General features: G+C 34.3%; 14 protein-coding genes, 2 non-coding genes and 1 pseudogene across 23 annotated transcripts; 8 read left to right on the top strand and 9 right to left on the bottom strand.

The window, feature by feature from the left end:
• Window positions 1-757: 757 nt before the first annotated feature.
• LOC135140946 (tudor domain-containing protein 3-like) lies at window positions 758-2,765 on the top strand. The gene is made up of 7 exons (XM_064071698.1): window positions 758-1,044; window positions 1,094-1,178; window positions 1,229-1,294; window positions 1,342-1,660; window positions 1,706-2,406; window positions 2,455-2,596; window positions 2,645-2,765. The coding sequence occupies exons 1-7, from the start codon at window positions 1,016-1,018 to the stop codon at window positions 2,689-2,691; spliced, it is 1,389 nt and encodes a 462-aa protein (XP_063927768.1). The 5' UTR covers window positions 758-1,015; the 3' UTR covers window positions 2,692-2,765.
• Window positions 2,766-7,548: 4,783 nt separating this feature from the next.
• Window positions 7,549-7,982, top strand: LOC135140981 (tudor domain-containing protein 3-like). Its single transcript, XM_064071745.1, has 3 exons — window positions 7,549-7,621; window positions 7,670-7,811; window positions 7,862-7,982. Exons 1-3 carry the CDS (start codon window positions 7,571-7,573, stop codon window positions 7,906-7,908), a joined length of 240 nt encoding a protein of 79 aa, XP_063927815.1. The 5' UTR covers window positions 7,549-7,570; the 3' UTR covers window positions 7,909-7,982.
• A 369-nt stretch (window positions 7,983-8,351) lies between these two features.
• On the bottom strand, window positions 8,352-191,729 carry Spri (sprint). 7 transcript variants are annotated; one of them, XM_064071482.1, is made up of 14 exons: window positions 191,555-191,729; window positions 173,153-173,219; window positions 160,474-160,577; window positions 12,226-12,419; window positions 11,768-12,176; window positions 10,704-11,716; window positions 10,512-10,655; window positions 10,139-10,461; window positions 9,989-10,100; window positions 9,471-9,946; window positions 9,278-9,409; window positions 8,962-9,225; window positions 8,739-8,907; window positions 8,352-8,690 (listed from the first exon to the last, which is right to left on the bottom strand). In XM_064071482.1, the coding sequence occupies exons 2-14, from the start codon at window positions 173,213-173,215 to the stop codon at window positions 8,566-8,568; spliced, it is 3,528 nt and encodes a 1,175-aa protein (XP_063927552.1). In that variant the 5' UTR covers window positions 173,216-173,219; window positions 191,555-191,729; the 3' UTR covers window positions 8,352-8,565. The 7 variants fall into 7 exon arrangements, with proteins under 7 accessions (XP_063927552.1, XP_063927553.1, XP_063927550.1 ...); XM_064071483.1 differs by lacking the exons at window positions 173,153-173,219; window positions 191,555-191,729 and adding an exon at window positions 167,251-167,463; XM_064071480.1 differs by lacking the exons at window positions 160,474-160,577; window positions 173,153-173,219; window positions 191,555-191,729 and adding exons at window positions 32,760-33,050; window positions 55,517-55,607.
• Window positions 71,591-72,794, top strand: LOC135140959 (aldo-keto reductase AKR2E4-like). The gene is made up of 3 exons (XM_064071718.1): window positions 71,591-71,813; window positions 71,855-72,022; window positions 72,070-72,794. Exons 1-3 carry the CDS (start codon window positions 71,658-71,660, stop codon window positions 72,769-72,771), a joined length of 1,026 nt encoding a protein of 341 aa, XP_063927788.1. The 5' UTR covers window positions 71,591-71,657; the 3' UTR covers window positions 72,772-72,794.
• Trnay-gua (transfer RNA tyrosine (anticodon GUA)) lies at window positions 171,990-172,080 on the bottom strand. Its single transcript is given in 2 exon segments — window positions 171,990-172,025; window positions 172,044-172,080. It is a non-coding gene; the product is annotated as a tRNA-Tyr (tRNA).
• Trnar-acg (transfer RNA arginine (anticodon ACG)) lies at window positions 172,349-172,421 on the bottom strand. Its single transcript has one exon. It is a non-coding gene; the product is annotated as a tRNA-Arg (tRNA).
• On the top strand, window positions 174,153-175,511 carry LOC135140801 (uncharacterized). The gene is made up of 4 exons (XM_064071485.1): window positions 174,153-174,710; window positions 174,767-174,896; window positions 175,019-175,206; window positions 175,258-175,511. Exons 1-4 carry the CDS (start codon window positions 174,336-174,338, stop codon window positions 175,420-175,422), a joined length of 858 nt encoding a protein of 285 aa, XP_063927555.1. The 5' UTR covers window positions 174,153-174,335; the 3' UTR covers window positions 175,423-175,511.
• On the bottom strand, window positions 175,810-176,466 carry LOC135140789 (involucrin-like). The gene has a single exon (XM_064071465.1). It carries the CDS (start codon window positions 176,464-176,466, stop codon window positions 175,810-175,812), a length of 657 nt encoding a protein of 218 aa, XP_063927535.1.
• Window positions 179,394-181,206, bottom strand: LOC135140788 (hyaluronan-mediated motility receptor-like; annotated as a pseudogene).
• LOC135140787 (hyaluronan-mediated motility receptor-like) lies at window positions 184,629-186,474 on the bottom strand. Its single transcript, XM_064071464.1, has one exon. It carries the CDS (start codon window positions 186,472-186,474, stop codon window positions 184,819-184,821), a length of 1,656 nt encoding a protein of 551 aa, XP_063927534.1. The 3' UTR covers window positions 184,629-184,818.
• Window positions 190,073-191,131, bottom strand: LOC135140786 (hyaluronan-mediated motility receptor-like). The gene is made up of 2 exons (XM_064071463.1): window positions 191,085-191,131; window positions 190,073-190,769 (listed from the first exon to the last, which is right to left on the bottom strand). Exons 1-2 carry the CDS (start codon window positions 191,129-191,131, stop codon window positions 190,073-190,075), a joined length of 744 nt encoding a protein of 247 aa, XP_063927533.1.
• Window positions 191,730-192,422: 693 nt separating the features above from the next.
• Window positions 192,423-193,315, top strand: LOC135140995 (uncharacterized). The gene is made up of 6 exons (XM_064071762.1): window positions 192,423-192,613; window positions 192,667-192,751; window positions 192,803-192,891; window positions 192,940-193,057; window positions 193,110-193,180; window positions 193,232-193,315. Exons 1-6 carry the CDS (start codon window positions 192,566-192,568, stop codon window positions 193,259-193,261), a joined length of 441 nt encoding a protein of 146 aa, XP_063927832.1. The 5' UTR covers window positions 192,423-192,565; the 3' UTR covers window positions 193,262-193,315.
• A 243-nt stretch (window positions 193,316-193,558) lies between these two features.
• Window positions 193,559-194,239, top strand: LOC135140785 (general odorant-binding protein 19d-like). The gene is made up of 6 exons (XM_064071462.1): window positions 193,559-193,609; window positions 193,659-193,743; window positions 193,790-193,878; window positions 193,925-194,042; window positions 194,090-194,160; window positions 194,210-194,239. The coding sequence occupies exons 1-6, from the start codon at window positions 193,559-193,561 to the stop codon at window positions 194,237-194,239; spliced, it is 444 nt and encodes a 147-aa protein (XP_063927532.1).
• Window positions 194,240-194,711: 472 nt separating this feature from the next.
• On the top strand, window positions 194,712-197,601 carry LOC135140832 (hyaluronan mediated motility receptor-like). The gene is made up of 3 exons (XM_064071529.1): window positions 194,712-194,879; window positions 194,928-195,079; window positions 195,442-197,601. Exons 1-3 carry the CDS (start codon window positions 194,834-194,836, stop codon window positions 197,410-197,412), a joined length of 2,169 nt encoding a protein of 722 aa, XP_063927599.1. The 5' UTR covers window positions 194,712-194,833; the 3' UTR covers window positions 197,413-197,601.
• Window positions 197,602-203,553: 5,952 nt separating this feature from the next.
• On the bottom strand, window positions 203,554-208,206 carry LOC135140950 (neurotactin). Its single transcript, XM_064071707.1, has 5 exons — window positions 208,086-208,206; window positions 207,643-207,891; window positions 205,958-206,505; window positions 204,464-205,343; window positions 203,554-204,417 (listed from the first exon to the last, which is right to left on the bottom strand). Exons 2-5 carry the CDS (start codon window positions 207,889-207,891, stop codon window positions 203,893-203,895), a joined length of 2,202 nt encoding a protein of 733 aa, XP_063927777.1. The 5' UTR covers window positions 208,086-208,206; the 3' UTR covers window positions 203,554-203,892.
• Window positions 208,207-208,679: 473 nt separating this feature from the next.
• LOC135141058 (C2 domain-containing protein 3) lies at window positions 208,680-215,667 on the top strand. The gene is made up of 8 exons (XM_064071921.1): window positions 208,680-208,740; window positions 208,844-209,618; window positions 209,670-209,957; window positions 210,007-210,527; window positions 210,575-210,754; window positions 214,081-214,686; window positions 214,735-214,923; window positions 214,986-215,667. The coding sequence occupies exons 2-8, from the start codon at window positions 208,931-208,933 to the stop codon at window positions 215,622-215,624; spliced, it is 3,111 nt and encodes a 1,036-aa protein (XP_063927991.1). The 5' UTR covers window positions 208,680-208,740; window positions 208,844-208,930; the 3' UTR covers window positions 215,625-215,667.
• On the bottom strand, window positions 215,623-222,978 carry LOC135141059 (uncharacterized). Of its 2 annotated transcripts, XM_064071923.1 has the most exons (4): window positions 222,750-222,978; window positions 222,175-222,556; window positions 221,872-222,127; window positions 215,623-215,768 (listed from the first exon to the last, which is right to left on the bottom strand). In XM_064071923.1, exons 1-4 carry the CDS (start codon window positions 222,757-222,759, stop codon window positions 215,640-215,642), a joined length of 777 nt encoding a protein of 258 aa, XP_063927993.1. In that variant the 5' UTR covers window positions 222,760-222,978; the 3' UTR covers window positions 215,623-215,639. The 2 variants fall into 2 exon arrangements, with proteins under 2 accessions (XP_063927993.1, XP_063927992.1); XM_064071922.1 differs by having other exon boundaries at window positions 222,175-222,978.
• Between the last annotated feature and the right edge of the window lie 5,330 nt (window positions 222,979-228,308).

The following is a 228,308-nucleotide window of genomic DNA, read 5'->3' as shown; positions in this document are numbered from 1 at the left end:
GCGCCCCATAATTGCAAAATCCATATTTCCTTGCTAAAGTGTACCATTTTAACCATATTTTATGTTTATTGTTGTGAAAAGATGGCTATTTCTGATGATTTTTTTTATTCGTCGTAAGACGAGCTTAGTTGCAAAATCCTTATTTTTTCTACAAGAAATAAAAAACATGTTTTTGAGTGTCGCGTTATTGTTCAAAGAATACTATATGTGTATTAACAAAAAAACAAACCAAAAATTTAGCGCCACTCAAGTTGACAGCACTGCACACTACCGCAATTTGATTGGTTGAAAAATCGACCTTAGCGTACCAACTCAACAAACTCCAACAATTAACAGTTCTAACACTAGTTAGACGTATGTTGGGTTGCCGATTCTTTGCAAACATTGTATGTTTGTAGACCGCAACTAATTTCATTCTGAGATTACTGATTTGATTATTGTCTTATTATTTAAACAGATATATTGTATTCTGGTGTTCAGTTTTATTTATTTTTGGGTGGTGACAAGTGACAACTTTGACAGACCGAGCCAACTTCACCCCCAAGATTGTTCAAAATGGTTTTTTGAGTGGATTTTTTCACAGAAAACCGTAATATCGACGGTAATATCTTAAAATTTTGGTCTATTTCGACCTTGGCGTATACAAATCCCTATAATATTACCTATTCAGAAAATAATACTTTGTTATCAAAAACGTCAGCCTAGCGCCTACTCCAAATATATTTTTAATTGTTAATTTTTCAAAGTAACACTTGCTATTTAATTAATTGCACACTAATTTTCTTTTAAAACCGCTTAAATGTATTTAGAATTTAGTTTCGACTTTCAAATTTGACTTTCCCATTTTCGCCTGTGGCGCCACCACGTGAAAAAACCATCAAAGAAATGACAGTTGTTAATGTTCAGTGACAAAAACAATTTTCTTTTAATTTCATAAGTTCTCACGGTTAATTTGACTTTTCCTAGACATGGTTTACTTATTAAGGCGTAAAATTTGATAAGAGTAACGTTTCTGATGGCTTTGGATATTTTAGGACAAGCTTGGTAAGTGAGGTTATGTTGTGTTTAGACCCCATTCCACCCTCAATTCCAGGAGTATTTCCCAAAAAGGCGAAGAAATAATCACCGAAAATAGCACGATAACAGACAAGTCGACGCTCTTGAAGAATGCGCTTAATGTAAGTAATTCGTTTATTTTTACACCTACTTACACCCACGGTTTTTTTAGTCTGATTTGAAGGAAACCGGTACCCCCGTTCTGACTAAAATCCAGAATAAAAATAGTATTTCTCAGGTTTGTAGCCACCAACTCTGACTCGTGTAAAGTAGTGTGCATTTAAGGTTGTGCTCCAAATTCAAAAAATTAGGAACATCGGGGCCCCCAAAGCCAACGAAAACTCCCACGTGGCCCCGCGTATGTTAAAACTAGTCCTGACAGACGGCGACAGCTACATTCAAGCGATTGAAGTTTCCTCCATATCTGCACTTAACCTAGACAAAACCCCTCCAGGCTCCAAAATCTTGATCCATTCGGCAAAAATCAGCTCAGGTTATATTCTCCTAGAATCAAACAACTGCTCCTTGTTAGGGGGCAAAGTTCCAGCTTTGTTCGAAAAGTGGGAGTTAGCCAGGAGTGTTCAGTACCACAACAGACAAACTTGTAAGACACTACAATTCTAACCTTCTTAATAATGATTATTGGCAGCGTCTAGCGATGGCCCCCCAGCTTGGGTAAACTTCGGTTGCAAAATCCAGTCAGAAATCCAGGACAAACCATTCAAGTCATTGGACAATAAATCCGCAGAATGCAAAGAAAACACGAAGTTCGATTTGCAGAGACAAGACGCGATAGCTGAGGCCACTTCCGGCGCGGTCAAGAAAGTGTTCGGGGGCGGCGCGAAACCGGTGCAACCGGCGCCGCCTCCCCGCAGCCGACCCGACTTTTCCGGCAAAGACAAAAAGAGCAAAACCAAACTCGGGGCGAAAGACGTAGACGAGAAGCCCCTGAAACCGTCAGAAAGAGTTTCGCTGTTCGATTTTCTCGAGGATAAGTTGCCCCCGAATGAGGCTAGCAACGGGAATGCGACACCTTTGGAGCCTGTCCGGTTCGTGAACGACAGCAACCAGCGCAGTAAAAATCGCACTTACCCAAAACCGGATCAGTATAACCCAAATAAAATCAAAAATGAGGTGAGACCACAGGCTTCGTTCAATAAAATAAACGAGAGCGTCAATGGGTTGAGCAACAGTTTCGAGAAAATGGCTTTGAATACCCAGTTCGCTAGCAGGAGTTTGAAGCAGCATTTAAATTTAGGACCGCAGAAGAAAAATAGCGTGGAGGATGCTGGGAGTATCATGTGGAAAGTGGGGGATGATTGTGTCGCTAAATATTGGGAAGATGGGAAGGTTGTGAGTTTTTGGAGTCTCAATGGGGAATTTAATGTGTGTTTTTAGTTTTATAATGCCTCTATTACTGCTGTCACTGATAAGACGTGCGTGGTCAAGTTTAAAGGGTATGGCAATATTGAAGAGGTGTTGAAGAGTGACTGTCTTCCAGTAGTTAGTAAAGAAAATAATAAAAAACCGCATTATACAGGTATTTTTTTTTTAAGTTGGTAGGAGTGATGTAAATGTCAAGTTTTAGGACCAACAGAATTTAGAAGAAGTGCGAGGACTTACAGGAGGCAATAGCCAGTCAATTATCAATCACTTACTTACCTGATGATATTTATTGTTGTTTTTTACTAATAAATATTTCTAAATCATTTTGTTAATTTTTTCGAACTAGTAGCTGGACCTTTCACTAAAGTAAATCAAGGTCAAGTGACTCCATTTTCCTGACTGTACACTCGTAATTTTTGTCGTGTGTGTACATTTGATTTTCCAGAAAACCTAACCTCACTTTTAATAAAAAATTTTAATCGGTGATGTTTTATTGATTTAAAGCACGATATTGGTGCTTCAGTCTTGATTACGTAGTCAAATTATGCTGATTTTAGTTCCACATTTGGGTCTACAGTCTTGTTTTGCTAAATTGACTTAAAGTGAGGTTAATTTGCTTTGGACCAACTAAGAAGCAGCTGATTTTAGCAGATTAACGTGAGAATGAGGTCTGGTTATTCAAGAGACATCACTTTTTCAAGAATATATTTATTGGCATTACTTAGCACAGTTGAAAAGAATAAATTAGATACAAAATTTGTTACTGAGAGAAGAAACAAGATGCAGCTATGCTACATTGTATAAAAAGATTAATTTAATTTAATTGGCTTATTTTATGTACTGCGAGAAGAAGATTGAATTTTATTTTCATAACTAGTGGAATCTAAACAAAAAAGATAAAATTAATCCCACACACCTCGACCTTTGAATTTTATCAATCTACGATTATAAAAAACTTCAAATTGACCCCACCCACCCGCCCCGTTTTCTTTTTGACTCCTCATTTTATTGGTGGATAAAAATGGATTTTATATTGATAAATAGTAAAATCTAAACAAAAAAATTGGTCCAAAGTTACTTTGCCAAAATTTTCCTCGCTTCTGAAGTACAGTCCAACAAATTCTTCTTCTCTGAGAAATTGTAAAATTTGATTTTGCGGAATTTTACTTTTTCGTGATAACCTCTATGGAGTAAAAACAATATAGAATGCACTAGTCAAAGTGTAATAGAAAAAAAGAAGTTTTCACCTTCTTAAAAAAGACAGTTGGAAGCCCCGAGAAGATTTAATCTTCTTAAAAAATGACTTTTGCAGGCCCCGAGAAGGTTTCACATTCTAAAAAAAAAAATTCATTTGGGGCCCCCGAGAAGGTTTTACATTTTTAAAAAGGACAGTTGGAACCCCGAGAAGATTTCACATTAAAAATGACTACATGTATTAAGAAAAAAAGGCAAAATGGAGCCCCGCCCACCCACCCTATCTCAATTGTGACGATATTAACTGCAAAATCCTTACTTTTCCTACGAAAAATTAAAAACATGTTTTTGAGAACCGTATTGTTTAAAGAAAACTACGTATATTAAGAAAAAAATAAAGCCAAATTTTAGGCCCCACCCATACTCGCCCCGATGTCAATTCTCAATTGTGATGAATTTTTCATTCGTTGTCAGATCGAGGGGTGGAGCCTAATTGCAAAATTCATATTTCCCTACAAAAATTTAGCATTTCAAACGTGTTTTAAGTTGCTACGAATTAAAAAAATCATCACTATTGAGATGGGGTGGGCGGGCGGGGTTTATATTTTGCCTTTTATTCTTAAGATACATAATATTTTTTGAACAACACGATACTTAAAAACATGTTTTTAATTTCTTGTAAAGAAATAAGAATTTTGCAGTTAAGCTCCGCCCTCTAGGTTCACGGCGAATAAAAAAAATCATCACAATTGAGATCGGGTGGGTGGACGGGGTTTACGTTTTGCATTTTGATTCTTAATGTACATAGCCATCTTTTCACAACATGAAACTTAAAACATGGTAAAATGGAAAATTTGTATAAGGAAATATCGATTTTGCAATTAGGCTCCGCCTTATAATTGCAAAATAAGTATTTCCTTGCAATAATATACTATTTTACATGTTTTAAGTTTCTTGTTGTGAAAAGATGGCTATGTATTAAAAAAAAAAGGCAAAATGTAAGCCCCGCCCACCCACCCTGTCTCAATTCTGATGATTTTTTTATTCGACGTAAGCCGAGGGGTGGAGCTTAATTGTAAAATCTTTATTTTTCAACGAAAAATTACCATGTGAAATATGTTTTTATGTAATCGTGTTATACAAAGAAAACTTAATGTATTAATTAAAAAATAAAACCAAAAGAGAAGCCCCACCCATCCGAAAATAATAAGATTGGAACATTGAAAAAACGAAAATTTGAGAAAATAAAGAAAATGAAAAACTGAAACGAAAAATTGCAAATAGAAAAATTGAAGAAATGAAAATTTAAAAAATGGAAAAACTGAAAAATTAAAAATGAAAAACTCGTGAAATTGCAATTCGAAAAATAGCGTGGAGGATGCCGGAAGCATCATGTGGAAAGTGGGGGATGATTGTGTCGCTAAATATTGGGAAGATGGGAAGGTTGTGAGTTTTTGGAGTCTCAATGGGGGGATAAGACGTGCGTGGTCAAGTTTAAAGGGTATGGCAATATTGAAGAGGTGTTGAAGAGTGACTGTCTTCCAGTAGTTAGTAAAGAAAATAATAAAAAACCGCATTATGTATTTTTTTTTAAGTTGGTAGGAGTGATTTAATGTCAAGTTTTAGGACCAACAGAATTTAGAAGAAGTGCGAGGACTTACAGGAGGCAATAGCCAGTCAATTATCAATCACTTACTTACCTGATGATATTTATTGTTGTTTTTTACTAATAAATATTTCTAAATCATTTTGTTGATTTTTTTCGAACTAGTAGCTGGATCTTTCAGTAAAGTAAATCAAGGTCAAGTGACTCCATTTACCTGACTGTACACTCGTAATTTTTGTTGTGTGTGTACATGTGATTTTCCAGAAAATCTAACCTCACTTTTAATAAAAATTTTTAATCAGTGATGTTTTATTGATTTAAAGCACGATATTGGTGCTTCAGTTTTGATTACGTAGTCAAATTAAGCTGAATTTAGTTTCACATTTGGGTCTACAGTCTTGTTTTGCTAAATTGACTTAAAGTGAGGTTAATTTGCTTTGGACCAACTAAGAAGCAGCTGATTTTAGCAAATTAACGTGAGAATGAGGTCCGGTTATTCAAGAGACATCACTTTTTCAAGAATATATTTATTGACATTACTTAGCGCAGTTGAAAAGAATAAATTAGATACAAAATTTGTTACTGAGAGAAGAAACAAGATGCAGCTATGCTACATTGTATAAAAAGATTAATTTCATTTAATTGGCTTATTTTATGTACTGCGAGAAGAAGATTGAATTTTATTTTCATAACTAGTGGAATCTAAACAAAAAAGATAAAATCAATCCCACACACCTCCACCTTTGAATTTCATCAATCTACGATTATAAAAAACTTCAAATTGACCCCACCCATCCACCCCGTTTTCTTTTTGACCCCTCATTTTATTGGTGGATAAAAATGGATTTTATATTGATAAATAGTAAAATCTAAACAAACAAACTGGTCCAAAGTTATTTTGACAAAATTTCCCTTGCTTCTGAAGTGCAGTCCAACAAATTCTTCTTCTCTGAGAAATTGTAAAATTTGATTTTGCGGAATTTTACTTTTTCGTGATAACCTCTATGGAGTAAAAACAATATAGAAGACACTAGTCAAAGTGTAATAGAAAAAACGAAGTTTTCATTTTCTTAAAAAAGACAGTTGGGAGCCCCGAGAAGATTTAATCTTCTTAAAAAATGACTCTTGGAGCCCCCGAGAAGGTTTTACATTTTTAAAAAGGACAGTTGGAACCCCGTGAAGATTTCACATTAAAAATGACTACATGTATTAAGAAAAAAAGGCAAAATGGAGCCCCGCCCACCCACCCTATCTCAATTGTGACGATCTTAACTGCAAAATCCTTACTTTTCCTACGAAAAATTAAAAACATGTTTTTGAGAACCGTATTGTTTAAAGAATGCTATGTATATTAAGAAAAAAATAAAGCCAAATATTAGGCCCCACCCATACTCGCCCCGATGTCAATTCTCAATTGTGATGAATTTTTCATTCGTTGTCAGATCGAGGGGCGGAGCCTAATTGCAAAATTCATATTTCCCTACAAAAATGTAGCATTTTAAACGTGTTTTAAGTTGCTACGAATTAAAAAAATCATCACTATTGAGATGGGGTGGGCGGGCGGGGTTTATATTTTGCCTTTTATTCTTAAGATACATAATATTTTTTGAACAACACGATACTTAAAAACATGTTTTTAATTTCTTGTAAAGAAATAAGAATTTTGCAGTTAAGCTCCGCCCTCTAGGTTCATGGCGAATAAAAAAAATCATCACAATTGAGATCGGGTGGGTGGGCGGGGCTTACGTTTTGCATTTTGATTCTTAATGTACATAGCCATCTTTTCACAACATGAAACTTAAAACATGGTGAAAATGGAAAATTTGTATAGGGAAATATCGATTTTGCAATTCCTTGCAATAATGTACTATTTTACATGTTTTAATTTTCTTGTTGAGAAAAGATGGCTATGTATATTAAAAAAAAGGCAAAATGTAAGCCCCGCCCACCGACCCTGTCTCAATTCTGATGATTTTTTTATTCGACGTAAGCCGAGGGGTGGAGCTGAATTGTAAAATCTTTATTTTTCAACGAAAAATTACCATGTGAAATATGTTTTTATGTAATCGTATTATACAAAGAAAACTTAATGTAATAATTAAAAAAGAAAACCAAAAGAGAAGTCCCACCCATCCGAAAATAATAAGATTAGAACATTGAAAAAACGAAAATTTGAGAAAATAAAGAAAATGAAAAACTGAAACGAAACATTGCAAATAGAAAAATTGAAGAAATGAAAATTTAAAAAATGGAAAAACTGAAAAATTAAAATTGAAAAATTCGTGAAATTGCAATTCGAAAAATAGTGTGGAGGATGCCGGGAGCATCATGTGGAAAGTGGGGGATGATTGTGTCGCTAAATATTGGGAAGATGGGAAGGTTGTGAGTTTTTGGAGTCTCAATGGGGGGTTTAATGTGTGTTTTTAGTTTTATAATGCCTCTATTACTGCTGTCACTGATAAGACGTGCGTGGTCAAGTTTAAAGGGTATGGCAATATTGAAGAGGTGTTGAAGAGTGACTGTCTTCCAGTAGTTAGTAAAGAAAATAATAAAAAACCGCATTATACAGGTATTATTTTTTTTTAAGTTGGTAGGAGTGTTGTAAATGTCAAGTTTTAGGACCAACAGAATTTAGAAGAAGTGCGAGGACTTACAGGAGGCAATAGCCAGTCAATTATCAATCACTTACTTACCTGATGATATTTATTGTTGTTTTTTACTAATAAATATTTCTAAATCATTTTGTTGATTTTTTCGAACTAGTAGCTGGACCTTTCAGTAAAGTAAATCAAGGTCAAGTGAGTCCATTTTCCTGACTGTACACTCGTAATTTTTGTTGTGTGTGTACGTTTGATTTTCCAGAAAACCTAACCTCACTTTAAATAAAAATTTTTAATCGGTGATGTTTTATTGATTTAAAGCACAATATTGGTGCTTTAGTTTTGATTACGTAGTCAAATTAAGCTGAATTTAGTTCCACATTTGGGTCTACAGTCTTGTTTTGCTAAATTGACTTAAAGTGAGGTTAAATTGCTTTGGAACAACTAAGAAGCAGCTGATTTTACCAGATTAACGTGAGAATGAGGTCTGGTTATTCAAGAGACATCACTTTTTCAAGAATATATTTATTGACATTACTTAGCACAGTTGAAAAGAATAAATTAGATACAAAATTTGTTACTGAGAGAAGAAACAAGATGCAGCTATGCTACATTGTATAAAAAGATTAACATCGGTATTAAACGTTATAAATTGACAAGTTACACTTTTATAACACAAAAATATGTACAGTAGACAAACCGATTTACGTTAAAAATACATGACTAGAGATTCAGTTTGTCCTGATTTGGCCAAGCGATTTTAGCGTCAGTTCTTTTATAAGCTAACATAGTATGCTTACTCCCAGTGATAAAATCCTGCGGGCATTCGTTATCCAAGAGCATGGTTTCTGAAACACCCAAAATCAGCCCACCGCTCACGCCCCCACCAACCCTACCTTCGCCATCCGTCACCCTATACAGCGCGTAATCCTGCGGATTCGTGATCCTCGCCTTGTGCGCGATAATGTTGCACACGTCCTTCGTGGTCATGTGGGGCTTCGCGGGCAGGGTCTTCGTCAGAATGGAGCCGTGCAGCTCGTCTGGAACCACCACCTTGAGCACCGACTAAAAATATAGACCTTAGTGTGAATATCATGAATTTTGATTAGGGTGTCGTACGTCGTTCTTCACGTGATTCTTTACATTCTCCACGCAACTGTCTTTGAAATTCTTAAGTACGTGAACTGCGGAAGACAGGGTGGTTAAGTAGTAGCCTCCTTCGCCGGAGAGGAGCGACGGGTGTAATAACCCCCACATGTACTCGGCTTCGATTTCGGCCGCTACGAAGTTGGTCTTGACGAGGACCCAGACGAAGAGCGGGAGGAAGTCGTCTGCGCCCAGTTGCACTGTCTTACCAGAGCCGGTCAGCTGACCCGTTTTCACCTACAATGCATTAATATATGAAGAATTTAGCTTCAGCTTCAGGGGGACTTACTGAGTTGAAGATTGTCGCGATAGCGGCTAGAAGATACTCCAACTTTTCCAAAGGGGAGTCCGCCGTCTGCAACCTTTGTAAGTACTGGGAAATGGTGTTGAGAGAGCTGTCGGAAGGCAAGGTGATTTTCGGCTGAAAGCAGACCCGAATCGCGTGAAAACGGAGTGCCTTGGGGGCGCCTGTAACGTCTCACCTTGATAGCCAACTCTGAGATGGGTCGCGTCGCAGCGAACTGGATATTGTCAGCCAGGAGTCTAATAGCCCCGGTTTTTGTGTAGTGATCAAGGAACAACTTCTGCAAATGCCCCTTGAGAGGTTTCACCACCAATTTGTGCATCACCCCCTCTAGAATGGCGTCCAAATTCAAAAACTCCGTCGGTTTGAGTTTGCTCCTCTCCCTTTCGATTTCTTTGTAGAACCCTTTCTCCCCGTGCTTCACTAGATAGTTCTTCATCCCCGACATAAACTGCCGCATATTCCTCATGATGATCTGCGGATTGGTTTCCTTCGACTCGCACGTGCACGCAATGAAATTGTCAATGTTTTGAGCAAACGTTGTGTTCTTGTCTTGAGCCAACTCCAACGCGTACGTCCTAATGGCAGCACCTACCGCTTTGGGACCGGTCTGTTCTCTGTTCCTTAACGCTTGTAAACGTGGGGCAGCTAAAACTAACCAATCAATCAACGACGACTCACCTACCGAGTACTCACAAAGTAACGGATCCAACCGATCTTTAAAACTCTTCGACCTACTTATCGACGCTACTTTTGTACTTTGATGGTTCATGATTCGCTCCGATATGGAATCGTCAGTCTGAAACAACTGCTACAAATTGGTACCGAACAACAAAGACCAAGTACCTCAGTATTCGTAACTCCTTGATTGAGTTCAGTCCAAGGTTCCGAAAATTCGGTGTGTTCGCTGATTTCGGAAGGCGGGGCTCGGGGTACCCTTCGGTCTTCCACGTTGTCGTACGCGGACATTCTACACAGTTCCTCGTCGGCGGTCAGTTCTGTGGAGATCCGGATATCGGGGAACCGTTTCGAGATCATGTCTTGGACGGTTATCCGGTCGTCGGGATCGGGGGTGTAGGGGTGCAAGGAAGACATCAAAGTGGGGATCAAGGGCCAGTCGGAATCGTAGTCTTGGTCGCTGGATTCCATGGCCACGTCGAAGTCGTTACCTACACACCAATTAGAGAAGGTCTAGACTCTAGAGGAACCACCTACGTACCTCTGAAGGTCCACCCGTTGTCGATCTGCCAATTATCGCTAGCTTTAGTCTTGATCGACGGGGGTAGTACCGGTTTGGCTTCCGGCTTGCGTAAACCCGGGAAGCGGTGCTTGGGGCTTAGATTGTCCACGGAAGAGGACATTACTAGAATGATTTTAACCTAGTTGGTACCACGAATGAAGGCCGACTTACCGTTGAAGTCTGACGACTCTATCCGCTCCAACCCGGGACTCAGAGGCGAATGGCTGAATAATCCCGGTGGATTCGAGTGTCTCTGCTGCATCGGAAGCATCGTCTTGGGTAGGTTCCTTCTGGGTACTGGTGCGATGGAATCCGCGGGTTCAGCATAAAACGGACTCCCTTGTTTGGGTATATGTGGACTCGCCATGTCCTCGATCACCGGTGATTGCACAGCCTTGGTATTCTGTACCGGGGTACTACAATTACTCCTATGGGACGACTCCGCCGGACTCAGTACGTTATTATTCGTGTGTTGTAGAAGATCAGGTGACGCCAAATTGCTCCCTTTCCCTCGATTCGTCGATTCGTTGGTCCACACGTCTTCGTAATCACTGATCTTATCCCCCAATCCACTCTTGTAGTAAAAAGTGGGGGAATCAACAATGTCACTTTCTTGATAATGTTTTGATAGTTTATGTTTGGATCGTTTGCTATGTCGGGCGGTTTTACTAGCTGATAAAGGCGATAACGTATCAGGAGATAAGAGACTGCTCGGGTCCGAGCTAGGCGAGAGGATTGACCCATTGGGTGAGAGAACTTGGTCGGTTGGCCGCCTCAAACTACCCTTCGATGATATGGTAGAGTTGCACTGTCCCTCGGGAGACATCCTCTTCGGGTCACAGTGCACCTCAACTTGCGACGGAGGTAAATCGTGCGGACTTTGCGTATTTACACTGAAGGTAACAGTCGTTGTAACCGTGAAGTTGTTCTGCGGGGTCGAAGGCTTCGACCATCTGGGAGGAGGCGGCGGGGGCGTCTTCGAAACCAACTCGTTCTTGGGTTTGATGGGTTCCTTATTGGGTTCGATGAAACTCATCAAATTCAGAGTGTTGGGCCGCGTGGGCTTACTGTCTTTAGTCACGGGAGTCGACGGCTCCGCCGTCTTGAACGTGGTCATCAGAGGGTTCAAGTTTAATACTAGGTCGGCGTCCGGGCTAGAGGCGGCGGAGGGAGGCGGACTGTACCTTGAGACAAACCACAGGTTCAAGTTTAGTTACGCGTGAGGTTACACGTACCTCCAGAACTCCTGCCCCAGCAGCGCCAGCGACGACAACTGCTGCCTCGTTTTGGCCTCCCGGATGGCCTTCGGGAGAGTCAGCTGCACCGGGAGCTCGTCGCAGCAGTTGGCGTAGTGGGCGATCAGCTCGGGCATGCTCCCGAACCGGTTCTCGCTGGTCTCCAACCCCAGCTGTCCCTCCGTGGACTGGATAAGGTAGTGCTCGATGTAGGGTCCCTTGTCTAGGGGTAGCCGCACCGACAGGGCCATGGTGTCGCTCTGAGACGACTGTCTCACCACAAAGCAGCCCTCTTCTTTCCCCTGGAGGAGGTGAAAAGCCCCCGCTCTCTGTATCCCCGGGAGGAACCAGATCGGATGCGACCTGATTAAACGCTCCGTCAAGCCGATGTCACAGGTCGCCCCGTAACCTAAGAAAACCGATTCGAGCCGATTCACATCAAAGGGTTGGCTACTGACCTGACTCTCCGCTGTCCTCGCTGCCGCCCTCCGAGCCGCCGTTCGACGACAGGAGGGACTCGCCGGAGGCAGAGCGCGAGGGCGGCGAGGACGAGTCGGGAACGGCGCGGCACGGGGGCGGCGAGGGGGACGGCGCGCCCACGCCCGGGCTCTGGCGGTCGCCCAACAGGTACGGCTCGAGGAAGGCATCGCTTCTGCAAAAGAACGAGGAGTGAGTCAAGGATTTTCATTCCTCCTTGTTTGTTCATTTTTGATTCGAATAAACGACGCTGCAAAACAAGTTCGGCCACCCTACTACGACTCGCCCGAACATAACAATGCTTTTAACCATTCATAAAACATATTATTAGGGAATGTGTATAATGGGAAGTCCAATAATCCTCGAGGGCTATACGGCGGAAACGGGTTGATTTATTAAGAGCGAGAGCACTCTTGTACGTTCCGAAAACAAGCTTTATTATGGAAATCGACAAAGCGGGCTTTCGATGAATTTATTTTTATTGTTGGAGGTAAAGATAATGAATTTATTGGGTGGATCGGAGAGGGCGAAGACTCGAGCAGTTCGGTCGTTGGCGATATTCGGGAGCTAAAAATAAAACTTATGCAACGCTTTTAACTCAACGACACTTTAATTATTATTTCGCCGTGGAATTTTTTCCTCTTGTTTGAAATTCCGGCTATTTATGTGGCTGTTTGCTTTTATTGCATCAGTCACAGTCTCTTGGTTGGGTTTATTTGTCGAGCGACGCTGTCATTTAAATTAAAAGGCGTTCGGTGTGGTATGAGGAAGAGGTTGTGGGAATTCGGACATCGATGCGTTATAATGGGAGGTTAAGAGCAGGCGCCAGAACGGGAGATATATTTAGATTACTGTAGTTTAAACAAATGCGCAGTTGATGCTGTTAACGTATAGGTGGCGCTAGATAAACTTTAAACATGGCCAAGCAAGATCTGCGTTGTTTTAAAAAAAAACTGGCCCGTTTTTTGAAATCCTCAGTAATTTTGAGTTGCGTACAAAGTGGATGAAAACCGTTCAAAATATTTGTGATAAAACTAATTTCACCCCCATCTTCACTTTTAATTTCAATGGGTTATTTTATGTACTGTGAAAAGATTGAATTTTATTTTGATAACTACGATTATAAAAAACCTCAAATTGACCCCACCCACCCACCCCGTTTTCTTTTTGACCCCTCATTTTATTGGTGGATAAAAAGTGGATTTTATATTAATAAATAGTAAAATCTAAACAAAAAAATTGGTCTAAAGTTATTTTGACAAAATTTTCCTCGCTTCTGAAGTACAGTTCAAAAAATTCTTCTTCTCTGAGAAATTGTAAAATTCGATTTTGCGGAATTTTACTTTTTCGTGATAACCTCTATGGAGTAAAAACAATATAGAAGGCACTAGTCAAAGTGTAATAGAAAAAAAGAAGTTTTCACCTCCTTAAAAAGACAGTTGGGAGCCCCGAGAAGATTTAATATTCTTAAAAAATGACTCTTGGAGCCCCCGAGAAGGTTTCACATTCTAAAATAAAAAAAGAAAATCATTTGGGGCCCCCGAGAAGGTTTTACATTTTTAAAAAGGACAGTTGGAACCCCGAGAAGATTTCACATTAAAAATGACTACATGTATTAAGAAAAAAAAAGGCAAAATGGAGCCCCGCCCACCCACCCTATCTCAATTGTGACAATCTTAACTGCAAAATCCTTATTTTCCTACGAAAAATTAAAAACATGTTTTTGAGAATCGTGCTATTTAAAGAATGCTATGTATATTAAGAAAAAAATAAAGCCAAAGATTAGGCCCCACCCATACTCGCCCCGATGTCAATTCTCGATTGTAATGAATTTTTCATTCGTTGTCAGATCGAGGGGCGGAGCCTAATTCCAAAATTCATATTTCCCTACAAAAATTTAGCATTTTAAACGTGTTTTAAGTTGCTACGAATTAAAAAAATCATCACTATTGAGATGGGGTGGGTGGGCGGGGTTTATATTTTGCCTTTTATTCTTAAGATACATAATATTTTTTGAACAATACGATACTTAAAAACATGTTTTTAATTTCTTGTAAAGAAATAAGAATTTTGCAGTTAAGCTCCGCCCTCTAGGTTCACGGCGAATAAAAAAATCATCACAATTGAGATAGGGCGGGTGGGCGGGGCTTACGTTTTGCCTTTTGATTCTTAATGTACATAGCCATCTTTTCACAACATGAAACTTAAAACATGGTTAAAATGGAAAATTTGTATAGGGAAATATCGATTTTGCAATTCCTTGCAATAATGTACTATTTTACGTTTAAGTTTTTTGTTGTGAAAAGATGGCTATGTATATTAAAAAAAAAAGGCAAAATGTAAGCCCCGCCCACCCGCCCTATCTCAATTGTGATGATTTTTTTTATTCGACGTAAGTCGAGGGGTGGAGTAATTGTAAAATCTTTATTTTTCAACGAAAAATGACCACGTGAAATATGTTTTATGTAATCGTGTTATACAAAGAAAACTTAATGTATTAATTAAAAAAAAAAAAATCGAAAGAGAAGCCCCACTCATCCCTCTCGATTTCAATCGAGATGAATTTTTCATTCGTTGTCAGACCGAGGGGAGGAGCGTAATTGCAAAATCCATATTTCCCTATACAAATTTACCATTTTAAACATGTTATAAGTTTCTTGTTGTGAAAAAGTCTACACATATTTAAACAAAAAGACCAAAAGTAAGCCCGCCCACCCGCCCAATCTCAATTGTAATGATTTTTTTATTCGCCCCGCCCACCCACCCTGTCTCAATTGTGATGATTTTTTTTATTCGTCTTTGGCCAAGGGGAGGAGCTTAATTGTAAAATAATTATTTTTCTACGAGAAATTACCATGTGAAATATGTTCTTAAGTAATCGTGTTATATATACTTTTGAATTTGGCTTACTTCTTGAATTTTACTTTGTCAAGTGTCGAATTTAACATTAAAAAAACTCCAAAGTGGACCCGCCCACTTCTTTTTCTTTGTGTTCAGTCATTTCATTGGAAGACGACTTGCTTTTGTACTGATAATTAGTGGAATATAAACAGAAAAGGTAAAATTAACCCCACCCACTTCTACTTTCAAATTTCATTGGCTTATTATATTTGCTGTGAGATGAAGATTGATTTTTATTTTGTCAAGTGTTCGAATCTATGATTAGAAGAAATTTCAAACTGGCCCCGCCCACCCACCCGGTTTTCTTCTCGATCACTCGTTTTATTGGACGAAACGTGGATTTGATATTGCTAAATAGGGAAATTTAAACAAAAGAGGTAAAGTAATCCCACCCACCTCCAGATTTGAATTTCATTGGCTTATTTTATTTATTGTCAGATGAATATTGAATTTTACTTTGACAAGTGTTCGAATCCACAATTATTGAAACAAGCGTCAAAGTGGCCCCGCCCACCCACCGGGGTTTTTTCTCGATCAATCATTTTATTGGACGAAAAGTGGCTTTTATTTTGATAAATAGAGAAATCTAAACAAAAAAGTAAAACTAATCCCACCCACTTCCATTTTTGAACTTCATTGGCTTATTTTATTGGATAAAAAGTGAATTTTGTATTGATGAATAGTGGAATCTAAACTAAAAAGGTAAAACTAAACCCACCCACCAGCACTTTTTAATTTCATTGGTTGATTTTATGTACTGAGAGATGAAGATTGAATTTTATTTTGACAAGTGACAATCTACAGTTATTAAAACAAAATTCGAAGTGGCCTCACCCACCTACCCAACCATCCAACTGAGATGGGGTGGGTGGGCGGGGTTTATCATTTTCCTTTTTTTTTCTTAATATACATAGTATTTTTTTAACAACACGATACTCAAAAACATGTTTTTAATTTCTTGTAAAGAAATAAGAATTTTGCAGTTAAGCTCCGCCCCCTTGGTTCACGGCGAATAAAAAAAATCATTGCAATTGAGACAGGGCGGGTGGGCGGGCCTACATTATGTCTTTTTGTTTTAATACGTGTAGACTACTTTTCACAACATGAAACTTAAAAAATGTTTAAAATCGAAAATTTGTAAAAGGAAATGTCGATTTTGCCCCATAATTGCAAAATCCATATTTCCTTGCAAAAATGTACCATTTTAACCATGTTTTAAGTTTCTTGATGTGGAAAGATGGCTATGTATATTAAGGAAAAAAAGACAAAATATAAGCCCCGCCCACCCACCCTGTCTCAATTCTGATGATTTGTTTTATTCGTCGTAGACCGAGGGGCGGAGCTTAATTGTAAAATCCTTATTTTTCCACGAGAAATTACCACCCATATCCATCCCAAGCTCAATGTGATGAATTTTTCATTAGTTGTCAAACCAAGGGGCGGAGCGTAATCCGTTCCACTCCACTTTTAAATTTCATTGGTTTATTTTATTTAGTGTGAAATGAAGATTGAATTTTACTTTCACAAGTGTTTGAATCTGCAATTATTGAAACAAACTTCAAAGTGGCCCCGCCTACCCACTCAACTATCCAATAAAGATGGGGTGGGTGGGCGGGGTTTATATTTTGCCAATTTTTTCTTAATATGCATAGTATTCTTTAAACAACACGATACTCAAAAACATGTTTTTAATTTCTTGTAAATAAAGAAAAATTTTGCAGTTAAGCTCCGCCCTCTTGGTTCACGATGGTGGGCGGGTTAACATTTTGACTTTTTGTTTTAATACATATATGCAGACATCTTTTCACAACATGAAACTTATGTTGTTTAAAATGGAAAATTTGTATAAGGAAATATCGATTTTGCTATTAGGCTCCGCCCCTATTTTAAACATGTTTTAAGTTTCTTGTTGTGAAAAGATGGCTATGTATATTAAGAAAAAAAGGCAAAATGTAAGCCCCGCCCACCCACCCTGTCTCAATTCTGATATATTTTTTTATTCGTCGTAAGCCGTGGAGCTTTTATTGGACGAAAAGTGGATTTTATTTTGATAAATAGTGCAATCTAAACAAAAAAAAAAAAAAAAACTAAAGTAAGACCACCCACTTCCAGTTTTGAACTTCATTGGCTTATTTTATTTACTGTGAGATGAAGATTTAATTTAATTTTGTCAAGTGTTCGAATTTACGATTGAAACAAACTTCAAAGTGGCGATAATGTAGAAATAATAATGATAATAAAAAATTAAAATATAAATACACTTTTCAGTTCAACGGACAATTATTGTTCTTCCATAGCCAACCTTTCACTGGCATTTTGAAAAGAGTTGACACGAAAAATTCTGATAATTAAAATACATGATAGACATTTTCCGCTCTAAATAGTGTCTGGTCGTAGAAAAAATGTGGCGCCCCTTTCCAGCGCCAATTTGCATCGATTAAATCACCGCCCGACACCTGTTGTGGGTGTAGAATTTCTCGATCGGAAGAAAGCCTCGAAAGGCTCCAGATGACTCGTCCCTCTTCCCGATACTTTCCCCCTTTCCTTGCCTCCGGCACCGTATAGTCACTCTCTTCTTCCCATAATGCCGGATGATGCAGGGACAATGAAGCGTCGCCCAGCCGCCATGGCAACCCCCGATAAATCCTGGACCAGACTGAAAGAGACAGATTTACATGTCCCTCCGCCGCCCCTCCGCGCCGCCCCGCCGACATTCATTGTTAATCACCTGAAGATGTTATGCCGTCACACACAACGTGACGTAATTAAACCGAACCAGGCGTGTTCGCACCTCGTTAAAAATGCCAACACTGTTGCATCCGTCTGTTAGCCGCAACACCGAACTCAATTATCGATGATCCGGGCTGAAAACGCCAAATTTTCGGTGCCGGGAAAACTCTTTGTGCTTTTTAATGTGATGCGACGGTTCGTGAAATCGACGGGAAGACGCTGGGAATTTCGGTGGGCGGCGCTGGCGGGGTGCCAGCGCTGGGACTTTTTTTGCTGGATATGTCGACCGTCTACATTCTGGCACTTAACAAATAATAAACAACCATTGCTGCCGCCCGGAATACGAAGCGGGAGCTTCTTTTAGACGTTTTATGATATTTACAGGAAGGGGAGTCGTGTTTCAGGGATCAGATTTGATTGTCTTGGAGTTAATGGAAGTTTGACGGGTCATTAGACGACGGCGGAGTGTGAAATAATCGCCGCAAAACCACCGGCGATGTGGAGATGTTTGGGTGATTGGGCTCGAGGCAATTAGTGGGGATGAAGAAGTTGGCCATCAGGCAATTTTTTTAGCTCTTTACGGCTATTTGCAAAGATTGGTCGAGGGTTATTTCGACAGAACTCCAATTACACAAATTTTTTGCGAATTTTGGTATCTGATAACGATAATCACGGTAAAGTAAAACCAGTGATACAAATAACACTCCAGTTTTGTTGACCTGAATTTTTCCGCTTTTCATTTTTTTCACCAGTTTTTCAATTTTTCGATTTGAATTGTTTCTTCAATTCTTATTAGATTTGGCAATTTTTCATTTTACAATTTCTCTTGATTCTTCACTTTTTCATTTCTCAAAATTTTCGATTTTATTTTTTGATTACAATTTTTTTTTATTTTAATTCTCTCAATTTATCGCTTCAATTTTTCGATTCGAATTTTTTCAATTTTTGATTCTTCAATTCTTAGATTTAGCAATTTTTCCATTTACAATTTTTCTATTTTTCGAGTTTTCATTTTTAAATTTTTTTGATTTTCAAACTTTTAGATTTTGCAATTTTTCAATTTGCAATTTTATGAGTTTTCACTTTTTTGTTTGGGTTTTTTCACATTTTGTATTTTTTCGATTTTTGGATTTTATCATTTTTTACTTTTTCAAATCCAATTCTTTTAACTTATGGCTGCAATTTTTCGATTTACAATTTCTCGAGTTTTCGATTTTTTTAATTCTTCATTTTCTTGATTTTTTCGAAATTTTCGTAAGCGGTTTTTGGTTTTTGTTTTTTATTTTTTATAGTTTTCTGGTTTTTTCATGTCGTTTTTTCAATTTTTCGACTTGCAATTTTACGAGTTCTCAATTTTTATATTCTTTACTATTTTAATTTTCGGATTTTATATTTTTACTTTTCCAATTTATTGCTTCAATTTTTCGATTTGAATTTTTTCAATTTTTGCGTCTTCAATTCTTAGATTTTTCAATTTTACGATTTACAATTTCTCGAGTATTTTTGGATTTTATAATTTTTTGTTTTTTCATTTATCGCTTTAATTTTTTGATTTACAATTTCTCGAGTTTCTCATTTCTCAAATTTTTCGATTTGCAGTTTTACGAGTTTAAAATTTTTCGCTTCGGTTTTTGATTTTCTTTATTTTTTCAATTTTTGGGTTTTATGATATTTCGTCATTTTATTTTAATTCTCGATAAATTCGCTTCAATTTTTCGATTCGAATTTTTCAATTTTTGATTCTTCAATTTTAGCAATTTTTCGATTTACAGTTTTTCAAGTTTTCAATTTTTGTTTAAATTTTTCTTTATTTTTACAATTCTATAATTTTTTTGTTTTTTCAATATTTCGTTTCTTCAATTTTTCGATTTGAAATTTTTAATATGCTTCGAGTTTTCATTAAAAATTTTTTTCGATTTTTGAAGTTTTAAATTTTGAAATTTTTCGATTTGCAACTGCGAATATTCAATTTTTCGATATTTTAAATTTTCATTCTCGAATTTTTTATTTTTGTTTTCTTTATTTTTTAAATCGTAATTTTTTCAACTTATCGTTTTAATTTTTCGATTTACAATTTCTCAAGTATTTTTGGATTTTACAATTTTTTGTTTTTTCAATTTTGATTCTCTCAACTTGTGGCTTCAATTTTTCGATTTTCAATTTCCCCAGTTTTCTATTTTTTAATTCCTCAATTTTTTGATTCTTCAAAATTTCATTTCTCAAAATTTTCGATTTGCAGTTTTTCATTTCTTGGTTTTTACTTTCTTCACTTTTACAACTTTCCTATTTTTTGATGTTCCAAGTTTTTAGTTTTCTCTTTTTTCAATATTTTGTTTCTTCAATTTTACGATTTTCAACTCTTCCAGTTTTCATTTCTAAATTTTTCTGATTCTCGATTTCAAACTTTTCAATTGTTCGTTTCGGTTTTTTATTTTCTTTATTTTTTCAAATTTTCTGTTTTTCAATGTTATGATTTAATAATGTTTCCTTCCTTTCTTTCAACGTGAAATTTTTATATTTTTGGATTTTTCAATTTTTCATTTTTGAACTTTTAGATCTTTTAATTTTTCGTTTTTTTTCATTATTCTATGTTTACAATTTTTCGTTTCGGTTTTTTATTTTTTCTTTATTTTTTCAGATTTTCTGTTTATCAATGGTCTGATTTTATAATTGTTCTTTTCTATCAATGTGAAACTTTTCTATTTTTCGTTTCGGTTTTTTATTTTCTTTATAAAAAAAAATAAAAAAAATGGCGGGCGGTGCGAACGCATCGGAATCTACCTTGTCGTGCAAGAAATGTAAATCAAAGGTTGTAAACGCTATCAAATGTGCAAAATGTGGCAATGCATACCACCAAAGTTGTGCAAAACTAGTGACAAATATTCAATTCTTGGATAATTCATCTGCCCTTTGTTGCGGACCAGTGCCTATGGGAGAAGATGATACAGCGTTCTTTGAAGCTGTTGATCACCTTATTGGACCTGACAAGAAAATGGACTTCTCCATTTTCACCTACCTTATGAAGCAAAAGGATCAAACGATAAATGAGTTGCGTGAGCATGTTAGATTATTAAATGAACATATTGTACTTTTAAAAGCCAACTCAAATGCAAAACCTGATACACCGTACATAAGAAATGATAAAATAAGTAGCGAACCTGATAAGAAGCTATCCCCAGAAAAAGTTATAAAGAAAAACATCAATGTGCAAAAAACACCAAGTAGTAATAGTGTCATTGACACCCACGATATAAATATAAACAATCAGAAGCCAAAAGAAGATCGAACAAATAAACGCAAACCGTTGATAATTGGAAATGGCACTGACCCGGGTGGTAACAACAATGATGGCTTTGCCATTGCGAGGGTGGTAAAACGATCTTCCATTCACTTAACTAGGATCAACCCTAAAATAACGGATGAACAAATATCGAATTTCATTGAAAACAACTTAGTATCTTTATCTTTATTGAAAGAAAATATATCACCAGGCATTAAAGTTGCCAAGCTTCAATCTCGACATCCCGATACGTATAGTTCCTTCAAGATTACAATGGACTCACTCTATTTTAAGGACCTACTTGAACCGAACTTCTGGCCTAAGGGTGTAGCAGTTAGAAAATTTTTTAACGAATACACCAGAAGACTATCGAGTACTCAAAAGCTTCCAAAAAACTCAGAAGAGGATTCAAGAAACTAAAGTGGGGCCAGGATGGAAATCTTGAATCCTTCTTAGTTTATTATCAAAATGTCAGGGGTATTCGTACAAAATTAAATAATCTTTATGACAGCATCCTTAGCGAAGATTATCCAGTGATAGTGCTTGCAGAAACCTGGCTTATAGAGGGTATTACGAATAAGGAATTCATTGACGATCGTTATACGATCTATAGAAGAGATAGATGCACTAAATCTACAAACAAAACCAGAGGCGGGGGAGTTTTGGTGGCTGTACTGAAGATATTCGGTTCCTTTCAGCTGGACGTAAACACCAATTGCCGCGAGGAAATTTGGATCAAAGTTAGTATTAATAATGTGAATTTTGTGATAGGTGCAGTCTACATTCCTCCTGACTCTTCACCCGAAATTTACACTGAACACTGCTCAACTATCGAATTAGTATCTAGTGAATATTCAGACTCGGTTATCTGCGTGGTAGGAGACTTTAATCTCCCAAATATCTCATGGTATCTGGACCCAGAAATCGGGATTTCTCCTATCTGCGGTAACAATGCTCTAGATCAACATGTCTGTGACAGTTACAATTTTTGTGGCTTAAATCAGTTTAATACAAACCCTAATTCAACGGGTTCTATTCTAGATCTTGTTTTTTGTAATGAAATGGATTTGTCGGTTGCAAGCTGTCATCCTCTTATAAATTGTGACATTTACCATCCTGCCTTAAGTATTGAATTTATGCATATTGACTTCTCGAAGAAATCAAATGACAAATCTTGTAACTATTATCGTCATTTTAGTGCGGCCTCTTACGAAGATATTAACAACTTTCTTAATAATATTAATTGGTTATTTCTGTGTGATATAAGCTGTGTAGATGTCTGCGTTAGTGCATTTTACGACATAATATCTACTGCGATTGACTTGTACGTCCCGATGCATGTTGAGCGTTCCAATAAGTATCCCAAATGGTTTAATTCCAGAACTAGACTTCTGATAAATGAAAAGAAAAAAGCTCATAAACTGTACAAACTCACCAAGCAGGATGAGGATTATAACGTTTTTAGTACCTTAAGACGTGAATGTAAGGAAGCCATTTCCGAGTGTAAAAAAACTTACCTAAATAATGTCGAATCGAACATACATAATGATGTAAGGGCATTTTGGTCCTATGTTAACTCAAAAAAAACAAATGATGTTATACCTAAAATTATGTGTCTTGAAAATGTCAAAGCTGAAAAGTTACCTGACATTTGTAACTTGTTTGCGGATTTTTTTGAAAGTATATATGCTAAACCAAATTCTGTTAACCAAACGGCGACGGCTTCCACTTGTAACGACTTAATAGATATTTTAAAGATAGAAATCAGTGTTGATGATATTACAAAAGCTCTCGACAATATTGACATGAACTGGAGTCCGGGGGCTGACGGTTTACCGCCAGCTTTTGTGAAAATGTGCTCATCCTCACTGGTCTTACCTTTGAAAATAATCTTTAACAAATCGTTAAGCGCAGGAATATTCCCATCTGCTTGGAAAATGTCAGACGTAGTGCCCATACATAAAAATGGGAATAAGAACCTGATAAACAACTATAGAGGTATTAGCTTACTGCCTGCTCTACCTAAAATATTTGATAAAATTGTAACAGCAAAGGTACTCCCGTTCATCAAAAATGTAATTATTGAAGAGCAACATGGTTTTATAGTAGGTAAATCTACAAACACCAATTTGACTGAGTTCTCCCATTATTTGTTTAATAATATCGAAAGTGGACATATCGTTGACTGTATCCATACGGATATTAAAAAAGCTTTTGATTGTGTAAATATTGATAAACTTATTGCTAAACTTAATTCTTTAGGATTTGGCAGTCCTTTCTTAGACTGGATAAACTCATATCTTACGAGTCGACTTCAAAGGGTCAAAATCGCAGATTGCCGATCGCGGCCGATTAAAGTCACATCAGGTGTTCCACAGGGGTCCCATATGGGACCATTACTATTTCTCTTATTTATAAATGACGTTAGCTCTGCTTTTTCGGGATGCAGATTTTTACTCTTCGCTGACGATTTAAAACTTTTTTATAGAATTCACGACCCCGAAGATTCTGTATTACTACAGAGCAATTTGACTAACTTTGTAAATTGGTGTAATTCCAACGACTTACAACTTAATGTATCTAAATGCAAGGTAATCAGATTTTCTATGAAACGTGTAAAAACCGTCCCTTCATATTATATTAACTCTGATGAGCTTAGTGTTGTAGAGTCAATTAATGACTTAGGGGTTACCTTTGCTGCAAACCTTGATTTCAAGATACATATAAATAATATTATAAATAAAGGAAATAAAACATTAGGTTTTGTCCTGAGACAGTGCAGTGATTTTAACAATCTCAGGACATTTGTCACACTATATTGCTCACTTGTAAGATCTATATTGGAATATTGCACTGTGATATGGTGTCCGTATCGTGAAACAAATGCCCTGAGATTGGAAAAAATCCAAAAACGTTTTATTAGATTTCTATGTTTTAAATTAAATATCCATTATAAAGCCAGTAACTATACAGATCTTCTTCTATATCTAGGTTTACCTTCTTTACATACACGACGAAATTATTTTGATATCTGTTTTCTATTTAAAATACTAAATAATCTTTGCAATTGTCCGAATATTTTGTCCATGATTCATCTGCATGTGCCATCCCGTGATGTTCGTGATCCTATTCTTTTTAGCGTTCCGCACCATCGTACTGACTATGGTAAAAATACTGTGTTACCTCGACTTTGTAACCTAGCCAATAAGCACCGACACGACATTGAATTTTTTAATGTGTCTTGTAAACGTTTTAAATGTAATGTAAAAACTGTCCTCAACATGTAAATACAATTTTGTAATATTGGTTTAGCCGTAAATAAAGTATTATTATTATTTATTATTTATTTATTATTTCAAATTTTCTGTTTTTCAATGTTCAGATTTTATCATTTTTCTTTTCGTTCAGTGTGAAATTTTTCTATTTTTGGTTTTTTCATTTTTTCGATTTCTGAACTTTTAGAATTTTTAGTTTTTGTTTTTTTTTAATTTATAATTTTTCTTTTCCTTCAATGTGAGATTTTTCAATTTTTCGATTTTTGAACTTTTAGATTTTTTAATTTTTCGTTTTTTTAATTTTTCTATTTTTACAATCTTTCGTTTCGATTTTTTATTTTGTTTATTCTTTCACATGTTGTTTTTCAATGTTTCTGATTTTATAATTTTTCTTTCCTTTCAATGTGAGATTTTTCAATTTTTGGATATTTTATTTTATTTATTTTTTCAATTTTTGGGTTTTTAACGTCACAATTTTTGTCTTGTTCAATCTGAAATTTTTCTATTTTTGGCTTTTTCATTTTTTCGATTTTTGAACTTTTAGATTTTTTTCTTTTGTTTTCAATGTCTGGTTCTATAATTTTCTTTTCTTTCAATGTGAAATTTTTCTACTTTTGGATTTTTAAATTTTTCGATTTTTGAACTCCTAGATTTTTTAATGTTTTTTTTTTGTTTTTAATTTTTCTATATTTGCAATTTTTCGTATCGGTTTTTTATTTTCTTTATTATTTCAAATTTTCTGTTTTTCAATGTTCAGATTTTAACAATTTTGTCTTCTTTCAATGTAAAATTCTTCGATATTTGGATTTTTTATTTTATTTATTTTTTAAATTTTTGGGTTTTTAATGTTGTGATGTCATAATTTTCCTTTTATTCAATGTGATTTTTTTTTATTTATGGCCTTTAATTTTTTTCGATTTTTGAACTTTTTGATTTTTTATTTTCTTTTTTTCAAATTTTGTGTTTTTCAATGTCTGCTTTTATAATTTTCTTTTGTTTCAACGTGAAATTTTTCAATTTTTGGATTTTTCAATTTTTTGATTTTTGAACGTAGATTTTTTAATTTTTGTTTTTTATTTTTCTATTTTTGCAATTTTTCGTTTCGGTTTTGTATTTTATAATTTTTCTTTTCTTTCAATGTGAAATTCTAATATTTTTGAATTTTTTATTTTATTTATTTTTTAAATTTTTGGGTTTTTAATATTCTGAAGTCATAATTTTTCTTTTGTTCAATGTGAAATTTTTCTATTTTTGTCTTTTTCATTTTTTCGATTTTTGAACTTTTTGGTTTATTTTCTTTTTTTTTCAAATTTTCTGCTTTTCAATGCCTGATTTTATAATTTTCTTGTTTCAATGTGAAATTTTTCTACTTTTGCATTTTTCAATTTTTTGATTTTTGAACGTCTAGATTTTTTAATTTTTCTTTTTTTACTTTTCTTTCAATGTGAAATTTTTATATTTTTGGATTTTTCAATTTTTCGATTTTTGAACTTTGGCTTTTTTAATTTTTCTATTTTTACAATTTTTCGTTTTATACTTTCCAATTTCGATTTGCAATTTTCTGGTTTTCAATTTAAATATGTAAGATATAACAGTATATTTTTAAAATTTTTGATTTTTTCAATTTTACGATTTGATTTTTAAAAGTCGGGATGTATGCAACCAACAATACACAAAATAATTGTACAGAATATCAAATCCACTTGCAAAAATTCCTCCACGAAGGAAAACGGACTTTAACTCTATGCCATGACCCCGGTCCCTCTCCACTCCTCCATCCCCACAAAGATGAATTAAAGATCCACCCCGTGAAAGAAATAACCTCCGCACACCACTCGTATTAATATTTACTGACGCGGCCGCCTCATCTGCTCCCAACTAAATATTTAAGAAGTTTTCGTATAGAAAATTCACCCCAGCCAGCCCCTAATTAAATTGCCGCATTCTGCTCGGACACAGCCCGAAAAACACCCAACCACTAAATAAATTACCCTACTAGTTTGATTTTGTCGGCCCACCCGCTCAGCAAATGAGAGCGCCAACCCGACAGAACAATCAACGTGAAATGTCAACTCCGACTAAACCAACACAACTGGAAGTCAATACCGACTCGCGAAACTTTGCGACGTAACGACTTTGTGCCGTAATATTGTACGTCGGATTAGTGTGTTTACAGAGGGCGAAACCGAAACTCTTAAGCCGCCGCTTTTTAAACAACGAGGCGCCGCCAGCGACAAAAAATCGCACTAGTTTCTACGCCTAAAACCCAGCGCCTCTAGCGGCCAAATTCCGCAACGAACTTCAATGAATATTCCGTTTGACAGTTCGTGCAAGCGTGCGTCGACGGCTTGTTTGTGCCTAATTAATAATTCTCTTGTGATGATGTAATTTTGAGCATAATCTAATCCACTTTCGGGTAATTGTGTTATTAAGATAACAGAGTAGGGGAGGGATGGATATCGAGACCTTTTATTAGCCTATTACGCTCGTTCTGATAAGAAAATCAATATTTATTTTGTTTTGGGAGGGACACGAGCTGTGTTCCGGCCGGAAAACACACTAGATTCATAGAAATTTGTATTCGGGGCTGGTTTTCTTTAATTTGAATGTCGTCGGTGACGTTGCTAAGGGAACTAAGCTCAGTCGGTCAATTTTTTGACAGAGAAACTGGGTTATTTAAGAACTTTATTTTCCCTTTACTGCAGTAAGTTGCAGACACAATAATAATACGAATTTATTTCCAATAGGCAATTTACTTACTACTTACAACAAAAAGTTGATTACTAGAAAAATTTACCATTTTAGATATGTTTTAAGTTTCTTGTTGCCGAAATAAGTCTGCACAAATTAAGAAAAAACAAATATATATAAGCCCGCCCACCCGCCCTGTCTCCATTGTGATGATTTTTTTTATTCGTCGTTAGTCAAGATGGCGGAGCTTAACTGCAAAATCCTTATTTCTCTACGACAAATTAAAAACATCTTTTTGAGAATCGTGTTCTTCAAAGAATGCTATTAATGTTACGAAAAAAATAAAGCCAAAGAGTGGGTACCATCCATACCCGCCCCGATCCCAATTCTCAATTGTGAAGAATTTTTCATTCGTTGTCAGATCGAGGGGCGGGGCTTAATTGCAAGATCCATATTCGTCTACTAAAATTTACCATTTTAAACATGTTTTGAGTTTCTTGTTCTGAAAAGACGACTACGTATAGTAAGAAAACAGGCAAAATATAAGCCCCGCCCACCCACCCTGTCTCAATTGTGATGATTTTTTTTATTCGTCGGGAGCCAAGAGGGCGGAGATTAACTGCAAAATCCTTATTTGTCTACAAGAAATTATCATGTAAGACATGTTTTTGAGTATCGTGTTCTTCAAAGAATATATTTGTATATTACGAAAAATAAAATGAAAAATTAGGCCCCACCCATACCTGCCCCGATCTCAATTCTCAATTGTCAAGAATTTTTCATTCGTTGTCAGATCGAGGGGCGGGGCTTAATTGCAAGATCCATATTTGTCTACAAGAATTTACCCTTTTAAACATGTTTTGAGTTTCTTGTTCTGAAAAGACGATTACGTATATTAAGAAAAAATGCAAAATATAAGCCCCACCCACCCACCCTATCTCAATTGTGATGATTTTTTTATTCGTCGTTAGCCAAGAGGGCGGAGCTTAACTGCAAAATTCTTATTTCTCTACGACAAATTAAAAACATCTTTTTGAGTATCGTGTTCTTCAAAGAATACTATTAATATTACGAAAAAAATAAAGCCAAAGATTGGGTTCCACCCATACCCGCCTCGATTTCAATTCTCAATTGTGAAGAATTTTTCATTCGTCGTCAGATCGAGGGGCGGGGCTTAATTGAAAAATTTATATTTGTCTAAAAGAATTTATCACTTCAAATATGTTTTAAGTTTCTTGTTCTGAAAAGACGACTACGTATAGTAAGAAAACAGACAAAATATCAGCCCCGCCCACCCACCCTGTCTCAATTGTGATGATTTTTTTTATTCGTCGTGAGCCAAGAGGGCGGAGATTAATTGCAAAATCCTTATTTCTCTACAAGAAATTATCATGTAAAACATGTTTTTGAGTATCGTGTTATTCAAAGAATACTATGCATATTAAGAAAAAATTAAAGCCAAGGATTAAGCCCCACCCATGCCTGCCTTGATCTAAAGAGTAATGAAGGTTTCATTCGTTGTCAGATAGAGGGGCGGAGCCTAATTGCAAAATTCATATTTCCGTACAAAAATTTACTATTTTAAGCGTGTTTAAGTTTTTAAGAATAAAAAAATCATTACAATTGAGATGGGGTGGGCGGGCGGGGTTTATATTTTGGATTTTTGTCTTAATATACGTAGTATTCTTTGGACTACACCCAAAAATTGAAAAAAAAAATCGAAAAATCGAAGAATTTCACATTGAAAGAAAACAAAAATGTTAAAATGTGAACATTGAAACAGAAAATTTGAAATAATAAAGAAACTAAAAAACCGATACGAAAAATTATTATTATTATTATTATTATTAAAAATTGCAAAAATAGAAAAATTAAAAAAAAAAAAAAAACAAAAATTGAAAAATCCAAAAATAGAAAAGTTTCACATTGAAAGAAAAGAAAAATAAAATCAGAACATTGAAAAACAGAAAATTAGAAAAAATAAATAAAAAATAAAAACCGAAACGACAAATTGTAAATATAGAAAAACGAAAAAAAAAAAAAAACGACAAATTAAAAAATCTAAAAGTTCAAAAATCGAAAAATTGAAAAATTTCACCTTGAAAGAAAAGAAAAATTATGAAATAAAAAGCCGAAACTAAAAATTGCAAAAATAGAAAATTTAAAAAAAAAAAAAATTGAAAAATCCAAAAATATAAAAGTTTCTTATTGAAAGAAGAGAAAAATTATAAAATCAGAACATTGAAAAACGGAAAATTTGAAAAATAAATAAGAAATAAAAACCGAAACGACAAATTGTAAATATAGAAAAATGAAAAAATAGACAAATTAAAAAATCTAAACGTTTAAAAATCGAAAAATTGAAAAATTTCACCTTGAAAGAAAAGAAACATTATGAAATAAAAAGCCGAAACTAAAAATTGCAAAAATAGAAAATTTGAAAAAAAAACAAAAATTGAAAAATCCAAAAATATAAAAGTTTCTTACTGAAAGAAGAGAAAAATTATAAAATCAGAACATTGAAAAACAGAAAATTTGAAAAATAAATAAGAAATAAAAACCGAAACGACAAATTTTAAATATAGAAAAATGAAAAAAAAACGAAAAATTAAAAAATTCAATAGTTCAAAAATCGAAAAATTGAAAAATTTCACCTTGAAAGAAAAGAAAAATTATGAAATAAAAAGCCGAAACTAAAAATTGCAAAAATAGAAAATTTGAAAAAAAAAAACAAAAATTGAAAAACCTAAAAATATAAAAGTTTCTTACTGAAAGAAGAGAAAAATTATAAAATCAGAACATTGAAAAACAGAAAATTTGAAAAATAAATCAGAAATAAAAACCGAAACGACAAATTGTAAATATAGAAAAATGAAAAAAAAGACAAATTAAAAAATCTAAAAGTTCAAAAATCGAAAAATTGAAAAGTTTCACCTTGAAAGAAAAGAAAAATTATGAAAAAAAAAGCCGAAACTAAAAATTGCAAAAATAGAAAAATTGAAAAAAAATGAAAAATCCAAAAATATAAAAGTTTCTTACTGAAAGAAGAGAAAAATTATAAAATCAGAACATTGAAATACAGAAAATTTGAAAAATAAATAAGAAATAAAAACCGAAAAATTGAAAAATTTCACATTGAAAGAAAACAAAAATGTTATAATGTGAACATTGAAACAGAAAATTTGAAATAATAAAGAAACTAAAAAACCGATACGAAAAATTGTAAAAATAGAAAAATTAAAAAAAAAAAAAAACAAAAATTGAAAAATCCAAAAATAAAAAAGTTTCACATTGAAAGAAAAGAAAAATTATAAAATCAGAACATTGAAAAACAGAAAATTTGAAAAAATAAATAAAAAATAAAAACCGAAACGACAAATTGTAAATATGGAAAAATGAAAAAAAAGACAAATAAAAAAATCTAAAAGTTCAAAAATCGAAAAATTGAAAAGTTTCACCTTGAAAGAAAAGAAAAATTATGAAAAAAAAGCCGAAACTAAAAATTGCAAAAATTGAAAATTTGAAAAAAAAAACAAAAATTGAAAAATCCAAAAATATAAAAATTTCTTATAATAATAATAATGTTTATTAACGGATATATACCTTTACATAGAATTATAAATATACAATTACCTTTACATAGATTTATAAACTTACAATTACTTATAAATAAGCAAATATTAAAAAGAAGAGAAAGCAACAAAAACAAAAAACTAACATTCTAAAATACGCTTTAAAGATGCCTTAAAAGAGTTTGCAGACCTAGATTTGAAAAAGTCAACCTGATCACAATATTTATTGCACGAACCAAGAATAGTATTCATTGGTGAAAATAACAAGTAATTAGTTTTAGCTTTGCTTATACTGAATAACGGAACTTTACGAGCATGGTATTGAAAGAAGAGAAAAATTATAAAATCAGAACATTGAAAAACAGAAAATTTGAAAAAATAAACAAAAAATAAAAACCGAAACGACAAATTGTAAATATAGAAAAATGAAAAAAAAACAAATTAAAAAATCTAAACGTTCAAAAATCGAAAAATTGAAAAATTTCACCTTGAAAGAAAAGAAAAATTATGAAATAAAAAACCGAAACTAAAAATTGCAAAAATTGAAAATTCGAAAAAAAAAAACAAAAATTGAAAAATCCAAAAATATAAAAGTTTCTTATTGAAAGAAGAGAAAAATTATAAAATCAGAACATTGAAAAACAGAAAATTTGAAAAAATAAATAAAAAATAAAAACCGAACGACAAATTGTAGATATAGAAAAATGGAAAAAACGACAAATTAAAAAATCTAAAAGTTCAAAGATCGAAAAATTGAATAATTTCACCTTGAAAGAAAATAAAAAATTATGAAACAAAAAGCCAAAACTAAAAATTGCAAAAACAGAAAATTTGAAAAAACAAAAATTAAAAAATCGAAAAATTGAAAACTGCAAAAATTGAAAAATTTCACATTGAAAGAAAAGAAAATCATAAAACCAGAACTTTGAAAAACAGAAAATTTGAAAAATCGAAAAATTGAAAAATTAAAAATGAAAAACTCGTGAAATTGCAATTCGAAAAACTGCAAAATCGAAAAGTTGGAAATCGAAAAACGGAAAAATTTAAAAATGGAAACTCGAAGAGTTCCAATTCGAAAAATGGATGAAACGAAATATGGACAACTATAAAAACTTGGAACATCAAAAAACAGAAAAACGTAAAAATGAACAAAGTAAAAAACCAAAACGAAAAACTGCAATTGAAAATTTTGCGAAATGAAAAATTGAGGAATTAAAAAAATCGAAAACTTGAGAAAAATGGCAAGATCTAAGATGAAACAAAAATTTAAACGATAAGTTGAAAAAATTACATTTGAAAAAATAAAAAAATTTAAAAACCAAAAACTTAAAAGTAAAGAAAATTAAAATTTAAAATATCGAAAAATTGAAAATCGAAAAAAATTTTAAATGAAAACTCGTAAAATTGAAGAAACAAAAAAAATAAATTTCAAATCGAAAAGTTCAAGAAACGAAAAAGTAAAAAAACAAAAAAATTCAAACAAACATTGAAAACTTGGGAAATTGCTAAATCTAAAAAAGAAGTGAAGATTCAAAAATTCAAAAAATTTGAATAGAAAAATTGAAGTGATAAGTTGAGAGAATTAAAAAAAAAAAAAAAAAATATATAAAACCCAAAAATTGAAAAAATAAAGAAAATAAATACTCAAAGCGAAAATATGGAGATTAAATAATTGAAGAATGAAAATTTAAAATACCGAAAAATTGAAAACTCGTAAAATTGCAAGTCGAAAAATTTGTGCAATGAAAAACTAAAGAATCAAACAATTGAAGAATTAACAAAAATCGAAAACTTGAGAAACTGTAAATCCAAGTTGAAAAAATTGGATTTGAAAAAGTAAAAAATTATAAAATCCAGAAATCGAATAAATACAAAATGTGAAAAAAACCGAAACAAAATAGTGAAGAACATCTAAAAGTTTGAAAATCGAAAAAATTTAAAAATGAACACTAAAATTTTGTCATTTTGTTTTAATATATGCAGACTTCTTTTCGCAACATGAAACTTAAAACATGGAAATCAAGGATAAGTTTACAAATCGACCTTTTCGCTTCAGGACGCCTTACCGTGGCTTGAAGTGTCCCAGCTCGCCGTACCTCCTCGAGTTGGCGAAGTGCGTCTGGGCCGTCGGCGTGCCGCACCAGCTGCGGCGCTTGTTGTCGACCAGGCCCGCCGGCGGCGTCGCCGTCACCGGGCTCAGACACAGACTGCCCCTCGTCCGCGGCAGCCCCGTGTTGTTATTGGGGCTCCGCAGGCCGTTATCCAGGATGCTTTCCGGCAGCATGACGGGACCTACATGTTACGTGACGCAAAAGGGGGCGGCGTCACGTCCTCACATCACTCACGCCGTCTGCCGCCTGCGATATGATAAAGGGATGCCAATGCGTTGTTGTGCTGCACTTGAGCGATACACCCGGAACAGATTAAAGGGGGTGGGATCGGGGATTATTGACGTTTGCTATCATTTGTTGTAAGTGTGCAAGCTGTTGATGGGTAGATAAGGGCGAGGGGTGATGGATGGGCCGCGGCGATAACGGGACGAAAATATTAAAAAGATCGTTTGGGTTGGGCGCAGTGTTGCCAAAATCGAAAAAAACCGGTTCGACAAATGGCTTTTCATTTTTATTGTATAGTTAAGTAAAATAATTAAAACACCCATTTACGGACCCCGACACAAGTTGGCTTTTGTTTTTTTAGGAATAATATAAGGCCCGCCCACCCACCCTATCTCAATTGTGATGATTTTTTTATTCGTCGTGAGCCAATTGCAAAATTCTTATTTCTCTACAAAAATAAGCATGTAAGAGATCTTTTTGGATATTGTGTTGTTCAAAGAGCATTATGTATATTAAGTACAAATTAAAGCTAGATTGAGATCGACAAGAATGAGTTTTATTTTTTACTTAATATAGTAGTTATTTCTCGCAGAAAAATAAGAATTTTTGCAGTTAAGCTCCGCCCACTTGGCTCACGACGAATAAAAAAAATCATCACAATTGAGATAGGGTGGGTGGGCGGGGCTTATATTTTGCCTTTTTTTCTTAATGTCCGTAGTCATCTTTTCACAACTTAAAACATGTTTAAAATGATAAATTTTTGTAGGGAAATATGGATTTTGCAATTACGCTCCGCCTCTCGGTCTGACAACGAATGAAAACTGTTGAGGTCGGGGCAGGTATAAAATCCTTATTTCTCTACAAGAAATTATAATGTAAGACAAGAGTTTAGAGACTCGACGAAATCTATAAAACTAGGAAGTCTATATCCTAGAAATCTTAGAATAAATGGAAACTTTAAAAAGTCTACGGAGTTTGGAGGGCCATCAGATCATAAATAATAACCTAAAGCATCTAGAAATCATAGACAGAATCTACAGAATTTAAAGATTTCAGAGAGTCTAGATTCTAGGACTCTTGGAGAAAGTGGTGACTTTAAAGAACTTAGATGGCCAAGATAATTTAAAAAGTTGAGATTCTAGAAAGAATTTAAGAATCTACGAAGTTTAAAGGGTTTCCAAAGCATGAAGAATCTAGAGCAACTAGAAAATTTAAGTCGTATAAAGTCGAAAGATTTTGGGGAGTCTATAGCGGGCTAGAAGTCCAGAAAATCTATAAAATGTGACAAGTCTAGATTCTAGCGATCTTAGAGAAAATGGGGACTTTCGAGAACCTAGAGGGTCTAGGTAATTTAGAAAAAGTCTTCAGTACAGCTTAGAGAGGCTAGAGAATTTAAATCTTCTATAACCACAAATACTTTACAGAGCCTACAGTAGCTAGAGAGTCTAGATAATCTATAAAATCAACAAGTCTAAATTCTAGAGATCCTAGAGAAACTCGGAAAATTTAGATAATTTATGGAGAGAATTTAAAGTACAGAGGTTAGAGGGTCTCCAAAGTATAGATAATATAGAGGATCTAGAAACTATAGATAGCTTAGAGAATGTAGAGAACTTAAATCGTCTAGAGTCTTAAAGAGTTAGCTAGAGAGTCCACAAAATCTATAAATCCCAAAAGTCTAGATCCTAGAAATCTTGGACAAAATGGAAACTTCAAAAAGTCTGCAGAGTTTAGAGAATTTCCAGAGCCTGGAGAATCTATAGTATCTAGAAAATTTACATCGCCCAGAGTCGAAAGACTTTGAAAAGTTTACAGTAAGTTAGAGAGCCCAGAAAATTTATCAAATCTGGTAAGTCTAGATTCTACAGATGTTTGAGAAAATGGGGACTTTAGAAAATCTAGAAGATCTAGAAACCATAGACAGCTTAGAGAATGCAGAGAACTTAAATCGTCTAGGGTCTAAGGAGTTTAGAAAGCCTACTATAGCTTAAGAATCCAAAAAATCTATAAAACTAAAAAGGCTAGATTCTAGAAATCTTAGAAAAAAATAGAAACTTTAGAAAGTCTACGGAGTTTAGAGAACTTCCAGAGCCTGGAGAATCTAAAGTATCTAGAAAATTTAAATCGTCCAGCGACTAAAGACTTTGAAGAATTTATAGAAAGTTAGAGAGTCCAGAAAATCTATAAAATCTTGTAAGTCTAGATTCTAGAGACCTCAGAAAAAACAGGGACTTTAGATGATCTAGAAGATCAACGAACAATTTACGGCTTTGAAAATCTAAAGAGAATTCAGAGTACGGAGTTTGGAGGGTCTCCAGAGATAGAGAATATAGAGAATCTAGAACCTATAAACAGCTTAAAGAATGTAGAGTACTTAAATCGTCTAGGGTCTAAAAAGGTATCTTGAGAATCCAAAAAATCTATAAAACTAAAGTCTAAATTCTAGAAATTTTAGAAAAATGAAGACTTTAGAAAGTCTACGGAGTTTATAGGAATTTCAGAGTCTATAGAATTTAAAGTATCTAGAAAATTTAAATCGTCCAGCGATCAAAGACTGAAGAATTTGTAGTAAGTTAGAGAGCCCAGAAAATCTATAAAATCTTGTAAGTCTAGATTCTAGAGATCTCAGAGAAAATGGGGACTTTGGATAATTTAGAAGATCAACGAACAATTTACGGATTTGAAAATCTAAAGAGTAATCAGAGTACTGAGTTTAGAGGGTCTCCAGAACATAGAGAACATAGAGGATCTAGAAGCTATAAACAGCTTAGAGAATGTAGAGAACTTAAATCGTCTAGGGTCTAAAGAGGTAGCTTGAGAATCCAAAAAATCTATAAAACTAAAAAGTCTAAATTCTAGAAATTTTAGAAAAATGAAGACTTTAGAAAATCTACGGAGTTTAGAGGAATTTCAGAGTCTGGAGAATCTAAAGTATCTAGAAAATTTAAATCGTCCAGCGACTAAAGACTTTGAAGAATTTCTAGAAAGTTAGAGAGCCCAGAAAATCTATAAAATCTGGTAAGTCTAGATTCTAGAGATCTCAGAGAAAATGGGGACTTTGGATAATTTAGAAGATCAACGAACAATTTACGGATTTGAAAATCTAAAGAGAAATCAGAGTACGGAGTTTAGAGGGTCTCCAGAGCATAGAGAACATAGAGAATCTAGAAGCTATAAACAGTTTAGAGAATGTAGAGAACTTAAATCGTCTAGGGTCTAAAGAGGTAGCTTCAGAATCCAAAAAATCTATAAAACTAAAAAGTCTATATTCTAGAAATTTTAGAAAAATGGAGACTTTAGAAAGTCTACGGAGTTTAGAGGAATTTCAGAGTGTGGAGAATTTAAAGTATCTAGAAAATTTAAATCGTCCAGCGACCAAAGATCTTGACGAATTTCTAGTAAGTTAGAGAGCCCAGAAAATCTATAAAATCTGGTAAGTCTAGATTCTAGAGATCTCAAAGAAAATGGGGACTTTGGATAATTTAGAAGATCAATGAACAATTTACGGATTTGAAAATCTAAAGAGAAATCAGAGTACGGAGTTTAGAGGGTCTCCAGAGCATAGAGAACATAGAGAATCTAGAAGCTATAAACAGCTTAGAGAATGTAGAGAACTTAAATCGTCTAGGGTCTAAAGAGGTAGCTTGAGAATCCAAAAAATCTATAAAACTAAAAAGTCTAAATTCTAGAAATTTTAGAAAAATGAAGACTTTAGAAAATCTACGGAGTTTAGAGGAATTTCAGAGTCTGGAGAATCTAAAGTATCTAGAAAATTTAAATCGTCCAGCGATCAAAGAGTTTGAAGAATTTCTAGTAATTTAGAGAGCCCAGAAAATCTATAAAATCTGGTAAGTCTTGATTCTAGAGATCTCAGAGAAAATGGGGACTTTGGATAATTTAGAAAATCTACGAATAATTTACGGATTTGAAAATCTAAAGAGAATTCAGAGTACGGAGTTTAGAGGGTCTCCAAAGCAAAGAGACTATAGAGAATCTAGAAGCTATAAACAACTTAGAGAATATAGAGAACTTAAATCGTCTTGGTTCTAAAGAGGTAGCTTGAGAATACAAAAATCTATAAAACTAAAAAGTCTAGATTCTAAAAATTTTAGGAAAATGAAACTTTATAAAGTCTACGGAGTTTAGAGGATTTCCAGAGCAGGGAGAATCTAAAGTATCTAGAAAATCGATAAAATATGCTTAGTCTAGATTTTAGAGGTCTTAGAGAAAATGGGGACTTTAGCAAATCTAGAAGGTCAACACAATTTCGGAATTAGAAAATCTAAAAAGAATCTAGAGCACGGAGTTTAGAGGGTCTCCAGAGCATAGAGAACATAGAGGATCTAGAAACTAAGACAGCTTAGAGAATGTTTAGAAAGCCTACTGTAGCTAGAGAGTCAACAAAATCTATAAAACTAAAAAGTCTAGATTCTAGAAACCTTAGAAAAAATGTTTTTGAGTATCGTGTTGTTCAATAAATAATAATAAAAAAAAATAAGGATTTTGCAATTAAGCCCCGCCCTCTTGGTTCACGACGAATATAAAAATCATCACAATTGAGATAGGGTGGGTGGGCGGGGCTTATATTTTGCTTTTTTTTTAATACGTATTAATCATTTCACAACAAGAAACTTAAAACATGTTTAAAATGGTAAACTTTTGTAGGAAAATATGGATTTTGCAATTACGCTCCGCCCCTCGGTCTGACAACGAATGAAAACTAGATCATTGTTGAGGTCAAGACAGGTATGGGTGGGGCTTAATCAAGTGATGAATGTTTCATTCGTTGCCAGACTGAGAAGTGAAGCATCACTGCAAAATTCATATTTCCCCCAAAAATTACCATTTTGAACTTGTTTTAAATTTTTGTTGTGAACAGATGACTATGTATATTAAGAAAATAAGCAAAATATAAGCCCCGCCCACCCACCCTGTCTCAATTGTGATGATTTTTTATTGGTTGTGAGCCAAGAGGGCGGAGTTTAACTGCAAAAACCTTATTTCTCTACAAGAAATTACCATTAAAGACATGTTTTTGAGCATCGGGTTGTTCAGAAAACACTATGTACATTAAGTAAAAAGTAAAGCTAGATTGAGATCGAGATGGAGGGGGGTGGCTTATCTTATGCTTTTCTTTTTTACTTAATACATATATTTATTTCTCGCAGAAAAATAACAATTTTGCAATTAAGCTCCGCCCTCCCCCCGCTTACTATGAGTAAAGAAATCACCACGATTGAGATAGGGTGGGTGGGCGGGGCTTATATTTTACCCTGTTTTCTTGAAATACATATAATCATCTTGTCACAACAAGAAAGTTTAAAATGGTAAATTTTTGGGAAATATGGATTTTGCAATTATGCTCCGCCCTTCAGTCTGACAACGAATGAAAACTTCATCACTCTTGAGGTGGGGGAAGGTATAAAATCCTTATTTCTCTACAAGAAATTACCATGTAAGATATGCTTTTGAGTATCGTGTTGTTCAAAGAATAATAATAAAAAAGTAAGGATTTTGCAAATAAGCTCCGCCCTCTTGACTTACGATGAATATAAAAAATCATCACAATTGAGATAGGGTGGGTGGGCGGGGCTTACACATATTTTGCCCTTAATACACGTAGCCATCTTTTCACAACAAAAATTAAAAACATGTATAAAATGGTAAAGTTCTGTAGGAAAATACGAATTTTGCAATTATGCTCCGCCCCTCAGTCTGACAACAAATGAAAACTTCATCACTGTTGAGGTGGGGAAGGTATAAAATCCTTATTTCTCTACAAGAAATTACCATGTAAGATATGTTGTTGAGTATCGTGTTGTTCTAAGAATAATAATTATAAAAAAAATAAGAATTTTGCAATTAAGCTCCACACTCTTGGCTCACGACGAATATAAAAATCATCACAATTGAGATAGGGTGGGTGGGCGGGGCATATACATATTTTACCCTTAATATACGTAGTCATCTTTTCGCAAAAAAATTTAAAACTTGTTTAAAATGGTAAATTTTTGTAGGGGAATACGAATTTTGTAACTATGCTTCGCCCCTTGGTCTGGCGACTTCTAAAAAATTCATCATGAGATTAAGCCTGCCCCGACCTCAATAGTGATGAAGTTTTGATTCGTTGTCAGACATAGGGGCGGAGCCTAATTGCAAAACCCATATTTCTTGACAAAAAATTATCATTTCAAACATATTTTAAGTTTCTTGTTGTGAAAAAATAACTACTTATTTAAAAAAATATATATAAGCCCCGCCCACCCACCCTAACGCAGTTGTGATGATTGATAATTGCAAAATCCTTATTTCTATGAATCTGTTGGACAATAAATCATTTATTTATTTATTTATTTATTTATTGATTAAAGCTATATGAAATCGAGATGGATGGGGCGAGGGGGATTTTTTGTCAGCTCTTTAATCATTACAAGGGTTAGTTCATTGTTTGCAAAATCGAAAAAATCGGTTCGTCGACTCGGCAAATAAAGGTCAGAGGAGGATCATGACCCTGCCTGAAACTTTAAAATGCGAAGCAACCAGCTCGATTTTCCCGTGTTTATTCAAAACAGCGAAAGCGAATTTAATTGGGCAGAATTTGCTGCTTGTAGAATTTTTCTCAAAGATAATAAAGTCGCTTTAATTATTCCTCCCTGCTTCCTCTTGTCGTGGAGATAAAATTCTCGATCGTTAATTCGACAGTTTCGCTGCAATTCGGCCGAGGAGAAGCCGTAACTTTTTATTAGATTGTTATTCTTTAACGATTCCTCTTGTCTCGGCGTTTCCGCGGGATTTTTCGGCGGGTGTGGAGTGGCGGCGGCGTTCTGTGACGAAACGTCATTAGAACAACGGTTCGAGCAATTAATTTTACGTGCACATTCTCAGTTAATATCGAAGTTTGAACTGTTGCATTAATGGGAAAGTTTATTAATCTGTAGCAGAGTTGCTGTAATTACGACGGCACACCGACGGTGGCTCGAGTTAATAACGGCAGACTTAACGTCCTGCTGGCGTTGCCAAGACAGAGATATCGAATTTTAGTCATACACGCGACGGATTCTAATTTGTTATTTTTCGTACTCGGGAAAACATGCATTCGCAAGTCCAAGGATGTAAAAATGATAAGCGCCCCTTATTTCAATAACTCAAGGTGGGCGTCAACGTGCCCGGAGCAGATCCCATCCTTTATCCCGACTTCCCGCCAAAGAACCCTAATTGTGGAGATTCTTGAAGAAACCGATCAATGCCTCCGTCAACTCTTAAACGTGTTCATGTCCTGCGCCAGCACGACTTCCGCCTAGAACACAACCACACGTCTCTTTTCGCCCGGAATTTTGCTTTGTCGAGTGCGAAGAATAGTGAAAGTCGGCATCGATCCGCATTAAAAATGGAAACATTAACCCGCAACTAGCGCAAATGTTTACACGAAATTTTCACATGATGCTGATTTTTCCCATCAACCGCGAGCCGAATGAAAACAAATCGTGGCGCAACGCACCCAAAGAATGGAATGTCGCTGATGGAGCTAAATTAGAATTAATTGTGTGAGAAGGCGATGTCTTTGTTTGCTGCAAAAACATGCAGCCCATTTATACCAGGGGGTCAAATTAATTATTTTGACGGGTACTTATGGGTTACGTGAGCTGCTTGACGACGAACGGAGAGAAGGGAATTCGGGAAAACTCAATTAGCGGAGTAAAAGTTTATGCAACAGGAGGCGGACTGGAGAGAGATTAAAGAAAGTGTTACGAGGAAAAAGATAGCAGCGGATGAGTAAACATGGAGTTTTTGTGTAGAAGGCTGGGGGAGTTTGGCGATTTGTAAAGTGCGGAAATGCAGGTTTGTTCATGTTTGTACATGACGTCATTTTTAAAGTGTAATGTAATCTATATACTTAATAGTGATAATACACGTTCTTAACTAAATATTTGCGAAATTATATTGCAATATTTTAAACAATTTAGTGGCATAAATAAAGCAGTATAATTGCAGTGTAAATACGGTTTAACCTTATCAAACGAACATGACAACATGAGAACGTTTCATAATGAAATGCACACATATTAATCGGTTTATCGATGTACCTAAGCTTTACGACAGTTTTGAGGTTGATTACGAAATATAAAATCGTAGAAATAATATTTGTTTAAATTTCATTATCCATTATTTAATAATACACTCCTATTTTTAAACTTACGAAAACTGGTTGTCCCAAAAACGAAATCGAAATCGATTGTTTGGGTTTTTTTGTGTTAAAAGTACAAAGAGTACAAGTAAAAGAAGGGTTTTAGTTTGAAATTTTCGGGCAACACCGCATCGAAACTCAAAAATAAGATAACAGGACAACACAAAAATATATAGCGTGTTTATTTAAAAACAAAACCTTTAAAGGGTTGAAAATATTTTTTCTTATGTAGCTCAAAACGCTGTAGAACCTCGTATCGAGGGTGCACTTAGTGACTCACCCTGTATATATTTTTAGAAGTTAATTAGATCAGCTCGATTGTGCGTTGTTGAGGAGAATTCGAAAAGAACGCTTAAAGGATTACCAGAACGGAACTTTAAATGTTTGGTTCAAGGGATTTTTTAACCATTTTTTTCGATTTTTTTATATTTCGATTTTTCAGTTTTGACTGTGAAATTTTTCAATTACTCGATTTTCTAATTAATTATTGTTAGATTTCTTCAATTATTTATAATTTTTTTAATTTTTCAATTACATTTTTTAAATTCTCGCTTTTTAATTTTTCAATTTTTCGATTTGCCAATTTCAGAATTTTTCGATTTTGTCAATGTTTGGATTTTAGAATTTTTCATGTTTTCGATTTTTCGGTTTTTCAATTTTTATCTGAAATTTCGTTTCCTCAATTTTTGGCAAAAATTGCAAGTCGAAAAATTGAGGAAACGATACTTTGAAAAAATCGGAAAATTGTAAAATCGATTTCGAGAATTTGAGTTAAAAATTAAAAAAACTGAAGAATTCAAAACATGAAAAATACTAATATCGAAAACTTTTTCTAAATTCTTTTTTTTAAATTTTGTTGAGTTTTCAGTTTTATAATTGTTTCATTTTACGGTTTTTTATTTTTTCCGAATTCATTTTGTAATTTTTAATTTTTCGATTTTTCAATTCTTCATTTTTTCAATTTTTCGACTTTTAAATCTTACAGTTTTGCAATTTTAGACATATATATTTTTCAATTTCTTGTTTCTCGATTTTCGATTTTTCTAGTTTCCAATTTAAAATTTTTCAATTTCTTGTTTTTAATTTTTACTTTTTTGAGTTTCACGTTTTATACTGTTTCCATTTTGCGGTTTTTATTTTTCCCATATTCGTTTTGCATTTTTTCGTTTTTACAGTTCTTTTCACTTTATCGCTTTTAGTTTCCTGAATTTTAATTTTTTGATTTTTTATTTCTACAGTTTTTCGATTTAGGTACGATTTTTCTAGTTTACAATTTCAAATTTTTCAATTGCTCGTTTTTAATTTTTACTTTTAAGTTTTCCATTTTATAATTGTTTCATCTTCAGGTTTTTTTATTTTTTTTTTTTTCTATATGCAATTTTCCATTTTTACAATTTTTTGATTTAATTAATTTTTTTCACTTTATCGATTTTTATTTTCTCGATATTTTTGGTTTTTCATTTCATTTCTTCGATTTTTCGAGGTTTTAATTCTAGAATTTTTCAATTTTTAAATATTTCAATTTTTTATTTCTCGATTTTCGATTTTTCGTTTCTTCAGTTATTTACATTTTTTTTTTACAATTTTTTGATTATTTTATTTTCACGTTATCGGTTTTTAATTTTTTGATTTTTCATTTCAATTTTTCTAGTTTTCAATTTTTATTTTTTTGAGTTTTCCATTTTATAATTGTTCCATTTTTTGTTTTTTTTTCTATATTCATTTTGTAATTTTTCATTTATACAATTTTTCCATTTTTGTTTTCATTTTTTCGATTTTTGGTTTCCCTACTTTCAATTTTTTAATTTTTCATTTTTCCGACTTTTAAATCTTACAATTTTGCAATTTTAGAGCTAAATTTTTCAACTGTTTGTATCACGATTTTCGATTTTTTTTGTTTTCAATTTAAAATTTTTCAGTTTCTGTTTTTAATTTTTACTTTTTTTCATTTTTTTCCATATTCATTTTGCACTTTTTGTTTTTACAATTTTTTGATATGTTATACATTTTTTTACTTTATCGATTTTTAGTTTCCCATATATTAAATTTTTTGATTTTTTACTTCTTCAATTTGCGATTGTTTGATCTTACAATTTTGCAACTTTAAATATTTCCATTTTCGATTTGCAATTTTTCTAGCTTACAATTTAAAATTTGCTCGTTTTTAATTTTTACTTTATTGAGTTTTCCATTTTATAATTGTTCCATCTTCAACTTTTTTATTTTTTCCCATATTCAGTTTGCAGTTTTACATTTTTACAATTTTTTGATATTTTCAATTGATTTTTTTTACTTTCTGGATTTGTAGTTTCCCGACTTTTAATTTTTTGATTTTCCATTTCTTCAATTCTTGGATTTTTCGACTTTTTAATCTTACAATTTTGCAATTTTTAAATATTTCAATTTTTTGTTTCTCGATTTTCGATTTTTCCTTTTTTCAATTATTCAATTTGTAATTTCTCTAATTTTGAATTTAAAATTTTTCAATTTCTCGTTTTCAATTTTTACCTTTATTCAGTTTTCCGTTTTATACTTATTCCATTTTGGGGTTTTGTTTTTATATTCATTTTGCACTTTTTCATTTTTACAATTTTTCGATATTTTATTTACTTTTTTTAATTTTTTAGTATTTTGGTTTCTCGACTTTCGATTTTTTTGATTTTTAATTTTTTCAATTTTCCGACTTTTAAATCTTACAATTTTGCCATTTTGGACCTAAATTTTTCAATTTTTTTAATCACGATTTTCGATTTTTCTTGTTTTCAATTTAAAATTTTACAGTTTCTGTTTTTAATTTTTACTTTTATGAGTTTTCCGTTTTATACTTACTTATTCCATTTTGCGGTTTTTCATTTTTTCCATTTTCATTTTGCACTTTTTCGTTTTTACAATTTTTTGATATGTTATACAAAATTCTTTTACTTTATCGATTTTTAGTTTCCCATACATTAAATTTTTTGATTTTTTACTTCTTCAATTTTCGATTGTTTGATCTTAAAATTTTGCAATTTTTCTAGTTTACAATTTAAAATTTGCTCGTTTTTAATTTTTACTTTTTTGAGTTTTCCATTTTATGTTTGTTCCATCTTCAGCTTTTTTATTTTTTTCCATATTCAGATTGGAGTTTTCCATTTTTACAATTTTTTGATATTTCAATTGATTTTTTTTATTTTTTGGTTTTGTAGCTTCCCGACTTTTAATTTTTTGATTTTCCATTTCTTCAATTCTTTAATTTTTCGACTTTTTAATCTTACATGTTTTGCAATTTTTAAATATTTCAATTTTTCGTTTCTGGATTTTCGATTTTTCCTTTTTTCAATTATTCAATTTGTAATTTCTCTAGTTTTGAATTTAAAATTTTTCAATTTCTCGTTTTCAATGTTTACCTTTATTCAGTTCTCCGTTTTATACTTATTCCATTTTGGGATTTTGTTTTTATATTCATTTTGCACTTTTTCATTTTTACAATTTTTCGATATTTTATTTTAACTTTTTGATTTTTCATTTCTTCAATTTTTCGACTTTTAGACCTTACAATTTTGGAATTTTGGACACGAATTTTTCAATTCTTTTTCGATTTTTCGAGCGAGGAAAGTTCTGTCAAAACAACTTTCGACCAATTTTGTAACTTTGGAATTCTTCTATTTTTCAAATTTTCAATTATATTAGATTTTTGAATTTTGTAGTTTTTCAATTCCTCACTTTCAATATTTCAATTTTTTTGTTTTGATTTCTAAGTTATTCCATTTTCCGATTTCTTACATTTATAATTATTTTGCAATTTTTAGACATTATTTTTTTTATTTTTAGCTTTTAATTTTAATTATTTTATTTGTTGTACTGCACAAGAGCGAGCGAAGTTACGTCGAAATAACCTTAGACCAAATTTTTAACTTTGGAATTTTTTCATTTTTTGTACTTTTCTTTTCTTCAACGTTTCAACTAATTTTTTAATTTTTTAATTTTTAGGATTTTCAATTTTCTTTTCCAATTTTTCGCTTTTTTTCAATTCCGTCTCTTCAATTTTTCGAGTTGCGATTTTTCTAGTATTCAATTTCTCGTTTAAGCCTTCGAGTTTTCCAATTTTATAATTATCCCATTTTTTAATGTTTTAGATATTTATTTAGCAACTTTTCGTTGTTGCAATTTTTTTATAGTTTATCCTTCGACTTCCTTCACTTTTTCGATTTTCAGTTCCTCGATAGGCTGATTTTTCATCCCTTCCAGAGAACTGATGACGTCACAACAAACTTTTGCTAAGTACGTCCTATTTAAAATTCAAAATTGTACAACAAACTTTCACAAAATTTTTCAAAGTAGATTTCATTTGAAAAACACTTTAATTTTATATACTTGTACATAGGATGTCTCAAAAAATGAATGAATTTGATTGATTTACTGTTGTTATTAGTGTCACATTGTAGATACATTTGTCCCCACTAAAACGTCAATTATATCATCACAAATATGATTAGGAAAATTTCAACAAAAATACTAATAACCCCAATAATTCATAATAATTTCCGCGATTTGTTTATTTATTTTTGTAGCAGCCCGGCTCCACCCGGCTCTGAAAATTAGGAAAATTCCTTAATAAAAAATCAATTCGCCCCCTCGCAATTTTCACGTCCACACATAAATTTCATCGCCGGCTAGGGAAACCGCGCTCGATACACCACTTTTGTTGTTTTAACTCTCTCCTGAATTTTTCAGCAATCGCCTAAACTCGCCATTTTCGCTGCTTTACAACTCCTCGCCAATAAAACGTTTTCTTTGCTGTTTTCCTACGCACTAACCATAAAGGGGAATTCCCAACAAAAGCCATAACCATTAACGACGAACCAAATCCAGGAAGATAATCCCGATCTGTACCACAAGCAAAAACGATTAAAATTCCACATTCGGCTAACTCCGACATCCATCATCCCAACCGGATATCCAGAGACTGCGGCAGGAAATAGATACCTTTGCGGCTTTTCACGGTTGTTCACATGCTTTCCTCCATTATTACGAATACATTTAATTAGAGAGCGCAGCTTTTCCGGGCCTTTCCTCACCGTATGAAATAATGTAACGTTAACAAACCTAACGGACCATGAAAGATGGTGCATGATTGGATCTTTTGAAGTACCGAATAAATCAAACAACCCCCGGGGCATAAAATATACATGATGGGTGGCAGCCTCAAAGCTCCGTTTCAAAGAGAGCTTCGGCATGTATTGAATTTGCCGATACGCGAACACAAAAATAAATTCGAGCTTGTTACTACTGACTCACACTTTATTCGAGTCGGGTTGATGGTCACAGTGAAGCCAGTTAATTTTTTTGATTTTTTTTTTTTGTAACCAGATCTCGACTGGAATTCTCTCGGCTTCGACAACCGTCACGTTTTTTCACATTACTTTTACTTTTGATATTTAGTGCGAACGAAGGTCGCCACCAATTGCGCTGCATTTATAATTTTGTGAAGAAAACGCGCTGCCATTGTTGTTGGCTACTAGTAAAAGTGGCATAATTAACCCACTTCGGGCGGTAAAACCGAGTGGGTTAGCGAAAATGAGTTTTAGCTCCCAAATAAGGCGAATTTTAATTAAATCGAAAAGGAAAAAAGCGGTTAGATAAGTTCGACTTTACATAATTGGTGGCGTTATCTAACAGGTGCGTCAGTGACACTTTATTAATAGCGATCTTATTTGGAGACTTTCTTCGTGCCACTTTGGGAGCGACAATCGGGTTTGTGTTGGTGATGGGATTTTACTGGTGAAATCTGAAGTAACGAGGTGCCAGCGATTTTGAAAATTGGAGAGATTTCATTGCGCGAATTAGTGTCGAGAACACAAAGCGCTGGAAAAGCATCAATTAGGTTTAATGTTATGCGGCATGGTTTTGTTGGTTTGTGACTTAATTGACTACAGGTAGAGGGCCGTTAGGTTGATTAATTCATATTGGAATTTGTTATGCTAAATTGAGCATCTGTGTGCATTGGACGGATGTTGTTGACAACATTTGCATCTAGTTTTACACTTTTTCGTTTCCTGTTCGACTGCTTTGAGGAAGTTGCTGTGTTAGGGACGAAAAAATTACATTTGCTAGTAAAAATATCGCCGGATTAATGACTATTTACAAACACTGCTACCAGTCGAGGTTACATGTAATGTAAAAGGCTGCGACTCGACTTTTACGTGACTATTTTGAGGAACAAGCTATGTAGATTTAATAGATAATCAAGGTAAAATTATGAAAATTAGAAAAAAAAAATTCCACTATTAACATTTTTTAAGGACGCTAACTAAACAATTTTAATTGAATTAACCCCGTTTTGGTTACTAAATTTTGTGAAAAAGTAAGTCTTCCGTCTATTTAATCTTTGTTTTTGTCTTATTATCTCTAGGAAAAATTTGATGCCGTCATCTCAAAATTTTGCTAAGTAAATACTATTTACATTTTATAAAATACAATGCTTTTATAATCCGCCCGTATTTTTTACTTTCGATGTCATAAATTTTGTACATTTTACAAATTTCGTAAATAAATCAATAAAAAATCTAAAACAGCAGAATTACTACAAAATTTTTCTAAACTTTTCTCGCCCTGCAGTATAATTATAAAAATACAAAAAATTGGTCGAAACTTAAGTCGACAGAACTTTCCTCGCTTCTGAAGTACAGCCCAAAAAATGCTGCTTCTCTAAAAAAATATAAAATTTGATTTTGCGGAATTTAATATTCTTAAAAAAAAGGCAGTCTGGTTTCAAATTCGTAAAAAAAGACATTTGGGGCCATCGAGAAGCTTTTACATTTTTAAAAGAGGCAGTTTCTTGTAGATAAATAAATAAATAAATGATTTATTGGCCAACAGACACACAGAAATAAGGATTTTGCAAATAAGCTCCGCCCTCTTGGCTCACGACGAATAAAAAAATCATCACAAATGCGATAGGGTGGGTGGGCGGGGTTTTTACAACAAGCAACTTAAAATACATTTGAAATGATAAATTTTTGTCGAGAAATATGGGTTTTGCAATTACGCTCCGCCCCTCGGTCTGACAACGAATGAAAACTTCGTCACTAGTGAGGTCGGGGCAGTTGTGGGTGGGCTTAATCTCGTGATGAATTTTTTAGACGTTGCCAGACCAAGGGGCGAAGCATAATTGCAAAATTCGTATTTCTCTACAAAAAATTACCATTTTACACGTTTTAAATGTTTGTTGTGAAAAGGTGATTAGGTTTATTAAGTGCAAAATATGTATAAATCCCGCCCACCCACCCTATCTCAATTGTGATGATTTTTATATTCGTCGTGAGTCAGAAGGGCGTAACTTAACTGCAAAATTGTTATTTTTTTATTATTATTCTTATCCAACACGATACTCAAAAACATGTCCTTCATTGTAATTTTGTGTAGAGACATAAGAATTTTGCAATTAAGCTACGCCCTCTTGGCTCACGACGAATAAAAAAATCATCACAATTGAGATAGGGTGGGTGGGCGGGGCTAATATTTTGTCTTTTTCTCTTAATCTTCATAGTCATCTTTCACAACAAAATTTAAAACATGTTTAAAATGGTAAATTTTTGTAGGGAAATATAGATTTTGAGTGACGCTTCACTCCTCGGTCTGTCAACGAATGAAAAATTCATCATTAAACTAAGCCCCACCCACACCTGCCCCGAACTCAATAGCGGCGAAATTTTCATTCGTTGTCAAACTGGGGGGCGGAGCATAATTGCAAAATTCGTAGTTCCTACAAATATTTACCATTTTAAACATGTTTTACATTTTTGTTGTGAAAAGATGACTACGTATATTAAGGGCAAAATAAGTATAGGCCCCACCCACCCACCCTATCTCAATTGTGATGATTTTTATATTCGTCGTGAGTCAAGAAGGCGGAGCTTAACTGCAAAATCCTTATTTTTACTTCCCGAGCGTAAGCAAAGGAAGTATTGTAATCGAGTCCGTCGGCCGACTCTCTACTTTTACGTTTTCTCGATATTTCATGACCCCTAGAAGACGAAGAAATAGGTCTCCCATTTCCGTCTGTCTGTCCGTCTGTCCGTCTGTCCGTCTGTCCGTCCGTCTGTCCGTCTGTCCGTCCGTCTGTCCGTCCGTCTGTCCGTCTGTTGTCCCGGATTTTTATTAGACAGATAATCTCCGAAAGTACTCGACCGATTGTTGTGAAATTTTGTACTTATATTAAGAATATCATGTAGATGGTAAAACGCTAACCAAAATTTGTCTAATCATCCCCACCACTAATGCGATGACGTCACTTCAAAATTGTACATAGTAAATGGGTTTTCAATTGTATAAAATAACATAGTCCTACACATGTAGTTTACAACTCCGAATCGACTTTTCACCCGAAACGTCCAGATTTTTGGAAAAAAAATCAAAATTATAAAACAACATTTTGAAATTTAATTTTTAATCTGCTAACCAGAATGCTTTGAAATGTTGCAGATGTTTTAAGGCTATAAAGAGCATCATAAATCTTTAGTCAAAAAATATTTGCTTATCCCCTCCAAAAACTTGATGACGTCAGCTCAAAAGTTTGTGGAATAAATCATATCTAAAATGTACAAAATATGATGAGTCTGTACTTGTGATCTATCACTCCATTCATATTTTTTGGATTTGCATATACAGGGTGACTCAAAAAAATTAATGAATGCGTAAATTTATTTTACTGACTTACTCAGAAACTACAAAACCGAATGCTTTGAAATCTTGCAGATGTTTTAAGGTTCTAAAGAGCATAATAAATGTTTAGTCAAAATATATTTGCTTATCCCCTTCAAAAAATTGATGACGTCAGCTCGAAAGTTTGCCGAATAAATCCTATCTAAACTGTAAAAATATGATGAGTCTGTACTTGTAATTTATCACTCCATTCATATTTTTTGGATTTGCATATACAGGGTGACTCAAAAAAATTAATGAATGCGTAAATATATTTTATTGATTTAATCAGGAACTACAAAACCGAATGCTCTGAAATCTTGCAGATGTTTTAAGGTCATAAAGAGCATAATAAATGTCTAGTCAAAATATATTTGCTTATCCCCTCCAAAAACTTGATGACGTCAGCTCGAAAGTTTGCCGAATAAATCATATCTAAAATGTACAAAATATGGTGAGTCTGTACTTGTCATTTATCACTCCATTTATATTTTTTGGATTTGCATATACAGAGTGACTCAAAAAAATTAATGAATGCGTAAATATATTTTATTGATTTAATCAGGAACTACAAAACCGAATTCTTTGAAATCCACTGCGAAAAAAAAACATAATAGGCATGCAGTCGTCACGTTTCCGACAGCGAGGGAAGTACTGTCTAAACTCTTTAGACCAATTTTTTATTATTATTCTTATCCAACACGATACTCAAAAACATGTCTTACATGGTAATTTCTTGTAGAGAAACTTAAGAATTCTGCAATTAAGCTACGCCCTCTTGGCTCACGACGAATAAAAAAATCATTACAATTGAGATAGGGTGGGTGGGCGGGGCTTATAATTTGCCCATTTTTCTTAATTTCCGCAGCCATCTTTTCACAACAAAAATTTAAAACATGTTTAAAACGGTAAATTTTTGTAGGGAAATATAGATTTTTCAGTGACGCTTCACTCCTCGGCCTGGAAACGAATGAAAAATTCATCATTAACCTAAGCCCCACCCACACCTGCCCCGAACTCAATGGCGGCGAAATTTTCATTCGTTGCCAGACCGAGGGGCGGAGCGTAATTGCAAAATTCGTAGTACCCTACAAAAATTTACCATTTTAAACATGTTTTAAATTTTTGTTGTGAAAAGATGACCAAGTATATTAAGTGCAAAATATGTATAAGCCCCGCCCACCCACCCTATCTCAATTGTGATGAATTTTATATTCGTCGTGAGCCAATAGGGCGGAGCTTAATTGCAAAATCCTTATTTTTTTATTATTATTCTTATCCAACATGATACTCAAAAACATGTCTTACATGGTAATTTCTTGTAGAGAAACTTAAGAATTCTGCAATTAAACTACGCCCTCTTGGCTCACGACGAATAAAAAAATCACCGCAATTGCGATAGGGTGGGTGGGCGTTACTTATATTTTGGCTTTCTTTTCTTAATCTTCGTAGTCATCTTTCACAACAAAATTTAAAACATGTTTAAAATGATAAATTTTTGTAGGGAAATATAGATTTTTCAGTGACGCTTCACTCCTCGGCCTGGAAACGAATGAAAAATTCATCATTAGACTAAGCCCCACCCACCTGCCCCGACCTTAATAGCGATGAAATTTTCATTCGTTGCCAGATTGGGGGGCGGAGCATAATTGCAAAATTCGTAATTCCTACAAAAATTTACCATTTTAAACATGTTTTACATTTTTGTCGTGAAAAGATGACTACGTATATTAAGGGCAAAATAAGTATAAGCCCCGCCCACCCACCCTATCTCAATTGTAATGATTTTTATATTCGTCGTGAGTCAAGAGGGCGGAGCTTAACTGCAAAATCCTTATTTTTTTAATTATTATTCTTATCCAACACGACACTCAAAAACATGTCTTACATGGTAATTTCTTGTAGAGAAGTAAGAATTTTGCAATTAAGCTACGCCCTCTCGGCACACGACGAATAAAAAAATCACCACAATTGAGATAGGGTGGGTGGGCGGGGCTTATATTTTGCCCTTTTTTCTTAATCTCCGCAGCCATTATTTCATAACAAAAATTTAAAACATGTTTAAAATGGTAAATTTTTGTAGGGAAATATAGATTTTTCAGTGACGCTTCACTCCTCGGCCTGGAAACGAATGAAAAATTTATCATTAAACTAAGCCCCACCCACACCTGCCCCGAACTCAATAGTGGTGAAATTTTCATTCGTTGCCAGACTGGGGGGCGGAGCATAATTGCAAAATTCGTAGTTCCCTACAAAAATTTACCATTTTAAACATGTTTTAAATTTTTGTTGTGAGAAGATGACTACGTATATTAAGGAAAAAGGAAACATATAAGCCCCGCCCACCCACCCTATCTCAATTGTGATGATTTTTATATTCGTCGTGAGTCAAGAGGGCGGAGCTTAACTGCAAAATTCTTATTTCTTTTATTATTATTCTTATCCAACACGATACTCAAAAATATGTCTTACAGGGTAATTTCTTGTAGAGAAATAAAAATTTTGCAATTAAGGTTCGCCCTCTTGGCTCACGACGAATAAAAAAATCATCACAATTGGGATAGGGTGGGTGGGCGGGGCTTATATTTTGCCCATTTTCTTAATCTCCGCAGCCATCTTTTCACAACAAAAATTTAAAACATGTTTAAAATGGTAAATTTTTGTAGGGAAATATAGATTTTGCAGTGACGCTTCCCTCCTCGATCTGGCAACGAATGAAACATTCATCATTAAACTAAGCCCCACCCACACCTGCCCCGAACTCAATAGTGGTGAAATTTTCATTCGTTGCCAGACTGGGGGGCGGAGCATAATTGCAAAATTCCTAGTTCCTACAAAAATTTATCATTCTAAACATGTTTTAAATTTTTGTTGTGAGAAGATGACTACGTGTATTAGGTGCAAAATTAGTATAAGCCCCGCCCACCCACCCTATCTCAATGGTAATGATTTTTATATTCGTCGTGAGCCAAGAGGGCGAAGCTTAACTGCAAAATGCTTATTTTTTTTATTATTATTCTTATCCAACATGACACTCAAAAACATGTCTTACATGGTAATTTCTTGTTAAAAAATTAGAATTATGCAATTAAGCTTCGCCCTCTTGGCTCATGACGAATGAAAAAATCATCACAATTGAGATAGGGTGGGTGGGCGGGACTTATATTTTGCCTTTTTTTTTCTTAATCTCCGCAGTCATCTGACCCGACCTGAATAGCGATGAAATTTTCATTTGTTGTTAGACTGAGGGGCGGAGCATAATTGCAAAATCCATATTTCCGAAAAATTTACTATTTTTTTCGTGTTTTAAGTTTCTTGTTGTGAAAAGATGATTATATGTATTTGAAGAAAATAAGATAAAATATAAGCCCCGCCCGGCCACTCTAACTCAATCGTGATGATTAATTTACACATCGTAAGCAGAGGGAGGGCGAAATAAATAAATAAATGATTTATTGTCCAACAGACACACAGAAATAAGGATTTTGCAATTAAGCTCCGCCCTCTTGGCTCACTACGAATAAAAAAATCATCAGAAATGAGATAGGGTGGGTGGGCGGGGCTTATATTTTACCTTTTTTTCTTAAAATACGTAGCCATCTTTTGACAACAAAAATTTAAAACATGTTGGTACCCCCAAGAAGGTTTCACATTCTTAAAAAAAGACACTTGGGACTTTAAGTTAACCAATTATTATTATTGTTAGATAATTAGCCAAATTTTGGGTAGCATTCAACCATCTACAAGACATTTCTAATATATGTAGTATGTACATACAAAATTTGACAACAATCGGTCCAGCAGTTTCGGAGATTATGTGTCTAATAAAAATGGATACAGACAGACAGACACACACACAAACGGACAGACAGACGGAAACGGGAGGCTATTTTTTTCGTCCAGTCATGAAAATTGACAAGAATAATGACAGGCCAAAAATATCATGAACAGAATTATTTAATAAAATAAGTATATAAAAACCGGTTTAACCTAAATATGTAGATTGAAAAATTCACGTATTCAGATTTATTCCGTAATTTTGGAATGATTCATTCTCTGAAAAGTTTAAGGTTAAACACCAGTGCAGACAGTGAAAGTTCCATATAGAGAAAAAACCAATTAAAAATACAAACAAGAAAAAAGATTACAAGAGTTAGAAAGAGAAATTGAAGAATTCCTTATAACACTCAGAGTCACGTAAGAAGCGCAAAAAGTAAGAGATTAAAAACAGCAAAAGGAAAAAACCAATTAAAATTAATAGGAACTTGAATACATCTAGATGTGAATTATGCAGATAAGCTGCTAAAAGAATAATCATAGGTGCATGCTCTTAGTAAATATGGGAACGCAACTACCATAAAATCGTCAAGTAACCATGGCTAGATTATAATTTTACGCAATTTATTTACAAATCGCAGCACGAAACAATGACAATGAATTTTTAAAAAAATGTTCTTTCAAATGATAAGTAAGTAGTTATAAATCAAAAATAATACCTAGACATAAACTGCAACTTTATATGAAGCCAGTATACACTGAAATATAATACAGGCGTCCTATAATTATGCGTCAATCTGCCGACTGGTAGCAGAACATGAAAAACAGCTGTTTTTTCTTAGGTTTATGGTCATATCAAGTTTTTTAGATCCTCTTCTCGCTTATAAATTTTTTAATTAAAATTTAAAATAGATTCTATGATTAGAAGTGCGGAAAAAAGGCCTCCAAGTGTGCAGTTTTTGTGATCGAACAGACTTACGATCTCGAATTTCAAAAAATTTATAACCTCCGCTGGCAGTCTTAGTTTCGAAATTGAGTATGTCAGATTTACACATTTTACTACATATTTACATTAAAATAGCTGAAAGATCAAATTTATTTTTTTTTATAATTCAAACAAAAGAAAAATTATCAGCTGTCATCTTCCCAGCAATTAAATTCCTCATAAAAATATTTGCCAATCATAAAATTCTTACCCAACGTTTTTTCCAAGCAAACCCGCCTTCAAACCAAACAAAAATAAACAGTAAACCTTCGGTTCTAAAAAGTAAAAGTCATCTCGGCGTGCAATATTTGCAAAAACTCCACCATCTGCGTATAATGAAGCTCTGCAGCATGTCGTCGCAACGTAAAATCATATGAATAATTTATCCTCATTTAAATATAACCCGCAACATATCACCGTTCGAATTTTTCTCCAAATCAACTTCCGAACTATTTTTACCCCACCCAGCCTCCGCGCCTCAACCACCATGAATATGCAACACGTTACTTTTGCTCCCGTCCCAAATCCAAAACTCCAGAAAAAACTCGTTCGAGCGCCAACTTCCATTTACAACCATCTCGACTTTCAACTCAATTTTACTGCAAACCCGCAGACCTTGAACACGTTACAAGACTAAACTACTTTTGAGGTTTCAGTACTCGCCCCAACCGCATCCTCCCTAATAAATTCACTGCGTTATCAAAAACAAATTCCGACCTTCGCATTCACGACCGGTCAAACCCATCCCGAGTGATTGATCAACCCAGATTTGTGACTAACCCAAAGCGCTATTTGATGAGGGAAAGGGTTTCGGGCGTATCGCTCGCGCCAGAAGCGGCTTTGTCGCCCAATACGTACGATATTTTCACTATGGTCACATCCAACGTGTCACAGATCGAGCACCAGTCGCGCGTTCCTGCAGCGGCCGTGTCGCGAACCGAACTGCAGAAAACCGAAACCGGCATAGCAGGAGAGAGAGAGCGCAGCAGGAGTCGGTCCGGTGAGCAGGAAAGCGCGTGCCCGTGGAATAGTGCACCGCTCTATGTGTAAATGGTACGCTGCAACCTGGTCGCAGGATGATAACGCGGATTATGTTTGGTTAATTGATGGTTGTTCAATCCGGATTGATAGCAGGAAGCGCCGAGATTAGATGGGCAATAGATAATGGAATGAGGACGTAATGGCGATGGAACGATAGTGTAATGGAGCAGAATGCTGTAAATCTGGCGGCTGGGCTTGGATTGTAAACAATACTGCGAAACGGTTAAGTAATGTAGAGAATAGATAGTGCGACAGAGAGAGAACGACAGAGACAGACTCTGCTGTAATTACTGTTTGGAATTCTTTCATTAACAAACATTAGAGGAGTGCTATGATGATATTGGTTTGAACTAGTTAGTACTTTATGAGGAAGCAGGCGCCGAAAGAAATATTAGTGGAAATTGGTGCACACAGACGACTGAATCACGAATTTTCACCGAAAGTGTTGTCACACACTAATCAACTTAATCAGATAAACAATACCAAAAATTGGTCTAAAGAGTTTAGACAAGTTTAGACAGTACTTCCCTCGCTGTCGGAAACTTGACGACTGCATGCCTATTGTGTTTTTTTTCTCATTACATTTTTGTAGTGGGAATTTAAAAAAAAATACGATGACGTCATCAACATTTTTGCAAGGACACGTATATCAGTTGGGATAGATGTAGTGTAACACTAAGAATAAAATTATTATATTCTCAAATTTTCGGGAAAATGAATTGGGTCGTTTTGAATATTGATTTGTAATAATCAATAAAATAACGAAACAATTTACTCACGTATACGTATCAGAGGCAACTGAAAATCGTGAATGTATAAACATTCTTAATTTAAGATGACAGGCGTAACAGCATACGTGAGAGTCAAACAGAGAAACTGTAAACAAAACGACCATCGGTTTTATTGCTTCGACTTCCGCTTATTATATAAAACATTGGGTTTTATTTTAATTCTTGACGGTGAAATTCACAATTGGTTGATTATAAACATGTCTATTTCACATTCGCGGAACCAAGTGAGCTCATAAAACAAATGCAGGTCTGTAATGTTAAAGTCGATGTAAATAAGCGTGCTACCCTTATGTTTCAACCGAGTTTTTCCTTTAACAAATTTTGTGTTTACCAAATTGGGTTGGTTGGGGTGTAATACTAATAATAAGTGTTGCCTCTAATTTAATCAATAAAATAAATTGACTTCATTAATTTTTTTGAACCACCTCTTAAGAAAATCTAAAAAATATGAATGGAATGATAAATCACAAGTACAAACTCATCATATTTTTTGCATTTTAGATTGGATTTATTCAGCAAAATTTAAGGGTGACGTCATCAATTTTTTTAGGAGGGATGAACAAATACATTTTGAACAAAAGTTTACCGTGCTTATAATAACATTAAAATATTCCCAAGATTTCAAAGCATTCGGTTTTGTAATTCCTGATTAAATCGATAAAATAAATTCACGCTTTCATTAATTTTTTTGAGTCACCCTGCATATGCAAATCCAAAAATATGAATGGAATGATAAATCACAAGTACAGACTCATCATATTTTGTACATTTTAGATACGATTTATTCGGGCAAACTTTTGAGCTGACGTCATCAGTTTTTTGTAGAAGATAACCAAATATATTTTGACTAAAAATTTATTATGCTCTTTATAACCTTAAAACATCTGCAAGATTTCAAAGCATTCGGTTTTGTAGTTCCTGATTAAATCAATAAAATAAATTTACGCATTCATTAATTTTTTTGAGTCACCCTGTATATGCAAATCGAAAAAATTTGAATGGAATGATAAATCACAAGAAGAGACTCACCATATTTTGTACATTTTAGATAGGATTTATTCAGCAAAATTTTGTGGTGACGTCATAAATTTTTTAGGGGGGACGACCAAATACGTTTTGATCAAAAATTTACCATGCTTATGATAATTTTAAAATATCTTCAAGATTTCGAAGCATTCGGTTTTGTAGTTCCTGAGTAAATCAGTAAAATAAATTTACGCTTTCATTTATTTTCTTGAATCACCCTGTATATGCAAATCCAAAAAATATGAATGGAGTGATAGATCACAAGTACAGACTGATCATATTTTGTACATTTTAGATATGATTTATTCGGCAAATTTTCGAGCTGACGTCATCAAGTTTTTGGAGGGGATAAGCAAATATATTTTGACTAAACATTTATTATGCTCTTTATAACCTTAAAACATCTGCAAGATGTCAGAGCATTCCGTTTTGTAGTTCCTGATTAAATCAATAAAATATATTTACGCATTCATTAATTTTTTTGAGTCACTCTGTATATGCAAATCCAAAAAATATGAATGGAGTGATAAATGACAAGTACAGGCTCATCATATTTTGTACATTTTAGATATGATTTATTCGGCAAACTTTCGAGCTGACGTCATCAAGTTTTTGGAGGGGATAAGCAAATATATTTTGACTAAACATTTATTATGCTCTTTATGACCTTAAAATATCTGCAAGATTTCAGAGCATTCGGTTTTGTAGTTCCTGATTAAATCAATAAAATATATTTACGCATTCATTAATTTTTTTGAGTCACCCTGTATATGCAAATCCAAAAAATATGAATGGAGTGATAGATCACAAGTATAGACTCATCATATTTTGTACATTTTAGATATGATTTATTCCACAAACTTTTGAGCTGACGTCATCAAGTTTTTGGAGGGGATAAGCAAATATTTTTTGACTAAAGATTTATGATGCTCTTTATAGCCTTAAAACATCTGCAACATTTCAAAGCATTCTGGTTAGCAGACTAAAAATTAAATTTCAAAATGTTGTTTTATAATTTTGATTTTTTTTCCAAAAATCTGGACGTTTCGGGTGAAAAGTCGATTCAGAGTTGTAAACTACATGTGTAGGACTATGTTATTTTATACAATTGAAAACCCATTTACTATGTACAATTTTGAAGCGACGTCATCGCATTAGTGGTGGGGATGATTAGACAAATTTTGGTTAGCGTTTTACCATCTACATGATATTCTTAATATAAGTACAAAATTTCACAACAATCGGTCGAGTACTTTCGGAGATTATTTGTCTAATAAAAATCCGGGGGCAGACGGACAGACGGACGGACAGACGGACGGACAGACGGACAGACAGACGGAAATGGGAGACCTATTTCTTAGTCTTCTAGGAGTCATGAAAGATCGAGAAAACGTAAAAGTAGAGAGTCGGCCGACGGACTCGATTACAATACTTCCTTTGCTTACGCTCGGGAAGTAAAAATTCGATGACGTCACATCAAAATTTTGCTAATCAATTAAATCCAGTTGTAAATGTCGCGGAACTCCATGCGGGTGTCGACCTAAAGGGATCATGCAGAATCAATCAGGGTGTCAATTAGAAGAGCCCACTTGAATTTCAGCCTGAAATTGAATTAGGCTCCCACACCCTTATCTCTCAGAAAAATGCAAATCGAGTGCACTAATCGATTTTTTAATGGCTCGTCCCGTAAGTATTGCTTGTAAATTAAACACAAACCGAGGAGGTATTCTCGAATTAAAACCGGGCGGTATTATGTTTCTACCCTCGTGTCTGGTTTTGGCCGTTTCATGTTTATTTATGCGAATTTGCATGAAATACCAAGTTTGCTTTGCGTCTCTTTCGGCTAATGGCGGCCACACGTATTTGCCGGTTCGGTTCGGAGTAAGTCGGTGTTGGAACATCGGTTTTAATAAAAATTTAATAAATGGGGGTGGTGGGAAGGGGTGAGTGCGGGATAATGGAATAACGAGTGCCGGTGTGTTGGCGTGTTGAGAGGAATGAGTTATGGGACGGTTGTTTGGCTGCTAGTTGGACGTGGATACGAGGATCTAATTGAAGGAGTCGTAAAGCGTGCGGAAATTAGAGTCATTTGGACGGTGAAGTGTTTGGGTTTGAGCGGACTCAAAATATTGGACGAAGTCGAGAGTTGGCTGAAAGGTTTATGTTTCGAAGTTTTAAATAAATGGCGGGCTCGCGTTTCCGGCTGTCGTCTGTCTGTCTGTCTGTCTGTCTGTCTGTCTGTCTGTCTGTCTGTCTAGCCTGACCGTAGCAGCAGTAGCAGATCCCCAGATAGTTCAATTCTAGCTTTAGCAATTTTAGTTTCGGATCATAAAATTCATTTCTCGGAAATTCCTACTTCCGGTTACAATCATTGTTTCTAGTTCCAAGTTATGAAAAATGGATTAGGTCGGGATAGTTCGGTGGAATATTTGAGATTCCAAAGTGGAACCAACTATGAGCTATGAGGTACTCCAGTTGACATTTTGAACTGTTGTCCTTAGTTGAGTAGATCTGACCTGAATTTGGATTTTTTGTGCCAATATTCCGAAAATTCAAAAATTCAAGAAATTATAGAAACCCAAGAAGCCTCAAAACTCCGTTAAGCCAAGAAAGTTAATGAGATAAGAAAACTCAAGAAATCCAAAAATCCTAGTAATCCAAAATTCTGAAAATTATAAACATTCTAAAAAACAAAATTTTTAAAGTCTTAAGAAATCCAAGAGCAAGAAAGTTAAGGTATCCAAGAAATTCAAAGTCTGAGAAAAATTATGAACGTTCTGAAAAATCAAAAACTTTGAACTTCTAAAAAGTTCAAGAAGCCTGAGAAACTAAGAAATTAAAGAAATTAAAAAAATCCAAGACGCCCAAGAAATCCAAAATTCTAAAGATTATAAACTCTGAAAAGCCTCAGTAACTTAGATGACCCAAGAAATTTAATAAATCTCAGAAATCCAGGAAATTAAAAAACCAAAAAGTTCAAGAAATACAAGAAACCCTAGAAATCCTAGAAATGCAAGGAATTAAAAATTCTGAAAAAAAAAACAAAAATTTGGAACGAAATTTTAAAACCTCAAGAAACCCAAGACCGAGAAATTTAAAGTTAAGCTAAGAAAAGAAAGAAATCTAAGGAACCTAAAAAATTCACGAAATCCGAAAAATTTAACAAATCCAAAAATCCAAAAAGCCCAAGAAACCCAAGAAATCCAGGAAATTCAAAAAATCCAAGAAGCCCAAGAAATCCAAAATTTTGAAATAAAAAATGATGAACTCCCAAAATACTTACTTACGAAACTTAAGTAACTCAAATGGTCTCAGTAATTCAGATACCCCAAGAAATCCAATAAATCTCATAAAAAACTCCAGAAACCCAGGAAATTAAAAATCCAAGATGCCCAAGAAATACAAGAAACCCAAGAAATCGAGAAATCCTAGAAATGCAAGGAATGAAAAATTCTGAAGATTATAAACAGTTTAAAAAACCAAAAATTTGGAACAAAAGCAAGAAAGTTAAGAAATCCAGAAAATCCAAAATTCTGAAAAAAATATACAAACCTTCTGAAAAATCAAAAGTTTGAACTCCCAAAAAGCTCAAGAAGTCTTAGAACCTCAAATAACCCACGAAACCCAAAAAACTAGCAAACCTAATAAAAACAAGAGCCTAAAGATCCCAAAAAACCCAGGACATTAAAAAAATCCAAAACGCCCAAGAAATCCTAGAAATCCAAGGAATAAAAAATTCTGAAAAAATATACAAATTTTCTAAAAAATCAAAAAGTTTGAACAAAATTTTAAAATCTGAAGAAACCCAAGAGCAAGAAAGTTAAGAATTCCAAGAAATCTAAAATTCTGAAAAAATAGACAAATTTTCTAAAAAATCAAAAAGGTTGAACTCCCAAAAAGTCAAGAAGCCTCAGAACCTCAGATAAGTCAAGAAACTCTAAAAAATTAAAGAAACCTAAAAACCCAACAGCCCCAAGGAAATCAAGAAACCAAGAAATCCAGATAATTCAAAAAATTCACGAAGTCCAAGAAATCCAAAATTCTGAAAATTATAAACCCTGAAAAGTCAAAAATTTTGAACTCCCAAAAAGCTCAAGAAGCCTCAGAACCTCAGATGACCTGAAAAACCTAAAAAATCCAGGAACCTAAAAACCCAACAGCGAAAGGAACCTAAGAAACCACAAAAATAAAGGAAATTAAAAAAATCCAAGAAGCCCAAGACATCCAAAATTCTGAAAATTATTAATTCTGAATATCAAAAATTTTGAACTCCCAAAATACTCAAGAAACTTTGGTAATTCAAAAAGCCCCAGAAACTCAGATAACCCAAGAAATCCAATAAATCTCAGAAATCGAACAGCCCAAGAAGATGTAGAAATCTAAGAAATTCAGTGAGGCAAGGAAATCCGAAAAACCTAGGAAATTAAAAATACAACAACCCAACAAATCCGAGAAATCCTAGAAATCCAAGGAATAAAATATTCTGAAGATTATAAACATTTGAAAAAAAAACAAAAATTTGAAACAAGATTTTAAAATCTGAAGAAACCCAAGAGCAAGAAAGTTAAGAATTCTAAGAAATACAAAATTCTGAAAAAATATACAAATCTTCTAAAAAATCAAAAAGTTTGAACTCCCAAAAAGATCAAGAAGCCTCAGAACCTCAGATAACTCAAGAAACTCAAAAAAAAATCAAAGAAACGTAAAACCCAGCAGCCCTAAGAAACCAAGAAATCCAGGTAATTAAAAAAATCCACGAAGTCCAAGAAATCCAAAATTCTGAAAATTATAAACCCTGAAAAACCACATTTACCAAAAAGCTCAAGAAGCCTCAGAACCTTAGATAACCTAAGAAACCCAAAAAATCCAAGAAACCTAAAAAACCCAACAACCTTAGGAACCCAAGAAACCGAAGAAATCCAGGAAATTAAAAAAAATCCAAGACGCCCAAGAAATACAAAATTCTGAAAATTATAACCATTGAAAAAACAAAAATTTGGAACAAAATTTAAATCTCAAGAAGCCTAAGAGCAATAAAGTTAAGAAATCCAGAAAATCCAAAATTCAGAAAAAATATATAAACCTACTGAAAAATCAAAAACTTTGAAGCCACAAAAAGCTCAAAAAGCCTCAGAACCTCAGATAACCGAAGAAACCCAAAGAATCCAAGAAACCTAAAAACCTAACAGCCCAAGCAATCCAAGAAACTAACAAATCGAGGAAATTAAAAAAATCCAAAAAACCAAGAAATACAAAATTCCGAAAATTATAAACACTGAAAAATCAAAAACTTTGAACTCCCATAAAAACTCGACAAGCCTCAGAACCTCAGATAAATCAAAAAACCCAAAAAATCCAAAAATAAAGGAAATTCAAAAAGCCCAAGAAATCCAAAATTCTGAAAATTATAAACTAATTATGAACTCCCAAAATTTTCACGGAACTTAAGCAACTCAACAAGCCCCAGTAACTCAGATAACCCAAGAAACCCAATAAATCTCAAAAATCGAAGAGCCCAAGAAGTTGCAGAAACCTAAGAAATCCAGTAAGGCAAGGAAACCTGAAAAACCCAGGAAATTAAAATATAAGAATCCAAGAAAGCCGAGAAATCCTAGAAATCCAAGGAATACAAAATTCTGAAGATTATGAACATTTTAAAAAAACAAAAATTTGGAACAAAATTAAAATCTTAAGACACCCAAGAGCAAGAAAGTTAAGAAATCCAAGAAATCCAAAATTCTGAAAAAATATAAAAACCTGAAAAATCAAAAAGTTTGAAGAAGCCTTAGAACCTCAGATAACCCAAGAAACTAAAAAAATCAAAGAAACCTAAAAACCCAGCAGCCCAAGGAACCCAAGAAACCAAGTAATCCAGGAAATTAAAAAAACCCTAAAAAATAAAGAATTTTGAACTCCCAAAAACTTCACGAAGCCTCAGAACTTCAGATAACCCAAAAAACTCAAAAAATCCAAGAAACCCAAAGACCCAACAGCCCAAGGAATCTAAGAAACCACAAAAATAAAGGAAATTCAAAAAATCCAAGAAGCCCGAGAAATCAAAAATTCTGAAAACTATAAACTCTGAAAAATCAAAAATTTTGAACTCCCAAAATAATCAAGAAACTTAAGCAACTTAAAAAGCTCCAGTAACTCAGATAACCCAAGGAATCTAATAAATCTCAGGAATCGAAGGGCCCAAGGTGTAGAAACCTAGAAAATCCAGTGAGATAAGGAAAACCGAGAAACCCAGGAAATTAAAAATACAATAACCCAAGAAACCAAGAAATCCAGGTAATTAAAAAAATCCACGAAGTCCAAGAAATCCAAAATTCTGAAAATTATAAACCCCGAAAAGCCAAAAATTTTGAACTCCCAAAAAGCTCAAGAAGCCTCAGAACCTCAGATAACCCAAGACACCCAAAAAATCCAAGAAACCTAAAGACCCAACAGCCCAAGGAACCTAAGAAACCGCAAAAATAAAGGAAATTCAAAAAATCCAAGAAATCGAAAATTCTGAAAATTATAAACTCTGAAAATCAAAAATTTTCAACTCCCAAAATACTCAAGAAGCTTCCAAAAAGATCAAGAAGCCTCAGAACCTCACATAAGTCAAGAAACACAAACAAAAAATCAAAAAACCTAAAAACCCAGCAGCCCCAAGGAACCCAAGAAATCCAAAATTCTGAAAATTATAAACCCTGATAAACCAAAAACTTTGAACTACCAAAAAGCTCAAGAAGCCTCAGAACCTCACATAATCTAAGAAACCCAAAAAATCCAAGAAACCTAAAAACCCAACAGCCCAAAGAACCTAAGAAACCACAAAAATCCGGGAAATTCTAGAAATCCAAGAAATTAAAAATTCTGAAGATTATAAACATCTTAAAAAACAAAAATTTGGAACAAAATTTTAAAATCTCAAGAAATCCAAGAGCAAAAATTTAAGGAATCCAAAATTCTGAAAATATATATAAACCTTCTGAAAAATCAAAAACTTTAAATTCCAAAAAGCTAAAGAAGCTTCAGAACCCCAGATAATCCCCAAGAAACTCAAAAAAAATGAAAGAAACATAAAAACCCAACAGCCCGAGGAACCCAAGAAATTCAAGAAGTCCAGGAAAGTCAACAAATCCAGACGCCCAAGAAACACAAAATTCTGAAAATTATTAACACTGAAAAAACAACAATTTTGAACTCCCAGTAAATTAAAAATTCAAGAAATCCGAGATATACAAGAAACCCAGGAAATCGAAAAATCGTAGAAATCCAAAGAATAAAAAATTCTGAAGATTATAAACATTCTAAAAAAACAAAAATTTGGGACAAAATTTTAAAACTTCAAGAAACCTAAGAGCTAGAAAGTTAAGAAATCCAGAAAATCCAAAATTTTGAAAAAATATATTAAATCTTTTGAAAAATCAAAAACTTTGAACTCTCAAAAAGCTCAAGAAGCCTTAGAACCTCAGATAACTCAAGAGACTCAAAAAAATCCAAGAAGCCCAAGAAATCTAAGATCTGAAAATTATAAACACTGCAAAACTCCCAAAATACCCAAGAAACTAAGCAACTCAAAAAACCTCAGTAACTCAGATAACCCAAGAAATCCAATAAATCTTAGAAATCGAAGAGCCCAAGAAGTTGCAGAAACCTAAGAAATCTAGTGAGACAAAAAAATCCGATAAACCCAGGAAATTAAAAATCCCAGAAGTCCAAGAAATACAAGAAACCCAAGAAATTCGGAAAATCCTAGAAATCCAAGAGATCAAAAATTCTGTAAAAATCAAAAATTTGGAACCTCAAGAAACCAAAGAACGAGAAACTTGAGTCTCTGACCTGACTTGGCGACGTTTTTTTTTTTCTCTGAAGGAGGGAAAAACAAGGCCTGACCCGATCTTTTTTTGGGAGAAGAAGAAGACAGAATTGACCTGACCTGACCATTTTTCCTGAAGGTAGGGAAAATAAAACATGACCTGACCTGGCCTTTTTTTCTAAAGGAGGGGACAATAAGGTTTTACTAGATCTTTTTTCATGGGAAGAAGCCAAAATTGACCTGACCTGACTTTTTTCCCTAGAAAAACGAAAACAAGTCTTGACCTGACCATACTTAGCCTGATCTGATCTAACCTGACCTGAGCGTAACTGAGTCCATCACCCTATACAATTGATTTAAAGTTGGTTTAGACAGGACGACACAATCCCTTGGTTACTCATGTTAAAAAAATTACAGTATTTTGACACATAACGACTCAGGAAATACAACTACTTTCCTATTTTTAAATCACCTGGTATACTATCCCGACCAGCGAAATTATTCTTAGTCGCGATGGCTTTCCTCTCCACCTACTTTAGAACTAGAATAAGCATTTATCTCCTCTTCGTTGAAAAGATCGCAGACCAGATGCCAGTGAACGAAATTAATTATTCTTTCAGATTTCTTCACTTGTATCCACCGTTGCAAAAAGTAAAAACTAAATGAGTTTTATTTGTTTGAAAACGATTTTATTTCACGCTCGGCTGTCTCGAAAATTAATTATCCAGAAGAGTTTTAGCCGACTTTAATTCATTCAGTTTGTGAATTAATCTACAGTTTCTAATTGGGATTTCTTATTTACATTTTACAAAACTGATCTCGTCCTGCCTAATTAAGCAGACTGACACTCGGATCGATCCCCGAGAGACTTTTAGAATTAATATTAAAATAAAGCGAGCCGGCGACAAGCTGGAAAGTCTGCAGACACGTAATGCACCACACCTGTCTAGAATTTTCAAATTTAAAGTTTACAAAACCCATATATGGTAAAACGAAGCGTGCAAGAACCGTCCCAAACATGCCACAAACAATTCTTTGTTGCGGAACGTCAATGCACACACTTATCACTCGTATCAGCCAGCACGCTTCATTTCACGTCGAGCATGTGCATTAAAATTTACGCCGGCCATTTGGCAACTACAAGCACGTTCTTGGCAAGAGAAACTTAAATTGGCTGCAGCGAATACTTTTTAGACAATATTGAAGGGGCTGCACTATAGAATTATTATGTTAGTCGATTTTTTTGCTAATTAGCGTTAATTAACGCAGCGGCACGTCGAGATTCGGCGAAACCCCCACATCGAAGCCTGATTCACTCAATCAAGCAGGCGTTCCGGTGCGGACGTCACAATCACGGCCGACTAAATTCCCGTTAATCTGATTCACTTAGGAAAAGTGCGGTTCATTGTAATCGCGATCTCTCAAACGCAGGTAGAAGAGTTTTTCGCAATTACGAGGGGTCGACTTCCTCGTTCTTTCATTCCGCGCTGCTTTGCATAATAATGCGTTTTAGAGTAGAAAAAATCATTTTTTACAGTGACGCTTATGATAAAGTCGGTGCTTTGACCCGGCGCCTATCTGATAATAGTGTGCCGGGGGACCCAATCGATTTTGTCACAGGCGACTCGATTCGACGGCTATTCAAATATCTTTTCCATTTCCTGTATTTATTCAAGGTGCGACGGATTCAAAAATAATTTATAACGCGCCGGAGTCTGGACAGGGATTAAAATTGATGGGCGGGATTGTAAAGACCGGTTCGATTTTTTAATGCGATTATTCGGGACGGCGAGGACACCCTGTAAATGTAATAACGCCGAGGGTGTCTGCGGAATATATCATGTTCATAACGGTAAAGGATGTTTACAGGAGATGCTTAATTAATCAATTACTCCTTAATTAATTTACAGCGCCCCGTAATGTAGTCCGGGGAGGGACGGCCTAAAAACCCTCGTTGGCAAAATGGGACGCTAATTATTATGGGTCTAAATGGTTTTCTACGGCTATAACGGGCTAAATTGTTAAGAGAACGCCGCGAGGAGCCGGCACGAATTCATACAGAATATTAGAAAATAATTTGTCAGGGAGGAATTATTCACGAAATAAAATGGAGCCGCCTCGTCGAGATGCGGACTATAATAGAACTGTCAATGACAGCGATTCGATGTAGCAAGCGTCGCTGCACACGCAAGCGGCACACCTCAATGGGACAATAATTTTTATAGACCCTGAATTTTAGCGACCGTGAAAGCGTAAACGTTAACATTTAATTACTCCACGGATATTAATCTATTTGGGTGAACTCTATTTTTAACCATCCAATTGTCAATTTCATAATTCTGTACTTTTATTAATACTATTATTTATTTTACGTAAACACTATAAAAAGAAGCTTCCAGATTTATAGCATATTTTTTTTTATTATTACAAGAATAACAATATACAAACAAAAACAACTTAATTGTTCCTCTTTAAAGGCAATTAAACATACTTTAGAAATACTATTAAATTAAGCAACACATTAATTTTTTCCATGATCGCTTCGAGCGACCATTTTACCATTAATTTCTTGTCAATTTGAGCACAGCAGGGGCATTAATGGCAATTATGTTGGACCACTGTGTACCACTTAATCTGTCTTGAGCAAAATCAATTCGAACACATTGGTTTCAGGCCATAAATACAAGGTAATCGATTCCATTAAAACATCATTAAAATGAAGAGTTGGCAACCAGATATACAGCTTCTATTTAACATTGTATTTGTATTACTATGGCAACGTGTATATTTGGTTGCAGGCCACTAGTAATATTTGATCATATCGGATTTAGCAAATTCAGAAAAAAAAACAATACATAATAATAAAATTGTTACAATTTTTGACGAGGTGGTGTCACCAAATTTTCAATAACAAGTTGTTGGGCTTAAAGAAGGCTGTGAGCCGATATTTCTAAAAATCAAATTTACCACCAGGAAAAATGTATAGAGTAGGTCAATTAATCCAGAACTAAAACACAACATTTTTCACATCCTAGACTCTAATAGTTTTCACTCCCACTACAAAGGAAAACATAATTAGCCCCGCCCACCCACCCTGTCTTTATTTCAGTGATCAATTTTATCCGCCCTGAATGAAATGAATGATCTTATACTAAATAGAAATAAATTTAGTCGTTTGAATGAGAAGAGTGGAGGTGGGCGGGGCTAGTATTTGCTTCAGATAAGACTGATTTTGGCAAATAACATATCTTCCAAAAAATAGAGGGCGGGTGGGCGGGGCTAGTACTTCCTAAAATAAGACTAATTTTGGCAAATGACATATCCGCCAAGAAAAGAAATGGTGGATGGGCGGGACTAGTACGTTGTGAGATAAGGATAATTTTGGCACTTATGGTATTTTCGACCGTTTTTCATCCATTTTCGAAAATTAGCTAGACATTTTCTTGTAGATTTCGACATCCAGAAGATTTTGGTACATGACATACTTTCCGAGAAAACAGAGGGCGGGGCCTGTATTTGCTTCACATAAGAGTGATTCTAGCAAATAACATATCTTCCAAAAAAATAGAGGGCGGGTGGGCGGGGCTAGTTCTTCTTAAAATAAGACTGATTTTGGCAGATGACATATCCGCCAAGAAAAGAAATGGTGGATGGGCGGGGCTAGTATGTCGTAAGATAAGGCTAATTTTGGCACTTATGGTATTTTCGACCGTTTTTCATCCATTTTCGAAAATTAGCTAGACATTTTCTTGTAGATTTCGACATAAAGAAGTCGAAGATTTCATTTTTAAAATTTTTCATATCCTAGATTTTATTAGTTTTCACTCCCGCTCCACAGGAAAACATAATTAGCCCCGCCCACCCACCCTTCCCTCATTTCAGTGATCAATTTTATCCGCCCTGAATGAAATGAATGATCTTATACTGAACAGAAATAAATTTAGTCGTTAGAATGAGAAAAATGGGGGTGGGCGGAGCTAGTATTGCTAAGGTAAAACTGATTTTGGTAAATGACATAGTTTCCGAAAAAATAAAGGGCGGGGCTTGTATTTGCTTCAGATAAGACTGATTTTGGCAAATAACATATCTTCCAAAAAAATTGAGGGCGGGTGGGCGGGGCTAGTACTTCCTAAAATAAGACTGATTTTGGCAAATGACATATCCGCCACGAAAATAAATGGTGGATGGGCGGGGTTAGTATGTTGAAAGATAAAGCTAATTTTGGCACTTGTGATATTTTCGACCGTTTTTCATCCATTTTCGAAAATCAGCTAGACATTTTCTTGTAGATTTCGACATCCAGAAGTCGAAGATTAGTGCATTTTTTTAATTTTTCATATCCTAGATTATATTAGTTTTCACTCCCGATCCACAGGAAAACATAATTAGCCCCGCCCACCCACCCTGCCTTCATTTCAGTGATCAATTTTATCCGCCCTGAATGAAATGAATAATCTTATACTGAACAGAAATAACATTAATCGTTAGAATGAGAAGAGTGGGGTGGGCGGGGTTACTTGCTAAGATAAAACTGATTTTGGTACATGACATACTTTTCGAGAAAATAGAGGGCGGGGCTTGTATTTGTTTCACATAAGACTGATTTTGGCAAATAACATATCTTCCAAAAAAATAGAGGGCGGGTGGGCGGGGTTTGTATTTGCTAAGTCAAGACTGTTTTTGGCTAACCACATATCTTCCAAGAAAATAGAGGTGGGTGGGCGGGGCTAGAATTTCATAATACAAGGCTGATTTTTGCACTTTGACCATTTTCCAAGTTTTCAACCATTTTCGAAAATTTCTACATTTTTTCCAAAATCGCCAACTGAAATATATCAATTTTACAGTTTCAGTAGCAAATAGTGTAACAAAAAATTTAGGATTAGTGTTTTTTTTACTTTTTTCACATCCTGGATTCTATTAGTTTTCACCACTACTTGATTGGAAAACAAAATTTAGCCCCGCCCACCCACCCTAGCTTCATTTCAGTGATTAATTTTATCTACATTGAATGAAATTAATGATCTTATACTAAACATAAATAAAGTTAATCGTTAGAACGAGAAGAGTGGGGGTGGGCGGGCTAGAACTTGCTAAGATAAAACTGAGTTTGGTAAATGACATACTTTCCGAGAAAATAGAGGGCGGGTGGGCGGGGTTTGTATTTGCTTAAGACAAGACTGTTTTTGGCTAATCACATATCTTCCAAGAAAATAGGGGCTGGTGGGCGGGGCTACTATTTCGTAATATTAAGCTGATTTTGGCACTTTGGTCATTTTCGACAAGTTTTCAACCATTTTCGAAAATTTCTACATTTCTTCTAAAATCGCCAATTGTAATATAGCAATTTTTACAGTTCCAGTAGCAAATAATACAACAAAAAATTTACGATTAGTGGTTTTCTTTTACTTTCACATCCTGGATTCTATTAGTTTTCACTACCACTTGATTGGAAAACATAATTAGCCCCGCCCACCCACCCTACCTTCATTTCAGTGATTAATTTTATCTGCATTGAATGAAATTAATGATCTTACACTAAACCCAAATAAAATTAATCATTAGAATGAAAAGAGTGGGGGTGGGCGGGCTAGAACTTGCTAAGATAAAACTGATTTTGGTAAATAACATACTTTCCGATAAAATAGAGGGCGGGTGGGCGGGGTTTGTATTTGCTTAAGACAAGAATGTTTTTGGCTAATCACATATCTTCCAAGAAAATAGGGGCGGGTGGGCGGGGCTAGAATTTCGTAATACAAGGCTGATTTTGGCACTTTGGCCATTTTCGACAAGTTTTCAACCATTTTCGAAAATTTTTACATTTCTTCCAAAATCGCCAATTGAAATATAGCAATTTTTACAGTTACAGTAGCAAATAGTATAACAAAAAATTTTCGATTAGTGCTTTTTTTTACTTTTTTCACATTCTGGATTCTATTAGTTTTCACTGCCACTTGATTGGAAAACATAATTAGCCCCGCCCAATTAATGACTACTGGTTGTTATGGCTATTGTCCTAAAAAAAAAATAGAAGGTGGATTTCAGTCACCATCGTTACTAAGGAATCAGAAAGTAAGCCGGAAGTATTCACCCATTAGGTGCGTGCAGGGTTGCCAATTTTACTTTCATAAAATTACGTTTTTTTCATAATCTACATAGGAGTATTACGTAATAATTACGTACATAACGTACTGAACAGTTAATCCGCCATTTTCCAGACACCCGGTACATGACAAATTGACGTGACAATCACAACAAAATTTTCAAAAAGTTCCAAATTTGTCACATAACCAAAGCAACGAAACAAATTATTCAGTAAAAAACGGAAAAAATGTTCATTATCAGGTCAATCAAAATTCCCATTAATTTTAGATCGTTTCGTACTACACGAAACCTCAATTACTCCACCTGTGCCAAAAAAAAAGCGTGCGTCCTCCAACTCAACAACGGCACCCAAATCCCCGTCTTGGGTTTGGGAACCTACCTGGTGAGCCCCATCTAATCCACAAACCCACAACGCAATTTTAGTCGCCCCCAGATCAAGTCCTACAGGCCGTCAAGGACGCCATCTCCGTCGGCTACCGCCACATCGACTGCGCCTGGTTCTACGGAAACGAAGCCAAAGTGGGTGCGGGCCTCCACGCCAAAATCGCCGACGGAACGATAAAAAGAACTAACGTTTTCGTAACCAGCAAAGTAAACTCGGACATAACCTCAAACGTCAAACTCATCTGAATTTCCAGCTATGGAACAACCACCACGCGAAAGACAAAGTCGTGCCTATGCTGAAAGAATCCCTGAGCAAGCTAAGACTCGACTTCGTGGATTTGTATCTGATTCACTGGCCGATGGGGTTCAAGGAGACGGCTGAGCCGTTGCCTGCTAACTCTTCAGGGTACAGCGACGTGGACTACTTGGAAACGTGGGAGGGCATGGAGGAGTGCGTTCACTTGGGGTTGACCAAAGGCATCGGTTTGTCGAACTTCAACAGCGAGCAAGTCGAGCGCGTGCTGGACAATTGTAAAGTTAAACCAGTGGTTAACCAGGTGGAGGTTAACCCAAACATGAACCCGAAAAAATTAATCAAGTTTTGTAAGGAGCGCGATATCGTAGTTGTGGGGTATAGCCCCTTGGGGGGCACTGACTCCACGGGTCGCCCTGGAGTACCTTTGCCCACAATTCGCGATCCTAAAGTCATCCAAATGGGGAAAAAACACGACAAATCGGCTGTACAAGTCGTGCTTAACTATTTAGTGTCTTTGGGGATTGTTGTGATACCAAAATCTGTAACGAAGTCGCGGATTGAAGAAAATTTCGACATTTTCGACTTTAGTTTGGATATCAGTGAAGTGGCTTATTTGGACTCGTGCAACAAGAAACAAAGATGCGTTCCCCTAAAGGAATACAAAGACCATCCATATTTCCCTTTTAACATTGAGTTTTAAATAAAACACAAACTTATTATCCATTCACGATTTTTATATAGTAAAGTAGGCTTTGATATTTTTTCTTTAAGTTGGATAAACTGATTTGATGATTAACTATGAGCGTAAAAATACGCTGTAAAAATATTTTAATTTTTTTTCTCATAGGTGGGAACATCAACTGTGGCGAAAATTTTATCAACAGGGGACCAAAATTTAAAAACATCATTATCTGGCAAGCGAAAACCAACGGATTTATTTACAAATTATATTTTTCGGAAAGACCTGCAACGACAAATTTGGCAACTTAATGAAAAAAACGAATATTTCAATGTAGATACTCTTACACAGGGAAGTAAATGGTCGCAAAATTCTATGCAGCCAAAAATTTTGCACTCCCAAGAAACTTCAGAAACTTAGGAAATTCAAGAAATCTCAGATATTCGGATAATCCAAGAAATCTCAGAAGCCCAAGAAATCAAGAAAACTGAGAAATCAAAAACCTCAAGAAACCCAAGAAATTCGACAAATCCGACAAATTCAAAAATTTAGAGAATCCAAAATTCTGAAGATTAGCAATACTGTAGAACCCCACGAAAGCCAAGTCCAAGAAACTTAAGAAATCCAAAAAATTCAAAGTTCTTAGAATTATACACATTCTGAAAAATCGAAAATTTTTAACTCCCAAGAAACTCAAGAAACCTCACATACTCAGATAACTTAAGAAATTCTAGAAATCTCAGAAACCCTCAGATAACTTAAGAAATTCAAGAAATCTCAGAAACCCGAGAACCCAAGAAATTCGAGAAAATTAAGAAATCCAAAAAATCCAAGAAATTCAAAAAACTCAAGAAATCAAGAGATCCAAGAATCCAAGATCCTGGAAACTATAAATATTCTTAAAAAAAAAACAAAAATTTGGAACAAAACTTTAATCTCTCAAGAAACTTAAGCAAAGCAAGAAATCCAAGAAATTCAAACTTCTTAAAAAATATAACAATTTTGGAAAATAAAAAATTTTTAACTCCTAAGAAACTTAAGAAACTCGAGAAATTCAAGAAGCCTCAGAAGACCAAGAACCCAAGAAGTCCAAGAAACCAAAAAAAGCCAAAAAGACAACGAAACTCAAGAAACTCCGAAAATTCAAAAACTCAAGAAGACCAAGAACACCGTGAACTTCAGAAATTCTAGGAATACAGGAAATTCAGAAAACTGAAATCTGTAAATTACCTCAAGAATCTTAAGCACACCAAAAAATCTAAAAAATTCAAAATTCTTAATTATATAAACATTCTGAAAAATAAAAAAAAATTGCACTCCCAAGAAACATAAGAAACTTGAGAAATTCAAGAAACCTCAGAAACCCGGATAATCCTAGAAATCCAAGAAATCTCAGAAGCCCAAGAAACCAAGAAATCCCGGAAATAAAAAAAAACTCAAGAAACTCCAGAAATTCCAATAACCCAAGAAAATTCAAAAATTTAGAAAGTCCAAAATTCCGAAGATTACGAATATTCTAAAAGCTCAAGAAACCCAAGGCCAAGAAACTTAAGAAATCCAACAAATTCAAAGTTCTTGAAATTATACACATTCTGAAAAATAAAAAATTTTGAACTCTCAAGAAACTCAAGACATTTAAGAAAGTCAAAAAATTCAAGAAATCTCAGAAACCCAACAGCCCAAGGAGTTCGAGAAAATTGAGAAATCCAGTGGAACAACGAAACCCAAAAAATCCAAGGAATTGAAAAAACTCAAGGAATCCATGATTCTGAAAACTATAAATTAAAAAAAAAAGAATTTGGAACCAAATTTTAGTACCTCAAGAAACTCAAGACCAAGAAACTTAAGCAAATCAAGAAATCCAAGAAATTCAAACTTCTTAGAACATATAAACATTCTGGAAAATCAAGAAATTTGAACTCCCAAGTAACTTAAAAAACCCGAGAAATTCAAGAAGCGTTAGAAACTCGGATAACCCAAGAAATCGAAAAATTCTCAGAAGCCCAAGAACCCAAGAAGTCTAAGAAAGCCAGGAAATCCAAAAAGACAACGCAACTGAAGAAACCCCGAAAATTCAAAAAGCCGAGAAGCCCAAGAACTCCAAGAACCCAAGAAAATCGAGGAATCCAACAAATTCAAGAAATCCAAATTTCTGAAAATTATCAATACTCTAAAAATCATAATTTTGGAACAAAATTTTAAAGGCTCAAGAAACTCAAAACCAAGAAACTCAAATACTCAAATAATCCAAGAAATTTAAGAAATCTCGGAAATCTAAGAGCTCAAGAACTATAAGAAAATCCAGAAATCCAGTGGCACAAGAAACTTAAAATAAAAAAACCAAGGAGCCCAAGAGGTCCAAGGAACCCAAGAAATCCAAGGAATCCAAGAAGATTATAAACATTCTAAGAAAATAAAAATTTTTAACAAAATTTTAAAACCTCAAGAATCTTAAGCACACCAAAAAATCTAATAAATCCAAAATTCTTAAACATAAAAATTCTGAAAAATCAAAAATTTTGCACTCCCAAAAAACTTTAATAATCCAAGAAATAATAATCTTAAACTTTAATAATCCAAGCCCCAAAAGTTCGAGAAAATTAAAAATCCAGTGGAACAACAAAACCCAAAAAATCCAAGAAATTAAAAAAACTGAAGAAAAATTAACAAATCGAAAAATTGAAAAACAGAGCATCTAAAACCAAGAAGTCGAAAAATCGAAAGATTAAGAAATATTGTAAAATTAAAATATCAAAAAATTGAAAAATCTAAAATTTAAAAATCCAAAAATTGAAAAATCGAAAACGTAAAAGGGTAGACACATCGAAAAATCCTGAAGTCAAAAATAGAAAAGCCGAAGAATTGAAATATTGAAAAATCCTAAAAGTGAAATATCTAAAAACTGAAAAATCGAAAAATCAAAAAAGTGAAATCGAAAAATAGAAACTTTAAAAAATCGAAAAACTGAAAAATCAAAAACCTGAAAAATAAAAAAATTAAAGAAATGGAGAACAAGAAAATCGAAACAGTCGTAGATTAAGAAATGGGAAAATCAAAACATCGATCATTTGAAAAATCGAAAAATTGAGAGATGATAAAAGTCAAATTTGAAAAATTAAAAAATCGAAAATTTGACAAAATGACAATTGAAAAACAGAAAATCTAAAACCGGGAAGTCGAAAAATCAAACGATTAAGGAATCAAAACATTTGAAAAATTCGGAAACTTGAAAAATTGAAATATCGAAGAACTGAAATGAAAAATCGAGAAATCGAAAAAACGAAAATTTTAAAAATTAAAAAATCTAAAATTTAAAAATCGAAAAAGTAAAAAAATCGACACATCGAAAAATCCCGAAACTGAAATCTCGAAAAACTGAAAAATGATACAAAAATTGAAAAATCCGAAAACTGAAATATCCAAAAACTGAGAACCTAAGAAGTCGAAAAATTGAGCAATCGAAAAATCCAAAAAGTGAAGTCGAAAAATTAAAGAATTGAAGAACAGGAATATCGAAACCCTCGAAAGTCAAGAAATGGGAAAATCAAAACATCGATTAATTGAAAAATCCACAAATTGACAGTTTATAAAAGTCAAATTTGAAAAATTGAAAAATCGAAAATTTGAAAAAACGACAATTGAAAAACGAAAAATCTGAAACCGGGAAGTCGAAAAATCGAAAGATTAAGATTAAATCGAAACATTTGAAAAATTGAAATGTGGAAGAGCGGAAATGAAAAATCGAGAAATCGAAAAATCTAAAATTTTAAATAATGAAAAATTAAAATACCAAAAAATTAAGAAATCTAAAATTTAAAAATCGAAAAAGTAAACGACACATCGAAAAATCCAGAAGTCAAAAATAGAAAAGTTGAAGAACAGAAATATTGAAAAATCCCAAAATTGAAATACCAAAAAACTGAAAAATAAAAGAAAAACTGACGAATCGAAAATCTGAAAAATCCCAAAACTGAAATATCCATAAACTATTTATCTATCGAATCTAAGGAATCGAAAAATTAAAAACTCAAAAACATGCAAAATCGTAAGATCGAAAAATTGAATAACAAGTAAACTGAAAAATCCCAAAACTGAAATGTCCAAAAACTGAGAAATTAAAAAATTGAAAAATTGAGAAATCGAAAAATCAAAAAAGTGAAATTGAAAATAGAAAAATTGAAAAACCAAAAAACCTGAAAAATCAATTTGAAAAATCGACAAATGAAGAGTTTATAAAAGTCAAAAAATATTTAAAAATTATAAAATCGAAGATTTTCACTGAAAACCGAGAAATTGAAAAATTGAGAAATTGTAAAATCCAAAAATTGAATAATAAATAGGAGTAAACTGAAAAGTCCCCAAAATAAAATTTCGAAAAACTCACAATTCGAAAGTTGAAACAGTAAGAAATTATGTTTGAAACCGGTTAGGATGTGGATCAGATCACGGATCATGGCTTATACATCAAATCGTTTCCGAACGCTTAGAGTCGACATTGGCCTGAGTGCGCTCTGGTCTGTAGATCAAACAAGTTATCAGACGACGAATATTCTGGTAAATCTAGTGTCAATTTGTCGAAAGTAAAACGCGTCGTTAAAAATATTATGACATTTTTTCTATTGTAGTTAATTTTATTCCTAGTTAGAAACAAACACTTTTGCCAACATAAGTCGATTTCAGAAACCGTAGGTAACAATGTTTGGAATAAATTTGGTAAGACTCAACGCTGATTTAAGGATTACAGGGCATTATCTAAAATTTATATATTCACCCTTTCAAAAAGTTGCTGACGTCAGCTCACAACGGTATTAAATAAATCTTTATGAGCAGATAAAGCACTGGTTGCTCTTAATATTCTCTCACTTTCGTTAGAAACATAATTTGTAAGTTGATCTACTTTATCAGTATTATTATTCTGTATTTTTATTATTTCCACCGTTTCGGAGTAAATAAAATAAATCTTGTAATAAATTAAATCAATATGGCTACAGTTCTCAGTTTTTTGCTAATTCCATCCAATTCAATCTGGGTAAAACTGTCGATTCTTTACCAAAAAACTCCTTCGCCACCTCCGCAACATCGATCCCTGCCACTTCCTCTCCAATTATCGCCCCCAGCCCACCCCGCACTCGCCCTCGCCGACAATGCCCCCTAATTGGGTTTCAACAGTTGAAAATCGCCAATCGACGGAATTAAGGGCCATTGTAACGGAGTCATTGTGGCAGAACGCATTCAAATCAGCTGCCGCCGTTCTCTCGCAGATGTCATTTCCGGACACCCGCATCCATTTCCGCAGCGCCAGTTTATATGTGACCCGACGCACTTTCTTGCACCACTGGTCGACGGCCCGCTCCGAAAATAATTTCCAGAGCGTGAACGCACGACGGCGCCTCGGGATGATTTCGAGCCAGGGATCCGTCAAGCCAACAGGAAGAAGCCAGATGAAATATCGAACAATTAGCGACGCAAAACTCGCCGAATTCTGCGGTTAACCGCGAAAGCTGCGGCTTTAAGGCACTCGAGTCGTCAGCAGAAGTTTTGCGAAAGCTCGGGATGGGATAAGTTGGAGATGTTGGGGTTTGCGGCTGAGTGGCGCTCTTTTTGAACAAGGGGTGAAAATTGGGCAAAAAGGGTGTTAGTTCGGGTCGCTAGTTGCAGTGCGCGGCACGCCACGTGATACAAACGTGGCGGAACAACGTATTTTTCATTTCGTTTGTAATCCGCTCACAAAGGAATTATCAAAAAATTAATTTAAAGCAGGGCTCTCAATTTATCTCGCGGAATGAATTTTTGTTCAGTCAGTCAGTTGAAAACGAGGTCTTCCTGTTTATGCGGCGCAATTTCTTTAATTCCGGCGTTGAGCTACTATTTGTCTAGAGGATTTTGTTACCGCCATGACTAATTTTCCCCGGTATTATGAATCTAATTATGTTATAATGCCTCTTTGTATGATTCAGGCCTTTGTAAATGTCGCGTTGGGTCGTAATTGGCCACTTTTTGGAACAGATGTACGCGTCGTGTAATGCATAATTCCACTCTAATTTTCTTTTATTTTATGGTCGAGGGTAGTGATTTCGTTTAGGCACAGAGGAACGACTGTTCGGATGGCTGCGCCGCTAATGCTGCAATTATTTCAATGTTTCATAAAATTATGCGGCGAGTTATTACCCCACCCTGGCTATTTCACCAGCGCCAACCTCACTCCACACACACTTTCCTTTCCGATAACCGAAGTAAATAATAATAAAAATGCTGCGGTTAGATTTCCGCGGTCACACCTCAAGCCACACACTCAAAGTGACATAATAAATCCAACAAATCCGGGTTCTTTGAAAAATTATACTGTAAAAAATTTTGCGATTGTTTTCTGGTAACATCAACTTGCATTTTTAAATTATTTTCTTTATTTTTTCAATTATTCACTTTTTTTGGATTTTTTAACTTTGAGATTTTTTAATTTTTCGTTTCTCCAGTTTTTGATTTGCATTTTATCTAGCTTTCATTTTAAATGTGTCATAATAACAATTTAAAATTTTTCACTTTTTCAGTTTTACGATTTTAGAATTTCTCAATTATTGGATTTTAAAACGTTTTCATGTTGTACTTTTCCATTTTTCGATTTTTAGTTTTTCAATTTTTCGATTCTGCAGTTTTTCATTTTCGATATGCAATTTTTCGTCTCAGTTTTTTATTTTCTTAATTTTTACAGTTATTCGATTTTTCAACTTTGGATTTTTTAATTTAACATTTTTCAGTTTGTCGATTTTTTTAAATATGTAATGATTATAGTTTTGAAAAATTTTCACTTTTTCAATTTTACTATTTTAGAATTTTTCTATTTCTCAATCATTGGATTTTAAAACTTTTTCATTATTTCCATAATTTTCGATTTTTTATTTTTCAATTTTTCGATCTTCCAATGTTACAGTTTTTCGACTTTACAATATGGACGATCCTATAGTGTTTGATTTTACAACGTTTTGGTTTTCCAATTTTTCGCTTCGACTCGACTTTTCTTTTTTCAAATTTATCGATTCATTAACTTTTTTCGTTTTCAAGTTTCCCGGCTTTTAGTCAAAGTGTTTCAATTTATGGTTTCTTTAATTTTTTTTCGTTTTTCAATTTTTCGGTTCTGATTTTATGATTTTTCTTTTTTTCGATGGGAAATTTTTCATCTTTTGTATTTGCAGTTTTTCGGTTTTGAAATTTTTTCTTCTATTTTGAATTTTTTATTTTTCGTTTTAAATAATTATTATCTATTTAAAATTTTTAATTTTTTCAATTTTATGAAATTAGATTTTTTTTAATTACTTATATGATCTTAGAATTTTTGCATTTTACAATAATTGGATTTTAAAACTTTTTCATTATTTTAATTTTTCCTTTTTCGATTTATAATTTTCGATTTTTAATTTTTCAATTTTACAATATTTTCAATTTTTTGATCGTTCAATGTTGGGACTTTTCGACTTTACAATTTTGACAATTCTATCTATAGTGTTTGGTTTTCCAATTTTTCGTTTCGATTCGATTTTCCTTCTTTTCAATTTTTCGCTTCATTAACTTATTCGATTTTAAAGTTCCTCGATTTTTAGTTTGTAAGTTTTTCAATTTCTCGTATTTTTCATTTTTTTTTTCGTTTTTCAATTTTCGATTCTGTTTCAGATTTTCTTTGTTTTAAATTTTTCGGTTTTTCAGTGTTCTAATTTTATGATTTCCCTTTCTTTGAAGTGAAAATTTTTATTCTTCGGATTTTTCAATTTTTGGATCTGCAGTTTTCCAGTTTTCAGATTTTCGATTTTTCTATTTTGGATTTTTCAACTTTTCCTTTCTTCAATTTTTGATTTGCAATTTTTCTAGTTTTCGTTTTAAATAGTAATAATTGTCATATTTAAAAGTTTTCACTTTTTCAATTTTATAATTTTAAATTTTTTCATTTTTCAATAATTGGATTTTAAAACTTTTTCATTATTTCGATTTTTCAGTTTTTCGAGTTATAATTTTCGATTTTTAATTTTTCAATGTTATGATATTTAATTTTTTATTTTTCGATTTTTCAATGTTACGGTTTTTCGACTTTACAATTTTAACGATTCTATAGTGTCTGATTTTACAATGTTTTGGTTTGCCAATTTTTCGTTTCGATCCGATTTTTCTTTTTTTCAATTTTTCGATAAATTAATTTTTTTGATTTTTAAGTTTCTCCCTTCTCTCAAGCCTTTAAGTGTTTCAATTTTTCGTTTCTTGAATCTTGTTTTCGTTTCTCAATTTTCCGATTCTGTTTTAGGTTTTCTTTATTTTTTCAATTATTCGATTTTTCAATTGTTCAATGTTTCTGATTTTATAATTTCCCTGTGTGAAATATTCCAATATTTCAATTTTAGATATATTTCAGTTTCTTGATTTTTCAATTTTTTGTTTCGGCAATTTTTGGATTTGCAATTTTTCTAGTTTTCGTTTTACATAATAATAATTATCATATTTAAAATTTTTTAATTTTTTAATTTTATGATTTTAGAATTTTTCCTTTTTTCAAACATTGGATTATGAAACTTTTCATTATTTCGATTTTTGAGTTTTTCGATATTTAATTATCGATTTTTCGTTCTTTCAATGTTACAGTTTTTTGACTTTACAATTTTGACGATTCTATCATTTTTAGGTTAATCAACTTCTTTCGATTTGTTTCTCGATTTTTAGTTCTTTGTTTTTCAATTTTTCGTTTCGGTTTTAGGTTTTTTTACTTTTTCAATTTTTCGGTTTTTCAGGGTTCTGATTTTATGATTTCTCTTTTTTTTCAATATGAAACTTTTCAATCTTCGGATTCGTTTTGATTTAGTTTTTCGGCTTTCAATTTTTCGATTTTTCTACTTGGGATTTTTTAATTTTTCGCTTTTTCAATTTCAGATTTTTCAGTTTCTCGATTTTTCAATTTTTGGTTTCTTCAATTTTTCTAGTTTTCATTTTTAATATTTAATAATTGCAATTTTCAAAATTTTTCGCTTTTTCAGTTTTTAATTTTTCAATTTTACAAAATAATTTTTCAATTTTTCGATTTTTCAATGTTACAGTTTTTCAACTCTACAATTTGGACGATTTTACAGTATTTGATTTCACAATGGTTTGGTCTTCCAAATTTTCGATTTGATTTCAATTTTTCGATTCTTGAATTTTTTGTCGTTTCGCTTTTAGGTTTTCTTAATTTTTTCAATTTTTGGTTTTTCAATGTTCTGATTGTATGATTTTTCTTTGTTCAACGTGAAATTTTTCAATCTTCGAATTTTTCGATTTTTTTACTTTGGATTTTTTAATCTTGATTTTTCAATTTTTGATCTGCAATTTTTTTAGTTTTTGTATTAAATACTAATAATTATCATTTTAAAAATTTCACTTTTTCAATTTTTATGATTTTGGAATTTTTCAATCCTTCGAAGTTAAAGTTTTCGACTTTACAATTTTGACGATTGTGCAATTTTCTATTAATCAACTTCTTTCGATTTCGAAGTTTCTCGATTTTTAGTTTTTAGTTTTGCAATTTTTCATTTCGGTTTTAGGTTTTCTTTATTTTTTCAATTTTTCGTTTTTTCAGTGTTTAATTTTATAATTTTTTAACGTAAAATTTTTCAATTTTCGGATTTTTCAATGTTTCGATTTGCGGTTTTTCGGTTTTCAAATATTCGATTTTTCAGCTTTGGACTTGGAGTTCCTAATTTCAATGTCTCGATTTTTTCATTTTCTCGAGTTTTCGATTTTTAATTTTTTAATTTTTCAAATTTTTCAATCTTTCAATGTAACAGTTTTTCCACTTTACTATAGTGTTTGATTTTACAGTGTTTAGGTTTTCCAATTTTTCGATTCGATTTGATTTTTCTTCTTTCCAATTTTTCGATTCATTAACTGTTCTCGATCTTCAAGTTTCTCGATTTTTAATCTTTAAGTGTTTAAATTTTTCGTTTTTCAATGTTTCGTTTCGCTTTTAAGTTTTCTTATTTTTTTAAATTTTTTAACGTGAAATTTTTCAATCTTCGGATTTTTCAATATTTCGATTTTTCGACTCTGGATTTTTTTATTTTTCGCTCAATTTTTTTATGTTTTGGTTTTCCAATTTTTCGTTCGATTCGATTTTTCTTTTTTCCAATGTTTCAATTCATTAACTTTTTTTCGATTTTTAAGTTCCACGATTTTTAGTCTTCAAGTGCATCAATTTCTCGTTTAAATTTTTTTTCGTTTTTTATTTTTCCGATTCTCTTTTAGGTTTTCTTTATTCTTTCAATTTTTCGGTTCTTCAGTGTTCTGATTTTATGATTTTTCTTTTTTTCGATGTGAAATTTTTCCATCTTCGGAATTTTTCATTTTTTGAATTTGCAGTTTTTCGGTTTTTAAATTTTCGATATTTTTACTTTGGATTTTTTTATTTTTTGCTCTTTCAATTTTCGATATTTCAGTTTCTTGATTTTTCAATTTTTCGTTTCTTCAATTTTTGATTTGCAATTTTTCTAGTTTTCGTTTTAAATAGTAATAATTGTCATATTTAAAAGCTTTAACTTTTTCAATTTTATGATTTAAATTTTTTTCATTTTTTTCATTTTTCAATAATTGGATTTTAAAACTTTTTCATTATTTCGATTTTTCAGTTTTTCGATTTATAATTTTTCATGTTTAAGATATTTGATTTTCAATTTTTCGATCTTTCAATGTTATTTTTCGAGTTTACAATTTTGACGATTCTACACAGTGTTTGGTTTTCCAATTTTTTGTTTCGATTCGATTTTTCTTTTTTCCAATTTTTCGATTCATTAACTTTTTTCGATTTTTAGTCTTTAAGTGTTTCAATTTTTCGTTTCTTGAATTTTTTTTCGTTTTTCATTTTTTCGATTCTGTTTTAGGTTTTCTTTATTTTTTCAATTTTTCAGTTTTTCAGTGTTCTGATTTTCATTTTTCTTTTTTCCAATATGAAATTTTTCAATCTTCGCATTTTTCAATTTTTAGATTTGCAATTTTTCTAGTTTTCGTTTTACATAGTAATAATTATCATATTTAAAAATGTTTCCTTTTTTAATTTTATGATTTCAGAATTTTTCCTTTTTTCAAACATTGGATTATAAAACTTTTCATTATTTCGATTTTTGAGTTTTTCGATATTTAATTGTCGATTCTTCAATGTTGCAGATTTTCGACTTTACAATTCTGACGATTTAGTTTATTATATTTGATAATGTTTTGGTTTTCCGATTTTTTGTTTCGATTCGATTTTTCTTTTTTCCAATTTTTCGATTTATTAACTTTTTTCGTTTTCAAGTTTCTCGACTTTTAATCTTTCAATTTCTGGTTTCTTTAATTTTTTTCGTTTTTCAATTTTTCCATTCTGTTTTAGGTTTTCTTTATTTTTTCAATTTTTCGGTTCTGATTTTATGATTTTTTCAATTTTTGGATTTGCAGTTTTTCGGTTTTGAAGTTTTAAATTCTTCTACTTTGAATTTTTTTATTTTTCGTTTTTTCAATTTTTGATTTGCAATTTTTCAAGTTTTCGTTTTAAATAATAATAATTGTCATATGTAAAATTTTTCACTTTTTCAATTTAATGATTTTAAATTTTTTCATTTTTCAACCATTGGATTTTAAAACTTTTTCATTATTTCGATTTTTCAGTTTTTCGATTAATAATTTTCGATTTTTAATTTTTCAATTTCATGATATTTAATTTTCAATTTTCGATCTTTCAATGATACGGCTTTTCGACTTTACAATTTTAACGATTCTATAGTGTTTGATTTTACAATCTTTTGGTTTTCCAATTTTTCGTTTCGATTCGATTTTTCCTTTTTCCAATTTTTCAATTCATTAAGTTTTTTCGATTTTTAAGTTCCTCGATTTTTAGTCTTTAAGTACTTTAATGTTTCAACTTCTCCTTCTTTTTCATTTGTTTTCGTTTTTCAATTTTTCGATTTTTCAAAGTTTTGATTTTATGATTTTTCTGTTCTTCGATGTGAAACTTTTCAATCTTCGGATTTTTCATTTTTTGGATTTGCAGTGTTCCGGTTTTCAAATTTTCGATTTTTCTACTTTGGATTTTTCAACTTTTAATTTCTTCAGTTTTTGATTTGCAATTTTTCTAGTTTTCGTTTAAATAACAATAATTGTCATATTTAAAATTTTTCACTTTTTCAATTTTATGATTTTAGAATTTTTACATCTTTCAATCATTGGATTTTAAAACTTTTTCATTATTTCGATTTTTCAGTTTTTCGATTTATAATTTTCGATTTTTAATTTTTCAATTTTATGATAATTAATTTTCAGTTTTTCGATCTTTCAATGATACGGCTTGTCAACTTTACAATTTTGGCGATTCTATAGTGTTTGATTTTACAGTGTTTTGGTTTTCTAATTTTTCGTTTCGATTCGATTTTTTTTTCCAAATTTTTAATTCATTACCTTTTTTCGATTTTTAAGTTCCTCGATTTTTAGTCTTTCAGTGTTGTTTCAATTTCTCGTTTTTTTTTTATTTTTTTTGTTTTTCAATTTTTTGATTTTTCAGTGTTTTGGTTTTTTTTTTCGATGTGAAATTTTTCTACTTTGGATTTTTCAACTTTTCCTTTCTTCAATTTTTGATTTGCAATTTTTCTAGTTTTCGTTTTAAATAATAATATTTGTCATATTTAAAATTTTCGACTTTGCAATTTCGACGATTGATAGCATTTTAATTTCTCGTTTCAATTTTTTTTTCGTTTTTCATCTTTCCGATTCTCTTTTAGGTTTTATTTTTTCAATTTTTCGGTTTTTCAGTGATCTGATTTTATGATTTTTCTTTTTTTCGATATGAAATTTTTCAATTTTTGGATTTGCAGTTTTTCGATTTTCAAATTTTCGATTTTTCTACTTTGGATTTTTCAATATTTCGTTTCTTCAATTTTTGATTTGCAATTTTTCTAGTTTTCGTTTTAAATAATAATTATCATTTTCAAAATTTTTCACTTTTTCAATTTTATGATTTTAGAATTTTTCAATTTCTCGATCATTGGATTTTAAAACTTTTTCAATATTTCGATTTTTCAGTTTTTCGATTTATAATTTTCGGTTATCAATTTTTCAATTTTACGATATTTAATTTTCAATTTTTCGATCTTTCAGTGTCGTTTTTCGACTTTACGATTTTGACGATTCTATAGTATTTGATTTTACAATGTTTTGGTTCTCCAATTTTTCGATTTTTAAGTTTCTGAATTTTTAGACTTTCAGTGTTTCAATTTCTCGTTTTTCAATTTCAATTTTTCAATGTGAAATTTTTCAATCTTCGGATTTTTCAATGTTTCGATTTGCAGTTTTTCGGTTTTCAATTTTAGAGTTTTCAGTTTCTGGATTTTTCAATTTTTCGTTTCTTCAATTTTTGATTTGCAATGTTTGATTTTAAATAATAATAATTATAATTTTCACTTTTTTAATTTTATGATTTTAGAATGTTTCAATTTTTCTATTTGGATTTGTATTTGAATTTTCGATTTTATAATTTTTTGGTTTTCCAATTTTTCGATTCTTTCTTTCAATTTTTTAGTTTCTCAATTTACCTATAGTTTTTCGTTTTGCAATTTTCCGTTTCGGTTTTAGGCTTTCTTTATTTTTTCAATTTTTCGATGTTTCAACTTTGTTTATTAATTTTTCGACTTTGGATTTATTAACTTTTCGTTTCTTCAATTTTCGACTTGCAATTTTTTTAGTTTACATTTTAAATAGGTACTTAATAATAATAATTATTTTTAAAATTTTCCACTTTTTCAATTTTAAATTTTTTCATTTATTCTATTTTTCGATCTGTAATTTTTCAATTTTACAAAATTTAATTTTTCAATTTCTCGATCTTTCGGTGTTACAGTTTTTCTACTTCACAATTTTGACGTTTCTATAATTTTTCGATTTTGCAATTTTTTGGTTTCGCAATTTTTCGAATCGATTCGTTTATTCTTCTTTCCAATTTTTTCCGATTTTTTAGTTTTACAAAGTATAAAATGAAAACTTTGAGAAATCTAAAAACTGGAAATCAAAAACTTGAAAAATTGAAGATTTTGATTTTTTTTCCAAAAATCTGGATGGCTAGGGTGAAAACTCGATTTGCGCTAGATTGGAACTCCACCGACTCCACAATCACGAAAATTCGATCCGACACTAGTCCGCGTAAACATTTCTGACGTGATTTATGTCGGCGAATTCACTTTATTCAATATTTCAGAAGCAATTCAGCGAAGTTTTAAGTTCACCGCGCCCAATTTTCATAACAGGTGGATCCGTGGAACAAAACCGTCATATAAATCCCTATAAAAATAAATCATTCCCTCAGCCCGCACTCCTTAAAACACAAGTTTACATCTGTCCAGGACTTTGCTCATAATTTTGGCCGTAGGTAACTCCCGAGGGAATCCGGCGTCGTGCCCATCAGAACAAGATAAGGACGCAAACATGATAAACTACCGGCATTTCTCAAGTGCGAGACATGTTGATGTTTATTTGCTGTTTCGGCTTTGATAAGGAGCAGATCCGTCTTGTTTGATCCGATCGCGGAACTTTGTTCCACACTAACACTAGTCCCTCCAACGCCATTTATCGAAATTCCCCGGGAGAAAAATCCGGCTTAATTAAATCGTACCTCCGAACCTCCCCAGCGAATTTGTCAAACTAATCTAAATTTCAGGCCACGTAAATAAAAGCGCTTGTTTCTCGCTACTGTTTTGATGAAGTTATAAAACTTAGGCAAACAGCAAAGCCATTTTTTATTTTAGGTGCGCGCTTCAAGCGGGGTTAGCACAAAACTCTCCTGACAAGAACTAATGCCGCTTTGACAATTCGGTGCGTGCGAGTCGGGGGCGGAAAAATATGTTTAATATCGCGAGGGCGGCGGAATTCTTCGCTACCCCCGTTATGAGTGTCTTTATTGTTCGCCGTAATTGTTTTAATTATTAACGGGATTATACTGGACGGGCTGGGTTGCTACCAAACCGCGAATAAATTCGAGGCGTAAACAAAACTGTTGAGGTAATGCTTATGTAGAAAGTTAGTGCGGAGTAATTTCCGTGTGGGCGAATTGGCCACCGTTATGCGTTTTATGGGGATTATTTTGCTAATTCATACGTTGTGGACGAGCGCTGCATTATCGTCACAATTAAATGAAACGAACTGGGTAATTTCATTTAGTTTGCTCCAATTTTTTCCGAATAAATTCGATTTCAAATCTGCAAAATCTCTATACTTGTGTTTTACCAATGAACGCATAGTTTTTAGAATTACTTATACAGGAGCACCCAAAAAACTGAATGCGTGACGCAATTTATTTTATTGATTGAGTTAAGAACCACTCACTCTATTTTCCCGAAAATTTAGCATTACAGTACTACTGTTATCAGTATTATACTGCATTTGTGCAACCTGATAACTATATAGTCCTGCAAAAATGTTGATGACGTTATCACAAAATTTTGTATTGGAAAAACTCACTTGAAACACCGCGTAGCACGTTTCTTTACGTTTACTTTAATATTAGAGACATATCTTTATTTTAACTAAATAATAAAAGCAAATGATTTTCGAAAAAGTACTCAAGAACGAGGGAAGTTCTGTCAAAATAACTTTCGACCAATTTTTTTTAATTCATTTTGATTTTTTTTGATAAATTTAAAACAATCTTGACGTTCTAGGTATTCCTGTTTCGAAAAAATTTAAAAGTGCTTTTGAGGCTTTGTGTCCTTTCTTATAATAATTTAAGTGAATTTGTTAGAGCATACGTCATTTGGTAAAAGCAGTTCTATCTTAACAAATATTAGCCCCGCCCACCCACCCTCACTTTTTTTTAGAGGGTGTCATTTGCTAAAATCGGTTTTGTACTCAAGAGCGAGGGAAGTTCTGTCGAAATAACTCTCCACCAATTTTTTACGTTTGCGTGTCTCAAAAAATGTTTTTTGTAAAAGTTAGTCATCAGTACTTCCTTAAATAAAACGGATTTTGGCAAATGACACACCGTCTAAGAAAAGAGAGGCCGGGTGGGCGGGGCTAGACTGATGTTGGCAAATGAGATGCCTTCTAAGAAAAGAGGGGGCACCTTCTCTTTTTTTTAGAGGGTATACCATTTGCCAAAATCACTTTTATTTTAGCAGCCACTAGCCCCACCCACCCACCCTCTCGTTTCTTAGAAGGTATCTCATTTGCCAAAATCCGTTTTATTTTAGCAGTTACTAGCCCCACCCACCCACCCCTTTTTTCTTACAGGGTATGTCATCTGCCAAAATCGGTCTTGTGGTCAAAGGCGAGGGAAGTTCTGTCGAAATAACTCTAGACCAATTTTTTAGATTTGCTTACACGGGGTGTCTCAAAAAAAATTAATGAATGCGTGAATTTATTTCATTGATTAAATCATTCCTAGCCCTTGAGTACAAGTCCACTTTTTCGAAAATCATTTGATTTTGGGAATTTATTTTTTTTTATGATAACCCTTATAAGTTAAAATAAAGATATGGATGTAATGTTAAAGTAAATATAAACATTTAATAAGAGATTCGTAAATAATAACAAAAACAAAACCAAGAAAAAAATCCATTAAAACATAACTAACTAAACACTAGAGAATATGTTCAAAATTCCTGCCTTGTAAGCTCATAATGTTTCCAAATTTTGATCATTTTTTGTAAAAGTTAGTCATCTGCCGAAATAAAAAGGATTTTGGCAAATAACATAGCCTCTAAGAAAAGAGAGGGTGGGTGGGCGGGGCTAGTACCTGCTAATATAAAACTGATTTTGGCAAATGAGATACTTTCTAAGAAAAGAGGGGGCAGGTGGGTGGGGCTAGTGCCTGCTTAAACAAAACTGACTTTGGTCTTATCTTAAGAGCTATTAGCCCCGCCCATCCACCCTCTCTATTCTTAGAGGATATGTCATCTGCCAAAATCAGTTTTATCTTAGCAGCCACTAGCCCCACCCACCCACCCTCTCCTTTCTTAGAAAGTATCTCATTAGCCAAAATCAGTCTTGGCAACTACTAGCCCCGCCCACCCACCCTCTCTATTTTTAAAGGGTATGTCATCTGCCAAAATCAGTTTTATCTTAGCAGCCACTAGCCCCACCCACCCACCCTCTCGTTTCTTAGAAGATATCTCATTGGTCACCAACAAAAAAATCCATTAAACATAACCAACTAAACACTAGAGATCATTTGATCATTTTTTGTAAAAGTTAGTCAAACTTGCCAAAAAAAAACCGGATTTTGGCAAATGACATACCCTCTAAAAAAGAAAGGGTGGGTGGGCGGGGCTAGTAGCTGCTACGATAAGACTGATATTGGCAAATGAGATACCTTCCAAGAAGACACAGGGTGGGTGGGCGGGGCTAATACCTGCGAAGATAAAACTGATTTTGGCAAATCATATAGCTTCTAAAAAAAGAGAGGGTGGGTGGTCGAAGGTTATTTCGACAGAACTTTCCTTGTCCTTGAAGGGCAAGCCAACAAATTCCGTTTCTTTGAAAAATTATAAAAATTTGTTGCTATCTCTGTTCTCTGATAACTTTTTCCTTTTTTCAATCTTTTGTTTTTTCAATTTTAATTTTTTCAGTTTTTCGTATTTTCAATTTTTCGATTTGAATTTTCCGAATTTTTGTTCTTTAATTCTTAGCTTTTGTAATTTTTCGATATAAAATTTCTCGAGTTTTTAATTTTTTTAATTTTTCAATTTTTCGATTCTTCAATTTCTCATTTTCTGTTAGCAATTTTTCGTTTCGGTTTTTTATTTTCTTCATTTTTATATTTCTTAATTTTTTGATTTTACGAATTTATAATTTTTTTGTTTTTTCAATATTTTGTTTGTTCAGTTTTTCGATTTGTAATTTTTCAATTTTTAATTTTTTTGTTTCGCAATTTTGCGATGTGCAACTTTTTGAGTTTTCGCTTTAAAATTTTCAGTTTTTCGATTTTCAAACTTTTGGGTGTTTCAGTTTTTAGATTTGGCAATTTTAGTTGCAATTTCATGTATTTTCAATTGTAAATTTTTCAATTTTTTTAATTTTTCACTTCTTCAATTTTTGTTTTTTCAATGTCCTTTTCTCTTTGTTTTCATTGTAAAATTTTTCATTTTTTTGGTTTTCGGTTTTTCTAATTTTAGATTTGTCAGTTTTTTAATTTTTCGTTTCTTCACATTTTGATTTGCAATTTTTCCAATTTTCATTTTAAATATCAAATTTGTAATAATAATTTTTAAAATTTCTCACTTTGTCAATTTTATGATTTTAGAATTATTGAATTTTGATTTTTTCCATTATTAATTTTTTAATTTTTCGATTTTTTAGTGTTTTTTCAACTTTACAATTTTGGCGATTCTGTAATTTTTGAATTTTACATTTTCCTCTTTCGTGTTATTCCTACCAATTTTTTGATTTATTAATTTTTTCAATGTTTTTAGTTTTCATGTTTCAACTTTTCCTTTTTTGAGTTCTTCGATTACCAATTTTTCGATTTTCCACTTGTTTCGATTTTGGAATTTTTCGTATTTTCAGTTCTTCGATTTTTCAATTTTTTGAATTTTCAGTTTTCCGATTTTTATTTTGTCAAATGACATCCTCTAAAAAAGAAAGGGTGGGTGGGTGGGGCTAGCAGCTGCTAAGACTGATTTTGGCAAATGAGATACCTTCTAAGAAAACACAGGGTGGGTGGGCGGGGCTAATACCTGCTAAGATTAAACTGATTTTGGCAAATGATATACCTTCTAAAAAAAGAGAGGGTGGGTGGTCGAAGGTTATTTCGACAGAACTTTCCTTGCCCTCGAAGAGCAAGCCAACAAATCCCGTTTCTTTGAAAAATCATAAAAATTTGTTGCTATCTTTGTTGTTTGATAACTTTTTTTCCATTTTTCAATATTTCGATTTTATAATCTTTTGTTTTTTCAGTTTTAATTTTTTCAGTTTTTCGATTGAATTTTCCGAATTTTTGTTCTTTAATTCTTAGATTTTGTAATTTTTCGAGTTTTTAATTTTTTTAATTTTTGAATGTCCTTTTCTTTTTGTTTTCATTGTAAAATTTTTCAATTTTTTCGGTTTTCGATTTTTCAAATTTTAGTTTTTTTATTTTTCGTTTCTTCATATTTTGATTCTTCTATCTTTCTAATTTTCATTTTAAATATGAAATTTGTAATAATAATTTTTAAACTGTCCCACTTTTTCAATTTTATGATTTTAAAATTATTGAATTTTGGTTCTTTCGATTATTAATTTTTTAATTTTTCGATTTTTTAGTGTTTTTCGACTTTACAATTTTGGCGATTCTGTAATTTTTTAATTTTACATTTTTGGGGTTTTCTAATTTTTCTCTTTCGTGTTCTACCTACCAATTTTTTGATTCATTAATTTTTTCAACGTTCAAGTTTCACATTTTCATTTTCATGTTTCAACTTTTCCTTTTTTGAGTTCTTTGATTACCAATTTTTCGATTTTCCACTTTTTTCGATTTTGCAATTTTTCGTATTTTCAGTTCTTCGATTTTTCAATTTTTTCAATTTTCAGTTTTCCGATTTTTCAATTTTTCGACATTCGTAAATTATATACAAAAACAAAACCAACAAAAAAAATCCATTAAAGCACAACCAACTAAACACTAGAGATCATTTGATCATTTTTTGTAAAAGTTAGTCATCAGTACTTGCTAAAACGGATTTTGGCAAATGACATATCCTCTAAAAAAGAAAGGGTGGGTGGGTGGGGCTACTGCCTGCTAAGACAAGACTGATTTTGGCAAATGAGACATCCTCTAAGAAAAGAGAGGGTGGGTGGGCGGGGCTAGTACCTGCTAAGTAAAAACTGATTTTGGCAAATAAGATACCATCTAAGAAAAAAGAGGCCACGTGGGTGGGGCTAGTGGCTGCTTAAATAAAACTGACTTATCTTAGCAGTTTTTAATTTTTTTAATTTTTCAATTTTTCGTTTCTTTTTTTTGTTTTCTTCATTTTTATATTTCTTAATTTTTCGATTTTACGATTTTATAATTTTTGTTTTTTCAATATTTTGTTTGTTCAGTTTTTCGATTTGTAATTTTTCAGTTTTTAATTTTTTTGTTTCGCAATTTTGCGATATGCAACTTTTTGAGTTGTCACTTTAAAATTTTCAGTTTTTCGATTTTCAAACTTTTGGGTGTTTCAGTTTTTAGATTTGGCAATTTTCGATTTGCAATTTCATGCATTTTCAATTCTAAATTTTTCAATTTTTTTTTAATTTTTCACTTCAATTTTTTGTTTTTCAATGTCCTTTTCTTTTTGTTTTCATTGTAAAATTTTTCATTTTTTTGGTTTTTCTAATTTTAGATTTGTCAGTTTTTTAATTTTTCGTTTCTTCACATTTTGATTTGCAATTTTTCCAATTTTCATTTTAAATATGACATTTGTAACAATAATTTTTAAAATTTCTCACTTTTTCAATTTTATGATTTTAAATTTATTGAATTTTGGTTTTTTCCATTATTATTTTTTTAATTTTTCGATTTTTTAGTGTTTTTTTGACTTTACATTTTTGGCGATTCTGTAATTTTTGAATTTTACATTTTTTTGGGGAGAATGAGATACCTTCTAAGAAAACACAGGGTGGGTGGGTGGGACAAATACCTGCTAAGATAAAACTGATTTTGGCAAATGATATACCTTCTAAAAAAAGAGAGGGTGGGTGGGCGGGGCTACTGCTTGCTAAGACAAGACTGATTTTGGCAAATGAGACATTCTCTAAGAAAAGAGAGGGTGGGTGGGCGGGGCTAGTACTTGCTAAGATAAGACTGATTTTAGCAAATGACGTATACTCTAAGAAATTTGTAATTAAATTATTATAAGAAAAGACACTAAAGGCTCAAAAGCACTTTTACATTCTTTCCAAACAGGAATACCTAGAACCCCAAGATTGTTTTAAATTTTTCAAAAAAGAAATCGGGGTCCCAAAATTGACTCAAAAAAAATTGGTCGATGATTATTTCGACAAAACTTCCTTCGCCCTTGAGTACAAGTCCATTTATAAATTATAAGTATAGTCTGATCATATTTTGCACATTTTCGAAAGGACTTATTCGGCAAAATTTTGAGCTGACCTCATCAATTTTTTGAAGGGGATAAGTGAATATATTTAGATTAAAAATTTATCATGCCTATCATAATTTTAAAACATCTGCAAGATTTCAAAGCATTCGGCTTTGCAGATTCAAAATTAAATTGCAAAATGTTTTTATAATTTTGATTTTTCTAGATTTATTATGTACAATTTTGAAGTGAGGTCATCATGTTATTATTGGGGATGATTAGACAAATTTTGGTTAGCGTTGTACCATGTATCTAGATTATCTGTCTAATAAAAATCGGGACAACAGACGGACGGACAGACAGACAGGCAGACAGACGAAAACGGGAGACTTATTTCTTCGTACTCTAGGGGTCATGAAAGGTCGAGATGAAGTAAAAATGACGCAAAAGTATATGAATTGTTAATTTTTGTTAATACAAAATCCAGTTATTGAAATTTTAATGACACCAGTTCTGAATAACTTCAAAATATGTATGTTTGGTTGCATAATTATCAAACTAATTTAAATGCGCACTTGTTGCCGAACGGCCGTCCGGCCAATTTGAACGTGGGGTCAGTACCTTGGAGTTCCTCGTCGCGTCGCTTCCTCGCTATTTGTACTAAATTTAGGTTTATTACAGTTTTATCACCGCATTCCTCGTAATCCTTATCGCACTTATCGCCATAATTAAGGAAGCACTTCGGCGCGAGCGTTCACATTTCGTCGTCTTCGGAAATGGCAGCACCCTTTGATCATCCCTCAAAAAGGTTAATCCGCTTATTATCCAAATTAAACTAGACTGGAAAATCTTGAAGCTATCCCGCTCTACTTTAAAAGCTCAGATGCAATAACAATAAATCTCCATGCGGTAAAAGGATTACAAACAGCCCTTAGAAAGCCGAAGCTATTTAGCATACCTTTCCCCCGAAACCTCTCATAATTCCACCCTTTTAAGGCAAACGAAGCGTCGAAAACTAATTAAAAATCACAGCTAGTTAGGTCCCTTTTTGCTTTTCGTGCTGACGCCGTAAGTACTTTATCTGGACTCGGACAGTGGGGGCTAATTGGGCGTCGTGCTTTAATGAAGAGGACGTGTCCGAACGCCCCCCGGAATCTTTTGTTTCTGATTAATAAGACCGAGCAAGGACCGGCTATCATTGATAAACTTGGCTCAATCGAATTGGCGGATTATTGTGCCTCGTTAGAGCGAAAACTTTTCCCCAGACGGAGAAGATCTGGTCAGTGATCTGGAAGATCATATTTTTCTTTTTGTTTAAAGAGGGGACGGCGGAGTTTAACGAGGGGCGAGATTTCAATTCGTCACTCTTTCGCAGCGGAATTTTTCTCAATCGAAAACCGCCGCTTGTTGCCGTTAATCAGCGACTAATCTTTGAATAAACTCGGTCTTTGTTCCACAGGTGAAAATCAATACGGGGCTCTTCTCCCCGGCGACATTGTCCCGATCCCGTTACGTCGTAATCCCTAATTATTATGTATCCTCGAGCCGGACTAAAGAAATTAAGTGAATAAAAAATAAAGGGACGCGCTCCGTTCGACGTAAAAGGGACGACTAATCTATATTATCTAGGGGCGCGTTATTGAATTGAACGGGGGCAGTTTTTAACTAACGAGGAATGCATTTGACGGACCCGGATCTCTAATTGGATTCTTGGCCAAGAGTTCAAATTAAATTCTACTTTTATAGACGATTTGTTCTTTGTCATTTATTGGACGAGATGGGAATTCTATAAGGGCAAGATCGAATTTATTACGTCCGACTTTTTGTACGGAGGATACAAAAGGCCTAACCACTTCCATTAACTTTTCAACTTTAATTTCGAGAGAGGAAGTGACTGCCGCTGCGCTATTTTTTTAATGGAAAAGGGGGGGGGGATAAACCGTACTTCGCTCCTTTGAAGACAAAGAGTTCGTTATTTTTGTAATAGCAGCCTTTTTTACAAAGCTAGTGTACGGTTGACGATTTCATGCTCACACGGATGTCAGAAAAAGTCGTAAAAATGCGCTGAAAGCTAAGTTCAATGACAAATTGAATAGCCTATATACATAAATAACATCTTCATAATTGCGTACGGACGGTTATGTTATGTTTAGTTTTTTTTTAAATTGATCCCGTTTCTTTGAAAAATTATAAAAATTTGTTGCTACTTTTGTTCTCTGATAACTTTTTTCCATTTTTCAATATTTCGATTTTATAAGCTTTTGTTTTTTCAATTTTAATTTTTTCAGTTTTTCGTATTTTTAATTTTTCGATTTGAATTTTCCGAATTTTTGTTCGCAAAAATTTTCGGTTTGCAATTTTTCATTTCGGTTTTTTATTTTCTTCATTTTTATATTTCGTATTTTTTTTAAGTTAGGATTTTATAATTTTTTGTTTTTTCAATATTTCGTTTGACCAATTTTTCGATTTGTAATTTTTCAATTTTTAATTTTTTTGTTTCGCAATTTTACGATATGCACTTTTTGAGTTTTCACTTTAAAATTTTCAGTTTTTAGATTTTCAAACTTTTGGGTGTTTTAGTTTTTAGATTTAGCAATTTTCGATTGGCAATTTCATGTTGTCAATTTTAAATTTTTCAATTGTTCAATTTTTTGGTTTTTCAATGTTCTGTTTGTTTTCATTTTTTCAGTTTTCGATTTATCAGTTTTTTAATTTTTCGTTTCTTCAATTTTTGGTTCACAATTTTTCTAGTTTTCATTTTAAATAATTATGTAATAATAATTTTTAAAATTTCCCACTTTTTCAATTGTATTATTTTAGAATCATTCAATTTTTGTTTTTTTTTCATTATTTTTTTTATTTTTCGATATTGTTGTGTTTTCCGACTTTACAATTTTGGCGATTCTGTGATTTTTCGATTTTACATTTTTTTGGGTTTTCTAATATTTTTCTTTCGTGTTTTTTCTTGTTTCCAATTTTTCAGTTCATTAATTTTTTCAATTTTTTAGTTTATTAAAATCAGAAATGAAGAAACAAAAAATTAATGGAAGCTTTGGAAAATCTAAACACTGAAAATTCGAAATATTATATAATCTAAATATTGAAAATTGAAGAAAACGGAAAATCGGATATCTCAGAAATCCAAAAATTGCAAGATTGAAAAATTTAAAAATTGGAAAATCCGGGACTTGAAAAATTCGAAGATTGAAAATTTGAAAAAATGAATAAACGAAAAATTATCAAGTCGAATGAGACTTTGAAAAAATATAGGAAACGAAAAAACCAAAAACTGTGATATAAAATCAAGAAAATGGAAATTAAAAAAGTGGGAAATGAAAAATTAAAATCGAGAATTTAAAAATTGAGGAAACGAAAAATTGACAAAATGAAAAATCGAAAAAACGGAAAAATTGAAATTTCGAAAAATCACAAATCGGAAAATTGAAAATTTTGAAAGGTGAGAAACTGAAAAATTATGAAATCGAAAAAAATAAAGATAACGAAAAAACCAAAAAATTGTAAAATTGAAAAATTAAAAATCGAGAAAATGAAAAATTATTATAACATGAGTCGTTGAAAAATTGAAGAAACGAAAAATTAAATTCAAAAATTGAAAAATTGAGAAATTGGAAAAATAAAATCAAGAACTTGAGGAATAGAAACGAAAAATAAAAACTCGAAAAATTAAAAATTGAGAAACTAAAAAATCAAAAAGTGAAAAATCTAAAAATTGCAAATCGAAACTAAAGAAACGAAAAATTGTGACTTCAGAAAATTGTTAAATCGAAGAAAAAGGAAAAATGAAAAAATCGTGATATAAAAAAATTGAAAAATTGAAAAAACCGAAAAAATGAAAAAATTTTAAATTAAGAACTCGAAGAAAAGTTTATAAATCAAAAAATTGTAAAAATTGAGAAACTGAAAAATTGAACAAACAAAAGTTGAAAAAACGAGAAATTGTGACATCAAGAAATAGTAAAATCGGAAAACTGAAAAATAAAAATCTAGAAAATGAATAATTATTATAAATTAATAACTTGAAAAATTGAAGAAACGAAAAATCGGCAAATTGAACATTAAAAAAATCAGAACATCGAACTCTCGATAACTTCAAAAAGCGAAAACTTGAAAAATTGAAATACTAAAAAATCGAAAGACTACAAAACCGAAAAATTTAAAACCAAAACCAAAAATCGAGAAGTCGAAAAATCGAAAAATGAAAATTCGAGGAAAAATTGAGAAAATTAAAAATTAAAACGAAGAAACTGAAAATCTGAAGAATCGAAAAATTGAAGAAGCCAAAAATTGAAGAAACTAAAAACCGAAAAATCGAACAATCAAAAATTAAGAAATTAAAAATCGAAAAACGAAAAATCGAAAAATTGCAAAACTGACAAATTGTAAATCGCAACATTGAAGATACGAAAAATTGTGATAACAAAAAATTGAAAAATTGCAAAATTAAAAATTGAGAAAATGAAAAAAAATCATAAATTAAGAACTTGAAACATTGAAGAATGGAAAAATTGAAAAATCCAAAAACTAAAACTGAGAAACTAAAAATCGAAAAATTTAAATGCAAAAACTTGAAAAATCCAAACATTGAAAAACCGAGAAGTCGAAAAACCGGAAGTTTGAGAAATCGAAACATCAAAAAATGAAAAAATCTAAAATTAAAAATTCCAAAAATTGCAAAATAAAAATATATAAATCGATAAATGAAAAAATTGAAAAACTGAAAATTTGAAGAAAAATTGAGGAATCGAAAAATCGAAAGGTCGAGAAATCGAAAAGTCGAAAAAACCAAAACGTGAAAAATCGAGAAATTGAACAACTGAAAAATAAAAAATTAAAGAAATGAAAAACAGAGAAATAGAGACGCAGAGAAAAGTCGAGAAATCGAAAAGTAGAAAATACAAAAAGTCAAAAAATCCAAATTAGAAACCGTAAAACTGAAATATGGGGAAATCGATAAACCGGATAAGAAAAAAAATTTGAGAAATCCAAAATTTTAAAAAATCGGGAAATGGAAAAATCAAAAAATTGAAGAAAGAAACGAAAATTGAAGAAGTGAAAAAAATTAAAGTTGAAAAACCGAAAAATTGTGATATCAACAAATTATAAAACTGAAAAGAAGAACTTGAAGAATTGGTACGAAAAAGTGAAAAATCCAAAAACTAAAAATTGAGAAACTAAAAAATCGAAAAATAAAAATTGTAAATTTGAAGCATTGAAGAGACGAAGAACTAAAAATCTGGAAGTTGAGGAATTGAAAAATTGAATAGATTAAAGTTCAAAACACGAAAAATTGTGACATCAAGAAACTGTGAACTCGAAAAGTTGTAAAATTAAATATCGGGGAAATGAAAAATTGTAAAATAAGAACTTGAAAAATTGAAGAAAGGAAAAATTGAAAAATTGAAAAAGTGTAAAATCGAGAAATTACAAAATGAAATCAAGAACTTGGTAAAATCAAAAAACGAAACATTCAAGAAACGAAAAATTTAAAGTAGAAAAAACAAATATCAATATAAAAAAATTTGTAAGATCGAAGAAAATGAGGAAAATGCAAAATTATGACTCAAAAAAATTGGTCAAAAGTGAACAAATCCAGATTTTTTGAAAAATCATAAGATTTAATAAGATTACAGTACTATATTCCCAAATTTTCTCATTCATTACGTTTTTTGTGTCACCTTGTGTCTATAATTAAAAAAAAATTGAGATGACGTCATTAATTTTGGAAATAAATAAACGAATAAATTTATTATTTTATTTATTAAGTTATTAAAATGTTATTATACAATTTTGATAGTTTTCTCAAAAATCTGGATGTAAGTAGTTTCGGAAATTATGTGTCTATAAAAAATTAATAGAGACGAAAACGGAAGACCTTTTTTTTCAAACTTTGGAAGTCATGAAACATCAAGAAAACATGAAAGTGGCCAGTCGCCGATGGTCCTTGGCTTACACTCCGTACGTAAAAATAAATCTTACTATGTAATTTAAATCTGAAATATGGAAAAACTGATAAATCGAGTAACAGAAAAATTTAGAAATTGACAATTTAAAAAAATCAAGAAATTGAACAACTGAAAAATTGGAGAAGCGAAAAATTGGAGAAACGAAAAACTGACGAAACGAAAAATTGAAGAAATGAAAAATTGAAGAAACAAAAAACTGAAGTATCGAACAATCCTAGAAGGAAACGAAAAATTGAAGAAGCAACAAATTGAAGAAGCGAAACATTTAAGAAACGAAAAATTGAAAATTTAAAAATCGAAAAATTTGAAAACTAAAACGTAAAAAATCGATAAATTGAAAAACTGAAAAATAAAAATATTTAAGAAACAAAACGCTGAAAATTGGAAAATTAAAGAATGGAAAAATTGAAGAATCAGAAAATTGAAAAATCGTAAACGGAAATATGGGAAAACTGATAAATCGAATAACAATTTAATTGAAAAATTGAAAATTTTAAAAAATCGGAAAATGGAAGAATCGAAAAATTGAAGAAGCTTACACTCCGTACCTAAAAATAACTTACTATCTCTAACTCCGGAAATTCCGCCAATTTCGGCCTTATTAAAATTCACAACGGATTAAATCGGGCTTAACTCCGTCGATCCCATCCGAATCCGTGCCACCGATAAAAAAGATAAAAGTGGGTGTCGTCTAATCCTTCAAATCCGCAAGGCCGTCCGCCAGACCTGACCAATTTTGTTTGTTGATCGCCGCCCACGCCACCCCACGATTAGGAAACGCTCCTCCGCCATGATTCACGAAGAATTCCGTGTTAATTTAATATCCCCAGCCGGCGAATCCGCCCCGGATCCCTCTAATGTCTTCTTTAAACTCTGTCCATTCCGAGACAGCCGCCCTCCAGAACTGCTGCAAATGAAATATAATCCCGGCTTTATAATATCATAAATAAAACGCCGCTCCGACAATTTTCTTATCTTAAACACAGTCCACTGACTTACAAACTGAAAATAACCACATCCTCAGATTAGGCGCGATATTTCCGAGAGCTATTAAGTGCACTCCGACTCGGTCCGAGGAGATACCATCGCGCCCCCAGGGGGGTTTTACCAAATTCGCACCCCGAATGTTAATTATTTAACTTCGTTTCGAGATACTTCCGCCCCACAGACCGCGTCGAATTAAAACTAGAAGCGGGTTTATTTCGCCCGCGCGGTTGCTCCACCCGATCGATAACGGGCCACTTTTGGCCCTAGGGCGATAAACTCTAATTTTGGAGCGGTACTCACTCGCAGGACGAGAAAGAACGCCTGTAGGCCACTGTCTGCATCAGCAAGGTCGTGTACTTGGTTATCTTCATCTCGGGGGGGCTTTACGCACATTAAAAACCGCACTGACCACGAATGGGTGTCGAAACGCGGTACCAACACTGCAAACGCAGAAAGGAAAGTGTGGTGGTGCACGTTGCTGCCAGCCTTGAGTCTGGAGTTTACCCACCATGCAGTATTTACAGTGGCGGCGCAACGAACCGAACAGGTGAGGCTATTTGCAGAAATCGTGTGTTGGGTGCGATTACGAGGATTCGCGACGACGTTGGTGCGTTCCAGAGTATGAAGGTTTCAATAACAACGTGTTGGTCGCAAACGTGATGCTTAATTGGTATTATGTCACTAGGTGTTTTTTGTGTACATTATATGGGTGGTTCTACCTGAAATTTTTGTTTTCTAATCACCTCTATAAAGTAAAAATGCGTAAATAACATTCCTGCAGCCCCTACGCAAATTCCAAGAGATAGCAGAAAAATCTAAATATCGAGAAATCGAACAATCGAGAAATTGAAACATTGGATAAATCAAAATTTTAAAAAATCCAAAAATTGAAAAACCAAAAATCTAAATCGAAAGTTGAGCCATCGAAAATCAAAAAAATCGAATCTCAAAATTTCTCGACATACGGAAATATTGAAAAACTTGAGAAATCGAAAAGTCAAAAATTGAAAAATAGGAAAAGTAAAGAATCAAAAAACTGAAAAATCGAGAAATTGAAAAATGGAAGAAAAACTAAAAACTGAGAAATCCAAAAATTGATGAATCGAAAAACTGAAAAATCGAGAATCTGAAAAATTCCAAAACTGAAATGAGAAAAATTTTGGGAATTGAAAAACTGAAAAGCTGAAGAGAAAAATTTGAGAATCAAAATGCCAAAATGTCCAAAAATCGAAACATCAGAAGGCTGAGAAATCGAAATAGGCCAAAACCGAGTAATCGAAAAAGTTCAAAATTGAAAAATTTAAAAATCTAAAATTTTAATTCGAAAAATTGAAGAATCGAAATATTGAAAAATTCCAAAACTGAAATATGAAAATATTGAAAAATGGGAAAAAATTTAAGAATAAAAAAATTTAAAAATCCCGAAAGTGAAACATCGGAAAATTGAAAAATCCAGACATCGAAACCTCAAAAATTCGAAGTAGAAAAATTACAAAAATTTAAAAATCGCAAAGGTTAAAAATCAAGAAATCAAAAAATTGAATCGAAATATTGAAAAACGAAAAAAGTTGAAGGAAACAAATAATTGAAAAATCCCAAAACTGAAACAACGAAAAATGCAGAAATTGAAAAACTGAAAGATCAAGAAATTGAAAAGTCAAAAATTCGAAGTCAAAAAATAGCAAAAATTCAAAAATCGGATAACCAAAGGATCAAAAAACTGAAAAATAGAGAAATTGAAAAACGGAAGAAAAGCTGAAAAATTGAAAAAAATCAAAAATTCCGAAAATTGATGAATTAAAAAACTGAAAAGCTAAAACAGAAAAATTGGAAAATCTAAATGCCGAAAAGTTGAAATATTGCAAAACTGAAAAATCTAAAATTTAAAAACTGAAAAATTGAAAAATCAAATAATTTTAGAAACGGAAATAAATTGAAGAACCAAGAAATTAAAAAAATCCCAAAACTGAAACATCGAGAAATTGAGAAATCGCAAAATTTAATCGAAATATTGAAAAACTCCAAAACTGAAATTTCGAAGTATTGAAAAATGGAAAAAAGTTGAAGAAACAACAAATTGAAAAATCCCAAAACTGAATCATCGAAAAATGAAGAAATTCAAAAACTGAAAAATCAAGTACCTAATCGAAAGCCAAAAATTGAAAAATGGAAAAAAAACTAAAGAATAAAAAACTGAAAAACCGATCAATCGAAAAGTCAAAAAATCGCAAAAATTGAAAAATCCAAAAATTCATTAATCGAAAAACTGAAAAATCGAGAATCTGAAAATTTCCAAAATTGAAATAGGCCAAAAGGGAAAAACTGAAAAATCGAGAAATCGAAATATCAAAAATTCCTAGTCAAAAAATTGGAAAAATTTTAAATTCGAAAAAGTAAAAAATCTAGAAATAGAAAAATTGAATCAAAATATGTATTGAAAACTCCAAAACTAAAATCTCCAAATATTGAAAAATGGAAAAAAGTTGAAGAAATAATAAATTGAAACATCCTGGAGAAATTGAAAAACTGAAAAATCGAGAAACCGAAAAATTCCAAAACTGAAATGAGGAAAATTTGGGGAATTGAAGAACTGAAAAGCTGAAACAGAAAATCTAAATGCCGAGAAGTGGAGAGATCGAAACATCAGAAGACTGAGAAACCGAATTAGGCCAAAACCGAAAAATCTAAAATTTAAAAATCTGAAAAATTCAAGAATTGAGAATTTGAAAAATATGAAAAAATTGAGGAATCAAGAAATTAAAAAAACTGAAACATTCAAAAATTGAGAAATTTAAAAACTGAAAAATCGAGAAATCGAAAAGTCTAAAAATCGCAAAAATTGAAAAATCGGTAAATTGATGAATCGAAAAATTTTAAAATCGAGAATCTAAAAAATACCAAAACTGAAATGAGGCAAATTTGGTGAATTAAAGAACTGAAAAACTGAAAGAGAAAAACTGGAAATAGAAATGCCAAAAAGTTGAAAAATCGTAAGAGTTAAAAATTGAAAAATTTAAAAATCTAAGAGTTAAAAATATAAAAATTGAAGAATCGAAATATTGAAAAATTCCAAAACTGAAATATGGAAATATTGAAAAATGGGAAAAAATTCAAGAATCAAAAAATTTAAAAATCCCTAAACTGAAACATTGGAAAATTGAAAAATCGAGACAACGAAAAGTCAAAAATTCGAAGTCAAAAACCGCAAAAATTGAAAAATCGGAAAACCCAAGGATCAAAAAACTGAAAAATCGCAAAAATTGAGGAACTGAAAAACTGAAAAGCTGAAACAGAAAAATGGAATAAGTTAAAAATTGAAAAACTGAAAAATCTAAAATTTAAAAACTGAAAATTGAAGAATCGAATAATTGAAAAATGGAAAAAAATTGAAAAACCAAGAAATTTAAAAAATCCCAAAACTGAAACATCCACAAATTGAGAAAAATGGAAGCAAAATTAAAGAATAAAAAAACTGAAAAACCGATCAATCGAAAAGATTAAAAATCGCAAAAATTGAAAAATCCAAAAATTTATTAATCGAAAAAATGAAAAATTCCAAAATTGAAATAGGCCAAAACCGAAAAATTGAAAAAGTTATAAATTGAAAAATTGAAGAATCGTAAAATTGAAAAATGGAAAAAAATTGAAGAACCAAGAAATTTAAAAAATCCCAAACATCGAAAAACTGAAAAATCCAGAAATCGAAGTCAAAAATTCCTACTCAAAAAATTGGAAAAATTTAAAAATCGAAAAGGTAAAAAATCGAGAAATAGAAAACTTGAATCGAAATATTGAAAACTCCGAAACTAAAATCTCGAAATATTGAAAAATGGAAAAATCTTGAAGAAATAATAAATTGAAACATCGAAAAATGGAGAAATTGAAAAACTGAAAAATCGAGAAACCGAAAAGTCTAAAAATCCCAAAACTTGAAAAATCGGAAAATTGATGAATCGAAAAACTGAAAAATCGAAAATCTGAAAAATTCCAAAATTGAAATGAGAACAATTTGGGCAATTGAAAAACTGAAAAGCTGAAACAGAAAAATTGGAAAATCTAAATGCCGAAAAGTTGAGAAATCGAAACATCACAAGATTGAGAAATCGAAATAGGCCAAAACCGAAAACTCTAAAATTTAAAAATGCGAAAAATTGAAAATTTGAAAAATGGGAAAAAATTGAAGAACCAAGAAATTAAAAAAACTGAAACATCGAAAAATTGAGAAATCTAAAAACTGAAAAATCGAGAAAGATGAATCGAAAAATTTTAAAATCGAGAATCTGAAAAATACCAAAACTGAAATGAGGCAAATTTGGTGAATTAAAGAACTGGAAAACTGAAAGAGAAAAACTGGTAAATCGAAATGCCAAAAAGCTGAAAAATCGAAAGAGTTAAAAATTGAAAAATTTAAAAATCTAAGAGTTAAAAATATAAAAATTGAAGAATCGAAATATTGAAAAATTCCAAAACTGAAATATCTAAAAATTGAAAAATGGGAAAAAACTGAAGAATCAAAAAATTTAAAAATTCCAAAACTGAAACTTCGAAAAATTGAAATATCGAGAAATCGAAAAGTCAAAGATTGGAAGTCAAAAATTTAAAAATCGAAAAGGTAAAAAATCGGGAAATTAAAAAATTCCCAAAATTCAAATCTTGAGAAATTGAAAAATTAAAAAAATTAAAAATAGGGAAATCGAAACATCAAAACTTCGTAACATCGGAAAATTGAATAACCAAAAAGCTGAAAAATAAAAAAAAAGATATCGAAAAATTAAAAAATTAAAAACTTTAAAAATCGAAAACCTAAAAATCGTGAAATTAAAAAATTCCAAAACTGAAATATCAAAAAATGGGAAATCAAAATATTGAAAAACTGGAAATTCAAAAAAATCTATATATCGAAGAGTCGAAAAATCAAAAACTGAGGAAACGAAAAATAAAAAAAATAAAAAACCGAAAAAGTAAAAAATTGGAGAATAAAAAAAAACGAAAAGCAAAATTGACAAATTGAAAATTAAAAATTCGAAAAATTCCAAAACTGAAAAATCGAGAAAACGAGACGTAGAGAAATCAAGACATCGAAAAGTCGGGATATTAAGAAATGAGAGAATAAAAAAACCCAGGAATCGTACTCGAAAAATTAAAAAATCGAAAAAATGAAGATGCGAAAGATTGAAGAAGCGAAAAATTGAAAAAGCAAAAAATTGAACAAGGAAAAATTGAAGAATCGAAAAATTGAGGAAGCGAAAAATTGAGGAAAGGCAAAATTGATGAATCGAAAAATTGAAGAAGCGAAAAATTGAAGAATCTAAAAACTGAAGAATCGAAAAATTGAAGGATCTAAAAATTGAAGAATCGAAAAATTCAGAAATCCCAAAACTGAAATATCGAAAAATTGAAAATCCAGAAATTGAAAAATAGGAAAATTAAAAACCTGAAAAATCGAAAAACAATTGGTCCGTTAATTTCGGACATTATCTCTCAAATGAAAATCGACACAAACGGCGTACAGACAAGCAGACAAACGAAAACGAGAAACTTATTTTTTATAGTCAAGGGGTCATGAAACGTCAAGAAAACATGAAAGTAATCAGTCGCCCGACGGACTCCATAGAAACTTCTTAGCTTACGCTCCGGAAGTAAAAATAAAGACAATTTACGACGAACTGTAAACATTACATTCGAACTAAATTTATATTGGCTAACAGAGATAGGCCTGGCGTTTTATAGCTACCAACAGTAAATAAGCGATAAGTTTCCTAAAATAAATTTACTTATGTCACAAAATTTTTCATTGATAGGCAATCTTTGAAATCGTGGAATCCTCAGAATTATCACCGCGTAACAACATTGTCAGAAAATTCAGATAAATCGAAGGTTGCATTCTTATCAACTATTATGTATTTATATATTGTTATCACGTTTTAAATCTATTGACTTTAACTGTACTTTACGTGATCTAAAGCACACTACCTAGATCAGTCCTGTATTTCACCAAAATCATCCATTTGAATAAACTGAAATAAATATCAATTATAACCTAACTTTCGAAAGCTCGTTTGCCGCCTGATACTTGTACATTACACATCCATATATTAACCCCGAATTCCGCCTCGTACTTTTTGAAAATCGATTCCTCATTCTCGGTCACGCGCGATTATTGTCTTTTCATTAGCCGCCAGCACCTGTACCGCCTCCCGAAATTAATTCCCGGAATTTTCCCGGGGGTGAGTTATAGCACTACATCAAGTAGCACATAGTGCGGAATCGTTAGCCGGACCCCATCTGCGCCATCTTCGTCCTGCATGTTAAGCGCGCCGCCACATTCGGGGGCGGTTTTTTCCGCCACTTCATAAATCTAACGAAAAGTAGTCATTCGGGGCCGTGAAAAATTACTCCTCGAACGTCACCGTAATAAACTTTAATCAAAGTGAGTGTCGCCAGTTTATAAAGTGACGTTCATTACTCAAATACAAGACGGCGACGGCGAAGTTTAATCGATATTTGGTAGATACAGCGAAAGTGTTTTAGGCTGGAGTTGTCAATATGGTGTAGTGCCGATTTTCTGGAAAGTTGGCGAAGGAAACTATTAGGGGGTGATAATGGGGGTTCATCGCGACGATGTTTCTGGAGCGGCAGAAATTACAGCCAATTGTGATGGGTCGGAGTCGGGGTGGCGCAGGGAGCCGCGATCCGCTGTTATTCCGCGATTTCACAAGTGATATTCGTATAGTCGAAAACTACAAGGAAGTTGAAAGTAAACCACTAAACAAAACAAAAACGACAGTTGTTATAAAATCGAAAACGTATATTTATAGATAACGTAATATACTTATGTAGAGAAGGAAAAAATCGCTGATAAACTTACGAAATAACGGACACTTTCACGTAACGTTGGTTTAGACAAATATGCGAACACGCTTCCGTTTTGCCGCCCACCCAACATGGCGCACAGCCAGAGAACATAGAGAAACGTCATAGTAATTAAATGACGGTTGAGGACTCCTCGACTTATGTTGGCAACAGTGTTTCTTTCTAACTAGGAGCGCACTCAGGCCAATATCGACTCTAAACACTCGGAAACGATTTTATTTATAAGCCATGATCCGTGATCTGATACAGATCCTAACCGATTTCGACCATAATTTCTTGCTGTTTCAACTTTCTAATTCTCAGTTTTTCGAGATTTTAGTTTGGGGACTTTTCAGTTTACTCCTATTTATTATTCAATTTTTGGATATTACAATTTCTCAATTTTTCAATTTCTCGGTTTTCGGTTTTTCTCTTCAATTTTACGATTTTTAAATATTTCGATTTTTCAATTTTTCTATTTTTTCAGGTTTCGGTTTTTCAACTTCACTTTTTTGATTTTTCGATTTCTCAATTTTTGGACATTTCAGTTTTGGGATTTTTCAGTTTACTTATTATTCAATTTTTCGATCGTACGATTTTGCAGGGTTTTGATTTTACAATTTTTCGATTTTTTTAAGGTTTCGATATTTCGACTTCACTTTTTTGATTCTCAGTTTTTCGATTCTTTAGATTCTCAGCTTTTGGATATTTCAGTTTTGGGATTTTTGAGTTTTTCGATTCGTCAGTCGATTTTTCCATTTTTGACTTCTGGATTTTTCGATGTGTCGACTTTTTACTTTTTCGATTTTTAAATTTTTGACTTCTCAATTTTTTGGTATTTTAATTTTTCAATATTTAAAATTTTAGATGTTTCGATTTCTCGATTTTTCATTTGAGCTCTTCCATATTTCAATTTTTCAAATGTTTCGATTTTTCGATTTCCCGGTTTTAGATTTTCTGTTTTTCAATTGTCGTTTTTTCAATTCTTCAATTTTTAAATTTTAGATTTTTCAGTTTTTTGATACTTCAATTATTCAATATTTAAAATTTTAGATTTCTCAATTTTTTGGTGTTTTAATAATAATAATAATAATAATACGTTTATTCATTCCAACAGACGTTAGTCTATGGTGGACATGTATACACAAAAAGACATTAAATTCAGCTTAAACTAAACTTACAATTTAAAAAAAAATCTAAAAAAAAAAAAAAAAATTAAATCTAACATCAGAACAAATATTATGTACATATATTATTGTGCATATCGCGCTAATAACTTTTTTTTGAAAGATGCTTTATTAAAATTAGCGTGAAAAATATCAATGCTATCGTCTAAAGTACAGTTATTATAAAGTCTAAAACATGTAATTAAGGGGCTATTAAAGTGATGATAAGAATTTGGAATTTGATAGTAAAAAGTGGATGGATTTCTGCACAATAAACGAGGAACACAAAAGTTAATATTATTTAGTAACGCTGGACAGAATATATCACCACGCACCAATTTCTGCAAAAATACAAAACAAGCAATATTTCGTCTATACTCGAGAAAATTTTCATTCACTATATTAAGAAGAGCTCTCTGGTTACAATGACTAACAGGATAACAGTTGAACATTTTAAAATACAGATACTTAGCAAATTTCCTGTTAACGTTTTCTATAATATTAATATAAATTTGGTGATGAGGTCTCCAAATTATCGAACAGTATTCTAACTTTGACCTAACTAGACTATAATAAAGCTGTTTAATACATAAAATATTATTAAATTCTTTAGTATTTCTACAGATGAAGCCAAGTGTTTTGATAGCTGAATTTGTTATATCAATGATATGAGGAACAAATGACAATGCAGAGTCTACAATTATGCCTAAATCGCGTATTTGATTACAGTTTTCTAGCAAAGTTCCATTAATATTGTAATAAAAATTAAAATTAGTGTCTTTCCTGGAGAATGTAATTTTTCTACATTTTTTTTTATTAAGGCTTAACTTATTCTGTTCACACCACAGCGCTAATTTATCTACATTATCTTGTAAAACTAAACAATCTCTGTTCGTTTTTATTACTTTAGCTATTTTTAAATCATCGGCATATATAAACGCTCTACAACTAATAACATTTAGGACATCATTGAAGAAAACAGTAAATAACAGCGGGCCTAGGTTTGAGCCTTGAGTAACTCCGCTGTTAACAGGAAATAATGTTGACTGGACTCCATGAATTTCAACAAATTGTTCCCTACCAAACAGGAGATTTCTAAAAATCATTACTAGCTGATGACATATTCCTAATGTATCAAGTTTTTTTAACAATATGCAATGATCTACTCTATCAAAAGCTTTGGATAAATCAGTGTATATGGCATCAACTTGAAAGCGATTATCTAAAGCCAAGGATACGTATTCGGTGAATTCACATAAATTGGTGAGAGTGGATCTTCCTTTTATAAATCCATGCTGTTCTAAGGCAATTGTTGAAATACAGTGGGTATATAGGAAGTCTGACATAATACATTCAAATAATTTAGCATAGTTCGATATAAGTGCTATCGGTCTGTAATTTACAATGTTAGCTTTGTCACCAGCTTTAAACACAGGAAATACACGAGAGACTTTCCACATTTGTGGATAAATAGACGACTTTAAAATTAAATTGTATATATGACATAAAGGTTTTAACAAATACTGAAGACAATCAATCACTAAAAATGCCAGTATATCATCTGGACCACAAACGAAATTTGGTTTAATTTTTTTCGCAGCTTTTAAAATCTCACAGTCATTAATCACAGGCAGGTTGAATATGAGATTGTTATCACAGACAGAATTATCACAGATGGGATTATCACAAATAGGATTATCACTTACTAAAGAGCATCGGCAGCTTCCGCAGTATTCACAGTTAATTTTATTACAACTTGATGCAACACAGGGTTTATGGTTGTCATTGGTGTAAACACTTGCAAATTGTGATGCAAATGCGTTCACTATGTCTTGCGGATTAGATATTATAACACCATCACCAGCTGTCATGCAACTGGGAACACAAGTAGTTTTCCTCCTTTTATTTACGAATGACCAAAACTTCTTTGGGTCATTATGAAGTGAATTTTCAGCCTCACTGATGAAGACTTTATAAGCTTGCCGAATATTACGTCGTATGTCGCATTTTAGAATTCTTATTCTATCCAAGTAAGTTAACAATTTACTTTTCCTATAGAGATTCCATAGCCTGTGTTTTTCTTTAATGCTGGATATAATCGTTTTTGTGAACCAGGGAGGGTAATATGTCTTCGCTGATGACGAACACTTCGGAACATAAACATTTAATAATTTAAGATTGATATCATAAAAAGTAGAACATGCTGTCTCAACATCCACTGTGTCTAAAACTTCTGACCAGTCAGTTTCAATAAAGGCATTATACAATCTTACTAAATCTGCTTTACGAAAATTAAATTTTACTGTGTTCGATGTTCTTGGAAATGGATTACTTGATTGGTCTTTGATAAATAAATTGATGTCCAAGCAAGGGTGGTGAGCATCTTCACGAACTAATGGAAAATTGCTATTTGTTACTTCAGCTGAGACTTCATTAGTTGTCAAAACTATGTCCAAGATTCTGTTGTTGGAGTTTAAAACTGAATTATGTTGTTTCAAATTATTCATGGAAATGAAGTGAGAATAAATATTGAAGATGTGTGACGAGTTCCGGCCAGATGCACAATCTACTAACTCAGGTATATTAAAATCGCCTACAATAACAACCGGATTTGAAAAATCAATGGCACTTTCAATATACTCAAAGATTTGAGTGTATGCATCAACATGTAATGCTGGTGGAATGTATATCACAACGAAAGTGAAAGTACTATTACCTTGAACTTTGATACCAATAAGATCTATCTCAGGTACCGGAGAAATAAGGTTTAGTCGTTCAGCTACAAAACCAATTTTGACTGCCGCTAGTACGCCACCACCTCTTCTTTTATTTCTGTCACATCGAAAGATTTCAAAATGTTGAGGAAAAAGTTCAGCTGAAAAAACATTTTCATGAAGCCATGTTTCGGTCAGTAACAATATATCTGCTTCTATGTCACAGCAGTTGTTATAAAATTCTTGCACTTTAGAATTCAAACCACGCACATTTTGGTAAATTAGTGTATATGTTGATGTAGTATTGAGTATGTTATAATTAATAGATGACGATGAATTGGATGTCTGTTGGATGTTCATTCGTTTTTTGTTTCAACAATTTTCGGCATGCCATTGTAGTATCTTAATCGAATATTATTTTCACCATTGTCACGACGCCTTACGAACAGCAAAAGCCCTATTCTGTTGGAGCCGAGTTAGATCAGTATTGAAGAAAATGTTGTTACCGAAACGGTGCCGTATTAGTTTTTTAACTATATTTGGATTATTAAATTCGACTTTAATAATTCTACAACGATTTGGGATAAGTTTCCCTAAACGGGTGAGATTAAGTACACTTTGGCCCAAATCACTGGGAATTGCCGACTTTATGAGATTCATAACGATTTCCTCGTCTGCTTGTTTTTGTTGAGCTGCCTCTCCTTGGTACTCCGGAACACCTCTTATAATAACATTGTGAGACCGGTGTATTCGCTCAACAGCCTCTTCTACAGCTGCCTCCTCTACTTCTGGACCAGATTCCCCTGTTTGTTGTTTTCCAGATTTCACATGTTCGATCTCCTCTCTCAATTTTTTGTTTTCTGTGACCAACTCTTCGATAACCTTTTTCATATCATTGACGATAGCCGATAAGGAATTGATAGTTTGGACCAGGTTTTCTTGGTTAGGTAGAGTATCGTTATCAGATGTTTGAACATTTTGTTCACAGCACTTTTTTTTATCTGCACAACTTAGATGAGACCAAACACTGCAATCACTACAATAAATTCTTTTCTTAACTGCTGGGTTACCACAAACGAAGCAGAACACTTTATCGCCCTGTTGACTGTACGCCATCTTGAATGTCTTTTTAATTTTTCAATATTTAAAATTTTTGATTTTTCGATTTCTCGATTTTTCATTTGAGCTCTTCCATATTTCAATTTTTCAAATGTTTAGATTTTCTGTTTTTCAATTGTCGTTTTTTCAGTTCTTCGATTTTTAAATTTTAGATTTTTCAGTTTTTTGATATTTTAATTTTTCAATATTTAAAATTTTAGATTTCTCAATTTTTTGGTGGTATTTTAATTTTTCAATATTTAAAATTTTAGATTTTTCGATTTCTCGATTTTTCATTTGAGCTCTTCCATATTTCAATTTTTCAAATGTTTCGATTTTTCGATTTCCCGGTTTTAGATTTTCTGTTTTTCAATTGTCGTTTTTTCAATTCTTCGATTTTCAAATTTTAGATTTTTCAGTTTTTTGATATTTTAATTTTGCAATATTTAAAATTTTAGATTTCTCAATTTTTTGGTATTTTAATTTTTCAATATTTAAAATTTTAGATTTTTCGATTTCTCGATTTTTCATTTGAGCTCTTCCATATTTCAATTTTTCAAATGTTTCGATTTTTCGATTTCCCGGTTTTAGATTTTCTGTTTTTCAATCGTCATTTTTCAATTCTTCGATTTTTAAATTTTAGATTTTTCAGTTTTTTGATATTTTAATTATTCAATATTTAAAATTTTAGATTTCTCAATTTTTTGGTATTTTATTTTTTCAATATTTAAAATTTTAGATTTTTCGATTTCTCGATTTTTCATTTGAGCTCTTCCATATTTCAATTTTTCAAATGTTTCGATTTTTCGATTCACCGGTTTTAGATTTTCTGTTTTTCAATTGTCGCTTTTTCAATTCTTCGATTTCTAAATTTTAGATTTTTCAGCTTTTTGATATTTTAATTTTTCAATATTTAAAATTTTAGATTTCTCAATTTTTTGGTATTTTAATTTTTCAATATTTAAAATTTGAGATTTTTCGATTTCTCGATTTTTCATTTGAGCTCTTCCATATTTCAATTTTTCAAATATTTCGATTTTTCGATTTCCCGGTTTTAGATTTCCTGTTTTTCAATTGTCGTTTTTTCAATTCTTCGATTTTTAAATTTTAGATTTTCCAGTTTTTTGATATTTTAATTTTTCAATCTTTAAAATTTTAGATTTCTCAATTTTTTGGTATTTTAATTTTTCAATATTTAAAATTTTAGATTTTTCGATTTTTTGATATTTTAATTTTTCAATATTTAAAATTTTAGATTTCTCAATTTTTTGTGGTATTTTAATTTTTCAATATTTAAAATTTTAGATTTTTCGATTTCTCGATTTTTCATTTGAGCTCTTCCATATTTCAATTTTTCAAATGTTTCGATTTTTCGATTTCCCAGTTTTAGATTTTCTGTTTTTCAATTGTCGTTTTTTCAATTCTTCGATTTTTAAATTTTAGATTTTTCAGTTTTTTGATATTTTAATTTTTCAATATTTAAAATTTTAGATTTTTCGATTTCTCGATTTTTCATTTCAATTCTTCGATATTTCAGTTTTTCAAGTTTTCGAATTTTTCAAATGTTTTGATTTCTTAATCTATCGATTTTTCGACTTCCCGGTTTTAGATTTTCTGTTTTTCAATCGCCGTTTTTTCACATTTTCAATTTTTCAAATCTGACATTTATAAACTGTCAATTTTTCGATTTTTCAATTAATCGATGTTATGATTTTCCCAGTTCTTGACTTTCCAGGGCTTCGATATTCCTGTTCTTCAATTCTTTAATTTTTCGATTCTTCAGGTTTTTGATTTTTGATTTTTTAATTTTTTTAAGGTTTCGATTTTTCGAGTTCATTTTTTGGATTTCTCGCTTGCTCAATTTTTCGACTTTTTAGGTTCTTAGTTTATGGATATTTCAGTTTTCGAATTTTCCAGGTTTTCCATTTTTCAGTTTTTCAATATTTCAGTTTTGGGATTTTTCAATATTTCGATTCTTCGACTTTTCGATTTTTGACTCCTGGATTTTTCGATGTGTCGATTGTTTTACTTTACCGAGTTTTCAATTTTTCGATTTCTCGATTTTTCATTTCAGTTCTTCGATATTTCAATTTTTTTAAATTTTTCGAATTTTTCAAATGTTTCGATTTCTTAATCTTTCGATTTTTCGATTCACCGGTTTTAGATTTTCTGTTTTTCAATTGTCGCTTTTTCAATTCTTCGATTTCTAAATTTTAGATTTTTCAGCTTTTTGATATTTTAATTTTTCAATATTTAAAATTTTAGATTTCTCAATTTTTTGGTATTTTAATTTTTCAATATTTAAAATTTGAGATTTTTCGATTTCTCGATTTTTCATTTGAGCTCTTCCATATTTCAATTTTTCAAATATTTCGATTTTTCGATTTCCCGGTTTTAGATTTCCTGTTTTTCAATTGTCGTTTTTTCAATTCTTCGATTTTTAAATTTTAGATTTTTCAGTTTTTTGATATTTTAATTTTTCAATATTTAAAATTTTAGATTTCTCAATTTTTTGGTAGTTTAATTTGTCAATATTAAAATTTTAGATTTTTCGATTTCTCGATTTTTCATTTGAGCTCTTCCATTTTTCAATTTTTCAAATGTTTCGATTTTTCGATTTCCCGGTTTTAGATTTTATGTTTTTCAATTGTCCTTTTTTCAATTCTTCGATTTTTAAATTTTAGATTTTTCAGTTTTTTGATATTTTAATTTTTCAATATTTAAAATTTTAGATTTTTCGATTTCTCGATTTTTCATTTCAATTCTTCGATATTTCAATTTTTTTCAAGTTTTCGAATCTTTCAAATGTTTTGATTTCTTAATCTATCGATTTTTCGACTTCCCGGTTTTAGATTTTCTGTTTTTCAATCGCCGTTTTTTCACATTTTCAATTTTTCAAATCTGACCTTTATAAACTGTCAATTTTTCGATTTTTCAATTAATCGATGTTATGATTTTCCCAGTTCTTGACTTTCCAGGGCTTCGATATTCCTGTTCTTCAATTCTTTAATTTTTCGATTCTTCAGGTTTTTGATTTTTGATTTTTTAATTTTTTTAAGGTTTCGATTTTTCGAGTTCATTTTTTGGATTTCTCGCTTGCTCAATTTTTCGACTTTTTAGGTTCTTAGTTTATGGATATTTCAGTTTTCGAATTTTCCAGGTTTTCCATTTTTCAGTTTTTCAATATTTCAGTTTTGGGATTTTTCAATATTTCGATTCTTCGACTTTTCGATTTTTGACTCCTGGATTTTTCGATGTGTCGATTGTTTTACTTTACCGAGTTTTCAATTTTTCGATTTCTCGATTTTTCATTTCAGTTCTTCGATATTTCAATTTTTTTAAATTTTTCGAATTTTTCAAATGTTTCGATTTCTTAATCTTTCGATTTTTCGATTCACCGGTTTTAGATTTTCTGTTTTTCAATTGTCGCTTTTTCAATTCTTCGATTTCTAAATTTTAGATTTTTCAGCTTTTTGATATTTTAATTTTTCAATATTTAAAATTTTAGATTTCTCAATTTTTTGGTATTTTAATTTTTCAATATTTAAAATTTGAGATTCTTCGATTTCTCGATTTTTCATTTGAGCTCTTCCATATTTCAATTTTTCAAATATTTCGATTTTTCGATTTCCCGGTTTTAGATTTCCTGTTTTTCAATTGTCGTTTTTTCAATTCTTCGATTTTTAAATTTTAGATTTTTCAGTTTTTTGATATTTTAATTTTTCAATATTTAAAATTTTAGATTTCTCAATTTTTTGGTAGTTTAATTTGTCAATATTAAAATTTTAGATTTTTCGATTTCTCGATTTTTCATTTGAGCTCTTCCATTTTTCAATTTTTCAAATGTTTCGATTTTTCGATTTCCCGGTTTTAGATTTTATGTTTTTCAATTGTCCTTTTTTCAATTCTTCGATTTTTAAATTTTAGATTTTTCAGTTTTTTGATATTTTAATTTTTCAATATTTAAAATTTTAGATTTTTCGATTTCTCGATTTTTCATTTCAATTTTTCGATATTTCAGTTTTTCAAGTTTTCGAATTTTTCAAATGTTTTGATTTCTTAATCTATCGATTTTTCGACTTCCCGGTTTTAGATTTTCTGTTTTTCAATCGTCGTTTTTTCACATTTTCAATTTTTCGATTTTTCAATTAATCGATGTTATAATTTTCCCAGTTCTTGACTTTCCAGGGCTTCGATATTCCTGTTCTTCAATTCTTTAATTTTTCGATTTTTCAGGTTTTAATTTTTTTAAGGTTTCGATTTTTCTAGTTCATTTTTTGGATTTCTCGCTTGCTCAATTTTTCGACTTTTTAGGTTCTCAGTTTTTGGATATTTCAGTTTTTCGATATTTCAGTTTTGGGATTTTTCAATATTTCGATTCTTCGACTTTTCTATTTTTGACTCCTGGATTTTTCGATGTGTCGATTGTTTTACTTTTCCGAGTTTTCAATTTTTCGATTTCTCGATTTTTCATTTCAGTTCTTCGATATTTCAATTTTTTCCAAGTTTTCGAATTTTTCAAATGTTTCGCTTAATCTTTTGATTTTTCGACTTTCAGGTTTTAGATTTTCTGTTATTTAATTTTTCAAATTTGACTTTTATAAACTGTCAATTTTTCGATTTTTCAAATAATCGATGTTTTGATTTTCCCATTTCTTGACCTTCGAGTGTTTCGATTTTCCTGTTCTTCAATTCTTTAATTTTTCAGGTTTTTGATTTTTCAATTTTTCGATTTATTCAAACTTCTATTTTTCGACTTTATTTTTTTAATTTTTCGATTTTTCTCTTTATAGATATTTCAGATTTAGGATTTTTCAATATTTCAGTTCTTCGGCTTTTCTATTTTTGACTTCTGGATTTTTCAACGTGTCAACTTTTTTACTTTTTCGATTATTCAATTTTTGAAATTTCAAATTTTAGATTTTTCAATCTTTTGATATTTTAATTTTTCAATATTTCTTAATTTTTCGATTTGTTAATTTTTCATTCCCGATTTATCGAGATTTGATTGTTCAGGTTTTCGATTTATCAGTTTTTCATTTTTTTATTTTTTCGTTTTTTGATTTTTCCGCTTTTCAAATTTTACAACTTTTAACTTTTTGTTTGTCGATTTCTCTATTTTTCGATTTTTCGACTTCATCACTTTTCGATTTCTCGTTCAATTTTTAACTTTTCGATTTTTCGATTTTGGCTTATTTCGGTTTCTCAATTTTCGATTTTCCAGTTTTTCGATGTTTCGATTTTTCAGTTATCCGATTTTTTTAATTTGGGAGTCGATTTCTTGATTTTTCGTTATTCGATTTTTAGATTTTAAATTTTTTCGATTTTCTGATGTTTCATTTTTCGATTTTCAGTTCTTCGATATTTCGATTAGATTTCTCGATTTTTCGATTACGTTAATTTTTCATTTTTTTTTTTTCACTGTTAATATCATACAGTGTATCGAAAACAACCACAAAAATTGTCACTAAAAACACTTAAAAATTCACACAAAATAGAACACAGTGTTTCCAAAAGATTTTCCCGAAAAAAATCCATTGGGTTAATGCGATTTCAACAATATTCTTAGTTTAAGACGTTTTGCTAGTATAAAACACAAATAAAGAATTAATTCTTAGTTAAACAAAATATATACCAAAAATATTCACTTAGTCGTTATAAAAAGCGACCTATTTCCCGCAGAAATTATAGTCCAAACCAACCAAATCGCTTCTGAACGCTTAGAGTCGACATTGGCCTGAGCGCGCTCTGGTCTGTAAATCAAACAAGTTCTCAGGCGACGAGTTGTAGTGAACCTATTTAAATTTGGCGGTTGAGGACTCCAATGTCAATAAGAGTGGTTTTGCAAAATCAGGCTGTATGTCGCATCTATATTAAACTATAGCACAGCCGCCATCGTTTATACCCGCGCATATTTCCACACTCTATGCAGATTGGGATTGTTTAAAGAGTCCCTACAGGCAGTAAATAACGTTTCGCAGCCCCCAACTTGGCGCAAACTTTTGATTATGTTAACTGGAACAAACACTTGATGTCAAGGCCCATTGCTGCCAACACTTAAGGCACTCGGCAAATACATTTTTTCCTCGTTCTTATAGTCGGCGGCGGCGTATACCTGTAGGTGTGACGGCTATTGCGTTATTTGAGTTATTTACCGGTTTGAGGCCAACAAACCGACGGACACGAGGGAGGCGGATGTCGCAATTGCCGTCTCTATGTTTTGCTTAAAATGGGTCGGCAAGTGCGATTTTGAGTCGTCGAGGCTAATTTGAATAGTGGCTTAAAAATTGTACCTGTTTCGGAATTGCATACGCCTGCGACTTCCTTTGAACGAGTTCTGTGAACGACTAATTGCTTTTGCGTTCGTCCTTTTATAGCTGGTTTTCATAGGCGTCGCATGCCAACATTTACAGAAAACTACTGTTCTTACTATGTTGGTGCACATTATAAGAGCACCCCGTCCACTACATATCTTATGATTCAACGACAATTTCCCTTTCTTGCTTGGAAAATTGCTTTATTGCAGTCGTAGCGCTCGTTGCGAGTGCCTTTCAATTTATGTGATTTATTGGAAATGTTAGCATTGTGTTTATTTAAAATCTGCTTTATGAAATTTCATGTCCTTTCTCGAATGAAGTAGACGGAGTTGGAAGCGGTTTCTGGCGTTCTGGGCTTGATTTATGCGATGTTGAACGTAACGAATTTTCTTTATTTGTCTGCTGCTTCAGTTTTATAATTTAAAATAAGTTTAATGGATGTAGTTTTTAATTCTTTTAGAATTGTCGAGACGGTAGACGGAGAAAAAAAATTCCTGGGAAGTTCCTGTTCTTTTTGGTTCTGCGCTGTGGGGACAATATAACGTGGAAAACGAGGAGAGACCAAAAAATATATACCCAAAAAGTTAATTTAAAATTTGACGGGGGATAAGTCCGGAACGGCATAAGATTCCGGGTTCCGGTTTCCACCAATCGATTTCTTGAAGTTTTTTGGTCACAGTGGTTGATTATCAGGGCGCACGCTACGTTCGTTTGGAATTTACAAACTCGCTTATCGGACAGTGTCAATTTTCGGAAGTGCTCAGTTTCAAAAAATTAAAAAAAAAAAAAATCAGACAGTGTTAAAGACAACTATGAGTCGAATTCTTGTTCAAGAGTTCCGAATTAGTAAAGTGTTTAAACGAGATAGCTTGACAAAGGTCAATTCCTGAAAATTTATTTTCGAAAAAATGAACTAAAAAAAAATTCTCAGATCTGATTAAAATTCGGTCTCTTGACTAATTTTGCACCGCTGAGTCCGTTTCTAGCATCAGTTGTTAAATATTTCGAGTATTTTAAACGAAATTTTTCTTTAAATTAAACTTAAAACCCAAATTTAAAATTTGATGGGCCGTAAGTCCGGCACGGCATAAGACTCCGGGTTCCGGTTTCCAACACTCGATTTCTTAAAGTTTTTCAGTCGCAGTGGTTTATTTTCAGGGCAATCTACTTAATAAATTAATAAATAGGCTTATCCTGAACAGTGTCAATTTCCGATTTTTCGACTCCTCGATTTTAGATTTTTCGAAAACGTCGATTTTTAAAATTTTTCGATTTCTGAATTTATCGAGATGTTGATTGTTCAATTTCTTTAATTTTCTCGAGTTTTCAATTTTTCGATTTCCAATTTTTTACCTTTTCGATTTTTAAATTTTTGAAATTTTTTGACTTAAAATTGTTGATTTCTCAATTTCTGGATTTCTCAACTTTTCGAGGTTCCAATTTTAGAATTTTTTAATTTTTTGATTCTTCAATTTGTTCCCATTTTCCAATTTTTCGATATTTCAGTTTTGAATTTTTCAATATTTCGACGTTTCAATTTTTCGTTTTTAAAATTTTTGATTTTTCAATTTTTTAATTTTTCGGTTTTGGCCTATTTCGGTTTCTCAATTTTCTGATCGGCCTATTTCGATTTTCCAATTTTTCTGTTTCAGTTTTTCACTTCCCCAAATTTTCCTCATTTCAGTTTTGGAATTTTTAGAATTCTCGATTTTTCAGTACTTTGATTCATCAATTTTCCGATTTTTCAATTTTTGCTATTATACATCTTCACTTTTTCGAGTTTTCAATTTTTTGATTCCTTAGATTTCCAATTTTTCAATTTTTGCGATTTTTCGACTTCGAATTTTTGACTTTTCGATTTCTCGATTTTTTAATTTTTCCATGTTTCAGATTCGAGATTTTAAAATTTTTTGATTCTTCAATTTTTTCCCATTTTTCAATTTTTCGATATTGCAGTTTTGGAATTTTTCAATACATATTTCGATATTGAATTTTAAATTTTTCAATTTTAAATTTTTTCAGTTTTTCGGTTTTGGCCTATTTCAATATCTCAATCTTCTAATGTTTCGATTTTCGACTTTTCGGCATTTCGATTTTTCAAATTTTCTGTTTCAGCTTTCCAGTTTTTCAATTCAACAAATTTTCCTCATTTCTGTTTCGAAAATTGTAAGATTCTCAATTTTTCAGTTTTTCAATTTCTCCATTTTTCGATGTTTCAATTTTTTGTTTCTCCAACTTTTTTCCATTTTTCAATATTTCGAGATTTCAGTTTGGAGTTTTCAATATTTCGATTCAATTTTTCTATTTCTCGATTTTTTACCTTTTCGACTTTTCAATTTTTACTAATTTTCGACTTGGAATTTTTAGACTTTTCAATTTCTCGACTTTTCGGCTATTTGATTCTTTAGTTTTCCGATTTTTCAATTTTTGACTTCTCGATTTCTCGATTTTTCAGTTTTTCAATTTCTTCATTTTTCGATGATTCAGTTTTTGAATTTTTCAACTTTTTTCCATTTTTCAATATTTCGATTAAATTTTTCGATTTTAAAATTTTTGTAATTTTTCGACTTCGAATTTTCAGTTTTTAGATTTCTCAAATTTTCGATGTTTCAGTTTAGGGATTTCTTTAATTTCTTGATTCTTCAATTTTTCGGTTTTTAAATTTTAAATTTTTCAATTATTCAATTTTTAACTTTTCCATTTTTTCTGTTTCAGCTTTTCGAGTTTTTCGATACCCCAAATTTTCCTCATTTCAGTTTTGGAATTATTCAGATTCTTGATTTTTCATTTTTTCAATTCATCGATTTTCCGATTTTTTAATTTTTGCGATTTATAGACTTTTCGATATCTCGGTCTTTCAGTTTTTTTATTCTTTCCGCTTTTCTTCCATTTTTCAATTTCTCGATTTTTCAGTTTTTCAATTTCTCTCTTACTGTTTCGATTTTTAAATTTTAGCAATTTTTTAACTTCGAAGTTTTGACTTTCCGATTTCTCGATTTTTCGGTTTCTCGATGTTTCAGTTTAGGGTTTTTTTTTTAATTTTTTCATTCTTCAATTCTTTCCCATTTTTTAATTTTTCGATATTTCAGTTTTGGAATTTTTCAATATTTCGATTCGTGAATTTTTTGATTTTTTAATTTTAGATTTTTCAATTTTTAACTTTTTAAATTTTTCCGTTTGGCCAATCTTCTGATGTTTCGATTTTCCGACATTTCGGCATTTCGATTTTCCAATTTTTCTGTTTCAACTTTTCAATTTTTCACTTGCCCAAATTTTTCTCATTTCAGTTTTGGACTTTTCAGATTCTCGATTTTTCAGTTTTTTGATTCTTTAATTTTCCGATTTTTGAATTTTTGAGTTTTTCGATTCCCCAAATTTTCCTCATTTCAGTTTTGGAGTTTTTCAGATTCTTGATTTTTAATTTTTTTGATTCATCAATTTTCGATTTTTTTATTTTTGCGATTTTTAAACTTTTCGATACCTTGGTCTTTCAGTTTTTTTATTCTTTCCGCTTTTCTTCCATTTTTCAATTTCTCGATTTTCTAGTCTTTCAATTTCTCCAGTTTTCGATGTCTCAGTTTTGGGATTTTTCAATTTTTTTCCATTTTTCAAAATTTCGAGATTTCAGTTTTGGAGTTTTTCAATATTTCGATTCAATTTTTCGATTTCTTACTGTTTCGATTTTTTAATTTTTGCAATTTTTCAACTTCGAATTTTTGACTTTCCGATTTCTCGATTTTTCGGTTTTTCGATGTTTCAGTTTAGGGATTTTTTTAATTTTTTCATTCTTGAATTCTTTCCCATTTTTCAATTTTTCGATATTTCAGTTTTGGAATTTTTCAATATTTCGATTCGTCAATTTTTTGATCTTTTAATTTTAGATTTTTCAATTTTTAACTTTTTAAATTTTTCCGTTTGGCCTATTTCGATTTCTCAATCTTCTGATGTTTCGACTTTCCGACATTTCGGCATTTCGATTTTCCAATTTTTGTGTTTCAGCTTTTCAATTTTTCACTTGCCCAAATTTTTCTCATTTCAGTTTTGGACTTTTTCAGATTCTCGATTTTTTAGTTTTTTGATTCTTTAATTTTCCGATTTTTCAATTTTTGCGTTTTTTCAACTTCGAATTTTTGATTTTTTATTGCATTTCAGTTTTGGAATTTTTCAAATTCTCGATTTTTCAGTTCTTCGATTTTTCAATTTTTCCTCCATTTTTCAATTTCTAGATTGTTCAGTTTTTTGATTCTTTAGTTTTACAAGTTTTCAATTTTTGCGATTTTTCGATTTCGAATTTTTGACTTTTCATTTATTTTCCCGAGTTTTCAGTTTTTCAATTTCTCCATTTTTCGATGTTTCAATTTTGGAATTATTCAATTTTTTGTTTCTTCAACTTTTTTCAATTTTTCAATATTCCGATTTAATTTTTTCACGATTTTTTATCTTTTCGATTTTTCAATTTTTGCAGTTTTCCGACTTCCAATTTTTGACTTTTCGATTTTTCAGTTTTTCGATGTTTCTGTTTTGGGATTTTTCAATTTATTGTTTCTTCAACTTTTTTCCGTTTCTCAATATTTCGAGATTTCAATTTTGGAGTTTTTAAATTTTTCGACTTCGAATTTTTTACTTTTAGATTCCTCGATTTTTACCTTTTTTATCGATTTTTCATTTTTTGTAATTTTTCGACTTCTCAGTTTCTCAACTTTTCGATGTTTCAGTTTTGGAATTTTTAAGTTTCTTGTTTCTTCAATTTTTTCCCATTTTTCAATTTTTCGATATTTCAGTTTTGCAATTTTTCAAAATTTCTATTCAATTTTTCGATTTTTTACTGTTTCGATTTTTAAATTTTTGCAATTTTTCAACTTCGAATTTTTGACTTTCCGATTTTTCGGTTTTTCGATGTTTCAGTTTAGGGATTTTTAAAATTTTTTCATTCTTCAATTCTTTCCCATTTTTCAATATTTCGATTCGTCAATTTTTTGATTTTTTAATTTTTTAATTTAGATTTTTCAATTTTTAACTTTTTAAATGTTTCCGTTTGGCCTATTTCGATTTCTCAATCTTCTGATGTTTCGATTTTCCGACATTTCGGCATTTCGATTTTCCAATTTTTGTGTTTCAACTTTTCAATTTTTCACTTGCCCAAATTTTTCTCGTTTCAGTTTTGGACTTTTTCAGATTCTCGATTTTTTAGTTGTTTGATTCTTTAATTTTCCGATTTTTCAATTTTTGCGTTTTTTCAACTTCGAATTTTTGATTTTTTATTGCATTTCAATTTTGGAATTTTTCAAATTCACGATTTTTCAGTTTTTCGATTTTTCAATTTCTAGATTTTTCAGTTTTTTGATTCTTCAGTTTTCCAATTTTTCAACTTTTGCGATTTTTCGGCTTCGAATTTTTGACTTTTCGATTTTTCAGTTTTTCAATTTCCGCTTTTTCGATGTTTCAGTTTTGGGATTTTTCAGTTTATTATTTCTTCAACTTTTTTCCATTTTTCAATATTTCGAGATTTCGATTTTGGAGTTTTTAGATTTTTCGTTAAATTTTTCGACTTCGAATTTTTTACTTTTAGATTCCTCGATTTTTACCGTTTTTAACGATATTCCAGTTTTTGTAATTTTTCGACTTCTGAGTTTCTCAACTTTTCGATGTTTCAGTTTTGGAATTTTTAAGTTTCTTGTTTTTGCAATTTTTCAAAATTTCGATTTTTCAATTGTTCGATTTTTAAGTGCCCAAAACTAAAAAATAAAAAAAAATCTAGAAGTGCCGGAGACATTATTTCTTTTTGAATTCTTATTCAAGGGGTTCAAATTAGTAAAGAGAGCAATTCTCATTTAGCCCACGTTCAGAAACAGGAACAATCCTTCAAGGTTGTAAATTTAATTTTTGTAGATTACCGGTACAAAATTTTAACTTTACAAGCACATGTCGCTTTTTGCGTCACCAGCATTGTTCCCGACCCGAAATCGCGGCATCCAGGCAACACTCCACTCCCCGCGGGTGATCCAGGGTTGCTTTTAGACCCAGCGCTTATGTTTGATTACGATTTCGGTAACGATTCCGAAACTCCGCAAGAAGCTTTCTTTTTTGCCCTCGCCGCCCTCCCTAACGATTCCCCCGCCTCGTTTGTACCTTTTATCCCACTTCTCGTGAAAAAGTGCATCGCACAACTGCGGTTAACTATCCTCCGGTACTTAGTATCGCAACACCACCTGCTCCGTTCTTACATTAATAGCACTTCGCCCCATCCCCCTTTTTGTCCGCCGAAATACCTATCGCTTAACAAAATATCGCCGCCGCTATATTAAACCCCACACAAAGACTAATGTAAAAATTAGAATGTGCATTCGCCCGTTTCGTCGGTTATTAAACCCGAAAATGGTTGCCATTTTTCCGCGTAATCCGGTCGCGATAAAAAAAGCAAACAGGACCAGACGAATAAATCGTGATAATTGTTGGGATAATAAATTTTCGCTTCGCGTAAAAAAGATTTTTAAACGCTGGGGGAATTTACAGTCTGGCTTCTGGTCAAACTGCATTGCAGCGTCGCAATTTTGAATATTAAACGACTCTGCGATTAGAATGCGATTCTTGTCCGGGGGCAACGAGCCGCGTAATTGCCGCTTTAGAACAAGAGCTGCAACGCTGCGCCCCGATCTAATGGCTAATTTAATTAATAAATTTTTACGTAGACGCAAAATTGCAGTAGGTGTGAAAGCGGCGTGACGTCGTGTGACGCAACTGATGTAATATGTGTTGCCTACGTGTCGTTTCATTGTGAATAACTGAATATATCACCAACGAATTTTCTGGAAATTTAATGAATTTAATTAAAGCCCTCCAGTGACGTCGCGATTCCTTTCGCCCGAAAAAGCTGCCATTATTAATGAATTATACCCCGGGGTTGAAATATTGCGGAGTATAGGGCATTACGGCGAGCAACAACGCAGCAGCAGTCCAAATCTTATGAGAAAACTTATAAAATACGACAGGTAAGACGTTCGAATCTCGCACATACGCGTCACGCGAAAGCCCTAATCCGCTTTCGGTCCTAGGGGTGGAAAAAAAGAAACGCGAGATGTTAATTCCTGGGAAATTAAGAGGCGCATTTCCCTTTTAGAATTATGTCGTAATCTCTGGTAATATTTCGCGGGGAGAGCGTTATATTTCTTGTTCGGACAAGGTGTGATATTTCATACGTTGAAATTCCATATTTATGGGGAGCGAAGCGAGCGGGGAAGTGTATAGTGGTGTTAACAAATCCCCCGGTGCTCGAGAATTAATCTGTAAAAGCCCGCGTTTTGAGCGGATCAGGTGTCCCACGATTTTACACCCTCGGAACTTCCATCCATTGTTTACTCCCTGCAGAATTCGCGAGAGGCGTCTTTATCGGGATCGGACGTGATGAATAAGCGATCGGGGACGATGATTGGCACTAATCGGACGAGATAGTAAATTTTTCATGGACATCGGACACCGAATTTCCCTGCGGTGGCTATGACACTCGAACGAACACAAACATTCCAAAAACAAATAAACTCCCACTTCGAGATTTATTTTTTCAAGTGCGAATGTTTTATTCGTGGAAAACACGAGTTTCTTCAAACGGATTTGAGATAAACAACCCTTCTGATAAATTATACAAGTGGAAAGGCGCTCGGAACGAGCGTAACGAGTGCTGGAAACGTGATAATGCATAGCGAATCCGTCTATCTACACTTTAAATTCTAATTTATCAAACTTATTCAATCTTGTCAGTGACGCACAGCTGCAGCTCCGGGTTTCTACTTTCAGGAAATCATGCATTTTATTATTTGTAATCGCCGCAGCGTATCAACAACAAATCGTGGGTGGCGACGTTCCGCTGCCATCGGGACAGCTGCGTCATCGCAGCAAGCGGGGTTTGAAAAAATTGAAACAATGAGGGCCGAGGTTTCTGTCAATGTTGGATGTCGGCTGCCGTTAATTCTACTACTGCGCACACTACCTTTGTACTGTATTTTATTTTGTAGGTAATTAGGATTGGTTATAGTACATATTTATTGTCCGACAGTCATTTTCTGAGAACTTATTTTAGAGCACTATTGTTTAACCTCTACTAGAAGTTATTCTGAATTCGGATTCATTATCTGCAATTTTCACGAATAAGCAGTCTTTGATTTGTCTGAAAATTGCTCTCTTTACTCATTTGTCCCTTTGGAACAAGAATTCGACTCAAAAGATGTCTTGGGCAGTTCCTGAATTTTTTTGGATTTTTTTTATTTTTAATTTTGGCCACTTCAAAAAATTAATTTGTGGAAATCGGAACCCTGAATATTAATGCCGTTCCGGACTTGTGGTCCGTCAAATTTTAAATTTGGTTTCTGAGTAGTGGATCTGAGTCCTTTTTTTACTCATTTTATAGAAAAAAAAATTCGGTACTTGGACTATTTTGCTTAAACAGACTCCGATTTGCCTAAAAGTTGCTCTCTTTACTAATTTGAACCCCCTGAACAAAATATGTCTCTGGCAGTTTTTATTTTTTTAATTTTGGACATTTCCTGAAAAATCAAAAATTTAAAAATTCGAAAAATTGAAAAGATCGGACCAAAAAATTGAAAGATCGGAAATCGAGAAAACGAAAACCCTAAAATTTACAAAATTGAAAAGTTGAAAAATCGAAATATTGAAAAATTCCAAAACCAAAATATTGAATATTTGTAAAATGGGAAAAGAAATGAAAACTCGGGAAACTGAAAAGTCAAAAATTCGAAGTCCAAAAATCGCAAAAATTGAAAAATTGGAAAACTGAAGAATGAAGAAAACTGAAAAATCAAGAAATTAGAAAATGGAAGAAAAACTGAAGAATAGAAAAGCTGAAAAATCGAGAAATCTAAAGGTCTAAAAATCGCAAAAATCTAAAGGTCTAAAAATCGCAAAAATTGAAAAATTGATTAATCCACAAACTGAAAAATTCCAAAACTGAAATGAGGAAAATTTGGGGAATTGAAAAACTGAAAAGCTGAAATAGAAAAATTGGAAAATCAAAATACCGAAAAGTTGAAAAATCGAAAAACTTAAAAACTGAAAAATCTAAAATTTAAAAATCGAAAAATTGAAGAACCGAAATATGTATGTATTGAAAAATTCCAAAACTGCAATATCGAAAAATTGAAAAATCGTAAAATTGATAAATCGAAAAACTGAAAAATTCCAAAACTTAAATGAGGAAAATTGGGGGAACTGAAAAACTGAAACCGAAAAACTGGAAAATCGGAAATGCCAGAAAGTTGAAAAGTCGAAAAATCGAAACATCTGAAGACTGAGAAATCGAAAATTGAAAAATCGAAATATTGGAAAATTCCAAAACTGAAATATCGAAAAATTGAAAAATTGAAAAAATTGAAAAATCTAAAATTAAAAATTGAACAATTGAAAAATCTAAAATTTAAAAATCGAAAAATCTAAAAATCGCAAAAATTGAAAAATCGGAAAATTAATGAATCGAAAAATCGGAAATCTGAAAAATTCCAAAACTGAAATGAGGGAAATTTGGGGATTTGAAAAATTGAAACAGAAAAAGTGGAAATTCGAAATGTCGAAAAATCGATACATCAAAAGATTCAGAAATCGAAATAGCCCAAAGCCGAAAAATCGAAAAAGTTAAAAATTGAAAAAAATTAAATTTGAAACTCGAAAAACTGAATAATCGAAATATTGAAAAATTGCAAAACTGAATTATAGAAAAAAAATTGAAAACTGGGAAAAAATTGAAGAATCAAAAAATCCAAAAAAATCCGAAAACTGAAGCATCGAAAAACTGAGAAATCGAGAAATCAAAAAATACAAAATTTGAAGTAGAAAATTGCAAAAATTTAAAAATCGGGAAGTCGAATTATTGAAAAATGGAAAAAATTTGAGGAAACAAAAAACTTAAAACTCGAGAAATTGAAAAGTCAAAAATTCGAAGTCGAAGAATCCCAAAAACTTGAAAAATCGGAAAAATTGATGAATAAAAAAACTGAAACGCCGAGAATCTAAACAATTCCAAAACTGAAATTAAAAAATTTTGGGGAACTGAAAAATTGAAAAACTGAAACAGAAAAATTGGAAAATCGGATGTGCAGAAAAGTTGAAAAATTTAAAAATTGAACAATCTAAAAGTTAAAAATCGAAAAATTGAAAAATCTAAAATTTAAAAATCGAGAAAAATTGAAGAATCGAAAGATTGAAAAATTACAAAACTGAAATATCGAAAAATTGAAAAATGGGAAAAATTGAAGAATCAAAAAATTAAAACATCCCTAAACTAAAACATCGAAAAGTTATGAAATCGAGAAATCTAAAAGTCGAAAATTTGAAGTCGAAAAATTGCAAAAATTGAAAAATCAAACGGTAAAAAATCGAGAAATCCCAAAGTAAAAAATTCGAAGTCGAAAAAAAGCAAAAATTTAAACATCGAAAAATTGAAAAACGTCAAAACTAAAATTTCGATATATTGGAAAATTGAAAAAAGGTGAAGAAACAAAAAACTTAATAATCCAAAAACTGAAACAACGAAAAATGGAAAAATTGTTAAAACTCGAGAAAATGAAAAACCAAGAATCGAAAAACTTAAAATTCGAGAATTTGAAAAACCCCAAAACTGAAATGAGGAAAATTTGGGGAACTGAAAAATTGAAAAACTGAAACCGGAAAATCGAAAAGCCGAAAAGTCGTAAAATCGAAAAATCAGAAGATTGAAATAGAAAAATTGAAGAATTTAAATATTGAAAAATTCCAAAAATCAAAAATTGAAAAATGGGAAAAAATTTAAGAATCTAAAAATAAAAAATCCCAAAACTGAAACATCGAAAAGTTGAGAAACCGAGAAATCGAGAAGACAAAAATTTGAAGTCAAAAAATTACAAAAATTGAAAAATCGAAAAGGGAAAAATCGAGAAATCTAAATCTAAAAGTAAATAATTCGAAGTTGAAAAATTTAAAAACTCCAAAACTGAAATTCTGAAATATTGAAAAATTGAAATACGTTGAAGAAACAAAAAATTGAAAAATCTCAAAACCGAAACGTTGAAAAATGGAGAAAATGAAAAACTAAAACTCGAGAAAATAAAGAATCAAAAATTCGAAATCGAAAAATTGCAAAAATTGAAAAATCGGAAACTAAAGAATCAAAAAACTGAAAAATCAAGAATCTGAAAAATCCCCAAACTGAAATGAAGAAAAGAATTCCACCAAAAAAATGTCTTCGAGACTTCCCCATTTTTTTTTATTTCTAATTTCCTGAAAAATAAAAAAAAATAAAAATTCGAAAAATTGGAAAGAGAAGTATCGAATTAAAAAATCGAAAGAATGGAAATCGAGAAATCGAAAAATTGAAGAATCGAAATATTGAAAAATTCCAAAACTGAATTATCGAAAAATTGAAAAATCGTAGAAAAATTGAAGAATCAAAAAATTAAATAATCCCAAATCTGAAACATTGAAAAATTGAAAAATAAGGAAATCGAAAAATCAAAAATTCGAAGTCAGAAAATGCAAAAATTTAAAAATCAAAGAGGTAAGAAATCGAGAAATCGAAAAATTGAATCGAAATATTGAAAAACTCCAAAACTGAAATCTCGAAATTTTGAAAAATGGAAAAAAGTTGAAGAAATAATTAATTGAAAAATTTCAAAACTGAGACATCGAAAAATGGAGAAACTGAAAAACTGAAAAATCGAGAAATTGAAAAATGGAAGAAAAGCGGAAAGAACCAAAAAACTGAAAAACCGAGATATCGAAGAGTCTAAAAATCGCAAAAATTAAAAAATCGGAAAATTAATGAATCGAAAAAATGAAAAATCAAGAATCTGAAGAATTCCAAAACTGAAATGAGGAAAATTTGGGGTATCGAAAAACTCAAAAAGCTGAAACAGAAAAAATGGAAAAGTTAAAAATTGAATAATTGAAAAATTTAAAATTTAAAAACCGAAAAATTGAAGAATCAAGAAATTAAAGAAATCCCTAAACTGAAACATCGAAAATTTGAGAAATCTAAAAACTGAAACATCGAGAAATCGTAAACTCAAAAATTCGAAGTCGAAAAATTACAAAAATTTTAAAATCGAAAAGGTAAAAAATCGAAAAATTTTATCGAAATATTGAAAAATGGAAAAAAGTTGAAGAAATAATAAATTGAAAAATCCCAAAACTGAATCATCGAAAAATGAAGAAATTGAAAAACTGAAAAATCGATAAATCGAGAAGTCAAAAATTGAAAAATCGGAAAACTAAAGAGTCAAATAGCCGAAAAATCGAGAAATTGAAAAATGGAAGAAAAACCAATAAATCGAAAAGTCTAAAAATTCCAAGTCGAAAATTAGTAAAAATTGAAAAATCGAAAAGGTAAAAAATCGAGAAATAGAAAAATTGAATCGAAATATTGAAAAATGGAAAAAAGTTGAAGAAACAAAAAATTGCAACATCGAAAAATGGAGAAATTGAAAAACTGAAAACTCGAGAAAATCAAAAGTCAAAAATTCGAAGTCGAAAAATCGCAAAACTAAAGAATCAAAAACTGAAAAATTGAGAATCTGAAACATCCCCAAACTGAAATGTGGAAAATTAAGAAAATAGAAATGCCGAAAAGTACAAAAAAACGAAATATCAGAAGATTGAGAAATTTAAGTTAAAAATTTGAAAACTAAAAAATCGATAAATCGAAAAATTGAAAAATCGAGAAATCGAACAATCAGAAAATCGAAATATCAAAATCTCGATAAATTCAGAAATCGAAAAATTGAAACATCGAAAAATCAAAAAACCGAAAAATTAAAAAAACGAAAAATTAGAAATTTTAAAAATCGAAAAATTGAAAAACCGAAAAATTTAAAACCGTGAAGTCGAAAAATCGAAAACTGACACTGTTCGCGATAAGTCCAAACGTACATAGAGTGCCCTGAAAATCAACCAATGTTACTGAAAAACTCCAAGAAATCGATCGGTGGAAACCAGAACCCGGAATCTTATGCCGTTCCAGACTTATGGCCCGTCAAATTTTAAATTTGGTTTTTGAGTATTGATTAAAGAAAGATTTCGTTTAAAATACCCGAAATATTTAACAAATGATGCCAGAAGCAAAATTAGTCAAGAGACAGAATTTTAACCAAATCTGAGATTTTTTTTATTTCACTTTTTCCAAAAAGAAAATTCCGTCAAACTGAGCTTCCAGACTAATGTTATACTATAAAATTCTTTTCTGCACTCTGGTGCGAATTTTTAATTTGTCTTAAAGCAATAATAAGAGAATTAGAAATGTGATCAGTACCATTGGGAATTGGAAGCTTAGAGATCAGAATAAAGCGCCGAACAATGTTCCAACTACTTAACTCCCAACCTTATTAAATAAAAAACGAGTCGTTGAACTTACAACGCATAGATTTGTCCACTAGCCCGGCACCAAACCCGCCATAATTAAAATATCTTCGCAACTATTCTCACACATTAATCACGTTTTGGTAACAGTTTTGAATAGTAACGACATTGTCTTTCCCTCCCCAAGACGAGGGCCCAACTTCTTGCGGTGCAAACAACAATCCAGGGTCCTTTCGAGATAAACGGGCGATCGTGCTAAGGGTAATTTATGGAATTAATATCCGGAACGCGAAGGACTGCGAGGGGGACAACCAGACAATTAGCCCAGGTATTAATCATAACTACAATACATATAAAGCGATGGTCCGGTTGAACGGACGATAAAAGCTCCTGATTTATTAACATTGTAAATGGAAACGCGCAAGATACAAGCAATTGTTGAATTTTATTAATTTAGTCGTGGGAGAGTTCACTCGCATTTTTATCTCGACAAGACAAAGTACAGCGTTTCCAATAAAGATATTTCGCTTGCATCGGCGGAATCGCGTGTTTTTCTTCGATTTATTTACTCAGATCGTTCTATTTTATTCTCGTTTGCGATCACGCGATCGCTTTTATCGTTATTCCGCGTGTAATGGTGTTTTGATAACAGGTCGCTTTGTGTTGATGCGTGATTAGGGGGTGGGTAGCACCCTAGTGTGAGTTGCGCCTTTTTATTAAGCGGACACGAAAGTTTTCACTTTTACTATAGCGTAATGGTCGCAATTTGCCGTTGCAAAAATTCTACTATAGTAAGTAATACAGTGTCGACTTCCTACTAAGTATTATCGTCGATAAAAACGAAGCGAAGAAGCGATAACTCTTGCCGAAAATCCCGATGGCATCAATATCCAGGCCCACTTAGGCCCGCACGAAATATAAGTGACGGATTAATAATTTATCCGGATAGCGGTTTTATGCCACAGCTGGTTCCCATCGTATAAATTGCCCTTAAAATGGCGCATTGCAGTTTATAACTTCTACCTTTACGGGCCTCGGATAAAATATAAACTCCGGCGTGTGCCGTTTCCACCTGGAGGATGGGTTTTAATTTTGTATAAGTATTACGGCGCTGTTTTGTTTCCTTTATGGGTTTATGGAAGACGAAGTGGAGGCGGCGGGATTGTGTGAACGGCGTCTTACCTGAAACAAGAAGAGATAAACTTAGTGAGGGATTTATAAAATGCAAGTCTGCATTTTTCAATCGTTTTAATAGTGCCAGTTTTATTATTATGCGCAAGACGTGTTCTGTCTGGCTGGGGTTTAAGAGTACGTGGAATGGAGAGTTTGGATTTATCGGGAGGCTGGAGAGGCGGGATATATAGCGAGGGAAGAGTTTAAGAATGTGGGAAGAACTAGGGGTTAAAACATACTGCACAGTTTTTCACAACTTTTTTGGTAAATTTTTTATGTTTTAGTTGTTAAATGACAAAAATAACAATCAAGAACGGCAATCAAACAACAAACTAGTTGTCGTTTTAATTAGCCGATTAATTATCCTTTTCGTCTATTTTTCTCTCTTCATCTGTCTTCTTTCACAAATCCGGTTGACTTGTCCTTGAACTACCGTCGTAATTGGTGTTTCCTTGGACATTTGTGAGTCTTCAGCCTTACGATCACGTTACTGTGTCATTGCATTCGTCCATGTACTTACAAGCTCTTTTAATAAGAGCCATTTTCATAAAAATTTGGGCTTGGTAGGTATGAAGCGTATACTACTTTTAAAAAATTGTTTGTCAATGTTGTTTTTAACAAATCGAAAAATCACCATTTCCGTCGTTTTCGGTTGCAAAAAGAAACTTATTTAACATGGAAATTTTCAAGGGCTCTGATTTTTATTCTGAAATTATTAGAACCTTGTCAAAAGGCTTTCAAATGGTCTCCGAAATTCTTCTAGAATGCAGCACACTGAACAACTGAGAGTGAAATAACAATGTAATCGAACACAGAAAAAAGTACTGAGAATTTTGACTTGAGAGGAAAAATGAACATATTATTCGAAAAAACACTATTCTGACAATTTCCGAAAATTTTTTGGAAATTTCTCTTTCCCAAAGTTTTTTTGTAGCTTTTTCATCGTTCAAATTCACCAGGAAATTATTCTAGGAGTTTCATGATGTTAAGTAACTAGTGTTTTTTTCCTCTGTGTCTTCGAGTTTTTTCCATTTTATCTGCTTCTTTGTCGTCCTTTATTTTTGTTTTTTTTTGTGTTGCCTTTTTTATTGATTTTTTGTCGTTTGGCATTTTTTGTAGCTTTTTTCTTCTCTTATTTTGTCTTCTTGTCTTAACTTCCCGAGCGTAAGCTAAGGAAGTATTGTAACAGGGTTCATCCGAAAAATGGCTACTTTTATGTTTCTCGACTCTCCTATTTCATAATTCCTATTAGAGTATGAAAAGTAGGTCTCGTGTTTCTGTCTCTGTGTGTCGATTTATAATAGACAAATAATCCCTCAAAACTACTGACCGATTGTTACCAAATTTGTGTTTGTGTCACCTCATATTTTTGCTTGGTAAGCGCTATTTAAATTTTATAAACATTGGAAATTGTCCATTACTGAAATATTTGTTCTGTTGGACTATAAACTATTAGTATTATTATTATTATTATACTCTTGCACTTGGTGGTTTATGAATCAGTTGAAGTTGTTACATCGGACATCCAGATTTTTGAAAAAAAAAATCATAATTGTGCAACAACATTTTGCAATTTAATTTTGAAATTGTAAAATCGAATGCTCTAGAATCTTGTAGATCTTTTCAGGTTATCGGAAACTTCGTAAATCGTTAATCAAAATTTATACCTCAAATATGCAAAATATACTGTGGTTTATCAATGCGTTCATAGTTTTTAGAATTACTTAAACATGTGACTCAAAAAATTTGGAGCGTTTTTGGCGCCTTTCTTTTATCGCTTTTTATTCTCTTTTTTGTTGCTTTTTTCAAATTTTTTTAACGTTTTTGTCGTTATTTTTATCGCCTATCTTCGTCTGTCTTCCTTATTGCCCTTTGGAGTTATTTTTCTTGTCACCTTTTTTTATCGCTTTTTGTCATGTGTTTTCTGTTGCATTTTTTTCGCCTTTTCTGACGTTTCTTCCTTTTTTTGTAATTTTTTGATATTTTTTGTCGTTTTTTTTGTTGCTTTTTATTATGGACTTTCTTTTCACTTGTTTCATCGTTGTTTTTTTTTTGGAGTTTTTCTTATTCCTATTTTTATCGCCTTTTTCGCTTTCTTTATCGCCCTTTCGAAGTAATCTTTCTTGTCGCTTTTTATTCGCATTTTTGTCGTCTTTTTCTATTGCATTTTTCTCGATTTTTTTTCGACGTTTCTGCCGTTTTTTGTCATCCTTTCTTTGTCACTTTTTATTCTGATCTCTCTTTTCACATTTTTTTTGTTTTTTCTGTGGCCTTTTCCTTGTGGACTTTATTGTCACCTGTTTCATCGCCTTTTTTGTTTTATTTTGCTGCTACTTTTATGTTTTTTTCGCCTTTTTTATTGCGATTTTGAAGTATTCTTTCATGTCACCTTTTTATAGTTTTTTATCCGCTTTTTGTCGTATTTTTCTCCTGCATTTTTTGACGTTTCTGTCGTTATTTTTGTCATCTTTTTAACGCTTGTCTCGTCATTTTTTGCTGTAGACCTTCTCATCGGCTTTTTACTATGGACTTTCTTGCCGCCTGTTTATGACCTTTCCTTTGGAGTATTTGTTCCTATTTTTATCGCTATTACAAAAATTTACCATATTAGACATGTTTTAAGTTTCTTGTTGTCGAAATAAATCTACACGTATTAAGAAAAAAAAAAGGCAAAGTATAGCCCCGCCCACTCACCATATCTTAATTGTGATGATTTTTTTATATTCGTCGTGAGGCAAGAAGGCGGAGCTAAACTGCAAAATCTTTATTTCTCTACGAAAAATTAAAAACATGTTTTTGATTATCGTCCTGTTCATAAAAATAACCATATATATTTAGAAAAAAATAAAGCCAAATATTAGGAGCCACCCATACCCGCCCAGATCTCAATTCTTAGTTGTGATGAATTTTTCATTCGTTGTCAAATCGAAGGGCGGAGCTTAATTCCAAGATCCATATTTGTCTACAAGAATTTACCATTTTAAACATGTTTTAAGTTTCTTATTCTGAAAAAACGACTACGTATATTAAAAAAAAAAACGCAAAATATAAGCCCCGCCCAGCCGCCTTATGTCAATTGTAATAATTTTTTCTAAACGTCGAGAACCAAAGGGGCGGAATTTAATTGCAGAATCATTATTATTTCTCTACAAGAAATTACCATGTAAGACATGAAACAAAAAAAAATTAAAACCAAAGATTAAGCCCCACCAATACCTGCCCTGATTTAAATAGTTAATGTTAGTTAATAGTTTTCATTCGTTAGCAGATCTAGGGGCGGAGCCTAATTGGAAAATCCACATTTCCTTACTAAAATTTACCATTTTAAACGTGTTTTAAGTTTCTAAGAATAAAAAAATCATCACAATTGAGATGGAGTGCGTGGGCGGGGTTTATGATTTCTTGTAAAGAAATAAGTATTTTGCAGTTAAGTCCGCCCCCTTAGTTCACGGCGAATGAAAAACAATCACCACAATTGAGATAGGGCGGGTGGGCGGGCTTACACTCTAATTCTTTGTTTTAATGTGTAGACTTTTTTCACAACATGAAACTTAAACATGTTTAAAATGGAAAATTTGTATAAGGAAATATCGATTTTGCATTTAGACTCCGCCCCATAAATGCAAGATTCATATTTCCTTGCAAAAATGTACCATTTTGACCATATTCTAAGTTCTTGTTGTGAATGGCTATGTATTTTAAGAAAAAACGGCAAAATATAAGCCCCGCCCACCCGCCCTATCTCAATTGTGATGATCTGTTTATTCGTCGTGAGCCAAGGGGGCGGAGCTTAACTGCAAAATCTGTATTTCTTTAAAAGAAATAAAAAAGATGTTTTTGAGTATCGTGTTGTTCAAAGAATACTAAGTACATTAAAAAAAACAAGCCAAAAATTAAGCCCCACTCATATCCATGCCAAGCTCAATTGTGATGAATTTTACATTCGTTGTCACACCGATGGGCGGAGCCTAATTGCAAAATCGATACTTTCTTGTCGCTTTTTTATAGATATTTATTCGCGTGTTTGTTGATTTTTTCTGTTGCAATTTTGTCGCCTTTTCTTTTCGACGTTTCTGCCATTTTTTTGTCATCCTTTCTGTGTGGCATTTTTTGTCGCTTTTTATTCTGGACTCTCTTTTCACCTTTTTTTTGGCTTTTTATTGTGGACTTTATTGTCGCTTGTTTTATAGCCTTTTTTGTTTTATTTTGCCGCTATTCTTAACACATTTTTTAGTCTTTTTTATTGCTCTTTTGAAGTATTCTTTCATGTCACCCTTTTTATAGTTTTTTATCTGTCGTTTTTTTCAGCTGCATTTTTTGTCGCTTTTTTTGACGTTTCTGTCGTTATTTTTGTCATTTTTTTAACGCTAGTTTCGTCATTTTTTACTGTAGACCTTCTTATCATGTTTTAAGTTTCTTCTTGTCGAAATAAGTCTACACATGTTAAGAAAAAACAAATGAAAAATGTAGCCCCGCCCACCCACCCGATCTCAATTGTGATAATTTTTTTCTATTAGTCGTGAGCCAAGAAGGCGGAGCTTAACTGCAAAATCCTTATTTCTCTACGAGAAAATAAAAGTATGTTTTTGAGTATCGTGTTGTTTAAAAAATACTATGTATATTAAGAAAAAAATAAAGCTAAAGATTAAGACACACCCATACCCGCCCCGATCTCAATTCTCAATTGTGATGAATTTTTCATTCGTTGTGATATCGAGGGGTGGGGCTTAATTGCAAAATCCATATTTGTCTAGAAGAATTTACCACTTTAACCATGTTTTAAGTTTCTTGTTCTGAAAAGACGACCACGTATACTAGGGACAAAGGGAAGATATAAGCCCCGCCCCCCCCCCCCCGCCGATGTAACTAAGGGCGGAGCCTATTTGCAAAATCCATATTTTCATACAAAAATTTACCATTTTAAACGTGTTTTAGGTTTTTAAGGATTTAAAAAATCATTGCAATTGAAATGGGGTGGGTGGGCGGGGTTTACATTTTGCCTTTTTTTCTTAATATACATAGTATTCTTTGAACAAGACGATACTCAAAAACATGTTTTTAATTCCTTGTAAAGAAATAATAATTTTGCAGTTAAGCTCCGCCCTCTTTATTAACGGCGCATAAAAAAAGTCATCACAATTGAGACAGGGCGGGTGGGCGGGCTTACATTATGCCTTTTTGTTTTAATATGTGTGGATTACTTTTCGTAACATGAAAATTAAAACATTTTAAGATGGAAAATCTGTGGAAGGAAATATCGATTTTGCAGTTAAGGTCCGCCCGATAATTGCAAAATCCATATTTCCTTGCAAAAATGTACCATATTAACCATATTCTAAGTTATTGTGAAAAGACGGCTATGAATATTAAGAAAAAAGGGAAAATATAAGCCCCGCCCACCCGCCCTATCGCAATTCTGATGATTTTTTTATTAGTATTTCTCGACGAGAAATAAAAAAGATGTTTTTGAGTATCGTGTTGTTCAAAGAATACTAAGTATATGTGGAACTCTCGTTTCACCTTTTTTTGGGTTTTTCTGTGTTTTTTATTGTGGACTTTATTGTCGCCTGTTTCATCGCCTTTTTTTGTTTTACTTTTTTATTGCCTTTTTGAAGTATTCTTTCTTGTCATCTTTTTAACGCTCGTTTCGTCACTTTTTACTGTAGACTTTCTTATCGTCTTTTTTGTTTGTTATCGTTTATGTCACTTTTTATTATGGACTTTCTAGTCACCTGTTTTATTACCTTCTCTTTGGAGTTTTTTTTGTCCTCATTTTTATCGCCTTCGTTCGTCTTCTTTATGGTAATATTTCTTCTTGTTCCCTTTTTCTGTTGCATTTTTTACCACCACACCATTTAAATCTTATAAAAGGACACATTTCCGTAGTTGTAGTTTATGAATCTGCCTTAAGTTTTTACTTTTAGGCATCCAAGTTTTACAAACAAAAAAAATCAATTACATAATAATATTTTATGAGCCACTTTTTTATACACCTTGACTGGTATTATCTGGACTTGTGTGTATATAGGAGTTATCATAAAATAAATAAAATTTCGCAAAATCAACTTTTATCGTTTTTCGAAGAAGCTGAATTTGTTGAACTGCACTTTAAAGATGAGGAAAACTCTGTCTAAATGACCTTGAACCAATTTTTTTAACTTTAAGAGTACAGATTGTTTCATATTTCAGAAATTTCATCGAAATTTGGTTTCTATCTAACTGAGTTACGAATTATTTCCTAATTTAGCTCTACCTACGGCTCCCGATACTCCCTACATGCTAAACTTTCGTATTGCCTCAATAGAATTTTTCTAGAACTCCTCGATAATAGTACATGTGAACAGTCCACCTGTGAAAGCATTAATTAACCTTATCAAGCCATAAAACAATAGAGTTGGAGTTAACCATAATTATAAGAATGCAGTTGGTAATTGTCGTGTTGAATTTGCCGTTTGACGTATATTTGAATAAAATTTTTACTAATAAATTAGTAAATTCTTCTCCTCTGAGTACTGCAGCGATTTCTCGGAACTGTGTATTTTATGTTTGGCGACACTGATTTATATAACGATGATTAAAATTCCACAATATTTCCTAATGCGGTAGTACCAACTGTAAACACTCCAAGCAGAATTCGTACGACCCTGATCCCACCAACCCAGAAATGACCTAATTCGGTTAATCCAAGACGCCTTTATCCAAATCCGCTTCCACACCCCGCACTCCTTAAATCAAAAACGCATCTTGACCGACTTCGCCGGCGTTTTTCCCACTACCCAAGCACCAACTGTTCCCCAGATGTTCGCCAATTTTTTCATCCACTTCCCATAATCACGGATAATCTCTCAGATTAACACCGATCGACAATTACCCCACAATCACTCCACTTTCAACGCCCATTTTTCGCTCCTTTTACATTAATTACACACCTCTTAGCAATCTTCTTATACACCCGATTTCTCCGTTTCTTCGGCACGACCACGTCGGGCAGCAGCGGCTCGAGATTCTGCTTGAAAAAGTCGCTGTGGATGGCGTCCACGGGGAGCTTGAACGTGTTGTAGGGCGAAATCCGCTTGCTGAAGTCCGCGATGATCCTCTTAGCCTCGGCATCTGGACTCAGCGCGTCGGTACTGCTCCGAAGTCGTACCCGCGGGAGCTTGATTTCCTTGATCTTCACGTTGAGCTCGAAGGGGTCTTTGCTCAAGCTGTTGAAGAAGTTCACCGCACTTTTCACACTCGGACTGCGCGCTTCTTCCATCTTCACTGAGTCATTCCTGCGCGTTTTTTCTGATTCATTGCATTGTCACTACTGCGCCGGCAGTTGGATGGGTTGCTCTTATCAGAACGAGAAGTTCGCGATAAGCGGTTACGGATTGTAAATAAATAGGAAATGTGTTATGGCGTGCCGAGCGAGGACTGGAGGTTCCGGGCTTAATCGAGTTAAACGGATAATTCAATTAGAGTGAGTATGGGGACGGCCGAACTCTAACTACTTGTTTATTTATTTATTTATCCGGCGGTACGACACGCACTGGATTTTCACGCATTTTGAATGGACAGCGCGGAAGTACTGAACGAAGTACCGCCAATCGACGGCTAATCGATCGGACGTTGCCACTTCCTCGACATATTTACTCAGTAATTTGTAACGGTGTTATTTAATAAATCGGATCGGATCGATTGGGTGCCTTGGAAGTGGTTATAACCAGAGATAATAAGAGAACAATGGACGGTTTAATTTCCTTTGAGGAAGAATTCGACATTGGTTGCGGGTCACGGTTAAAAATAATTAGAACTAATCATCGATTTAAAAAAATCATAATCGCAGTTGACTGCTTTAGTACCGTATGAAATCAAGAAAGTTGCCATTTCCGGAAAACTCATTCAAGAAAAATGTTATAATGTGTGAATACATTTACATAACTCGTGTGTGCGTTTAAATTCGACGAACTCATGCAATAATATTTGGAGAGTGAAAAACCCATTAATCATCACAATAATGTTACAGATTTTAGTACCGAGTTATACTGAGTCTGTACGACTTTGTTTTACGTGTTGCCGCCCCTCAATTTCGATGGCATGAACTATAGCCTTGAACTTTTCTCGTTTCCGGCTGTCTGTCGTGTAGCGTGTCCGTTGGTAATGTTTAATGTAACATCCGAAAGCACCGTATGCATTAATCTGCAGATTTTTTAACTTTACGTACACTTAAAAAAATTGAAACTCTTCCGATATGCATGAAATTGAGTGTCTAGGTTAGTTTTCCACCGCAGAATTTATTTTTGTTAACAGTTGTTGAATATTAAATCAAAATCGGGTTTCATTCCGTATCTCCAAAAATGTTTCCAAGTTTACGGACTCACCATTTCAAAATGGTTCAAGATAGCGACTTCCGGTTTGCACCATTCGATTCCTTGGAGTTTTTTAATCGCGTCCACCGATTTTCGGGCCGGATAAGTTCGCCGTTCAGGTCTTGGAAACCGATAAAGCGAACGATGCCATTTTTCTGTACGTAGCAACATATAAAAAAATCGATAAGCTCCGTAGGTCAATTTTGATCTCGGATTCGTATTTTGGAGATCTAAATTAGTAAAGTGACCAATTTTCAGGAAGCTGGAAGCCATATTAACAGGGATACTTTGATTTGATTGTAATCCGAAAATTTTGTAAAGCCAAAAATAAGGCTAAAAAATGAAACTCTTCCGATATGCATGAAAATGAGTATTTAGACTAATATTGCACTACAGAATTATTGTTTGCCATCAGTTGTTGAATATATATTGAATTTAAACCAAAATCGGGTTTCAAATCGTATCTCAAACAATATTTTTGAGTTTACGTGCTCACCATTTCAAAACGGTTTAAGATAGCTATTTCGGGTTTGCACCAATGGATTCCTGGAAGTGTTTTAGTCGCGTCCATGCATTTTCGGGCCGGATAAGTTCGCCGTTCGGGTCTTAGAAACCGACAAAGCGAACGATGTCATTTTTCTGTAGTGGCAATATATAGAAAAATCGAAAAAAAATCGGTAAGCTCCGTAGGTCAATTTTGATCTCGGATTCGTATTCTAGAGATCGAAATTAGTTAAGCGAGTAATTTTCAGAAACCTGGAAGCCATATTAACAGGGATAATTTGATTTGATCGCAATCCGAAATTTTCTTGATTAAAGGTAATGCGAAAAATAAGGCTAAAAAATGAAACTCTTCCGAGATGCATGAAAATGAGTATCTAGACTAATTTTGCACTACAGAATTAATGTTTGCCATCAGTTGTTGAATATTAGTTGAATTTAAACCAAAATCGGGTTTCAAACCGTATCTCAAAAAATATTTTCGAGTTCACGGGCTCAGCATTTCAAAACGGTTTAAGATAGGTATTTTCGGTTTCCACCATTGGATTCCTCGAAGTTTTTTAGGCGCGTCTACCCATTTTCGGACCGGATAAGTTCGGCGTTCGGGTCTTGGAAACCCACACAGCGAACGATGCCATTTTTCAGTGGGTAGCAACATATAAAAAAATCGAAAAAAAATCGGTAAGCTCCGTAGGTCAATTTTGATCTAGGATTCGTATTCTAGAGGTCGAAATTAGTTAAGTGAGTACTTTTCAGAAAGCTGGAAGCCATATTAACAGGGATAACTTGATTTGATTGCAATCCGAAATTTTCTTGATTAAATAGTAAAAAATAAGGCTAAAAAATGAAACTCTTCCGATATGCATTAAAATGAGTATTTAGACTAATTTTGCACTACAGAATTAATGTTTGCCATCAGTTGTTGAATATTATTTGAATTTAAACCAAAATCGGGTTTCAAACCGTATCTCAAAAATATTTTCGAGTTTACGGGCTCACCATTTCAAAACGGTTTAAGGTAGCTATTTCCGGTTTGCACCATTGGATTCCTGGAAGTTCTTTAGTCGCGTCTACCCATTTTCGGGCCGGATGAGTTCACCGTTCGGGCCTTGGAAACCGATAAAGCGAACGATGCCATTTTTCTGTAGGTAGCAACATATAAAAAAATCGAAAAAAAAATCGGTGAGCTTCGTGGGTGAATTTTGATGTCGGATTCGTATTCTACAGATCGAAATTAAAAAAGTTAGCAATTTTCAGAAATCTGGAAGCCATATTAACAGGGATACTTTCATTTGATTGTAATCCGAAATTTTTGTAAAGCCAAAAATAAGGCTAAAAAATGAAACTCTTCCGATATGCATGAAAATTAGTGTCTAGACTAATTTTGCACTACAGAATAAATGTTTGCCATCAGTTGTTGAATATATATTGAATTTAAACTAAAATCGGGTTTCAAACCGTATCTCAAAAAATATTTTCGAGTTCACGGGCTCACCATTTCAAAACGGTTTAAGGTAGCTATTTCCGGTTTGCACCATTGGATTTCTGGAGGTTTTTTGGTCGCGTCGACCCATTTTCGGGCCGGATAAGTTCGCCGTTCGGGTCTTGGAAACCGATAAAGCGAACGATGTCATTTTTCAGTAGGTAGCAACATATAAAAAAATCGAAAAAAAATCGGTAAGCTCCGTAGGTCAATTTTGATCTCGGATTCGTATTCTAGAAATCGAAATTAGTAAACTGAGTAATTTTCAGAAACCTGGAAGCCATATTAACAGGGATACTTTGATTTGATTGCAATCCGAAATTTTCTTGATTAAAGGTAAAGCGAAAAATAAGGCTAAAAAATTAAACTCTTCCGATATGCGTGAAAATGAGTATGTAGACTAATTTTGCACTACAAAAATTAATATTTGTCATCAGTTGTTGAATGTTAATTGAATTTAAACTAAAATCGGGTTTCAAACCGTATCTCAAAAAATATTTTCGAGTTCACGGGCTCACCATTTCAAAACGGTTTAAGATAGCTATTTCCGGTTTGCACCATTGGATTTCTGGAAGTTTTTTAGTCGCGCCCACCCATTTCTGGGCCGGATAAGTTCGCCCTTCGGGTCTTGGAAACCGATAAAACGAACGATGTCATTTTTCAGTTGGTAGCAACATATAAAAAAATCGAAAAAAAATCGGTAAGCTCCGTAGGTCAATTTTGATCTCGGATTCGTATTTTGGAGATCGAAATTAGTAAAGTGACCAATTTTCAGAAGGCTGGAAGCCATATTAACAAGGAAAAATAAGGCTAAAAGATGAAACTCTTCCGATATGCATGAAAATGAGTGTCTAGATTAGTTTTGCACTGCAGAATTTATTTTTGTTAACAGTCGTTGAATATTAAATGAGTTTCAACCAAAATCGGGTTTCATTCCGTATCTCCAAAAATGTTTCCAAGTTCACGGGCTCACCATTTCAAAACGGTTTAAGATAGCTATTTCCGGTTTGCACCATTGGATTCCTGGAAGTTTTTTAGTCGCGTCTACCCATTTTCGGGCCGGATAAGTTCGCCGTTCGGGTCTTGGAAACCGATAAAGCGAACGATGCCATTTTTCTATAGGTAGCAACATATAAAAAAATCGAAAAAAAATCGGTAAGATCCATAGGTCAATTTTGATTTCGGATTCGTATTCTAGCGATCGAAATTAGTAAAGTGACCAATTTTCAGAAGACTGGAAGCCATATTAACAGGGATACTTTGATTTGATTGTAATCCGAAATTTTTGTAAAGCCAAAAATAAGGCTAAAAAATGAAACTCTTCCGATATGCATGAAAATGAGTATTTAGACTAATTTTGCACTACAAAATTAATGTTTGCCATCAGTTGTTGAATATTAATTGAATTTAAACCAAAATCGGGTTTCAAACCGTATCTCAAAAAAGATTTTCGAGTCCACGTGCTCACCATTCCAAAACGGTTTAAGATAGCTACTTCCGGTTTGCACCATTGGATTCCTGGGTGCTTTTTAGTCGCGTTCACCCATTTTCGGGCCGGATAAGTTCGCCGTTCGGGTCTTGGAAACCGATAAAGCGAACGATGTCATTTTTCTGTAGGTAGCAACATATGAAAAAATCGTCAAAAAATCGGTAAGCTCCGTAGGTCAATTTTGATCTCGGATTCGTATTTTCGAGATCGAAATTGGTAAAGTGACCAATTTGCAGAAAGCTGGAAGCCTTATTAACAGGAATACTTTGATTTGATTGCAATCCGAAATTTTCTTGATTGACGTGATTGATGACGTAAAGCGAAAAATAAGGCTAAAAAATGAAACTCTTCCGATATGCATGAAAATGAGTGTTTAGATTAATTTTGCACTACAGAATTAATGTTTGCCTTCAGTTGTTGAATATATATTGACTTTAAACCAAAATCGGGTTTCAAACCGTATCTCAAAAAATATTTTGGAGTTCACGGGCTCACCATTTCAAAACGGTTTAAGATAGCCATTTCCGGTTTGCACCATTGGATTTCTGGAAGTTTTTTAGTCGCGTCTACCCATTTCCGGGCCGGATAAGTTCGCCGTTCGGGTCTTGGAAACCGATAAAGCGAATGATACCATTTTTCTGTAGGTAGCAACAAATAAACAAATCGAAAAAAAATCGGTAAGCTCCGTAGGTCAATTTTGATTTCGGATTCGTATTCTAGAGATCGAAATTAGTAAAGTTAGCAATTTTCAGAAACCTGGAAGCCATATTAACAGGGATAATTTGATTTGATCCCAATCCAAAATTTTTTTGATTAAAGGTAAAGCGAAAAATAAGGCAAAAAATGAAACTCTTCCGATATGCATGAAAATGAGTGTCTAGACTAATTTTGCACTACAGAATTAATGTTTGCCATCAGTTGTTGAATATATATTAACTTTAAACCAAAATCGGATTTCAAACCGTATCTCAAAAAATATTTTCGAGTTCACGGGCTCACCATTTCAAAACGGTTTAAGATAGCTATTTCCGGTTTGCACCATTGGATTTCTGGAAGTTTTCTGGTCGCGACCACCCATTTTCGGGCCGGATAAGTTCGCCGTTCGGGTCTTGGAAACCGATAAAGCGAACGATGACATTTTTCTGTAGGTAGCAACATAAAAAAATCGAAAAAAAATCGGTAAGCTCCGTAGGTCAATTTTGATCCCGGATTTGTATTCTAGAGATCGAAATTAGTTAAGTGAGTAATTTTCAGAAACCTGGAAGCCATATTAACAGGGATAATTTGATTTGATCGCAATCCGAAATTTTCTTGATTAAAGGTAAAGCGAAAAATAAGGCTAAAAAATTAAACTCTTCCGATATGTGTGAAAATGAGTATGTAGACTAATTTTGCACTACAAAATTAATGTTTGCCATCAGTTGTTGAATATTAATTGACTTTAAACCAAAATCGGGTTTCAAACCGTATCTCAAAAAATATTTTCGAGTTCACGGGCTCACCATTTCAAAACGGTTTAAGATAGCTATTTCCGGTTTGCACCATTGGATTTCTGGAGGTTTTTTAGTCGCGTCGACCCATTTTCGGGCCGGATAAGTTCGCCGTTCGGGTCTTGGAAACCGATAAAGCGAACGATGCTATTTTTCTGTAGGTAGCAACATATAAAAAAATCGAAAAAAATCGGTAAGCTCCGTGGGTCAATTTTGATCTCGGATTCGTATTCTAGAGATGGAAATTAGTTAAGTGATTAATTTTCAGAAAGCTGGAAGCCATATTAACAGGGATACTTTGATTTGATTGCAATCCGAAATTTTCTTGATTAAAGGTAAAGCGAAAAATAAGGCTAAAAAATGAAACTCTTCCGAGATGCATGAAAATGAGTATCTAGACTAATTTTGCACTACAGAATTAATGTTTGCCATCAGTTGTTGAATATTAATTGAATTTAAACCAAAATCGGGTTTCAAACCGTATCTCAAAAAATATTTTCGAGTTCACGGGCTCAGCATTTCAAAACGGTTTAAGATGGGTATTTTCGGTTTCCACCATTGGATTCCTCGAAGTTTTTTAGCCGCGTCTACCCATTTGCGGACCGGATAAGTTCGGCGTTCGGGTCTTGGAAACCCACACAGCGAACGATGCCATTTTTCAGTGGGTAGCAACATATAAAAAAATCGAAAAAAAATCGGTAAGCTCCGTAGGTCAATTTTGATCTCGGATTGGTATTCTAGAGATCGAAATTAGTAAAGTTAGCAATTTTCAGAAACCTGGAAGCCATATTAACAGGGATAATTTGATTTGATCCCAATCCAAAATTTTTTTGATTAAAGGTAAAGCGAAAAATAAGGCAAAAAATGAAACTCTTCCGAGATGCATGAAAATGAGTATCTAGACTAATTTTGCACTACAGAATAAATGTTTGTCATCAGTTGTTGAATATTAATTGACTTTAAACCAAAATCGGGTTTCAAACCGTATCTCAAAAAATATTTTCGAGTTCACGGGCTCACCATTTCAAAACAGTTTAAGATAGCTATTTCCGGTTTGCACCATTGGATTTCTGGAAGTTTTTTAGTCGCGTCTACTCATTTTCGGGCCGGATAAGTTCGCCGTTCGGGTCTTGGAAACCGATAAAGCGAACGATGCCATTTTTCTGTAGGTAGCAACATATAAAAAAATCGAAAAAAAATCGGTAAGCTCCGTAAGTCAATTTTGATCTCGGATTCGTATTCTAGAGATCGAAATTAGTAAAGTTAGCAATTTTCAAAAAGCTGGAAGGCATATTAACAGGGATAATTTGATTTGATCGCAATCCGAAATTTTCCTGATTAAAGGTAAAGCGAAAAATAAGGCTAAAAAATGAAACTCTTCCGAGATGCATGAAAATGAGTATCTAGACTAATTTTGCACTACAGAATTAATGTTTGCCATCAGTTGTTGAATATTAATTGAATTTAAACCAAAATCGGGTTTCAAACCGTATCTCAAAAAATATTTTCGAGTTTACGGGCTCACCATTTCAAAACGGTTTAAGATAGCTATTTCCGGTTTACACCATTGGATTTCTGGAAGTTTTTTAGTCGCGTCTACCCATTTTCGGGCCGGATAAGTTCGCCGTTCGGGTCTTGGAAACCGAGAAAGCGAACGATGCCATTTTTCTGTGGGTCGCAACATTTAAAAAAATGGAAAAAAAATCGGTAAGCTCCGTTGGTCAATTTTGATCTCGGATTCGTATTCCAGAGATCGAAATTAGTAAAGTCACCAATTTTCAGAGAGCTGGAAGCCATATTAAGAGGGATACTTTGATTTGATTGCAATCCGAAAATTTCCTGATAAAGCGAAAAATAAGGCTAAAAAATGAAACTCTTCCGATATGCATGAAAATGAGTATATAGACTAATTTTGCACTATAGAATTAATATTTGCCATCAGTTGTTGAAAATTAATTGAATTTAAACCAAAATCGGGTTTCAAATCGTATCTCAAAAAATATTTTCGAGTCTACGGGCTCACCATTTCAAAACGGTTTAAGATAGCTATTTCCGGTTTACACCAATGGATTTCTGGAAGTTTTTTGGTCGCGTCCACCCATTTTCGGGCCGGATAAGTTCCCCGTTCGGGTCTTGGAAACCGATAAAGCGAACGATACCATTTTTTCTTCGTATCAACATATAAAAAAAATCGAAAAAAAAATCGGAAAGCTCCGTAGCTCAATTTTGATCTCGGATTCGTATTCTAGAGATCGAAATTAGTAAAGTCACCAATTTTCAGAAACCTGGAAGCCATATTAACAGGGATACTTTGATTTGATCGCAATCCAAAATTTTCCTGATTAAAGGTAAAGCGAAAAATAAGGCTAAAAAATGAAACTCTTCCGAGATGCATGAAAATGAGTATCTAGACTAATTTTGCACTACAGAATTAATGTTTGCCATCAGTTGTTGAATATTAAATGAATTTAAACCAAAATCGGGTTTTACATGGTATCTCAAAAAATATTTTCGAGTCTACGGGCTCACCATTTCAAAACGGTTTAAGATAGCTATTTCCGGTTTGCACCGTTTAATTCCTCGAAGTTTTTTAGTCGCGTCCACCCATTTTCGGGCCGGATAAGTTCGCCGTTCGGGTCTTGGAAACCGATAAAGCGAACGATGCCATTTTTCTGTAGGTAGCAACATATAAAAAAATCGAAAAAAAATCGGTAAGCTCCGTAGGTCAATTTTGATCTCGGATTCGTATTCTCGACATCGAAATTAGTTAAGTGAGTAATTTTCAGAAACCTGGAAGCCATATTAACAGGGATAATTTGATTTGATTGCAATCCGAAATTCTCTTGATTAAAAAAAAATAAGGCTAAAAAATTAAACTCTTCCGATATGTGTGAAAATGAGTATGTAGACTAATTTTGCACTACAAAATTAATGTTTGTCATCAGTTGTTGAATGTTAATTGAATTTAAACTAAAATCGGGTTTCAAACCGTATCTCAAAAAATATTTTCGAGTCCACGGGCTCACCATTTCAAAACGGTTTAAGATAGCTATTTCCGGTTGGCACCATTGGATTTCTGGAAGTTTTTTAGTCGCGTCTACCCATGATAAGTTCGCCGTTCGGGTCTTGGAAACCGATAAAGCGAACGATGCCATTTTTCTGTAGGTAGTAACATATAAAAAAATCGAAAAAAAAATAGGTAAGCTCCGTAGGTCAATTTTGATCTCGGATTCGTATTTTGGAGATCGAAATTGGTAAAGTGACCAATTTTCAGAAAGCTGGAAGCCATATTAACGGGGATACTTTGATTTGATTGCAATCCGAAATTTTCTTGATAAAGGGAAAAATAAGACTAAAAATGAAACACCTCCGATATGCATGAAAATGAGTATCTAGACTAATTTTGCACTACAGAATTAATGTTTGCCATCAGTTGTTGAATTTATATTGAATTTAAACCAAAATCGGGTTTCAAACCGTATCTCAAAAAATATTTTCGAATTCACGGGCTCACCATTTCAAAACGGTTTAAGATAGCTATTTCCGGTTTGCACCATTGGATTTCTGGAAGTTTTTTAGTCGCGTCTACCCATTTTCGGACCGGATAAGTTCGCTGTTCGGACCTTGGAAACCCATACAGCGAACGATGCCATTTTTCTGTAGGTAGCAACATATAAAAAAATCGAAAAAAAATCGGTAAGCTCCGTAGGTCAATTTTGATCTCGGATTCGTATTCTAGAGATCGAAATTAGTAAAGTTAGCAATTTTCAAAAAGCTGGAAGGCATATTAACAGGGATAATTTGATTTGATTGTAATCCGAAATTTTTGTAAAGCCAAAAATAAGGCTAAAAAATGAAACTCTTCCGAGATGCATGAAAATGAGTATCTAGACTAATTTTGCACTACAGAATTAATGTTTGCCATCAGTTGTTGAATATTAATTGAATTTAAACCAAAATCGGGTTTCAAATCGTATCTCAAAAAATATTTTCGAGTCTACGGGGCCACCATTTCAAAACGGTTTAAGGTGGCTATTTCCGGTTTGCACCATTGGATTCCTGGAAGTTTTTTGGTCGCGCCCACCCATTTTCGGGCCGGATAAGTTTGCCGTTCGGGTCTTGGAAAGCGATAAAGGGAACGATGCCATTTTTCTGTAGGTAGCAACAAATAAACAGATCGAAAAAAAAACGGTAAGCTTCGTAGGTCAATTTTGATCTCGGATTCGTATTCTAGAGGTCGAAATTAGTAAAGTGACCAATTTTCAGAAAGCTGGAAGCCATATTAACAGGGATACTTTGATTTGATTGTAATCCGAAATTTTTGTAAAGCCAAAAATAAGGCTAAAAAATGAAACTCTTCCGAGATGCATGAAAATGAGTATCTAGACTAATTTTGCACTACAGAATAAATGTTTGCCATCAGTTGTTGAATATATATTGAATTTAAACTAAAATCGGGTTTCAAACCGTATCTCAAAAAATATTTTCGAGTTCACGGGCTCACCATTTCAAAACGGTTTAAGATTGCTATTTCCGGTTTGCACCATTGGATTTCTGGAGGTTTTTTAGTCGCGTCGACCCATTTTCGGGCCCGATAAGTTCGCCGTTCGGGTCTTGGAAACTGATAAAATGAACGATGTCATTTTTCTGTAGTAGCAACATATAGAAAAATCGAAAAAAAAAAAATCGGTAAGCTCCGTAGGTCAATTTTGATCTCGGATTCGAATTCTAGAGATCGAAATTAGTAAAGTGACCAATTTTCAGAAAGCTGGAAGCCATATTAACAAGGATACTTTGATTTGATTGCAATCCGAGCTTTTTCTGATTGTAAAGCGAAAAATAAGGCTAAAAAATGAAACTCTTCCGATATGCATGAAAATGAGTGTCTAGACTAATTTTGCACTGCAGAATTAATTTTTGCCACCAATTGTTGAATATTAAGTCAATTTGAACCAATATAGGGTTTCGTTCCGCATCTCAAAAAATATTTTCAATTTCACGGTCTCACCATTTCAAAATGGTTCAAGATAGCGATTTCTCGGAGTTTTCTAGTCGCGTCAACCGATTTTCGGGCCGAATAAGTTCGCTGTTCGGGCCTGAGAGACCGATAAAGCGACCGACGTCATTTTTTACCTATATATTTATAAAAAAAAAATAAAAAAAATTGGGAAGCTCCGTTGGTCAATTCTGATCCCAGATTCGTATTCAGGATTTCCCACTTAGTAAGGTGACCAATTTCCAGAACGCTGGAATTAACGGAGAAAGTTTGATATGATCGAAATTTTCGCGATTAAGGTAATTCGAAAAATAAGGTGAAAAATGAAACTCTTTCGATATGCATGAAATTGAGTTTCTAGACTAATTTTGCACTGGAGAATTTATTTCTGTTATCACTTGTTCAATATTAATTCCATTTCAACCAAAATGGTTTTTTTTTTGAGATACGGAACCATTTATTGAAAATAGAGCGACTCCCTCACCAACAAACACTTCTTCATAAACCTCTTAAAGCTCCGACCTCCGCCAAACCGCACCTTTTCCCACCGGCTTCTCCCGCTCTCCACAACCCCACGAAACAGTTTTATCTCGCATGCATAATCAAGGAACAACGAAAGCTGCTCGTGTAAGTAGATGTTCTTTAGCGCATGTATTTTTCATATTCAGAAACATCGACTGGCACAAACACTCGAGGGTGGATTTCTAAATTCTGTCTCTACATTAGACGTGAACCACATACAAAGTCTGAAACGGTTCAGTGGCGTTCGTGACCGGATATGTGGCGGAAATAGAGTTCAAGTTTAAAGACGGACGGACCGATGGGAAAGGGAACTAACGGCGCATATGAATGGTTTTTGCAAAGCGCGTTTAATTACGTAAGAGCAGAACGGGAGAACTAATTCGACGAATTGCTCCCCAGACGGAGCTGTACACATTTTGAATAATAACGGCTTGATGAGGCCGAACGTGCCACCGTTTAGCGAACCAGGCGAAGAATTTCAACAGAATTAATCACGAATCGCACATAAATATATATCAAGCTTTCAGCGGCTCAGATCAGAGTAGCGAAATCGTCAAGTACGGACCTGCTTTTCCCGTGAATGACGGATCGCGCGTCAGAACGCTGATTTTTCTGAAACCCGCGGAGCTTAATCTTGTCGAAGTTGAGTTATAATCGCGATTCGGCTGACACACGAAATCCAGGACCGGCTCTCTAGCCGTCGATTTTCGTGTACTCTTTCAATTACGCAAACCAGCACGTGCCCGGATTCCCCGCGTCGTAAAACTCTCGAGTTTAAAAATCAAAGGACGTCATGAGCACGGAGGATAAAAATCAGGTGGCGCAATGCACCGGGGGTGGAAACGGCGGCGTGTTTGCGTTCTGGAACGTGCTCGGTTCGCAAATTAAAAATTTTACGTTCGAGATTAATAGGGGGACTCTCGTAAAAATTCCTTTCAGATAGACGATTTTTTTTCGAATGCGGTCAAGGGAGATATTGAAAAATCCACTACGAGGTGAATAGCTGGGAAGATTCAGCGCATTGACGGAACCCGCCGTGAACTCGCCCTGTGCGGGGGCGGCGAGAAAAATCTCAGACATAAATCTCGGGGAGCGAAAGACAACGCGGTCTTCGCAGGGGCCCGATTTATGGCCCGAAATGGACGAAAAACGACACGCGCACAACGGAGAACGGAAATTAATAAGAAGAAATGTGATAATGAGGACTGGGGTGGCGAAAGATGACGGAAAGTGGAAGTCGCGATGGCTAAGGCTATTATGTAACGTATATATGGGTTTTGTAATTTTTCAAGATCCAAAATATAGAGAAATTCGTGATTGTAAATTTCCACTCCTATTCAAATTTATCAGTGCACCTGGACGTGTTTCACCTGGCAAGAATGCTATGTTGACGACCTTAGAATCATACTTATCACGCACTTTGCTTATTCATTTATGGTCTTTGTTATAAATATGTATGGGGAATCTAGGAAACGGCGAGTTTTGTCACTGTCGCGCCTCGCCGCCACCATTATGGGCTATTCCATCCGGCTAAATTGGAAAAGTCGACTAATAAATCGTTTTCTATTTATTTTATTGATTTCAGGACGTGATTGTATTTCCGTCTGCCAAATAGTTGTTAATCATAAAACAAATATCCAATCCGGAAAATTACAAAAAGCAATCCTATATTGGGGTGCATACTGTGTACACGTTATTAATATCGCATCGGTTGATGTAATTTGTGTAGTGAACGCTAATGGCAGTTCGGATAAATGCGGGAGTGCGTGTTATTAAAAGGCACATCACGCATTCCGACTCTGTTTGCAAAAAGGATACTGTTCCACTACGAGTAAATTTTTCCACAACAGTAACAATAATTCCAAAAATAATCATAAAATTTTTTGGCTGATGACCTCACCGCAATTTCTTTTAACGGAAACCCTTTGAAAACACAGTATCGCATCTAAAGAAAGCGTCGCCGATCCATTTCGGCATTTTTTTATCGCAACACCGCCCAAGTCCGGAGTGTATTGCTTACCACTCCACCTTTATTTGCCATAAAACTCGATCGCAGTGGCCCCCGAGATGGTGTGAGTTACAGGAAGTGTCTGGAGGGTCTCCTTAAGGAACGGCCGCAGCAGAACCTGACATGTTACAGCCTCTCGGGTACAAATTGATTCCTGCGACGTGCTCGGGGTGGCAGCGGCCCTTAAATAAACATGTCGTTGGTGGCGCGGTCACGGAGGACAAATGGCCCGAACGCCGCAAAAATCCGCAACCCCCCGACACTAATTGAGCAAATATTAATGAACGAAAGAGAAAGGAGCCACCTGAAAATCGCGTCTTAATTCGATTCCGACGTTCGCAATCCCTTTGAAGGGCGCTCGCTCTAACTTTGAACATTTAAATGTGTGGAAATTTCTAAAGGCGTTCTTGGGAGTTTTTAATTCAATTTTGCGCGGAGAGGGCTTTCAATGGAGTGCCCGGGGCTTTGCCGGCATTTTTCGCCCCTTTTAATTGACAAGTTGGAGGAGAATGCCTGCTAATAATCATGCCTGTATCGGGTATCGGAGGGCGGAGGTTCTGTTCAATGGGTTTTTTAGGGCGGCGGTTACCAAAGTGCCGAAAGGTGGGTAAGGAAGTAAGATATTCTTAAAAAACTATTGTTACCAGTGCGGATGTTCCTGATTTTTTTTTATTTTTATGTAACTCTATCTAGAGAAAAATTACCTCAGGTTCGAACTGCTAACGTATTCGACTTAAAAATCAGTTGTGGTGACTAGAAAACTTGAGGAATCTGAAGGTATAAACGAGAAGTCGCTATCTTCAACCGTTTTGGAATGGTGAACCCGTAAACTCGAAAATATCTCATGACATACGGAATCCACTCGATTTTGGTTGAAACTGAATTAGTATTCAACAATTGGTGGCAAAAATTAATTCAGCAGTGCAAAATTAGTGTAAACACACATTTTCATGCACATCGGAAGAGTTTCATTTTTTAGCCTTATTTTTCGCTTTACGAAAATTTCGGATTGATTATCAAATCGAACTATCTCTATTAATTTGGTTTCCAGTTTTATCAAAATTGGTCACCTTACTAATTTTGACCTCCTGAATACGAATCCGGGATGGTTTTTCCAGAATCGTCCTTTGAAACATTCAAAAATATGCAAAATACCCCAATTTTCGACCAATTTTCAACAAAATTTTCAAAATTTTACTAAATACATTTTCTTGTAGTTTTCGGACCGCAGAAGTCATATCCGCTTTCATTTCTTCGATAACTCCAATGGTTCTTCCAGAATCGTCCTTTGAAATATATAAAAATATGCAAAATACCACCAATTTTCGACCAATGGCAAAAGGTGGGTAAGGAAGTAAGACATTCTAAAAAACCATTGTTACCAGTGTGCGGATGTTCCTGACTTTTTTAAATTTGTATGTAACTCTATCTAGAGAAAAATTACACCGGTCGCTTTATCGGTCCCTCAGGTTCGAACTGCTAACGTATTCGACTTAAAAATCAGTTGTGGTGACTAGAAAACTTGGGGAATCTGAAGGTACAAACCAGAAGTCGCTATCTTGAACCGTTTTGGAATGGTGAACCCGTAAACTCGAAAATATCTTTTGACATATGGAATCCACTCGATTTTGGTTGAAATTGAATTAATATTCAACAATTGGTGGCAAATATTAATTCTGCAGTGCAAAATTAATCTATACACTCATTTTCATGCATATCGGAAGAATTTCATTTTTTAGCCTTATTTGTCGCTTAACTTCAATCAGGAAAATCTCGGATTGCAATCAAATCAAAGTATCCCTGTTAATATGGCTTCCAGCTTTCTAAAAATTGCTCACTTAACTAATTTCGATCTCTAGAATACGAATCCGAGATCAAAATTGACCTACGGAGCTTACCGATTTTTTTTTCGATTTTTTTATATGTTGCTACCTACAAAAAAATGACATCGTTCGCTTTATCGGTTTCCAAGACCCGAACGGCGAACTTATCCGGCCCGAAAATGGGTGGACGCGACTAAAAAACTTCCAGGAATCGAATGGTGCAAACCGGAAATAGCTATCTTAAACCGTTTTGAAATGGTGAGCCCGTAAACTCGAAAATATTTTTTGAGATACGGTTTGATACCCGATTTTGGTTTAAATTCAATTAATATTCAACAACTGATGCCAAACATTAATTCTGTAGTGCACAATTAATCTATATACTCATTTTCATACATATCGGAAGAGTTTCATTTTTTAGCCTTATTTTTCGCTTTATCTTTAATCAGGAAAATTTCGGATTGCAATCAAATCAAAGTATCCCCCTTAATATGATTTCCTGCTTTCTGAAAATTGGTCACTTAACTAATTTCGATGTCTAGAATACGAATCCGACATCAAAATTGACCTACGGAGCTTACCGATTTTTTTTCGATTTTTTTATTTGTTGCTACCTACAAAAAAATGGCATCGTTCGCTTTATCGGTTTCCAAGACCCGAACGGCGAACTTATCCGGTCCGAAAATGGGTGAACGCGACTAAAAAACACCCAGGAATCCAATGGTGCAAACCAGAAATCTCTATTTTGAACCGTTTTGAAATGGTGAGCCCGCGAACTCGAAAATATTTTTTGAGATACGGTTTGAAACCCAATTTTGGTTTAAATTCAATATATATTCAACAACTGATGGCAAACGTTAATTCTGTAGTGCAAAATTAGTCTAGACACTCATTTTCATGCATATCGGAAGAGTCTCATTTTTTAGCCTTATTTTTCGCTTTACCTTTAATCAGGAAATTTTCGGATTGCAATAAAATCAAAGTATCGCAATTAATATGGCTCCCAGCTTTCTGAAAATTGCTCACTTTACTAATTTCGATCTCTAGAATACGAATCCGACATCAAAATTAACCTACGGAGCTTACCAATTTTTTTTCGATTTTTTTATATGTTGCTACCTACAAAAAATGGCATCGTTGGCTTTATCGGTTTCCAAGACCCGAACGGCGAACTTATTCGGCCCGAAAATGTGTGGGCGCGACTAAAAAACTTCCAGGAATCCAATGGTAGAAACCGGAAATAGCTATTTTGAACCGTTTTGAAATGGTGAGCCCGCGAACTCGAAAATATTTTTTGAGATACGGTTTGAAACCCAATTTTGGTTTAAATTCAATATATATTCAACAACTGATGGCAAACGTTAATTCTGTAGTGCAAAATTAGTCTAGACACTCATTTTCATGCATATCGGAAGAGTCTCATTTTTTAGCCTTATTTTTCGCTTTACCTTTAATCAGGAAATTTTCGGATTGCAATAAAATCAAAGTATCGCAATTAATATGGCTCCCAGCTTTCTGAAAATTGCTCACTTTACTAATTTCGATCTCTAGAATACGAATCCGACATCAAAATTAACCTACGGAGCTTACCAATTTTTTTTCGATTTTTTTATATGTTGCTACCTACAAAAAATGGCATCGTTGGCTTTATCGGTTTCCAAGACCCGAACGGCGAACTTATTCGGCCCGAAAATGTGTGGGCGCGACTAAAAAACTTCCAGGAATCCAATGGTAGAAACCGGAAATAGCTATTTTGAACCGTTTTGAAATGGTGAGCCCGCGAACTCGAAAATATTTTTTGAGATACGGTTTGAAACCCAATTTTGGTTTAAATTCAATATATATTCAACAACTGATGGCAAACGTTAATTCTGTAGTGCAAAATTAGTCTAGACACTCATTTTCATGCATATCGGAAGAGTCTCATTTTTTAGCCTTATTTTTCGCTTAATCAGGAAATTTTCGGATTGCAATAAAATCAAAGTATCGCAATTAATATGGCTCCCAGCTTTCTGAAAATTGCTCACTTTACTAATTTCGATCTCTAGAATACGAATCCGACATCAAAATTGACCTACGGAGCTTACCAATTTTTTTTCGATTTTTTTATATGTTGCTACCTACAAAAAATGGCATCGTTGGCTTTATCGGTTTCCAAGACCCGAACGGCGAACTTATTCGGCCCGAAAATGGGTGGACGCGACTAAAAAACTTCCAGGAATCGAATGGTGCAAACCGGAAATCTCTATCTTGAACCGTTTTGTAACGGTGATCCCGTAAACTCGAAAATATTTTTTGAGATACGGTTTGAAACCCGATTTTGGTTTAAATTCAATTAATATTGAACAACTGATGGCAAACATTAATTCTGTAGTGCAAAATTAGTCTAGATGCTCATTTTCATGCATTTCGGAAGAGTATCATTTTTTTGCCTTATTTTTCGCTTTAATCACCAAAATTTCAGATTTCCGTTAATTTAGCTTCCCGCTTTCTGAAAATTGGACATCTTACTAATTTGGACGTTCTGAATACGAATCCGAGTTCACAATTGACCTATGAAGCTTCCTAAAAACCAGAAGTTGCTATCTTGAGCGGGTCCCAAAATGTAAAAAACTGGTAATAATTCAAGAATTAAATTTACACTAATTATTAATTCCAAAAATAGACATTTCGTAACACTCGACACACTTTTCACATAATACCAAATACACACAGTGCATATCACATATGACCCCACTAATTTATTTATAATTATAAAGTTCATGTTTTTTACAATAACTCTTGTGATAAGATATCGGGACAAAACTGAATCTGTACAATGTGTCTTCCCCGTCCAGTCTAAATCGGTGAAATCCCGAATCTTAGTCATACCTGACGATATAACCGACTCCTGTACCCAGCTGCACTAGTACCATCTCAACCTTTCAACCATGTACCATCTGTACCCGGTCCTTCTCGTCCTAGTCATCACACCAGCGCTTATGAAATAGTGCAAGACCCGCAAGGTCAACGGTACTATCTCGTTGCAGTACCAAGCGCGCACCGCCACAAAAGGTACCACCATCAAAAATCTCTTCCACTCTTCCCATTTTTGTAATTTTCAGAGAAACCAACATCAACATCATCAATTGGGGTACTCGCACGTACCCTCAGGTTTGGTACTGACGTTCGGGCCACCGGTGGGATTAATCTCTGGAGCAGCGGAAACCACCGACTGGACGCCGTGGGTTCTTACGGGAGGCACTACGGCGGGTTGAGAGGGACGGGGCACCCCAATTATTACGCGGGACTTGAATATAAAATCAAATACCACTACTAAACGTTTATTGTATTATAACTGAGTACTCATAAATCTACTTAATGCGGAAATATTGAATTGTTGACGGGGTTTTTATTTGTTATTAAATCTCGCTCCGATCGTAAAAAAATCATAATTTTTTCCATAATCTAGAGTGAGGTAAATACATAAAGCCGCAGATTACTCACTTTATTTGTTTTCCCATAAAAACAAACACGTTACTGTTGTTTTACGACAGCTAAATGTAATGATAACAAAGATGTTATTGTTATGACTAAGTTTAGTTCATTTGGATTAATCTACAACCCTTGTCGTTTTAAGAGGGTGGTTGGAAGTGGTAAATGGATGTTATTGAGGGCACGGTGATTAAGAGCACGATGTGATAAATAACGCTTCTTGAAGAATAGCCGCATTTTTCGTTGGACTAGTGGATTACAGGTGGCGCCACAAAATAATCTTGAACAACGATTTTCATTAATCTGTCTATAATTTTTCTCTACGATTCCCGAACAAACAGTCGGATTTAATAAACAAATTTAAGCCCTACGTGCTCTCCGCCTAATTCATCGCCAAACAAACCCGTACACACCGGTGCGAAATTCTCTTTATTGTTTGTCGAGTATTAATCGTCCTCCAATAATTTCGCATAAAAACCCAATAATCCACCACTCCAGCTCCTTGTAAATTCTAAATATGATTTATCACCGAATAAATTGCATTTCTCGCCGTGAATACCCGTAAAGCTACATAGTACGATTTTATAAACACAATTTTCTCCGTGCGGTGAAAAATCGAGGTGACTTTTTGATCATTTCCTCGTTCCCTCGACAGAAGAGGGGTTGGATTATGTCCCTGAGCGCATTTTATTTTCCAATATGTACGAATAGAATTCGTACCCCTCGGGCAATCCATTTCTCTCCTTTGATCGGCAGAAGGCGTTCGAAAAAATTTGTCTTTCCGTCTTAATATGATTAATCATCATCGGGGGCAATAAACAAAACGACGCGACGTCACAATCTGTTAGAGCGGAAAGGACGTGATGGTGGGTCGGCGTCAGCGAAATAGAGATAAACGAGACGTCGCTTCCACCTAATCGCCTCTGTGAAGCGAAATTCGGGTTACCTGCTGTGGAGCTCGGTGTCGGAGAGGCGGTCGTACGGGGGCGGCGGAGTGGTGCACAGCTCGCTGAGCATGTTGTCTAGGTCGGTGGCCAGGCTGGACAGCAGCTGCAAGAAATAAATGTATAAATAAATACATTGCAATTGGATGGTAATTAGGCAACACAAAATACATGGATATTTGTGTAATAGCGGCATTGGTTTTAGTAAATTAGAAGTCTTTGGGGTTGACGACAACAATACAGTTGGTATTTGTAATTATGGAGCCGGCAAAGGGCAGCGATGAGTCATCCGTATGCAGCCAACCGTGAACAAACGCCCCCATCAGACAGAGTTCCCTTTTACACACTACTCGCACACCCACACGTAAAAGTGCACCATTACTGTTGTACATGGGTGAATTCTGATGCTGAAAGTTCACGACAGGGCAAACAAATAGTGCAGTCAAGAGGGAAAATATAAACAAGTGTTTCCACTTATGGTTTTTTTTTATAATATTAAGAGCACGGGTTTTACAACGTCGCTACTCAGTAATGCATGATACAGCTCCTGCAATAGAGATGGCGCTAACGTTTATGTCGAATTTCATGGTTGAAAAAAAAAATTCGTTGGGTAACTAGCGCCATCTCTCCATGAATTTTGAATAAATATGGATGACGATTTTTGGCTTTCAAACGCGTCAAAGCTAGCAAAATGTATCAATCCTAAGAAAAATAATGAACAACAAAGTGTAAAATAATAGGTAAATAAAAAAGAAAAATTCGAACAGGTTATGTCAGGCTATCACACAGGAAAGTCAGGTCAGGTCATCAGAAAGAAAAGTCAAGTATGGTTAAACTAGGTCATTCAAAAGAAAATTTAAGTCAGGAATGGTCACCTGAAGTCAAGCCTTTAGAAAAAAAATCTTAAGTCAGGTCTTGCCAAGTTAGGTTATCAAAACGTTTCACAATTGCTTAAACTATACTTAATTATGTGATCTTCAGCAACGTGGAAATAGGAACTAATAGAACTGTCAAAAAAAGAAATAAAAGCGAAAATAGGAATTCTCTTGTTATATTATTTGCTATAAAATTTATTTCTTATGTCAGTAGAAAAAATGAGAGAACGGGTGGGTGGGCGGGGCTAAATTTTAACTTTTCTCGACAGAGTTTTTTATAACTAAGTAACTGCCTCGCCCACCCACCCTCTCTTCATTCTAGTGACCGCTTTTAACAGAATGTTAAGCAAATCCATTCAACTCTTGGTGATAAAAATAAATAAATTGATGAACGAAGTATCTAAAAAGTCTTAAGTTGTTGTTAAATAAGCATACCAGATGTGAAAATCATATTGAAAAACCAAATTTGCGATGCTCCTCCCACTCGCACAAGCTCCACCTTAATAAATAATTTCATTGGCCCCTAGAAGAGGGACGGCGTTTACAATTGTACCTCATTGTGTTCACGTTTATTATTCTGCCAGTAGTCGTTTAAAAAAAATAAAATTTAGTAAAATCAGAATTGAAAAAAAATATTATTCTGGATTCTATTATTTGTCAATACAAAATCCAACTTCCGTCTCAGAACCAATAATAATGAGTGATCAAAACGAAATAAAAAAACACTGATCGTAATTTTCTTGTTATATTATTTACTATCAAATTTATTTCTTATTTCAGAATTAAAAAATGAGAGAACGGGTGGGTGGGTGGGGCTAAGTTTTAACTTTTCCCAACAGAGCCTTTTATAAGCAAGTTACTGCCCCGCCCACCCACCCCCTCTTCATTTTAGTGACCGCTCTTAATGGAATCTTAGTCAAATCCATTAAACTGTTGGTGATAAAAATAAATAAATTGATGAACGAAGTATCCAAAAAGTCTTAAGTTGTTGTTAATTAAGCATACCAGATGTGGAAATCATATTGAAAAACAAAATTACCGATACTCCTCCCATTCGCACTAGCTCCACCTTCATAAATCATTTCATTGGCCCGTAGAAGAGGGGCGGCGTTTACAATTGCACCTCATTGTGTTCACTTTTATTATTCTGCCAGTAGTCGTTTAAAAAAAATAAAATTTAGTAAAATCAGAATTGAAAAAAAAATATTATTCTAGATTCTATTATTTGTCAATATAAAATCCAACTTCCGTCTCAGAACCAATAATAATGAGTGATCAAAGCGGAATAAAAAAAGACTAATCGTAATTTACTTGTTATATTATTTACTATCAAATTTATTTCTTATTTCAAAATAAAAAAATTAGAGAACGGGTGGGTGGGTGGGGCTAAGTTTTAACTTTTCCCAACAGAGTCTTTTATAAGTAAGTAGTTGCCCCGCCCACCCACCCTCTCTTCATTCTAGTGACCGCTTTCAACAGAATGTTGAGCAAATCCATTCAACTATTGGTGATTAAAATAAATAAATTGAGCAACGAAGTATCCAAAAAGTCTCAAGTTGCTGTCAAATAAGCATATCAGATGTAAGAATCACATTCAAAAAGCAAAATGAACGAAACTCCTCCCACTGGCACAAGCTCCACCTTACTAAATCATTTCATTGGCCCCTAGAAGAGGGCGGCGCTTACAATTGCACCTCATTGTGTTCACTTTTATTATTCTGCCAGCAGTCGTTTAAAAAAATTAAAATTTAGTAAAATCAGAATTGAAAAAAATATTATTCTAGATTCTATTATTCGTCAATATAAAATCCAACTTCCGTCTCAGAACCAATAATAATGAGTAATCAAAACGGAATAAAAAAACACTAATCGTAATTTTCTTGTTGTATTATTTACTACCAAATTTATTTCTTATTTCAGAATAAAAAAATAAGAGAATGGGTGGGTAGGCGGGGCTAAGTTTTAACTTTTCTCGACAGAGCCTTTTATAAGTAAGTAACTGCCCCGCCCACCCACCCTCTCTTCATTCTAGTGACCACTCTTAACAGAAAGTTAAGCCAATCCATTCAAGTATTGGTGATAAAAATGAACAAATTGATGAACGAAGTATCCAAAAAGTCTTAAATTGTTGATAAATAAGCATACCAAATGTAAGAATCATATTGAAAAAGCAAAATTACCGATACTCCTCCCACTCCCACAAGCTCCACCTTAAAAATCATTTCATTGGCAGCTAGAAGAGGGGAGGCGTTTACAATTGCACCTCATTGTGTTTACTTTTATTATTCTGCCAGTAGTCGTTTAAAAAAAATAAAATTTAGTAAAATTAGAACTGAAAAAAATATTATTCTAGATTCTATTATTCGTCAATATAAAATCCAACTTCCGTCTCAGAACCAATAATAATGAGTGATCAAAACGGAATAAAAAAACACTAATCGTAATTTTCTTGTTATATTATTTACTATCAAATTTATTTCTTATTTCAGAAGAAAAAATAAGAGAACGGGTGGGTGGGCGGGGCTAAGTTTTAACTTTTCCCACCAAAGCCTGTTATAAATAAGTAACTGCCCCGCCCACCCACCCTCTCTTTATTCTAGTGACCGCTCTTAACAGAATGTTAAGCAAATCCATTCAACTATTGGTGATAAAAATAAATAAATTGATGAACGAAGCATCCAAAAAGTCTTAAAATGTTGATAAATAAGCATACCAAATGTAAGAATCATATTGAAAGAGCAAAATTACCGAAACTCCTCCCACTCGCACAAGCTCCACCTTACTAAATCATTTCATTGGCCCCTAGAAGAGGGCGGCGCTTACAATTGCACCTCATTGTGTTCACTTTTATTATTTTGCCAGCAGTCGTTTAAAAAAAATAAATTTAGTAAAATCAGAATTGAAAAAAAAAATTATTCTAGATTCTATTATTTGTCAATATAAAATCCAACTTCCGTCTCAGAACCAATAATAATGAGTGATCAAAACGGAATAAAAAAAGACTAATCGTAATTTTCTTGATATATTATTTACTATCAAATTTATTTCTTATTTCAGAATAAAAAAATGAGAGAACGGGTGGGTGGGCGGGGCTAAGTTTTAACTTTTCCCAACAGAGTCTTTTATAAGTAAGTAGTTGCCCCACCCACCCACCCTCTCTTCATTCTAGTGACCGCTCTTAACAGAATGTTAAGCAAATCCATTCAACTATTAGTGATTAAAATAAATAAATTGAGGAACGAAGTATCCAAAAAGTCTAAAGTTGCTGTCAAATAAGCATATCAGATGTAAGAATCACATTGAAAATGCAAAATGAACGAAACTCCTCCCACTGGCACAAGCTCCACCTTAATAAATTATTTCATTGGTCCGGAGAAGAGGGGCAGCGTTTACAATTAGACTTTATTGTGGTCACTTTTATTATTCTGCCAGCATCGTTTAAAAAAAAATGAATTTAGTAAAATCAGAATTGAAAAAAAATATTATTCTAGATTCTATTATTTGTCAATATAAAATCCAACTTCCGTCTCAGAACCAATAAGAATGAATGATCAAAACGGAATAAAAAAACACTAATCGTAATTTACTTGTTATATTATTTACTATCAAATTTATTTCTTATTTCAGAAGAAAAAATAAGATAACGGGTGGGTGGGCGGGGCTAAGTTTTAACTTTTTTCGGCAGAGCCTTTTATAAGTAAGTATCTGCCCCGCCCACCCACCCTCTCTTCATTCTAGTGACCGCTCTAACAGAATGTTAAGCAAATCCATTCAACTATTGGTGATTAAAATAAATAAATTGAGGAACGAAGTATCCAAAAAGTCCAAAGTTGCTGTCAAATAAGCATATCAGATGTAAGAATCACATTGAAAAAGCAAAATGAACAAAACTCCTCCCACTGGCACAAACTCCACCTTAATAAATCATTTCATAGGCCCGTAGAAGAGGGGCGGCGTTTACAATTGCACTTTATTGTCTTCACTATTTAAGTGTAAACGCTGCTAGCAGTCGTTTAAAAAAAATAAAATGTAGCAAAAATGGAATTAAAAAAAATATATTTTACTAGATTCTGTGATTTGTCAATATAAAATCCAATGTTCGTCTCAGAACCAATAAGAATGAGTAACGGAATAAAAAATGGTAAGTTTCTTGTTATATTATGTACTATCAAATTTATTTCTTATTTCAAAAGAAAAAATAAGAGAACGGGTGGGTGGGCGGGGCCAAGTTTTAACTTTTCCCAACTGAGTCTTTTATAAGTAAATAATTGCCCCGCCCACCCACCCATCTTCATTCTAGTGACCGCTCTTAATAGAATCTTAAGTCAAATCCATTCAACTATTGGTGATAAAAATGAACAAATTGATGAACGAAGTATCCAAAAAGTCTTAAGTTGTTGATAAATAAGCATACCAGATGTGAGAATCATATTGAAAGAGCAAAATTACTGATACTCCTCCCAGTCGCACAAGCTCCACCTTAATAACTCATTTCATTGGCCCGTAAAAGAGGGGCGGCGTTTACAATTGCACTTTATGGTCTTCACTATTTAAGTGTAAACGCTGCCAGTAGTCGTTTAAAAAAAATAAAATGTAGCAAAAATGTATGTACTATCAAATTTATTTCTTATTTCAAAAGAAAAAATAAGAGAACGGGTGGGTGGGCGGGGCTAAGTTTTAACTTTTCCCAACAGAATCTTTTATAAGTAAATATTTGCCCCGCCCACCCACCCATCTTTATTCTAGTGATCGCTCTTAATAGAATCTTAGTCAAATCCATTCAACTATTGGTGATAAAAATGAACAAATTGATGAACGAAGTATCCAAAAAGTCTTAAGTTGTTGATAAATAAGCATACCAGATGTGAGAATCATATTGAAAGAGCAAAATTACCGATACTCCTCCCACTCGCACAGGCTCCACCTTAATAACTCATTTCATTGGGCCGTAGAAGAGGGGCGGCGTTTACAATTGCACTTTATTGTCTTCACTATTTAAGTGTAAACGCTGCTGGTAGTCGCTTAAAAAAAAATATAATTTAGCAAAAATGGAATTAAAAAAAAATTATTATACATACTAGATTCTGTTATTTGTCAATATAAAATCCACCCCTCTTCACTTTAGTGACTGCTCTTAATACTGTTAATTGCAGCATTATTATTTTACTACAATCTTAGGCAAACCCATTAAACTTGAGAAATAAGTAATTTTTACAAAATTTGGAATGACATCCAAAAAAAAAAAAATGACACTTTTCATCGTGATTTGGAGCGTCTTGGTAAATTTTGTGCAGAAAATTTAAATGTTCATTATTTTTTTCATTTTCTACCTGAAGATTTTTTTTCACATACAATTTACATTCTTATTTTTAAAATTTTTATCAATTTTGAAATATTAGTCGAAGTATTTTGAGCCAGTTGTTTGTCTTACACATTTTATCCCCATATTGTTCGTAAATTTTCAAAATTGGCGCCTTTAATTAGTCCAAACCACGGCCTCTTTGATAAAAACACGAACTTTTGCGTTTCGTTGTGGCGCCATCTATTATACACTTCAATCGCAACCGTCCCCTTAACTATACTTTGTTTTTTTTGTTTGACACAATCATCATAACAAAGCCGACCCAATTAATCCCCGCCTTACGTCACACTTCCGCGTATTTATGACAAATTTCCTCACAATACTCCAAGGTCTCAGTACCTAACCTTTCGTGATTAACCCAGAACCGTCCTTGATTGCTCAAGCACGCGCCGCTCTTAAATTTATAATAACCGCCTGCCAAGTCTTTTATCAGCGCTCAAACCTCCATCAAACTCCCCCCAACAAAAACGCGCAACCAAAAACAATACCCAGAGACCTCCGTTACGTCACTCACTTCTTCCCATTTCAAAACTTAAATTTACCTCATAATACTTCGCCATTGCGACATGACACCTATCACCGGCGCACTTCGTCCACGTCGGAAAGACAGAGACGACGAACCCCGGCACAGCACAAAGAGCAATCGACACTAAACAACACGGGGTAAAAATAACTACAAAGAGGCGAATTGGCGCGTGAAAATGTCACCGAAAAGCACCATTTTGTCGGCGAAGAGGCAACCAAGCGACCGCAACTACCCGCAAGCCGACCGGTCAGCCTGTACTGAACTTATTCCCTTTCATGATGTTTTTCAGACACACATGTGCTTGCGGTGTAGCAGGCGGCACGCGAGCCTACAATTTGTGCCGACGGAACAGGGCCGGATTAAGCAGGGTCACGGCTGTTCGTTCCCCGGTGGAGTCTAATCAGCGCGAAGTGTGCGAAGAATTTTAAATTTGGGTTTTTTAAACGCATCCAAGAAGGCACTGATGCGTTCCGCCTCTTTCTAACGGTGGTCAATTTAAACTTTTAAAATGTCCACAATCACTAAGAAGTGGCAAATCTTTAGTGCTTGTAAATTTCACAGGCTGCTAGATGGATGAGTTAGGTATTTTTATCGCGCCCTTGGTGGTGATACTTTGTTATCTGGGAGCCGCAATGTTGGACATCCGGTCCTGGTGGCCGCAAGCCAATGCCACGATTATGGTTGTAGGATAAGAACAAGCAGGTGTTTGTTTTTCGCGTCGTGGTCCACTCTTGTTCTCAACGACCTTGGAGTGTGCGGTTTGCAAAAAACTAATTGGTGGTAAATTAAGTGCGCTGTGGAATTGCTGGAAATTACGCTGTTGGGTGTAATGGGCGGACGTAATTGTCTGAATCAAAGTATATAAACTAGTGTAATATCAAATATGGAGCGGCTATTAAATTAAAGTAATTGTGTATGACAGCTGCCACGTCTAAACCAATCAAGACGTTTCTTATCATGGATGCCAATAATTCAGAAGTGCCAACCCAAAAATTCGCTTCAGTTATGTCCGTGGCAACTTAGAACGTGTTCGATTGCTTATTTTTCCACTATTATCACACATTTTTAAGTAAGAATGAATTAATTAATGCATTTTCTCTTCTCCAAATGTCGCTGAGTTTCTCTTTTTATGCAACTAATAAAAATTAAAAATATAATGACAACAGCTAACGGCAAATTTACGACATCGATAGCGTGTTGAAAGTTCATTTCCTCATGCATCACAAGTTAAGGAAAAGGAAGTAATAAAGCTAAAAAAATTGAATTACGAGAGACTGTGATTTTGCTCTTTTGGAGCCGCAAATTTTGGCCGAAAATCGGGTCCATTAAAATGTGTATTTTTTTTTTGGAAATAATTTTGTATGTATATCTCGAAATTATTACGTATCCGAGTGAGCGCTGACTTTGCCGCCTCCTCGAAATAAAAACTATAATTAGACTATCAAACTAATTATTAGTCAATGGTGCCGTAAGGGAGAGCGGCAAAACTAGCTTTTAATTTCCAATGGCAAGTTGATGTGTTTCTGATGTTTTTGTTTATATTTTATGGACACCCTATATTACCGAGCGTGAGCTAATGAATTACTCTAATCGAGTTCATTGAGTGAATGGCTACTTTCATATTTACGAGTACGAAACATTTATCATTTTGGACTGAGTTTCTTGTTGTCGCAATAAGTCTACACATACGATGAAAAAAAGGCAAACTGTAACCCCGCCCACCCACCCTATCTCAATTGTGATGATTTTTTTTTATTCGCCGTGAGTCAGTGGGGCGGAGCTTAACTGCAAAACCTTGATTTGTATACGAGAAATTAAAATCATGTTTTTAAGTATGGTGTTGTTCAAAGAATACTACCTATGTATATTAGGAAAAAATTGAAGCCAAAGATGATGCCCCGCCCCCTTGGCTCACGATGAATAAACAAATCATCACAATTGAGATAGGGCGGGTGGGTGGGGCATATATTTTGTCTTTTTTTCTTAATCTACGTAGTATTCTTTAAACAATACGATACTCAAAAACATATTTTTAATTTCTTGTAAAGAAACAAGAATTTTGCAGTTAAGCTCCGCCTCCTTGGTTCACCGCTAATAAAAAAAATCATCACAATGGAGTATAAGGAAATATCGATTTTGCAATTAGTCTCCGCCCCATAATTGCAAAATGTACTATTTTAAACATGTTTTAAATTTCTTGTTGTGAAAATATGGCTATGTAAATTTAGAAAAAACGGGCAAAATATAAGTCCCACCCACCCGCCCGGTCTCGATTGTGATGATTTTTTTATTCGTCTTGAGCCAAAGGGGCGGAGCTTAACTGCAAAATCTTTATTTGTATACGAGAAATTAAATCATGTTCTTGAGTATCGTGTCATTCAAAGAAAACTGTGTATATTAAGAAAAAATTGAAGCCAAAGATGATGCCCCACCTATAATACCCCGATCTAAATATTAATGAAGTTTTCATTGGTTGACAGACCTAGGGGCGGAGCCTAATTGCAAAATCCAAAATCCCTACAAAACTTTCTAATTTTAAACGTGTTTTAAATGTCTAAGAATTAAAAAAATCATCACAGTTGAGATGGGGTGGGTGGGTGGGGGTTATATTTCGTCTTTTTTTCTTAATATACATTGTATTCCTTGACCAACACGATTTTCAAAAACATATTTTTAATTTCTTGTAAAGAAATAAGAATTTTGCAGTTATGTTCCGCCCCCTTGGTTCACGGCGAATAAAAAAAAATCATCACAATAGAGACAGGGTGGGTGGGCGGGGCTTATATTTTGCCTTTTTGTTTTAATATGTGTAGACTTATTTTCACAACATGAAACTTAAAATATGTTTAAAATGGAAAATTTGTATAAGGAAATATCGATTTTGCAATTAGTCTCCGCCCCATAATTGCAAAATGTACTATTTTAAACATGTTTAAAGTTTCTTGTTGTGAAAATATGGTCATGTATATTTAGAAAAAAAAAAAACAATATATAAGCCCCACCCACCCACCCGGTCTCAATTGTGATGATTTTTTTTATTCGTCGTGAGCCAATAGGGCGGAGCTTAACTGCAAAATCTTTATTTGTAAACGAGAAATTAAATCATGTGCTTGAGTATCGTGTCGTTCAAAGAATACTGTGTATATTAAGTAAAATTAAAGCCAAAGATTAAGCCCCACCCATACCTGCCCTGATGCAAATAGTAATGAAGTTTTCATTCGTTGGCAGAACTAAGGGCGGAGCCTAATTACAAAATCCAAAATCCCTACACAACTTTCTCATTTTAAACGTGTTTTGAGTTTGTAAGAATTAAAAAAATCGTCACAATTGAGATGGGGTGGGTGGGTGGGGCATATATTTTGTCTTCTTTTCTTAATATACATTGTATTCCTTGACCAACACGATACTCAAAAACATATTTTTAAATTCTTGTAAAGAAATAAGAATTTTGCAGTTAAGTTCCGCCCCCTTGGTTCACGGCGAATAAAAAAGATCATCACAATAGAGACAGGGTGGGTGGGCGGGGCTTATATTATGCCTTTTTGTTTTAATATGTGTAGACTTATTTTCACAACATGAAACTTAAAACATGTTTAAAATGGAAAATCTGTGTAAGGAAATATCGATTTTGCAATTAGTCTCCGCCCCATAATTGCAAAATGTACTATTTTAACATGTTTTAAGTTTCTTGTTGTGAAAATATGGCTATGTATATTTAGAAAAAACAGGCAATATATAAGCCCCACCCACCCACCCGGTCTCAATTGTGATGATTTTTTTTATTCGTCGTGAGCCAATGGGGCGGAGCTTAACTGCAAAATCTTTATTCGTATACGAGAAATTAAATCATGTGCTTGAGTATCATGTCGTTCAAAGAATACTGTGTATATTAAGTAAAATTAAGCCAAAGATTAAGCCCCACCCATACCTGCCCCGATCTAAATAGTAATGAAGTTTTCATTCGTTGGCAGAACTAAGGGCGGAGCCTAATTACAAAATCCAAAATCCCTAGAAAAAATTCTCATTTTAAACGTGTTTTAAGTTTCCCTAATTAAAAAAATCATCACAATTGAGATGGGGTGGGTGGGCGGGGTTTATACTTTGACTTTTTTCTTAATATACATAGTATTGTTTGAACAACACGATACTTAAGAACATATTTTTCATTTTTTGTAAAGAAACAAGAATTTTGCAGTTAAACTCCGCCCCGTTGGTTCATGGCGAATAAAAAAAATCATCACAATAGAGACAGGGTGGGTGGGCGGGCTTACATTTTGTCTTTTTGTTTTAATATGTGTAGACTTCTTTTCACAATATGTAACTTACAATTGAACATTTTTATTAGGAAATATCGATTCTGCAATTAGGCTCCGCCCCATAATTGCAAAATCAATATTTATTTGCAAAAATGTACTATTTTAAACATGTCTTAAGTTTCTTGTTGTGAAAAGATGGCTGTGTATATTAAGAAAAAACAGGCAAAATATAAACCCCGCCCACCCAGCCTGTCGCAATTCTAATTATTTTTTTTTTATTCGTCGTGAGTCAAAGGGGTGGAGCTTAGCTGAAAATCGTTATTTAATTGATCAGGGAACTGGTATGGGTTGATGGTTAAAAATCAAGTGTTTTCAAGTGAAATACTCCGATTTAATTATAGCTAAAAAATTGAATGAAATAATGAATACCAATTTAAATTATCAGTTATCACCCAATGTCAAAGCATGGAGAAAAGTCACAAAAAATGCAAAAAAGGTTTCCTTCGAGCCGGATTTGAACCAGCGACCTATGGATGTCCGTTGATTAATACCTCTACAGTCCACCGCTCTACCAACTGAGCTATCGAAGGTTGATAGCAAGGCGCGTTATTTCGGAGAAAAAGGACATATATGATTCAGAATTAAGTGTTACCACAATAACGAAAATAAACAATAATGGCGCAATATTATGCATCACTGTAATTACTAATTGTAAAAGAATAATTCCTGTTGTAAAATTTCGATAAATTATTGATTTTAATAACAATCACGAAATTTAAATACATTTATGGTAAAGTTTTTACATTAATTTTAATTCAACAATGACAACAATTAACAAAAATTGGAAAAAAAAAGAAGCGATCCTGCCAGGATTCGAACCTGGAATCTTCTGATCCGTAGTCAGACGCGTTATCCGTTGCGCCACAGGACCCATATTACACAAGAAAGTGTTATTCGTAGATTAAGGACCTACACGTCGTAATACAAGTATTAAATGATAATTTATTAAAACATACATAAATAGCCAAAAATCAGGAAACTATCTAATCACGTTCAGACAAACGAACACAAAATTGCTCTACCCCGACTTCACCATTCCAACTCGCCTATTTAACAAATACCGATGCCCAATTTAAGACCATAACTCATCCAAATGGTTTTTCCGGACATTGATGCGATAATAAAATCCAGGGAATTCGCATTAAACGCACATGACCATAAGTGCCTGCGGTCACTCGCATTCCCAATTGCACTATAATTACTAGGGTTCCTGCTCCTCCGACGTCCTTCTCCAACCCCGGAGCCAGACAAGGACGCACCATCAAACTTCCAACCGTATATTAACGGAAATGCAATTAGAAGCACACATTACGCCCCAGCTAGACACGCAACTCAAAACAAGCGTTAAAATTTCGACGAAAAAGTCACCCGGAGCCAGGATTCTTTGACCTATTGTCGACAGTTGGTCGGATATTACATTCCGGACAAGAATCCCGACAATGCGACGTTTGTTTCGGAAATACATCCATTCTGCGTGCCGCAACATGTTACAAGTGATTTATAGACCAGTATTCGGGTTCACATATGGAGTGACCAAGAGCAAAAACTGGTTAATTTTTTGCGCAAGAGGGTGCACAATTTATTCGCGAAACGTGGACTCACCTGCATGTACACGCTGGAGGTGGACGATCTCTTCGAGCGCCGGAATTGGATGAAATTCGCCATTTTTCTGGAAATAAAAAAGACATTTTTGACCATTACAATACTAAAGAATTAAATGTGTCGTTAGTACTGAGCGATTTTAAAAAATCGACATGTCCGGTTATGCAACCAGTTAAACACGCGCTGCATAAAATGCACGAAATTGAATTCCGCTCCGGGCGATATTAAAACTTTGCTGCAACGTGGTAAATTTTAAAGAATTTCAATTTAGTCCGTGTTCCAGAGTTATGTAAGAAATAAAGCTTTAAAATAGTGGTGTGCGGCGGAAAGGGTACCTATAAGAAATAGAGTCTGAAATATTATATTACCGGAGACGATATCTCCGGGGAGCTCCGGAATTACCAGCATTCAACTGTCGCAGTAAACACTGAACACTAAACGACACCGCCTGGACTCCGGGTATTACCATGGGCGTCTCGTCAAATTAGGTTTATTGTCGGCGAAATTGTGATGTATGAAAATTCGGGGGTTATTTCTGACTTTGATGGGTATGGGTTATTGCCACAAAAGGGGGAAGCGGGTTTAAAAATGGATAACGCGTTATACAGGGTGTGCTTGACTTTAATGGTGCAATTTTAGTAGTGAGCTTGGAAGAGACTGAACACCGAATTTATTTTTCGTACTTATAAGTATAACTGAAGTTCTTGGTGGATTGTAATAAGTGCGCACGCCACTGTCGCACTCAATATCCAAGCAGGCGCTAAAATAGAACATCTGTGATAAAAATGATAACATTCTAACAAACTACATTCGCACAGACACATTTTCACATATTTTGTCTTTCTAGGGGGACAACAGACACAAATGGCTTCATCCGCGAGGAATTGCGGCGTTGTAGCGCAGTAAAAAATTTCATAAAGTTAAAGCCACAGCTCCAGCTATCTTCCACCAACTATTAATTCGTTGCTTTTTACGCGAAATTCTCGAATCACAAAGCGTTTAGTTCTCACGCCGCCTAGCAACAATGCCAAGTAGCTAAATTACCATCGGGAATCCCATTATTCTCCGCCATTATTTCCCCAGACCATCGAGGGCATTGACAAAACGTGAATAAGGCGAAAATGGCGCTTAAACCCCGACCGATGTAAATTTATTCAGAGATTTCCCTCGGAATCACCGCGTGATGGACACAGGAATCTTCGAGGATCAGAATTGCCATTCCACGAAATACCTTCTTCAGCGCGGAACCGATGATATCACAGCGAAAATGACAGTTTCATGTCGGAATGCATTGTTTGCAAGCAGCCGAGTGTCTCTTCGCGGTCCAAATAATAACACAATAGGGAAAATTTTGAGATGGGTGGTGAGTGAGGTAATGAGGAGGACGATTTGTAAAAGACACGTGCAGCTTGCACATTCAGGACACATAAATAAATTTCTTGAAGGATCGGCGCCAGTTAGAATGAAGCTGAAGAACGTGTGTTTGGTGTTGGCGGTGATTTCGTTGATTTTGCTCCTCGGAGGGATCGACTGTATCGCGAATTATCACCAAGCGGAGGTGATCATTTTCATTCATTGATTATGTAAAAGTTTACTAAGTTATTTTGGAAGTAGAATTTGATCGGAGACGAAGATCGAAGAGCAGCCGACGGCTATAACTCAGACCAGAGCAGGGCCGAGGCCAACAAACGGGGACTTTATGAGACCTCAGGGAGTCACAACGGGCACCAGACGTATCCATCAGGTTAGTGCTAAGAGGATTAAAATTAGACAACGCGTAGACAATCAATGGCTTTCGTTCCACTTACAAAAACAACCCGATTCCACAAAAAATACACAGTTATTTGTGTTTTGTGGGTAATGCAGGGTACGGTGAAGCGACGTTCAGCAACCCTGGATTCGCCTACGGACCCTCGACTGTGGCTCAGTATTACCCAGTGCCCGGTTATCCCGCTGGACACGGTTCCTACGGGCTACTCGGACACACTGGTCAAGGAGGGGGTTATGGATATGGGCACTCGGCTCCAGCGCAAGGGCACGGACATGGACACGGTGTATGTGTATCGATTTGGTTGTTTTTGTTTAAAGTTGTGTTGTATTGGCAGGCGCTGGCACTCAAAGGATTATTGATACCGCTGGCAGGGATAGCACTTCTGGGGGCTGCGGCTGCCTTATCCACTAATCCGGTCCTGCTTCAGCTTGGAGTGGTTAATGGACGGAGAAGACGTCGAAGGGCTGCCGAGTCGGGGCCTTATATAAATCCGCGCTAAAACTGGCGAAAGCTGGGGGTCCCGAGATTGATTCGAAAAAGAAATAGTTTTTTTAAGCTGAGTTGGTAAGATGACTTACAATTTTTCATTGTTGCATACTGTATGTGTTGATTTTTTTCATTAAAAAATTATGGTATTTTAAACATTCCTGTTTTTTTTTTTCAAATCCAAATTCTTCTGAAACAACTCCGACGATTTCAGACTGAGCGATGCTTGTTTGTGCTTCATTAATGAGGACGTGCTGCTCATAGCGTTGCTGTGAAACTTCACTCAGCAATTCTTTGAGTCTTAGAGACGTTTTTCCGTTTCTTCTAGCTTCGTCATCGCTTGGTTTTTCTCGATTTCGCACTGGATGATGTTGTATTCGCTGATTTCTTGGCACTCCATTCAAACAGCTTCTGATTCTTTTTCTTCGTGTTCTAATTTCTCCCTCCACCGGGCTTCTACTTCTTGGATCTTCTCGTTCATTTGCAGCCCCGTCAGTACGTCCACATCTTTCAAGTTGTCTTCAAGAAGTAGAACCTTCGCTTCGTTGGCGTCGAGCTTCTTCAAAATTTCTTCTTTCTCGTGACCGTGCTGAATCTTCAAATGTTCAATTTCTTCAAGTTGCGCCTCCAACTCCATCACTCTCTTCAAAAATTGTTCTTGTTGTTCTTCATGTTGCTTCACCCGAGTTTCGGCTTCTTCAACTCGGTTCCGACTTTCTTCCTCTTTTTGGCGAAACTCGCGAACTTTTCCGTCCAACTCCTCTCGACTCGCTTCCGCGGTTTTTTCATACAACTCCTGAAATTTCCCTACATTTGCTAACAACTTACTCAAATCGACGACGTTTTCGCTCTTCAGGTCTTCGTGTTGTCGCCGAATTTGCTTCAACGCGATGTTCATTTCAACAACATTATTACTAATCTCTTTGTATTCTTTGGCACGACGTAAACTGTCCTCTTTGTGTTGTTCCTGCAGTGTTGTAATCGTTCCCTCGTACTCGTTTTTTTCGTTTTCTAAGCGCGAATATTCCGTCTTTAAATGGTTAAGTTTAGCGGTCATTTCTTCGATTTGCTCCGTTAAATCTTTTATGTATAAATATTTATTGTTGCATTCGACGATTCTCTCCTTTAGTTCCTCTTAATCACTTAACTTCTTTTTACACATGTTTTACATTTCTTGTTCTGAAAAGACGACTACGTGTTTTAAGAAAGAAGGCAAAATATAAGCCCCGCCCACCCACCCGGTCTCAATTCTGATGATTTTTTTTATTCGTCGAAAGCCAAAAGAGGGAAATTTAACTGCAAAATCTTCATTATTTCTCAACAAGAAATTACCAGGTAAGACGTGGTTTTGAGTATAAGAATACTATGTATATTAAGAAAAAATTAAAGCCAAACATTAAGCCCCACCCATACCTGATCAGATCTGAATAGTAATGAAGTTTTCATTCGTTGCCAGACCTAGGGGCGGAGCGTAATTGCAAAATCCATATTTCTTTACAAAAATTTACCATTTCAAAACTGTTTTAAGTTTCTAAGAATAAAAACAAAATCATCACAATTGAGAGGGGGTGGGTGGGCGGGGTTTTATATTTTACCTTGTTGTCTTAATATGCATAGTATTCTTTGAACAACACAACACTCAAAAACATGTTTTTAATTTCTTTTAAAGAAATGAGTATTTTGCAGCTGAGATCCGCCCCCTTGGTTAACGGCGAATAAAAAAAATCATCACAATAGAGATAGGGCGGGTGGGCGGGCTTACATTTTGCCTTTTTGTTTTAATATGTGTAGACTTCTTTTCACGACATGAAATTTAAAACATGTTTAAAATGGAAAATTTGTATAAGGAAACATCGATTAAGCTCCACCCCATAATTCTATGCAAATATATTAAGAAAAAAAGGCAAAATATATGCCCCGCCCACCCACCCGGTCTCAATTCTGATGATTTTTTTTATTCGTCGAGAGCCAAAAGAGCGAAATTTAACTGCAAAATCTTTATTATTTCTCAACAAGAAATTACCAAGTAAGACGTGTTTTTGAGTATAAGAATATTATGTATATTAAGAAAAAATTTAAGCCAAACATTAAGCCCCACCCATATCTGCTCAGATCTGAATAGTAATGAAGTTTTCATTCGTTGGCAGACCTAGGGGCGGAGCGTAATTGCAAAACCCATATTTCTTTACAAAAATTTACCATTGTAAACGTGTTTTAAGTTTCCAAGAATAAAAACAAAATCATCACAATTGAGAGCAGGTGGGTGGGCGGGGTTTTATATTTTACCTCGTTTTCTTAATATCCACAGTATTCTTTAAACAACACGATACTCAAAAACATGTTCTTAATTTATTGTAAAGAAATGAGTACTTTGCAGTTAAGATCTGCCCCTTTGGTTCACAGTGAATAAAAAAAATCATCACAATAGAGATAGGGCGGGTGGGCGGGCTTACATTTTGTCTTTTTGTTTTAATATGTGTACACTTCTTTTCACGACATGAAATTTAAAACATGTTTAAAATGGAAAATTTGTATAAAGAAACATCGATTTGGCAATTAGGCTCCGCCCCATAATTCTATGTAAATATATTAAGAAAAAAAGGCAAAATATAAGCCCTGCCCACCCACCCTGTCTCAATTCTGATGATTTTTTTTATTCGTCGAGAGCCAAAAGAGCGAGATTTAACTGCAAAATCCTTATTATTTCTCAACAAGAAATTACCAGATAAGACTTGTTTTTGAATATAAGAATACTATGTATATTAAGAAAAAATTAAAGCCAAACATTAAGCTCCACCCATACCTGTCCAGATCTGAATAGTAATGAAGTTTTCATTGGTTGGCAGACCTACGGGCGGAGCGCAATTGCAAAATCCATATTTCCTTACAAAAATTTACCATTTTAAACGTGTTTTAAGTGTCTGAGAATAAAAACAAAATCATCACAATTGAGAGGGGATGGGTGGGCTGGGTTTTATATTTTACCTTGTTAAAAACATGTTTTTAATTTCTTGTAAATAAATGAGTGTTTACAGTTGGGCTCCGCCCCCTTGGTTCACGGTGAATAAAAAAAATCATTGCAATAGAGAGAGGGCGGGTGGGCGGGCTTAAATTTTGCCTTTTTGTTTTAATATGTGTAGACCTTTTTTTTTCCACAACATGAAACTTAAAACATGTTTAACATGGAAAATTTGTATAAGAAAATATCGCAATTACGCTCCACCCCATCATTCTATGAATATTAAGAAAAAAAAAGCAAAATATAAGCCCCGCCCACCCGCCCTGTCTCAATTCTGATGATTTTTTTATTCGCCGAGCTTAATTACAAACTCCTTATTCCTCTAGAAGAAATAAAAAACATATTTTGCCTTCCGTGTTGTGAAAAGAAGATTATACTACACATATTAAGAAAAAATTATAATACCTAATCTGTTTTTGAAACGAATAGCAATATAAATCTTGTTGATTTAAACGTTGAGAACTATACTGTTAACAATACCAGGACTGACAGTAAGCTACAGTGTACAAAATGACCTCATTATCTCTATCAAAATTTGATTTTCGTGGAATTAGTGCTGTCAATTAGAAAAATGTCCCCCTTACTTCAGGGGATTTTCCTTGAAGTTGGCAGCACTGCACACGACTGCAATTTGATTGGTTGAAAACCCAACGTCAACGGATGGTATAAACGACGCATATTTTTGCTGCGTATTTATCTTACAACAGCAACGTCAGCGACAAGTTTATAAATCGACCTTAGGAATGTGGAAGAAAAAATGTCGTCGTAGTGGCACAATAGTGGAGTGTATTTTGTACTAAATTTTTTATTACATGTTTGGTTTGATTCTATGAATCGGACAAAATAAGCTAATAAAGTAAATTATAAAAACTTACCATTTAACAATAATCAGCCTTTTCTTCATCGAATACAATAAAAATCAAATAAATAAAAACATAATAATATAAATTAATTAATTAATTAAACTAATTCTTATCTTTAAGCGGCCCGGGGCTTTGGATTCCCTTCACTAACTTCGGACTTCCCATATTTTCCTTATCCTCTCTTCTCAGACTCATTCTTTTTCCAGACTTCCTCAAATCACCCACTTCCTTCATCAGCTTCTCCACCATTTTATTCAACTTGTAATTTTTCGACTCCAAATCCAAATTCTTCTGAAACAACTCCGACGACTTCACTTTCAGATCCTTCACGTGTTTGATCTTCTGTTGGTGGTTCTGGTGCCCCAATATCTGAGCATACTTCAACCCGAGCTCTTTGGCTTCATTCTCGATAGTGGACTTCTCCTGAGTGAGCGGTTTCAACTCGTGCTGATAAGCCTCCAGCTGCTCCTGATACGGACCAATCAACTTCTCCAACTCAGCAATTTTTGCTCTTGCTTGATCCAACTCTTGAAGTATTTGCTCGAACTTCTGTGCCAACTCGTCGTACTTCCCGCTCTTCTCGATGTACTTCTTCCGGATTTCGGCCTCTTCTTCTGCTTCTTCGTTGGCTTTCATTTGATAGAGTTTACGTTCGGTTTCCAACTCCACTTGTTTCTTCTCCTGGGATTCTATGAACGACGCGGACTGAGCGATGGTTGTTTGTGCTTCATTGATAAGAACGTGCTGCTCATAGCGTTGTTGAGAAACTTCACTCAGCAACTCTTTGTCTTTCGGCAACTTCTGCACTTGTTCTTTCAGCAGTTCCACCTTCCGCAGAAGCTAATTTTCGACTATTTTGACTTCTTTGTGAATGAGCTTCGACGTGGATTCGTATTGCATTTCGAGTTCTTCGTTAGCGGTTTCAGTTTCCATCAACTGAGAACTCAATTCGGTACATCTGCGTTCGTAATTCAAATTCTTTTCTTTGCTTTTCTCGAGTTCCTCTTTCAGTTGTTCGACGTCCCGATCTGAACTAATCAAGCGTTTCTTGAGAACTTCGATCGTGACTTTGAACGTCGTAATCGACAACTCGTACGCGTGTTTTTCGGTCTTCAAGGCGCCGATTTCTTCTTCCAGTTTCTCGATTTTGGCGACGGCGTCTTGGAGACATTTTTCCGTTTCTTCTAGCTTCGTCATCGCTTGGTTTTTCTCGATTTCGCACTGGATGATGTTGTATTCGCTGATTTTTTGGCACTCTTTTAAAATAGCTTCTGATTCTTTTTCTTTGTTTTCTAATTTCTGCCTCCAGCGCGCTTCTACTTCTTGGACCTTCTCGTTCATTTGCAGCTCCGTCAGTACGTTCACCTTTTTCAAGTTGTCTTCAAGAAGTAGAACCTTAGCTTCGCTGGCGTCGAGCTTCTTCAAAATTTCTTCTTTCTCGTGACCGTGCTGAATCTTCAAATCTTCAATTTCTTCAAGTTGCGCCTCCAACTCCACCACTCTCTTCAAAAATTGTTCTTGTTGTTCTTCGTGTTGCTTCACTCGAGTTTCGGCTTCTTCAACTCGCTACTGGCTTTCCTCCTCTTTGGCGAAACTCGCGAACTTTTCCGTCCAACTCCTCCCGACTCGCTTCCACGGTTTTCTCATACAACTCCTGAAATTTCCCTACATTTGCTACCAACTTACTCAAATCGACGACGTTTTCGCTCTTCAGGTCTTCGTGTTGTCGCCGAATTTGCTTCAACGCGATGTTCATTTCAACAACATTATTACTAATCTCTTTGTATTCTTTGGCACGCCGTAAACTGTCCTCTTTGTGTTGTTCCTGCAGTGTTGTAATCGTTCCCTCGTACTCGTTTTTTTCGTTTTCTAAGCGCGAATATTCCGTCTTTAAATGGTTAAGTTTAGCGGTCATTTCTTCGATTTGCTCCGTTAAATCTTTTATGTATAAATCTTTATTGTTGCATTCGACGATTCTCTCCTTTGTTCCTCTTAATCACTTAACTTCTTTTTACACATGTGTTACGTTTCTTGTTCTGAAAAGATGACTACGTATATTAAGAAAGAAGGCAAAATATAAGCCCCGCCCACCCACCCGGTCTCAATTCTGATGATTTTTTTTATTCGTCGAGAGCCAAAAGAGCGAAATTTAACTGCAAAATCCTTATTATTTCTTAACAAGAAATTACCAGGTAAGACTCGTTTCTGAATATAAGAATACTATGCATATTAAGAAAAAATTAAAGCCAAACATTAAGCCACACCCATACCTGATCAGATCTGAATAGTAATGAAGTTTTCATTCGTTGCCAGACCTAGGGGCGGAGCATAATTGCAAAATCCATATTTCTTTATAAAAATTTACCATTTTAAACGTGTTTTAAGTTTCTAAGAATAAAAACAAAATCATCACAATTGAGAGGGGGTGGGTGAGCGGGGTTTTATATTTTACTCTGTTTTCTTAATATACATAGTATTCTTTAAACAACACAATACTCAAAAACATGTTCTTAATTTATTGTAAAGAAATGAGTATTCTGCAGTTAAGATCTGCCCCTTTGATTCACAGTGAATAAAAAAAATCATCACAATAGAGATAGGGCGGGTGGGCGGGCTTATATTTTGCCTTTTTCTTTTAACATGTGTAGACTTCTTTTCACAACATGAAACTTAAAACATGTTTAAAATGGAAAATTTGTATAAGGAAAAATCGATGTAGCAATTAGGCTCCGCCCCATAATTCTGTGTAAATTATTAAGAAAGAAGGAAAAATATAAGCCCCGCCCACCCACCCGGTCTCAATTGTGATGATTTTTTTTATTCATGGTGAGCCAAAAGAGGGAAATTTAACTGCAAAATGTTCATTATTTCTCAACAAGAAATTACCGGGTAAGACTTGTTTTTGAATATAAGAATACTATGTATATTAAGACAAAATTAAAGCCAAACATTAAGCTCCACCCATACATGCCCAGATCTGAATAGTAATGATGTTCTCATTCGTTGGCAGACCTAGGGGCGGAGCGTAATTGCAAACTAGGCGGGGTTTTATATTTTACCTTGTTGTCTTAATATGCATAGTATTCTTTAAACAACACGATACTCAAAAACATGTTCTTAATTTATTGTAAAGAAATGAGTATTTTGCAGTTAAGATCTGCCCCTTTGGTTCACAGTGAATAAAAAAAATCATCACAATAAAGATAGGGCGGGTGGGCGGGCTTATATTTTGCCTTTTTCTTTTAATATGTGTAGACTTCTTTTCACAACATGAAACTTAAAACATGTTTAAAATGGAAAATTTGTATAAGGAACAACGATTTGGCAATTAGGCTCCACCCCATAATTCGATGTACATATATTTAGAAAAAAAGGCAAAATATAAGCCCCGCCCACCCACCCGGTCTCAATTCTGATGATTTTTTTATTCGTCGAGAGCCAAAAGAGGGAAATTTAACTGCAAAATCCTTATTATTTCTCAACAAGAAATTACAGGTAAGACGTGTTTTTGAGTATAAGAAGACTATGTGCATTAAGAAAAAATTAAAGCCAAACATTAAGCCCCACCCATATCTGCTCGGATCTAAATAGTAATGAAGTTTTCATTCATTGGCAGACCTAGGGGCGGAGCGTAATTGCAAAATCCATATTTCTTAACAAAAATTTACCATTTTAAACGTGTTTTAATTGTCTGAGAATGAAAAAAAAATCATCACAATTGAGAGGGGATGGGTGGGCTGGGTTTTATATTTTACCTTGTTAAAAACATGTTTTTAATTTCTTGTAAATAAATGAGTGTTTGCAGTTGGGCTCCGCCCCCTTGGTTCACGGTGAATAAGAAAAATCATTACAATAGAGAGAGGGCGGGTGGGCGGGCTTACATTTTGCCTTTTTGTTTTAATATGTCTAGACCTTTTTTTTCACAACATGAAACTTAAAACATGTTTAACATGGAAAATTTGTATAAGAAAATATCGCAATTAGGCTCCACCCCATCATTCTATGAATATTAAGAAAAAAAAAGCAAAATATAAGCCCCGCCCACCCGCCCTGTCTCCATTCTGACGATTTTTTTATTCGTCGTGAACCAACGGGGCGAAGCTTAATTGCAAACTCCTTATTTCTCTACAAGAAATAAAAAACATATTTTGTCTTCCGTTTTGTGAAAAGAAGACTACACTACACATATTAAGAAAAAATTATAATACCTAATCTGTTTATGAAACGAATAGCAATAAATATTGTTCATTTAAACGTTGAGAACTATCATTAACAATACATAACGATTGACAGAAAGCTACACTGTAATAAATAATAGTTTAAAAAACTAAAAAAACACGCTTTTATTGCTAATCTAACTAAAAACTAGGAAATAATTTTTAATGACAGAGTTTAATATTACAGTAGTAGAAGATCAAACAATCAATCATAATAAATCACCTCAAATTAAAATTATAATAAAATTTAAGTTATTAACAGAATAATTCAATTCAGAGTAAAAAGCGTGGGGTGCTTGATATTTTAAATATTACAATCATTCTATTGGCAACTATCTATGAGAGGATAGTTATGAACCGCAGTAAAATGCACCCCACGCTTTTTACTCTGAATTGAATTATTCTGTTAAAAACTTAAATTTTATTATAATTTTAATTTGAGGTGATTTATTATGATTGATTGTTTGATCTTCTACTACTGTAATATTAAACTCTGTCATTAAAAATTATTTCCTAGTTTTTAGTTAGATTAGCAATAAAAGCGTGTTTTTTTAGTTTTTTAAACTATTATTTATTTTTCATTTTTTAGTCTGCGACAAATTCATAAATTGGGGAATTAATTACTTATTTAGATTTTTCTAGAAAGAACCACTCAGTGGTCTCCGTAGGATCGAGGATCCTGGCGGTCCTAATAAGGATAATGGTAAAACTGTTATCAAATTATTGCATTGTCATCGATCCTTGAGACGTGTGCAAAGTTTCAAGATGATCAGACTTTTAGAAACCGATGAAAATTAAGCTCAAAGATTCCGTTACATACATACATAGATACAACCCAAGCTAATAAAAGCGTGATAAAAAATGACCTCATTATCTCTGTCAAAATTTGATTTTCGTGGAATTAGTGCTGTCAGTTAGAAAAATGTCCCCCCAACTTCAGGGGATTTTCCTCTAAGTTGGCACACTACTGCACTTTGATTGGTTGAAAACCCCTAGCGTCAACGAATGATGTAAACGACGCATACCTTCGCTGCGTATTTATTTTACAACGACAACGTCAGCGACAAGTTTATAAATCGACCTTAGGGATGTGGAAATAAAAATGTCGTCGTAGTGGCACAATAGTGGAGTGTATTTTGTACTAAATTTTTTATTACATGTTTGGTTTGATTCTATGAATCGGATAAAATAAGCTAATAAAGTAAATTATAAAAACCTACCATTTAACACTAATCAGCCTTTTCTTCATCGAACACAATAAAAATCAAATAAATAAAAACAAAATAATGTAAATAAATAAATTAATTAAACTAATTCTTATCTTTAAGCGGACCGGGGCTTTGGATTCCCTTCACTAACTTCGGACTTCCCATATTTTCCTTATCCTCTCCTCTCAGACTCATTCTTTTTCCAGGCTTCCTCAAATCATCCACTTCCTCCATCAGCTTCTCCACCATTTTATTCAACTTGTAATTTTTCGACCCCAAATCCAAATTCTTCTGAAACAACTCCGACGACTTCACTTTCAGATCCTTCACGTGTTTGATCTTCTGTTGGTGGTTCTGGTGCCCCAATATCTGGGCATACTTCAACCCGAGCTCTTTGGCTTCATTCTCGATAGTGGACTTCTCGTCAGTGAGCAGTTTCAACTCGTGCTGATAAGCCTCCAGCTGCTCCTGATACGGACCAATCAACTTCTCCAACTCAGCAATTTTTGCTCTTGCTTGATCCAATTCTTGAAGTATTTGCTCGAACTGCTGCGCCAACTCGTCGTACTTCCCGCTCTTCTCGATGTATTTCTTCCGGATTTCGGCCGCTTCTTCTGCTTCTTCGTCGGCTTTCACTTGATAGAGTTTACGCTCGGTTTCCAACTCCACTTGTTTCTTCTCCTGGGATTCTATAAACGACGCGGACTGAGCGATGGTTGCTTGTGCTTCATTGATGAGAACTTGCTGCTCATAGTGTTGTTGTAAAACTTCACTCAGCAATTCTTTGTCTTTCGACAGCTTCTGCACCTGTTCTTTCAGCAGTTCCACCTTCCGCAGAAGCTCATTTTCGACGATTTTGACTTCTTTGTGGATGAGCTTCGACGTGGATTCGTATTGCATTTCGAGTTCTTCGTTAGCGGTTTCAGTTTCCATCAACTGAGAACTCAATTCGGTACATCTGCGTTCGTAATTCAAGTTCTTTTGTTCGCTTTTCTCGAGTTCCTCTTTCAGTTGTTCGACGTCCCGATCTGAACTAATCAAGCGTTTTTTGAGAACTTCGATCGTGACTTTGCACGTCGTAATCGACAACTCGTACGCGTGTTTTTCGGCCTTCAAGGTACCGATTTCTTGTTCCAGTTTCTCGATTTTGGCGACGGCGTCTTGGAGACATTTTTCCGTTTCTTCTAGCTTCGTCATCGCTTGGTTTTTCTCGATTTCGCACTGGATGATGTTGTATTCGCTGATTTCTTGGCACTCCTTTAAAATAGCTTCTGATTCTTTTTCTTTGTTTTCTAATTTCTGCCTCCACCGGGCTTCCACTTCTTGGACCTTCTCGTTCATTTGCAACTCCGTCAGTACGTTCACATCTTTCAAGTTGTCTTCAAGAAGTAGAACCTTCGCTTCGCTGGCGTCGAGCTTCTTCAAAATTTCTTCTTTCTCGTGACCGTGCTGAATCTTCAAATGTTCAATTTCTTCAAGTTCCGCCTCCAACTCCATCACTCTCTTCAAAAATTGTTCTTGTTGTTCTTCATGTTGCTTCACCCGAGTTTCGGCTTCTTCAACTCGCTTCCGACTTTCTTCCTCTTTTTGGCGAAACTCGCGAACTTTTCCGTCCAACTCCTCTCGACTCGCTTCCACGGTTTTTTCATACAACTCCTGAAATTTCCCTACATTTGCTAACAACTTACTCAAATCGACGACGTTTTCGCTCTTCAGGTCTTCGTGTTGTCGCCGAATTTGCTTCAACGCGATGTTCATTCAACAACATTATTACTAATCTCTTTGTATTCTTTGACACGACGTAAACTGTCCTCTTTGTGTTGTTCCTGCAGTGTTGTAATCGTTCCGTCGTACTCGTTTTTTTTCGTTTTCTAAGCGGGAATATTCCTTCTTTAAATGGTTAAGTTCAGCGGTCATTTCTTCGATTTGCTTCGTTAAATCTTTTGTATATATCTCTTTATTGTTGCATTCAACGATTCTCTCCTTTGTTCCTCTTAATCACTTAATTTCTTTTTACACACGTTTTACGTTTCTTGTTCTGAAAAGACGACTACGTGTATTAAGAAAGAAGGAAAATATAAGCCCCGCCCACCCACCCGGTTTCAATTCTGATGTTTTTTTTTATTCGTCGAGAGCCAAAAGAGCGAAATTTAAGTGCAAAATCCTTATTATTTCTCAACAAGAAATTACCAGGTAAGACGTGTTTTTGAGTATAAGAATAATATGTATATTAAGAAAAAATTAAAGCTAAACATTAAACCTTCCCAGATCTGAATAGGAATGAAGTTTTCATTCGTTGGCCGACCTAGGGGCGGAGCGTAATGGTAAAATCCACATTTCTTTACAAAAATTTACCATTTCAAAAGTGTTTTAAGTCTCTAAGAATAAAAACAAAATCATCACAATTGAGAGGGGGTGGGAGGGCGGGGTTTTATATTTTACCTTGTTGTCTTAATATGCATAATATTCTTTGAACAACACAACACTCAAAAACATGTTTTTAATTTCTTTTAAAGAAATGAGTATTTTGCAGCTGAGATCCGCCCCCTTGGTTAACAAGAAAAAAAGGCAAAATATAAGCCCCGCCCACCCACCCGGTCTCAATTCTGATGATTTTTTTTATTCGTCGAGAGCCAAAAGAGCGAAATTTAACTGCAAAATCTTTATTATTTCTCAACAAGAAATTACCAAGTAAGACGTACGTGTTTTTGAATATAAGAATATTATGTATATTAAGAAAAAATTTAAGCCAAACATTAAGCCCCACCCATATCTGCTCAGATCTGAATAGTAATGAAGTTTTCATTCGTTGGCAGACCTAGGGGCGGAGCGTAATTGCAAAACCCATATTTCTTTACAAAAATTTACCATTGTAAACGTGTTTTAAGTTTCCAAGAATAAAAACAAAATCATCACAATTGAGAGCAGGTGGGTGGGCGGGGTATTATATTTTACCTCGTTTTCTTAATATCCACAGTATTCTTTAAACAACACGATACTCAAAAACATGTTCTTAATTTATTGTAAAGAAATGAGTATTTTGCAGTTAAGACCTGCCCCTTTGGTTCACAGTGAATAAAAAAAATCATCACAATAGAGATAGGGCGGGTGGGCGGGCTTACATTTTGTCTTTTTGTTTTAATATGTGTACACTTCCTTTCACAACATGAAACTTAAAACATGTTTAAAATGGAAAATTTGTATAAAGAAACATCGATTTGGCAATTAGGCTCCGCCCCATAATTCTATGTAAATATGTTAAGAAAAAAAGGCAAAATATAAGCCCCGCCCACCCACCCTGTTTCAATTCTGATGATTTTTTTTATTCGTCGAGAGCCAAAAGAAGGAAATTTAACTGCAAAATCCTTATTATTTCTCAACAAGAAAGTACAGGTAAGACGTGTTTTTGAGTATAAGAATACTATGTGTATTAAGAAAAAATTAAAGCCAAACATTAAGCCCCACCCATACTTGCCCAGATCTGAATAGTAATGAAGTTTTCATTCGTTGGCAGACCTAGGGGCGGAGCGTAATTGCAAAAGCCATATTTCTTTACAAAAATTTACTATTTTAAACGTGTTTTAAGTGTCTGAGAATAAAAACAAAATCATCACAATTGAGAGAAGGTGAGAGGGCGGGGTTTTATATTTTACCTCGTTTTCTTAATATACACAGTATTCTTTAAACAACACGATACTCAAAAACATGTTCTTAATTTATTGTAAAGAAATGAGTATTTTGCACTTAAGCTCCACCCCCTTGGTTGACGGCGAATAAAAAAGAACATCACAATAGAGATAGGGCGGGTGGGCGGGCTTATATTTTGCCTTTTTCTTTTAATATGTGTAGACTTCTTTTCACAACATGAAACTTAAAACATGTTTAAAATGGAAAATTTGTATAAGGAAACATCGATTTGGCAATTAGGCTCCACCCCATAATTCTACGTAAATATATTAAGAAAAAAAGGCAAAATATAAGCCCCGCCCACCCACCCTGTCTCAATTCTGATGTTTTTTTTTTATTCGTCGAGAGCCAAGAGAGGGAAATTTAACTGCAAAATCCTGATTATTTCTCAACAAGAAATTACCAGGTAAGACGTGTTTTTGAATATAAGAATACTATGTATATTAAGAAAAAATTAAAGCCAAACATTAAGTCCCACCCATACCTGGCCAGATCTGAATAGTAATGAAGTTTTCATTCGTTGGCAGACCTAGGGGCGGAGCGCAATTGCAAAATCCATATTTCTTTACAAAAATTTACCATTTTAAATGTGTTTTAAGTGTCTGAGAATAAAAACAAAATCATCACAATTGAGAGGGGGTGGGTGGGCTGGGTTTTATATTTTACCTTGTTAAAAACATGTTTTTAATTTCTTGTAAAGAAATGAGTATTTTGCAGTTGGACTCCGACCCCTTGGTTCACTGTGAATAAAAAAAATCATTACAATAGAGAGAGGGCGGGTGGGCGGGCTTACATTTTGCCTTTTTGTTTTAATTTGTGTAGACTTCTTTTTTTTTTTACAACATGAAACTTAAAATATGTTTAAAATGGAAAATTTGTATAAGGAATTATCGATTTTGCAATTAGGTTCCGCCCCATCATTCTATGAACAAAAAGCAAAATATAAGCCCCGCCCACCCGCCCTGTTTCAATTGCGATGATTTTTTTATTCGCCGTGAACCTACAGGGCGGAGCTTAATTGCAAACTCCCTATTTCTCTACAAGGAATAATAAACATATTTTGCCTTCCGTGTTGTGAATAGAAGACTACACTAGAAGAAAAAATTATAATACCTAATCTCTTTTTGAAACGAATAGCAATAAATATTGTTCATTTAAACGTTGAGAACTTACATTAACAATACATAAGGATTGACAGAAAGCTAGAGTGTAAAAAATGACCTCAATATCTCTGTCAAACTTTGATTTTCGTGTAATTAGTGCTGTCAATTAGAAAAATGTCCCCCCTACTTCAGGGGATTTTCCTTCAAGTTGGCAGCACTGCACACTACTGCAATTTGATTGGTTGAAAACCCGACGTCAACGGACGATATAAACGACACAAACCTTCGCTGTGTATTTATCATAACGCCAAGTTCAGCGAAAAGTTTATAAATCAACTTTAGGGATGTGGAAGTAAAAATGTCGTCATAGTGGCACAATAGTGGAGTGTATTTTGTACTAAATTTTTTATTACATGTTTGGTTTGATTCACTGAATCGGATAAAATAAGCTAATAAAGTAAATTATAAAAACCTACCATTTAACACTAATCAGCCTTTTCTTCATCGAACACAATAAAAATCAAATAAATAAAAACATAATAATATAAATAAATTAATTAATTAAACTAATTCTTATCTTTAAGCGGCCCGGGGCTTTGGATTCCCTTCACTAACTTCGGACTTCCCATATTTTCCTTATCCTCTCCTCTCAGACTCATCTTTTTTCCAGGCTTCCTCAAATCATCGACTTCCTTCATCAGCTTCTCCACCATTTTATTCAACTTGTAATTTTTCGACTCCAAATCCAAATTCTTCTGAAACAACTCCGACGACTTCACTTTCAGATCCTTCACGTGTTTGATCTTCTGTTGGTGGTTCTGGTGCCCCAATATCTGGGCATACTTCAACCCGAGCTCTTTGGCTTCATTCTTGATAGTGGACTTCTTCTCAGTGAACAGTTTCAACTCGTGCTGATAAACCTCCAGCTGCTCCTGATACGGACCAATCAACTTCTCCAACTCAGCAATTTTTGCTCTTGCTTGATCCAACTCTTGAAGTATTTGCTCGAACTGCGCCAACTCGTCGTCTTCCCGCTCTTCTCGATGTACTTTGCGTTCGGTTTCCAACTCCACTTGGTTCTTCTCCTGGGATTCTATAAACGACGCGGACTGAGCGATGGTTGCCTGTGCTTCATTAATGAGGACGTGCTGCTCATAGCGTTGTTGTAAAACTTCACTCAGCACAGTTTTCTCATACAACTTCAGAAATTTCTCTATATTTTTTCGTTTTTTAAAAACACTGTATAAGTGAAAGTAACTCATACTGTAGATCCAAATACATTCACACGGATTGTGTCACAACATCTTTTCAATAGCCCACAGGAAGTAACTAATCTTGTACTGGGACACCTGCATAAGTTCTTTTCTTACAAAAAGTCGATCAATGCAGAAATATTTCTGCTAGAATTTTTCTCCGCAACACCTGTATACCCAAATTTATGGCTTATTTAAAAGCCTCGTAATCGGGTGTTGAGCACAAATATTTACAAAACGGATCTTAAAAGCTTCTTTACATATCATTGCAAACTTTACACTGAATTATTAGTAAACTGGTCGTAAATTTCTCAATTCTGTTTACGTGTGGCGATTATGAAACCTAGGAAACATCTTCCCTTTCAGCCGCATCTTTATCCCTCCGTCACCAAAAAAAGAAAACCTCCGTCCACCAACAAAGCGACATTAAATCGCCTTAAGCTTTTGTAACAAAATCTGTTCCGTCGTATCCAAAACACAGGGGCTATTTTAAGTTCACTTGTATTATACTTTCGACGGCTACCATCTGGCACTTTGAATCAATGAAGATTATTTACACAACATTGATTTGGAAGCCCTAATAATAGTCCGCAATTCGGTCCAGAAAAAAGATAATGCATGCAGAAGGGTGAACGCCCGATAATACTGCAGTCCGGCAACCCACGCCTATGCAGATCACCAAATAAAACAAAGGTGCTAAACCCGCACCGACTTCTTGCAGTCGTCTTCAACGCCCTACTAATTTATTTGTTTATTTACAATTTTTTAGCGTCGCAAACCCGTTCGTTCACCTACCTGTTAGCGATAATCCTCCTACATCGCCCGATAAACAACTACAAACTTAAAAAAAACTCGACCACTTTCGCGTTTTCGGAAACCGCATCGCCGTCGACTGTTTTTTACACAACCACCGAAAGTTGGACCGACTTAAGTCAAACGTGCGCGAGATTCAGAATGCCATTACAGACTGGAGGCTTAGATGCAACGGGAAAGACACCTTTGGGCGGATGCGATGACCTCCAAGAAATCCAGCACCGGACTTGACACATTTCTCTTCGTTACGTTTCGAAATCGTTAACGATCATTAGTTACGTTGCTTGTTTACAGTGTAGAGGAGTCACGTGGAATATTAATAAGCACGAGGAAGGAAAAACAATCGTATTATGTATATTATTGTGTGTTGTTTTCACTTTCTGAATATTAAGAGCGGCTTCGCGATTGGTTCGGAAGTTGATATAGAGATGGCGCTGCAGCGTCGTGACGTCACTCAAAGTGCTCAAGGATGTCGATGCTTTCCAGTGACCGCAAAATATTGCAAATAATTGAGATAAATTGCTAGTTTTGCGTTCAGTAAGCATACAATTTTTGTAAAATTGCAGCTTTTACATTTCTAGCTAGACGCAGATGGTAATTATTGTAATTTTCTGCGTTGCGTGCTTTGTGTGCAACTGGTGTAACAATGAATGGAGAATATTTTATCAAATTAAATTAATAAAAAATTATAGGATTTTTGTAAATTGGTGTGATAAAACTTGTATGACAATGATAAAACACCCCAGAATGTGTATCAAGTATCAAAAAAATACATATATATTGTAGTTAAAAGAGGTTTAAACTCTTGCTACACCACGAATTACCACATACGTCAAACAAATACTAAAAACCCTAAAGTAGTATTTACCCAACTGGTCATTACGCTGTTAATAACAATTAAATTTCTAAAAAAATCCGACTTTGACCTGGACATATGCATATAAATTAGGCACAAACGGACAACACAGCAGAACATTAAGTACTCTTGTCAAAATGAAGACTTTCATCGCTTTAACACTACTAGTGGTGGCTGTGCATGGGGTAAGTCACTTTTCTTACAATTTTTAGACAAATCTGGACACTATATTCTTCAGATCGATAAAGAATTTGTTCAGCAAATCCAACAGAAGATGAAGGCCCAAGCTGAAGAATGCGCGAAAGAAGTGTCTGCAACTCCAAGTAATACGAATCTTCAAAAATTTCAGCAATAATTTTTTTTTTTTGTTTCAGACGATGTAGCTGAACTTTTTGCCAAAAAAATACCAACTTCTCGAGAAGGCAAATGTATCATTTTCTGCATGCACAAAATCTACAACGCTGTAAGAAAACTTTGAGTCAGTAATTCAACACTTATTGATTTGTTTTAGCAAAACGCAGACGGTAGTTTAAATATGGCTGGCGCTTTGGAAAATTTGGAAATGATCAAAGATATGGATGCCGATTTGTATACTAAAGTGTCCACAGCTTTTAAGAAGTGTGAATCAGGTAAGTGGGACTTTGAAGATGTCTCAGGTTTTGTTAAATAAATCTGTTTTAGCCCCATTTGATAGCGACCCTTGCGTTTATGCAACTAATTTAGCAGAATGTATTGTAAAAGAAGGAAAAGCGGTTGGTATGAAAAGTACACAAGTAATTACTGACTAATATTTTTTATTTTAGCTTGGTCTGGACGACTTAGTCATAGAATAAGAGCCACTTTGTTAAAATTTTATGTCAATGTAACTTAATCAAGAATAAAGCACCTTAAAAAATAAATCATCGTGTTTTAGTTGCCATTCTCTGTAATTACGACCAAACTGTGACATAATAAAATGCAATTACAATCCAAAAGACTAATTCCTAGCTGTCTTCATATGAGAAAAAACGGAAACCTAGTCACTTATTAATATTTTTAATTAATTTAATTGCAAACTGCACTGTCTCATTAATAAAGACATTTCATATAAAAGCAGCACAAACCCAGTGAGCATTCAGTACCCTTTCAACATGAAGTTCGTGGCGTTTTTAGCTGTTTTCATTATCCTGAAAGCCAACGCTGTAAGTACAATTTTAACTATTCCATCACCACTTAATCTCCATTCTCTAGATGGATGAAGAATTTTTGAAGTCCACTCGAGCCAAGGTCCGAAAAATCGCAGAAGACTGTGTCAGCCAAGAAAACGCCCAAATGAGTACGATTTTCGATTAGTACCACCTGTGGCTAACATTTCTTTTCAGGCGACTTGGACACAATCATGGATTTGAAAATACCAGACAGCCACGAAGGCAAATGCGTCTTGTTTTGTACCCACAAAAAATTCAATGTGGTAAGTAACGTTTGACATTTTGGAAAAATTGTAACGATTGTCTTAGCAAAACGACGATGGAAGTATCAATAGAGAAGGTGCTATGGAAACTTTGGAAATCGTGAGAGATGTAGACGCCGATTTTCACAAGAAAGCTATTGATGCGTTTGACCACTGCATGCAAAGTAAGTGTGATTAATTCGATTTTCAGTGGTAAAGCGAATTTTATTAGCTCCGACTGAACCCGATCCGTGTCTGTATTCCGCATCGCTGTCCATATGTTTCCTGAAGAAGGCGAAAGAGGCAAGTTAAATTTTACTAATTTCACTCAGTTTTTGATTTGTTATTGCAGGAGGGTATTCACGAATTAATAATGGAATAAAGTCGCACCACCTCACTATAATTATATAATCAATTGTTGCAAGTGTTAAATAGATGATGTTATTGTAATCGCAGTTGTGTTTTTTATTTTACCCGCTGCAGTAGTGCCAATCTAAGACTATCTGTACGACCTGTTCTAATTCAATTCGTTTTCATTTGATGCTATCGGTATGTATGCAACACACTATACACGTTCAACAAAACAAACAAAGTAGAGGTAACTCCATTCGTCGTTACCCCGTTTTAACACACATGTGCCTCGTCACGCTCAACCAGTTACACATTATACAAAAAAAACCGCGATTAAACATCAAACAACCCGACCTTATCTCCGCAAAATTAACGTTATCTCTAATTTGTTCACCTTGCGTGAACGCCCTTGATACACCACCATCTGCACATCCTTGTCATTTCGCCACCAATCGCGACGCGTCCCTCGCACCCATCTCCCTCCCCATTGGCCGGCCGTCAACCGTCACAGCCGTTACGATTCATTTTCATTTTCAAGATATCTCGCCGGCACAATCGCGTTTTTAATGTTGTTTTTTTTATAATCCCCATGATTGTTTGTTCGTAGTTTAATAGTGTTTTTATTATGTCTTTTTCCAAAGCCAAAATCCAAAGATTCAACGACATTACAGGTGAGTTTGGCGTTTTCAACCCCCGTGTTTTTAAAGGGTTGCTTCTAGCCTGCACCCCATCCCCTGCAAAGTACAATGTTTCAACACAAGAGAAAATCAAACTGGGGCTAATTGCGAAACCGGGGACGTACGTGAAGAAGCCCGGCAGCCCCCCGAGTTCCGAGCCGGGATCCGTGCACAGCACACCATGTTTTCAGACGGTAAGTACAACAAAAAGTAGATTTTTTACTTGGTATAGTCATGGTTTGTGTTTTTGGGGTGTTTTTATGGTTGGGTTGCTTTAATCACGACCCTGTTGGCGTTTATAGCTCGTTTATTTTGATAGGGTGACGTAAGCTTGTGAAAAGAAACGAAGTCTACTTGTCATAATTATTTAAAATAATAATAATAATAATAATAAGGTATCACGCTCAGTTATGATACAACTAAAAGTCCACCAATAATGCATTATTATTATTATTATTATTTGAAAACGCGCGAGTATTTAATTTATAGGAAAACAGAAAGTTAGGTTAGGAACTTTTTTTTTAAACAAGGCTGCAGTATTTGTATTTAATTGCAGCCCAGCCTGCCTCAGAAGCGGAAAAAACTGCTGGGAATGTCGTTTAAAAGTTCAAAGTCTGAAAAGTTATCTGATCACGAAGAACTAAGGGAGAGAATCGTCGAATGCAACAATAAAGATTTATATATAAAAGATTTGACGGAGCAAATCGAAGAAATGACCGCTAAACTTAACCATTTAAAGACGGAATATTCGCGCTTAGAAAACGAAAAAAACGAGTACGAGGGAACGATTACAACACTGCAGGAACAACACAAAGAGGACAGTTTACGTCGTGCCAAAGAATACAAAGAGATTAGTAATAATGTTGTTGAAATGAACATCGCGTTGAAGCAAATTCGGCGACAACACGAAGACCTGAAGAGCGAAAACGTCGTCGATTTGAGTAAGTTGTTAGCAAATGTAGGGAAATTTCAGGAGTTGTATGAGAAAACCGTGGAAGCGAGTCGGGAGGAGTTGGACGGGAAAGTTCGCGAGTTTCGCCAAAAAGAGGAGGAAAGTCAGAAGCGAGTTGAAGAAGCCGAAACTCGGGTGAAGCAACATGAAGAACAACAAGAACAATTTTTGAAGAGAGTGATGGAGTTGGAGGCGCAACTTGAAGAAATTGAACATTTGAAGATTCAGCACGGTCACGAGAAAGAAGAAATTTTGAAGAAGCTCGACGCCAGCGAAGCTAAGGTTCTACTTCTTGAAGACAACTTGAAAGATGTGAACGTACTGACGGAGTTGCAAATGAACGAGAAGGTCCAAGAAGTGGAAGCGCGGTGGAGGCAGAAATTAGAGAACAAAGAAAAAGAGTCAGAAGCTATTTTAAAGGAGTGTCAAGAAATCAGCGAATACAACATCATCCAGTGCGAAATCGAGAAAAACCAAGCGATGACGAAGCTAGAAGAAACGGAAAAATGTCTCCAAGACGCCGTCGCCAAAATCGAGAAACTGGAACAAGAAATCGGTACCTTGAAGACCGAAAAACACGCGTACGAGTTGTCGATTACGACGTTCAAAGTCACGATCGAAGTTCTCAAAAAACGCTTGATTAGTTCAGATCGGGACGTCGAACAACTGAAAGAAGAACTCGAGAAAAGCGAAGAAAAGAACTTGAATTACGAACGCAGATGTACCGAATTGAGTTCTCAGTTGATGGAAACTGAAACCGCTAACGAAGAACTCGAAATGCAATACGAATCCACGTCGAAGCTCATCCACAAAGAAGTCAAAATCGTCGAAAATGAGCTTCTGCGGAAGGTGGAACTACTGAAAGAACAGGTGCAGAAGCTGTCGAAAGACAAAGAATTGCTGAGTGAAGTTTTACAACAACACTATGAGCAGCAAGTTCTCATCAATGAAGCACAAGCAACCATCGCTCAGTCCGCGTCGTTCATAGAATCCCAGGAGAAGAAACAAGTGGAGTTGGAAACCGAGCGTAAACTATATCAAGTGAAAGCCGACGAAGAAGCAGAAGAAGCGGCCGAAATCCGGAAGAAGTACATCGAGAAGAGCGGGAAGTACGACGAGTTGGCGCAGCAGTTCGAGCAAATCCTTCAAGAGTTGGATCAAGCAAGAGCAAAAATTGCGGAATTGGAGAAGTTGATTGGTCCGTATCAGGAGCAGCTGGAGGCTTATCAGCACGAGTTGAAACTGCTCACTGACGAGAAGTCCACTATCGAGAATGAAGCCAAAGAGCTCGGGTTGAAGTATGCCCAGATATTGGGGCACCAGAACCACCAACAGAAGATCAAACACGTGAAGGATCTGAAAGTGAAGTCGTCGGAGTTGTTTCAGAAGAATTTGGATTTGGAGTCGAAAAATTACAAGTTGAATAAAATGGTGGAGAAGCTGATGAAGGAAGTGGATGATTTGAGGAAGCCTGGAAAAAAGATGAGTCTGAGAGGAGAGGATAAGGAAAATATGGGAAGTCCGAAGTTAGTGAAGGGAATCCAAAGCCCCGGGCCGCTTAAAGATAAGAATTAGTTTAATTAATTTATTTATTTACATTATTATGTTTTTATTTATTTGATTTTTATTGTGTTCGATGAAGAAAAGGCTGATTAGTGTTAAATGGTAGGTTTTTATAATTTACTTTATTAGCTTATTTTATCCGATTCATAGAATCAAACCAAACATGTAATAAAAAATTTAGTACAAAATACACTCCACTATTGTGCCACTATGACGACATTTTTACTTCCACATCCCTAAGGTCTATTTATAAACTTGTCGCTGACGTTGCTGTTGTAAGATAAATAGGTACGCAGCAAAAGTATGCGTCGTTTATACCATCCATTGACGTTAGGTTTTCAACCAATCAAATTGCAGTAGTGTGCAGTGCTGCCACTTCAAGGAAAATTCCCTGAAGTAGGGGGGACATTTTTCTAATTGACAGCACTAATTCCACGAAAATCAAATTTTGATAGACATAATGAGGTCATTTTGTACACTGTATCTTACTGTCAGTCCTGGTATTGTTAACAATATAGTTCTCAACGTTTAAATCAACAAGATTTATATTGCTATTCGTTTCAAAAACAGATTAGGTATTATAATTTTTTCTTAATATGTGTAGTATAATCTTCTTTTCACAACACGGAAGGCAAAATATTTTTTTATTTCTTCTAGAGAAATAAGGAGTTTGTAATTAAGCTCCGCCCTGTTGGTTCACGGCGAATAAAAAAATCATCAGAATTGAAACAGGGCGGGTGGGCGGGGCTTATATTATTTTGCTTTTTTTTCTTAATGTTCATAGAGTGATGGGGTGGCGCCTAATTGCGATATTTTCTTATACAAATTTTCCATTTTAAACATGTTTTAAGTTTCATGTTGTGAAAAAAAAGGTCTAGACATATTAAAACAAAAAGGCAAAATGTAAGCCAGCCCACCCGCCCTCTCTCTATTGTAATGATTTTTTTTATTCACCGTGAACCAAGGGGGCGGAGCCCAACTGCAAAATACTCATTTATTTATAAGAAATTAAAAACATGTTTTTAACAAGATAAAATATAAAACCCAGCCCACCCACCCCCTCTCAATTGTGATGATTTTGTTTTTATTCTCAGACACTTAAAACACGTTTAAAATGGTAAATTTTTGTAAGGAAATATGGATTTTGCAATTGCGCTCCGCCCGTAGGTCTGCCAACGAATGAAAACTTCATTATTATTCAGATCTGGACAGGAATGGGTGGAGCTTAATGTTTGGCTTTAATTTTTTCTTAATATACATAGTATTCTTATATTCAAAAACAAGTCTTACCTGGTAATTTCTTGTTGAGAAATAATAAGGATTTTGCAGTTAAATTTCCCTCTTTTGGCTCTCGACGAATAAAAAAATCATCAGAATTGAGACAGGGTGGGTGGGCGGGGCTTATACTTTGCCTTTTTTTTTAATATATTTGCATAGAATTATGGGGTGGAGCCTAATTGCCAAATCGATGTTTCCTTATACAAAGTATCGATTTTCCAATTAGGCTCCGCCTCTCGATCTGCCAACGAATGAAAAATTCATCACAATTGCGCTTGGGATGGATATGGGTGGGGCTTAATTTTTGCCTTGTTTTTTTAACATACGTGGTATTTTTTGAACAACACGATTTTTTTAACATACATAGCCATCTTTTCGCAACAAGAAGCTTAAAACATGGTTAAAATGGTACATTTTTGCAAGGAAATATGCAGTGGTTGGAAGTAATTAATTACTGTAATTCAATTCCTTTCCAAGTAATGAGTAATTGTAAGGAATTACTTTTTTGAGTAATTCAGTCACTTTTACAATTACTTTTAACCCAAATAGTCAAAAATTTGTTGCTGGGATTATTATAACTAGTTCGTCCCCACAAAGAGAAGATTAACTCACTTGGGGGTTAAAATCTGTAGCAGTGTAGCACAGAATTGAACGTAAAAAACCCTACCCACACCGCTTTTCCGTTTTTTTAAATCTTGTTGTCAAAAAAAAATTTTCAAAAAGGTACATTAGTAGAAAATGTATTAGATAATCCATTGCGCTTTAAAGAGATAAAATATCGTAATAAATAATTGAGTAAACAGGAGCAGAATATTTAAAATTTGTGGTCAAACAAACTTTAGCCATTTTTCTGGTCCACTTAAATCTATAACAGGTAACCGATACAGCCCGTCCTTTTAAACCCCTCAGAATAATGAATGAATAATGCAATACTTTTTAAAACTAATTGTTCCAATCACTGGAAATATGGATTTTGCAATTATGGGACGAAGCCTAATTGTAAAATCGATATTTCCTTATACAAATTTTTCATTTTAAACATATTTTAAGTTTCATGTTGTGAAAAGAAGTCTACGCAAATTACAACAAAAAGACAAAATGTCAGCCCGCCCACCCGCCCTATCTCGAGTGTGATAATTTTTTTATTCGTCGTGAGCGAAAAAGGCAGAGTTTAACTGCAAAATACTTATTTCTTTACAAGAAATTAAAAACATATTTTTTACAAGGTGAAATATAAAACCCAGCCCAACCACCCCCTCTCAATTGTAATGATTTTTTTTATTCTTAGAAACTTAATAAGCCTTTAAAATGGTAAATTTTTGTAAGGAAATAAAAATTTTGCACCTAAGCTCTGCCCTCTTGGTTGACGGCGAATAAAAAAGATCACCACAATTGAGATAGGGCGGGTGGGCGGGCCTAAATTATGCCTTTTGTTTTAATGTGTGTAGACTTCTTTTCATAATATGAAACTGAAAACGTGTTTAAAATGGAAAGTTTATATAAGGAAATATCAATTTTGCAATTAGGTTCCGCCCCTAATCCAAATTTTCTTGCAAAAACGTATTATTTTAAACATGTTTTAAGTTTCTTGTTGTAAAAAGACGGCTATATATATTAAGAAAAAAAGGCAAAATATAAGCCCCGCCCACCCACCCTGTCTCAATTGTGATGATTTTTTTTATTCATCGTGAGCTAAAAAGGCGGAGCTTAACTGCAAAATACTTGTTTCTTTACAAGAAAATAAAAACATGTTTTTAAGTATCGTGTTATTCAAAGAATACTGGGTATATTAAGAAGCAAAGGAAAATATAAACCCCGCCCACCCACCCCATCGCAATTGTAATGAATGTTTTTAATCGCCGTGAACCAAGGGGGCATAGCTTAACTGCAAAATACTTATTTCTTCATAAGAAATTAAAAACATGTTTTTGAGTATCGTGTTCTTCAAACAATACTAGGTACTTTGAGAAAAAAGGCAAAATATAAAACCCCGCCTACCCACCCTATCTCAATTGTGATGATTTTTTTTTATCTTAGAAACTTTTGTAAGGAAATATGGATTTGGCAATTAGGCTCCGCCCCAAGGTTTGCTAACGAATGAAAACTTCATTACAATTGAGATAGGGCGGGCGGGCGGGGCTTATATTTTGCCTTTTTTCTTAATATACGTAGTCGTCTTTTCAGAACAAGAGACTTAAAACATGCTTAAAGTCGTAAATTCTTATAAATAAATATGAATCTTGCAATTAAGTCCCGCCCCACGATGTGACAACGAATGAAAAATTCGTTACAATTGAGAATTAAGATCGGGGTTGGTATGGGTGGCGCCTACTCTTTGGTTTAATTTTTTTCTTAATATACGACGTAGATTTTGGAATCTTTCGATTTTTCATTTTTTAATTGTTCGATCTTTCATTTAATAATTTTGCAGTTTTTCACTTTTACAATGTAATAAATTTTCGAATTAACAGTTTTCCAATTTTTCAATTTTGTAATTCTCCAATTTTTCAATTTTTTGATGTTTAATTGTTCAAAATTTCAATTTTAATTTTTCAAGTTCAGGATTTTTTAGTTTAATTATTTTACAATTTTTCTTCGATAAAGATATCCGGTTTTTCAATTATTCGATTTTGAATTTTACATTTTTACAATTTTTGGATGTCTAAGTTACTTGGTTTAATTAATCAATTTTTCAATTTTAAATTTTATAATCCTTCGTTTTTTAATTTTTTTTAAATTATCCGATATTCATGATTTGGATTTTTCAATTTTTGATTTTTAATATTTCAAAACTTCAGTTTCAAAATTTCCAAGATTTTGTTTTTTCAATTTAATAATTTTGCAATTTTTCAATTATTCAATTATGTAATTTCTTGATTTTTCAATTTTCGATTTTGGAATCTTTCGATTTTTCATTTTTCAATTGTTCGATTTTTCATGTAATAATTTTGCAGTTTTTCATATTTACAGTTTAATAAATTTTTTGATTCACAATTTTCCAATATTTCAATTTTGTAATTTAACAATTTTTCAGTCAATTTTTTTATTTTTAATTGTTCAAAATTTCAATTTTTTTGTTTCTTTTTTAAGCATATCCGCTTTTTCTGTTTTTTGATTTTACAATTGTTCTATTTTCCAAATTTACATTTTTACAATTTGTGGATGTCTAAATTATTTGATTTTTAATTAACCAATTTCTCAATTTTCAGTTTTATAAATCTTCGTTTTTTAAGTATTCGTTTTTTCAGTAATTTAATTTTAAATGACCCAAATTGTTTCGATTTTCCTATTTTTGATTTTTAATTTTTCAAAATTTCGATTTTCAATTCTTCGAGTTTTCTTTGTCAATTTCGGTATTTCGCAAATTTTCGACATTTAAATGTAATAAGTTTTCTATTTTGCATTTGATTTTTCATGTCTCAGTTTTACAGTTTATTAAGTTATATAAAATTATAAAATTTTAATTTTTTTTCTAATTGTTCAAAATTTCAATTTTAATTTTTCAAGTTCTGGATTTTTCAATTTTTCGATTTTACACTTTTTCGATTTTTGGATTTTACATTTTTACAATGTTTGGATGTCTAAGTTACTCGGTTTTTAATTAATCAATTTTTGCGTTTTTTCAAATATTTAAATTTTCCAAGTTTTTCCTTTTTAAATTTCATCATTTTGCAATTTTTCAGTTTTCCAATTTTGTAATTTTTCCATTTTTTAATAGCCTGATTTTTCAATTTTTGTTTTTTTTTTTAATTTATACCAAAATTTTGCAATTTTTTGATTTTTCAATGTTATATTATTACTACAAAATTCTCGATTTTGCAATTTTTCGGTTTTGGAAATCTTTGATATTTCAATTCAATATTTTTTCAAATTTTCATTGCAATTTAATAAATTTCCAAATTTATAATTATGCAATTTTTTAATTTTAGAATTTTTCAAATTTTTGATTTTTAATTGTTCAAAATTATAAATCTTAATCACAATTTTATAAATCTGGGATTTTTAAATTTTTCGTTTCTTCAATTATTTAATTTTTAATTATCGAAATCGCATTGTTTCGCTTCTCCAGATTTTTAATTTTTCAAAATTTCGATTTTGAATTTTCCAAGTTTTTGATTTTTCAATTTCTTATTTCGGAATTTTTCGATTTTCAATTTTAAAATTGTCAGTTTTATATTGTGCATTTTTTCAGTTTTACAGTTTAATCAGTTTCGATCTTGGTATCTTATAGAAGTAAAATAACACGATACTCAAAGACATTTTTAATTTCTCGTAGAGAAATAAGGATTTTGCAGTTAAGCTCCGCCTTCTTGGCTCACGACCAATAAAAAAAATCATCCCAATTGCGATGGGGTGGGTGGGTGGGGTTTATATTTTGCCTTTTTTTCTTAGTATACGTAGTCGTTTTTTCGGAACAGGTAACTTGAAACATGTTTAAAATGGTAAATTCGTCTAGACAAATATGAATCTTGCAATTAAAACTCGCCCCTCGATCTGACAACGAATGAAAAATTCATCACAATTGAGAATTGACATCGGGGCGGGTATGGGTGGCGCCTAATCTTTGGCTTTATTTTTTTCTTAATATACATACTATTTCTTGAATGACACGATACTCAAAAACATATTTTTAATTTCTCGTAGAGAAATAAGGATTTTGCAGTTAAGCTCCACCTTCTTGGCTCACGACGAATAAAAAAAATCATTACAATTGAGATGGGGTGGGTGGGCGGGGCTACATTTTGTCTATTTTTCTTAATATGTGTACTTATTTCGACAACAAGAAACAACTTTGCAACGGAGTTTATAAATGACAATTTTGAGTCTGTTTGGAACTAGGTGAAAAAATCGAAAAATCGTCCTATACACTCGCCGTACAATCAATATCATTTATTAAGTAAATAGAAAAGGTACATTTCGTTCATAAATAAAATCGATTCACAGAATCAAGTACAAGGTGTATATCGTTACAAAAGCTCATATAAATAAAATACAAAATATAATATCGGGTAATTACGATTAAATTGGACTTCATCTCAGTACATTCCAAGCTTCACATTTATTGCTAAACCTAATTTGAGTATAAAAACGTGTCGTACATTTGGCAAATTTTCAACAATGATGTATAAGAGATCAAAAATTAGGCCTAAAACGGCCCCGCGTGGGGGCGGCCGCCGCCGCCCCCACCCGCGGCCGTCGTACACATACAATAAATTAATCAAGAGCTGCATACGGTAAAACCACGCCTTTATTGATCCAAAAGGCGCAGTGTGAGTACCTGGCGTCGGCCAGAATATCCTGACCCACCACCAGGATCCGCTTCCCCAGCTCGCCGTGCTCCACCGTCCCGAACCACACGTAGTGGTAAAACAGCCCCTGCATCGCCGAGAAAAACCGCTTCTGTTCGGGCGTCTTCGGCTCGTACCGCCCCAAAATGGCGTCCATGTCGGAGTCGACGTCCGCCACGTCTTGCTCGCCCCGCGGCTGCGTCACCACATAAAACGGGACTTCCTGCATTTTGCTGGTGATAGCCAGTAAAGGACACACGGTGCGTATGTCCGAGATCATGGCGCTGAGACCTTTGTAGGTGTGAGGGTAGAGCTTTAGGGCACTTTCTGATAAGTTCTTAGTCGAAAGAAAAGAGTCCTGGATGTGTTTCTTCACCAGAAACGGAGTCCACTCTTTGTGCTTGAGGAGGAGCTTCTGGGAAGCGCCGGCGTGAGCCGTGCTCCCGACAACCTACAAGTCAACAATTAATAATAATTACGAAAATGAAGCTACTAACCAGGTTGATTTTTTTTTTGGTCCACGCCTCCGCGGGGTACTCCTTCAAGATCCGCCCGTCCAGCACCAGCCACTCGTGCCTCTTCGCCGGTTCCTCGTCCGGGCTCGGCAAGTCCGGCTGCGGCTTCCTCCACGTGTCCTCCACCGCCCTCACTAGCTCCTCCGCGTCCAGCCCCCTCAAGCACTCCGCATCCTTGCAGTCCACCAGCTGCAAAAAAGTCCCGTTTTCGTTCTCCGCCTCATGGCGCGTTTTATTCGGGAACAGCGCCCCTCCAGACGCCGCCCACGCCCTCGCAAAGTACTTATCGGCGTCCGGGAGCGTCGCCAGCGCCGTCACCATCGTCCCCCCGGCGCGGTGCCCCAGCAGCGTCACGGCTTCCTTGTCCCCGCCGAAGTGCTGGATGTTCAACTGCACCCACTTCAGCGCCTCCAGGATATCCGACAACCCGTAGTTACCCGACGTGTGCGGGTAATCCGACTGGGAAAGCACGTCCAGGGCGAGGAAACCCAGCGCCCCCAGGCGGAAATTAGGCCGCACGAACACCACGTCCTTGGAGCGGGCGTAGCGGGCCGACGGACGCAGCTTCCCGGGGGAGTCGCCGATGAAGCTGTCGGCGCCGATGAGCACGATAACGGGCAGCGGGTCGGTGTAGCGCACGTAGGGGGTGATGACGTCGAGGGTGAGGCAGTCCTCGGTGCCCGAGACGGCGCCGTCGCTGTGGATCTGCAAGCAGGGGGCGCTGGCGTTGTGCGCCTTGAAGGTGTCGTTCCAGCAGAAGTCGATGTTGTTGAGGGGCTGGGCGTACTTGAAGCGCAGCGAGCCGGTGGGCGGGCGGGCGTAGGGGATGCCGCGGAAGGCGATGGCGCTGTCTTCAACAAGCCTGCAAAAGGGGGCTAAATTGGAATTTGATTTGGGGGAATTTTGGCGCGGTTGGTACACAAATGTCAAATTCTAACATTTGAAGTTGAAATTTTTGCAATAAAACGAGAAATTCAAAGTTGTGTTCATTTTTAGAGTTTTGGACACCCTATTACATACTAGGATGACAATTTCAGCTGGTTTCGCGAGACTGGAAAGGGGTGAATTTGGATTTTTTTTTTTTTTGGTTGGTACGACAAATGTCAAATTGAAGTTTGAATATTCAAATTTTGCAATAAAACGAGAAACTCAAAAAACAATTAGTTATTTTTGAACACTCTGTACAAGTAGCAAGTCTTACGATGACGTTATCCAATTACTCACTGATGACAATTTTAGCACCAATTTGTCTCACTCGATGTCGTAATCAAACATGACCGTTAGAAATTTAAAATTAGGAATGTGGGTGCAATTTCCTACATTATTGAACTAATTTTTAATTTTAAATCATCGCTCTCAGCCACGTCATACAAATATCCACATCAATAATTCTGTTTACACACAGAACTAAGCAATGACGACATCAGCTATTTCTGGCTTGGAGACAACTTGATAAGTTTTTCGTTACAAACTCACCCTTCGACTTTCCCGCAGCTGGTCACGGTTTCCACGAACCGTCCATCCTTGACCAGCGCCTCCTTCAGGGACATTCTGGGGATCGCCACAGCCACAATGATCAAAATCAACACAAAAACGAGCACAGCACTGATGGCCACCCTGTAGGTCTTGAGGTTCTGCCTCCAGGTGGTCTCCTCGACGGCCTCCTGCGCCTCCAAGTCTTTTTTCTCGTCCAAGTTCACAGTCTTCATTTCGTCGTTACCCTTATCGTCCGTACTTTTGTCGTCTAGAGTTTCCATGGAGGCTAGACCAGCCTGCGCGGTCTGGCTCTCCAGTTTCTGGTCGTCTTTCTTCTTTCTGGGGAAAACTGACACCAGGGGGAGGCGGATCGTGTCCAGGAGCTTCTTCTTCTCTTTGGTTTCAGGGGGTTTGTCGCTGTCTTCTTCGCCCAGGATTTTGGATTTGCGGAAGGGGTTGGGGAGCTTAATGCGCGTCTGAGGGGGCACATCCTCGGAGGCGGCTTTGGTTTCGATCAGCTCGGAGCCCTCCACCTCTTGGTCGTCGTCCTGGATTGCAAAAGGGGTGTCCATAAATTAGCATTTTTAAAATAATACGTTCAAATAAATTGATTTGCTACCCCTCCAAAACACTGATGACGTCATCTGAAAATCCTGTTCGAAAAAAAACTGAATATTTTCGATGGTAAGGGGTAATTTTCCCCCATTAAATAGTTGAGACACCTGTCTTTACTAATGGATGTATATAGAACCCACTTGGTCATTTGTAATTGATATTTTACTTTTTTTTTTCTTAAAGTACATAGCCATCTTTTCACAACAAGAAACTTAAAACGTGTCGGAATTGACATACATGTCCTTGCTGAAATAATGATGATCGGAATACTTTCAAATGGGAAAAGTCGCTACAAATATAGGCACAGTCTTCATGCATTCATATTTGTGAAGTAATTATTTACTAATCAGTTTTTCGTCATAGGTGAATGACAAGCGTATTACAGACCAAATATAAGAAATTTAACAAAGAGTGCGTTCGTAAAAAAATGCGTTCGAATCATAGACAGTGACGAAGTATGGGTGGTTAAAGTATGATACGAGTACGTTAGTGAATTAAAAAACAAGCTCTACAAGAATCTCTAAAAAAATATAGTGTCATTAAAAAAATTGGATGTCGTAGAGAATCACAAAAAAAAAGAGTATCAAAACACATACACATTTTAATGTATAGAAGTTACCACAAATGAAAGTTCGCAAAATAATTGTTTTTAATTTTTTCAAAAAATCTAGGTAACATTTTTTTAAATATGGCTGATTGGGTTCTAAATCTAAAATTGTTCTCAATTATTAAGACCCGTTTTACAGGTCACTGAATTACTCCGACAATTACCACGAAAATTATTCTCAAAATTAATTTTAGAAATTTTACAAGTGTACCTGTGTTGGCAATAAAATAACCCCCGGAAATTAAACATAGCACAGAGTGTTGTAGGGTTTCGGTATCAAGGTTAGCGTCATAACGACTTTTTAAATTCACCAATTTTCTGAACTAAATAAAAAATTTGAACAACATAAAAATCCTATAATAAAATCGTCCCGATGAAGAGTCAATAAAGCCCGAAACGTGTCGCTGGCGACTTAATCCCCGTTTAATTATCCCTTTGTTCCCCATATGTGCGCTATTCTTACTTTGCACTTCTCCTTAGACTTGCTCCTCGTGAAGAACCCCGGCATCTGTATGCCCCCGATCGGGATCTTCTTCGGCTTCACCTCCATCCCCTCCTTGATGTCGCTCTTCACTTTCTTCTCTTCCCCGCTTTCTTCCACCTTCTCCAGCGCCTTGTTCTCGGCATTTAACATCTTCTCTCTCTCTTCCATCTCGATGTCCTTCTTGTCGTCGCTCTTCTCGATGTTCTCTTCGGTTTTATCACTCATCATCTGTAAAACGACGCATTTTCGACGCTAAAAGGCCGGCACTGAGCATTTGTTCTATTGTAGTCAGCCCGAATATCGATTTTTTAATACACCCTGACGGATATGCGCTCACAGCCCCGACGCATCCTGCCGTTGACCGAAATTCACCCTTCTGTTCTTTCCGGATCCGGAAGGTGTTCAATTATTAAAGCACTTACCGATTGTCGGAGATATCGATATGGTCTGGACACCAACTCTGCACTGTTACTTCTTCAAAACAAAGCGTGCTGCACCCTCTTCGCCCCACGCTCCCCTACGACAACGTGCATAGTGGCATCTTTGTCTTCGCAGCCGGAGGCACGAGCAATTGACCTCTGGAGAGGCGCGCCAGGCCCGGCTGACGCGAAATCCACGCCCCGTACCTACATCTGTTGTGGACAAGATGGCCTAAGACGCCATTTTGACGAATACTTATTATCCCGGTTTTGGCATTGTTCAAGCCGCTGAAGACTCAAAATAGAAATCTATAATTATAAAAGGTGTCAATAAAACCACTTTAATTGTTTGTACTGACACCGGGCTCTAAAAGTCGAGTCGGTCGAAAGGGCTAGCCCGCCCCTGTGCCTCAAGTTTTTAGCATCCCACTAGTCATTATTTTTTTTTTTATTCCGACGTTGTACCCCCATTTATTTTACCAAACCCCAGACATTGAAAATACAACAACAAAACCGCAAAATCAACCAAAATCTTTTTTTTTTAAATCGTGAATAATTTGTTCGGGCCATGTTGGCAGTCGTGTTATTTACACAGCATGCGAGTGGGGGTGTCCGATCTCCGGCTTTTTCTGGCGAAACTTGACGGACTTCAACCCCGGTGAGTATCTCCCCCTTTCACTTTTCCGCAATTAACGCGAAAAATCATTCGGGTTTGTGAATTTTTAATCAAAACCGCCACCAATTCGCTATCGATCGTCCAGGACGTCAAGCAGGGTTTTTGGTTTGCGTTGGCAACAACTGACACTTGATTGACAGTCGTGCAAAATACAAACTCAAGAAGGGTCGGAATGTCGTGTTTTAATTGTTATAACTCGCGGAAAATCGACGCCCAGCTGGTGGATAAGATTCTGGATCGGGGGCAGCGGCTGCGGAGCGCCATGGTGCAGGCGATTTTGAACAACGACCCGTTTAACCAAGACGTCATCTACCAGGAAAGTAAGTCGGTGCGACTGGAAGATCTGCCCAAAGACAGCAACGAGAAAATTCGGGCTTTCCTCCAAGGGGACGCGATGTCCCGGGAGGACGAGATTGTCACGCTGGAGACGCTGCGGTCGATGTCTGCGGCTGACCTGTGTCGGGTGACGGATAGGACCTATGGGAGCGAGGAACCGTGTGATTGTTTAACGTGTGTGGAGTATCAAGAGAAGGATTTAAAATGCGACTTGAAGCGCGAAAGTAACGAAATCACGCAGAAAATCCAAGAACGGTACAAGAGCGAGGTCAGCAGCCACTTGAAGTTCGTGGATTCGGTTAAAATTTCCGTAAATAGTGTCTTTCTGAACCAAGCTGGTGATAAGAAAGTCGCTGATAGTTTAATCAAAGAGAAAGCGGCGGGAGTCGGACAGACGTTTTTTTTAGAGTATCAAATTCCAGAGGTTCTGGTCAAAAACCACCAAAAAGTCAAAACTAAGGTGGATTCGGGGCTAGATTCCGCTAACGTGGTACGACTGTGTTCACGCAGGACACACGGACAAGGTATTACATATTTTAAATTCTTGTTATAAATAGTAACGTTAAAAATTGCAGCTGTTAATTTTAAACAAGTCTCAGTACATGATATTAATTTAACTAAAGTTAAGTTAGAAGATGCCGTAATTACGTTTCGCTTGAGTTTTCGTAATTTTAAGCAGAAACAACCCGTTTCTTTGGGGGTTGCTAAGTTCAGTTTTAGTTCCTTTGAAGTGAGTAAAAATTTCGTTTGTAATCAAGAACTCACGATTAGGTTGAGCGACAAAGCCCCGATTACCGTGGGGGGCTTGAAAGTGTCGATACAATTGGGGTGTGGGCGCCTCTACTTCGGGAAGGAATTTTTAGGTACAACTGAATTCTAGTGTGACCAAAAAAAACCTAATTTTAATTCTAGACGCCGTCACCACCAACAAAGAAAACTCAATAGTCCTAGGAAGCGACGATCTTAGCAGTACAGAGTCGGACTTTATCGAAAAACTAGACTTTTACACCACAAACAACAACAACAACGAAAAAACTGCAGTCCAAAAAAATACTCAAAAACCGAAATTTGAGCACTTCGTTCCTAAGCTCAAACTAGTCCCTTCTAAAACCGAACTAGCACAATCTAACCGACAACCGCACAGAAACCAGTTCATATCAAAATCTGAACAATTCATATCAAAGCCGCAGCCGGTTTATCCAAAACCTCAAATCATATCAAAACCGGAACCGGTTCTGCACGTCGTGGAACCGGTTCCTGATACGTTGCGGCCTCAAAAACCGGTTCTGTTCGGTTTCGTCTACGTATCTGAAGCTCAGTTCTCACGAGAAGCGTTGAATTCGTACGTGACGTGTCAGATGTTTGCGTCTGATGACGTTTGCACTAGTAAATTGGTGGCGTTTGATTCCAACCCCATATATAATTTTTCCCAGGTTTGTTCTAATTTATTTTTGTTTTATTTCTACCGGTGAACTTGTAGCAATTCCCGCTAGTATGTGAAGACGAACTTCTCTTAACCTTGCGTGAGAATTTCATGGTAGTGGAGTTTTTTGAAAAAGGTCAGAAGGATTTTTTGATCGGGTTATCCAAGCTTCCTTTGCACCAGTTCTACTTGGCGTACAGAAACCCGATTATTGTTAGGTACTTGTCGGAGCGAAAGGTACGGGTTGGTATTGTGCACAGACCATTAAGCAAATAGAAAGACGTTCAAAAACCACTACGATTTAATGTGGCGATTACAGCGCTGCTCGAGCTCCTGCATGAATTAAATCCACTGATTACTAGATTATAATTACTACAGTAGTAATTTTATTTTTAATTACAATTTTAATTCTATAAAAATGAAACTAAATTCAGTAATGAAAAACATATATTTGATAACAATGACAAAATTACAAAACAACTCTCAAAGAAAAACAATTTCATTTCGAAATACCTAAAAAAAATAATCTAATTACAAACTGCTTAAAAAAAACTCTTGAAACTACGGGTAGGTGTTAATTTTAAAACCTATTTGAATTATTAATTCTTCTACGATTATGTACTTCAAATTGTTTTTGCAGATTGGTCAATTTTTTATTTATTATTAGACGCACTGCCAAATTAATAATTTCCGTTCTTAAATCAGCAATATGAATGTCACAGTTAATCCAAGTAAAGTTAATTGTTGCTGTTATATGTTCTTTTAAATTTCTTGCAATATTTGGAACTTCTCCAAAATTATCTAAAAAGAAGACTATGGTATCGTAAATCTCAGCTAAGCATGTTACAAATTCTTTTGTAGCATATTTCAACCTTAATTTTTGATCCTGTTCTTTGTAAAGAGTGAAAATATGATGTTCTTCGGTTTTTTGTGCAATTATACAATTTTTACAGTCTTTACATGTGATAGCTTTTAATTTTTTATTAAAAAGCCACAAACATATGTAATAGCCTGAAGATCATATAAATCTTTAAATGCAGCTCTATTAGTTGAGCTAGAATTTTCTAAATTTACCAACTCATTGATATTTTCTGTAAACTGAAAATTTGTTGGTTTTGATGACGAGGATAAAAATATTCTAAGATTATCGAGAAGTTTTCCTACATCTTCTTCACAATTCTTACCATATGCTTGATATGCTATCAAATTATTCAAAATACTTGTTTTTAACGCCGATATAAATTGAAAACACGATGGATTACTATTTCCTGAACCGTATTGTCGTATCACTGAAAATAAATTTTCAACATTCTTGTTCGCAAAAATTTGAATTAATTTTTTTCACACATCTGCCAAAGAAGTCTAATTCCACGAATGTTATTTAACCAACCTTCTTTAAAGGGCATAGTTGTTTTGAATTGACCACGTACTTCGTCATAAAATTTCCAACTTTCGATTTTTTTTCCATTTTATTCCAAAAATCAAAATGACCGGATTTCTTTGTTAAAGCACATCTTAGCTTTGGATTGCAGTGGTTGTTACGCATATTAATACCAGTGGAGTTGAAACTGTCGAATAAATCATTTGCGTCTTTTACAAAGAAAGCCGTTTCGATTGCTTCTGAAGGAATATTTTCTTTTGAATCTATTAGAGTTTCAAGTGCAGCTGCCATACTGGCACTAAGTGTTTTTGCTGCAATTGACACTTTCATCTTTACTAATCTATATCTGTTCACGTAAAGAAAGGGTTCTCGGATTTTATGCAAAGTTTGAAATCTTCGAGTACTATCAAATTGATAAGCTTGTCTCAAATACATAAATTTAGCTTTCTTGATTTCATCATAATAAATCGTATATTTAAGGAGAGCATTTCTTAATGATTTCAATAAATGGGGACTATCATATAAACATACAATTTTTTTTGAATTTACCTTAAAGTATGGTTCCTTATACTCTACATTTGATTCTTCTTTTAACAAACGTAGAGCCTTTACATTCGAACTGGCCTGATCACAAACGGTGCATATGACTTTTGCGCCGGCCATATTAAGTTTGCTAATAATTTCTTTAATTATTAGTTTTAATTTTATACTTTTAATAGAGTCCTTAACAAAATAGTACGCTATTGGTTGTTTCCATCCGGAACTAATACCTTGTATCATAAATACTAACGCATGGTTAGCATAATTTTTATTTCGTCCTAAAGATCCCAAATCCTCAAAACCAATAATTTTGTCAGTAGATCTCGAATAGGTTAAATTTGTAGATAAAGACACTTCATCAAACATAAGCTTGCATAATCGATCTCTTGGTTTCAGTTTCTCAATTCTCATTTTTAACTTATCAAATAGTTCGTCATTCACGCCACATTCAAAAGGTATATTTTTCAAAAATTTGTACAAAGTTGTTTTTGACGGAAGTCTGAAAAAATGTTTTAAAAAGCGATAACATTTTGGACCTCTTTTGTACATAGCCAAGGCAAATATTTTATTTTCAGTTGACCATCTAGGAATTTTTTTTTCATGTTATCAAATTGGGATTTTATGAAGCTTGCACTTACAGAATTGCAATTTTCTTGTAAAATGTTAATTAGATGATTTTGGGGAGCACGTTTTAGAAGATCCAAGTTTTTTTTTTATTTACATAATTTTAAATTTAATCTGTTTATTGCCTGTTTCTGGCGTTTTGTTATTCTAAATAAAGTTTGCTCTCTAGGAGTTAAGTCGTCCACTCTTTTGCATCCTACCTTTTTCAAAACACTGGGTGAATATTTTCTTTTTTTCGGAGTATGTGATATTGTCGTGAGAGTATCACAATGTCGTTTGCGTCTTTGTGAATTTACGCTACCATCATACTCAGATTCCGGAATAGTTCCGACTAAAAAAATAAAAATTTTATAATTTTTTTGTTCACTTTTACTGGAATACCCATCACCATTAGTATTAATCACAGCTTGACTACTGTCCTTAAAAATAGTGGGAATTGCGTATTTATGAAGGTTCGTTTGTGCGGTGCTCGTAAAGTAATTTTTACTGAAATGATCTTCACAAATGTAAGCTTTTTTACAATTAACAACAATTTTTTCTGTGCAGGAGGCATTAATGGTATCTATCCACTTTTGTTTTTGAACTGGAGATTTAGGAAAAATAAAAAAATGTTTATTTTTGTTCTTGTGGATTCCTGTTGCGTATACTGACGGACAATTTGGAACTTTGCATCGATATTTATTAATAATTTTCATTTCCGTTGTATCTGAAGCAAGTAAAACTATATTAATATGACTTAAAAATAGCAGATATAATAGCCACCAAACTTACTACTGAAAACCTTTTGAAAAAATTATAATTTGGCGTTTGAATTTGAATGACGTTAAAGGAGATATTTGTTGACAGTAAACACGATCTATTACGAAATTTACACGAGTATAAGCGAATGAGTGTTTGCTCCAGCCGCTCGCGCAGCGCTAGTGTCGCTTCCTAGACTATACGATTCAATGGCAATGAACTGTCTTCCTATTTGTTTAATGGTCTGTGGTATTGTGGTACCAGGGTAATTTTGTGGTAGCTTCCAGTCGTTGGTACCGATGGCTGGGAGACCGTGTACAACCCCAACGACGGCGAAGTGGTCGGACAAGCTCAATTCTTGGTCGCGTTAGGCACGAAGGAGCAAATCGACAACCTTGAAACCGAGCGAGGTTTCAAAACCAACACGGTCAAAGCTAAAGTCACTCTAGTCCCGAAAACCGTCGACGTAGCAACCCAGTCGATCATGGAACCCAAAAAAGACATCGAATCGTTCCTGGAGCAAATGGTAGCCCAGAAGAACCGCACCGTCGAGTCGGGTACAAACACCGGTCCCGAGATTCGCAGCACTTCGGATCTACTCGACTCATTACAGAAAGCGCTTTCGAGCGAAACCCCCAAAGACAAGGACTCGTTTAGGGCTCAGGTGGTCATAAACAGCGCCCTTCATCTACCAAGCCGGCGAAAATGTAAATCGAAACGTTCGAAGGGCAGAAACGCCAAACACGAAGACATCCTACCGAGCACCTACGTGACGTTCGAAGACCACACCGGCGACCTAAAAATCACACCTATAGTACCGAAAAGTACGACCCCGAAGTGGGAGTTCAAATGTGATGTAACTTTACCTGTAGAGTATTTGACGGACGTGAGTTGGCAACACTGCGACGCGTCGTGACTGATTGGTTTGTTTCAGAATCAGAAGTTTCTAGTGTTTAAGGTGTGGCGCAAATCCACCAATACGACGATGACACCTAACATGCAGGCGGATCATGTGATCGGCTTCGCCGCCGTTGATTTGACGGTGCTGGCGGCGGGGTTGCCAAGTGTGCAGGGGTGGTTCAATATCAACGACTTAACGAAGAAGTGCAACGGACAAATTAATGTAACTATTCTTATCATTATTATTATTATTTAATAACCATACGAACTTCATTGTTGTTGTAGATCCACGTGACTCCCTCTGAAAACGTACTCAAGTATCACTGTCCTAAAACCCCGGAGGAGTCAAGCGCGCCTGTGCAGCCCCCAGAGCCCCCATTCGAGCCCGGCGAGCTGCTCGGCCGCGCCCTCAAGCGCAAATTCACCGAACTCGACGAAATCACTCAGCGCCTAAGGTTACGCCTGTCTAAGGTGACCAACGACGAGTCGGACACTTCCAACGACGACGTCGCCGACGAGTTTGAGCGCGATATCAACACTCTGTGTATCGAGGACGACTTCGACATGCTCGATTTCGAAAAGGAGGGTCACGGTTTTAATTTGGAGGACGACAAAGAGGTGGGGTTGCTCCAGACGGATCACTACATGACTGAGAGTAAACAGAAGTTGGATCAGATGCTGGAGAAGCTGAGTTTGATGTCGGGTGAGGCGTCGAGTCGGTACGTGTCGGGCTGCTCCGAGGGGCGACTGGACACGGAGGCGCTCTTGACCGAGCTCGATTGCGGCTCGAGGCCCAATTTACACTCTAGTGCTTCGTTTAGTCGGGAGATGGCGCAGAAGTTCGGATGTTTGATGACCAGCGCGGTGGCCGAAGGACGGTCGGAGGGCGAAGGCAGCGTCAGTGATACAAAATCGAGTGATTAGTGTGCATTTTTACGTTTAACATTTAATATAAAGGTCTAAGTAATTTTCTAAGCGTAGTTTCTTGTTGATTTTGGAGGGAGGGAGGCGGCGGATGGCGGCGGTGGTGTTTTCGTGGTCGTGGGCGAAGAAGCAGTTGCGGATTTTCTAGAACAAGTAAATTATAGGTCGATTTATAAACTTGTCGCTGACGTTGTTGACGTTGGGTTTTCAACCAATCAAATTGCGGTAGTGTGCAGTGCTGCCAACGTTTTCTGGTTAATAGCACTAATTCCGCAAAAATTAAATTTTGATATTAAGCCATTTATTAATCACCCTCATATTCTAAATCGCTGCCATCATTTTTTTCACTGTTGCTTCCTGTCAGTACTTATGCATTGTTAAACATAGTTCTCGATAAATGAACAAGATTTGTTGCTATTTGTCTCAAAAACAGATTAGGTATTATAACTACAAGGGCTTACATTTTTGCAGGAAAGTATTGATTTTACAATTAAACTCCGCCCTTCGGTCAGACAGCGAATGAAAAATTCATCATAATTGAGATCGAGACGGATGGGTGGGGCTTCTCCATTTTAATTACATTTATTAGTTTTTTTTTTGTAGAATACGATTACTTAAAAACAAACACATTTCACATGGTAATTTCTCGTAGAAAAGTAAAGATTTTATAATTGAGCTCCGACCCTCGGCTTAACGACGAATAAAAAAAAATCATCAGAATTGAGATAGGGTGGGTGGGCGGGGCTTATATTTTGCCTCTTTTTTTTTTCTTAACATACAGAGATATTTTTTCACAACAAGAAACTAAATAGTACATTTTTGCAAGGAAATATGGATTTTACAATTATGGGGCGGGGAATAATTGCAAATAGATATTTCCTTATACAAATTTTCCATTTTAAACATGTTTTAAGTCTGATGTTATGAAAAGAAATATACACATTAAACAAAAAGGCAAAATGTAAGCCCGCCCACCCGCCCTGTCTCGATTGTGATGATTTTTTTTTGCCGTGAATCAAGAGAGCGGATCTTAACTGCCAAATACTTATTTCTTTACAAGAAATTAAATACATGTTTTTGACAATCGTGTTATTGAAAGAATACTGTGTATAGTAAGAAACAAAGGAAAATATAAAACCCGCCCACCCACCCCATCGCAATTGTGATGATTTTTTTTATTCACTGTGAACCAAGAGGGCAGAGCTTAACTGGAAAATACTTACTTCTTCATAAGAAATTAAAAACATGTTTTTGAGTATCGAAATATGGCTTTTGCAATTAGGCTCCGCCCCCACGTCCGCCAAATAATGAAAACTTCATTACTATTTCGGTCAGGGCAGGTATGGGTGGGGCTTAATCTCATGTCTTACATAGTAATTTCTTGTAGAGAAATAATAAGGATTTGGCAATTAAATTCCGCTGCTTTGGCTCTTGACGATTAAAAAAAAATCGTCGCAATTGGGATAGGGGGGTGGGCGGGGCTTATATTTTGTGTTTTTTTCTTAATATACGTAGGCGTTTTTTCTGAACAAGAAACTTGAAAACATGTTTGAAATGGGAAATTCGTCTAGACAAATATGGATTTTGCAATTAAGCCCCGCCTCCCGATCTGAAAACCAATGAAAAATTTATCACAATTGAGAATCTAGATCGGGGCGGGTGTAGGTGGCTTTATTTTTCTTAATATAACACAGTATTCTTTGAACAACACGACACTCAAAAAAATGTTTTTAATTTGTCATAGCGAAATAAGGATTTTGCAGTTAAGCTCCGCCCTCTTAACGCACGATGAATAAAAAAAATCATTACAATTGAGATAGGGCGGGTGGGCGGGGTACATTTTTTTTCCCTAAATATACTTCGTAGTCGTCTTTTCAGAACAAAAAAACTTAAAACATGTTTAAAATGGTAAAACCTTCTAGACAAATATGGATCTTGCAATTAAGCCCCGCCTCTCTATCTGATAACGAATGAAAAATTCATCACAATTGAGAATTAAGCTCGGGACGGATATGAGTGGGGCCTAATCTTTGACTTTATTTTTCTTAATATACATAGTATTCTTTGAATAATGATACTCAAAAAAATGTTTTTAATTTTTCGTAGAGAAATAAGGATTTTGCAGTTAAGCTCTGCCTTATTGGCTCACGACGAATAGAAAAAATCATCACAATTGGGATAGGGCGGGTGGGCGGGGCACATTTTTTTTTCCTTAAATATACTACGTTGTCGTTTTTTCAGCACAAGAAACTCGAAACATCTTTAAAATGGTAAATTCTTCTAGACAAATGGATCTTACAATTAAGCCCCGCCTTTCGATCTGAAAACGAATGAAAAATTTATCACAATTGAGAATTGGGATCGGGGCGGGTATGGGTGGGGCTTAATCTTTCACTTTATTTTTCTTAAACAAAACACAGTATTCTTTGAATGGCACGATACTCAAAAAAATGTTTTTAATTTGTCATAGAAAAATAAGGATTTTGCAGTTAAGCTCCGCCCTCTGGGCTAACGATGAATATAAAAAATCATCACAATTGGTGGGCGGGGCACATTTTTTTTCCCTAAATATACTACGTAGTCGTCTTTTCAGAACAAAAAACTTAAAACATGTTTAAAATGGTAAATCCTTCTAAACAAATATGGATCTTACAATTAAGCCCCGCCTCTCGATTTGACAACGAATGAAAAATTTATCACAATTGAGAATTAAGATCGGGACCGGTATGGGTGTGTCCTAATCTTTGGCTTAATTTTTTTATTAATATACCTAGTATTCTATAAACAACACGATACTCAAAAAAATGATTTTAATTTCTCATAGAGAAATAAGGATTTTGCAGTTAAGCTGCGTCTTCTTAACTCACGATGAATAAAAAAAAATGATCACAATTGAGATGGGGTGGGTGGGCGGGGCTAAATTTTGCCTTTTTTTCTTAATATATGTAGACTTATTTCGACAACAAGAAACTTATAACATGGTAAATTTTTGTAGTAATCAATTTAAATCCTCCACTTTTCTTCTACAACCCCTTTAAATATGGCAAAAGTTGAACATCAGAGTTACCAGCAACGGCAGCTTGGAAACTGAGTTTATAAATGATAAGTGTGCACATATTAAAACAAAAAGGCAAAATGTTAGCCCGCCCACCCACCCCATCGCAATTGTGATGATTTTTTTTATTCGCCGTGAACAAAGGGGGCGGAGCTTAATTGCAAAATACTTCTTTACAAGAAATTAAAAACATGTTTTTGAGTATCGTGTTATTCATAGAATACTGTGCATATTAAGAAACAAAGGAAAATATAAACCCCACCCACCCACCCCATCGCAATTGTAATGGTCTTTTTTATTCGCCATGAATTAAGGGGGCGGAGCTTAACTGCAAAATACTTATTTCTTCATAAGAAATTAAAAACATGTTTTTGAGCATCGTGTTGTTCAAAGAATACTATGTATATTGAGAAAACAAAGCAAAATATAACCCCGCCCACCCACCCCATCTCAATTGTGATGATTATTTTCATTCTTAGAAACTTAAAACACGTTTAAAATGGTACTTTTTTTATGGAAATGTGGATTTTGCAATTAGGCTCCGCCCCTATGTCCGCAAAATAATGAAAACTTCATTACTATTTCGGTCAGGGCAGGTTTGGGTGAGGCTTAGTCTCATGTCTTACATGGTAATTTCTTGTAGAGAAATAATGAGAATTTGGCAATTAAATTCCGCTACTTTGGCTCTTGACGATTAAAAAAAATCATTCCAATTGAGATAGGGCGGGTGGGCGGGGCTTATATTTTGTCTTTTTTTCTTCATATACGTAGTCGTTTTTTCAGAACAAGAAACTTAAAACGTGTTTAAAATGGTAAATTCTTCGAGAGAAATATGGATCTTGCAATTAAGCCCCGCCTCTCGATCTGAAAACGAATGAAAAATTTATCACAATTGAGAATTGGGACCGGGGCGGGTACGGGTGGGGCCTAATCTTTCACTTTATTTTTCTTAATATAACACAGTATTCTTTGAACAACACTATACCCAAAAAAATGTTTTAAATTTCTCGTAGAGAAATAAGGATTTTGCAGTTAAGCTCCGCCCTCTGGGCTAACGATGAATATAAAAAATCATCACAATTGAGATAGGGCGGGTGGGCGGGGCACATCTTTTTTTTTCCTAAATATACTACGTAGTCGTCTTTTCAGAACAAAAAACTTAAAACATCACATATCCTCTAAGAAAATAAGGGTGGGTTGGCGGGGTTAGTACGTGTCAAGATAAGACTGATTTTGGCAGTTGACCCAAGCTTCAAAGAAAATAAAGGGTGGGTGGGCTTAGTACCCTTTCTTAGAAGAAACTGATATTGGCAAATGATTTATTCTTCTAAGAAAATAACGACTGGGTAGGTGGGGCTAGTACATGCTAACAATAAAAAATTAAAAAATTAAAAAATGACAAATTGAAAAATCGAATAAATGAGAAATTGGAAAATTGTAAAACTGTATAGTCCGAAAATCAAATTTTAACTTGAGAACTTGAAAAATTAAAAATCAAAAAATTCCAAAATTGTAAAGTTATAACTTGAAAAATCAAAAGATTGGAATTAAAAACAGCAAAACTGCCAAACAAATTATCAAATGAGATATTCAAAAGTTGAAAAATCCAAAAAAAAAAAATTGGAAACTGGAATTTCGAATTCGATTTTATGAGATTTGTTTTTTTTTTTTGTTCAATTTTTCGATATTCCAGTTTTTGATTTTCTATTATACAGTTGTACAATTTTCCGGGTTTTCAGTTCGCCATTTTTTAATTTTTTAATTTTTAGCAAGTACTAGTCTCACCCACACAGCCTTTATTTTCTTAGAAGAATAAATCATTTGCCAAAATCAGTCTCATTTTGACAAATGACCTATTCTTCTAGGAAATGGTAAATCCTTCTTAACTCACGACGAATAAAAAAAATAATCCCATTTGAGATAGGGTGGGTGGGCGGGGGTACATTTTGCCTTTTTTTTTCTTAATATGTGTAGACTTATTTCGGCAACAAGCAATTAAAACATGTCTAAAATGATACATTTTTGTAGTAATCAACTTAAATCCTCCACTTCTTCTACAACCACTTTAAATATGGCTAAAGTTAAACATCAAAGTTACTATCAACGGCAACTCGGCAACGGAGTTTATAATGACAAGTCTACACATATTAAAACAAAAAGGCAAAATGTCCGCCCGCCCACCCACCCTATCTCAATTGTGATGATTTCTTTTATTCACTGTGAACCAAGAGGGCGGAGCTTAACTGCAAAATACTTGTTTCTTTACAAAAAATTATAAACATGTTTTTGAGTATCGTGTTATTCAAAGAATACTGTGCATATTAAGAAACAAAGGAAAATATAAACCCCGCCCACTCACCCCATCGCAATTGTGATGATTTTTTTTATTCGCCGTGAACAAAGGGGGCAAAGCTTAACTGCAATATACTTATTTCTTTACAAGAAATTAAAAGCATATTTTTGAGTATCGTGATATTTCAAAGAATACTAGATATAATAAGAAACAAAGGCAAAATATACCCCGCCCACCCACCCCATCTCTATTGTGATGATTTTTTTTATTCTTAGAAAGTTAAAACACGTTTAAAATGGTAAATTGTTGTAAGGAAATATGGATTTTGCAATTAAGCCCCGCCCCTTGATCTGTCAACCAATGAAAAATCCATCACAGTTGAGAATTGAGATCGGGGCGGGTATGGGTGGTGTCTAATCCTTGGCTTTATTTTTTTCTTGATATACATAGTATTCTTTGAACAATACGGTACTCAAAAACATGTTTTTGCAGTTAAGCTCCGCCTTCTTGGCTCACGACAAAATTATGAGATGACGTTATCAATTTCGTGGGGGAATAAACATATATTTTGATTAACAATTTATCATGCTTACAATAACTTTAAAGCGTCTGCAAAATTTCAAAGTATTCAGTTTTGCATTTCTTCACGCATTGATTAATTTTTTTGAGTCACCCTGTATAAGCAAATCTAAAAGATATGAATGAAATGATAAATTACAAGCATAGACTGATCATATTTTACACACTTTGTATAAGATTTATTCAGCAATATTAGTGGTGACGTAATCAATTTTTTAGGGGGGATGGGCAAGTACATTTTGATCAAAAATTTACCATACTTATGTCAACGTCAACAGCAAGTTTATAAATCCCGCTTACAACCTGAGTAAAATTAGTACCTCGAAAGTGTTGAGTTCTTTCTCGTTGTAGAGCTCGCGGCCGCGCTTCTCCTCTTCCCAGCACAAGTGGCACAAGAAAATGGCGTGATCTTTGTGCCAGTAGTCACCAGCGCAGATCTGCTCGCACTTGACACAAGTGTCCGTGGCTCTACTCACACACACGATTTCGATCGAGGGTATCATGGTCGGGTGCCCAAAATTGTACATGAACCGCGTCCTTCGACACTTCTTCGTAGCTATATTGTACGTCCCGGGACTAAAAAAAATAAAGACAGTCGGGTTCCAAGCGGTTTCAACTTTTACCCTGGTAGCTTATCCCCCGCCATCGTCACCCTCCTGGACTTGCTCCCGAACGGCGCCTTCCCCGCGCTTTGGGGCCCCCACGGCGCCGCCACGTTGTACCTCGTCGGCGACGGCGTCCGCATGTAAATCTTGTCCCTGAACCTGGGCTCGTTGCTGGCCAGCGCCCCCGCGCCCTTGCCCGCCACCTTCCGGAACACCCTCTCCATCGCCGTCTTGTACTTCTGGGTGTTGTACTGGCCGGGCCCGATGTTGGGGAACAGCTCCATGGCTTGCATTTTCTGGTAACCGGACAACCCTTTGCCGATGAGGTTGGTGTTTCGGGGCAGCCTGGAGCCGAAGCAGATGGCTTGGGGCGGCTTTCGCTCCACCACGTACTCGAAATCTGGGGAATTCGTCGCGGGCGCGATCATAACAATTAACTTGTTGAACCAACTGGGCGAGCTGGGAATGGAATGAGGGAATTCCAAGAATCGCGTGCCCGGGATTGTTGGCGTGACGGAAAATTCGAATCTTATTACGTTATTGATAATGCGAGGCAGGGATTGCACTGTGACCCCGTTATTAATTCAACTTACCGTCTTCCATGGTTGTGACAGGAGTGATTGACAAACGAGATTTGGATGGTATGGATTTTAATCCGGTTAAGTACAAAGGGGTTGTTTAGGGGAGATGGGTATGGGTTTTGCGCTTTCATTAAACAAATGGGGCTAAAAACGAACTTTACATTGTGATTTTTTTTTAATCTTCGTTAATGATAAGTACGGACATTGACAGAGAGGAAATTCGGGTGCACGCAACAACTGCACAAATTGCTTGGAAACGCTTCAGAGTGGCTTTCATAGAATGTAATTACTGATGAAAATAAATGTTTTTCCTCTGAGACATTTATGTGTTAATCAAAAATTTGGTTTTTGGTGTCCACAAAACATAAATATGGTGTTTGGGGTCATAAAATTGGAAGTTTGTTTATTAAAAGAACGTGTAGAGAGAAGAATTAAAGTTGTGAAATTATTAAGGTATGCAACACACTATACAAGTTCCAATGTGGATCGAGCCGGCTACGGTTTGTGTGTATAATCTTGAAGGGTCTTCTATGGTGTTTAGCAAAAAATAGAGTAAGTATTATAACTACAAGGGCTTAGATTTTGTCCCTTTTTCTTAGTAGTCTTCTACTACCGTCCACGGGCTGACAACGAATGAAAAATTCATCACGATTGAGGTCGAGACGGATGGATTTTAATTAATACATTAAGTTTTTTTTGTATAACACGAGCGCTGAAGAACATATTTTACAAGCTAACTTCTCGTAGAAAAGTAAGGATTTTACAATTAAGCTCCGCCCCTCGGCTTACGACGAATAAAAAAAATCATAAGAATTAAGAGAGGGCGGGTGGGCGGGGCTTACATTTTGCCTTTTTTTCTTAATATTCATAGCCATCATTTCACAACAAGAACCTTAGAACTTTGAAATTATGCGGCGGAACCTAATTGTAAAATCGATATTTTCTTATACAGATTTTCCATTTTAAACATGTTTTAAGTTTCATGTTGTGAAAAGAAGTCTTCACATATAAAAACAAAAAAGCAAAATGTCAGCCCGCCCACCCGCCCTGTCTCAATTGTGATGATTTTTTTTATTCGCCGTTAACTGAAAAATACTTATTTCAAGAAATTAAAAACATGTTTTTGAGTATGGTGTTATTCAAAGAATACTATTTATTAAAAAAAAAATCAAACTATTAACCCCGCCCACCCACCTCGTCTCAATTGCGTTCATTTTTTTTATTCTTAGACACGTAAAACACGTTTAAAGTGGTAAATTTTTGTAGGGAAATAAGGATTTTGCAGATAAGCTCTACCCCTCGGCTTACAACAAATAAAAAAGATCATCAGAATTGAGATAGGGCGGGTGGGCGGGGCATATATTTTGCCTTATGTTTTTTAATATACATAGCCATCTTTTCACAAACAAACAACCTGATCATGGTTTAACTGCAACATTTGCACGGAGTTTGTAATTAGGGGGCAGAGCCTAAAAGTAGAATCGATATCTCCTTATACAAATTTTCCATTTCAAACATGCTTTAAGTTTCATGTTGTGAAAAGAAGTCTACACATATTAAAACAAAAAGACAAAATGTAAGCCCGCCCACCCACCCTGTCTCAATTGTGACGATTTTTTTATTCGCCGTGAACCAAGAGGGCGGAGCTTACCTGCAAAATTCCTATTTCTGTACAAGAAATTAAAAACAAGTTTTTGAGTATCGTATTATTCAAAGAATACTACGTATATTAAGAAACAAAGGCAAAATATTAACCCCGCCCGCCCACCCCTTCTCAATTGTAATGATTTGTTGTATCCTTAGAAGCGTAAAACACGTTTAAAATGGTAAATTTATGTACGGAAATATGGATTTTGCAATTAGGCTCCGCCCCACGGTCTGACAACGAATGAAAAATTCAACACGATTGAGATCGAGATGGGTGGGGCTTCTCATTTGGTTTTCTTTTATAATTAATACATTTAGTTTTCTTTGTATAACACGATTACTTAAAAACATGTTTCATATGGTTATTTCTCGTAGAAAAATACGGATTTTGCAATTAAGCTCCGCCCCTCGGCTTACGACGCATAAAAAAATCATCAGAATTGAGATAGGGTGGGTGGGCGGGGCTTATATTTTGCCTTTTTTTCTTAATATACATAGCAATCTTTTCAGAACAAGAAACTTAGAACATGGTTAAAATGGTACATTTTTGCAAGGAAGTATGGATTTTGCAATTATGAGGCGGAGCCTAATTGTAAAATCGATATTTTCTTATACAAATTTTCCATCTTAAATTTTTAGTTTCCTGTTGCGAAAAGAAGTTTACACATATTAAAACAAAAAATTATAGTGTAAGCCCGCCCACCCACCCTGTCTCAATTGTGATGATTTTTTTTTATTCGCTGTGAACCAAGAGGGCGGAGGTTACCTGGAAAATACCTATTTCTTTACAAAAAATTAAAAACAAGTTTTTGAGTATCGTGAAAAAAAAGAATACTACGTATGTTAAAAACAAAGGCAAAATATTAACCCCGCCCACCCACCCCATCTCAATTGTAATTTGTTGTATCCTTTCTTGTTGAGAAATAATAAGGATTTTGCAGTTAAATTTCCCGCTTTTGGCTCTCGACGAATAAAAAAAAATCATCAGAATTGAGACAGGCTGGGTGGGCGGGGCTTATATTTTGCCTTTTTTTCTTAATAATTTGCACAGAATTATGGGGCGGAACCTAATTGCCAAATCGATGTTTCCTTATACAAATTTTCCATTTTAAACATGTTTTAAGTTTCATGTTGTGAAAAGAAGTCTACACATATTAAAACAAAAAGGCAAAATATCAGCCCCGCCCACCCGCCCTGTCTCTATTGTGATGATTTTTTTTTATTCGCCGTGAACCAAGGGGGCGGAGCTTAACTGCAAAATACTCATTTCTTTACAATAAATTAAGAACATGTTTTTGAGTATCGTTTGAGTATGATTTTGTTTTTATTCTCAGACACTTAAAACACGTTTAAAATGGTAAATATATGTACGGAAACATGGATTTTGCATTTAGGCTCCGCCCCTAGGTCTGCCAACGAATGAAAACGTCATTACTATTTAGATCAGGGCAGATATGGGTGGGGCTTAATCTTGTAGAGAAATAATAAGGATTTTGCAATTACATTCCGCTGCTTTGGCGATTAAAAAAAAAATCATCCCAATTGAAATAAGGTGGGTGGGCGGGGCTTATATCTCGCCTTTTTTGTTAACACACCACGTAGTTGTCTTTTTAGAACAAGAAACTTACAACATGTTTAAAATAGTAAATTCTTCTAGATAAATATTAAGCTCCGCCTCTCGTTCTGACAACGAATGAAAAATGTATCACAGTTGAGATCGGGGCGGGTATGGGTGGGGCCTAATCTTTGGCTTTATTTTTTTCTTAATATACATAGTATTCTTTGAACCACATCATGTTTTTAATTTCTCGTAGAGAAATAAGGATCTTGCAGTCAAGCTCCGCCCTCTTGGCTGACGACGAATACAAAAATCATCACAATTGAGATAGGGTGGGTGGGCGGGGCATATATTTTGCCTCGTTTTCTTAATATACGTAGTCATCTTTCCAAAACAAGAAACTTAAAATGGTAAATTCTTGTAGATAAATATGGATCTTTGAATTAAGCCCCGCCCCTCGATCTGACAACGAATGAAAAATTCATCACAATTGCTAATTGAGGTCAGGGCGGGAATGGGTGGGACCTAATCTTTGGCTTTATTTTTCTTAATATACATAGTACTTTTTGAAGAACACGATACTCCTCGTAGAGAAATAAGGATCTTGCAGTGAAGCTCCGCCCTCTTGGCTGACGACGAATAAAAAAAATCATCACATTTGAGATAGGGTGGGTGGGCGGGGCATATATTTTGCCTTGTTTTCTTAATATACGCAGTCATCTTTCCAAAACAAGAAACTTAAAATGGTAAATTCTTGTAGACAAATATTGATCTTGCAATTAAGCCCCGCCCCTCGATCTGACAACGAATGAAAAATTCATCGCAATTGAGAATTGAGATCGGGGGCGGGTTTGGATAGAGTCTAATCTATAATCTTTGGATTCATTTTTATTAATATAAATATATAATTTGAATTAAATTTTCGCGCTGAATTTAATTAACACCGGCGCGAAATCACGTTTGAATAATTTGAATTTGAAAAAAAAAATTCAAACAAAAAAATCGTTAAACATAGGCAACCATGTGCATGTTAGCGCTTGAGGGTAGTTGGTAGTTCTGTTTGTTAGTTAGAGGGTTGGTTATGAGAGGGCGGTTTGGGTAGACATGACGGAAAAAAACATGGTGAAAGCGATAGTCTGGGTATGTTTGTGCTAGTGTAAGCACGTTAGTTAGTTTCTTTGGTTTTTACGAAAATGAAATGTTTTCCCCAACACGCACAGCTAATTCTTGCGCTACACGTGCTGTACATTTGTTTTATTGTTTGTAAATTCACCGACAGGTTAGGATTTTACTCGTTAACTGGTTCTAACCAATGTAACAGACATTTTCTAGGAGATTTCATGAAATTCACGTAGTCAGGATAATAACCTTTGTTTACCAGTTATGAATAAGTTTCTGGATGCTAATACGTAAGTGTTACTCTATAACACTTCTTAATTCTTCACACAAAATTGCTAATAGTTTGTTTACAGCATCACCGAGACGCTTTTTCCTCGCAAGGATGACTGGATATTTTTGTGTGGCAAAAATCTCATGTAAATTTTCAGGCTCTACAGTTTTAACGTCACGCAATATTTTTATTTGCACAAGTTTATTTCACACCAGATCTTTTGTTTTTATAAATCTTTGCTAGTTTTTGTTTTGTAAATATTTTGTTGATGAATGTTTCCATCATATAAATCATCCCATGTCCAATTTTAATCTCACATAAGAATTATTTGTTGTTTAAAATTTCATAACATTGTACGGCGAATTTAAATGTTGTTTATTGCTCTTTTTGAAGCTTTAACACTTGTTCAGCTGTTGTTAATATCAGAGTCATAGAAATTGAACATTTAAAATGGAATTGAGGTTAAATAACACAGAAAACGTGGCAGAAGCGGAGTGCACGGTTCCTAGTCGAGCTGGCGAGATTTATCGCGCCATCTGCACAAAAGTTTGCGACCGTAACGGCCTGCTCGACTAGACATGTTTTTCGTGCTGGGCGGCAGTACTTGCGATAGATAAAATCAGCGAGGGGGGACAGCCCCAACCGGTAGCCCCAAACTGCGCTTCTGCTATGGCTATTTTTGTTGCACCACGCTCGTAATAACTTGTGTATTTGCATGCAGTTATTTACTTAAGATTTTGCTTCGTTTTTATTAAATTTGTGATTTTCAAATATCTGCGTTGATTCAGAAAGTTTAATTGGATTTCATTTAAATTTCATCCAAAGTTCAATATTGGGGGACTGAACAGCGATCGCAGCCATTTTTCGCGTGCTTTCAGTTTTTTTGACATGTCGGTTTAAGGCGGGCTGTTTGGGTTGTAACAACATGTTTTTAATTTCTGGTAAAGAAATAAGGATTTTGCAGTTAAGCTCCTCC

Source organism: Zophobas morio, unplaced genomic scaffold (assembly GCF_036711695.1).
Source record: "Zophobas morio isolate AGI-343-1 ecotype UQ-CSIRO unplaced genomic scaffold, CSIRO_AGI_Zmor_V1 ptg000041l, whole genome shotgun sequence".
NCBI lineage: Eukaryota > Metazoa > Arthropoda > Insecta > Coleoptera > Tenebrionidae > Zophobas > Zophobas morio.
Note: the sequence above shows the minus strand (reverse complement) of the source record. Positions and strands in the feature narration are given on the sequence as shown.

Coding starts and splice junctions, on each gene's coding strand:
- LOC135141059 (XM_064071922.1), bottom strand. CDS start 222,584: ATGATCGCGCCCGCGACGAATTCCCCAGATTTCGAGTACGTGGTGGAG. Junction 222,128..222,174: donor GCGGGGGATAAGCTACCAGG/GTAAAAGTTGAA, acceptor TATTTTTTTTAG/TCCCGGGACGTACAATATAG. Junction 215,769..221,871: donor AAGAACTCAACACTTTCGAG/GTACTAATTTTA, acceptor TACTTGTTCTAG/AAAATCCGCAACTGCTTCTT.
- LOC135140786 (XM_064071463.1), bottom strand. CDS start 191,131: ATGCGGCTGAAAGGGAAGATGTTTCCTAGGTTTCATAATCGCCACAC. Junction 190,770..191,084: donor AGGTTTCATAATCGCCACAC/GTAAACAGAATT, acceptor TTGGATCTACAG/TATGAGTTACTTTCACTTAT.
- LOC135140950 (XM_064071707.1), bottom strand. CDS start 207,891: ATGATGAGTGATAAAACCGAAGAGAACATCGAGAAGAGCGACGACAAG. Junction 206,506..207,642: donor AGTCTAAGGAGAAGTGCAAA/GTAAGAATAGCG, acceptor TTTGCAATCCAG/GACGACGACCAAGAGGTGGA. Junction 205,344..205,957: donor AGCTGCGGGAAAGTCGAAGG/GTGAGTTTGTAA, acceptor CCCCTTTTGCAG/GCTTGTTGAAGACAGCGCCA.
- LOC135141058 (XM_064071921.1), top strand. CDS start 208,931: ATGTCGTGTTTTAATTGTTATAACTCGCGGAAAATCGACGCCCAGCTG. Junction 209,958..210,006: donor CTTCGGGAAGGAATTTTTAG/GTACAACTGAAT, acceptor TTTTAATTCTAG/ACGCCGTCACCACCAACAAA. Junction 214,687..214,734: donor CTGTAGAGTATTTGACGGAC/GTGAGTTGGCAA, acceptor GGTTTGTTTCAG/AATCAGAAGTTTCTAGTGTT.
- LOC135140832 (XM_064071529.1), top strand. CDS start 194,834: ATGTCTTTTTCCAAAGCCAAAATCCAAAGATTCAACGACATTACAG. Junction 194,880..194,927: donor AAGATTCAACGACATTACAG/GTGAGTTTGGCG, acceptor GGTTGCTTCTAG/CCTGCACCCCATCCCCTGCA. Junction 195,080..195,441: donor GCACACCATGTTTTCAGACG/GTAAGTACAACA, acceptor ATTTAATTGCAG/CCCAGCCTGCCTCAGAAGCG.
- LOC135140787 (XM_064071464.1), bottom strand. CDS start 186,474: ATGAACATCGCGTTGAAGCAAATTCGGCGACAACACGAAGACCTGAAG.
- LOC135140789 (XM_064071465.1), bottom strand. CDS start 176,466: ATGACCGCTAAACTTAACCATTTAAAGACGGAATATTCGCGCTTAGAA.
- LOC135140981 (XM_064071745.1), top strand. CDS start 7,571: ATGTGGAAAGTGGGGGATGATTGTGTCGCTAAATATTGGGAAGATGGG. Junction 7,622..7,669: donor AATATTGGGAAGATGGGAAG/GTTGTGAGTTTT, acceptor GTGTGTTTTTAG/TTTTATAATGCCTCTATTAC. Junction 7,812..7,861: donor TAAAAAACCGCATTATACAG/GTATTATTTTTT, acceptor GTCAAGTTTTAG/GACCAACAGAATTTAGAAGA.
- Spri (XM_064071477.1), bottom strand. CDS start 140,648: ATGGAAGAAGCGCGCAGTCCGAGTGTGAAAAGTGCGGTGAACTTCTTC. Junction 9,947..9,988: donor TCGGTTGGATCCGTTACTTT/GTGAGTACTCGG, acceptor TTGATTGGTTAG/TTTTAGCTGCCCCACGTTTA. Junction 8,691..8,738: donor TAGGGTGACGGATGGCGAAG/GTAGGGTTGGTG, acceptor TGGGTGTTTCAG/AAACCATGCTCTTGGATAAC.
- LOC135140801 (XM_064071485.1), top strand. CDS start 174,336: ATGGACACAGGAATCTTCGAGGATCAGAATTGCCATTCCACGAAATAC. Junction 174,711..174,766: donor CGAATTATCACCAAGCGGAG/GTGATCATTTTC, acceptor TTTTGGAAGTAG/AATTTGATCGGAGACGAAGA. Junction 175,207..175,257: donor GGCACGGACATGGACACGGT/GTATGTGTATCG, acceptor TTGTATTGGCAG/GCGCTGGCACTCAAAGGATT.
- LOC135140995 (XM_064071762.1), top strand. CDS start 192,566: ATGAAGACTTTCATCGCTTTAACACTACTAGTGGTGGCTGTGCATGGG. Junction 192,752..192,802: donor AGAAGTGTCTGCAACTCCAA/GTAATACGAATC, acceptor TTTTTGTTTCAG/ACGATGTAGCTGAACTTTTT. Junction 192,892..192,939: donor TGCACAAAATCTACAACGCT/GTAAGAAAACTT, acceptor GATTTGTTTTAG/CAAAACGCAGACGGTAGTTT.
- LOC135140785 (XM_064071462.1), top strand. CDS start 193,559: ATGAAGTTCGTGGCGTTTTTAGCTGTTTTCATTATCCTGAAAGCCAAC. Junction 193,744..193,789: donor CCAAGAAAACGCCCAAATGA/GTACGATTTTCG, acceptor ATTTCTTTTCAG/GCGACTTGGACACAATCATG. Junction 193,879..193,924: donor CCCACAAAAAATTCAATGTG/GTAAGTAACGTT, acceptor CGATTGTCTTAG/CAAAACGACGATGGAAGTAT.
- LOC135140959 (XM_064071718.1), top strand. CDS start 71,658: ATGTTCATTATCAGGTCAATCAAAATTCCCATTAATTTTAGATCGTTT. Junction 71,814..71,854: donor TGGGTTTGGGAACCTACCTG/GTGAGCCCCATC, acceptor ACGCAATTTTAG/TCGCCCCCAGATCAAGTCCT. Junction 72,023..72,069: donor ACGTTTTCGTAACCAGCAAA/GTAAACTCGGAC, acceptor CTGAATTTCCAG/CTATGGAACAACCACCACGC.
- LOC135140946 (XM_064071698.1), top strand. CDS start 1,016: ATGGCTTTGGATATTTTAGGACAAGCTTG. Junction 1,661..1,705: donor GTACCACAACAGACAAACTT/GTAAGACACTAC, acceptor GATTATTGGCAG/CGTCTAGCGATGGCCCCCCA. Junction 2,597..2,644: donor TAAAAAACCGCATTATACAG/GTATTTTTTTTT, acceptor GTCAAGTTTTAG/GACCAACAGAATTTAGAAGA.